The sequence below is a fragment of the Corvus moneduloides genome, chromosome 29, assembly GCF_009650955.1.
Source record: "Corvus moneduloides isolate bCorMon1 chromosome 29, bCorMon1.pri, whole genome shotgun sequence".
Classification (NCBI taxonomy): domain Eukaryota; kingdom Metazoa; phylum Chordata; class Aves; order Passeriformes; family Corvidae; genus Corvus; species Corvus moneduloides.
In genome coordinates, this window is record NC_045504.1 from 949,766 (window position 1) to 1,222,651 (window position 272,886).

At 54.2% G+C, this 272,886-nt stretch overlaps 15 protein-coding genes, 4 long non-coding RNA genes and 2 other non-coding genes across 33 annotated transcripts; 11 read left to right on the forward strand and 10 right to left on the reverse strand.

The window, feature by feature from the left end:
• The first annotated feature begins 1,934 nt into the window (after positions 1–1,934).
• FDPS (farnesyl diphosphate synthase) lies at positions 1,935–4,596 on the forward strand. The gene is made up of 9 exons (XM_032093793.1): positions 1,935–2,117; positions 2,196–2,336; positions 2,404–2,484; positions 2,573–2,695; positions 3,277–3,365; positions 3,531–3,603; positions 3,711–3,788; positions 3,865–3,999; positions 4,212–4,596. Exons 1-9 carry the CDS (start codon positions 1,980–1,982, stop codon positions 4,410–4,412), a joined length of 1,059 nt encoding a protein of 352 aa, XP_031949684.1. The 5' UTR covers positions 1,935–1,979; the 3' UTR covers positions 4,413–4,596.
• Positions 4,597–5,337: 741 nt separating this feature from the next.
• RUSC1 (RUN and SH3 domain containing 1) lies at positions 5,338–11,996 on the forward strand. The gene is given in 10 exon segments (XM_032093770.1): positions 5,338–6,913; positions 6,915–7,188; positions 7,603–7,731; positions 8,192–8,268; positions 8,420–8,594; positions 8,701–8,806; positions 8,894–8,940; positions 9,192–10,218; positions 10,532–10,660; positions 11,320–11,996. Coding segments are annotated over 10 exon segments (3,420 nt in total). The 5' UTR covers positions 5,338–5,626; the 3' UTR covers positions 11,489–11,996.
• Positions 11,997–14,216: 2,220 nt separating this feature from the next.
• Positions 14,217–78,072, reverse strand: ASH1L (ASH1 like histone lysine methyltransferase). Of its 2 annotated transcripts, none has more exons than XM_032093769.1 (28): positions 77,989–78,072; positions 70,776–71,298; positions 56,705–61,460; positions 50,078–50,179; positions 45,803–46,544; positions 44,639–44,818; positions 39,816–39,910; positions 37,020–37,093; positions 35,412–35,457; positions 35,077–35,185; positions 33,836–34,042; positions 32,738–32,884; positions 31,175–31,283; positions 30,839–31,000; positions 30,515–30,609; positions 30,101–30,258; positions 28,826–28,978; positions 28,342–28,396; positions 28,115–28,247; positions 26,746–26,994; positions 26,233–26,319; positions 25,914–26,004; positions 21,176–21,314; positions 20,522–20,694; positions 19,104–19,270; positions 18,162–18,202; positions 17,218–17,519; positions 14,217–16,393 (listed from the first exon to the last, which is right to left on the reverse strand). In XM_032093769.1, the coding sequence occupies exons 2-28, from the start codon at positions 71,196–71,198 to the stop codon at positions 16,302–16,304; spliced, it is 9,087 nt and encodes a 3,028-aa protein (XP_031949660.1). In that variant the 5' UTR covers positions 71,199–71,298; positions 77,989–78,072; the 3' UTR covers positions 14,217–16,301. The 2 variants fall into 2 exon arrangements, with proteins under 2 accessions (XP_031949660.1, XP_031949659.1); XM_032093768.1 differs by having other exon boundaries at positions 28,820–28,978.
• A 2,025-nt stretch (positions 78,073–80,097) lies between these two features.
• Positions 80,098–94,364, forward strand: DAP3 (death associated protein 3). 3 transcript variants are annotated; one of them, XM_032093809.1, is made up of 14 exons: positions 80,098–80,180; positions 81,076–81,152; positions 81,952–81,997; positions 85,509–85,625; positions 88,178–88,279; positions 89,148–89,256; positions 89,665–89,757; positions 90,631–90,761; positions 90,941–91,021; positions 91,395–91,553; positions 91,957–92,016; positions 93,108–93,197; positions 93,998–94,115; positions 94,247–94,364. In XM_032093809.1, exons 3-14 carry the CDS (start codon positions 81,956–81,958, stop codon positions 94,330–94,332), a joined length of 1,188 nt encoding a protein of 395 aa, XP_031949700.1. In that variant the 5' UTR covers positions 80,098–80,180; positions 81,076–81,152; positions 81,952–81,955; the 3' UTR covers positions 94,333–94,364. The 3 variants fall into 3 exon arrangements, with proteins under 3 accessions (XP_031949700.1, XP_031949701.1, XP_031949699.1); XM_032093808.1 differs by lacking the exon at positions 80,098–80,180 and adding an exon at positions 80,784–80,945; XM_032093810.1 differs by lacking the exon at positions 81,076–81,152 and having other exon boundaries at positions 80,125–80,180.
• Positions 93,067–93,762, reverse strand: LOC116436584. Its single transcript, XR_004237038.1, has 2 exons — positions 93,432–93,762; positions 93,067–93,303 (listed from the first exon to the last, which is right to left on the reverse strand). It is a non-coding gene; the product is annotated as an uncharacterized LOC116436584 (long non-coding RNA).
• Positions 94,365–94,513: 149 nt separating the features above from the next.
• Positions 94,514–98,293, forward strand: MSTO1 (misato mitochondrial distribution and morphology regulator 1). Of its 2 annotated transcripts, none has more exons than XM_032093806.1 (14): positions 94,514–94,603; positions 94,711–94,834; positions 94,910–94,964; positions 95,038–95,113; positions 95,213–95,261; positions 95,508–95,622; positions 95,725–95,842; positions 95,933–96,067; positions 96,171–96,323; positions 96,858–96,989; positions 97,081–97,265; positions 97,472–97,570; positions 97,654–97,772; positions 97,978–98,293. In XM_032093806.1, the coding sequence occupies exons 1-14, from the start codon at positions 94,529–94,531 to the stop codon at positions 98,214–98,216; spliced, it is 1,674 nt and encodes a 557-aa protein (XP_031949697.1). In that variant the 5' UTR covers positions 94,514–94,528; the 3' UTR covers positions 98,217–98,293. The 2 variants fall into 2 exon arrangements, with proteins under 2 accessions (XP_031949697.1, XP_031949698.1); XM_032093807.1 differs by having other exon boundaries at positions 97,475–97,570.
• Positions 98,208–126,125, reverse strand: LOC116436579 (GON-4-like protein). The gene is given in 32 exon segments (XM_032093805.1): positions 98,208–99,048; positions 99,599–99,701; positions 100,102–100,870; positions 101,718–101,925; positions 102,416–102,529; positions 102,777–102,896; positions 103,128–103,271; positions 103,835–103,978; positions 104,523–104,720; positions 105,417–105,598; positions 106,527–106,773; positions 107,362–109,065; positions 109,560–109,676; positions 110,228–110,378; positions 110,528–110,672; positions 111,275–111,446; positions 111,918–112,004; positions 112,722–112,920; positions 115,322–115,425; positions 115,716–115,756; positions 116,409–116,510; positions 117,975–118,167; positions 119,059–119,229; positions 119,940–120,044; positions 120,283–120,378; positions 120,729–120,779; positions 121,468–121,518; positions 121,906–121,980; positions 123,366–123,562; positions 124,212–124,373; positions 125,733–126,054; positions 126,057–126,125. Coding segments are annotated over 32 exon segments (6,678 nt in total). The 5' UTR covers positions 126,111–126,125; the 3' UTR covers positions 98,208–98,898.
• Positions 126,126–126,491: 366 nt separating this feature from the next.
• SYT11 (synaptotagmin 11) lies at positions 126,492–138,702 on the forward strand. The gene is made up of 4 exons (XM_032093811.1): positions 126,492–126,645; positions 129,963–130,786; positions 133,394–133,517; positions 135,740–138,702. The coding sequence occupies exons 1-4, from the start codon at positions 126,612–126,614 to the stop codon at positions 136,048–136,050; spliced, it is 1,293 nt and encodes a 430-aa protein (XP_031949702.1). The 5' UTR covers positions 126,492–126,611; the 3' UTR covers positions 136,051–138,702.
• An 806-nt stretch (positions 138,703–139,508) lies between these two features.
• LOC116436480 lies at positions 139,509–144,611 on the forward strand. Its single transcript, XR_004237023.1, has 2 exons — positions 139,509–140,512; positions 143,462–144,611. It is a non-coding gene; the product is annotated as an uncharacterized LOC116436480 (long non-coding RNA).
• Positions 144,521–151,285, reverse strand: RIT1 (Ras like without CAAX 1). The gene is made up of 5 exons (XM_032093620.1): positions 151,103–151,285; positions 150,545–150,601; positions 148,873–148,946; positions 148,271–148,462; positions 144,521–147,121 (listed from the first exon to the last, which is right to left on the reverse strand). The coding sequence occupies exons 1-5, from the start codon at positions 151,200–151,202 to the stop codon at positions 146,891–146,893; spliced, it is 654 nt and encodes a 217-aa protein (XP_031949511.1). The 5' UTR covers positions 151,203–151,285; the 3' UTR covers positions 144,521–146,890.
• Positions 151,286–151,749: 464 nt separating this feature from the next.
• On the reverse strand, positions 151,750–164,881 carry KHDC4 (KH domain containing 4, pre-mRNA splicing factor). Of its 3 annotated transcripts, none has more exons than XM_032093548.1 (14): positions 164,790–164,881; positions 164,471–164,711; positions 161,667–161,789; positions 161,213–161,292; positions 160,610–160,662; positions 159,020–159,183; positions 158,411–158,622; positions 157,846–157,906; positions 156,971–157,028; positions 156,601–156,854; positions 155,798–155,953; positions 154,716–154,828; positions 154,009–154,100; positions 151,750–153,021 (listed from the first exon to the last, which is right to left on the reverse strand). In XM_032093548.1, exons 1-14 carry the CDS (start codon positions 164,843–164,845, stop codon positions 152,822–152,824), a joined length of 1,863 nt encoding a protein of 620 aa, XP_031949439.1. In that variant the 5' UTR covers positions 164,846–164,881; the 3' UTR covers positions 151,750–152,821. The 3 variants fall into 3 exon arrangements, with proteins under 3 accessions (XP_031949439.1, XP_031949438.1, XP_031949440.1); XM_032093547.1 differs by having other exon boundaries at positions 161,667–161,795; positions 164,790–164,880; XM_032093549.1 differs by lacking the exon at positions 151,750–153,021 and having other exon boundaries at positions 154,042–154,100; positions 154,716–154,800; positions 161,667–161,795.
• LOC116436586 lies at positions 158,722–158,850 on the reverse strand. The gene has a single exon (XR_004237040.1).
• Positions 164,882–168,261: 3,380 nt separating the features above from the next.
• HORMAD1 (HORMA domain containing 1) lies at positions 168,262–183,216 on the forward strand. Of its 5 annotated transcripts, XR_004237011.1 has the most exons (16): positions 168,262–168,516; positions 168,943–169,035; positions 169,168–169,219; positions 169,659–169,803; positions 170,095–170,158; positions 171,747–171,783; positions 172,157–172,177; positions 172,276–172,302; positions 172,929–172,996; positions 175,043–175,194; positions 175,765–176,021; positions 177,016–177,079; positions 179,705–179,769; positions 180,461–180,544; positions 182,008–182,191; positions 182,297–182,388. XR_004237011.1 is itself a non-coding variant. In XM_032093553.1 (15 exons), the coding sequence occupies exons 3-14, from the start codon at positions 169,187–169,189 to the stop codon at positions 180,190–180,192; spliced, it is 981 nt and encodes a 326-aa protein (XP_031949444.1). In that variant the 5' UTR covers positions 168,262–168,516; positions 168,943–169,035; positions 169,168–169,186; the 3' UTR covers positions 180,193–180,218; positions 180,461–180,549. The 5 variants fall into 5 exon arrangements, 4 of the variants coding, with proteins under 4 accessions (XP_031949444.1, XP_031949443.1, XP_031949441.1 ...); XM_032093553.1 differs by lacking the exons at positions 182,008–182,191; positions 182,297–182,388 and adding an exon at positions 180,145–180,218 and having other exon boundaries at positions 180,461–180,549; XM_032093550.1 differs by lacking the exon at positions 182,008–182,191 and having other exon boundaries at positions 168,263–168,516; positions 182,297–183,216.
• LOC116436430 lies at positions 171,220–174,490 on the reverse strand. The gene is made up of 3 exons (XR_004237013.1): positions 174,471–174,490; positions 174,096–174,097; positions 171,220–171,304 (listed from the first exon to the last, which is right to left on the reverse strand). It is a non-coding gene; the product is annotated as an uncharacterized LOC116436430 (long non-coding RNA).
• Positions 183,217–183,691: 475 nt separating the features above from the next.
• GOLPH3L (golgi phosphoprotein 3 like) lies at positions 183,692–190,820 on the forward strand. 2 transcript variants are annotated; one of them, XM_032093595.1, is made up of 5 exons: positions 183,692–183,783; positions 184,376–184,567; positions 188,713–188,844; positions 188,955–189,069; positions 189,740–190,820. In XM_032093595.1, the coding sequence occupies exons 2-5, from the start codon at positions 184,388–184,390 to the stop codon at positions 190,165–190,167; spliced, it is 855 nt and encodes a 284-aa protein (XP_031949486.1). In that variant the 5' UTR covers positions 183,692–183,783; positions 184,376–184,387; the 3' UTR covers positions 190,168–190,820. The 2 variants fall into 2 exon arrangements, with proteins under 2 accessions (XP_031949486.1, XP_031949487.1); XM_032093596.1 differs by lacking the exon at positions 183,692–183,783 and adding an exon at positions 183,997–184,001.
• A 536-nt stretch (positions 190,821–191,356) lies between these two features.
• Positions 191,357–196,666, forward strand: ENSA (endosulfine alpha). 2 transcript variants are annotated; one of them, XM_032093597.1, is made up of 3 exons: positions 191,357–191,505; positions 193,022–193,150; positions 195,590–196,666. In XM_032093597.1, exons 1-3 carry the CDS (start codon positions 191,449–191,451, stop codon positions 195,758–195,760), a joined length of 357 nt encoding a protein of 118 aa, XP_031949488.1. In that variant the 5' UTR covers positions 191,357–191,448; the 3' UTR covers positions 195,761–196,666. The 2 variants fall into 2 exon arrangements, with proteins under 2 accessions (XP_031949488.1, XP_031949490.1); XM_032093599.1 differs by lacking the exon at positions 191,357–191,505 and adding an exon at positions 191,655–191,694.
• A 4,360-nt stretch (positions 196,667–201,026) lies between these two features.
• MCL1 (MCL1 apoptosis regulator, BCL2 family member) lies at positions 201,027–205,559 on the forward strand. Its single transcript, XM_032093668.1, has 3 exons — positions 201,027–201,589; positions 203,269–203,516; positions 204,077–205,559. The coding sequence occupies exons 1-3, from the start codon at positions 201,049–201,051 to the stop codon at positions 204,191–204,193; spliced, it is 906 nt and encodes a 301-aa protein (XP_031949559.1). The 5' UTR covers positions 201,027–201,048; the 3' UTR covers positions 204,194–205,559.
• A 9,611-nt stretch (positions 205,560–215,170) lies between these two features.
• GLMP (glycosylated lysosomal membrane protein) lies at positions 215,171–219,012 on the reverse strand. Its single transcript, XM_032093601.1, has 6 exons — positions 218,899–219,012; positions 217,764–218,021; positions 217,362–217,544; positions 217,028–217,246; positions 216,682–216,959; positions 215,171–216,056 (listed from the first exon to the last, which is right to left on the reverse strand). The coding sequence occupies exons 1-6, from the start codon at positions 218,968–218,970 to the stop codon at positions 215,888–215,890; spliced, it is 1,179 nt and encodes a 392-aa protein (XP_031949492.1). The 5' UTR covers positions 218,971–219,012; the 3' UTR covers positions 215,171–215,887.
• Positions 219,013–223,073: 4,061 nt separating this feature from the next.
• LOC116436477 (translation initiation factor IF-2-like) lies at positions 223,074–227,892 on the reverse strand. The gene is made up of 2 exons (XM_032093619.1): positions 227,401–227,892; positions 223,074–224,001 (listed from the first exon to the last, which is right to left on the reverse strand). The coding sequence occupies exons 1-2, from the start codon at positions 227,871–227,873 to the stop codon at positions 223,956–223,958; spliced, it is 519 nt and encodes a 172-aa protein (XP_031949510.1). The 5' UTR covers positions 227,874–227,892; the 3' UTR covers positions 223,074–223,955.
• TRNAR-UCU lies at positions 223,609–223,682 on the reverse strand. Its single transcript has one exon. It is a non-coding gene; the product is annotated as a tRNA-Arg (tRNA).
• On the forward strand, positions 227,892–231,161 carry LOC116436478. The gene is made up of 3 exons (XR_004237021.1): positions 227,892–229,131; positions 229,493–229,602; positions 230,268–231,161. It is a non-coding gene; the product is annotated as an uncharacterized LOC116436478 (long non-coding RNA).
• Positions 231,162–272,886: the final 41,725 nt, after the last annotated feature.

Sequence of the window (272,886 nt, forward strand, 5' to 3'; positions counted from 1 at the left end):
GAGCAGACTCGAGGCATTAACGCGATTAAATGAAGGTCACACAGCGCAAGGTGGGCTGGGGCACCCGAGCCACGGCACTGCGGCGTTCGCCGCACCTGGCGCAGGTCTCGGGGCACGGCTGTGCTCTGGCTGCACCCTCTTCACCCTCAGCACCTGCCACGGCACCCTCAGCACCGCGCAGGCAGGGCACAAGCAGGATACGGGCACGGGCAGGGCACAGGCAGCAGGACGAGGGTGAAGGCAGGATGCAGATGCAGGCAGAACCCAGGTGCAGGCCAGACACGGCCACAGGCTGGACACTGGACACGCTGGAAGTGGGCACAGGCAGGATGAAGGCAGGACACGGTCGCAGGAAGGGCGCAGGTGCCGGCAGCCACCCCGCTGTACCCCGCCGACTCTCCCCACAGCAGCCCCGCGTTACCGGGGCAGCCCCTGCCCGCAGGACGCTGCTACCGGCCCCCCAACCCCCCCGCTCCCCGCAGGAATTAGGCTCCGTGACACACGAAGAGCTCAATGCTGATTAGCGGTTTCTCTCTAATTTGATTATTTCAGATTACACTGCAGCCAGCCTGATTAAGGGGGCGCGGGGCTGCTCTGCAGGGCGCAAAAAGAGCGTATTTTGGGAATGAATTCCGGCATGTGTCCCATTCCAACACTATTCCATCTGGTCTGTGTCCATCGGCAGGGCTGGCGGCTCGGGCGGCCGAGGCAGCGGGACAGGGACGGGCTGGCGCGTCCCGGGACACGGCAGAGCCCCGCTGCCCGCCCGGGGCTGAGGGCGAAGCCCCGGGATACGAGGGCCCCGCAGAGCCCCGGAGGTGCCCGTCCCCGGCTCCCGCTCCCCAAAGACACCCATCCTGGAGCCGGAGGCTCTGCCCCGAGCCCCCGCGTCCCCGGCGGCGGCGAGAGGGGGATTAGAGGGCATCACAGAGAGATTAATTAACGGGGGTGAGCCGGGATTAGCGGATTCGGGGCGGGCGCCAATCTGCGGGGGGGTGGGGGCCGAGCAGGAGCTGAGGGCAACAGCGGGAAGGTGTCACCGCGTGTGCCCACCCAGCGGGTCCTCGGCCCAGGTCACCCCGGCGGCGTCCCCTCGGGGGTCGGTGGGCAGCCTGACCCCCGGCAGCCGGGGCGTCTCGCCCGCGCACACAGGTGTGTGGTGCACGCCACCCTCACGGCACCCCTCACCTGCACAGGGTCCCACACCTGTACTGCACCCTATACCTGTGCAGCACCACACCTGCACAGCACCCACACAGTGACCCACACCTGCGCCACACCCCACACCCGCTCTGTACCCCGTAACCGCTCTGCACCCACACCTGCGCTGCACCCCACACCTGCGCAGCGTGTCAACTGCATGGCGCTCCACACCTACACTGCACCCCCAGCCGCACGGCACCCCACACCTGTGCTGCCCCCCACACCTGCGCTGCATCCACAACCGCACGGCACCCCACGGCCGCATGGTATTCCACACTTGCATGGACACCCACATCCGCACAGCGCCACAAACCTGCCCTACAACCCCACAGACCACAGGAAACCCCACACCGACACCCCACGCCCCCATTTTTCCCCCAATTCCAGCGCACCCCATCCACTGCCCGGTTGCCGGCCGGACACGCCCCCGGACACGCCCCGCCCCCAAGCCCCGCCCCGTCCCCGCGCGCCGTTACGGCGCTCGCTCCATTCTCTCTCTCCACCAATCACCCGCCTGGCTCCCGCCCCCGCTGCGCTTCGATTGGCTGAGCCGCCTTGGGCTCATCCTCGCGCCATGAAACGGGCCAATGGGCGCTGCTCCAGCCGCGTCCCCCCTCGGGCGCGGGGCACGCTGGGAGTTGTAGTCCAGCAGCGGAGCAGGCAGCGGCAGCGGCCGCGTCTCACGACTGCGCGTCCCGGCGTGCCCCGCGCGGGGGGCGGGGCTGGCGGGGCAGTGGCGGCCGCGGGCGGCGGCGGCGGGATCGGGGATCGGCACCATGAGCGGCGGCCCCGCGGCCTGGACAGCGGCCGAGCGCCAAGAGTTCGCCGCCTTCTTCCCGCAGATCGTCCGCGACCTGACGGAGGACAGGCTGGGGCACCCGGAGGTGGGAGACGCCGTGGCGCGGCTGAAGCAGGTGAGTACGGGAAGGGAGCGGCGGGCAAGGGGCGGGGGGCTGCGGGCCAGGGCTGCCCGCCTCGCTCCGCTCCCGCAGGTGCTGGAGTACAACGTGCCGGGCGGGAAGGGCAACCGGGGCCTGACGGTGGTGGCCGCGTTCCGGAAGCTGGCGGGCCCCGCGCAGCAGGACCCGGAGAGCCTCCGCTGCGCCCTGGCCGTGGGCTGGTGCATCGAGCTGGTGAGAAACGGGACCCCGGGGATGGGACCCCCTGGGCGCCCCCCGTTCCTAATCCAGCCTCTCGCAGTTCCAAGCCTTTTTCCTGGTGGCTGACGACATCATGGACGCGTCCCTGACTCGCCGGGGACAGCTCTGCTGGTACAAGAAGGTGAGAGCGTTCAGGAGGCCCCTGATCATGGGCAGGGTCCCCTGGGAGTCAGGAGGCTCTGTGACACCTCCCTGCCTTCCTGGTGCAGGAGGGGATCGGGCTGGATGCCATCAATGATGCTTTTCTCCTGGAGTCGTCGGTGTACCGGCTGCTCAAGCAGTACTGTGGGAAGCAGCCCTACTACCTGCACCTGGTGGAGCTCTTCCTGCAGGTGAGCCCGGCTCCCCAACCCCTTCCCGATTTCCTGGGGTCTGGGCCCTTTCTGATATTCGACAGCATGTGGATCTTGGAGTGTTCCTTAAATTCCTGGATATCCCGCTGGACACACCCTTCCTTCGGACTCAAAGAGGAACGGAAACAGGGCTTGGCACAGGGCTTGGTGTCTGCACTGTGATGTTGGGACTTTCCTGGAGGACTGTGTGAATAAATCACGGAATCACAGACTGGTTTGGGTTGGAAGGGGCATTAAAGATCATCTTGTTCCACCCCCCTGCCATGGGCAGGGACACCTTCCACTGTCCCAGCTTGCTCCAAGCCCCGTCCAACCTGGCCTTGGACACTTCCAGGGGCAGCCACAGCTTCTCTGGGCACCCTGTGCCAGGGCCTCCCCACCCTCCCAGGGAGGAATTTCCTTCTCATATCTCATCTAAATCTCTCCTCTTTCAGTGTAAAACCATCACCCTTTGTCTTGTTCCTTCTGCCCATGCAAAAGATCCTCCTCCTCCTTTTTTATAAGCCCCTTAAGTTCTGGAAGGCTGCAATGAGGCCTCAAATCCTTTCTTTCCTCTCCAGACAGGCTACCAGACCGAGCTGGGGCAGGCACTAGACCTTATGACTGCTCCCGTTTCCCAGGTGGATCTGAGTCGGTTCAGCGAGCAGCGGTACGGAGGCCAAGGGGCAGAGCTCAGTCCCTTCCCGGCCGTGCCGGACACAGCTGTGCCCTAAAACTGAGCCTGGGGCTGGTTTGGGGGGAGCTGCTGCTGGTCCCCTCTGTTCCTGATGCGCAGGGGGTGGGAGAGGGGCTGAGCCTTGTTCCTCTGCCACAGGTACAAGGCGATTGTGAAGTACAAGACAGCGTTTTACTCCTTCTACTTGCCTGTGGCCGCGGCCATGTACATGGTGAGTTTGGTGGGAGCAGCTCAGGAGGGGCCTCACCCTCGTGTGAGGCTGTCCAGGAGGGCAGGTGCTGGGAGCCTTTATCCCTGTTCTTCCTTCCCTCCCCGCAGACGGGTATTAACGGGAAAGAGGAGCACGAGAATGCCAAAGCCATCCTGCTGGAGATGGGAGAGTTCTTTCAGATCCAGGTAGGAGGCGGCTCCGTGCCCCTCGGTGCGTGCCAGGTGCTGCGTGTGGCACTCAGGTGTTTCTGTTGTCACACAGGACGATTACCTGGACTGCTACGGGGACCCAGCAGTGACAGGGAAGGTTGGCACTGACATCCAGGACAACAAGTGCAGCTGGCTGGTGGTGGAGTGTCTGCGCCGGGTCACGCCAGAGCAGAGGCAGATCCTGGAGGTAAAGGCCGGGATGACACGCCTGGGAGAGGGGATGTAGTGCTGGAATGTACACCTGGAGTGCAGGTGCTGGGCTGTTACCTGGCTGGCAGGAGGGGGCTGAGCACTACGGGAGGACAAACAGAGAACAAAGCTCCCGCCCCATCCTGACGGAGCAGCTGCAGCAGCACCATGGGCTGCGATGGGACCTGACTCACTCCAGGGTTTTCTCAGGAGAACTACGGCTCTAAGGAGCCCGAGAAGGTGGCAAAGGTGAAGGAGCTCTACAATGCCCTGGGCATGGAGGCGGCTTTCCGGGAGTACGAGGAGAGCAGCTACCTGCGGCTGCAGGAGCTGATTGGGAAGCACGCCCAGCAACTGCCCCAGGACATCTTCCTGGACCTCGCACGGAAGATCTACAAGCGCCAGAAGTGATGGAGGGGCCTGGCAGGGGGCTGCGTGCCCTTGGCTAAGAGGACTGGGCTTAGTCACCCACTGGCTGGAGCTGCTCCCTGCTCTGGGAGGGGCCGGGGCCGGGTTGTAGAGGGTGCGATGGGATGGCCTGGGGGTGTTCAGCGCTCTCCCCGCGGCCGTGTGTCAATAAATGTAAGTTCTTGTAGGTGCGTCACTGCCTGGTGTTGGCTGGGGACAGGGCTGGACGGCGGGGAGGGGGATGCCGGCACCGCCCGTGCTTTCCAGGGTGGGGGGGATGCCCGGAGCACCGCCCCCGCCGGCGGGGCGGGACCGGGCGGCTCCCGGCGGGCGGTGGCGGGGCCGCGGCTCCTCCCTCCCTCCCGCAGCCGCATTCGCCGCCGCAGCGCCGAGGTGAGCGGGGACGGGGACGGGGATGGAGCCGGGCGGGGGCTGGAGGGGGATGGGTAGGGCCGCGCCCAGGAGGATCGCTTCTGCTGCCTGGCCGCCGGTCCTCGCCCTGGGGCCGGGGATGCTCGGGGCCGGGGGAGGCTCGGAGCTTGCGGATGCTCGGGGCTGGCGGATGCTCGGAGCCTCCCTCCCGCGGTCTCCGCTGCCCGTTCTCTGCCCGGGGCCTCTTAGCAGGTGCCTGTGGCCGGGGTTCCCCCCCCGGTAAGGCCGGGTCCGGTGGTGCGGCAGCGGTTCTGCAGCGGTTCCCATGGCCGGGGGCTTCCGGCCAAGCCCCGGTCCCTGAGCGCCCGCCGTGCCACCGCCCCCGGCCAGGACAGCCCCCCGCCTCCTCGACGAGGCTCCAAGGGCGTTTTCTCCTTGACGGCATCCCCGAGATGCTCCCGACCCTCCGGAGGGAATCCAGCCCCGGAGCACCCGAGCTTCCTGGGATCATTCCCAGGCCATGCTCCAGGGACCAGCGGCTGGCTGCAGTCCCTGCCCGGCCGCAGAGCCCCAAGTCTGGCAGGACGCTGTGAAGCAGCCCCTGTCTCAGGCAGCCCCTCTCTCAGGGCACATCCCCATCTCTGATCCCCAGACCCCCGTGCCAGGCCCTGCCGCAAGGTCACTGCCATCTCTCTTCCCCCAGCTGTGCCTCTCTCTCCGGGTTTGTGCCGCCGTGTTCTCCCCTGACCAGGAGGGCGTTTGGTGCTTGCAGGGAGCTGGATGGTCTGAAGAGAGGAGCTGCTGGGCTTTCCCGGGTGCCCCGGCACTCCCAGTGAGGCAGCGCCATGCTGGCTCCAAAGAAAGGCCTCCTGTGCAACCTCAACCACATCCACCTGCAGCACATCTCCCTGGGGCTGCACCTCTCCCGGCACCCCGAGCTCCAGGACACGGACGGTTCCACCGGTGGGGGAGACCAGACCGGCTGCACCCAATGCCCGGAGAACCGTGAGCCAGTGGATGCCAATTCCAACAGTCCCTCCGTGAAGTGTCGGTGTTGCGAGTCCCACGCTCCAGAGCCGGAGACGCTTGGGCTCCAGAACCAGGCAGTGCAAGAGGATTTCCCCTGCCTGCACAGCGGAGACGAGGAGGAGGCGGCTTCCCCTTGTGATCCCCCTTGTGATCTGGCTTCTTCTTCCTCCTCCTCCTCCTCCTCCTCCTCTGTCAGTAGCTGCTCGGATTTCAGCTTGGATGACTCCCCGGTCTCGGTGTACTGCAAGGGGTTTGCCAGAGAAGAGTCCCAATCCCCTGACGGGCAGCTGGACGTCATTCCCATAGAAAACGCCTGGGATGGCGAGGCTCTGGCTGACCAGGACAGGACGTGTGATGGGAGAGATGCCAACCACAACTCCCCGGTGCTCCGGAGAGCCACTGCCGTGGCCAGCAAGAGCCCAGACAGCCTCTGCAGCAATAACTCTCTCGACTCCCACTGCGATGAGCTCTCTCCCAGCACAGCAGCACAGGAGACCACCAGCATCTGCACTGACCTAGACCCTAACTGCAACCCGCTCCCCGAGCCCGATGCTGCTCCTCCAGCACCGCCTGTGCCGGAACGGCGGGACCCCGGGATCCCGAGCAGCGCTCCAGAGCCGCGGCCCCGGCCCGGCAGCCTCCCCCCGCCTGTGCCCCCTCGTCCCCGGCGCCGGCTGCAGGTCCTCAACGCGCACAGAGTGGAGCAGCCGCTCGGGCCAGTGCGGCCCGCAGAGCCCAAGGCCGGCCCAGGTGAGCTCTGCAGAGACACGGGCACGAAAACCATCACCTCCTTCCACGAGCTGGCCCAGAGGAGGAAGAGGAACGTGGCTGGGCCCACACTTGCCCAGGCCAGGGCTGACCGCAGTGACTGGCTGATCGTGTTCTCGCCTGACACGGAGCTGCCCCCCACCAGCGAGCTGCTCTCCGGCACCGCGGGCCAGGAACCAGCCCAACCCCAGCCTCAGCCTCAGCCCCAGCCCCAGCAGGACGGGCCAGCCAGGCCTCCCGGCTCCAGACAGAGAGAGGTGACGACGTTCAAGGAGCTGCGGTCCCGCAGTGCCGCCAGGCAGCCCAAGGGCCAGCGGGCAGAGCCGGCCCAGCACCCCCCCCGTGCCCCCGGGGACGGGCGTGGGCTGGGGGCCCCCCGCGCCCCTGGGGGGACAGGTGCTGGCACCCAGTGACGGCCACCAGCTGAGAAGGAGACCCCGGCCGAGCCTGCAGCCCATCGCGGAGGGGCAGCCGAGGGATGTGGAGAAGGGGGGGCTGCCCCCAGGGGAAAAGGGGCTGGGCACTGCCCTGGTCCGGAGGCTCGGGGGTCCCGGCGGGAACCCCGTGGTGCCACGGGCGGCCCAGAGAGGAGACGAGACCTGCACGGGGGGTGAGTCTGGGTCCCTCCGGGGGGGGCCGGGTGGAGTCTGCCGGGGGGGCTGCGGGGCCGGGTGCGCGTCTCCGGGCGGTGGGAGCGATCCCGGGGCGCTCCGGGCCGGGCACGGTCAGAGCCGCCGCTCCCTCCGCGCGGGGGTTCCCCCGCATCGCCGCCGCGCCCGGAGGGACGCGCGGCCCGGGAGCTGCCGGGGCTGTCCCCGCTCCGCCCCGCGGCTCCCAGCGCGCGTCCTCCGCCGCGGGCCCGGCCCCGCCGCCCGGCCCGGCCCCGCCGCCCTTCGCCCCGCCGCCGCCCCCGGCTCCATGAGCCGGCGCGACCCGGGCCCCGCCGCCGGCCCCGCTCCTCCGCCGGCCCCGGGCAGCGCTCCCGCCGCCGCCCCGCCTGACCCCGCTGCCCCGCTCTCTCCAGCCAGGCCCGAGCCGCTCGCCCCTGGAGCCGCCGCTGGAGCCGCCGCTGGAGCCGCCGCTGGAGCCGCCGCTGGAGCCGCCCGGCCCGGCGGGGGGAGAGCGGAGGGGGCCCATGGGGAGCAAACGAAAGGTTGGGGCAGGTCCTCCCCGGAGCCCCCGCGGGGCGGGGGGCGAGGGAGTGAGACAGAATGGGGCGGGAGGGGAGGGGGGGGGAACGGGACCCCCAGGGTCGAGAGGGTGCGAGGGGCTCGTCCTGGGGCGGGTCGGTGTCCTGGGCACCCGCAGCGCTGGGCTGGGGCAGGGCAGGAAGGGACGGGCAGGGGAAGGGGAAGTAGGGACAGTGCAGGCAGGGACAGGCAGCGCTGCCTGCACCGGGCCCGGCCCTGCCCAGCCCCGGCAGGTGGTCCGGTCGAGCCGGAGAACGCGGGTGCGGCCGCCCCCGCAGCTCCCCCGAGGGTCCCCCGCCTGCGGCTCCGGCCCGGCTTGGTCACCGTGGGCGCTGCAGGGTCCGGTGGCGGTGTCCGGGGCTGCTCGGTGCCCGTGGGTCCCTCTGTGCTGACCCTTCTCTCGTTCTCTCCCTCCGTCCCCAGCGCTGCTGGTCGCCGTCAGCTCCGCCGTGGACAAGGTGATCGCCCACTTCAGCACCGCACGGAACCTGGTGCAGAAGGTGAGGGCTGGGCTGGGCTGGGCTGGGCTGGGCTGGGCTGCGCAGGAGAGGGTTTGGGAGTCCCAGGGGTGGGATTCTCCCATTCCTCCCAGCGGGATCAGGGTCAGGTGCTGCTCTTCCCCTCCTTCCCCTCTCCTTGTGCCTCTCCCAGGCCCAGCTGGGGGACAGCCGGCTCAACCCCGACGTGGGGTACCTGCTGCTGCACACCCTCTGCCCTGCGCTCTACGCCTTGGTGGAGGATGGGCTGAAGCCGTTCCAGAAGGATGTTATCACAGGCCAGAGGAAAAATTCCCCCTGGAGCGTGGTGGAAGCCTCCGTGAAGACAGGTGAGGGTGAGGTTGGGGGCATCTGGAGGTGCCTGGAGTCCCGTTGCAGCCCGGGCTGGGCAGTGTGTGCCCTGGGCAGTGACTGTCTGTACTCTGTACCCCACAGGCCCCAACACCCGCTCCCTGCACTCCCTGTGCTGGCACGTGGCCGGGCTGGCCCCCCTCAGCAGCACCAGGCAGAAGTTCCACGCCTTCATCCTCGGCCTTTTGAAGTGAGTGTTGATCCCGCCGGCCCCGCTGCCATGGCAGGCTGGAACTGTCCCAAGGGCTCTAATTTGGGCTCCCTTTGTCTTGTTTAGTATTAAACAGCTGGAGTTGTGGATATCTCACCTGCAGAAGAGCCCAGGTAAGGACACAGTGCCCAGGAGCTCCCTGCCCAAGCCCTCTCACATCTGCCAGGCTCATAATCCCACACTGGGGTTGGGGCACATCCATGCTTGGCTGGAGTTTCCGTAGTGGATCAGGGCATCATTTTCCATGGTGCATCTTCAGCACAGAGGGTGGTCTGACTGACTTAGACAGCCTGGCTGGCTCTTGGCGGGGATGTGGCAAGGACAGGGTATTTTGCACCTGCCTCACCTGTCCCTGTCCCCTCAGGTGTGATCTCCGTGCTTTACTCACCCACGGCCTTCTTTGCCCTGAGCCAAGGCCCTCTTCCCCACCTTGCTGACGAACTGCTGCTGCTCATCCAACCTCTCTCGGTGCTGACTTTCCACCTGGACTTGCTCTTTGAACACCACCACCTCTCTGTGGATGTCCGGCCCTTGTCCCGCCGGTTGCAGTCACCGCTGTCTCCCGGCCGTCCCCCCGTTCCGGTGCGGGGGGCTGTGTCTCTGGAGGGCCGGAGCGGCACTGCCAGGGACAGCCCGGAGGATGAGAACCCCCCCGATGCTCTGGGCAGGGTGGGGGGCACAGGGGGCAGCACAAGGGCCCGGTCCCAAATGACCATGGGTGGGCTGGTCCCTACCCCCCCAGTGGGTGCTGCCCTGCACCAAACCTTCCAGCACGTGCTGCGCTGGGGCGACCAGCTCAGCCGCACCTTGCTGGGATCTGGCACCCCCCCAGAGAGTCACAGGCCTGAGGAGGGCACTGGGGGCACTGGGGACACTGGGGCTGGCCTCAGTGGCTGGTGGGGCCAGCTGAGCCAGAGCTCCAGGATTTACACTGCTCCTAGCAAGGAGAAGTTCCCCTTGGTCTGGTGGACGAAGCTGCGGGCGGCTGCAGGGGATCCCAGCCCGGGCCAGGCTGTGCAATCCCAAACTTCCACAAGTGAGCCGAGAGGCACGGAGCTGCAGCTCCTTCAGACCAAAGCTGTCCCTGAACCCTCCGGCCCAAAGCCCAGAAGCAGCACTGACACCTCAGGGACCTCTTCCCCTGAAGACCTCTTCTTGCCCACTGGAACTGGAGCACTCACCAAGCTGGATGATCCCACTGCTGGAAAGAATCTCCTGGCTGCTTCCCCGGAGCCTCCTGCCAACAGGAACCAGGCAGCACCTTCTGGCCCGGAGAGGGGTGATCCTCCCAGTCCTGACAGGGGCAGCTGGCTGGGCCGGCTCTTTGGAGCCACCAACCCCTCATCCAGGAGCTTCTCCCCCAGTCCTGACACCGTCTTGGCCAGGTCCAGGTAAGACCCAGCTTGGGCAGGCAGAGGGGGGAATTGGCGTGTGCTGAGGAAGGGTTTCTGTGCCAGCCTCACCACGGTGGCCTCACGGGGGTCTTGTACTGCCCCTGGCCCAGGATCTGTGCTCCTGGGATCAGTGCATGTCCCAAGTTCTGCTGCTATCGTGTTGTTCAGTCCTGTGGAGCAGCAGGAGCTCGTGGGGAGGCTCAGTGGTGCTCGATGGCTCCCTGTCTGCTCCCAGATCACCAGAACAGTCTGAGATAAACAGAGGGAAAAGCTCCCAGGCAAGCTTGTGGCTCCCTTTGCTTTGTGGCAGGAGACCGTCCCGCTGGCTGTCCCCCAGTCCACGTGTCCTGGCCGGGGTGGTGAAGGGCCTGGCGGCCGACAGGACCCGCGCTCCGGAGCAGCCGGACAGGAGCACGCCCGCCCTGCCCCAGGCCCACAGGTGAGGCAGGGCACGGGAGTGGTCAGGGTGGGAGCTGGTGCGGAAAGCCGGGGCTGCTCTCACACACGGCCTGGAGGTGCCACACGTCTCCCTAGGGAAAGGCACCGCTGCCCACTTGTGCCATGACTGCACCCCCGAGGATCCCCTCCTTCTGCCTGGCTTTGGGGGAACCTGAGCCTCTGCCCACCTGCAATCAATTGTTTTTCCCAGATGCTTTGGGGACAATTTTTAGCATTTTCTCGTGTGCTTTCCAGATTCATGGCAGCTCGTTTGGGGCAAGCATGTGGCAGCTCTGACCTGGCTGTGGCAGGTCAGAACAGCTCTGCCCAAGTGAGCTGGGTGGGCATGTGGCCACCCCCAAATGGTGTTTGGCTGCTTCCCTCTTCCCCATCCTTGCTGGCCCTGACCCCGATATCCCCACACCCTCTGTGCCATCTCTGATGTCCCCACACCTCCTGCCCTGCTCCCCCTCCCAGGGCCTGCTGGGCAGGACAGCTCTGTCAGGTGGCTCCTTGCACAGACCCCTCCTCAGGTGCCACCTCTGCCTGAGAAGGAGGTCCCTGGTTCCACCCAATTCCCTCCCCCCAAGTGCTGTGGGAGCCTCTGGGGGTCCTCGGGGTCCCCGGGGAGGCGAGTCCCCGATAACATTTGTGGTGCAGGGCAGTTCGGGCGCTGTGCGACCACACGGGCACCACTGACGGGCACCTGAGCTTCCAAAAAGGGGACATCCTGGAGCTTCTCTCCACTGTGGATGAAGACTGGATCCGCTGCTGCCATGGAAACAGCACCGGCCTTGTTCCTGTTGGTTACACGTCCCTGATTTTGTGAGGAGGCGGAAGGGACCTGAGGAAGCAGCTGCGCTCGCCCGCCGGAGCGGGTGCCAGCTCCGGGAGGGGACGTCTCCTGCCACGGCTTTGCCACCTCCAGAGCTTCACCACCTCCGGGGCTGGCAGCTGCCGGGGGACCGTGCCCTGTGCCTGTCACTGCTGCTCCTTCGCATGACGTCCCCGTCTGCCACCGCGTCCCCCGGCCCCGCTGCCGCGGAGCCGCGGCTCCTCTTCGGGACCTGCTCTGGCTCTCGGTTCCTCAGCTGCTGCCCGCACCTGTGCCAGGGCAGGGACGGCTCCTTTCTCTGCCTGGCCCTCACAGTCCCCTGTGTCGTCTCCGTGCCGTCGTGTCCCGCCACCTCCACGTGCCCTGCTCTGCCCTGGGGCCGGTGGCCCAGGCCGGCCCCCGCCACCGATGCGCAGTCCCAGCACTCTGTAAATAGTTGTAGCCACAGGAATGAGCTTGTTCCACGGGGAAAAGGCTGGAAATAAAGGTTGTGACTCATGTGTCCGCGTGTGTGAATGGAGCAGCGGGGTTGGGAGGGCTGGGAGTGGCCACTGGCCCGGCCCGACGCGGGTGGCCCGGGCTGGGGCTGGGGTGAGGAAACGCTCCGATGGGAGCAGCCGGCGCGGGCTGGGGCTGTGCTGGTTCTCGGCATCCAGGCTGCCGGCCAGGGAGAGCAGGGAGGCCTCACGCCCCAGCAGAAGGTGCCCAGGCTCCTCCACAGCATGGGAGAGGCGGCTGCAGCCTCCCAGAGCCAGGAATATCCCTGGAGGAGCTGCCGGGGACCGGCCCCACTGCGCTGGGAACGCCCCAGGTCACCGGTTTAGTTATTTATATCACTTCAACTAAACTTTTCATGGCGCGGAGGATGGCAGGAGGGGCTAAATGCCTCCAAGTTTTTCCAGGTTTTTGTCATTGCTTGTGATTTCATCCCAGAGTTTACAATTCATGCTGGGCCCCCCAGTAAAAGACAGATGTGGCCGTACTGGGGAGCGGCCACACGGCAGCAGCAGCCTGTCCCCAGAGGTGGTTCTGCTGCCTCCCATGGCCAAGGGACACGTTTCACCCGGCTGACTTCCCGTTTCGGTGGCAAAAAGCCGCTGTGTCAGCCCCCGGGCCGGGCTCTGCTGCCCGGGTAAAGCTGCTCTCCTTTCACTCTGTTCTCATTTTCACTTCTCTCTCTGGAATTTGTATTCCCAGACGAGTGACGTTATATCCTAATTGGAATGTCACTTGGCTCGCCTTAAGGAGGTTTGATTGAATTCCGCAGCTGCTTCTGGACTTTGAAATGGGGTCACGCCAGGAGGGGACAAAGCCGGGTGGCTCTTCCATTTTTTTTTTTTTTTTTTTTTAAATAAACAGCCCTCCAAGCCTTGGCCTGGGGCCTTGGGTTTAAAAGGAGTGTAGGGGTCAAGCCTGGCATTTTCATGATCGGAGGGAGTCAGACTGGGAAAGGGAAACAGAAAAATCAGGGTCCACAGAAGGGCTGCCGTGGAGAAGCTGTTTCGTTCCTGAGGGACCCTGGTCTCGCTGTGCCCTGTCCTGGGGGGACACTCCCGGGGGTGACAGTCCCCAGCCTGCCACCTGTGCAGGACAGGAGGGCTCCAGGCACTCCAGGGGTTTATATCCCTGGGGTTTATAGCCTGGAACAGGCACCCAATCGGTGCATTTAATGGTTGCTGTCCCACTTTGTCTCCCACACAACCGTGGCCACAGCCCCTCGGACACCACGCGGTGACTGAGCCGGCCCCGGCCCTCCTGTCACATCTGCCACAGCAGAGCCACTGCAGTCACACTGGATCCTCTGAAACACCGCTGATGGTGTGGCTGCTGGGTGTTCCCATCCCAGCTGGGTGTTCCCGTGTTCCCAGCCCAGCTGGGTGTGCTTGGCAGCCGGGACAGCCCCTCAGGAGCGCAGCAGCCGCAGCCTGTGCCCGATGCCCACCCTGTGCCCAGCCCAGAGCTCTGAGTGCCACCTCCAGCCCTTCCTTGGACACCTCCAGGGATGGGCACTCCAAACCTCCCTGGGCAGCTCCTGCCAAGGCCTGAGCACCCTTTCCATGGGGAAATTCCTGCTGCTGCCCACCCTGAGCCTCCCCTGGCCCAGCCTGAGGCTGTTCCCTCTCCTCCTGTCCCTGTTCCCTGCCAGCAGAGCCCGACCCCCCCGGCTGCCCCCTCCTGTCAGGGACTTGTGCAGAGCCACAAGGTCCCCCCTGAGCCTCCTTTGCTCCAGCCTGAGCCCCTTTCCCAGCTCCCTCAGGAATTCTCCAGCCCCTTCCCAGCTCCATTCCCTTCCCTGGACACGCTCCAGCCCCTCCAGGTCTTTCTTGTCATAAAGGGCCCAAAACTGACCCCCGAATTTGAGGTCCCTCAGCAGAGCCAGCAAAGGGGACGGTCACTGCCCTGGTCCAGTGGCCACACTGGGACTGGTCCAGGCCAGGTGCCATTGGCCTCTTGCCCACCTGGGCTCACCTGGGCTCATGTCCAGCTGCTGTCACCAGCACCCCCACGGCCTTTCCCAGCTTTTCAGCCACTTTTCCCCAAGCCTGGAGAGTTCCATGGGGCTGCTGTGACCCAAGGGCAGCACCCAGCACTTGTTGGCCCTCACCCTGCTGGCTTTGGCCCACCAATCCCATGGATCCAGCTTGCCCAGATCCCTCTTCCTGCCCCCTGGCAGATCCACACTCCCACCCAGCTCAGCAAAGAAAACCCCCCGAGCCAGCCGTAGGAAAAGATTTTCCATTTAATACTAGACTCTCAGGATTGAGATGCAGGCTTTTTATGCAATTACATCCAATGTTAAAATTGGTAATACATAATTTACAAAGATTAACATCAAAACAATGATCTATTTAGATATGCTTTGTAAAAAGGAAATATATTAGCAGCATTTATTTTCAGCAATCACACAGCCTACACCCATGCAGACTAAGGTTCAGCTCTATTTGCAGTAACGTAGTGCTTCCTGGCTCCGGCGGCGATCCTGGGGACACACGGGTCTGCTCAGTATTATAAAATAACCAAAAAATAAAAAAAGTCATTAATTTCTACACCAGTAAGAAAAAACAATTCTTTGCACTTACCTAACATTTGATTGTCTAAAAAACATTTTGTTTAGTCTTTCAACAAAAGAAAGATAAAATGACAGAGCTAGTGTCTCGCTTCTGTACGCACTTTATTTTTTTTTTTTTTAAAAACTTTTTAGTGTTTAACACCATTTGAGACAATGATTTCTGTTTGAAACTAAATGAGACAACTCGAGGGTTTGGACATGCGATATTCCTACTACACGCACGAGTATTTTATACTCAGGGTTCCTGGTACTGTACAGTGCTTCTCTACAGTAAGAAAATATTCCAAACTATTTTCTTATTTCTTTTTTTTTTAATAAAATATTTTTTTTTCTCAAAGGGTTTTTTTCCTTTCTTTTTTTTTTTTTGTTTTTTTTTTTTCTTGTTTTGTTTTCTCTTTTTAAATCAACACAGAAAAAGTTAATGGAATGAGTCATGTTCCACTAAGAGTAAAATAATTATAATAATAACAAGAATGTACATTAGGACGAGCTTGGTCCATAAAAAGGAACATGTAACTACGGTATTGCTTTACATCCACGCAGCAGATATATACAACTTGGCACATTAAAAACTGGATTTCTTATAAGAACACCTAAAACAGGACTGGATATGCATGTGTACGTCTGAGACAGGAAAGCAAAGCCACCGTCCAGGGGCAGTGGGGGCCGCCCGGCCCCAGCCCCGGCCCCGTCCCGGGGGCTCCGGGCTGTCGGGACAATCGCGATGTGGGAGGGGCCAGCGGGACCCGCTGCCCGGACGTTCAGCTGTCCACCAGCACACGAGGGTAGTGTTAGCAGTTGATAAATTCTACAGCTCACGACAAACACTCGCTCGGATACTGCCTGACGGGCACGGAGTGAAAGGGTCCTTGGGGTTTTTGTTGTTTTTTTTTTTTTTTTTTTGGGTGGTTTTTCTTTTGTTGTTGTTTTTTTTTCTTTTTTCTTTTAACAGATTTTTATTTGCACAACACACGAGACACACGAGAACCACAGCTTATCAAAAAAACCAACAGCAATGGTGGCGTCAGGAGCTGACTTTGCTTTTATAAAATTTCTCTGCAGAAAAAAAGTGAAAAAACTCACACCCCACCCCCTCCCCCCGCACAGCAAGTGCCTCATCCCAGCGCTCCTGCCCCGCTCCAAGGGCCTCTGGAAGCTTCTCCTTGGCACAGACCACAGGGACACGTGCACGGGCCGTCCCACGGCGAACCTGGCGCTCGTCCGGGGACGTTTCTCTCTTCTTGGAACTTGTGCAAATCAGAGGCCACAGCTTTAGGGCAGCCTTTCCTTTTAAGCCACTGGGCCTTTCCTCTCCCCTCTGGATTCCCTTCCCTGGCGTGGGCCACGGCGGTGCCGACAGCAGCTGGTACAATCCCAGGTTATCACAGGGAACATCCTCCTCAGAGTAACTCAGTCCTTTTCCTCTGCCCTCCCCCCCTTTTTTTTTTTTTTTTTTTTTTCCTCTGAGTGGGAATATCAAGCAAAAATAAATTAAATTTGACCATCCTGGACAATAACCACGAGGTTTCCTCAGTACCTAACATCAATACAAGGCACGCCCACCAACACACACACCAAGAGCACTGCAGAGCAGGGTGGGCGCCGCGCCGGCCCGGCCCCCCAGGTGCTACTGTTTTGTAGTTTTGTTGTCAGTTTGCTGCTGCCCCTCCTTCCCTGGGCTGGGCTCTGGCCCCCAGCCCCAGTGACAGACCCCAGAGCTCGGCTGCCCCTCCCGTGTCACTTCCTGAAGCTGCTCTCGGGGATGGTCAGAGTGCGGCGCCGCAGCTTCCGTCCCGACCCCTCCTCCAGCAGGTAGGTGACATCGATGGCTGCAACAGAGCACAGGTGCAAAAGGGGATTTCAGTCATTACAGAATCACTGGGGCTGGAAAAGACCTCCAGGATCATCGAGTCCAACCCGTGATCGATCCCCACCTGGGCACCCAGAGCAGAGCACTGAGTGCCACGGCCCGTCGTTCCTTGAACACAAAGTTCCTATTTCCTTATTCCTGGTTCTTTCAAGGATGTTTCCCTCCACTGTGATATCCAAAACATCCCTGGACAAGGTGCTGAGTGACCCAAGCTCTGAGCCATGGCTGGAGCAGACAACCTCCAAAGATCCTCCCAACCCAAATTTTGCATCAGTCCGTGACTGTCTGGCATTGCCAGAATTTGGAAGAGATGGGACAGGGCTCATCCTGGGCTTTAAATTAAAAGCAGGGACACACTTCACCAGTGGAGCCCCTGCCCCCTTATCCCACAGCTCAGACAACACCTACAGCAGGTACTCAGAACCCAAGGAAAGCTCATGAAAGGTCAAAAGAGACTTTCCAAATTTTCTTCAGTCTTTCCTGGCCTGTCTGTTCAGTTTCTCAGTTGCAGACAGGGAATGATTGGGGGGAATTCATCCACAGAAAGTTTCTGTGGTTATTAAAAATACTATACAAAACACGGTGTCAAAGTTGTAAGAAATTTCACTTGGATTTAATGGATTTCTGTTGCAAAGGAAAACATGGCTCCAAGGAAAACTGACTTTCCTAATGCTTCTAGCAGCAATTTCAGACAAAAACATTCATTTTATCAACACAGCTCAGCAAAGTGACCCCAGACCTGCAGGAGACCTGGGGCTGTGTAACCAGAGCCTGAAATCTCACCGTTTTTCCCTGGGATTTTCTCGAGGAGGTTGAGCAGGATCTGGTTCAGCCTCTCCCTCTGGAGGTGCCGCCGCTCCTCGGGGCTGCAGAGCGGCCTCGTGTCCGAGGGGTTCTCGTCCCCCTTTTTCTCGCTCTCGCAGCTCTCGCTGGCCACGGGCTCCTTGTCGGGCTCCTCGGGGCTGGGCAGCTCCCCCGGAGCCTGCTCTGGGGCCCCCAGCACCTCCTCCATGAGGGGCAGGGAATCTTCCTCTTGGTTTAAGTCTTTGATCTGTGGTTTTGAGCGATCGGATTTCCAGGATGACCTGCCAGGAGAAGAGGGGTTTAAGCAGCAGTTTGTCAGCCACTCACCTGAAAGGACAATTCCCAGTGAGTCCAGGACTCATCCATGCGCAGGGCCCCTCTGGAGCTCAGTTTCCTCCCTCAATCCCTGCACTCACACCCTCCAAGTGCTGTAACTTCATCTGCACCGCAACAAACGCAGCTTTGAAAACCAAACGGCTTTTTATTTTCAGTTGCAAACGATTTTATCTCCAAAAGCAGTTTGGCCCAGCCCTCAGTGGGGCTTTTCTGCAATAGTCACAGCCCGTGATGGATGTTCTTCTACCAGACCTGGGCTCTGACTGCCCCACAGACACAGGCAGTGGGTCCAGGACCTGGGTTCCTCCATCTGACAAGGTTGGAGGCTCCTGTTTTGGGCATCTCCTCACTCAGCTGCTTTTTCCTGACTTTCAAATGGCTCCTTTCTTTTCCTGATGTGCATTATTAAGGCTGCCTATCCCTTCTCGCTTGTTCCCTTTTATCTCTCTGAAAGTTTAGAGAGCTTTAAATAATTTAAACTTCTTATTCCCATGGCACCCAAGGGAAAGGGGCAGGAGGAGAGTGGGCACAACAAACAAACAGAATTATTTCATCTCCTCTCAACAATCTGGGGGGGGGAGACTCACCTGCCTCCGTTTCTTTTGTAGTTGTCTGGCACATAATGAGGCTGCAATAACAATGAAGATTATGGTTAATACCAAATCAAATTCACAGTGGAAGGAAGTGCTGGTCAGTCAAATACCCTGGAAGTACCAATGCAGGACACTCTGGAAATGCTGGTGTACCTCACCCATCAGACCTCACAGGAGGAGGCACAACCAAGTAATAAGGTAAATTAGAGCCAGACTTGTCTGATTCTTCACATCTTCTAAATAAATTTTAAGCCACAGACCACCATGATAAAAATCATCTTTGCTCTCTGCACAGCACGAGTCTGGAACCTTCTTCAAAGCCACTACAAAAACCTCTGTTCCAGGAAGAACAGAGCTTGCTGCTTGCAGAAGGTTTGCACATCTGCCACCTCTGTGCTGCTCTGCGACCTGCTCTGAGCTCACCACCACCATCCCTTCAGCACCTCCTTGCCTCTGAACTGCAGCTTCTCTTACACCCATTTTTACTTTCCAAGCTTGCTTTCAAGCCAGCTTTCCCCCCAGCTGTGCATACTCACAGAATCATGGAATGATTGAGGTTGGAAAAGTCCTCCCAGACCATCGAGTCCCAGCTGTGCCCAATGCCCACCCTGTGCCCAGCCCAGAGCTCTGAGTGCCACCTCCAGCCCTTCCTTGGACACCTCCAGGCATGGGCACTCCAAACCTGCTCCTGCCAAGGCCTGAGCACCCTTTCCATGGGGAAATTCCTGCTGCTGTCCACCCTGAGCCTCCCCTGGCCCAGCCTGAGGCCGTTCCCTCTCCTCCTGTCCCTGTTCCCTGCGAGCAGAGCCCAACCCCCACCTAAAGGATCAGCTCCCTCTGGCTGACCAAGCTTCATCCATCAACAGTCAGGGGCTTTCCAAAACTCCACCCAGTCTCCTAAAAACAGGGAAGGAAGGTGAGAACAATCCCACTTACTGAGAAATCCCTCTTGGGCGTGAGTTTCTTGGGGAAGTGGTCGAAGGCGTAGGGCTTGGTGCACACGGGGTAGCGGTTCCGGTGGATCTTGTAGAAGAGGTGAGCTGATTTATCCAGGCGGTAATCACAGATGTAAACATCCTGCTCCTTCACACCCTTCGGCCTCCCTGAGATCAAAACAAGGCACACAGGAAAAAACAGTCATGGACTGAGGGGGAAACACGTGGTTTATCACAGTGTGAGCGAGGCAGGGGCTGTCACGGTGTCCCTGTTCGCTCCCTCGTTCAGAACCCCAGCAGTGACACTGCTGGGTCACTCTGAGGGGAGAACCTGCACACTCTGATCAAACAGTTCCCAAACTTTCACAGAAACAATTATCAACTGACATAACTTTCTCTTCCCTGCCCCGTGCTGTCCCTCTTCAAACAGGAATCCCTGTCCCAGGGCAGAGCCATGGCGTGTCCTCAGCTCTGAAACATGCAAACATCCCCCACGGCCTTTGGACAGCAGGAACTGCTTCAGGGCATGTCCTTGGTTCCAGAACAGAGGGAATTTGTCCCAGTACTTGGCTCAGCTGTGCCTGGGTTCAGGGTGAGGATGATGTTGGTCACACCCCAATGGTTGGTTGGTGTCCAGCAGTGCTCACCCTCAGCCCAGGACTCCTCAGTGTCCCCAGCTCTGCCAGCAGGGCCAGGACAGCTGACCCCAGCTGGCCACAGGATATTCCACACCATGGAGTGTCCGGCCCAGGGCGGGGTGGCCGGGTTCCCCCGATTGGGTACAGGCTGGGCATGGGGTGGGCAGTGACTGCACTGGGCATCACTGGTGCTTCCTGGGGTTTATTCACAGGATCATGGAGTGGTTTGGGCTGGAAGGGACCCTAAAGCTCATCTCATTTCATGCCACCCCCTGCCATGGGCAGGGACACCTTCCATGATCCCAGGCTGCTCCAAGCCCTGTCCAGCCTGGCCTTGGGCACTTCCAGGAATCCAGGGGCAGCCACAGCTTCTCCGGGCACCCTGTGCCAGGGCCTCCCCACCCCCACAGGGAACAATTTCCTCTGTGTATCCAACCTATATTTCCTCTTTTTCAGGTTAAAGCCATCTTGTCCTGTCACTTCAGTTCATGATTAAGAGCCCCTCTCCACCTTCCTTGTAGCCCCTTCAGATACCGGACACCTTTGTCTCTTTCTGTAACCTCCCTTTCCATTACTACTACTGCTATCATTATTATTACAATTCTAATATTTTAATTTATTTCAAGCATGAAACTGTTTTAATCCCAACCCCTGGGTTTTACCTTGTTCCAGTTCCCTCCCTGTCCCATGGGGAGTGAGTGGCTCGGTGGTGCTGAGCTTTCAGCAGGGGTTAAACCCGCAGCCCACTGCCCACGTGCTCAGGAATGTGTTCAATTCTCACCTTTGCAGTAGGTGTACAGGTCAAGCACACAGCACGTCCCCACCACGGCCTCCAAGGGGATGATTTCGTACAGGGGCACCCGGAACAGCTCGTTGTGGTAGAACTTCCGAGACGGGGAATGATGCGTTTCGTGCGGACGGAAATAGTGGTGGCCAAAGGCGAAGCGCTCCTCTCTGAGGGTGCAAAGGGGACAGAAACACAAATCAGATCCTGACACAACTCACTTCATGCCCCCTGCTTCGTTTTGAGTTCCCTCTCTTGCACTTGGCTGTGATGAACAGCAGAGTCACACAAGTGTTCCATATTCCACTGCCCGCCTGCAGTGAGGGCAAACACTCCCAGCGTGGTTTCCATGGGCACAGCAGACTGTGACCGGCCAGGGCACAGCACTGACCCCCTCACAGCTGTCACTGTGTACCCATGGTCTGTTCCAACACTGGGGAAATCTCATCAGTTTCTATCTCTGATTCTTTGCTTAAACCTCCAACCTCACGTGTTTCCACTGTGCAGTTGTGGAGCACAGCTCCAGTTGGGAATTCCCCAGCCTCTGCACCTGGACCGTGCTCATTCCTGCCTTCTTAAGATGAGACTTCCATGAAATCCCTGTGGTAGGCCCATGGGATGTCTCAAACCCCAAGGATGTCCTGCACATACTTCTCGTTTTTCCAGAGTTTCTCGATGCGGAAGATGTCGAGCTTGTCCCTGTTGATGTGGGACAGCAGCCGGTACGACTGCCGCACCGGGTGCCCGTCGGGGGTCCTGCGGCTGTCTCTCATCAGGTAGACACAGTCACCTGGCCAGGGGCACAAAAGACACACCTGTGAAGAGCCTGGCCTGAGCCCAGCACACAGAACCAGGGTAAATAATCATTAGAACAAACACAACAGAGGCACCTAATGCTGGAGTGTAAGGAACGACACAAACCCACTGCAGAACCTGCCAAGGGAACAAAGGACACTCAGATGTTTTTCACAGCAGCTTGACAGAAAAACAATTCATAACTTTCCATGCCCAGCCTGAAAACACCAACCTGTAAGGAACCATAATCATGACAGACCACAGGATATGTAACGAAGTCAGTCGTGATTAAGAAAAGGTGTAGGAGTTAGTGATGGCTGCAATGTGTAAAGAAGAAATCTTTCAGAGAGAAGATACTTAGAGAGAAGATTACTATTATGAAAATAAATCCTGGCCTGAGAAGCCCCAATCCTTTGGTTATTCCAGCAGAATTCCAATGAGATACAGAGCTCAGGAAAGGTAAAGAGAATGCAGAAAGGGCTGAACAAACTGGCACTGCTGGCAATCAAATAGTATTTCCCAAGGGCAACCCCTAAACTTAAATGCATTAATTTTGTCCCATGAGTGAATTTACTCCTTAATTTCTCTGCTCTGACCTGTGAAATCACAGAATCCCAGAATGACCTGGGTTGGAAAGGATCTTAAAGACCATCCAGACCCAACCCCTGCCATGGGCAGAGATATCTTCCACTAGACCAAGTTGCTCAGAGCTCCATCCCACCTGGCCTTAAGCACTTCCAGGGCTGGGAAGAGATTCCACCTCTTCTGTTATTTACCTAAAAATGACCAAAACCTGGGAGGTCCCAAGCCATAAAACCTCCCCTGGGTAGGACCAGAGGTCACACAGCAGAATGTTCTGGCTGGAGAAACGGGCAGCAGCAGCTGCTCAGGAGGAGAAAGCACAGGAGCAGGCGAGCCAAGGAAAAGCCTCCCTGTGCTGTCCCTGCCCAGCTGCCTTTCTGTTGTTTATGGGCTTTCAGAGCCAAAGGCTACAGCTGGACCTTTGGGGATTAATCCTTCCTCCAAGAATTTGTCTAATCTTTTCTGGAACCATTCATACTCTGACCTCTCCACCCTCCTGTGGCAATGCTTGTTGCAAGCCACAGTCTGGTTATGCTTTCGTAAAAAAATCTTCCCAGAGCTGAACTGTTGCCAGCTCATTTCTGTTTGTTCCCCAACTTCTGCACTGTTGTGCCTTCCCGTGCTGCATTTCACAGACCTTCATCAATCACCCTCCAAATCACCTGGGCAGACTCTGGCCACAGAAAAGATGATCCAGATCGGATTATCCTTGTTAGCCTTGTTTTTATGGGTAGTGAGATCCTCTGGGCAATGGGATGTCAGAGCAGCACAGGGCAGGCAGGGGACAGACACCCCAGGAGGTTACAGGGAGGCACAATCACTCTGCTATTTTGTGCATAACCATCTCTGATACTCCCTTTGCCTTTTTGACTCATGTAAAACATTTTTTCTCATGTTCCCATTAAATTGCAATGACTCCTGGGGTTTTTTCCCATATTTTTTCCCCCTGTTTTTCCATATGTGTAGTTAAGGCTGTTTGCCCTCCATGGATACTGCTGTTATTAATTACAAAAACTGTGAAACTTCACAGCTTGGGAAAGAAATGCCAGGGAAACACTGAGGACAACATGGCCCCAGGGTCACCAACACCCCAGCTTCACTATAACCAGATTCAGGATTAAAGTGAAGCACAAGTAATTCAATTTTCATTAGTATAATCTCATTTATCCATCTTGTCTAAGTTTAAAAAATGCTCCTAAGGACTCCTCATACGCAGAAATTTCTCCCATACATCCAACTTAAATTTCCCCTCTGTCAGTGTGAAGCCACTCCCCCTTGTCCTGTCTCTCCAGTTCCTGATGAACAGTCCCTCTCCAGCTTCCCTGGAGCCCCTTCAGATCCTGCAAGGGGCTCTGAGGTCTCCACACAACCTTCTCTTCTCCAGGCTGAACATTCCCAGCCTTTCTCCACAGGGAAGGTGCTCCAGTCCCCTGAGCAACCTCGTGGCTTCCTCTGGACTTGCTCCAACAGTTCCATGTCCATCTCCCACTGGGGCCCTGGAACTGGACACAGCACTCCAGCTGGAGTCTCAGGAGAGCAGAGCAGAGAGGGAGAATCCCTTTCCTTGACCTGCTGCCCACATTCCTTTGGATGCAGCCCAGGACACAGGTGGTTTCTGGGCTGTGAACACGTTGGGAGTTTTTGGTCACCCATCACCCCAAGCCCTTCTCCCAGGGTTGCTCTCAGCCATTTCCCCACCCAACATGCAGCTGAGCCTGGGATTGCCCTGACCCAGGTGCAGGACCTTGCACTTGGCTTTGCTGACATCCATGAGGTTCACATGGTCCCACCTGTCCAGGTCCCTCTGGATCCATCCCTTCCCTCCAGCATTCTGACCACACCACACAGCTTGGGGTCTTCTTCCCACCTGAACAAAAGCTGGGATAACAACAGCTTCCCTTTGCAACTTTAAGGGTAACTTTTAAAGAAATTGGGGAGGTGCGTTCTTTAAAAGACTCTTAGAAAACAAGGAATGTGCTGAGAGGAGCTGCTGGCCCCAAGCAAAATGAAAATAAAACCATTCAATTTTAAACCACCTCATTTTAAATGAGCTTTTTTCAACTCTTCTTCCCCATCTCTCCCATGAGAAGAAAGCAACCCCAGCATTATTGTGCCTGACCGCAAGAGGAGCATTCAGAAAGAGATGTAGACAGATGCTCCCTTGCTCTAAAGATCAGGAAACTTGATTTCAGTTCCAGTTTCTGCAGATGTTCCAGATGCCCCTCTGCCCCAAAAAGGAAGTTTCCAAGGAAAAACCACAGCAGCTGTTGCTGGTGCACCAGAGATGATGATGTGTTACAATTTCTGGCTATGTGGGTTTTCCAGGATCCATTCTGACTCCTGTTTATGGATTCCTATCCAAGGTAGAACTCCATGTCCACTCCAAGGGATGTGATGGATCAGATCTGTTTTATTTGCATCATCTCCTGGGTTTAGGCATCAGGCAATTTTTGCAGAGGAAACTTGTCTGAGATGTAACACTCAACAACTTCCAGCAGAATTGCCAAGAAATTAAGAAACAAGTTCTCCAGGCACCGACTGAAGGACCTTCCCTGAGATCCTTCTGAATGAGAGGGATTTGATCACAGCAGAGTGTGACCACTCACACAGCTGATTTTCAGTCTTGTTCCTCCAAAACATCAGCTCTCAAGCTAGGAACTGGTGTTCAGGGTGCAGCTTCCCCTGGGCAGACACTTTGTGGCAACATCAGCCTCTTTCCAAAACACAACTCCCAGGAAAATGTAAATCCACACCCAGGCTGAAAGCCATGCTTTTGCCTCAGCATGTGGAATTACAAGTCCTTTCAGACACCAGAGGGAGTAAAAAGCTGCTTCTCCCACTGTCCAAGCTGCCTGATACACCCACAGCACAGTAAAGGTTGTGCCTGAGGAGTTTGGATGGAGAACTCAAGACCAGCAAGAAGCCCATGGATTTCCCCTTTCCCTGCTGGAGCTGCGTGTTCTGTTCCAGCACCTTCTGGTGGTACTTCCTTCATCTGCTCCCTGTGCCTGCAGAGCCATGTGGTGCCCAACTGCGGCAGTTTGGTCTCCTCTGTCCCCTGCTGGTGGCACACGGAGCTCAGCCACAGAGGGACATTTCTCTCTTTAAAGGGCATTTCTCTAATTCAGGTCACCAAGATCAGATCAGAGGCACACAAGTAAAATCTAACACACTGTGACAAAAATGATCTTAATGCTCTGAATACCTGGAAGATGCCACAAGCCCCAGATAAAACTTCATCCATTTCAACAGAGAATGTAAAAGCAAGGTCTGGTACAGCCCTTGAAGTGAGTTTCTCTCACAAAAAGCAAAAAAAGACATGAGAACCCCAAAGGCTGAACTCTGGACAGGACAGACAACGCAGAGCAACAACCAACAAGGAGAACTGAATGCCAATTCCAGAATCTTGCAGATGGGATAAAAAATATGCTGTTCTTTGACCTTTTTTTAATTCCCCACTTTCCTGAAGGCCGTCCTCTACCCATCCAGCAAACTTATCAACTGTTTTCACTCATTAAAGAGCAGTTTCCTAATAATGATAAAGGGTTCTTTCTAACCTTGTGTGTATCTGTAGGATGAAATAAGAAAACCAGTATTTTTTATCAGTGAGCTGAATTGTGTGGCTGTGGCAGCTGCCTTGGACAGATTCAGGAATTCAGAGCACAGTCCGGAGAGATAAGCTTCGGGGAACACATAAGCAATGAGCTGGATGTTTTAATGACCATTCTGCACTAAAATACTGGAGGTCTAACAGCCTTCTTGGCCTTCACTTCTAAATGCTAACTACCAGTAGCTGCCTCAGCATCATCCTCCCCTGGCCACGACAGCCCTGGCTGTGCTAATTAACATTTCTTCATCAAGAGCCTGTGAGAACTCCTACTGTCTATCACTCCCAGCATCACGGAGAGAGCAGCTTCCACTTGTGAAAAATGAGAGTATTTTTGACAGGGTAATACCAGAGATCCCTGCACATCTGATGGAAACCCCAGCAGGCCCCAGAGCCAGCACATACCTTGGCGGAGCAGCAGGTCGTCCCTCAGCAGGCAGATGTAATAAACACAGCCAGGCTGGGCATAGTGGGGGCGAGGGATCATGGGAACCTCCTGCAGGGAAAAAAGAAAGGGAATCCTGAGCTGCCCACCATAATCAGTCCAAAATTGGGCTGACACCTTTTTGGAAATATGCAGAGAAAAAGTGACCCCTCACGGAACTGAACCTAAGTCAAGGAAGCTTCATCAACCCCAAAAGATATAAATTCTAAATGAAAATACAAAAAAAAAACCCCTAAAGAGCTGCTTTAGTTTAAATAAGGAAGGAGAGTCTTGTTTTACCCTGTTCACAGCTCGAGGTTCACACTGCTCACACAGGTAGTGCTCAACATCCGAATTCACACCCATGCAGTCACAGTGCTGCCAGACCTGGAAAAACAGGTACAGCCCAGTCAGAAAGTCCTGGGACAGATTACAGCTGCAATCTGCATTTTCTCAAAAAGTATTAAGGAAAGCAAGAAAATAAACTTCACATAGGAAATTCAAGATTTTCTATGAACTATTTCACACCACGGCAGCAGACAGACAAAATCTCCATGTAGCAATAAATTTAAAAGCCCAAAATTTTAAAATTAATTTCCCTCTCCCAAGGGCAGGAGCTGGGGCAGTTTCAGCTCCTCTGCTCAATGGAAGTTGCACTTGCTCTGTGAAAACAGAAATCTCTCCTCTTGTGGAGAGGAAACGAAGGGCTGGAGAGTTAATTAATGCTCCCAAGCACATGGAAACTGCTGGTGAAGAGCCCCGCTTGCTGTGGAGGAGAAGAGAGCAGGCTCCCTTTGGGCTCCCCACGCTCACCATGCACTTTTCACACTGGATCATGAGCCCCTCGTCCTTGTAGAGGCCGCAGATGCAGCGGATGACGTCCTCGTCCTTCTCGTGCCCGTTGTCCTTGTCGCACACCGAGGTCTCGCTGCTGTCGGCCTCGCTCGCCGTCTCCCCCACGATCTCGTCGATCTGGGCCGAGGCCTCGTGCCGGGCGTTGTAGTAGGCCTTGCGCAGCCGGCACACGTCCCGCCCCGTCGGGGACTTCCTGCCGTAGTATTTCTGGAGAAATCAAAAAAAACCCCACCCCAAAGTGCTTTATTTCCAAGTCCTGTCCTGTTTAGCTCCTGCCCATGCACGCCTGGGAGGGGTTTTCCCTGCAGCTGCAGCCCCAAAGCTGGGTGCACCTCTTCATGTCCCTCCTGACTCTGACCAGCAGGTCCATGGATGTGATGTGGGCAGGGAAGGAACTGAGAGCAGCCCTGGGAGAAGGGCTTGGGGTGATGGGTGACCAAAAACTCCCAACGTGTTCACAGCCCAGAAACCACCTGTGTCCTGGGCTGCATCCAAAGGAATGTGGGCAGCAGGTCAAGGAAAGGGATTCTCCCTCTCTGCTCTGCTCTCCTGAGACTCCAGCTGGAGTGCTGTGTCCAGTTCCAGGGCCCCAGTGGGAGATGGACATGGAACTGTTGGAGCAAGTCCAGAGGAAGCCACGAGGTTGCTCAGGGGACTGGAGCACCTTCCCTGTGGAGAAAGGCTGGGAATGTTCAGCCTGGAGAAGAGAAGGTTGTGTGGAGACCTCAGAGCCCCTTGCAGGATCTGAAGGGGCTCCAGGGAAGCTGGAGAGGGACTGCTCATCAGGAACTGGAGAGACAGGACAAGGGGGAGTGGCTTCACACTGACAGAGGGCAAGTTTAGGATGGATACATGGGAGAAATTCTTCCCTGTGAGGATGGGCAGGCCCTGGCACAGGGTGCCCAGAGAAGCTGTGGCTGCCCCTGGATTTCTGGCAGTGCCCAAGGCCAGGCTGGACATTGGTGCTTGGAGCAACCTGGGACAGTGGGAGGTGTCCCTGCCTATGGCAGGGGGTGGAATGGGATGAACTTTTAGGTCCCTCCCAGCCCAAACCATCCCATGATTCTGTGATTCCATGACATCTGATACAGAAAAACAGGGTACCCCTTCCAAAAGGAACAGGAGTTTCTTTAGGTCAGCTATCCATGCGTGTCCTTGACCTCCTCTCTGACCTGAGGCACCCAAAGTGCTCACGATTTGCTATCGAGGCCTCATGAGGAACTGATCAGCACAAGTTCTCTTCCTCCAGAGTAAATGTCTTCTTTTATTACTGTAAGAGCATTAAAGGAGGGCACATCCCTGCTGCCAGTGCCAGACAGAGCCTCACCTCTGCGTTCCTGAAGACCTTCAGCATGTCCCCATCAAAAGCTTCCACAGTTTTGTAATAGCCAGTCAGGATTTGCTTCTCAATCGTGGCAAGGTCCAAGGGGTCAGAGATCTTTTCGTAATAGTCTGCATTTCTACAACAGGAATGTTGGCACAATGTCAGCTTCACCAGCAATTCCCACTGTGCAAATCCATCAGAGAAAGCAGCTCTAGGAAGGCAGCACTTACTTTTTCTTTGGGGGCAGGTTCAGGAGAGGAGCGGCGAGCGCCTGCCTGGAGGAGTCTGCAACAGGAACAGAGCTTAGTGCCGCCACTGGAGTAAAACTTCCAAAGAAAAGCAACTAACAACATTCAATCCAGGTTAAAAAAAGGCTTTTCTGTTATCTAAGTCACAGGGAATTGAAATGCTTCTGCATTTCTAGATGTTGGTGGCCGCAATTGGAGCACAGGCAGCACAAGGAAGCACAGTTTTTCTGATTTTTTCTGGAATTTTGAAATGTCAATTTCAAAGGACAGCAACATCTGCAAATTCTGGTGACAAAGCAGGGGCTTGAGGCTAAAGCAAAGTGATTATTGGTAAGGGGAGAAATTTTAAAAAATAGGAGTTATTTAACATCCCATCTTTTTCTAGCATTTCCTATCCAGAGAGTCCATTTCCAGAGGTTGAAAACGTGCCCATGGAGATTTTTTTTTTAAAGACAATCACCTTCACCTTTGTAGGATATGATGCTGTCACATATCTCCTTGAAGATCTGAGCCAGGCGGGCAGCACGAGCCACCTCGAGGTTCTCCTCAGCCGCGGCCAAGCGCCGCGTCCGCACCGAGCGCGACGTCTGCAGGGCTGAGAACTGGGTCATGAACACATCTGGGAAAGGGCAAGAGAGAATTACCTCCAGACAAGAAATTCCTTTCTAAACAAGAAATTTGTTAAGAGATCAAATTACAGCATCTTCTCTGGTGTAGCAACTCTACCACCAATTATTAAACGGAGATGTTTTCTAATTTTCTAAGCTACTGCAACATCCACGGCTTCAGTTCCCTACTCCCACATCAGTTCTCACCTAAATGGATCCGTTGGTTGTTGGAATATTTTATCTTGCTGGAGCAAATAAAACATGTCATTGAACTCACCCCAAATACTCAGCTTCTCCTGTACCTGACACTGGGGGCCAAATCCTGCCAGGCTCTGAGGATGATGCTCCCACCAGCAGGGTTATTTTTGGAATAGGAGCAATAATTTTTCCCTCATAGTCATATTTTGCCCCATTCCCACAAGTGACTGCACGCCAAAAATCTTTGTTCTCTAAAGGCCTGAAAGCTGTGAAACTATTGAGGATAAATGACAATTTTCACAGTCTACACAACTGTTTCTGGTTTAGGGATACAGACAGCAGGAAAGAGCTCTTCTCCATCAGGGTTCAACCATGGAAAATCATGGAATCCCAGACTGGTTTTGGTTGGAAGAGACCTTAAAGCTCATCCAGACCCATCCCCTGCCACAGGCAGGGACACCTTCCACTATCCCAGGTTGCTCCAAGCCCCATCCAACTCGGCCCTGGGCACTGCCAGGGATCCAGGGGCAGCCACAGCTTCTCTGGGCACCCTGTGCCAGGGTGTCCCCACTCTCACAGGGAGGAATTCTCCCTAATATCACAGAATAATATCCTAGAACCACTGAGGTTGGAAAAGACCTCCAGGATCACAGAGTCCAACCTGTGACTGATCACCACCTTGCAAACCAGAGCACGGCACTGAGTGCCACGATGTCAAATGCCATCCTCCTCCTCCCACAAACCACTCTCAATGAACACCACAAGTGACAACTTCTCCAGGGACTCGAGTGACTCCTGGGAGCTTTCACCTGTGCAGCAGCCCTTGCACATCTTACAGAAGGTGTATGGATCTGGTAGGAGCTCTACACTGGATTTACACAGAGTTTAACTCTCCATGTCACAAAGCAGCAGCCGAGGAGGCTGAGGGGCCTCACCTGATTTGATGTTGCCGTCGTCCCGGCAGATCCCGTTCCAGCGGGTGTACAGCGACGAGCTGTGCATGGTGTCACTGACGTGCTTCACTTCCTCTTGTTTCTGTCGGATCTTTTCCCAGTTCCGTACCAAAAACACGTGGTGTTTTAGCACAAAGTTCCTGCAGGAATTAGGAAGGTATCCAAGAATCGCTTTTTACTGGAAAATTAGTTCTTTAACGTGGAGAAAAAGCTGGATATTCCGAGTTTACCCTGGGCCTTCTCTCCTCAGTGGAGAGGAATTCCAGCCTGGCTGGTAAAGGAGAACTAAAAGCTGCATCCTCAGAAATTTCAGGATGGCCCATCTTACAGAAGAACATGTCAATATTTGCACAGCACTCCATTCCTGAGGCAAATCCCCCTGAAATCACCCCTCACCTTTCCCTGTTAGACATGGGCTTCATCTGCAGCTGAGGCGTCAGCCTGGTCGGGGCGTTCACACTTTCACTGGGCTCCTCAGGGATGTGGCCCCTCTGGAAAACAGATTGTTCTGATAGACAGGAAAAACTGTGCCAAGAACTCAGCAAAGCAGCCAAAGCAGTCCCTGAGACAGAACCTGCAGCATTACTCTACTGCATTTCTGTTCAAAGTTTGGGTTTCTGTTTCAAGTTTAAAATGTACAGAAACACCAGGTTTTGGTCTGATGGCACAGACTGATTTCCCATTAACCTCACCCCACCAAACTCTGCCCTTCCTACTTACTCTCTTCTTTAGTTTGTGCTTTGACTTCCTCTTCTCTTTCGACCGCCCAGGTCTTCTGTGGGTGCTCACAGGCTGGTTGCTTTTGCTTGAGAGTCCATTCATGCGTTGACTTTTACCCCCAATTATTCCTCTGCATTTGTCAAAGCCACATTTGCAGAGTTGCTTTGAGGGAAAAAAAAATAAATCCAATAAACCCCGAACATTTAGATTCTCTCTCAATATTAAAAAGAACATTTTCTGTCTAATACAACACGACAGGTTTTGTGTAATTTTTACACTTTACAGAACTGTTAGTCCTTGGTGAGATTTTTCAAGGTCTCAGGGTGGGGTTTTTACCTGTTTTTCAACATTAAATGAGTGGAAGTTGTAGTCATAGGTGAGCTCAGTCCCAGCAGGCATGTCCTTGAGTGCATACAGCCCTATCCGATACACACCATTCACAGACCTGCGGGGGAAATACAATCAAATACCCCCAAAATTAAACATAAAATCATCTTTGTGCACAGAGTGGAAGTGTTAGAGACACGCAGCAACACCTCTGCTGTGCCCTGGGTTATGCTTGCCCTCCACTTGTGCAGTTCTTTTATTTCTCTCTTACAATAAACCTTGAGGGCTAAAAAGTGAACACCACATCTACAAAGAGTAGGAAGTTGTGCTTCAGACAGAGAAGCTACAAACTGGCTGTTGTGACAGTCACCTTATCCCCTGCAACACTCGGGTCCTCCATACACTGAGCATCACACCTCATCTCAAAATCAGACTGGTTGGGGTTGGGAGGGACCTTAAAGCTCATCTCATGCCACCCCTGCCATGGGCAGGGACACCTTCTGCTATCCTGGTTGCTCCAAGTGCTGTCCAACCTGGCCTGGAACACTTTCAGGGATGGGGCAGCAGCCACAGCTTCTCTGGGCAACCTGTGCCAGGGCCTGCCCACCCTCACAGGGAGGAATTTCTCCCCAACATCCCATCTAACCCTGCCCTCTGGCAGTGGGAAGCCATTCCCCCTTCTGCTGTCACCCCTTGTAAATAGTTTTCATCTTTCCTGCAGCTCCTTCAGGTACTGGAAGGACACAATTAGGTCCCCTGGAGCTCTTCTTCTCCAGGCTGAACAATCCCAGCTCTTCCAGCCTTTCATCACAGCAGAGCTGCTCCAGCCCTGTAATTAATCTGGCGCCCTTCCTGTGCTGGGACCCCAGACTGGAGGCAGCTCTGCAGGTGAGGTCTCACCTGAGCAGGGCAGAGAGGGGCAGAATCCTCTCCCTCTGTCTCTTCAACTATTTTATTTTGTGTTGGATTTTCACATTTAAAACTTTACTATTGCTTAAATCTAGAATTATCTGAGAACCACGAGCTACTCTGCTGTACTGTCCCCACAGTGACTCCTGTTGCACCATCTGCTGTTCCCCTGCAAATCACTCACTACAAATCCCTCAGCAGTACTTCCTCCTAGCCTGGGTCCCACAGAGTGCTGGTATGACAAGGGTGTGCTGGAACCCGACTATTTCCCTCTTTCCCTGCTTTTAAAAAAATACTGGAATTGTCAGAAAGAAAGGGTATATACACACACAGATGATTTTAGAGCATTACCTTTGCAGCAGGTTAGGAGTGTGAAAACCAGCAGTGCTGGGAGGGAAACAGCCCAGTGTAACCAGTAATGCTGGGAGGAAAATGTCCCAGTGTGACAACCAGCAGTGCTGGATCTGCCAGCAAACTTGGATCCTGTCTCCAAAGCATCCAACACTACACAACTCCTCTTGAGCAGCGTGAGCACCGTGTAAGGATTATTTACAGCTTGAGACCCCTCCCTATTTTTACATCTGACTCCCTCAGATGAACTGGCTCTCTCTCTCTCTCTCTGGGGGCACCAGCCTTCCGGGGAGCAGAATCCCTTTTCCTCACCATTTCTGCATCTCACAGTTGGGGTTGCAGCTGTGGTTGATGAAGCGAGCCTCGTTGCCCATGCGGTAGCTGTCGATGACCATGCCACTGTCCAGGTTCAGGCAGTAATGGTCACTGTGGTTGTGGTACTGCTCAATCATCCGGTTCCTGTGGAGCAACACAGCGAGTGTCCTGTGATTCTGCTTGTCCCCACACAGCACACGGGGAGTGACACAGCGAGAGCACATCTCAGACAGGGGTTTGAAGAAAAAGCAATGATAGTATTTTATATTTTATAGAACTGTACACCTAGAGATGGAGGAAAGCCATTATTGTACCTATTTTTATAAGTCAAGGCCACTGACAGAGCTTGGGTTAGAATTTAGAAATTTGCTCTTCTGGAATGCTCCCTTTTGGGTTCTGCAGATTATTTGTACACATTTCATGTTGGTAACCTGTGTATGGAAGAGAAAATGCAAGTACACATTCCTTGGGGTGTCTGTGTATGCACGTGTACAACAACCAGCTTCCTCCTGGGGACTGGGCAGTTCTGGAATCACATCCACGGATCACAAGAGCACAGGGACAGGAGTCAGTGTTAGTGGTTATCTCTGTATGAGGAGAATGCAGCTGCCTTCTGGTGGAGCTCTGAGAGCAGCAAGTCCCTCCAACCTCACATATCCCACAATGCCACGGAGTTAATAAGACAATTCCTTTTTTCCAATGGTTATCAATGCTTGCACTTGTTCTTTTTCCTTCACATCTCTCTGCAGAAGCCCCTTTCAGCCCCACTCTGCCCCTCAGTTCTACCTTGTGCAGTCCAAATCCTGCAGAGTGCTAATTTCAGATTCAGTCCCTCGTGGCATTTGGCATTTACAGGGCAGATGAGGCAGATGATACATTTCAAACATTAATCACCCCTCTCTACTGGACTGAGAAAATCTTGGTTAATCAAAAAAACCAGAATTCTAAGCCTTCCTGCTGGCTGGGACCAGAACAACATTCCTTTTCCCCCTCATCCTCCCCTTTGCTCCTGCCTGAGGATATCCCAACCACGACCACAGATGTTAAAGTAATTTATGAGCCTTCCATGCTAAGGCAGCAAATAAATATTTCTACCTGAATTCTTGCTCACTAACAACTTCTCCCAGATATTCAATGATAAACTGTCCTGCTTTCAGGGGTTCTTTGGTACGGATACCCCATCCTTTCTCCTCGGCCCGGAACCTCTCCAGGCACTGCACCCACTCGTGCCTCTGGATCCGCTGGTTGCAGCACTGCTCCCCACAGGGGCAGGTGTTGGGGGAACACTCTGCAAAGATCATCCTGAAAGAGACAACACAGAAGGTAAAGGGAGGGGAAGAGCATACTTCAGGATCTGTCATACAAGGAAAATCAATCATAAACCAATACATGAAATCAATATAGAAATCAACACGTATATAAAATATATAATATAAAAATCATTCATGAATCAATATATGAAATCAATATATAAATCAACACATATAAAATATATAACCATATAAAAACCAATCATAAATATATAGAATCAAAATATAATAAATAAATATGCAAATCATGACATAAATAATATATAGAAATCAATAATAAATCAATATATAAAATCAATGTATAAAATCAATATATAAATCTACATTATACGTATTACATATAAAAGTTAATAATAAATTAAACAAAACAGAAGCTATTCAACAACTAAAGGGCTTTTTGTTTTCAAGGTGTAATTCCCACAGCGATTCCCTGCCTGGCTCTCACTGCTATTCAAAGGGCAAAATGGAGATTTTAATGGGATCTTCCCCTGGAGAAAGGGGTAGGGCAGTGCTGAGGAATCACCTGGTGCAGGGAGCTCGGGGGGAGCTGCAGGTTGTGCCCATGGAGGGGGAATGGCCGGAGCCCCCGGCAAGGGGCCGGACCTGGCACTGACCCTTTGCCTGACCAAGGCCAAGTGGCCACTCTGAGCCCCCCCAGGAGCATCGGGCACAGCCTGGGAGGGGACACCAGCCCAGGAGGGGCCTTTGCTCGGGGTCCCTCCCCGGGGGCAGCAGCTGGAGCTGTTCTGTGTGGCTCCTCCACCATCCAAGGGCTGGAAGGACCCAGAGCCTGGGGCTGGGCTGGGAGGGAACTGGTCTGACTGGGACCAGCTGGGAGTGTGGGAGGGTCCAGCAGGGCCCTGTTGGGTCACTGGAGCCGCCACTGCAAAGGGGCCTCGGTGCCAGTAGTGACAGTCTGGGGGTGACACTGGGACCCCAGAGCATCTCCAGAAGGTCACACTCTTTTCTCTGCACAACTCTTTTCCTAGGAGGTGATGAGCTGATGTGAAATAATCCATTGCTAACCTGTTCAGACAATCCTCCACACAGCCCTTCCCACTGTCATCCTCTGGTTTCTTACAATTGCAGGTGGTGGCCTCGTAGCCAGAGAGAGGTTTGACATCCACATAGACATCTGGAGAAGGAAAAAAAAAAAAAAGAAGAAAAACAAACCCAAACAGGGAAAAAAATTCTTTTCAGTTGAAAAAGAACTGCTTATCTACAGTATTTTCATTCCAATTAGATAAAGGGGAAAAAAAGCAGGTGGAAGTGTCTTTGGTAGGACAAAGAGCAGGACAGAAAGGAAGGTGTCACATGAAAATTCCACAGTTATCACATTTTAGTAATAAGGTTTTACTTACTGGAACGGATTTTTTTATAAAGTGGGACATCTGGCTTTTTATACAACTAAAAGGAAAAGAAAGAAAATTTTAATACATTGCATAAGTGCATCTGTTATTCAAAAGGATCAGGGAAATTATGTTCTGTACATAGGGAATTGTTCTGTAATCATTACTAGAAATCTGTGTTCTCTTCTCTAGGCTCAGACTGCATTAACAACTAGGTCACAAGAAGGACCTGAATAAGTGGAATTTGGGCTTAGTGAGACAGTGGAGCAGTTTGTTCACCACATTATTTATTCTGTCTGCCCAGAGCAATGTGGGAAACAGCTGTCCTGAGGACAGGCTCCTCTGAACAGGGCTTAGAAGAAGAGGAATTACTTATACCTACTTTGGAGAAACCATCTTTGGTGGAATCACCATGTGCCAATGCTTAAAAGAGTGAAAACAAAAAATCAAGGTGCTGATTTATCAAAGTGACTCAATGATCTGAAGGGTTTTTTCCAATCTAAAGGATTGTGGGGGTCTATGAGAACTGTGAGGACAGGTGGGAGCCAGGAGAAATGCAGATTCATCTTCTCTGCAGAGGAGCTTCCTCTCCCAGATGGGAGAGGATGGGAGAGGAAAGGGGAGCTTACATCACAATTCATAATTTCATATACATGCCAGCCTTTCAAACAAGCTTTAAGGAATAATTTCCAATTATTCACTATTTCTCACACATTTCCTGCACTAAGAGCCTTCCCTCAGTGACCTTAGTGGCCCACAGGAACAACCCAGACATCTTCACACCCCTGTACAGAGAAAACTCCTCTGCAAGGGCCTCCAATAGTCCAGGATGAGCTGGAAAATGTCAGGGAAACAGATTCCATGTATTTATTACTTATAAAATACTGAATAGATGAGTCAGGCCACCGTCAATACATGGCAAGAAAGTGTCCTCGGCTGAAATGCCCCCAATGCTCCTGACTTGAGGATCAGATTCCAGGGGTGTTGGAGTGCAGCTGCAGCCACAGCACCTGGGAATGTGTCCTGCTCATTTACATGCTCAAGTTACACTTTCTCACCACAGAGCTGAGGACAGATTCTCCCACCAGCCTTAAATCCTGTGGTAAATCACTTGGTGGAAACATCTCAGGGAAAAAAAAAAAAAATCCTATTTTTAAGCTTGCACATATTTAAAGCTCTTTAAAAACAACGAGACTGTTAAACAGTTTCTCTTCTTTCCTCAGTACGAAAATTTCAGCTTGCAAGTGAAAAATAAATTCCACTCTGCTGGGATTGATCCAAGAAAAATAAGGCCTGAAATTTCTCAGTGCTGCTGGCAGTACATCCGAATTCTCCCGAGGCGTCTGAAAGCAGCTCCCTGCACAGAGCAGCACCGCCAAAATAAAAGTCTGCAGCCAAATTCATGACTTTTGTCGGAGCAGAAACTCACAGGGTTGCTATTTTGCAGGAGGTGGAATAATGGGAATTTTCAGCATTAAATACATATGCAAATCCCTTCTCCCCTCACGACAAGAAATCCCCTCCCCGGCCGGGATGTGTAAACACAGCTCTCCGAGGGCTGCTCTTTCCTTCTGATCCCAATCTCAGCAGCCCCGTGACTTCTTATCTCTTATCTCGTACCTGGTTGTGTTTCCACTGCCAGAGGATGTCGTAAGGCAGCTGGAAGTCGATTCTCTTTTGTCTGAGGTACTTCCCTGAAACAAAAACGTTTGTAAGTGGCACACACTCACAGCCACGAGTCCGCAGAGAGTGGGAGCTGCTCCGGGCACCTGGGCAGGCTCTGACAGGGCCTCTCACGGCCGGAGGGCAGAAAGGAGAGGGGCAGAACCCTCCAGAGCCTTCTGGATGCCAGGGCAGGCCCAGGGAAGAGCCCCCAGGACACTGAGGCCGGGTCCTGCTCCCCTGTCCAGCGCAGGAGCAGCATCCAGGGACAGCGAGGGGTGGAAGGAGCTGGGTCAGACCCCACCACAGCCAACCCCTGGCAGGACTGACCACAACCCCCGACAGGACTGACCACAACCCTGTGAGGGCACCACAGCCAAGCCCTGACAGGACTGACCACAACCCCCGACAGGACTGACCACAGCATCTGAAACAAGTGACCACAACCCTGTGAAAGGACAACAGCCAACACCTGGAACAACTGACCACAGCATCTGACAGCACTGACCACAACCCTGTGAGGGCACCACGGCCAACCCCTGGCAGGACTGACCACACCTGAAAGGACTGACCATAACGCCTGACAGCACTGACCACAGCATCTGAAACAACTGACCACAGCACCTGGCAGGACTGACCATGACCCCTGACAGAACTGACCACAGCCCTGTGTGTTCTCTGTGAGAAACCTCGAAGCTGACACGCTCTCCTAAGTTTTCCTGTGCACAATCCAACACTTCAACACCCAGGACAAGACCTGCACTGCCTGTGCAGGCCCTAAATCACAACATTGTACTCAAAGAAATCAAATCAGTTTTGAAAATAGTCTCCCAGCCCGTTGCCGTGACCTTTACCAGAAGACATTTAAGAATGAATTCAGACTTGGCAAACACATTCCTAGATTTTTTGGAAAGGCTTCAAGGGGATCTGTATTTTCAGCAATAACTGGAACTCGTTTTAGACAGGAGTTCCTGCCTTCACTGGAGATTTTGGCTCTATTCTAACATTCACTGTCACCCCTAAAGGACACAGACCCATTACATCATTCACACCAGACCCGAGGGCTGACACTGGTTAGCTCCAGCCAAGATTCAACATTGTCTGATCATTTTGCTGGAATCCTGTGTCACAAAACTGCAGGGAGCAGAGTGCCTAGGATGAGGTGTCAGGCCCAGGACTGATTTTTTTTCCCCCAGCTTTTCTAACTGTTAACAAGTGCCTTTATATTCCTCCAGTAATGCTCTGTGGCTTCATATAAATTCACATGCATACCCTCGCCACTGGAAAATAAAAATGGTAATGTTTTCCTTACAATTTACCCCTAAATTACTTTCCATTTTTAATGCCTTATTCATCTCTAGCAGGTTCCAGGAAAGAGCTAAATCTGCCAGGAATTTGCTTTCACTTCTATGACCTCAGCAGGCCAAACAAAAGGCTCTTTCAGGTGCCCTGGCACCGAGCCTGGAGCACAGGGAAGGTCCCCTCAGCCCTCCTCAAGTGGGCATCAGTGCAGTCCCCCAGCAGAATCCCAGTCCTGGTCACTGCTCTGGGGTTAAACCATCCCCAGGCACCCCTGGAGCAACGGGAGCAGCTGCAGGGCAGGACCAGCAGTGTGGGTGGGGAACCCGGTGAACCTGATTTTATGACCCCATTCAAAAAGGAGCTGAGCAAGGGCACTTTTGGGAGAATTTAAATTGTCACCTTGAGTTCTGAAACCTGTTTTGTGGCTCCTGATCCACACACATCTGTCCTGCTGTCCTGCCCTTGCTGTGCAGTTGTGTAGGCAGCCAAACAGCTCAGCTACAAGAAGACAAGCCAATGACAGCTGTGTTTGATGGGACAAAGATTCCTGCTGAACAACGCAGAATTCCCCAAACTCGCTGGGCGTGACGGGACTTGCAGCCAGAAATCACAGCACTTCAAAAGCTGAAACAATCACCTGAGAATCAGGGAATTACTCAGTGCTTTATCCTGGGAAATGATGTGAGCTGTGAACAGTGGGAGCTCTGGAGCATCCCCCCAGCCCAGTCCCTGAGCATCCTGTGCTCCATCACCTCTGAGGGCCTGGGACAGACTCAGGTTATGGCTTCTTCCCACAGGCACTTCCCTGGGAGTGTTCAAGGCCAGGGACAGCGTTTGGAGCAACCTGGGCTATGGAAGGCAGCCCTGCCCATGGAACAGGGTGGAACAAGATGACCTGTAAGGTCCCTTCCCACCCAAACCATTCCATGATTCTGTGATTTTATGAAATCCTAAATCCCCTTTTTTTTCCTACCTGAGACCTAAAAATGGGGATAAAGTAAAAACAAAGATAACACCAAAGCTTTTAATTCTCCCACCCTTGTATCCCTGTTTAGAGACAGACAACACTGAGTGCATGGGGACTTGGGGGAATTTATCATTCCATGCTCAGCTTTTGGGATTTAACAAATGGTCATAATTGTCTGTGGGTATTCTGCTGTAATTTTCCTTGGAGGTGGAATTTCATCCAAGGATTATCACAGTTAAAGCAGGTTTTCAACCAGAATGGCATCTTCCGACACACAAAAAATCAAGAACAAAGTTCGTGTTTTAAGCTAAAAAAAGCCTCTCAAGTGAAACTGGGGAACACAGAGGGATGAGTTGGCAAAGCTCATGTGCCAAAATCCACAGGTGACATGGCAAGGGATAAAAACCAGAGAGAGGCAGAAGCTGTGCAGGCCCCCCAGTGCCACATTTGTTTCCCAACAATTAAAACACAGGTGAGGTACCCACCAACGTGGATAGGGGCTGGGAACAGCCCGTGCTCGTGCTCCCCTGGGGTGTATTCCAGCTTCTCCTTCTTCAGCTGGATCAGGCGGCTCTTGGGGCTGTGGAGGACAGGGACAGAACCAAAACATCACAATGGGGAACGCCTGTCACTTGCACAAAACACATTTTCTGTTTTAGTTAAGGTGTGAATGTCTGGAGCATCAGGCCAGAGAATAATAACAGAAATGGCCAAAGAACTGCTTTCCGGGTTTCTTAACAAACACACTGATCCCAGCCCTTCCACAATGGAACTTGTCTCCATAAATGCTGTTAAGGCAACACCCAGTGCAACACCATCGACTTTAAATGCCCAGCACGTGATATAAAAGTAGTAACTAAAACTACACAAATAAAAGACGGCTGACAGATTGTATCTGGTGGTTTTTGCTGAGGAACTGGACACGTGACACATGTACAGCCCTGCTCTCCCACTTCCCTAAGAGCAAACACTGATGTGCTGCCCTTTAGAAGGTTGTTCACCAGGAAAGGCAGAAAAAGAATAGAAATCAGAGTTTAAAAAGCTATGAGATGCCCCTTCACAGAAGGAAAAATAGGAGTATGAAATTAGAATGGTCCTATGGGTCAGGCAGGTGACAGCTCTGTAATCTGGTGTTTATAAACATCTCCTCCTGGCCAACAACAAACCTTGGAAAACAGAATCTGATGTGGTTATATTTAGAACTGCAGTCCTGCAACATTCAAAGGAGACTTCTAAATGTTAACTATACCAAAGATTAAGTGATACTGAAGCCTACTAAAGTGTACTGGAGTTTTTTAAGGGATCTATTTTAATAACTGGACAAATAACAGAAACATGAGTCAATAAAAATGTGATATTATTGTTTAACCAGTGAAGGGAAAATGCAAGTTAAAAACAAATTTTGAGATACAGATATCAACAACTGAAAATAATTAGGAAGAAATTCTTCCCTGTGAGGGTGGGGAGACCCTGGCACAGGGTGCCCAGAGAAGCTGTGGCTGCCCCTGGATCCCTGGCAGTGCCCAAGGCCAAGCTGGAGAGGGTTTGCAGCAACCCGGGATAGTGGGAGGTGTCCCTGCCCATGGCAGGGGTGGCACTGGATGAGCTTTAAGGTCCCTTCCAACCCAAACCAGTCCATGGTTCTGTGATTCCACGCAAGCCAGTCAGACCCGGGTGAGACCTCACCAATAATCAGGGAAATGACAACTTCCAACAGCCCAGGTGGGCACCTACAACAGGACACCAGGGGAGGACATTCCTGAGCACCTGACAGACTGAAACATAAGCCTGGCTTCACAAAAGGTTGGACTTGATGATCTTGGAGATTTCTTCCAACCTGAAAGGCTCTCTGATTCTGTAAGAAACGCTTCCCGCTCTATAATCCACTGCCTACAGCTGTTTGGTTCAGTTTCTGTAGGGGCAAATTTAAAACACCCATTTTTGGTGCACTCCCCACCAACAGAACCAATCTGGCCTCTCTGTGCAGGCTCCCAGTAACAGGGCAATGGCCAAATAACAGTTTTGTAGAAGATGAGAATATTTTGTACCCCTCTGCAGGGGCTGAGGACCAGGTTTAGTCTCCAAATGTCAGTCTGAAGTCTCAGGCAAACTAAGGGAACAAAGACCAGAACCACAGCTCTCTTCCCTGTACCTTCCTTCCACTCCATCCCTCTCCTTCCTTTTTTGCTGTTTCATTTCTGTTCCCCCTCTCCAGCTTCCAGTGTCTCCACACTCTTATCATGTTGGCTGGAATTACTTCTCTGTGGAATTCCATTTTTGAAGTGTGGAGCCCCTTTTTGCCTCAGACCATAGTCTGATGAACATTTAAAGCAGGGATAAGCCAGCTTTGATGCTGGTCTGATCACTGGTCTGAGTGCAGGGTTAACTGCTCCAGGAACCGTCCAGTGGAAGGCTGGATTCCATCCAACCATTATCCCACCTGGACATCAGGATGGGACACAGGAAGGGACAGCACAGGAACAGGAATATGCCACAGAGGTGAGGAGAAAGCACAGCTGATTCTTTTGGTGCAACATCAACCTGTGCCAACAGCAGGCACCTCCTGAACTGCAATTCGTGTCCTGCTCAAATATCAAAATTATGTATTTCTCTAAACACTCTACAACATTTTAATTAACTGCTAATTTACTAATTACTAAATTTTTTTTTGGTGAACTGGACTTTGCAGTTCACTCCTCTAGGAAAACCACTGCTGGATACAGAGAACAACTCCTGCACAAGATCTTCCCTTGTTTTCAAAGCTGCAACCTTGTGCAACCACACACTGAACCTCTCTCCAGGTCCATGTAACTCCCAGTGGCAGCCCAGGATTGGGAACACCCCTGTGGAGGTTACAGCCATGCTGCTTACAGAGTTACAGTTGGAAATGAGGTAGAACTGAGACTCACTCAGGAACCATTCCTTTTATTCATTTGCAAAGTATCAAAATCTGAGCTTTCTTCACTGTATTTAACAAGGTCTCCAGCCTGAGGGGAGCTGGAGTGAACTCCTCCTGAGGCGAATTGTACCTGGCTGCAGAGAAATGAGGCAGTTTTAGATTTGTTAGAATCAACTCCTGAAATCTCTTTTAACAGCCTACCAACACTGACCAGGCCAGGCCAGACCTTTCCTGTGCTGCTGTTGAGCAGCTGGATGTGAGCGATGCAGAGAGAGGCCGTGACTTGTACAAACCTCAGCACAACCTTCACTGCTTCACACGGCCTCGTGACACTTGGGAATTATTTAGGAAGGATGAAAGAGAGTAGGAAAATGGTTTTTAAAGCAAAGTGTCTGCAGTGAACACTGCAAACAACTACAGAAAACCAGCGAGTACAACCCACTAATGGGACACAGGGACTGTGGGAATGGGGACAGGGACCAACACTCACTGTGACAGCACTTAGAGGGTGCCCCATGATCACAGAGCTGCCTTTTCCTTCTCCCCTCAGATCAGGTTTTCAAACTCCTACAGCAGGAAGTTGGGTAAGTAATGGGATAACAACATGAACTTCTGCTCTCCTCTTACTCTGTTCTCAAATATCCAACCATGTGTCTGACCGTGGAGGAGAATGGGAGCAGCACACCAAACCAGAAAAATAATCTAATTACCAAAAAGTGACTCTTGTTCTGTGGATTTAGTATGCTGAACCAACTTGGTAAAGAAGTGACCCAGTGCCAGCAGGATGGAATGGTGGGATCAGCCCTTCAGGCTGCAAGAGAGTCCTAAATGGAGATGGCCACAGCAGTGTCCTTGCCCAGCTACGCAGGTCCATGCCCTGCTTCAGTATCAGTGCAAACAGTGCAGAGGCAGCTCACATGGTGCAGGCACAGCAACTGCTTCCCTGGAAGTGGGAAGTTCCTCAGTGTCCTTAAGCAGCTCATCTCAAACCCCAGGATCAGAGCAGGGAAGAGCTCAGTATGTGGAGCAACAGGCAAAGGGAAGACAAACCAGCCCTCTTCAAGTGGTTTGCAACTTCCTCCTGAGGAGCAGTGGAGGGGCAGCTCCGATCTCTGCTCTGTGAGAGCAGGGACAGCACCCGAGGGAACGGCTGGAGCTGGGCCAGGGGAGGTTTAGGTTGGATAATGGGAAAGGTTCTTCCCCCAGAGGGTGCTGGGCACTGCCCAGGCTCCCCAGGGAATGGGCACGGCCCGAGGCTGCCAGAGCTCCAGGAGCGTTTGGACAGCGCTCTCAGGCACAAGGTGGGATTGCTGGGGCTGTGCAGGGCCAGGGGTTGGACTCCATGATCCTTGTGGGTCCCTTCCAACTTAGGAACACTCAAAGTTCTAAATATTTTACATTAAAGAAAAGGGGAAGACTCTCTGAGCTCCTCTCCTAAGGCAACAGACGAAATTGTGAGATTTGAAGGCTGCATGCTGTGTACAGCAGTGACAGAACACCCAGAGGGTAAAGTTTTAGCACACCTCTTTAAAACAGATAAAACTCAAGTGGCCTCACTTTGGTCAGACCAAAATCTTGGTTTCTTCCTTAGAGGCTTGACCTTTTCACTGATTCCTCCACTCTAACATGGAAAGAGACCACAGCAGGAGCAGCTGATAAACTGTACTGGCAGTTTCCCAGTGGTCTCCGTAACACTTTAACGTGGTCTATGACATAGTGAGAAGGTGCCAAATTTTCTCTCTTTTCAATCTGTCAGATCATACTGGAACAGAAGCACAAATTCCTGACTTCAACTCATTTGTTCAGATGGCATTAGAAAACATGTGTGACTACAAAGGGAAGAGGGAGGTGTCCACATTCTAGTGGAACGCCAGGCTGCAAACCAACCAGTGGGAAAAATAAAGAAACGCTGGATTGTTTTACCCTAAACATCTCAGAGAAAATAGAGATGAACTTCACTGAACTGTGAAATGAACTGGGTGCATATCTGAAATTCTTTCACACAGAAGATGACCAGTTGTCACCATTGAGCCAATGAAAACAGCAACCCAGTGACCCCTTCTCTGCAGCCCCTGTGCTCAGCTCCTGCTCAGAACCTGCACACATCCAGCTCTCCCAGCACCTGCATTGCCAGCACCATTAAGACTCTTGAATAAATCTCTTGCCTTCCTCAAAGCTGATAATCAGAAACCCTTTCAGGCTGCTCGAGGCTGCTTTCTGACTGGGGTTACATTTTACATCCTCACTGGGTCAGATTCTGACAGTTATCATGCACATAATTTTCCACAGGCTTCAATTAAGTCGATGGTTTTATTTCAGCTACTCATGAGTGGCAGCTCTTTATGGTTCTAGGTGAAAGGAGAGTTTCCACTGGCCTATCAGAGAGCAGTTTTGCTCTGTTTTACTTACTCTGTTGTTTTGTACACATCAGAGTAGAGCCCAGCCTTCTGGTACTTCTTCTTTGGGGGTCGAGGGGCTTTCTTCTCACGCTGGGTTAGAGGAGGCAAAGGCTGCTCAGGGGTTTCAGATTCAGGTGGTTTCCCAAGAGCTTCATGTGGACTGGGAGGTCCAGCTACTGTCTCAGAGAAACTGGAAGAAAAAGTAGAGATAAAAAAAATCATCTTCCCATTAAGATCATCTCACAGTATTTCATTATTCCTCTCTCTAATCTGGTCAGCAGAAAAACTTCATATTTCTGAATTTCTGGGTGTCTCAACTACTTAAAAAAATGCAGCTCAACAATCATGATCAAGTGAGGGTTAAGCATAATCCTAAGAAAAGTATGGTATTTTTTTAGTGATATTATTATTACAAAAAGAATGTTGTTTGTACTGCTGCTGTTTATCCCTTGGAGCCTCAGCTGAGTAATTCAGAAGGCAGCTCTTGCTCTCTGCTTTTGCACTCTAAATCCAGCACGTGGCAACCCTTTCCTCAGCCTTCAGGACAGTCACAGAGCAGCCCCTGAACACGTGGTGCCAGCAGCACCCTCACAGCACCCATTTCTGGGAAGGAGAACTCCTGACAGAGTTTGATCTGTTTATTGATGGCTTTGGGGACAAGCATGAGAAGATGAGATCAGAGAGAGATTTTTGGTGTGGTCCTTTACCAGTGACTGCACAGGTGCACCCCTTAACTCCTCCCTGCTGCTTTAGCTTTTACTCTTCATCTGCTGTACATCAGTTGATCTCCCTTTACATCCTGTGTTGCCTGTAAGTATTTGTTTGGGATCTACATGAGCAGATCCCACGGCACACGCAACTCTTCAGGGTTCCTTGTTCCACACAGGAGGAAGGAACAATCTGGGGCACCTCATCAGTGACCCTGTTACAACTCATTAAAATGTATCCTTCACCAACACAACAAGCACAGAACTGACAGTTTTAGATCACTTGAGATCCCACCCCATTTCTGGGGTGTGTTCAGTACCTGAGGAAGACCCTGAACACACTTAACGTTGACATGTTCATGTTGGTGCCCTCTACACTGAACTCCTTAATAAAATCAAGCAGACGATTTCCTCAATGACTGAACCGTTCTAAAACCAACTGAGGTACAAAACTGTAAGGGAATCACCTCTTATTGCTCTCCTGCTCATCTTCAGGCAAAGACTTGTGTCTCTTCCTGGCCTGTTCCTCCGGCAGCCACCTCTTCCTCTTCCAGCCTTTGCGGTGCTCAGGGTCCAGGTTCACGCTCTGCACCACGGCTTCGATGACGTCCGTGATGGTGTCTGGCCCCAGGTGCAGGGGGCTGCTGCTCTGCTCCCTGTTCTCCAGCTCCTGGCTGACCAGCCTGGCTGCCTGGAAGGCCTGCATGGACACCACGGCCTGCAGCGGGTACTTGCGCGGCCGCCCCGGCCGGCGCTTCACGAAGTTGTTCCCTGTCCGCGACTGCCTCTGCAGCTTTTTGGCTTTCAGGATTTTGTTGACGTGGTCCAGATTTTTTTTTGTCGCCAGGATCTTGTTGTAATTGCACATTTTCCTCGCTTGCCGCTGCATGGCCTCCACCACGCTCCTCTTGAGGTGCCGCGGGGAGTAGCTGCCGGGCAGCCGCTCCTGCAGCAGGGAGATGCTGTCGCTGCAGGAGCTGCCGGGGATGGCCGGAGCCCCCAGGCCGTCCTGCTTGCCCAGGGCTCTCTCCCGGGAGTGGTTCCGGGCAGGACTGGCTGATGGAGGGGCGGACACGTTGGCCATGACGGCTTCCAGGGTCTTGTCCAGCGTGGGCGGCCCGTCCTGCTGGGCCATGCGCTGCAGCAGGGTGTCCACCGAGTCCTCGGCGGCCGGGGCCAGGCGCGCGCTCCGGGCCGGCCCCGCCACCCCTGGAACACACAGAGACAGGGCTGGAGAGGGGCTGGGAGCAGAAACATGGAGCTGAAACACAGCAGCTGCATCAACTGACAGCGTTTGTGCCCTGGGGCTGCCCAGAACATTCGTTGACAAGGTTCTGTAACGTGGAGAGGGACCCAGTGATACAAGTCAGTCAAACTTTGTATCATCACTTTTAATGTACAATTATTTTCTCTTTATTCCCACATAATCCCCCTTTTCTAACAGCAAAGAGCAACGAGGGTTCACATGATCCTCAAGTTTCTTTCTATTCAACACTAAAAATACAAAACCCTCTGTGTGCACATAAAAGTTGAATCCTGATAAAAAATGGAGCAACATTTGAAATGTTTTTAAAGTAATTTTTCTTTTTTTTTTAAAGTTTGGAAGTACTGAAACAACTATTTTCATTGCTCTTCCAGTTTTTTTATCAAATAGACAAGGCTGATGATGACAGAACTGATTGGATAAAGGTAAATCAAAGCAGCTGGACAAAAGAGAAAGGCTAATTTACAGAGGAAGTAGATTTAGATCTGGCTTTTAAAACTGTTATATGCTTTAGGGCTGAAGACTGGTGCTTGAAAAAGAGAGTTTCCAGGTCAACCATGTAGATTATGCTGCATTAAAAAGGGATTTGTTCTAAACTAAGAGCTTCCCAAAGCTGCCCTGCTGCTCCTTAGTGATAACATTCCATCAGAAGAAATCCTGTTCTTTCTGGAATGAAATGGATGCGGCCTTCTCACAAATACATCACAACTGCACATTAGCATTGACAAAATGTTACTGTAATTGTGGCCAATTATTTAGATCAGATCTGCTTAACCCAGCGGGGCCCAGGCTGGAGCCTGAGCAGCACATCCTGGTGTCAAGGGAACTGTTAAAGGAAGACAACAAAATGTGTTTATAAAGGGCTCTGGCACTTGACAGGAGGGAGAGTATTTGTTAGATGACAGAGATAGAGCACAACCAGTTTAAATATTTTCTACCCTTCTAGCTGTTCTTGAAGTCTTTTCTACTTGAAGTATTTTCTAATATTTTCAGTAGTCCAATTGTGTTACACTGGAGAACTCGTTTCTCACTAAGATTCCAAAGTCAGGAATTTGTAAGTGCAAATGAAAAGGTGCTTCAGAGAGTGCACAGTTTGGAGGAGGAAGAGTCAGCAAAACGTGTTCTAAAAATCCTCCTCTGGACAATGCTCTTCCTGGTGACAAAGGACAAGAGGAGCCTCCTGCTGTGAGCTGACCTGGACACCCCAACAACTCCGAGACAACTGGAAGGATTTATGCTTTCAGCTCTGCATTTCAGATGAAATAATAAAAATAAATTACCCTTTGTTTTCTTCTGGCCTTTAGAGGCACATGGGGATGGAGCTAGGGCTCCTCACAGAACCCACCTGCTCAGTGAACCTCAACCAGCACCACATCCCCTGGATGCCCTGGAACTGGTGCTGCTGCTTGGAAACTGATCCAAAGGGCTGGGACACTGCAGGCTCTGACCCCAGGACAGCTGCAGCTCCTCTCTGACAAACACACTGAAACCCACATGCATTCCAGATCCACGGAAAATACAACAATGACTGATCTCAGCTGCATTGTCACTTCGGTGACTTTGAAGTTGATAAACTCGTGATTCATGTCATTCCAATGCTCCTGCACAAAACACTCCTCAACTTTAACACTTCCTATTCCCAGCTACAACGACTGCAGCTGCCCCTTTCAAGTGAGCAAGGGCAAGAAAGTGAATGAGACAGAGGAAAAAGGAAGATCCCTTTCCCACTGCAAAGGACTTTGTGCAGCACAGGCTGAATGGAGCATCTGTTGCAAACATCTGTTTAAAGCGGGGAGGAAATGGCACTTTTGGCATATCCTTCCTAGATGGAAATCATAACTAGTTCTAAGTACCAATCCTAGGGATTTACTACATATTTGCAGTCAATTTGGATGTCTAAGAATGTCTGAATTCTGGTAATGGGAGTGTTTCTGCAACTGAGCTTCTTAAAAAATGGGTCAACCTGCTGGATTTTCTTCTGTCCAATCCTAGGGGAGCTCACATTCCATTTTTACAGAATCATAGAATGGTTTGGGTTGGAAGGGACCTTAATGAGCATCTTGCTCCACTCCCCTGCCTTGGGCAGGGACACCTTCCACTGGGGCAGGTTGTTCACAGCCCACTCCAGCCTCTCCTGCTATCTGGGATAACCACTGGGTGACAACACCCAGGAGATGAACATCTTCAGCTCCTCCCTGTGACAATTTGGTCAATAGGTTTGACATTGTCACAGGGGTAAAATGTGGCTGACAGCAACACACACACAGTCACACACACACTGTGACCTCCTGACAAAACAGAGCTCAAACACAGAGTCAGAGAATCATGGAATCACTAATGCTGGAAAAGCCCTCCCAGCCCATCGAGTCCACCCTGTGCCCGATGCCCACCCTGTGCCCAGCCCAGAGCTCTGAGTGCCACCTCCAGCCCTTCCTTGGACACCTCCAGGCATGGGCACTCCAAACCTCCCTGGGCAGCTCCTGCCAAGGCCTGAGCACCCTTTCCATGGGGAAATTCCTGCTGCTGTCCACCCTGAGCCTCCCCTGGCCCAGCCTGAGGCCGTTCCCTCTCCTCCTGTCCCTGTTCCCTGCCAGCAGAGCCCGACCCCCCCGGCTGCCCCCTCCTGTCAGGGACTTGTGCAGAGCCACAAGGTCCCCCCTGAGCCTCCTTTGCTCCAGCCTGAGCCCCTTTGCAGCTCCCTCATCCCTCAGATGACTGTCTAGAGCTTTGTTGCCCTGTCAGGAGGGAGAATCTTTCCCTTCCTCATGAGCCTCAAGCAGCGACCTGCAGGGACTGCCAGCCCTTGGCTCCCTCGCTCTCCTGCTGCAACATCCACTCCACCTCACCAGGATCCTGCACCCAAGATTTGTTCTTGTACCACAGACTTGATGAGATGCTAGCAGAGCTCCCAGGCCTTCCAGTACTTCCATTATCTCTCTCCCATGAGTATTCCTGACCTGGCTGGGGCATTCACAGCTGGACCATTACTGATGAGTGGGATGAGCCACATGCCATCCTCCATCACCTTGGCAGGATTTTCACATGTGAGGAAGAAAACCCAACAGCAAAGTCCAGCCTGATCCTCCCCTGACCTACCCAGGGGCAAGAACCCTCTGCCTCCAGAGCAGTGCCAGAGTCAGGCTCTTCCCCAGGGAGGAATTAATTTATTCCTCTAGTTAACTGATTAGCTGTAATGTCACAGGTCTGGATTAAAGCACTGAGCTCCACAAGGCCTAACTTAACCTGGTGGGGAACCAAACCCTGCCCTGCCACAGCTGTGCTGCTGTTTCTCTAAGCACCAGCTCAAGTCTCCCTGTTCTACAACCCAACCTACAGCACTTGTATCCCAAAATGCCAGTGGAAAAACTCAGTATCTCCACGAGCTGAAGTCCTCACAGCCATGCTGTCCCAGCTGTGTCTCAGCACAGGTCTGAGCAAAGCAGCGATCCCAAAACCAAGGCCCCCGAGCAGGACTTGCCTGGAGAAGAAGTGCTCTCCGACGTGGATCTCTTCCGGGAAGGGCTGCAGTTTGTGCTCTCCGACTGCCTCTGTGAGGGTTTGTCCTGGCTTGGCAAAGTGCCTGCAAAGCACATCAGGGAAAGGCACAAAAAACATCATTTCGGTCTGGCTGTGCCAATACAACACCAAAGGCTCAAACTGAGGTTACTCTGGTGTGGCTTCAGGAACACCTGTGTGCTCCCATGAACACAGGGAAGGATGGAAAGGAAACACCAAGCAGGGATTTGGCACAGGCCAACAGCATAGGTAAACAAGCCGTGACTAAAGCCATGCAATACTAACCACCCAAATTAGCTTGTAGGTGAGAAAAGAAAACCCCCCCATATTCCTGCTCTCAACTGAACTCCCCTGCTTCACTCAAACTCCTTGATTTCAGGGTTTGGGAAAGACCTCTGCAGACTACCAAGACCAACCACCCTGCTCAAAACAGAGTCAGGTTGCTCAGGGCCACCACATTCCGCTGGGTTTTCCACATCTCCAGTGACACAGACTCCGTGATCCACCGTTCCCTCACCTGTGTCTGTCTCAGCACCTGTGTCTAACATTCCTATTATACTGATTTTATGTGATTTGTAACGGAGCTTACATTCTATTACAGGTTTGTTGTTTCCCAAAACCTCAGTCCAACAGATGGCTGGGATATGACCATCTGTGGGCAGGTATTTGGGCTCTCACTCTCACTGGGAACGTCTTTTCTTCTGCACAAACACAACTCCCTGAACTCCAGCAGGTGCCCTTTGTCTCTCCTGCCACTGGGCACCACCAGGACCAGTTTGGCTCCTTTTTCTTCATTCCCTCCCATCTGGAACATGGGCACACTGGGAAGAGCTCCCTTTGTGCATCCTCTGTTCCAGGCTGGGCAATCCCAACTCTCCTGACCTCTCTGGATGACCGATCCCAGCTCTCCCAGGCCCTCTGGATGACAGAGGCTCCAACCCTCCCTGGTCATTCCTTGGCTCTCCACTGCACTCACTGCAGCATGTCCGTGTCTCTCTCGGACTGGGCAGCCCAGAGCCGGACACAGCACTCCAGATGTGGCCTCTCCAGAGTGGAGGAGAAGGGAATAACAATCCCCTTCATCCTCCTGGAGATGATCCCCATAACCCAGCCCCTGGTGCTGTTCCTCAGAGAGCCTCTCCAGCCCATCCTGCCAGCGCTGGTCCCCATGTGTGCTGGCACTGTCCCCTGCCGTGGCCACTGTCCCTCTCAGCCCTGTCCCACCATTCAGGGCATTGGGAGGGAGGTGAAACAGCGCTGGAACCCGGATTGATCCCTGGGTAACACTGAGTAGCTTTGTGCTGCTGATCCCATCCCTCTGTGCTGGAAGGTCACCTCATTCTGGAAAAGCACTGCCTTCCCCTCCTTGGGCAGAACTGCTCATCAGGAATTGCAGAAAGGTGAAAAGCTTAAAAAAAAAAAACAACTTAAGATTTTTAAATCCCTTAGATTTGTTGTGCTGTGCTGCTTTTCCTTTTCAAGATCCTGGCACAATAAAAAACACAAGTATTTCTGCTCCAGTCCATCACGGCAAATCTGTTAAAGCCCTGGGGCCTAAACAAGTGAGGATGATGATTATCTACACACAGAGCAGCGCTGGATTTTAGGCACCTGCAAAACACGTTTCACTCTGTGTTCTGAGCACACAGGGCTTGCTGTTACTTGCTAAATCCTTGGATGATGTCACCAGGCAGCAGGAAGCACAATTACCATTCCTTGAGTTAAAACCAATTTTAGAAAGACACAGGAATCCCACGACTGCTGCAGGGTGAAGGGACGGGGCTGGGAATGGCAGCTCTGCTGAGAACACAAGCAAAGACCTATTTCTGTTTCCCTTTTAATACATAAATATTTTCTTACAGTAAACTGCTTTATTTTCCTAAAATTTGAACTTTTAGAGAATCCCAATTACTCTTGAAAGCAAAGGCTGTGGGAGTCATGAAAATGTCATAGAAAAACCTGGTATTGCAGTTATGAAAATGCTGAGATATTAAAAACTCAGATCAGTATAAAAACCCAGATAAGCAAAAATGCACATGGCAGCGTGAGAGGAGAATGAGCATATCCTGTAAATATCTAGAAGACAAAATCCAGGATGCAAAACCCCAGATTTTTGCTGTTTCCCTTCAAAATATGGTTCATAATGAATGAGCTCTTTGGTTCTGAGCTCTTTCCTCCCTTCCTCAAAGAATCCTCCAAAAGGTAACAGCAGGACACTGAAGTTCTGCCCAAAATTCCTCCTCTGCCCATGGCCTGGGGCTTCAGTGCCTCAAGGGAAACCCCACGGAGTGCAATGATGGGAGAATCCTTGAAAGCATCAAACTGACTCACCAGAGTCTCTGGAAAAATCTCCTTTGAGATCCTCTCTTGCCCCAAAGTTTGGAAATTTTTAATCATGGGCACTCTTAGCTCCTGATGTACCAGCTGTGACTGCTGGAGGGAATGAGCAGCACTTTTCCAAGGATTCCAACCTCTCGAGAGGGCAGAGGGATAGCTCTCTTTGTCATGAACTCTCCTCAACAAGGGCACCATCACAAGGCTCCTGGACACTGTCCCAGGCTGCAACCCATGCTCCTGCTGAATTTCCTCGTGGCATCCTGCTGTAGGATGGTGCTGGTGGGCTCTTCCAGCAGCTCTGGCTCCTGCTGTTCCCACCACACACAGGGAAGGCACCTGCAGCAGAGCTCAGCTGGGACACTGCACAGGTGCTCAGCACTGGGAAGAGCTGTCCTGCTTCCAGCTGGGACTGAGGGAATTTGTCCCAGTACCTGGCTCAGCTGTGCCTGGGTTCAGGGTGAGGATGATGTTGGTCACACCCCAATGGTTGGTTGGTGTCCAGCAGTGCTCACCCTCAGCCCAGGACTCCTCAGTGTCCCCAGCTCTGCCAGCAGGGCCAGGACAGCTGACCCCAGCTGGCCACAGGATATTCCACACCATGGAGTGTCCGGCCCAGTGGGGGGGTGGCCGGGTTCCCCCGATTGGGTACAGGCTGGGCATGGGGTGGGCAGTGACTGCACTGGGCATCACTGGTGCTTCCTGGGGTTTATTCACAGGATCATGGAGTGGTTTGGGCTGGAAGGGACCCTAAAGCTCATCTCATTTCATGCCACCCCCTGCCATGGGCAGGGACACCTTCCATGATCCCAGGCTGCTCCAAGCCCCGATCGGTGCTGGGGACTGGCAGCAGGTACTGAGCAACTGTACCAGGCACCACTTGTGCTTCCTGGGGTTTATTTCCCTCTCTCCTTTTCATAACAATTATTACTACTGTTATTATTACATATAATTTTATTTCAATTATTAAAGAGTTGTTATCTCTACCCACAAGTTTCACTTTATTCCGACCCTCTGCCCACCCACCCTTCTGGGCTCAGGGGGGTGCTGAGCTGCCCAGGGGTTACACCCGCAGCAGGTCTGTCATTCCAGGGTGAGTTTTCCTCCTAAGGAACTCCAAGATGCATTGATTTCATAAAGTCTACACTAAATAAGTGAAATTAAGCAGCGGGAGAAAGTGTTCTAAGCAGGAATGGGCTGTAATTCATAATAGGGGAAAAAAGAGGGAGAAGGTTTTGGAGGCTGCGGGGATGGCCCAGCGGTGCCCTGCGCTGCTGGCAGGGGGTGGCACGTCGCGGGGGCTGTCACCGCCGGTGCTCCGGGGGCTGTCACCGCCGGTGTCCCGGGGGCTGTCACCGCCGGTGCTCCGGCCTCCGGGACCCCAGACCCCGCGAGGGGCCCCTGTGTGACACCCGCCACCGCTCAGCATCCCGGGACACGCTCCGCCCCCCTGCCCCGCTCAGGTCCCCCCGCTCAGCCCCCTCCGCCCCACCGGGCTCGGCGGGACGCGGCACAGGAGCGGCGGGGCCGCCAGGGGGCGCTGCTGCCCGCCGGTCCCGGTGCTCCGGGGCGGGAACGGGAACGGCCGGGAATCCTCGGGACAGGGACCGGCACAGGGACCGGGAATCCTCGGGATAGGGATCGGCACAGGGACCGGGAATCCTGGGGATAGGGACCGGCACAGGGACCGGGAACCCTCGGGATAGGGACCGGCACAGGGACTGGGACGCCTCGGGGCACACATGGTCTAGGACTGCCCGGTTCACCCCAGGAGCCCACACGGTCGTGCCCGGTAACACCGGTTATCCCAGGTGTTATCCCACGGGAACGGACAGACTGGGACACCCAGACCGGGACGTGGACACCTGGCCTGGTGTTTGCACAGGGAACGACAGCGGGACAGACGGTCCAGCTGCACCAGTCCCCACCACACGGCTGATCCTGCCAGGACTGGGAGCGGAACACAGCGAGGCCACGGGAACTGTAAGCAGCACAGCAAGGCTGGGCTATGATACAGGATCAGCTGTCCAAAATAACTCCTGAGGTGAAGCTGTGGAAGTTCAGGAGCAGCGCCTGGGAACTTGGGATGAACAGGCAGCAGTGCCCTACAAAACTCCCCCGGACAAACCATCAGCGCCTCGTGACCTGCATCGCTGCGGCCGTGCCAGCGTCACACAACAGCCCCAGCGTGGGACCTTCCACCTGTGCTTCACCTCCCGGGAAACTCCCACCTCCACGGGAGTCCTGCTTGCACAAACAACCACCACAACTCTTCCCTAACGCAACTCAGCCATGGGTAAACCTCTGAAAATATCTGGCATCGGCCAATATCGTAAAAAGAATTTGTTCATCCCGTTAGGCCAGGCTGTGGAGGTGAGGTGGATTTTCCACGTGGAATACTCTGAAATAAAGCACCATAAACGTTCCCTATGGATCCCAAAGACTCATTCTGGATGGGTTCCCTGATGCTGATCCCTGACTGCTTATTCCAAGGCTCTGGTCCAGCACCTCTCCACCATGCACCTAAACTGTATCTGGTTTTATAAATAAACAATCTTTCATGCACCAAAGGTTTTCCCTCTATCTGTGCCTTTGCTTTAATCTTCCATGGTCATGGATTCAGGCACCACAGCTAAAACCAAAACACCCCAAACACAATATGCAAACTGACACAGGTCTAAACCCCCCCAAATCTGGCATTTCCCTTTCCTGGGACTTTTTACCAGCTGTGGTTTAAGTTTTCCAACTGGCGTGGGGCACTGGGAACTCCTTGGGAATGAGCTGGACACCGAGCCAAACACCAGCCTCACCACACAGCAAGGATCCAGGTGGGAATGCAGTGCCTGGAAGTGATACCCCACATCTGAGGAATCACTCAAACTTCCTGGGGCAGGGAGTGAGCAGAGCTTTCACCAAAAAGCATCTCTGCTCTCCCCCTCCCTTGGGTTACTCCTACACAAGCCCAGGTCAGATCATTCACTGCAATGGAAAACATCTCAAAATTCCCAGAGCTGCACAGGTTCCCACAACCAATTCACTCCTCAGAGTCAAATTTAACCATCTGAGTGACCCAGCAGTTGGAATTTCTCTTTCCATCGCTGCAGGAGAAGCAATCTCATGGCTCTATTGCCTTCTCCACACTCCCCTCACCACCTCAAGTAATTTCAGTACCAGCACAAAGAAATATGAACTTGTCAAAGATGCAGCTGCTTCCAACTGCCCTTAAAATAAAGAAGGAAAACATAAACCCCCCCAAACCAAGAGAAGAACCCTGTCCATAGACAGGTGTGCAGAGCAGGAGGTGGCAGGAGGCAGCAGAGCAGCAGTACCACATGGGAAGGAGCAAGATGAGAGCCGGGAATGTGAGGAGGGATTATTCAGTCCTGGCAGCTGGTTCTTGCTCTGTGAAATATTACTCACAAGTGGCTTTGGACAATGATTTAAATTTCCAGGGAGAATGTAGGCAAGAAGGGGAGGGAGAAGCAGCTCAGGCTTCCTTCCCACAGTGGAAGCAGGCCAGAGCACAAGCCACACTTGCCCTTTGCAGGTTATCTTTTCTTTTCCATAATATTATGCAAATGACAAGCTCCTGTTCCTGCTCCTCCTGTTCCAGTTTTGCTCGAAGCTGTCAGATGCATTTCCCAGCTATGAATAAATCCAAAATTTCTAGGTTTGGTCTCAGGGATCCCCAGCATTGCCCCCAGCTGTTCTGAGGCGTTGCAAGAGGCCTCAAGGCAGGGATTGAAAGCTCTGTTGTAGCAGATTGTCAAAATAACTGAAATGGAGTTACAAAAGGAATAAGAAACATTTTCTTAAATGGAAACATTACTCACAACAGTAGCAGCAACAGCTGGTCTAAACCAAACCAACCAAACTTCAAACCAAACAGAAACATGGCTTTGGAAATACCAAAAATGGTGAGAAACTTTCCCTCATTTCTCTGGAAAGTTAAAATTGTGTGGAAAAAGCAATGATCTTTGCACAAGAAAGCATCCTTAGCCTGACTGTAAGGAAGCAAGAGGAGTCTGTTGGGAAGAGGGACACCCAGAGTGCCGTGGGTGTCCCTGGGGGAGATCCCACATCAGTCTGTGCTGGCACTGCAGGAACAGAGCCCTCGGTGAGGGCGGGAGCAGGGCTGCACCCCGCACCGATCCCTGCAGAGCCAGCGCCTCACCCGCCCCCTGCTCCCGCCGCGTTTGGTACAACAGAACCCAGCGAGACTCGTGGCAAGCGGGCCCAGCCCGAGCTCCCTTACCTGACAGTGGCTGCAGGGCCTTCTCCAGGGAAGGCACGGGCTCCTTCCGGAGGGGCCGGCTGAGCGACGCGTCCTGGCCACTGAACAGTCCGGGGCTCTCGGGTAACTTTTTACGTCCGTTGGTGCTGGCAGAGTTGGTGACTCTGCAGCTGCCTATTGCACTTGTGAAAAGGTTTGTGTGTTCATCGCTGCTGGCCGGCTCCGAGCTGGGAGTGAATCCCCCCAGGGACAGAGCTGGGGAATTTTCGGAGCAGTCTATCTGTAGAGGTGTCTGCAACCCCAGCGCCAAGGAATTAGACTCCGAAGGCTCTCTCCTGACCCACTGCTCGTCTCTGCTTAGCAAACCCTTGGAAGGTGACAGGTGAGGACAAGACATGTGGCATCTGTGTTTCTCTTTATGTTTGTACCTCTCGCCAACAGCCTCCTTCCCAAACCTGTAGCGCTTCAAGGACTCCAGAACCGTTCTGGAGGAGCTGTTGGCCGTGATGGTGTCCATGGAAACCTGCGGCTGCTCGGAGGAGCGGTGCTCCCGGTGCTTGTGGCGGTGCCTGTGCTTGTGTTCCAGCATCCAGCCGTAGGCCATCTCGGGGGGGACGCTGGGATACGTGCTCATGGACAGCAGCGGAGTCCTGCTCGTGGTGAGGAAAGCTTCCTGGCGCAGGAGTTTATGCTTCTTCTTGTGGTATTTGGTGGGGTTGAGAAGCAGGTGGCCTGTATGCATGTAGGAAGGTGGGGGCAGGGGAGTAGTGAAAGAAGGAGAGGGTGGAGGAGGGTAAAGAGTTGGAGGGTACCTTCCGTAATAACCTAATCCTATGGGAGCAGCTGCCAGGGGAGAAGGGGAGTAAGGCATGCCATAGGAGGGGTAGAACCCGGTGCTGGACAGGGGGAAGCTGAGGCTATGCATGAAAGGCATTTCTGCCATAGCTTCCCGCATTTTTGGAGGCCTGCCTCTCTTTTTCTTTAAATCAGGTTTTCTAATGTAGTGCAAAGGATCTAAAGGAAAAGTAGGGTGGGTGTAGAAACTATTGAAATTTATCCTAAAAATGGTAGGCAGCAAATCTCGGGGTATAAAATGGTGACTTCTGTGGGTTATTCTAATTTCGCTTAATCGACTTATTAACTCCTCCAGCTCAGCGAGGAAGTCGGGGTCCTGCCTCCCTCGGAGCTGAGGGTACTTCTTTTTCCTTTTTCGCTTCTGCCTCTTCATCTTGTCATAGCTGAGGTAATCGTGGCTGCGGCGCTTGCACTTGTGCTTGTGCTTTTCCTTCAGGTTACTCAGCACGGTGGAAGTTTCGGGTGGGATAAGGGACACGTGGTCAAACGAGTGCCTTTTCTTCTTCTGCCCGCAGAACTTCTCCGCTCGGTCCGAAGTGCTGTTGTTGTCCGTGCCTATCCCGCTGTCGCTGGGGATGGTCTCGTCGCTGTGGGACTCGCTCACGGGGGAAGGGGTGGCCTCTTTGAGCGACGTCAGCTCGCTCAGGTGCGAGGGGGAGTTGGGCAGCAGCGTCGGTGGGGACAATCTCCTCCTCCCCTTGGCTGCTTTCTTCATGGCGAGCGTCTGCACGACGCTGCCCTGCCTGGAGTGGAGGTGCAGGTAGGGCACCGAGCTGGGCTCGATGAACCCCGCGTCGCTGCTCACGGGGCTCTGCCCCCCGCTCACGGCCGAGGACTGGGAGCAAACCGGGGACGGGAGGATCTCCGAGGGATTCGCTGCCGAGGGCAGCAAGTGGGGAAGGACCTGTCCTAGGGACGTACCAGGAGCTTGCTGGGCAGACTTCTCCAGAACTGTCAGACTGGCGGCACTGCTGGCTAAAATGCCGTTCAGGACAGCTTTCGGTTTCCTCCCTCTCCTTTTTCCTATGTAAATCGTTCCTTTCTTGCTGACATTGATTTGCTGGCCTAGTTTTGAACCAAATGTGGCAGCAAGAGTTGACACGGTGTTGTGGAGCTTGGATTGCATCTTCCCTTTGGTATTTGGTTCCACTGTACTGGACAGAATCTGATTCAGAAGTTTCTTTCGCTTCAGAGTTTTCATTTTATTTATTTTTCGAATAATTGTTTTCATTAACTGTCCGTTATTTCTCTTGGCAACTTTTCTGTCTGAGTCTACTTCCAAATCACTCATGCTACAAATACTGGGGCTTTGGACTTCTTCTGGCCCTCGGAGCTGGTCCGTCCTCTCAAAGAACTCCCCAGGTCGATGCTGTTCACTTTCAGGTCCCATCTTGCTCGAGTTCTCTGTTCCAACAAAAGGTGCCACAGACAGAATAGGTGGTTTCATTTTAATCGATGACCGGATCTGCCTTTTAGGTCTCCCTCTCTTTTTAGGAAAAGCTTGTCCTGATAAGCTTTGTTTTAGGGAGGGAATTTCGACTTCAGGCTGCAAAATTGGAGGTTCTTGCTCTTCTTTTGACTGCACTGAAAAGACTTTTGACGCTGGGATCTTAAGAGTTCTTTTGGGGGGACCTTCGAGTTCCGGCATTTCCTTGGATTTAGGTCTTCCTCTCTTGGGTTTGTACATGTCAGGTAAGAAATCATCCGACATACACAAGCTAGAGGGTTGTTTGTGAGCACTGTAGAACTTCTGAGTTTGTTTGTCAGTCTCAGCCAGCAGTGCCAGAGACTGTCCATTAGCTTCATTCAGCTTTGGCAACTGATGTTTGACAAATTCGTGCTCCACAAATGAGGACGATCCGATGTTTTTCAGGAATTTGGCCTGCTCCAAATTACTGCTCGATAGTGCACTGTATGAAATGTTTTTAAAAAGTTCTGACCTTTCTAGTTCCAGACCCTTTGGAGGTCGGCACGCGCTTCTTGACACCACTTTAGTCCATCGTGGCTTCCTTCCTTTTCTTTTCTTTAAAGGTTTTGATTGCTGAGTGCTGCTCAGGTTTTTTGCTCCTTGGCAGGATTTCTCAGATGCAGCTATTGCACCGATCTTGAGGAACTGCTTGCTCCCAAACAAGCTGGTAAAACTAACTACTGAAGGGGTGACAGTAGCGTGGATGCTTGTCTCAGCTGCCAAAATGGGCTTTTTCCCTGTGGGAGGACTTGTTCTTGAAGTTTCCACGTAAGATGCTTTTGAATCACTTAAGTCTTTCTCAGCACCTTTAAAATCGGTGCCGAGGGTGTGGTTCAATGTCCTGTTCAGACTCAGGAGGGTGCTGTCCGAGGAGAACGGCGTTTTGCCCATCGGATCGGAAATGCCTTCCAAGAGCTCTGCCGTGGAACTTAAGTGCAATGAGTTGGATGCCAGCTGGGAGGAGGCTGTGGAGAGGCTCCTGTTCAGGGTGGGGACAGACACCGTGGGGGAAGGAGACGGGAGATTCCCCTCTCCCACTGCACTGAACGGGGACTTGGCTGTCGACACCTCCGAGGCACCTCCTGTCCTGAAGTCTGGTGAAGTGCAATAAACGGGAGGCTGCTTTTCGTGCTTAGACGTTTCATAAATCCCTTTCTCACTGGATGAGTAGGCATCCTGTGGAACACACATTCCTTCATTAAACACCTCCTTGCCTACATCAGCAATTTCTTTCCGAATTGAAAACTTGTCCAAGATGCTTTCTTTGCTCTGTCTCATAACGTGCTTCTCAAAGGTTTTGCTGGTAGTATTTTCCTTCAGTAAATCCGCAGGCTCATGGCTTTCAAGGCTACTGAGGTTTGAATTGCAAGGAAGCCTAAAGGGCTCTGAGGAGGGCACGAGGGAGTCTGCTTTCAGACTTCCAGAGTCCTTGTTAGCCAAACCAGCCGGACTGCCAAGCCCTGCTGGCTTCTTCCCACAGTCCTTGCTAACCAACCCCACGGGACTGCTGATTCCTGGCATCTTCCTCCCAGAGTCCTTGCTGACCGGTCCCATCGGGCTGCCAATCCCTGGTGTCTTCCTTCCAGAGTCTTTGTTAACCAGAACTGTGGTGTTCCCAGTCCCTGGCATCTTCCTCCCAGAATCCTTGTTAAGCAGACCTGTAGGACTATTTATTCCCAACAACTTCTTCCCAGCGTCCTTGTTAACCAATCCTGCTGGAGTGCTGATCCCTACTGGCTTCTTGAGAGGCTCCTTACTGGTCAGTGAAGTTGGAGGGCTGATCCCCGGAAGTTTCCTCCCCACATCTTTGCTGATCAGTCCAACTGCAGAGCTGGTCACTGGCTGCTTCTTTCCCGAGTCCTTGTGAACTAACCCTGTTGGAGTGCTGATGGCTGGAGGCCTCTTCCCAGAGTCCTTGCTAACCAATCCAATCAAGGGGCTGATCCCCTGGGGCTTCTTCCCAGAGTCTTTGTTAACCAATATGGCTGCACTGCCAATCCCTAATGGCTTCTTCCCTGAGTCCTTGTTCACCAATCCAACAGCAATCCCAGAGCCTGGCAGTTTCTTTACCAAATCTTTGTTAACCAACCCACTCGCAGTTACGGTCCCTGGCAGCTTCTTCCCGGAGTCTTTAACCAAACCAGATGGAGTTCCATTTCCACTTCCGGGCTTCTTCTGCTTTGTTTTGGAAGACTTGGAAGGAGGACAAGTTGCAATAAGTTGCACCAATTTTTCTGTGACAGTTGTTGCTCCATTAATTTCTGTTCTATCCTTTAAGTCAGAATTATGGCTACTGATAAGAGTCGGAGGAGATGACTTTATATAATCTGTCATTTCAGAGTGCAATGGGGAAACTTTCTTAGATAAAGGGGTTGTTTCTACTTGGATACCTTCATCCACGTGTAACTCAACCGATGCAACTTCTCCAGCTTTCTTGTAAGACTTTGAAGGGTCCTAAGAGTCAATAAACAAAAAAAGTCTTTAGGAACAGAGTACAAAGTATCACTTTGAGTAACACAGTATCTCCTTATGTTTGGGTGATTAACACTTGCTCTGGTAACATGGTTACTCTATAAATAGAGGCTTCATGATCCTATTAATTTTAAAGCAAACAACAGTAATATCAATAATTTGAATAATAAAATATCATCATAAAATAAAGACATTAAGCAAATAATAGTGATAGTCATATTTAAAGCAAAATTTTATAACAGTGGACACGTTGAGGTTTTCCTGATGTTAATGAAACCCAAACTCCCTCCTACTCCGGAAATATAAACCATTTAATCTGTCCCCCAATTATTATAAATATTCTTCAAAAATACTGTTGATGTTTATTAATAAAAACCCACTAACAAAAATGTGCTGGGCTATTTATAACGTGAGAGCACTTGAAGAGCTCACATGGTGCTGAGCAGCAGCTGAGCAGTGCCCTGCAAGGGCTGGCACTGTCACCCTGTCCCTGCACAGCCCTGCTGGCAGCTCAGTCACGTCCCCCCGGCCCCTTGCACCAACAGCTTCTCCTCCCAGCACACCACTGACAGTCAGAAAAATAAGTAAAATAAAATAAGTCAAATGATTCTGTTTGCATGGGGGGGGTGGTAACACACACACATGGAATAACTGAGACTCACACTTATTTCCAGTTAGGACCCAACCAAACTTGAAATTTATTCTGTAAAGGTTAAAATCAAAATTGCAATACCCATTACCTTCATAAATCCTACTGAGAGCATCTCAATAAGTTCATCTTTTAGTTTGGAAGGACACTCTTTACACAGAGTGCCCAACACATCTCTGCAGTGCAGGGGATACGTTCACTCCAAGCAGGGGCTGGACATGGAAGGCTCTGAGCCCTGATGAGATAATTCTGCCCATGGTTCTGATGTCCCCCAACATAAGAAGGACATGGAACTGTTGGAGCAAGTCCAGAAGAGGCCACGAGGTTGCTCAGGGGATTGGAGCCCCTTCCCTATAGAGAAAGGCTGGGAATGTTCAGCCTGGAGAAGAGAAGGTTGTGTGGAGACCTCAGAGCCCCTTACAGGATCTGAAGGGGCTCCAGGGAAGCTGGAGAGGGACTGTTCATCAGGAACTGGAGAGACAGGACAAGGGGGAGCGGCTTCAAATGGACAGAGAGGAAATTTAGGTTGGATATATGGAAGGAATTCTTCCCTGTGAGGGTGGGCAGGCCCTGGCACAGGGTGCCCAGAGAAGCTGTGGCTGCCCCTGGATCCCTGGAAGTGTCCAAGGCCAGGCTGGACAGAGCTTGGAGCACCCTGGGCTAGTGGAAGGTGTCCCTGCCCATGGCAGGGGGGCATGGAATGAGCTGGGCTTTGAGGTCCCTCCCATCTTAAAGTCACTGTGATTCTGTGATTCCACTCCATGATCCTAATTACAAATACAACCAGAAAACCTTCTGGGACCTACCAGAACAAACACTAAATACGGAGTGAAAGCCATCAACGCCGCAGCTGTTCATCCCTCTGCAATAAAAACTGATATGGCAGCAGCCTGGCACCTCCTGCCCTTGATTACAGCCAGCATCACCCTGACCCCAGAGCTGTACCCACAGCAAATACCCACAGATGCTGAAGGAAGGGACAGCCTGGGTTCCTCTGAAACAGCCAACTTTGGTGCTGATCATGCAGGAAGTATTTGTTCAGTCAGCTGCACCAGCAGGACTTAACCAGGAGGTTGCAGCCTGGATCAAGCTGGACACTGGTGAGATGGGAAGCAGTGGTGTGGGTAATGTGGGAGCCTCTGCAGTGACCCCCAGGCACCCCAAAATCCAGGGCTGCTCCCTCCTGCAGGGATGAAGCAGCAGGGGGGCTTCTTTCTGCCCACCTCCAGGCCTGGCACCCACATGGAAACTCCTGAGTCAGCATGACACCGCTCTGAGCCAACGCTCCTGGAATTCCCTGGGGCAGCCTCTGAGTGCCAGAGAGTCCCTAACGAGGATTTAAGTGAGCAACCTTCAGAGAGCTGCATCCTCCTTTCTATGGCCTGAAATTCTGACAAGAACTTCGGAAGGAAAATCTCCTTTGTTCGGTGGACTTCAAAAATCCACCTAAATACTGACTTGGGAATTCAGATCCTCATCCCTGTATTTGCTCAGCCATCAGTGTATCCACACTCTTCCTTCTTTCTTCCGTTCCTCCTGGGTGCTCTGCCAGCCCCGGGTCAGGCTCTGTGGTGCTCTCACACTGCCACTGCTGGGAATCCAACACCTCTTGGCAGGCTCTGCTTTTCCCTGCTCACCTCCATTTCCAAGCAAAGAGCTTGGAAGTTTGAGCAGATACTTAAACAATAAATACATAACTAACGAAACCCTTCCAAACACCAGCTTTGATCTAAGCAAGATGCCAGGATTCTGAAAACAAGACTTTAGCATCAAACACGGATCCTTTGAAAGCTGAAGGCGTGTGCCCTGGAAAGCTTCTTTCTCATCTAAGGGTGAGTGAGTTTTCCAAGCACACTGAAAATTATTTCAAAGAACATGAAAAGCAAAACAGGAAACATCTAGTGAGAAGTCAGTCAAGATGTCAAAAAAGTCTGTAATTTTTTTCAGCATTTTTACAGCCAAAATTCTTACATGGGAAATTATTTTCTTTTCTTTTTTTTTTTTTTTGCCATAAATCTACTTAATAATTAACATGATTAACAAAAACATTTTGGAGGAACATTTTTAAGGACAAAATTTCATCTGGTAACTTCTAACAGAAACATCTTGAACAAAATATGTAACCTTTGGAGAAGGTTGCAGTGGCTGCAAAAACATTAAAAAACCTCCCAACATCAGCCACAGAGTCAAAGCTGCTTCTTGCAATTCTGTATTATTAAAAATTTCAGATTTTTGGTCGAAGCGAATAGCAGATATTGCTGCCACTAAGGAGGATCCCACTGGAAGAATAACAGTATTGCAGACAGATACCAAAATCAAACTGCAATCATGCACAGCCCTGAACTTCAGGAACAAAAAGGATATTTTCCGTGAGGGGGCAGCAGTAAAAGAAAAGAACTGGACTCTGCTGCTCATTTACTGAGGGAATCAGGTAAATCAGCTTCAGCCACATCAGTCCAACTGTGGCAGCACACACAGCCTGCCCTGGACACCCCTGGGAAACCCCCCCAGGACACTCCCTGGAACAAACCCCAGAACAAACCCCAGGAGACGCCCCAGGGCACCCCCCTGGACACATCCTACAGGAGACACCCCCCAGGACCAATCCCCCAGGATACACATCCCAGACACATTCTCAGGACACACCTATCAGGAGACATCCCCCAGGACACACTCCCCAGGACACCCCTCCTTCCCCTTGGACGTGCCTCCCTGATCCCAGGACACACTCCCACACCCTGGACACACCCCGCAGAGTACCCCTGGACACGCCCCAGGCGCGTCCACATCCTGGACACATTCCCAGGACACTCCCTAAGACCCAACCCCCCCAGACACCCAGCCCAGGACACACTTGGGGATCCACCCCCAGGACACACCCCCCCAGTGTTCCAGCCTGTGGCCAAGTGGTCAGGCTGACCCTCAGCTGCAATCTTATGGACACACTCGGGAACTTCCCCCTGGAACACTCCCAATGCACAGCTGGGAAGTGGGGAGCAGCCAGGACTGGCACCCGCAGAGGGGACAGGAAAGGTGTCCTGCTTCCCTGGAATAACTCCCCGTGCCCACACAAGCGTTCTGTGGGATGGGAAGCAGAGACCTGAAGTCCAGTCCAAGTGACAGAGTGTCCTCAGGGCTTCGGTGGCTGCTCCCGTGGACCTCTAAGTGTGTCCCTGTCTCCTGCTCCCGCCAGCTCCGGGTGCTGGCAGCGGGGCTCACAGGGCAGCATTCAGCACTTCAACTCCCTCCTGAGCCCTACTTCCCTGTCTGACTCGGGCAAATGCACAGTTTTGTATCAGGGGAAGCACAAAGTCAGCTTTTAATCAGATGGATTTGTGAGGACTGTGGAAAAAAGAAAAGACCCCTCAGCATCTCCTGAGTGTTTCACCCAGTCTCGGCTCCTGTCTCTACCTGCCTCAAGCTTCCTCACTGCTGCCTCAGTGTTGCAATCAAATGGACAATGCCATAAACAGTTTTCCTGGAATTCTGTGCCTTTTCAGCCCAAATTTCAAGCCCTGCTCTACGTTCCTGTGGTGTCAGATGGAATGAAATGGCCCATCTGGGCACAAAGCTGTTCAAAAGGGCGAGATTACGTTGCAACAAAAAGCATGTTGTGGTTTAAAAACTGAAACATTTGCTCCTGTGCAATCTTTAGTTCAACTGTCTGGTGTAAGAATCCATCCAATAAAAGTATCACCCAAAGCAATTGCATAAAACATGTTACGTTTCCATAAAATTGGTATTATTCTTAGTTTGCACTGAGCTAAACTGAAATTCCGTATCTCCTATGTGAACATACGGTTTCTTGACCTGCACCATTCATTTGGGGAATAATTCCAGGTTATTTTTATATAAACTAATAACAGGTTATAATCCATCACTGGGGCCATGGGTTAGCAGTGGCCTTGGCAGTGCTGGGCGAACAGCTGAACTCGGTGATCTCAAAGGTTCTTTTCAACCCGAACAGTTTTGTGATTCCAGAATCATCACAGGCAGCAACAGCAAAAAAATTTTATTCTAAAAAGGGAATCTGTTGTTACCCTACAGCACAGTCTCAGGGTTTATTACTACTAGACCATTATTTACTGTGATTATCGTTGCTATTTATTTACAAAAAGCTCAAGGGTAGCTGATCTCTCCTGAGAACAAGGACATCTATCGAGTCTGGTGTCACACTTCTCAACTAAAACCAAGTTACAAAACACAAGATTGTCTCAGCTTCCCACACCTGAAGTAGTAAGAAGGAACCAGCCTGTGAATGAAAATGTTGGTTGTTATTTCTCTTGAGAACCACCAGCAAGCACTAAGGGGTTTTTATGCACATACACAGACTTACCCATTACTGCTCTGGCTGTTGTACTTCAGGCCAATGCTCAGGCTACAATTCAAACGAGCATTCTGAGGAATCACAGGAGTTGTTTTGTAGTTATGGCATCAACATATTCCATGCAGTTCCCCAAATAAAAATGTCGTCTACTTTTCACCTCCAAGACTTTTTAGTCTTTTCTAAAAGCAAGTTTGAACTACCAGGAATACAATGATTCTGTGGAATTAGTCTAAGACAAAAACTTATGTCTCAGATCCTGCAGGAAATATTCTTGAGCTATCCAAAAAGGAAAGAAATCAATTCTTCAGCTTCTTTACTTTTTTGCTTGAAACTTTTTCAGTTGGTGGCTGCGATTTCATCAGCAAACTTCCCTGTAGAGCTTCCCTGCATGACCAAAGGCAAGAGGAAGAGCTCCAGAATCCTGCACTCAGCAGTTTTACACAGGAATAAGGAGATGGAGCAGGAGGGCAAGTCCCAACCTGCTGCACTGTGTAACCACCGAGTCAGAGTTACACAGGCTGCTACTGTCACTTCTTGCCTTTTATTTGCTAAATCTTTACTACTGCACCTTTACCAGCACAGCTGAACCATTCCTACACATCATCCTACAAACTAACAGGGGCAAAATGTGTATTTTTGTTCAAGGCTCAGGTTCTTGGGCTTGGCACAGCAATGTCTGCCTGCCCCAGGACACTTTCTGAAAGAACGAAATCCAAGTTCCACACTCTGTCAAAAAGCAAACTGAGCACTGCCTGGCTATTGCAGCACCTGGTAATTTTGTTTCTTGTAACACCTGGAAATCTCAGTCATTTCTGAGTTTCCTTTTTCTGCTCTATGATTTTCTCCTCAGAAAAAATATCTATTAACTTTTCTGTCTACACATTTCTGGAGGACAAATTGTAAATATACAAGGAAAGGTTTCTCCACTGAAAGGGTGCTCAGGCATTAGAACAGGTTGCCCAGGGCAGTGGTGGAATTGCCATCCCTGGAAGCGTTCAGAAACGTGTGGATGTGGCACCTGGGGACAGGGTTCAGTGGTGAACACGGCAGTGCTGGGAACAGCTGCATTCCATGAGCTGGGAAGGCTTTTCCAACATGAACGATTCTGTGACTCCAACTCACCTCACCCACCCACTCCCCTTTCAGACTGGGGATAAACCCTCCGTTCGTATACCTGAAGACACTCCCCAAGTTCTACAAGTCCTGTCAGCACTAAACTTGAAGAAAAAAACCTGTCAGAGATGGGAGTGCAAAGGATTTTCCTACTATTTTCATTTTCACACTGGTATTCCCAGGAGAAGAATTCCACTACTTCTCTTTGTCTTTCAGTGGTTAACTGTGCATACTGCAAGAGCTACATTTTCATTCTAATTCTTTATTGCTCCTTTAAAAGAACAGAAAGTTCCGTTTCAGAGCTCCAAGTAAAGCCACACCTGGCTCTGAATGGGTCACATGTTTGCTTTCCCCTCCTCTGCATCCACAGCAAAAATTTAGGGATAAATTTTCCTTTGCTGAAGTGTAATCTGCAGTGCTAAAACTTGCTTTATTTCATGGCAGTAAGACAAAAAAAACAACCTCTGGGTATTATATTCAAAACATGTGATGGTTTTAAACCATCATTCCCACTTATTTCCACACAGACACTTCTAATCCCACTTCAGGAATCAGCAGGATGTTGTTTAATGTCATTTCTAACAATCCAAAGTGCAAAATGGCAGCAGGGAACAGACAGACTTAAACACCATCTCAGAACGATTCAGGAGAGAGCAGAGGATCTAAAGTGAGTTATCATGAGTCAGGGATTTGGAACTCTTGTAAATAATGCAAATTTAATGCAACAGATCTGCATCCTCTGCATCACACACCGGGGCTGCTCGCCAGGCAGGAGAGCAGTGACTGCAATTTAAAACTGACGTGGTACCAACGGTGCCATGCACCACATCAGTAATATTCTACAACATCACTAATATTTGCCTCCCTTTCTACTTTCCACGTGAAATGGGATGGATCTCTGGAAAAAAAATCCTGGTGTATAAACAAAGATGTCAAGGATGAAGAATCCCTGCTGTCATCATGCGAATTCAAATATTGATTATTTTCTCTGGTAAAAACTCCCAGGGCACGATCTCTTGATGCAAAGGGAAAGCCTCCAGATGCAATGGTGCCTTTTGCGTGTAGAAGCAGGGAATTATGGAATGTCCTGAGCTAGAAGGGACCCACAGGGATCACCCAGTCCAACCCCAGGCCCTGCACAGACACCCCAAAAACCCCACCCTGGGCATCCCTGGCAGCGCTGTCCAAACGCTCCTGGAGCTCTGGCAGTCCCGGGGCCGGGCCCATTCCCTGGGGAGCCTGGGCAGTGCCCAGCACCCTCTGGGGAAGAACCTTTCCCTGATACCCAACCTAAACCTCCCTTGATTAACTTAACATTAAACCTCCCCTGAATAAGAGATTTTCAGCTGCAGGGACCACCTCAATTCAGACATCAAGAGAAATCACTGGTTGGATATTCCAGACTGGCCCAATATTCAACTCATTGCAACAGTCTTGTCAAAAAAAAAAGAAAAATGAAAAAAAAAAAAAAGAAAACCATCAGTGTAGTAACAAACTGTGATCGACTCTTCCGATGTTTTTCAAGCCAAAGTTAGAAACATCATTAGGAATAATCAGCTTGTTCTGAAATGGAAGAATGTAAAATAAAGGCCGTTGCCAAAATTTTAAGTTACGCAACGTACACTTGAGAATTTCTTGTTCAATAGGCTGACTAAAATCACCTCTGCTTCCAGCGGAGGAAAACCCCAATGTGAGTGCATTGTAGAGCCTGGAAAAAGCAATTTTACTCCTTACACGTAACATCCAGCACACTTGTTTTGTCAGGACATAATTTATTACTCAGAATCACAGAATCCCAGGCTGGTTTGGGCTAAAAGGGATTTTAAAGATTTCATTCCATCCTCTGCCATGGACAGGGACACCTCCCACTGTCCCAGGCTGCTCCAAGCCCCAATGTCCAGCCTGGCCTGGGACACTGCCAGGGATCCAGGGGCAGCCCCAGCTGCTCTGGGCACCCTGTGCCAGGGCCTGCCCACCCTCACAGCCAAGAATTCCTTCCCAATATCCCATCTAAGCCCGCCCTGTGGCAGTGGGAAGCCATTCCCCCTGTCCTGTCACTTGTAAATAGTCTCTCTCTCGTAGGCTCCCTTCAGGCATCAGAAGGCCACAATGAGGTCATCCCAAAATTTCACTTCTCTTTAAGGTGACTCTTCCTCAAGGCCAATTCCAGTCAGGGTGTGCCAGGGGAAAGGAAAAGGTCTGGGTATGTCAGACAGACATCACCTCAGCACAAGGTGAGGAATTTTCCTTCCTCTTGGGCAGGCTCTGCCTTAGGAGACCTGCCAGCACAGATTTATGCAGGGAGCCTTGAGAACAGGACACAGGCTGGAGAAAGGGAAATGCTTCAGCCTTGGGAACCTCTGGAGCAGGAGCCCCCTGAACAGACAACCCCTGTAAAGGAAGGACTCCAGCTTCCAGGGATTCCCTGGACTCCCTGCTGAATCACCTGGCAGTGCTACATAAGGGTATATTCTAACATCTGATTAACAAAACTTTTATGTTTTTTGGAAAAAAGAGCAGGCTGTAACCAAACCCTTCAAAAATTTGCCATCTATGCAACTATATTTGTAATCCTTGCCATTTATCCTATTTCCCCTATCTGCTACTGCTGCTCTTACTGATTACATCATGGAGATCATAAAAACAAATCCTCGAGGCAGGGCTACTTCCTTGTGTTTGGAAAAGCCCTGGCACATCTCTCCAGCCACTGCATTTACATGCAGGTTATCACCAGGCTGGTTTCTCGCTCATTTGGAAAAGTCTCTTTTACTTTTCAGACCCTGCCTGAGCTGTCCATGGACACAGCAAAACAACTGGTTCTAACAGGTAGGAAAAACATAAATCCAACCACCAGAGACAAGCACAGCACATCCAGAGCCCCATCTCAAGAGAGACAAGACCAAATCCCTCCACTTTGTTACAGAAAAGAGACTAAAAATCTCACCATTACTTTTCAGAAATGAACCCACTCCAGGTGAATATGGGAATTATCTTCCACTGCTGTTGAGACAACAAATTGGCAAACTGAGAAAGAGCCTTTTTTTCCTGCTAATGGCCACAAAATCAAACCATTTCTAACTCCAGACACTTCAGTATCAGAGGTTACATGGAAAAACAGCAGAACACGGTGGTGCAGAGATGACGAAGCTTTTAAACGCAGCTTAAATGTACCGTGACTTGCAAATCACCCCACTACCACATCACTCACTTGCTTCGAAGGACAGTGCTCGCTCTTCTCCTCTGTCATCTTCCCACTCTTGGGAGCCCTTCTTGGCTGCTTGATGCTGGTTTTTATGGCAGGCCGGCAGACATAATTCTCCAGGTTCTTGGGAGGCTTTTTCGTCCGCTTTGCTTGAAGGCCAATCTTCAATTTCAGGTTTCCCTCGGAAAAGTTTGTTTCCTTCACCGAGAACTGCTGCTGTGCATCGCTCAGAGCCTCGCCCTTGCCGCTCTCCGCGCTGTTCCCCTCCCGGCTCTTCTTCTTCCCGTCCTCTTCGTCCTTGGTGCAACCTTCGAGCTCCGCTTCCCCTTTGCCCACCAACGTGCCAATGTTTACCACAGAGGGGCTTTTCCCAGAAAACCCTTCAGAATCAGAACCCAAGCCTAACATAGCAGTATTCCGAGGGTCCATCACAGGCGGAATATTTGCCTTCGGGTGATTTTAGGGAAGATTTACAGAGATATGTTCCTCAGAAGAGCTGTTCCACTATGGGCAGTCAACATCTTTCACTCTGTGGGAGGAAAAGACAGACAGAATAAATTTGGATTTTCTAGCAGAAATTAAATTAATATTAAAACCAATTAGAAAGCAAACAATTGTATTTCAGACAAGCACAGCAGCTGATGTTCTGAGACACCAACCATTCCAGCCACCTCCTTCAAATCCACGATTTATCTCTGAAACACTTTTAAATGATAAGTGAAAAATCAAAAGTATGTGAATATTCTAATTTCCAATTCATCCACAGGACATTTCAGATGATGGCTATAGATTTTAATATTGATCATCAAAGTAATTTTTTTATTTATAACCAGAGCCCACTTAGTCCCAGTCTTGCTGCTTTTACTCTGAATACACTGGAAGAGACGCATCTAAGGAAGGACGGGGCAAATGAAACCCAAGAGAAAGCATCCAAACCCCAGAAATATTCTGGCTTTAACTGTCTGAGCCACCAGGAAAGCTGAGCCTAACCCACGTGAGCATCAGTTTACAAACATGCCACAAAATCCGCTTGTCAGTTAAGGACTTTCCACAATTCAGGAGGAAGGATGGGAGAACAGAAGCCAACCCCACCAAACACATTCACACACTGGTTCGTGCTTCCTGAAGCACAGGAAGAGGGAAGTCCACACTTCCATCAGCACAGACACTGTTACGAACATAGAATTGACCTATTTAGCACAAAATAATAGAGGGAACCTTTTCATCTTAACTACAGCAAAAGTAAATTAGAGTCAAGTTGTTTGTGAGGGTCCCCAGACCCTCGTAAAGCACTGACCCCCTGCTCACACACAGACCCCGAGCCCTGAGCTTCCCTCCCTGCCAGAGAACAAATCCAACCTGTGCCCCTTGTAGTTTTATCACGCAGACAAAAATCCCAAAATCTCAGAACAGTTTGGGCTGGGAGGGACTTTAAAGCTCATCTCATCCCACCTGCCATGGGCAGGGACACCTTCCACTGTCCCAGGTTGCTCCAAGCCCCAATGTCCAGCCTGGCCTTGGGCACTGCCAGGGATCCAGGGGCAGCCACAGCCTCTCTGGGCACCCTGTGCCAGGGCTTCACCATGAAGCCATTCCCCCTTGTCCTGTCTCCAAGCTCTTGTAAAATTCTCTCTCCATCTTTCTTGCAGGCTCCCTTGAGGTACTGAAAAGATATTTGCTTTAGGGGCATTCTAAGCAGAAAATGTTTAAATATCTTCAGCACTTAAATACCTTCATCATTTTTGAAATGAAATGGATCAGAAACAGGTCTGAAAAAACACTGATTTGCTGAAAGGTGCATCACAGGCACTAAACCAGCCTGAATCTTCTGTCCTTATCTTCTCTACAGTCCTTAAGGCTGAATTGTGAGGAATGGCATGGAAAGATACCATGAACTTCAAAAAGAGTTTCAAATAAAGGTTTCAAGGAGCCTGGCACTTTTCTGTGATGTTTGGCATCCTGGCAGGTCAGCAGGAGCCCACTGGAGCACAGAGCACGTGGCAGGTCCCACAGCCCCCCTGGGCAGACAAGAATTGGGAAAGCAGCGGCAAGGAGCTGGTTTTGGGGTGGCCCCGGAGCACAGGCACTGCACGGAAAGGGGAAAGGATCAGGAATGTGAAAGGCGACACCGAAGAGCACCAAGGCAACTGCAGTGGACACAGGTTGGAGGACAGATGCCAGGATTAGTGGGGGCAGAAGAAATGCTGCTGGCAACACCACATGCAGCCCGTCACAAAGACAGGCCTCCCTGGCTATGTCCTCAGAGAAAACAAACTTATTTCCATGCGTTCTGGGCACATTATTCACGGGGTTTCTATCTGCAGCTCTGGCTTTCCAGCTACGCACATCCTCAGAAATCAAACCCGCTATTATTACTCATAAGACCAGAGGTAATCAGATAAAATCTCCATTTTACATGGAGAAAAAAAGGGTAGAGCAGTGTGACATGGACACAGAAAGTGAGTCAGTGGCACTGCCCAGTTCAAGGCCCAGTGTTAGTTCAATAGGCTTCACCATGTCACCAAAAATGGGCTTTTTCATATATGTCAATGTGCAAGGAAAAGGCATTATTTTCCTGGTCAGCACGTAAATAATTCTGAGCTCATGCCTGAATTTGTATTACTCAAGTTCAAGAAAAGGGGCAATCCCACAGGCCATCATGCAACTCTCAAATCTGCTTTCACACAACTATTTCCTTCTCCAGTGACTGGGGTGCAGAGCAGTGACAATACTTTTGACATTTTCTTACCAATAAAATTAATTAATCGGCTTCAAATACAAAACCAACAGCAAGACTCACACACTGACCTTAGAAACTGCAAGGCCCAAAGTGCACAGTGGGAATCAGAGCAGAGGAATGGTGTTCACATCTTACTCTGTGCTAAGAGGATGGAGAACTATCCCGGAAACAAAGTCACTAAATTGATGGCTCCCACAAACGCAGAGCAGGTCATTTATTTATCCATTAATTGCTCTCAACACAGACAACAAAAATGCTAATCCTGGCCCTAATCACCACTGTGCCTTGATCAGCGTAATCTTCTCCCAGCTCCCCAGTTACCCCACTAATTCACAGGATATGTGTCTGTCACTCGGATCTCATCTCCCTGAATCCCCATGTGCTGCTTCCTCCCTGCCTTATCAAGTTCAAGCTTCCTGTCACTGTCTCCAAGGTGTTCTCAAGTGTACCTTGGCTCTTCCCTTGGTCCTCTTCCTCGGAGCTGTTTCCTCAGTGATGCCACTATTTGTTTTCTCACTTTACTTTCTCTGTGCTACTCCTCGCACTCCGTGTGCCTCACTCGCTGCAGAATCTATTCCATTCCTCGTGCAGGTTGTGCCTTCAAACCTTGTGGATGTCAAAGCAAATGAGCAGCCAACTGGTGACAGCCACAGTTCAGAGGCAGCTAAAAAAACCTGCACGAATTTGCCCTGAAAACTCTGATGCTTTGGGGCTTTAAAGACCTAAAATGATCATCTTTAACCATGTGATATAAGGTACTTATCCATGCCTCTGTTTCCATGTTTGTTGCACGAAGTTCCAAGTTTTGTTCTGAATTATCCTACATCCATGGGATTTTAGGCTAACAAAACTTTTGCTGGATTGAAAACCATCCAGTACCAAATGCCTGCATGGCCTCTCAAGTAATGAGCAAGACATGTTCTCACCATCTCCCTACGAAGCAAATCACATCAAACTCCCAGTCCCTCAGCCGGCGGGTTCCATAGATCTCAAATCCCTCCTGAAATTGTTCCTCCCCAAAAAATTAACTATGAAGCATTTTAACATCCATTTTGACACGTGCCACCTGGAACTAAGTGGTGTTCATGAATGGTTTCTCTAATGCCATACACAGTTTTAATACCTGGCATTCATCCTTATTCCCCTGGTGTCCCATCCCAAGCCCTTTCTGCCCATCAGCTGCTAAGATTTCTGTTCTTCTGATCCTCTGCTTTCCCAGAAAGAAAATGCCAAGGGTTGATTCTGCTGCCAAATCCTAGATATGATTCCCCACATCCCCTCAGCAATATTAACTGAGATTTTTCCCCCCATTCAATTCAGGATGTTGAGTACATTCTTGCTGCTGCTTTTGTCGATGAAAACACGCTGTCATGTCATATTTGGAAGGTGAATATTTTTTCTTTTGGTTCTTTTCGTTGCTTCATCTCCAAGGGACATTAAAACCAATTCAGCTGAGTGTTAGAAATTCCAGAATATTACTACTAACTCTGTGGCCTCCCTTGTCTCCTTGTCTTCTTTCCTTTGCTAAGGAAGACAGCTACCACACTCCGAAAAGAGAAATAAAAAGTGGGGTAAAGCCTTACAATATTTCACCACATCACAATCCCTGAACAGGGGAAACAGGAGCTCAGGCCCCTGGATCACCTGCACGAGCATCCTTAAAACGTTTAGAGAAGGAGACATTTATCAGGAATAAAGTTCCTGTTTGCATTACAGGAGGTAACAAATAAAACACTTTCCAAACGGAATCTGCTGGATGTGCTTCTGTCAGACAGAAATCCCAGGGGACCTGTCTTGTCAGGAAGAATATTCCACAGAAGTGCTGGGAGCAGAGGCACCCGGAGCAGGACACAGGTTTTGTGGGAAGAAAGGCAGAGGACAGACATGATGACACCCTGCAAGTATGCTCCAGTGAGAGGAAAACTTGGGAAGCAGAGATAGAGTTTCTCCTGGTATCTTAACCTGGCCCCAGCTGACACCCTACCTGACTGAAGGTCTGGAATCACAGGGCTGAGTTTGGAGGTGCAGGGTAATTCTGTCGGTTCCCTATTCATATGCAAATAAACACCAAATTGCTAAAATCTGCATAACCAACCCGTGTTTGATGGGAGCAAAGGTTCCTCCACCCTTAGGCTTCGAGTCCCAACATCAGCCAACACTGACTGCCGAGGGGAAAGCAGTTTGGGAACTCTCCTAAAATATTATCCCATCTGTTACAGTGTGAGTCAGGAGCTCCCTGAGAGGTCCAGTGCCTTCCAGGGGATTTTTCTGGACAAAACCCATTTATTTATATCATCTAGTAAAAGATAAGGGTCACAGCAATCCAGCACATCCCCATGAACTCCAGACAGATGCCTCTGGTTATTCCCAACCCATCCCAGTACCAGGATGGCCACACCTGTGCCACAGGTAGCGGACAGAAAACCAGGCACAAACACAGATTTTGCCTTCACAGAATAATCACAATAGGTCTCATGACAGATTTTTTTCCCCTTTGCAAGCTGGAGATGGGACTCATGACCTCATGGAGTGGAAGAATGTGTCCACAACAGCACCAGCCCTTCCAAAAGCAGCAGAAATTAATTTAATTTTTAAAAAAAGCCAGCAATCCCACAGACAACAATATCTATTTAAAAATACCTTTAATTCAGTAACTACATGTGCTATTGCCACTTTTCTCTTGTGACAACAGCACTGCCATTTATACCAATATGTCTGTCTCTTCCACCAAGGAAAAAAAATGCTTTTTATATCCTCCAGAACAGTTTAAACTTTTGAAAACAACTGGGAAAAAAAGCTTCTCCCGGAAATTGTAACTCAAATTTTGTCACTGGTTATTATCACTCAAACCTTTTTAGGCGACTGCCGACTGCCTGTAGCAATGATTTCAAGTCCAGAAAGAAGTTGTGGTAATTTTGTCTTTTAAACCAAGATGTTTCAGACTTAGAACTCTTCAAAAAAAAAAAAAAAAAGTCTCTCTTTTATACTCTCAGACAGTTGAGAAAAGCTTTGAGTAAGAACACTTCTTAAGAACTCAAGCAGGCAGACAGATGATGATTTTAGAGCCCGTCTCTCCCCATATGTTCAAGCAGCTGCCAGAACTTCCCTGTTTCCCACAGAGGCACCAGGGATGATCCCAAGGTCCTCAAGGATGACCATGAGAAACACGACTCTTACAGGATTCACCCCAAAACCCCATATCCCTGGAAAACAAGTGCAGGTGCAATCTAAATTACTGCAAGGAGGACAGCCAAAATAAACCAGGAAAGAAGGTGCACTGCTCCTGAAAACGAAAACTGAGGATATTTCAATGGATGAGGGTAAAGCCACAGGTTCTGTCCCTGCTCCCAGAGCTCCCACCACTTCCAGTTTCCCTGACTGGCTCCTGACAACACACAACTACCAGAAGGGTGAATGCGTGTCCTGAGGCCATCGGATGGAAACCCACATTCCAAGTAGCTTCCAGTTCTCTGCTACATAATTAACAGGGTGAAGAACCACAAACCAAGGGCCAAAACCAAGAGTTAGAAAGTCAGGAGACTATGGAAGAGAGAGACAAGGATGGGAACACATTTTGGCTTTTGATGTGAGAGATCGGTAAGGCCATGATAAGGCTCAACCACCTAAACCCAAATTCACGGTCAATAAAGCTAAAATAGAATTAAAAACGCAATGAAAGTAAAATTTCAGAAGTATGATTTTGGAGAAAGGGGAGGACGAAGTCCACAAGACACTGACCCAGTAAACCAGTGAGTATCGCAAACCCCAAAGGAAATACATAAATATTTGGCAGCGAGACCCCCGGCTCTGTCCCCCGCATCCCCCGCCTGTCACACGGGGCAGGACCGCGCCGAGCCCGGGGAAACACCGAACTTCGGGGATGCGGAGCCTCGGGCACAGCCCCGCTCCGCAGGGAAGCGGCGGCCAGGAGGGGCTCCCGGGGCCGCTGTCAGGTGACATCGCGGCCCCCGACACCCGTCCGAGCGCGGCTGTCAAGCTCCCGCACCCCCGGGGGCTGCCCCGGCCCCGGGCCCCGCCGCCGCCGCCGCTCCTGTCACCGGGCCCCGCTGCCAGCGGGGATCCCCCGCCCCTCGCCGCGGTCCCTGTCAGGGATCCCCCGGTGCCTCCCGGTGCGGGCCTGGCTGTCAGGGACTCCCCGGCCCATCCCCGGCTGTCAGGGACACCTCGCCCCGCTCCCCGTCCGGCTCCACGCTGCGCTCCGGGCCCTGCCGGGGATCCCCCCCCGCCGCCCCCGGGGATCCCCCGCCGTCGCCGGGGATGCCCAGCGCCCGCCGCCGGGGCCCGGTGCGGGGATGCGGTGTGGGGGTGCGGGGGAGGTGCGGGGGGGATACGGGGGAGATGCGGGGGGGGGGTGCGGGGCGGCCCCGCGGCGGATCCCGGCGCGCCTCCCCTCCCCCCGGGCCGCGGGCCTGAGGCGGTCCCAGTCCCCGCCCGCCCGCCCGCCCGCCCGCTCCTCACCGTGTCAGCGGCAGCGCGGCCGGGGCCGAGCACGGGCTGCTCCGCGCCGCATCCCCGCGGCCGCCCGGGCGCGGACGGGGCCGGGGCGGGACCGGGACCGAGCGGCCGCCGCGGCGGGGCCTGAGCCGAGCGAGGCGGCGGAACCAAAATGGCGGCGGCTCCTGCTCCGCCGCGAGCGAGCGCACGGCCACGCCCCCTCCGCCGGCCACGCCCCCTCCGCGCCCGGCCACGCCCCCAGCGCGGCCACGCCCCCAGCGCGGCCACGCCCCCAGCGCGGCCACGCCCCCGTGGGCAGAGGGCGCGGCGGTCATGCTTGGCCACGCCCCCTTCTGGCCACGCCCCCTCCTGGTCCCGCCCATTGAGCCCCGCCCCCTCGAGCCCGGCCACGCCCACCGGGAAAATTGCTCGGGAAAGCGAAAAGACGGGAAAGGAAAAGGCGCTTTTCACCTCAGAGTGGGGCAGGTGGAGTTTTCATCCACAGAGCCATCTGTCCTGGAACGCCACACCCACGCACTTGTCAGCTTAGGGTCATTAAAGTCTTTTCGTGGACCTGGAATCATGGGATGTTAAAAGGGGTTGGAATGGAACCTAAAGGTCGTTTAGTCTCAACCCTCCTGCCACGGGCTGAGACATCTTCCACTAGACCACATCATGCAAGGCCTTGTCCAACTCGGCCTTGGACACTCCAGGGATGGAGCAGCCACAGCTTCTCGGGGCACCCTGTGCCAGGGGCTCCCCACCCTCACAGGGAGGAATTTCTTCCTCATGGGTGACCTAACTTTTTCCTCTTTCAATTGGTACCCATTACTCCTTGTGCTATCACTACAGTTCCTGATGAAGAGTCCCTCTCCATCGCTCTGTAGTCCCTTTAGATCCTGGAAGGTGCTCTGAGGTCTCCCCAGATCCTTCTCCAGGCTGAACATTCCCAACTCTCCCAACCCTTTTATCTCCTTTGTTGTCCCCACTAGACTTGCTCCAACAATTCAATGTCTTTCTTACTTTGGGAATGATGGAATGATGTTCACAATGTCTGATGGGAATTACTACAGCCATTTGTAATTGCTGTTAAATAGTTTTTTAAAACATTTTCTGTGAGAAACAGGAGAAATTGATTTAAAAATTGTATTACAGAAATCTGTATATATAAAATCCAAATGAACAAAAATCCCTGGGACTGAGATACCCATAGCAAAAAGAGATGTGAAGTATTTGCAGAAGCAGAGATTTAAGTTGCCAATACCTGAAAACCTGGCAATGAAACCATGAACAGCAAATTTCTTTTGCACTACACATGCAAAATTCAATACTGAGGATCCAGATGACTGCTCAGAAATTAATAAAAGCCTGTCCCTGAGCCAGCACTGTGACCCAGAGGCCAAGAAGGCCAACAACATACTGGAGGCATCAGGAAGAGCCTTCCCAGCAGGTCAGGCAGTGATTCTGCCCCTCTGCCCAGCCCTGGGAGGCACCTCTGGAGTGCTGTGTCCAGCTCTGGATCCTCAGCACAGCAGGGACACGGAGCTCCCGGAGGGTGACAAAGATGCTGAAGGGCCTGGAGAGATCCGTGCCCAGCACAGGCTGAGGGAGCCGGGGCTGCTCAGCCTCGAGAGGAGCCCCAGCTGAGAGGGGCCCTCAGCCCTGGCTGTCCCTGGCTGCAGGGAGGGCTCAGGGCAGGGCCCGGGCTCTGCTCCGGGGCCCGGCAGCGGCCCCAGAGCACCGGGCAGGGCCTGAGCCCGGCAATTGCCCTGCACAGGAGGCAGAACTGCTGCCCTGGGCAGGGCCCAGCCCTGAGCAGAGCCCAGAGCGGCTGTGGAGTCTCCTCCCTGGGGACATCCCAGCCCCATCTGGCCACAATCCCGCGCCCTGTGCTGCCGGAGCAGGGAGGCGGGAGCAGACGTGACCCCTCCCAACCTGACCCATCCTGGCACTGTGATTTAATTTGTCCGTTTCCAAAAACCCGGCGACAAATCGCGAGCAGCTTTTGGGCCGCCCACGCCAAGCGCGGCGCGGAGGAGCCGGACGGGGCGATCGAACACCCAACGCCGCGGGCCACGCCCCCTCCGGCCACGCCCACGCGACCGCGCCCTCCCTGGCCACGCCTCCCGTGTCCCTCCGCGCCTCCCGTAGCGGCCGCGTCATCGCGGGGCTGCGGCGGCGCCGGCGGCGGGGAGGGACCGGCCCCGGTGGGCCCGGTGAGTGCGGGGGCGCCGCGGCCCCCTCGGCGACCGCGCGATGCCCTCAGGGGCACGGCCGCGCCCTCCCGCTTCCCCCTGGGGTCGCGCCCAAGCGGCCGCGCTGCTCCGGCCCCGAGTGTAGCCAGGAATGGGGAACGGAGCCCGCGGGCAGCACGTGGGAGGCACCGGGGGGGCCGGGCCGCGCTCGGCCCGCAGCAGCCGGGGGGTTGTTTTTATTTAGTCTGGAGAGCCGAGGTGTTCTGGTCGTTGATGGATGGCTGCAAATGCGGCTTTGGGGTTGTCTGCGGAGTTTTTGGTGGTAAACTACAGAAATCCAGGCTTGTTCTTCCCGCAGCGCCCCGGGAGCTCCGTGGTTGTGCTGAACCTGCCCCACGGGAGCGGCCGCGGTTTGCAGCTCCTCTCCCGGGGACAGAGCCCCGGAGCTGCGCTGGTCATTCGGGGGTGCCCAAAATTAACGGCAGGTTTTGAAAGAAATCGGCAGCAAGTTTAAAAAAAAAAAAGTCAACGGGAAGTTTTTAAAAAATGAGGAGAAAGTTTAAAAATGTTAACAGAATTCCGCCTTTATGATTCCTTGATTTTCCTAGTTGTGTCTGGGAAAGCGGCGTTCCCGTCCCTGCTCTCTTCACAGCTACAGCTGATGGGAAGCCGATGGGATCCATTCCCACGTGGAGCAGGATTCCTCCTCGCTGTGCTGCACGCGTGTAAAATGAGCAGAAATTCCTCTGCAGGATGAGATCTTCACTCATTCCTGAAATAGCCAAAGTGGGGGTTGTTTTTCCCGTATTTATTTTAGCTGAACGAATGAAAAGCGTCTTCACGGCGTTCACATCCTCCCCTGCGGGGTTGTTTTCCCCCTCCCTGCAGTAACAGGTGGAAATGCTGTTCTGTGCAGGTGAACCAGCTTTGTTTTGCTCAGCTGCAGGGAACCACCAATCCCGCTGAGGCAGCAGTTCCTCCTGAGGAGTTAAGGTAATTAATGCTCCCTTCGAATGCAACTTATTGCACCCAAGAATTCTCAGAGCGTCTTTGTTAGGCACTGCCAGTGTTTTCTCCTCGGGAAATTCTGTGAAAAAGGCTTTGAAGGCCGGCAGAGCTGGCAGATTTAATCTCTTTACTTCACTCTTTGCCCTTATTTGTGCATCACAGCTGCTCAAGTGTTTTGTTTTGGGTTTTTTCTCCTGCTGTAATCAAGGATGGCCGGGCAGCAGATACTGGTAAATGATTAGGATGAAGCTGGAAACACCTTCAGTCTCTGCAGGATTCCATTTCCTTCCCGACAGTCACTGCTGCAGCTCTTATATCTCTTTGCATCTACAGTCAAAATTCCTTGCCCTGTCAAACCCAGCAAAAGACTGTTCTCCTCACTAGGAGAATGAAATAGCTTGATTTACAAAGTAAGGGGTTTGGTTTTTTTTCTGTAAATGTCTCTCTGAGAAAAGGCCACGTAATTAAAGGAATGGTTTTTATTTTATTTTTTATTAGTTTTATTAATATTTTATTAGTCTTGGGGCTTTTAAAAAATTTTAATGGAATGGTTTTTATTTTAAACTCTTCGTTGTTTTTTAATGGCATGGTTCTTGTTTTATTATTTTATTAATAGTTTTTCTTAGGCAAGTGATGGTGATCACCAGTTTGTGTTGCTGCAGAGCGTCTGACACTTGGTCTGAGTTATTTGTCAGGAAGCTCTTTCAACACAAACAGTTCTCTCCCAGCACAAGGTAATTAGGCATAACAAAACCAACTAAAATATCCACTTCTGTCCCTGCAGGAAAATGCTGAGAAGTCTGAGAGGACTCGTCTGCCGTTCTCTGAAGGTGAGTCCTGTGAGAGCCTGATGCTGTTTCCAATATTTCAGCTTTCCCGTGGCCTGGAATGACAATTAACTGCTGTAAAATGTGACATTCTTCTAACGTTTGTCAGCTAAAACCTTGGTGGCTCCTCGAAGCTGGGGGTGTAAACTCCCACTGTGGGCTAAGGAAAGAGCTGGTCCAGCATTTCCACGTTTCCCTGAGGAGTCTGGGGAGAGGGAGCCTGGCTTAAACCAGGATGCTGGGGTCCTGCATCTTCCCTGCACGTGTTTCTCAGGAAACAGGCATTATTCCACTTGCTCTGCCTGGCTGGAATGTGCAGAGGAAGAACCCACCAGCCCTGCACAAAGCCTGTGCTGCTGGTGGGGAGAGTTTTGCCAAAAATCATAGAATCATGGAATATCCCGAGCTGGAAGGGACCCACAAGGATCATGGATGGAGTCCAACCCCTGGCCCTGCCCAGACACCCCAACAACCCCACCCTGTGCTGGGAGCTCCTGGAGCTCTGGGGAACCTGCTCAGTGCCTGAGCCCCCTCTGGGGGAAGAACCTTTTCTTTTTTTCATTTTCTGAGCCAAGAAGCGGCTCAGTGCTTCGGGTGGGCGTAGTGACACCAGCTCTGCCGCTACTCACATCAGCCCTGCGTTATCAGCAGAGCCTCCTGAAACCCTCAACAGCAGCAGGAGCTCATGGTGCAGGTCTGGAACGGCTTCCTGCTGGAAAAGAGTTCCAGCGGTGACGTTTGCTGCTGCCTTTTCGAGGCTTACCCCCTCCCCCTCCCCCCGAGCACGGCGATGTGGCTCGGGGTGACGGTGCAGCCTCCCTCCCCCGCAGCCTGCGGGAGCAGCCCGGCCTCTCCCGAGCGCGGAACACGCGGGAACAGCTCCACCTCATGGCCCGGGACTCCCGAGCCATCCCCGAGCCATCCCCGGCCACCACGTGATGATTCGCTGCCATTTCAGGGATCCCAGACTCCTGTCCTTTGGCAGATGGAAACTTGCCCCGAAATCCGCTCGCTGCTCCCGGGAGAGGCTGAGAGGGGAGAGGCTGCTGGATGTGCTGGGAGCTGCACGGGGAGGGATGTGGATGTTTCTGGCATTCCTGAGCCCAGGGATCAGTGCTGAGCTTTTGTTCAGGGTAGGAGGGACCAAGGGGCACCTTGCTGCTCTAAACCCGGGAGGTGAAATGCTTTAGCAGGGCTGTCCTGAGCCATCTGTGGACAGTTTGAAATGTGGATTCTGTCCCCAGTGGGTTTTGTAAATGGAGACGCAGCAGCTGGTGAAATGCAAGTCTGTATCTCTGGAGCTCAGGAGAGCTGGGTGCAAGCAACTCACTGCTTGCATTGCCTTTGTAGCGCCTCAGAGAGCAGCGATTCCCTGTCTCCAGGTGCTTGGGAGCTGCTCCCACACCCACAGCCCACAGAGGGAAAGTTCCAAAGCACCAGGAGGCTGCACGGGGGTTTGGGGAAAGAGCTGTCACTGTGCTAAGGCTGCAAGTGACAGTGCAAAACAGTGTCACACCAGGGGGAGGCACTTACAGATGGGATGTGCTGTGTTGGTGGAAAAAACAGAAATTTAATGTATTTGGCTGCAAGAACAGAGGACTGGACTTCAAGACAAAGTCTCCTCACACTTGCATTCTGACTTCCACTCCCTTCAGAGAACTCAGGAGGAGCTGGCTTGTGTCCCATAGAGATTCCAGGTCCTGCTGAGCTGAGTTTGGGCTTTTTAAAACATGAGATTGGTAATATTGGTGTGATGAAGCATCATTCACCTCAAGGCAGTTATCTGGACACCCCTAAAGTCTGAACACAGAGCAAGAGGTTCATCCTTGCTTCATTTTCCTTCACCACTGCACTGGTCAGGGACAAGGATTTGTGTGGTACCCCTGGGAAAGGATGTCCAGGGAGCTTCCCTGCCAGCTGAGCAAAGCTCACAGCCCTCACACATTCACCTGGGACTTGGGGAGGAGGAAATGTGGCATCATGGAATCCTGGAATGGGCTGGGTTGGGAGGGACCTCACACAACATCCAGTCTCACCCCCTGCCATCAACGGCGACACCTTCCCTAGACCAGGTTGCTCCAAACCCTATCCAACCTGGCCTTGGACACTTCCAGGGATGGGGCAGCCACAGCTGCTCTGGGCAGGATGTTCAAGGGAAATGAGAGGGCCTCTGATTCCGTACTGGCAGTGACTTAGGGCTGACATTTTCTAGGGGATCAGGTGACAAGAGTTGCCTTCTGTAGCTATTCATGTATTAAATTGCCATCTCTGTGCCTTGCTCAAGGCTGTAAATTGTCACTTCCATGGATTTTAAACCAAACAGAGCCAAATAAGCCATCCTGAAGGATCATTTGGGTTTGAGGAGGAAAAGGGCAATGTGAGAACAAGATGTGTTTGGTGATCTCCCTGCTTACACTGCAGCAGTTTGTTCCAGAGGGTCCAGACTGGTTTAATTCCTTCCCTAACAGGGGGGTAAGTGCTGAAATGCTGATTCAGGCATCTGGTGCGTGTTGAGCATGGGATGTGGGTAATCCCACTTTCTCCCGAGCCCTTGTGGCTTTGCAGTGGCCCCCTGAGAGGCGCTGGGGTGGCAGCAGAGCTGTGTCATGCCCTGGAGAGCTGAGACAGCTGTCCCTGGCTCTGAGCTTTGCGTTCTGCTGCTCTCACCCAGACAGACAAAATAGGAAACTGCTGGCTCTGTTCAGCTGCAACTGGCCCTGTCAGTGCTGTGAGGGGCTCTCAGCCTCTCCCGGAGCCTATCTGGAGGATGCACTTTTTAAATCGTTGACAAATGTTTGTGTTTTCTTTCACCACAACATAATAAAATGCTTGTCCTGCCACTGCTCACTTTCTTGCCTGTTTTGGCTGGGCTTTGCAGGCAGGCTTCAGCAGTCTGTCTGGGGAAAAATGAATTAATCAGCTTAGCTGGCTGTTTTGGTTTCTCAGCCACGTCTGTATCCTAATGCCAGAGTCTGGATGCGGGGACACAGTCAGGGAGATCAGTGCAAGGAGTGTAATTATAAATATCAAATAGTGGGCAGAGCTGCACTAATCCCTTGGTAATTGAGGTGATTATGGATTGCTAGACAGCCGGAGTTTTCAGGGTGCTGCCACTCCTCAGTGGAGGCAGGAACGTGGCGGGCTCTTCCCAGCAGTGAGGCTTTCATGGCTGGATGTGGCATCTCGAGGAATTTTGTGGGGTAAAACTCAGGTGCAGGGCCTGGCTCACTGAGGTGGCTTCAGGTGGAACTGGCTCAGGTGGGAATGGTTTCAGTGCAGGTATCTAAGTGTGAAATCTGCTTCTACAGCGTGTGGGTTTCCGTGGTGAATTTCTATGCTAATGACGAATTTTCATTCTAATTGCAATCAGGGTTCAGCTCTGGGCTGCACATGCCTCGGCAGGATCGCAGGGTGTGAGCCACGAGCGCACAGCACAGACTCCCTGCGTTGTTTTTCACCAGCAATCCTTGGCTGCTGAGAGCTTTGTTGTCTCTTTGCCTTGTTCTCCCCTCAGCTGGACCACGGCTGTGCCCTCCACACGGCAGCCAGGGATGGCCTGAGCTCTGTGCCCACCCAGGATGTCCCGGCAGTGAGGCCCCGAGCAATTTTCCACACCAGCGAGAGCGACCCGGTGAGTGACTGCCACCCCTGTCCTTGCCACATGGCCAGTCCTGGATGCCACCAGGGGCCATGCTGGAGCCAGGAGCGCTGCCTGGGTCTGTGTTGTTCCAGGGAAGGGGGCACATAGACCTAAACCAGGGATCCAGCCCCGAGGGAATGGGCCATGGCTGTACAGGGCACCTGCTCAGGATGGGGCTGCTGTGCCTGAGAGCCCCTGGGAACAGGTATTGATTCCTTCTCTAGAGCTGCAGGGATGAGAGTGTGTGTTGCAGAACTGGGCTGTGGCTTCTCCTGTCATCAGACGCCATTAATGTCAACTCCAGGGTTAATTCTTCCCTGGAAAAGCCTCCCTGAGTTGGCTGTGAAGGGGGTAAAAACCACACCCCAGATGACCTCAGCACAGCACAGCTCTGCAGCATCGCAATCCCGCCTCCTGCTCCCCGTCTCAAGCACAAAATGAAGGGGAATAAATGAATGGGGTAAGCCTTTGAGGTGCTTTTCTGCTGCCTGTGTAATTGGAGTCTCTCTGTGCCGATTCCTCCGGGGTCTCTATGGAAACGGCAGCGGGGAGATGATCTGCTGCACGTGACCCGGTGTCTCCATGGATTGCACAGCACAGGCCAGATGGCCAGGATTGTCCCCACTGTCCTGTGCCTGCCTTTTCGTTGCCAGGCAACTGGCTCTGGCATTCTGACTTGTGCCTGAGCTTTGGCACAGCTTTGGCCAGCTCAGCCCTCCCTGGGCTCGCTGGGTCGCTCCAGCAGCAAACCCCGGTGCCCCTCAGCTCCTGCAATCCCCTTAAAACGGGACTAAGAAAGCCACTAAACATGAAATTTTTCATCAGACTTCGTGTATGTTCCCATCAGCAAAGCTCCAAGTGGCTGAATGTGAGGATAAAGACACTGAGCCACTTTGCAGATGTGGCAGAGTGAAGGAATTTGCCCAAAGTTATGCAGCAGGTCAGGGATGAAGCTGAGAATGAAAATGGGCTCTGGAGTCCTGCTCTTCTGTTTGAGCCATGGAAACCAGAGGTGCTGTTGGCCCAAGTCCAGCAGGTGCAGGAGAACTCCAAGAAATCCACAGTTTGAAATTTGGTTGGGAAAAGCCTGAAGCCTCACTTCACAGGTCCCCTCAGGTGACGCCTCCTTACAGCAGGGCACCTCTTGAACAGCCAGGATTTAACATTTTCCCCCCTGTTGCAAAGGTTCCCTGACCAGTGAAACCCCAGTTTGGCAGCTCCAGCAGCCCAGTCCTTGGCTGAAGTTACCAATTGGTTTTTTCCTAGAAATTGTTCCTTGAATCAGGAGTTCCTCAAATCCTGCAGCTGTGCCAAGGCAAACCACAGAGTCCAGGGCACACTGGCCTGTCCTGGGAGAACCTTTCCTAGGGAGGTGTGGAATAGGTGGTAGTGCTGAGTGGAAGGGGCAGAAGGTGAGAGCAGAGGTGTGTTTTGGGCTGAAAGGCTGGAAATTGGGTGTGAAGAAGGGAAGGGAGACTTAACAAGGGCCAGAAAATTCGTGGGTGTGCAGCAGTGGTCCATGAAGAGTGCACCAAGAACTGGGAAAAGCCAAATATTCCTGGCCAAACAGGCAGAAGTCACACCGGGAGGCCCAGCTGCTCGCACACAAAATAAAGAAAACAAGGAAATTGTTATGTTTGTTGTTATATATAAAAGCTGCCATGCACAAGAATAAAGAGGAGGGTATTTTATTTTAAATCCATGGAAAAATGCAGAAAGCTGAGCAGGACATGAGCTAAGCTTCAAATATTAACACAAAACTGCTAAAAGTCACACAGGAAGGGCTGCAGGGTAGTCTCTATTTACTGTCCTAATTGGACAAGACACAAAACCCGATGACTCGAGCAAAAGGAAACAAGTAAGTGCTTTGCAGGTGTTGCATGGCAGGAAAAGAGAATAATGAAGGGAAAAATGAGGCATTCAATTCTCAGATCCCAGTGACAACAGCTTCTTGCAGTGTGTGGTGAGACCTGCAGGTAAACACTGGAAATAAATGCAGCAGGATTCAAGTCCAGGGGAGGAATAACCCTGAGCACTGAGGTCACCACAAGGGACTGGAAATTACTGCCCCAGAAAAGAGATTGTGAGTTTTTCAGCCTCCAGCCCCAGTAACCAAATGACACTGTGGGAATTACTCCTGGGAATTACTCCCAAGGCAGAAACCAACATTTTGTCATAAAAGAAAAGCGGGTGTGACACCAGCAGGTAACTCAAAAGGGCATCATGCTGCTGTTTAAGGTTTGGGGGGCTGGTGAAAGGTGAGGTAAATTCACAGAGCACGAGGCCACTGGTGCCCCCCAAAACACCACGGGTCGTACACAAGCTCAGGGAGTCCCTTCATTGTTTAGTGCCAGGTGGGATCTCCTTTCTTTAGCCTCTGCACAGCAGTGTCCTGACCCCGCAATTCCTGCTTTATCTTGTTCTGCCTCCCAGTGAGAGGGCAGCGCCTGTGATGGAGCATTCCCTCCCTGTCCCACCCTCCCAGGCCACCTGTGTCCAGGAAGAGGCATCCCCAGTGTGACAGTTCCTGCTTTCCCTTCCAGGCCAAGCACACGGAGCAGCACGAGGGCTGTCTGTACAACATCCCCCTGGAGGAGGTGAAGGCTGTGTTCCCCCATGGGCTGCCCTATCGCTTCCAGCAGCAGGTATTCCAGCTTGGAGCTTGGAGGGAATGCACTCAGCTTTTCCAGAGCAGCTGTGGCTGCCCCTGGATCCCTGGAAGTGTCCAAGGCCAGGCTGGACAGGGCTTGGAGCAGCCTGGGATAGTGGGAGATGTCCCTGCCCATGGCAGGGGGTGGAATCAGATGAGCTTTAAAGTCCCATCCAACCCAAACCATTCCATGATTCTGTGTGGGAAGAACCAGGTCCGTTGGTGACTGTGATGCTTCCCTGTTGGAATAAGAGAGGGCAAGAGTGCAGTTACTGCTGGTCATTACTGTTGTTTTCAACCTCTAGAAGAGATGAGGGGACCACCCAGAGCAGCAGCAGAAGAGTTTGAGGGTTCCACCTCAAGCAACCTTCATTCCATTACTTGTCATCTCTAACATCCGAGCACACAGTGAATTACAGAAATATTTTCCATGGCTGTATTTCTGTGGAACAGGCTGTCTCATGAAATAACAAAAAAATCTTGTCTCCTGATTTGTGTGGTGAGGCAGATGGAGCTGTGCCTGCTCCCTGAGCAGCTGCCTGAGTGAGGAACAGATTCCTTACCTTTGCATATCCAGGTCACTGACTTGGGATTCATGGACAGGCCAGTCACCCACCCCCAGTCTGTGGGAACAGCATGGAACAGCTGATCCAGAAAACCCTGTCCAGGCACAGGCAGGACAAGGAGGTCCTTTCACCAAGGAGGAGCGGTGCTTGACCAACCCCGTCGGTGCTGCTGGGCAGAGAGGGCAGAGAGGGCAGAGCTGGGGGTGTTGGGAGCCTCCAGGCAGGGATGGAGCTGGGCTGGGAGCAGCTGTGCTCGGCCAGCTCGTGGCAGCTTGGGCACATCTGCTCCTTTCTCAGATCCAGACCTTCAACGAGGCCCGGGTGATGGTGCGGAGGCCGGCGCTCGAGATCCTCGCTTACCTGAAAGGCTCCAACTTCGCCCACCCTGCAGTCAGATATGTGATCTGTATCCTTTAGCACTTACCTGAGGGTGGAATGAAGAGAAACACAACCAGCTTGTGCAGGTCAGAGGGTTGTTCTGAGCCTGAGCTGGTTCGTTCTGCAGGAGGTGGTTGTGCCGTGTGGTCTGTGGTCAGTGCAGGGACTCGGAGCACTTCAGGAGACCTTCAGGAGCTTGGATACCTTTGTTCTGACTCTGTTTGGCCCTCCACACCTACAAACAGGGTCAGCACACAGGGCAGGGGCTCCTCAGCTCTGCTCAGTGGGGTGGGGAGTGGGAGAAGGAGCTCTGTTGAGAATGAAATCCTTGCTTTGGTGACCTCTGAACTCCCCTTATGCCCTTTCTGAAGGAATCACAGTCAAGTGCAAACTGAAGTGGTTTTCCAGAGACTTTCCTTGACAGTCCTTGCTGGAGATGGTGAGAGGGGAACAGGGAAGACCATGACCCTGTGCCACGTGGTTCACTACTGCTCGAGGCAGGGCTGGCTGGTGCTGCACATCCCAGATGGTGAGAAAACCAGGGCTCTGTTACCACACCAAACACCAAAAGATGCCGCTTCAGGAGCTGTAGGATAGCCCACCTCAATCTATCCTTGCTTTTTTGTAGTGGAGAAAGCTCATAAAACACAAAGCCCCCAAATAAAGTAGAGCATAATGGTTATTTTCACCTGCTCAAGTGTACCTTGGGTCAGTCTGGTTTTCCCCTTTGTTAACGAGCACAGGGGGAGATTGTTTGGGGTCTGTGTGCCCTCCTCCGATCCCAGGGGAGTTCTCCAGTAAGGATGGAGCTGCTTCCAGCCCTGGGGCCCAGCACAGGAAGGACATGGACCTGAGGAGGCACCAAGATGATCAGAGGGATCAAGGGAGCAGCTCTGCTGTGAGGAGAGGCTGGGAGAATTGGGATTGTTCAGCCTGGAGAAGAAAAGGCTCTGGGTTAACCTAACTGTGGCCTTCCAGGAGCTAATGGGGCTACAGGAAAAATGGAGAGAGACTCTTTACGAGGGATGGAGTGACAGGATGAGGGGGAATGGCCTCCCACTGCCAGAGGGCAGGGTTAGATGGGATACTGGGAAGGAATTCCTCCCTATGAGGGTGGGAGGCCCTGGCACAGGGTGCCCAGAGAAGCTGTGGCTGCCCCTGGAAGTGTCCAAGGCCAGGCTGGACGGGGCTGGGAGCAACCTGGGATAGTGGGAGGTGTCCCTGTCCATGGCAGGGGTGGAACTGGTTGATCTTTAAGGTCCCTCCCAACCCAAACCATCCCATGATTCTGTGGCTTTCCTTACCAGAGGAAACACGAACACCCCCACCACCCCCACCTCATACCATTATTTTGACTAAAAAAAAATTTAAAAAATAAATAAATGTTTTATTTTGCTCACAGCTCATCTCTGGGTGAAGAACTGCAAGGAGCTTTTGCAGTCTTCCTACAACAAAGACCGGCTGGATCAGCCTCTGCAGGCCTCTGTGTGGCTCAGGAACTTCAAAACCTCCAATGAACGATTCCTGCAAGAGGTTTGTGGATGCAAACCCCACCCACTGCCCTGTGCTGGACTTCAGGTGCTGTAGGAAAAGCACTTCAGATCCCCTCTGTGGGGATGGCTGTTGGTGGTGGATACTTCTCCCAAATTCTGCAATCCAGCCTTGGTTTGCCCCCTTCCATCCCCAATCTAATCATAGTTCTCTTCCCACAGATAAAAACACAAAAAAAATACATGTGGGGCAAACGAGAAAGCACAGAGGAGGGCAGACCTTTGGGAGAAGTGGTGGAGCAGGTAAGGAATGACCACTGCTGCTGGAGTGGTCTCACCTTGTCCCAGAGGATCCCATCCTTGTGTTTGGGGAACAGATTGCTCCTAAAGATCTTACGGGGGTGAGTCCTGGGAAATGGGAGGTGTCTCCCTATCAACAGAAGATGTTGTGGAGGATGTGGTGGCTCTGTAAAGAGTTCTACTGAGAATTGGGATAGAAGACAAAGTTAGAATTTGAAATTGCCACGTTTTGGTGCTTAAACTCCTCCTTGGAAAGGAACAAAGAGCTCGTTGACTGTCAGTTTGTCGTCCCCCGAGGAAGGGCAGCCCAAGAGTCACCAGCATCACGCACCAGCAGGAAATCCAGGCTGAGTGCTGTGCCTTGTGCTCCCTGCAGGGTCTGGCTCGTGTCAGGAGTGCCAGTGACGCTGTGGGGGTGGTGCTGAGGGAGATCAAGCAGCAGAGTCACCGCGGCTCCTTCCGGCTCCTCGTGGCCGTGGACGGCGTCAACGCGCTCTGGGGACGGACGACGCTGAGGAAGGAGGACAAGAGCCCTGTGAGGAGAGCTCTGCCCTGGGGACAGCCCTGGTTCCTGCTGCAGGGGGAGCAGGGAGGGCGTTTTGTTCAGTTGTAGTTCTGTGGCAATCCCTGAAAATGTTCAGTTTGGCTTTGGAGGGGCCTGAAAGGTTCACATGGTGCTTTAGACGATTTTTACTGAATTTTTACTGTCTCACTGGGACACAAGCGCAGGTGGGTGGTGGTGGAGAGGCAGGGCCTGGGTGTTGCTCAGTGCAGCATGACTCAGGCTCGATGCTGCAGGGCTGAGGGAAAGCAAAGAAAAAACCATGCCTGAAGGATACAAATGATGCTGCCAGCCTGATTGGAAGGAGGGGAGGGGAATTAGTGTCTCAGATAGAAGCTGCTGGCAATAAAAGAGTGATGCAGACAATCTCCACCAGGTTTCTCCAGAGGAGCTGACGCTCGTGCACAACCTGCGGAAGATGGTGAGGAACGATTGGGTGAGTTCCAGGCTCTGCCTTTGGCTGTGTCACTCCCAGCAATTAAAGCTGCCACAAGCCTGAAGCTGTGAGTCCAACACCTCTGAAGGAGAGCACAGGCACAGCAGCAGTGTCTCACCAGTGCTTGTGTCACCACCCGAAGAGAATGAGAGCAGGTCAAATCTGTAACAGCATTTCCTGATTCCCCTGCCAGGCTCTGGTGTAGGACCCTGAGCTGGAGGTGTCTGATAGCCCTTGGGGCAGTTTGGGTTCTGATTTCTTGGAACTAATGAGAACTTTTCGTTTCTGAGCATTTTGCTGTAGGAGGTCAGCTCCTCCTGCTGCTTTTTCAATCCCCTGGATGCTCAGAGCTAGAACGAGTAGGCTTCAGATTTAAAGGTACATAGAAAAGTCCTTTTTAAACTATTTCACTTGTTTGCTTAGAAAACCCATTATAGGTAGGAAAAGTTTTAATACCAGCACTGGGAACATGAGCTTTGTATTCCCTGTGCTCACATGGGCTTGGAGCAGCCAGGATTGGTGCGGTCAGGAGTGTTACAGACAGTCCATCCTGTAGAATTTTTGAAGAACCCAGAATCCCAGAATGGGACCTTAAACCTCATTCAGTCCCACCCCCTGTCATGGCAGGGACCCCTTCCACTGTCCCAGGCTGCTCCAAGCCCCGATGTCCAACCTGGCCTTAGGCACTGCCAGGGATCCAGGGGCAGCCACAGCTGCTCTGGGCACCCTGTGCCAGGGTCTGCCCACCCTCCCAGGGAACAATTCCTTCCTAATATCCCATCTGACCCTGTCACTGTGAAGCCATTCCCTGTGTCCTGTCCCTCCATCCCTTGTCCCCAGTCCCTCTGCAGCTCTCCTGGAGCCCCTTTAGGCCCTGCAAGGGGCTCTGAGCTCTCCCTGGAGCCTTCCCTTCTCCAGGTGAGCACCCGCAGCTCTCCCAGCCCAGCTCCAGAGCAGAGGGGCTCCATCATGGAACCTTCATGGCCTCCTCTGGACTTGCTCCAGCAGCTCCATCCTCCAAGAAGAAGATGCCTCAGGGGTTGATCCTAAACCAGCATGAACAAGATTTTTATTTCTGATCTGCCTTCCAGAGTGGAGGTGCCGTTGTGACCAGCCTCAGCCAGACTGGCTCGCTCTTCAAACACAGCTCAGCCTATACTCCCCACGAGTTGCTGGGAAAGGTGAGTCACGGCCTCTCTTGGGGTTTTTTTCCTCTTCACATTGGGAAACGAACAAAAATCCTGGCTGGTGACCTGGTTCTGTTCCAGGGGACACTGTTCAGGGTCTCTGTGGATCACACACACCTTTGGGTCAGCAGTGCCCGGACAGCCAGGGGAGCCAGCAGTGTCCTGGGGTGTGCCAGGCACATGGGCAGGGCAGGGGATTGTCCCTGCTCTGGGCTGGGGCAGCCTCACCTCAAGTCTTGGGGGCAGTTTGGGCACCACAATCTTTGAAAGGTCTGAAGCTGCTGGAGAGTGTCCAAAGGGTGGACATGAGGATGGTGAAGGGGCTGGAGGAGCAGCTGAGGGCATTTGGTCTGTCCAGCTGGAAAAGAGGAGTCTCGGGAGACCTCAGGGATCTGCAGTTCCTCACAAGGGGCAGCTCCGATCTCTGCTCCTGTGACCAAGACAGGACCCAAGGGAATGCCTGGAACGGTGTCAGGAGAGGGTTAGGCTGGAGATCAGGAAAAGGTTCTTCCCCCAGAGGGTGCTGGGCACTGCCCAGGCTCCCCAGGGAATGGGCACGGCCCCGAGGCTGCCAGAGCTCCAGGAGTGTTTGGACAGCGCTGCCAGGGATGCCCAGGGTGGGGTTGTTGGGGCGTCTGTGCAGGGCCTGGAGTTGGACTGGGTGATCCTTGTGGGTCCCTTCCAACTCTGGATATTCCATGACTCCATGGCTGAGCTCTGCTTGAGCTCCCAGGCAGCCGGGCCGTGTCCCCACCCAGCCCCTGCCACTGACCCCGACTGACCTCCCTTCCCAGGAGGGGTTCGACGCTTTGGACCCCTTTGTGCCCATCCCGGTTGCCAACTACAGCCCGAGGGAGTTCGAGAGCTGCTACGGGTACTACCTGGAGCGCAAGTGGCTGCAGCACGAGAAAGGTCGGTGCCCGGGGAGGGGAGAAAACCGGGGCTGTGCCCGCCCTGCGGTGTCAGAGCCCGCGCCTCCGCTCCCGTTCCCTCCCTCCATCCCTCCCTCAGCCCCTCAGTGTCTCTCTCTCTCCCCCTCGCAGCGCACACGGAGGACGGGAAGGCGGAGCTGCAGTTCCTGAGCGGCTCCAACCCGCGGCAGCTGGACCGGCTGGCGGGGCCCCTATAGCGCAATAAAGGCTCCACAGCCCCGCTCTGCGAGTCCGAGTCTGCGTCCGAGTCCGCGTCCCGTGCGCGTGCCCGCGATCGTGTTCGAGCCCGTGGCCGTGCCTGGCGCGCGCGCCCGGCCCCGCTCGCGTCCCCGCCCGTCCGGGGCGGGCCCGGCCGTGACGCGCTCCCGGTTCCTGCGGCGGGGCCGCGCGGCGATGCCGGGGGAGGCGGTCACGCTGCAGCTCGGGCACTACTCGGGCTGCGTGGGCGCGCACTGGTGGGGGCTGCAGGTGCGGGGGGGCTGCGGGACGGGCCGGGGGTGGTGTCGGGCCGGGGCCGGGGCTCGCTCTGATCTCTTCTTCCCCCCGGTTCCTCCGTTCCGCCCCGTTCTCCGCAGGCCACCGCGCTGCGCAGCCCCGCCGAGCCCGCCGAGCTCCGCGCGGCCGCGCTGCTCCGGTTCGGGCGGGGCCCGGGCGGCCCCGAGACCCCCACGCCGCGTCTGGTGGCGCTGGAGCTGAAAGGTACCGCGGGATGGGGCGGCTCGGGCGGCCCCGCCGCCACCGGGCGGCCCCGCCGTGACCGGGCTCTCTTTGCAGGCGGCGTGGGCTCGCTCAGAGCCGACGGGGCGGGCACGGAGCCGCCGGTGTCCTGGTGAGTGCGGGGCCGGACGGGACGGGACGGGAGGGGACGGGGCCGCCGCAGCTGCCGCCGCTTTGTGTCGCAGGGACGGGGCCGTGGCCGATTGCCGGGACCGCGCCCCGGCCGGGGGCTGCGCTCCGCGGGACACCGGGAGCCGCAGGGTGAGCGCGGCCGCGGGGCCCGCAGCGCTCCCTGCCCGGGACACGAGCAGGGGCGAGGCGAAGCGCCCCGTAACCACCGCGCCGGGATTGTTCCCGTAGGGAGACGCTGCCGGGGACGGGAAGGGGAATAGCGGTGCTGCGGGGCCAGGTTTGTGCGCGGGGACGGTGCGGGATCGGTGTTCCAGAAGGGCAGAATTCCCTGGCCCCTGCTGTGGGAGAACGTGGTAGTGGACAAGGAGAAGGAAAACTATGGGAGAAGGCTGCTTGGCTTACAGAGAGCTGGGTCAGGGCAGCAAATGGGCTAAAACACGGGACAAGTTAAAAACTGATTTCTGTATTCTCGGGGATGCTCAGAGCTGAAAGGACCTTTGCTCTCCCCTCTCTCTCCCTGCAGGTGCAGCTCCTGCGGGGTCCCAGGACACGCCCTCTGTGCGGCTCTGGTCCGATTACCTCAACGTGCACCTGCACCCCAAGAGTGTCTACGTGATCCGCCAGTACCTGCACGATGGGTATGGCCAGGGGTTAGACCAGAATCCAGAACAGGAGCTGAGTTTTGCCTTCAAGGACTAATAAAAGGGATAAAATAAACTCTTTCCCCCTTTTTCCCTTAGGGATTGTGGTTGTCTCGAAGCCTTTGGGCAAGGTGAAAGTCTCCTGCAGGACCCTGCCTGCGTCGAGGAGCTGGAAGATCGGCTGCACTTCTATGTTGAGGAGTGTGACTACCTGCAGGTTCACACCTTGTCCAGGCTCTTTTGGCTTTCAGGAAACTTTGGGCTCGAGATGAAGCAGAACCTGAGATGCTGCTGTTTTTTCCCACAGGGGTTTCAAGTCCTCTGTGACCTTCACAACGGATTCTCTGGAGTCGGTGCCAAGGTGACAGAGCTGCTCCACGATGAGTATTCACGGAAAGGGATCCTGACCTGGGGCCTGACTCCGGTCCTGAGTACCATGGGAGTGAGTAAACCATGAGGGGAACCAAGAACAGGTGCCCAGCCTGGCTTTGACAGGTTCCTGCCTGCTCTTTTAAGATTCCAATGGTTGGATTTTTTTCCCCCAGGACCCTCAGAACAGTTTTTACAGACTGATGAACACGGCCCTGGGCATTGCCCACCTCTCTCGTCACAGCTCTCTCTTCTGCCCCCTGTCACTCAGTGGGAGTTTGGGAATCAAGCCACAACCTCCCGTGACTTTTCCATACATAAAATACGACGTAAGTCCTGGATTGGGATCACCCACCGTGCTTGGCTTTGAGCTCTTGCAGCTTTACCCCCTCAAAGTGCTTTCTGGGTGGTTTTTCCTGGTGCTGTTCTGCTCAGCAGAGACCTTTTCCTGCTTTTTCACTGGGACTTAGCTGACAACTTTTAATTTCCTTAGTTTTCTTCCTACTTTTGAAAATATTAACACATTTCCTTGGCTGCTGTGCTTTCTGGTGGGGTGCTGCCTGCAGTGTTGGCACTGAAGAAAAGGCTTTACTACCTTATTCTCCACACTCAGAGTAACTCCAGCCCTGCTGGAGCCCTAGGGAGGCCAAGGAAGATAAGGAAACTGGCACCAGAGCATTTGTTAGCAAACAGCTGGGCTGGAGCTGCTGTTACACACTGGCTGCTTATCCCAACCCCGAAATAACTGTTAAACTCTTTTAAAGGCACAATTTACAATCTGGCTAAGTTAAATACACAAAACTGGGTTAAGGAAGGGGTGACTGTGACCTGTCCTGCAATTCCTGCATTTGCCTCCTCCCCAGGCATCCCTGAACTACCACAGCAGCGCGATTTTGGCAGCAGCACTCGACACCCTCACGGCTCCCTACCGGCTCTGGTCCTTCCAGGGCTCCATGATGCACTTTGCTGACTCCCTGACTTTCTCTGGGAGGAAGGTGAGGGCCCCTTCCAGCTGTGCCACAGCTGTTCTGCACACCCCCAGTGCCAGGAGCGTGTTCCAGACTCTGCTGTGTCACCCAACTCCAGGCTGTGGCTGCGTGGGCAGCTCTTCCCCTCCCTGCCTTATCTGGCTCCTCGCTCCCCGATACTTTAAGTGCCCACCAGCAGGACGTGCCCTGGAAGCTTCTGTCCTCGTGGAGGGAGCAAAAGGTCAGCTGCTGTTTTGCTCAGTCTGTTGTGCTACGAGGAATTTGCAAAGAGAAAGCCACCAGGTAAATCAGCATTTGAACTGCACCTCCTGGAACTCTCCCCAGCAGGGATTCCTCACTGCAGGCATCCACAATCCCTCCAGTCGGAGAGGCAGCTGAGGGGAGGAGCAGTCTAGTGACTGAGTGCTGCTGATGTTAGAGCAAAACAGCTAAAAAGCAGCTGAGGCAGTGACGGTTTCAGGCTGGAAAACCCTGAATTTCCTTTGCAGCAGCTGCCTGGGCCAGCCCCGGTCGCCCCTGCACAGCTGTGAGAGCCCCGCGCAGGTGCTCCAGCAGTACCTCCACACCCAGTTCCCAGGAGCCTTCAGGTGGGCACGGGCAGGGGGTGCTGGTTTGGAACAGGGAGCAGTTGAGGGAGCTCTGGGTAACTTCGTTCACCTCCTCCTCACAGCACATCCCACGTGCTCCAGCAGCCCTGTGACACCCGGCCTCCCTTCCCCCAGTTCTTCTCTCCTCTCCTGACCAGCCGAGGCTTCCTCCTGGACAAAGCTCAGGGCTCTTCCTCAGCAGGTAACAAATGCCCCTTAAACTCTGCAACAGAGAGATCAGGGCCTAAAAATTAGCACATAAATAACAAACCAATGCCGTGAGGAGCGTTTGAGTTGTGAGTGTGGAGCAGCCCAGTTCAAGTAAGGGAACAGCTTGTGAAGTGGAACAGGGCAGGGAATGAGGTTCTGGTGGATCTTTAACCCCTGATGTGCCTCTAACCCTGCAGGTGTTGAGAGCATCCCGGTGCTGGCAGCCCTGCAGAGCTCCCCTGTCCTGCACTCACTGCTCTCGGGGCTGTGCCGGGACCTGCGGGCGCGGAATGCGCGGCGCTGCAGCAGCTTCTTCACGGCTGGAGTGGAGCAGGACGACTTCCAGGAGGCCTTGGAGGAGCTAAAGACTCTGTCCCAGTGCTATGAGACAGGGTTTGGAGCAGATAGATCTGAGGATGAAGCAGACTCAGACTAACCCACCTTTATTTCTGGGGGTAGGGGGAGTGAGAGTGGCTTTGAGCTCACTCCCAGAATAAAGGGAATGGTTTTGGAGATGGCCCAGCTGCTGCTTTCTTCTCACTTCACCAAAAATCTTCTTACTTCTGGCCTGAGTTCTCCAGCTGCCCACAGCTGTGTTGTAAAGGAGGAAAGCTGCTTTTTGGGGGGGCTGATTTTTTGTATTTTGGTTGGGTTTTTTTCAACTGTGCAAAGTGGATTTGCTCTGCCCGTTCAAATAAACCCACACAATAAATACAGAGTTCAGATTGTAACTATCTCACATACAATCAGCACAAGGGGAGAACTTAAAAAAAGTCTTGTGATTGTTCCACATGAGAACTGACATCTTAGGGTACAATATTTACAGGTCCTGGTCAGAGGCTGCTGGGCTCAACCTTCACCCTGAGGCCAGGTCAGTGTCCACAAGCCTCAGCTCTGTCATTTCACTGCTGAAGCTCCCCAGGGAGGTTGTGGAGAATGTTCTCATCTTAACTTCCTGCCTTTGGCTTGGTACAGGCTGGAAGTGCAACAGGAAATTGAACAAAACAAAAAAGGAAGGTGCTGTCTCAAGTACCTGTGCAAACATTTTTCCACAGCACCTGTCTAGCAGCAAACTGGCAAAAAAAGCCTCTTCTGGTGCAGTCAGTAGTTTTATCACCTCAGTCATCAGGTTCTTCCTCAGAAAGCAGAAGATCTTTATCTGACAGCTGGTCTGTGTTACTGGTACTGGTGGCATCCTCCTCATCCTCAGAGCTCCCATCGCAGGACGTGTGGAACAGCCTCATCAGTTCCCTGAACCTGTGGGATACCTGGAGAACAGGGGAAATCCAGGATGATGAGTGACCTAGGAGGTGTCACAGAACTGCAGTTTCATACTACAAAGTTCAGGGTGGTTTGTAACAATAAAATAATAAACACCTGAATGGCATTTCATACAAGATTCAGTAATAAAGGAAGAGAAATGGAAGAGCACTGGGTTGTTGTTTTCTCTGGAAGAAGAGTTACATCCTCCAGGTAAAATGTGGCAGTTTGGGAAGATTCAGAGATAAAAGCAGATCCTTAGTATAGAAGCAGGAGGCTGAAGACCTGAGCAGCAGCCACTGAAACAACTCCAGTACCAAATGTGCAGCTCAAATATCAAGGCTAACCCTGGCAGAAGGACCAGGGCACTCGGGATTTTTGGCACCACTAAAACAGAGCAGAGTTTGGTTTGGTTTTGATTTTTTTATTTCTAACTAAGATGATTTTTCATCAAATTGAAGTTTGGGAGGCTGGTATGACAGCACCCCCCACCTTCCCTTCCTTTCCAGCCCCTCTCCCACTCCCTGGAGCAGGAGCTCTCCCACACCAAGCCCTCACCTCGCTCGCTGTCTTGTTGCCCAGTTTCTGAGAGATGGCGTGGAAGGTGTCCAGGTGGGCTCCCTTCTCCTGGCAGGTGGTGAGGATGACTCTGTCAGCCTCCCTGCAAAACCAACCACTGTGAAAGCAGCTCAAAACCAGTGACAGACTTCAAGCCCCCCCAGCCCTGTTCCCAGTTCAGAACAATCTGTGAGCAAGGCTCCTTCCTTTGCTCCTCCTGCCACCCCCAATTCCAGGACCCATCTCTAAGCAGAGCACCTTTAGCCTGGTTTTAAGTTTTTTGAAGGAGAAAAAAAGATTCTTTGCCAGCCTGAAGTTCTCCAATAAGAGCCCTGCCAGGAGCAGCCAGTGCTGCTCACGGGGCCAAACTGCTGGACTGTGATCAGAGGAATGTTCAAAAGGAGGGGGCAGAAAAGGGGAATACAAAATGGAAAGAATGGATCCAGTGAGAGCTGGAGCCAAACAGTGAAGGCAGACAGATGCAGGAAGTCAGGCAGAAGTACCTGGTCCAGAGCACAACCTTCTCCCCAGTGGAGCTGACTTTGCTGTTCTTGGCACACACGGTGGCCTCTGTCACTCGCTGCTGCTGCTGCTCCTCCTCCCTCTGCCCCGGGGAGGCTGTGCCCGCTCTGGGCTCCAGCTGCTCAGGATGCTGATGCACCTGGAAGCAGTTGGTTGCATTTGACTTTGACCTGCCCTTGGGAGCATCTCCAGTGCAGCCTCTGTCCTCTGTGTCCAAACTGCAGCGACCGGGGGACCCTGAGCTGCAGCTCTTACCCGGGGTTGCTTTGCTGCTCGTTGTGATCCAGCCCTGCTTTGCTTCAGCTTTTCCTCCCAGGGGCAAAGGTCCCTCAAGTTCTTTGCCACCACCTCCTTCTGAAGCAAGAGCAGAGCCCCTGAGCTGCTCTGCTGGAGCAGAATGAAGCCCCTCAGTCTGACACGGGCTCTGTCCACAGGAGGGTCGAGGTCTCGGGGACCCTTTTGCTGCAGCAGAGAGCAGCAGGTCCCTGCTCAGCCCCAGGGAAGCCTCTGCATCCCCTCCAGGCTGCTGGTTCAGTCCCTTGGTGCAAGGGCAGTCTTTGGTTTCCTGAGGTAGTTTTAGAGCAGCTTTTTGTAGCTGTGTCCATCTGGGGCCAGTGGCAGCAGAGCTCCTGTCCTGGGCAGCATCCACACCTGCACTGGCAGCTGCTTCTGGAACCTGGGCATCAGCAGGGGCAGGTTTTTCACAAGATCCAGGTCTGCTGGAGGCCGCCCTTCCTTCCAGGTGAGATCCTGACAAGAAACCCAAACAAGGTCAGGGAGGCTGTGAGGAAGAACTCCTGGAGGCTTCGTTTTACTTATTTTTATTTTTAGAGCCTAATGCTGCGCATGAGAACAGTTTGGGAGCAGCTCTGTGACTCTACCTGCACTTTACCCACCCTGGACTTCAGGGAAGACAATCTACAGCCAATCTACAGCCAATTTTCTTCGCCCCTCTGGGTTGCTGCAGCCAGCTGCTGTGTGAAGTGATGAAGATTTAAAAAGTGCATTGCCCAGAGCAAAACTCTCCAGTGAACTCTCCCTGCTGCTCTTGGCACCCTGGCTACAAACCCAGACATGAGAGCACGTTTGAACTCCTGTCTTTAACTGGGTGTTGTCCCCAACAGCAGCACGAGCTGAGCCCTGGCTCCAGGGGGGAGGAAGAGATCTCCCTCGGGTTGTTTATCCTGCCATAATTGTGTTTCTCCTTGTCTGTAGCAGACTGGAGGAAAAACAAGCACCACAGAGATTGTTTAAAGGCAGACTGGGGATGCTGGTTCTGAACTGCTGTGCTAAAATGGAAACTGGGAAAGAACCAGTACCATGGACTGGGCCAGTATCCTGGCAGGAGAAGCTTCAATGGAGCAATCATTGTGAAAAGGGCAGAATATTCTCTAGGCAGGAAAGGTTTTGTTGAAGGGAATGCTCGACAAGTTTGGAGCATCCAGAGTGGAGGAAGAGAAAAAAAAAGCCAAAGAAGATGATTAGAAGTTCTCATTATACGCAATAAATGTGCATGAGAAAGTCCTGAACCTCTGCTCATTTGTGAGCCAGCCTGGAGAGGATTTTACTCTCTGCTGTGCACAAAACCTTCACTCACCTGAAGACACAGAGTCCACTTTCCTAGAGACAGGTTTTGTTCTGCTCTGGGCGTCCTCTCCCTCGTCTCTGCTCTCCAGGATTTCTTCTGCAGGTTCCTTAGGCATTCCAGGATCCTTCCCTTCTGGCTGGGGACTTGACTCTCGCTGAGCAAGGCTCACAGGCAGCTCTTGAGAATCTTTACTTTTATAAAACTTGCTTTCACACACCTGCAAACCAACCCACAGGCACAATCACACACACGTGGCCTGTCCATCCCAACCACACCTCAGCCTTTGCTTCCCAGGTATTCCTGGCCTTGCCAAAGGCTTCACTTTGGCATTCCATTTGCTTTAGAAAGCTTATTATTATTAATAATAATAATAATATTAGTAATAATAATAACAGACACATGTCTTTTCACACAGTGGCCACGCCAGCATCTTCCACTCAAAAAACTTATTCTTAACCGAAAAGAACATCAAAAATGACATTATTTAGCAGAGCAAGGAGGGGCAGTAGAAAGTGAGGAGGAGAGAGATGGGAGAAGGCCAGGCAGGTGCGGTCAGAGCTCCAGACAGGGAGGCACCACTGGGCACCTCTGGGTCCATTTCCTTCCTCACCCCATGATTTGGGAGACACGAGGCCCGAGGATCATCACAGCAGGGAGACTTGGCAGGACTCCACTTCCCCCTGAGCACTCCAGGCCTCTCCACTAACCTTACTACTACAATGGCTGCAGCTCCTCCTTTTGCTTTTCTTTAGCTTGAGATCGCTACTCCCTTCATGGCAGGAACATGAACATTCCTTCATCCCATCTACCCACTCGACCTCCTGGAAACAGACATACTCAGCTGACAGACATCCTCCAGCTGACAGACACACAGGGCACAGGGGGGACATGGGGGGCTGCAACACCCGCAGAGAACTGAAGTGATGATGGCAAGCAAAGCACAACAGAAACGCCCCAATCCCATTCCTTCCACCTTTGTGAGGTTGTTGCCACGTCTCTCAGACAGACAATTTATCCCCATGCATCTGCTCAGAGGTCAGAAATTGCAGGGAGATGCCCCAAGCCCACCTTGTCGTGGGGTTGGCCTCCCATCTCTTTCCGCTTCTTGTTTCTGGCGGCTCCGTGAATCTTGGGTGGCTCATCCTCCTCCTCTACATCTGGCAGAGACACCTCTTCAAACCCATCAAACTGCAGCAAAACAAACAAACAACAGCTGCTCTCAGGTGACCAAATTTTGTTTTCCCCAGACACACAAATCCTGCTCAAAAATCTGAAGAGTTCACTTCAGTCCACCAGCAGCTCTCCCAGCCTGCTGCTTCCCTCTCCCTGGAACGGCACCCTCTATGACTTAGTCCAGTTCCAACACATTTTTTGTCTCTGCTTTCATCATTTCTGGTTTTAGGGAAAAGATTGCTCCACCTCATATTCCTTCTCTTCTGTCCAGTTGATCTCCTCAAAGTCTCCCATGCGGCTGGCTGAGGGCCGTAGGTGATCGAAGAAAACAGAGAACTCATCCTGCAAGTGGTCGTGTCCCTTCAACAGCTGCCACATTTGGGTCTTCAGCTGGAAGAGAAAATCCAGAGCAAACGAGTCTCATTCCATGTAACCTCACTGTGCTCTGAAGGATTCTCAGAGCAAGTGAAGCACCACGGCTCGTTACAGCTCGGATATGGGAGTTGGTGCTTGGGTGGGTACAACCTCCTGGATATTCTGAGATCATTCCACAGCCAGCTATCAAATTAGCCTGGAAATATTCCTCCAGAATTCCAGGCAGACTCGGTAGATGGCACTAAGCTAAAATCTCAGCTGCAAGGGGATCAAGGCAAGGTGGAGGTGGGAGAGAGGAAACACGCAGGGCTTGGAGAGGCAGCTCCAATTCCCCTTGAATCCAAGGCCAGGTTGGATGGGGCTTGGAGAAACCTGGGCTAGTGCAAGGTGTCCCTGCCCATGACAGGGGTGGAATGAGAGGGACTTTCCCAACCCAAATCATTCTGTGATTCCATGACTTTGAGCTGTCCCCTCAAAAGGGAGAACGAGCTCAGCAAATCCCGTGGTGTCCAGGAGCAGGACAGGGAATCAGGGTGGCTGAGTGCACTCAGACTGGGAGGAAAGGGGTCCCTGGTTACCTCTGCAATCTCCTGGGGCAGACAGTCTGCACAGCTCTGCAGGACTTTGATGATCTTTTGGTGGTGGGCAGGATTTTCAGCAAAGCAGATCTCCAGCTGTCTGAGGAACTTCCGGCTCTTTTCAAAAGCTTGCTGCTCCTCAAACTGGCCAAAAGAAAAACATTCCCCCTCATGTTCAAGCACATATTCCCAAGCATCTCGAATTGACTTAAAGAAGCTATAAAATTCCTGTCTTGGTCTTTGTTTTCCACTGACGCCCTTTGCAAAACCGGGAAGAGGCAGAGCAAGAGAAACAACACTTTGTACAGTCAATACTTACATGAGCCATAAAGTTTGGCTTTGCACGTAAGATAGGGAAATCCAGAAAGAAGGGAACAGGTGAAACCCTCTATCCTACAAAGTGGAAGGCAGATTTGGAGACAGGGGAACCACTGTTTGCTGTATCTGCACGTTGTCTCTGCAGTCAGACGGGATGCAAGTGGGAAAAGGCCGATCCTCCACAGTCACACTGAGCAGAAGATTTACAAAGAACACCAAACTTTCCAATTCTGATTAATAAAAGCAGCAAGGTAAGCAAGAGATTTACCAGCTGTTTGCCTTTCTGGCCCTAGGAAGAACTCTTTATCCTTTCACTCCCACCAGCATACATGGTGCTTAAAATCTGGCCTCCTCCTTTCACTCTACCTACCAGTCCACACTCCAAAGCTTGCTCTGGTAAAAGAAAGGCAGCAAAATCTGTCAGCAGCTGTGGCCAGTCGTGCAAGAGTTTCTGCAGAGTGGAGTAGAGATCCACAGCTGTCCGTTTGTCTGTGCTGATCTCGAACTCGTAGATAACGCGCAGGAAATCTTCGTACTTCCCCGGGATGTGCTGCAGCGTCTCACGGACCTGGGGGCAGCAACAGGGCTTGGTAACATCCAGAGAGAAAACAAGTTAACCACAGAACGTCTTGTGTTGGAAGGGACCTTAAAGATCAGCTCATCCCAGCCCCTGCCATGGCAGGGACACCTTTCACTGTCCCAGGCTGCTCCAAGCCCTGTCCAGCCTGGCCTGGAACACTGCAGGGATGGGGCAGCCACAGCTGCTCTGGGCACCCTGTGCCAGGGCCTGCCCACCCTCACAGGGAGGAATTTCTCCCTAAATTCTTTTAATCTGGTAATCTTTGATCTCCTCTACTCAGAATTTGCACAGTGCTTGCAATTTCGGTGAAGCAACCAAGTCTTTTCCTTAAGGATAAACCTAAGCTGCTCATGAGGGAAGGGATCCCAGACCAGACTGTTAAATTCAGGAATTCAGAAGGCTCTGGTGCTGTGGACTGAGAGCAGCAGCTGAGCACCCCCAGCCCCTGGCTCCTTCACTTCCAGCTCCCCCACTCAGGACAGGAGGAGGAACAGCAAAACCAGGAAAACTCACGGCTCAAGACAGGGACAGTTTGGGAAGTGAAGCACCACACATCGGGTGTAGGAAGAAATAACTCCACCCCAGCCAGACCAGTACTCCCAGTCAGAACTGGCAGTTCTGTGGCTGAGTTCTGTGTCAGAGGACCCCAAAATCCCTGCCGTTCCTGTTCCTGGGCTGCCTCACCCTGGTCAGGTAGGCCTGGGCAAAGGCCAGGTCCTTCTGCTCCCGCAGGGGATCCCTCTCCAGGATGTCCTCGTCGTACAACAGCAGCAGCTTGGAGGTGTCCTTGCTGGCACGAGCCCGGCCCCGCTTGTTCCTGGTTCTGTGGGAGCTCCTGCTCTTCCCAGGGGCTTTCAGGCTCTCCCCTGTGGAGGAGCACAAGGTCAGCTGGTGGCAGAGGTGCCCCACGGCTCTGCCAGGGCAAGATTCCAACAGAAAAGCAGCCCTCAGAGGCAGTGATGAGTTCCTGTCTGTGCTCCCCTGGAAATGCAGGAGAAATACACTTCCCACGAGTCAGGCTGGCCAACATCTCAAACTGGCTGCTTGTTTCCACAGCACCTGCCAGGAACAATCCCTGCATACAGCCACAGGGCCATCCCAGCTTGTCTTGGGACCAACAGAATCCTGCACACCAGGGCAGAACAGCCGTGAGGGGAACAGACACAACCTGAGCACCAGAGCTGGCTGCTCACTCTGCAAATCATCCCTTTAGCTTATGATTTACACAAGAGTTAAAATCACACAGCAGGGAATGAAACCGGGAACTAAGAGGGGCTACATGCAGATTTTTGTGGCTTCAGGATTAGGAATCTGTTGATTTAATGGGCTGAGGTCCCCTCCTCAAAGTTCCCTGCAAAGTTCATTTACCACTTGCCGGACTTTGTTTCCTTTCCTTTTCTCCAACACGATCTCGTCAGACAAAATTCAACTTAGCAAAGATTTGACTGCCTAACATTGTTCTTCTACAGGTATTGGGTATTAGCTGACACAAACCATAAATCTGTCTGCAGGTTTCTGAGGCACTGAAGACCCTTGGCTCATATGCAAGAGACTGTTTTTACAGAGCTGTGACTGGGTCCTAAAGTTGTATTTCCAGCTGGAAAGCACCACTTGGCTGAGACACATCTGTGAAATTAAACCCAGACATGATTCCCCACTGGTTTGTTTTCCCTGCAGAGAGCAGCTCTACTTCCCCACTCCCTGTGTCAAAAAAAACCCAAAGAATTCACCTGCTGGCACCCAAACACCCCACAGCTCTCACCTGCTGGCACCCAAACACCCCACAGCTCTCACCTGCTGGCATCCTGTGGGCTTCCACCTGTGGGGAAGCTGCCTTGGCCATCGTGAAGGCAGATTTAGGCTCCTCTGATGTATCTCCACAGATTTCATCATCTTTCTGTAAACTCTCTATTCCTTCCCCTTCCTCCTCCTCCTCTTCCTCAGGCTCAGAGTTCTCTTCCTGGGAATTCTCTTCTTCAGAATCTCCTTCTTGACTTAAACGTCTCTCTGTTGCAAGCCAAGTAAGTTTTTCCATTGTCTCCTTAGAAAGCAATTAATAACAAGAAATCACATTTATTTTATTGCTTGGTTTAGTATCATTGAGCAACTTCCTCACTGCACCATGACTCCAACAGCCAATTTCACAGATCAGCACCTGCCCAACGAAAGGATTCTGTTAAGGAACAGAATTCAAACCCCTCCAGAGCTGCCTAAAATTGTACCGTGCAAAATTAAATTTCAGCATCTGCCATTCAGCAGATTAAGCCTTGAGTTAGAAGGGATTCCTTAATGATTCCTTAATGATCATCTTAGCTCTTAAGGGCTTGCTGGAATTGTGGCCTGGAAAGTAATCTCTAAAGTCCTTCTTCGAGAGCAGCCTCATTGAGGAGTCCTTGCAGCTCAGCAGAGTTTAAATCTGCGTATTTGCAATATATTCCCTCAGCCTGGGCTTAAAATCTGCTCAGCAAAACATGGGGTTCAATTTCTCTGTGACCAGCACGATGCCAGGCTTTCACAGAGTTACCAGCCCATCTCCCCAGTGAGATTCCCAGTGGGATGGGCCCTGACTCCACAGGGTGTTCCAGGACACCCACGGCTGCCTTGAAGTGTTTTAAAGTTTTGTCTTTACCTGCAGTTCTGGCACTGACAGAATCGACTCTTCTGAGGCTGATGACATTTCCTCGTCCTCATCTTGTGTAAAATCATCAAAGTCATCTTCTTCCTCTTCTTCTTGCCCTTCCCTCTCTCCTCCGGCCTCAGGGCCGGCCGGTGTCCCCACGGACTGACCATCGATGCTGGACGAGTCCTCTGGTCTTCCTGGGGGGCTGCTGAACTCTGCCTCCCCCTCTGCTGGGTAAGGGAGGTTCTTTGGGGAGTCACTGCTCGCTGCTGGCCCAGCAGCCCCCCCTGCATCCCCCTGCTGCTCCCCCCGGGGTGGGGACGGCAGAGCCCGGCGCTCCTCCTCTCCCTTGTCCTCGCAGGGAACGTGCTCCTTCTTGGGCTCATCCCCACAGGGACACGCAGCCTCCATGTTCAGCTCCTGGCCAAGGCCCAGCATGAACTCCTCCTTCACTTCAGCACACGAAAGATCCCTCTTCTCTGCCGGGTTGGCTTCTTTGGGAGCATCACTTGACTCTTCGGACTTGATTTTCACCGTCTCATCGGGATCTTCCAAGCGAGGCAAGAGGCCCACAGGCAACGACTCTGAGGTGTTTCCATCTCCCTCTCCCGCTGCCCAGCTGCAGCAGTCACTCTTGCTCCCCTTGTCCTGAGTGCCCTCGTGGGAAGGGGCAGGGTTTGTGCCCCGCTCCTCCTTGGGGGAGACGGCGGAGCAGGGAACGAAGAGCTCGGGGGGCTCCGCCTTGGGCTCCACTGCGGGAAAGGCACCGGGAGCAGGGACCAGGGTCAGCTGCTCCTCACCTTCGCCCACAGAAGGTGCAGACAGACCAACAGGGTTGGGAGAGACAATCAGTGACGGGATGGAAGAGGTCACCAAAGGCTGGTTTAACGGGCATGGGAACGTGGATGGATTCACCAGCAAGGTCGTGACCGGAATGGCCTGAGTGCCTCGGCCCACTGCCGTGTTGAGGGGCTGGATCATGTTGCAGCCATTGCCTATGTTAACCACCTTCACTGTGGTGGCAGGGACAGTCAGGATGACAGGGGAGGGCTGGATCAGAGGGGAAGGTTTTATCAGCGGGGCAGATTTTGTCCCTTTTTTCCTCTGGTAGCCCTTACGCACGCAAGGTTTGCGCATTTTCGTCCCGCCCAAAGCCGGCAGCATCAGCTTGGGCTGGAAAGTCACCGGCTCTGAGGACACCAGAGATGGTGGTCCAGCGGCTGGGAAAGCTTGTCTGGAGTCTGGATGGGCAGTGGGAAGCACGTTCTGGAATTCCAAGCCATCCCCACCTCCCACCACTGCTGGAACGCTCAGGGGCTGCACCCCCGGCACGGCCGGCGCCGGCTGAATGGGCCGAGGGACGTGGACCAGGACTTTGCTGGGAGGAGCCTCTGACTGGGACAACTTCACAGTTTTCTGGATGTTCACAGGGTTGGAGCTGGGCTGCAGACAGGGGCTGGGCCGGATCAGGACAGGCTTCAGAGCCGACGACCTCTGGCTCCTCCAGGCCCTCCTGGAGAACCGGTTGGCCAAAGGCTTCAGGGTCAGCGCGAGCCCCTTGGGCATCAGCAGAGGGTATTTGTCATCACATTCCGTGTCTGAAGTTTCCTTTTCTGTCCCCAAAAGGACAGGTTCTGCAGCAGGTGATGCCGGTGCCTCCTTGGCATCTTCTGCCAGCTGCTTCAGTTCCCTCTGGATGGAGGGCAAGATTGCCTGAAGGGAGCAAGAATTGACTGGAATTTATTATTTATAGGCTATTCCTGTATTCCCACCTTCACACAGCACCACAGAAGGCAAGAGACAGCAACCTGCTTCTACAAGTGGGTTTTATTTACTTCATCCTATTGCATATTACTTAGTAGTACTTTAAATTCATGAGTTGCACTGCAAAGCCTTTAGGACACTCTGAGATTTTGAGAAAAACAAGACTGAGCTGCTTTATAAAGGTTGCTTTAGTAAACACAAGATTTTGTGGGAAGGGAACTTCCCTGTGTAACAGTGGGTGATCAACAGAACTGGATTTTATGGCCTCTGAGCCCAGTTGTTCCCTTGGGCACAGTCCTCCCTGACTGACTCACAGGCATGGTCTCTGTGCCTCCAAGGAAAAGCCCACAAGGGAAACCCACACGAAACCCAAGTAAAACCCACAAGAAATGAACCAAACAACAACTCCCCCCGAGCCCTGGCTGCAGAGCAGCAGGAAATACCTTTAACCAGAACGGCAGGCGATGCTCCTCCCTCTCCACGGGCGGCTTCCACTCGTGGGGCTGGATTTCCTCACAGCACTTCACCAGCACAGGCAGCTGCTTGGTCTTTTTGTAGTACTGTGGGGACAGGAGAGAAGGCCAGACAGGGTGACTGTGGTCAGGTCACGGCTGGGATGGAGCAGGACTGTGCTCTGACAAAGTGTTTGTGTGAAAAAAGCAATTCTTTAATAACGTTCTACCCACAGAAACGTTAAAAACCAAGAACCCAGGCTGAACAGGAGCTCCCTGCCATGCTGGCTGCTCTCACGGAGGGTCAGGCACGTGTGCAGGTGTTGTTTTACGTGGTTTTGGTTCTTACTCTCTCTTCAGCAGTTCCCAGTAGCTCACGGGACAGGATTATTACTGCAAACAGCACTTTTCTTTAAGTTTTGCTACTCAAAAGTTATTTGTATGAATTTCTGTCGGGATTACTGAGCTGTACCACGCCTATCTGAGCTCTGAAGAGTCAAACCAGTAATCTAAGTACTTGCCAAGTCCAGGGGCTAAGGTACAATAAAAGGATAAATCCCCACTGCTAACAAAAGGATGGCATTTTATTTTAGGGAAGTGCCAGCACCAAGAGGCCCTTGGAAGACAGAGCAGCTCAAACCCCAGCACGTGCCCCTTACCCTGATGATGTTGTCGGGGGCTCGGTTCATGTTGAGGTTCTTGATCCTCACTGTCAGCTGATGGGCAGTTTTGGTGGGCAGGAGGTATTTGCTGATCAAAGGCTTTGGAAACTCCGTCCCTTCGAAATGTTTCAGCCCTAAAGCCAACAAGCTGAGCAGGGAAAGAGGGAGATGAGGAGATAAGAAACCTCTCAGGGAGCTGCTGGGATGTGGCACAGCTCTCCCCAAGGACTGCACCCCAGAAATTCTCCTCAACAAAGGCCATTTCCGCACATTTTGCACAATAATTGAAGCACCTACTTGTCCTCTGCCTTGGTGAAGATGATCTTGTCCCGGGGAGGGTTTGCTCTCAAGGAACAAACTGGCAGCAGCTCTGGGTACATAAAGACTTTCCTCGTTGCCAAAATCCAGGCCGCTTGCTTTGGCAAACATGAGAATTCACCTGCTGTGAAAAGAATGAACAGGTAAGGGCAGCTGTGTAAGTGGATGAATGCTTTTCACAACTCCCCTCTTGAAAAGGCTGTTCCTTTTACTCCTCTCACTGCAAAAAGACTTTCTTCCTGTTTCTGGAATTTGCAGATTTCCTGGTTTTTTCCCCTAAATTTACATCGGCAAAAGGCAAAATTCTTTTCCCCTCCCATCTTTTCTTTTATTCTGTAGCAAGAAAAAGACCAAGGCCAAGTGACCCCTCTGAGCCCCCCCAGGAGCATCGGGCACAGCCTGGGAGGGGACACCAGCCCAGGAGGGGCCTTTGCTCGGGGTCCCTCCCCGGGGGCAGCAGCTGGAGCTGTTCTGTGTGGCTGCTCCACCATCCAAGGGCTGGAAGGACCCAGAGCCTGGGGCTGGGCTGGGAGGGAACTGGTCTGACTGGGACCAGCTGGGAGTGTGGGAGGGTCCAGCAGGGCCCTGTTGGGTCACTGTGAAGGGGCACTGTGACAGTCTGGGGGGACCCCAGAGCTGCTCCAGGAGGGTCAAACTGGGAATTTCCCATAACACGTGGAATAACTCTCCCTGCCAGTGCTTTCCCCACCCTGTCCCCTCACTTACCATTCTTCTTCACAGCTTTCCGAGGGCTCCAGTCCACCGGGACCTGGGCATGGAAGTCCTCGATGAGCCTCAGGGCCCCCTGCAAGTTACAGGGCTGGAACATGGTCTGGAACTTGGGGTTGAGGGGCACCCGGAGCAGGGTGGAGCTGCGGGCAAAGCTCCCGAGCTCGCTCTGCAAAGCCAGGCACAGAAACACGTCAGGGAGAGGCCTTCAAGTGCAAGGTGGAGAACAAACACGTGTAATGCAAGAAACAGCCTGGAATTCTTAACTTTGAGCATCGTAAATCCAGGGATAGAGGATTTACTGTGAGGGTGGGGAGGCCCTGGCACAGGGTGCCCAGAGAATTGTGGATTCCCCATCCCTGGAAGTGTCCAAGGCCAAGTTGGAGGGGCTTGGAGGGACCTGGGACAGGGGAAGGTGTCCCTGCCATGGCAGGGGGTGGTGCTGAGTGATTTTTAAGGTCCCTGCCCACCCAAACCATTCTGGGATTCCACAATTTTTATTTTGTTTTTAATTCCCGCCTTTTCCAGAACCTTAGTTCTCAGTTTAATGGGATCGATGAAATAATTTAATCTCTTTAATTATGCCCAGGGACCAGCAATCACTTGAATTCATGGAGCTCTGATTCCAGGCATTCCTTACCAAAAACATCCGGGTGGTGCTGGCCTCTGAACTTAGAGCAGGGTTGAAACTTGCCAGGAGATGGATTTGAGTCAGGAGCTGAACATGCTTGAGGAATAAAATCAGATAAATTGGTTTTTTTCAGTTGATCAGAAATCCAAGAAACTGGAAAGCACAAGTCTAAAGGCACAAGAAATATCTCCTGAGCACCCCAAAAAAATCTCTGACTGCAAAAAATCTTGTGAGCAATAGAAAACTGAGGGGCAGCTTTAATATCCACTGGCAGGAAGTTTATTACACAGATTTTTAACACATCATCTGTTGAAGTCCTCGGGCAGTTTCCCAGCTTTTGTGCCAAAGTCTCATAATGACCAACACAGAAAGGGTTTCTTCCTGAATAAATACATAACAATTTCTTTAGCAACAGTGACTTCAGCTCGCAGAACTGCCCATTTCTGAATCTCTACACAGTTTTGTGTGGTGGCAGGAGGAAAAAAAAAAGAATCCAAACTATACCAAGAATAATATTCTTAGACAGTAATAAAGAAGTTGGTGAAAACAGGATTTTGACAGAACACAGCCAGCCAAGGCAACATCTCACAGGAGAAGAGATGCCAAGAAATGAGCTCTACTTCACTCAACTCCAATTCCCCTTCCATGTGAAACCAGGCATGTGAATATCACCTAATAAAGCTCCAATTCACATGGAGCTTTTCCAATTAATTCCTTTCAGGAAGCAAAGCCCTGCTGTGCCCTTGGCTCCCCCTGCTCCTCACTGTGCACAGAGAATACTCCTTAGATCCCACCACGGATAACATTGCTTACCTGCTGCATCTGCTGCTGGAGCCTCTTCCTCTGTGCACTGTCCAGAACAAGGCTCTGGAGGGGCTTCTCATTTGGGGGTTTTGATTTTTCAGTCTCTTGGGGTGCTTTGATGGAGGACCTTTTCATTCTCAGCTGCTCCAGCTGCTCCTTCACCGTCCGGTGCTGCTCGTTCAGCAAATTGGCCAGAGGCTCCTCAAATCTGTTTGAACCCAGGCAGAGCCAAATGGAATAAGTGTGTGATTTAACAATGGTTCATGTTCATTTAGAACACTTTACTCTGTACCTGGTTTGCACAGTGCAGGGATGGCCATCCCTGTACTACTCAGCAGTAACTCCAGCTTGGAAACCCTGAGTTATTTCCACATGAAAGTCTCTCAGTGCAGCCCAGCACTGCTGCAGCTTTGGGATACAAAGCTTCAGCTGCTCATTCCAGAGACAGTTAAAAGCCTTTTCCACCATTCCCAACCATCTGTGCCCCACTCACGTGCTTGGATCCTCTCCCCAGCACTCAGGATCCAAACCACTCCAGAATGCATCATCCAATCCTATTTAATTTCTGCCATCAGCAAGGGCTGAACCCAAGGTATTATCAGCGGTATTTGATCACCTGGAAGGTCTCCAGAAAGACCCCACACTGCCTCAAATCCTGTTACTTTATTTAAAAAATTAATTAATTAATTATTACCCAGCCTCATGCTGAGAACTCCACCAGAGATCCTACAGGAGGAGCTGCTGCTGTAGCAGGAAGGAGGATGCACCTCTCACCATCCTTTCAAAAACAGTTCCTACTTCATTCATTATTTCATTTATTTTAGCTACACCAGTTAATATCCTGATTTCTGCTGGCTATCAGCTTCCCTTCTGCAACAGGCCTGGGGTCAGCTACAGAGCTGTTCCATGATGCTCCTGATGCAAGGTATCATAAAAACCACAATAAATCCAGCAAATAGATATTTCTGCCTTTAATAATCCTGTACACAGATAAAACCAGGGAAGAAACAACTGGGAGAAGTGCCCACCAAAGAAAAATTAATAAAACCACCCATTATCAAAGCCAAATGCATACAAATAAGGGAGAGCATAAAGCTGCCTGGCTTTTAGCTTGTAGCTGGTTTTAGAGCTGCTGCACTCCCCTCTGGCACTGCTCAGCCCAGAGAGAGCATCCAGAAACTCCAGCCTTCATTTTAGCTCCTTTCCCAAACAGACACAGCTTGATCTTGAGCTGCTCTGCCCCACAAATAAGGAGACCCCACTCATTCTGCAGCTCCTCTTCAGCCAGAGCCTGCAGCTGGTTAAGTACAGTGGAATGACTACCTAGAGAGAAATCACAGAATCATGGAGTGGTTTGGGTTGGAGGGACCTTAAAGATCATCTCATTCCATCATTCCACCCCCTGCCATGGGCGTGGACACCTCCCACTGTCCCAGGCTGCTCCAAGCCCTGTCCAGCCTGGCCTTGGGCACTCCCAGGGATGGAGCTGCTTTAGTCCCTTTCCTCTTCAAGGTGCTGTTATGTATAAACCAAAAACCATCCCAAGCCAGTGCCCCAACTTCACAGACATCTCATTCCTAGGCCTCAGCTATCCCAGGCACTCTTTTTCCTTGGAAATGGCCAACACACATCCAAGATATTTAATTAAAAGTGAAGGTGACACTCTTGGACAAAACAGCTCCTCAAGCTCCACCACAACAATGTCAGGGCAGCGAGGGAACTTTGCCCTTCCCCCAGCAACAAAAAGGGAAAGAAAATTATTATTTTTCTGCAATGATGTTGGATCACTGCAGGCACCAGCACAGTGCAGAGCACAGGCACGAAGAGTGGCTGGCACTGAGGCTGGGACAGTCTTTGCACAGGTCCTGCAGAGCTTTGGTCCCACACACAGCAGATCCAGGGTCTCTGCCCACTGCTTGGAACAACCACCCCATCTGTGCCACCTCCTGCTCCACTGAGCAGTGCCAGTGACAACTCTACAAGGATAGATCATGAGAGGCCATGGGAATGATTTTGAATTAGAAGAGATTTAGATTAAATTTTGGGAAGGAATTGTTCCCTGGGAGGGTGGGCAGGCCCTGGCACAGGGTGCCCAGAGAAGCTGTGGCTGCCCCTGGATCCCTGGCAGTGCCCAAGGCCAGGCTGGACACTGGGGCTTGGAGCAGCCTGGGACAGGGGAAGGTGTCCCTGCCCATGGCAGGGGATGTGGAATGAGATGAGCTCTAAGTTCCCTTCCAACCCAAGCCATTCCATGATTCTCTACACAGCACGAAGGCTGAAGAAGCAGGAACAGAATTCCCCACAGCAGATCCTGCCTTGTTGGGGCACATTCTGAAAAGCCTTGGCTGTTTTCAGCTGAGATAAGCACCAGCCTTAGTGCAGGCACTCTGTTTTTAATTTTCAGGTGCATCACAATCAGTAAAATCAGTGGTGGCAAACAGAAGAAGACAAAGGCTCAATTTAATTGTCCAACCCCACAAATAAAAATAACTCAGGGCTTTCAGAACAGTGGTCTGAGCTGCTGAGACAATCTCTCTCTTTGGTGGCTGCCACAGGTAACCAGAGGCTTTTTCTCAGACAAGATCAGGACCATAAACAAATTCTCCCACCTGAGGGCCTGTGGGGTGTTAAAATTTGGCCGAGACTCTGTAACAACATCTTCATCTTCCAGCCCTTCATCTTCCATGTTGGAGAAGCCCATCTCGTCCTGGAACTGGCAGCAAACACGGAGCAAGTCAGGAGGAGAAAGCTCAAGGAGTACATTTACCTTTGGCTAATTAAGTTCATTATGATCCTCTCAGCACACACATTCACTTCAGGAAAATCCTGCAGACCTTCACTTGAGGAAACCCCTACAGACATTCCTTCCTAAGGCTATAAACGACCCAGCTATGGCAGAGCCCTTGGCACACCCCCAGCCCTGAGCATTTCCAGAGCCGCCCCTCCAGATTCCACATCACATCTGACAGCTCTGTTCAGTGCCACACTCAGTTCATCACTTACTGTCTCAAACAGCTCCTCCATCAGCTCATTCACTTCCTTTTCTGCAAGTAAAATGAAAAAGAATTATGAAGATGCCTTTTCCAAGAAACATTCAGCAATGCTGTCATAATATCAGCTCACTTCAGGAATTCCTCTCACAAAGGGAAACCCTCCTCCTGCAAAGAGAGGACCAAAAAGAAAAGGCCCCTGATAATTCCCTTTCTAATGCTGGGCCCAAACAAACTTGAGCTGAGATTGTCTAGATTCAAAAATATCATCTAAAAACTCACTTTCATGATTAGAGTTATGTTAATCTGTAGTAAGACCTGAAGCAAGTGTGCCTTGTTGCAAAGATGGAAAGTGATATGTTTATAAAACTAAGTTGAAGACTGTAAGGACTTAGAGAAAATTTGATTACATTGAGTCACAAGGCAAGCATTCAAATCTGAACTGCCTGAAGCTTTCAGGATGTATCATCACTTAATTTCAGGTTGTTTTATCACCTAAATATTGTTCTTCAGGCTGTGCTGCACTTGAGCACAGCAGCTCTGCCCAGATCCTTCCACGTACTCCCAGAGAGCCAAAAGCTGCTCAAGCCAGCATGCAGCTCTTGATTTAATTAACCCACACTGCAAAAAACCTTGCAACAAAACACTTTTCCCAATGAATTACTACTCCCAACAAGGAAGGAGGGGGAATTCCTGGGGAACTTACTTGTGATTCTCACAGCACGGTCATTCCTGAAGTCTTCTGTGTCTGGTTCATCCAGATCTTCCAGGAAGTTGTACTCAGGGTCATCATCATCATCTGCTTCATCTAAGAAGAAGCAGGTTTTGAACTGTTATTACCCTGCCCCAGGACCAAGCAGCTGCCAGGAGCAGAAGCTCTTTGTTCACTGCCTGACCTGGCACGAAGAGGGCTTGGAATTACTGCTAGAAATCAACTGTATTTCTTTAATGGAAGCAACATCAAACCCACCCTTCCTTTCAAACTGAGCTGTTAGGACCCTGACCTACAGCCATTCCCATTTTAAAAAGCTGGCTTGATTCTCTGGGATCTGAGTTTCAGCTAAATTTAGAAAGAGTGAAGTAGTTTAATTTCAGTTTCTGGTTTATATTCAATTTGCACAACTGCAAGCAACCACTACATACAGGAAAAAAGGAAGCCGGGCCCCAGAGCTTGTTCCTGTTTCTTCTCAAAGAGAAAAGAGCTGTTTCTACCCAAAAGAGTGCCCCAAACAAGGAGCACAACATGCTGGGATTCAGGTGGATCAATGGTGAGCACCAGGATCCAACACCAGGGGTTAAATCCACCACATCCCTTTGTGGTTGCCAGTTCCTGTGTGTTGGTGAGTAAATATTTACAAGTGAGACACCTGAAGTTTAAAACCTCTCACAAAGGTCCACGGGGAAGATGAGGAAAGCTGACTGCAAGACTCATGCACAGGATTAAACAAATTCATGGCTGCAGACCAAGAATATCATGTGTAAATAAAAAACAAAGCCTCAGGCTTTCAACATAGAATCATGGCTTGGTTTGGGTGGGAAGGAACCGCCATCATCACCTAGTTACACCCCCCTGCCATGGGCAGGGACCCTTCCACTAGCCCAGGTGGCTCCAAGCCCCATCCAACCTGGCCTTGGACACTCCAGGGATCCAGGGGCAGCCACAGCTTCTCTGGGCACCCTGTGCCAGGGCCTCCCCACCCTCACAGGGAACAATTTCTTCCAAATACCTCATCTAAACCTCTTCTCTATCAGTGTGAAGCCATTTTCCCCTCATCATGTCACTCCAGGCCCTTGGAAATTGTCTCTCCCCATGTTCCTTGCAGCTCCTTCAGATCCTGGAAGGCCACAATGAGGTCAGCCCAAAGCCTTCTCTTCTCCAGACTCAACACTCCCAGTTCCTTCAGCCTTTCCTCCCAGCAGAGCTGCTCCACCCCTCTGCTCATCCTGGAGCCTCCTCTGGGCTGACTCCAGCAGCTCCAGGTCCTTCCTGTGCCGGGCCCCAGGGCTGGGGCAGCTCTGCAGGTGGGGGCTCACCTGAGCGGGGCACAGGGGCAGAATCCCCCCGTTCCTGCTGCCCACGCTGGGGGCTCAGCCCAGGGCTCAGGGGGGCTCTGAGCTCGTGCCCAGCGTGCCAGGTCCTTCTCCCAGGGCTGCTCCATCCGCTCATCTCCAGCCTGGATCGACCTCCCAGATGCAGCAGCAGCACCTGGCCTGCTTAAACCCCAGAACCCCCAATCCCAGTGACCCCCCCACCTCCCCATTTGCCAGGTACCTTCGTTCTCCACGTCGTCGTTCATGAGCCCCCCGAGCCACCTCTTCCACTCCTCGTCGTCGGCGGTGTTGGGGTCGTACATGTCCGGGGTGATGTCCGGCGCGCGCAGCTCGGCCTCCAGCTGCCCCAGGGGAACGTCCTTCAGAGGCCTCTTGGAGCGTGTCCTGAAGGCAATCAGGCTGTCCTCCAGGGGCTGCAGGGACAGACAAGGCCTTCCTGGGATTTTTAGCCCAGCCAAGCAAGTCCAACCCCAAAAATATTCGATTTCTGCCGCAGAGAAACGTTCGCTTTCGTAGGCTGAGCAAGCTGAGCTCTCACTACCCTCCCTGTTAAGCTGCTCTTCTTTGTAACTACACATATAAATATATCCTTGCTCATTTATCAGCTCTTATCTGCCACCAAGGAAGCAGTTTCCACTTGCAATATTTAATTCTTTCACTTATGGTTCACTCTTCACTCTCTGACATTCATCTGGAGCAGCAGCCCAGCACTGTCTCTTCACTTCAGCCTTGCTCAGGAACACAGAGCTTTTCCCCTTATTAAAATGGGACACTGGGTCTCTGGAGAACCAAATTCCTCAGCTGTTAACAGTAAAAAGTGTGCCTGCAAAACATAACTAAGCCAACAGGGTAATTTTCAAAAGGAAAACTATTTTCATTAGTTATGTAACTGTTACAGAGTTACATTTAACAGCTGAAACAACAGCGGTAAGAGACTTATGGGCACAAATAGTGTCATTACAAGAAACTAAAAATCTATGTCACTAACAACCTTTTTAACAGCTGCCTCTGAATGTCCTGCACACTACAGAGATTCAATTTCACAGAATCTAAGACCCATGGAATGGTTTGGATGGGAAGGGACCTTAAAGATCATGTGGTTACAACCCCCAGCCAGGGGCAGGGACACCTTCCACCAGCCCAGGCTGCTCAGAGCTCCACTCATTATTTGAAGTTACAGGGGGAGAGCAGAATGCAGTAAAAGGAGGAGCAGAGAGTCCCAGAAAGTCCTGAAAAAACCCAGAAAGTCCCCTCCTCTCTAACAAATTTTAACCACCCGTCTACCACAGCCCCCAGCCCAGTACCTGGTAGGAGTCCATGCAGACAGGGCTCGAGGCCAGCTCTTCATCCACTGCATGCAGCTTCTCCATGAAGGTGCTGTCTTTGGTTTGCTTGGGTTTGGGAGGTGGTGGGGGTCCCATGGGAACCACTTCAGCACTAATGTGTCGAACAACAGGTGTAGTGACCTTCTCCATCTAATTAAAAAGGCCTTTGTGTTAAAAGGTTTTATTTAGAACAGAAATTTCCAAGGACAGAGTAAATCTCTTTTTCTGCTCGACTGGAAATGGGAGAAATGCTTCACAGAAGGATGTGGATTTTTTCCTACTACACTGACTTTGGTTTCCAGAAAGTGCAAAGAAATATGAAGATTTGCTGGAAAGGAGACATTTGGAAGATTTGAGTATCAGTCTCAACATTACCAGAGCTGATAAACCTGAACACCAATTATTGTGGCAGAATCCTCCCAGAAACCAACTCATGGTGAGTAGAATGTGGAAATATCAATATAATATTGCTCTTTTTGATCCCAGTGTCAGGTCCCAGGGGCTTCCTCGTTCTTTGCTGATCCTTGGCCCACACTGCACCTACTACTCCCTCTGACTGCACAGTCACACAAACACCTTTCTCCTTTTATCAAACTCACTTTCTGCTCCTAAGCCAAGCACAGGAAACCATTCTCCTGCACTCCTCAGAAATGATGAGAAAGATAATCACTATCTGAGGACCTGACAACTGTTTCCATTCCCAGAGCTTTATTTTAGACTCAGCCCCTCCTGCAAGGAACGTGGCAGTGGGACCCTAAAGCCACCCGGCACCTGGAATGTCCCACAGCTTTAGGAATTGATCTGGTTTTTTGGGTTTGGATTAATAAATTAGGAACAGTGACTGTGTCCTCCAGCTTTACCTCACAGAGTGTCCCTCCCTCCTCATCAGAGGAGCGCCTTGTCCTGGACCTCTTGGCTCCACGAGGAGAAGAAGCCGTGCTCTCCACGTCGCTCTCCAGCAAGCTCTGCAGGGCAAGAGATGCACAACGCCCTCAAACCATCGTGCCACAATCAATAACTGCTCCAAATAATATTTCAAAGCCTCTCTTTTAGCCAAATGAATAGTAGAGCATTGAAGAATGATTACTGGAAGGTCCAGGATGACTTACAAGTGTCCATGTGTTAAAGGAGAGAGCGTTCTCCTGCCTCAGACACAGAGAGTTCTGTGCTGAGCACACAGACCTTTGCACAAGCTGCATTTACCTCTTCTGCAGTCTCATCCTCATCTTCATCATCAGGCTGGTATTCTTCATCAGAGGAATCATCTTCCTCCAGGGGAATGTCCACAAACTGAGGTGGCTGCACACAAGAGAAAGAGGGTGACCACAGTTAACAGGAGGAGGAAGAGCTGCACTCCAAGGGTGCACAGCCAGAGGAAACATTTCTAACTGAGGAAACACCCTGAAGCTCAGAAAGGAAATCCTGAAGGAACCAAAGAAATAAATTACTGAAAGATTGGCAAAGGTGGTTTGAAAAGGTGCAAGAACAGGCACAAATGATTTAGTATGATATGATGGAAACACTGCACGAGCAGACACCAGCTCAGAGATGGTTTTAGTACACGAGTCTGCTTCAGCCCTCCAAAAGATCTCTGCCTCAGCAGGAAGCCTCCAGTATGGTCTCTCCTTTCCCAGCAGCAGTTCACTTACCTTCATCTCGTGTGCCTTCTTAATTGGGGAAATATTCCATGTTGGAATCACCTAGGGACAGCAAAAACACTTGGGCTGTGTCACGCAGGCGGGGTGAATCCCATCAACCTAAGGAGCACCTGAGCTTGTGACCCTGATCTCCACAGTGGCCAAGCAACAACAGAGCTCAAACAAAGCTTTCAAACCTCCCATGGGATCTCCAGGAAGCAACTTCAGGACAATGGACACTGGGAGTTCACTGCCCTTCTGCCCTTCCCAGCCCTGACCTGGCCCTGTGCTGCTCAGCTCAAATGGATCCTTTTTTTTTTAACACTGTCTTAACAGATTTCTTTCATTTCAAGACTCAACCACACAAAAGCTTTACATTTCTCTTTGGGTCACACAACCAAAACCACTCAGAATAACAGGATAGGCTGAGCTGGAAGGGACCCACAGGGATCAGAGTCCAACCCCAGGCCCTGCACAGACACCCCAACAACCCCACCCTGGGCATCCCTGAGAGCATTGTTCAAACGCTCCTGGAGCTCTGGCAGCCTCGGGGCCGTGCCCATTCCCTGGGGAGCCTGGGCAGTGCCCAGCACCCTCTGGGGGAAGAACCTTTCCCTGATCTCCAACCTAAACCTCCCCTGGCCCAGCTCCAGCCGTTCCCTGGCTCCTGTCACTGTCACAATGAGCGGAAGTTGGAGCTGCCCCTTGGGCAGGGGAAGGTGCAACAGGGAAGAGCAGATGGTTTACTTACCCCTCCTTTCTCCACAACTTCCTTCAGTTTGGAACGAGTCATTTTGGGCTCCTGAGAGTTTAAAACAAGACAACAGCAATGAATTCAGTAATTTCCTTACCTACAGACTTTTCCCCAGCAACTCTTTACTATGAAACTTTTCTCTTTTTTTTTTTAATTCATTGCCTTTAAATTCACTACCTTTAAATTCATTCCCTTTCACCATAGTGACCTCCAAAATAACTCCTCATACTTCTGTTTCATCGTTTACACTGAGACACTACTCACTTCATCCAGGTGGCAAATCTGATAATGAAACCTAATTATTCCAATAGGTAAATTACCTATTTATTCTACCTCTTCTCCCCACATCCCATGATGGCCCAGGCAGGCAGAGTGGGGAAGGCCTTGAGCATTCAGAACAACTGATAAAACCAACTGAGCAAGCTTTTTACTCACAAACAAAGGAATATCTTCTGTCTCACTGATGGCTGCTTTCATCATGGCTACCACGTGTTCATTTGTGATCACTTCCTAAAGGAACACACAAACCCAGGATGTTTATTAAAGAGAAACAGACAAGGTAACAAGTGTTAGAATAAACGACCTGGAAACAGGATGGAGGAATACTCAGTGTACAAGATGCTTTGTAATGACACTGCAGTAAAAATGATTGCTCAGAGATCAGACAGTAACATTTAAAGTAGCACAGCAGTGAATAAAACGTTTGCACTACGTTCTCTGTGAACGCTCCCCAGAATAAATTCCCAGCAGAGAGAAAAGAAAACAGTCAAAACAAAAGCCCACAGCAGTTTCCCTGATATCAGTAATCAGTCATGTCACGTAATCAGTAAAATGTGCTGATCCCAGTCACAGGAGAAATGCTGCTGGGAAGCTGCAACAGAAAACCTCAATCTTGATTAAACTTCAATCTTTAAGCACTCACAGGCTCCCAAAACAAGGGTGTAAATCCCTGGAGAAAGTGTGGAATAATACACAGTCTTCAAAACACTGTGCTACATCATTCCAGCAAACGCTGCACATATTTAGGAGAAATAGGGGAAGGCAGGAGAGACACAATATCCCAGCCTGCATTTTCTGAAGGCCTCCATAAGGCTCCCGGGAAGGCAGGTGACTGTGAGGAACCTCCAGCCCTCCCACAGCTGCACATGACAGAGAAAGGCATTAATTCAGGGCACTTGCACAGAATCCACGGGTGAATCTGCCTGGAAGAAGCGTGGCAGCCCCCACGTTGTTTGCCACAGGGATGGCAAGAAGGGAAAATATATGAGATCACCTGGATTTGGACAACTCTGGCTGCAGGGAAAACAAAATGTATGATTTTTGACTCTGTGGGAAAATAAATACTATTGCTCTCCAGATCATGCTTTGGGATGAACTGAAATCCAGACCCAAAAGAGGTGCAGAGTTAAGAGATTGACTCCAAAGCTGTGACAGCACAAATATTCTTCTGGCAGCTCCTTTCTAACTGAGAGCTGTGTGATGGACAGTAACTAAAAGTGATGCATTTCTGTCAGCACCACTAGAATTCCAGCAGAATTTTATGATGAAACAGCTCATTCAAAACAAGAAACAGAGTTCACAGCCTACGCCTGCTCATGTGGGCCCAGAAGGATGATTTCAGTTCAGTTATTCCTGCTGCTGCTTCAGAAAAGCAAAACAGGCCCAGGTGCCACTGTAAACACAGGGAACTTGGGATCAACACCTACTGGCAAAGCAGGGCCCAGGTGAGTGGCACAGACACCACGGATCCCATCTCTACAGATTTATTCACGTGATTCCCTCTTTATAGATTTATTAGAAGAGATCAGGATGTGGGTGCTGAGCAAGAATCAGGAATCCCAGAGCCACCATCGTTCCCCAGGAGCCAGGCCTGGAGCCCAGCCCCCCCCACTCACGTGCAGGATGTTTCTCACGTTGACCACGGTCAGGTTGTGCTGTTTGGCTCCATCTTCCAGGGTGCGATCCAGGGACTCGTCCAGTTTGATATCACAGGACAAAGAGCCCTCTTCTTCCTGGCTTTTCCCTTCTCTCTTCCGTTTGGTTGCCTTCCTCCTCCTCTTCCTCCTCTCGACATCCTCCCCGTCCTGCTCCTCTGAAAATCAGCAGAAATGGAATCCAAAACTTCGGCTCTGTCACATCCAGCGCATTGTGAGAGGATGAGTTTAAAAACAAACACAAGCTAGAGCTCTGCAGCTACTGACACAGCAAAACCTCCATCAGCTGATGGGAGACCACCCAAACAGAAACAGCCACGAGAACTAGAAAGTCTTTTGAATGATGGATTCAGTTCTGCAGGACCTGACTGAGTCACTCGAGCAGGTGAAGGTCCTGCAGCTGCCACCTCCTCCTGATTTATGGAATGGCCTCAGCTGCCTTTTTACACCTTCAACAACATTGCAAAAATCCAGGTACCACACAGCAAGAACAGGACTTAAAAAGTGTTCTCCTGCTTTGCTGACTCAGAGAAAGAAAAGAATCATCTTTTTTATTTGAAGCAAAGCAGTGACTTTTAGCAGCCAAAAATTGCAGAGATCAACTCCAGCAAGTCCCACTGGGACACCTGTACTTTGCTGAGACACTGAACTACAGAGCATAAGATTGAAACCTAAAAATACATTGCACTTACACTGCCCCCACCGTGTTCACAATCCAGAGTTTGCTGTATCAGTCACACCATTTATCCAACGGAATAAACGGCCCCAAATCCAAATATTCCTCATCACTCTGCTGGGACCACTCACCAGCTCTGGCGTTCTTCGGTGGCTTCATCGTGGTGGGATTTCTGGCAGCCACCTGCAGAGAGCTTCTCCCTGGAGCCTCTGGCACTGCACCAGGGTTTTCACTTGGATGTGGATCCCGCTGAGAACTCACTTCCACCTCTGTGTACAGCTTAGGGATTTTCCCTGCAAACAGAACACCCAGCTGCAGTCAGATGCACCACAGCGATACCCAGAACAAAGCCAAGACACAAAAGTGTGTCATGACCCATTCCTGCACAACTGCACAAGTCTAACTCAGCCACGGATGTGATGCAGCTGCACGGAGTAGCAGCAGCTCCATCCTGCTGGACACAGACCCAGGCAGAGAGATCCCATTCCAGCCATGTCAGCCTCACTCCCTCACTATCAGCTGTGCACAGCCACGCTCAAACCCTCCCCTGCCACATGAGCCAACTGCCAGAACTTGGTGATTTGTTCAGAACATGGTTCTAGTCCCTGTTGTACAAATGCAACTGCCACAGGAGGGGCAGGCACAGCCAGGGGGTTATTCCCAGCTGGAACAGCACAGTTGGCTGCACCCTCGGGATGCATTTCCACAGCCACCACGGGCCTGTGAACCCACCTGGCTGCAGGGGTGGCTGCAAACCCTTCAAACCCTTCCCCTCCTGTTCTGTGCAGGCCCACACGTTCCACAGCCCAGAAAACAACTGGGAACTGTCCCGTTCCACCTCCTTCCTTGACACAAACTCAGCTTGCAGTCAAATCAGGGAGCTCATCACGGCAACATGAGAACCAGAGACAACAATTCTCACTGAGAAGCACAGAATCCATCAAGTCTGAAGGGCCGCAGAGGGTCACATCTGGTGCCACCTCCCTGCGCAGGCAGGGCCATCCCAGAGCACAGGGCACAGGTTTGTGGCCAGATGGGGCTGGGATGTCCCCAGGGAGACTCCACAGCCGCTCTGGGCTCTGCTCAGGGCTGGGCCCTGCCCAGGGCAGCACTTCTGCCTCCTGTGCAGGGCAATTGCCGGGCTCAGGCCCTGCCCGGTGCTCTGGGGCCGCTGCCGGGCCCCGGAGCAGAGCCCGGGCCCTGCCCTGAGCCCTCCCTGCAGCCAGGGACAGCCAGGGCTGAGGGCCCCTCTCAGCTGGGGCTCCTCTCGAGGCTGAGCAGCCCCGGCTCCCTCAGCCTTTACTTGTGAGAGAGAAGCTCCAACCCCCTCATCTCTGGCCTCACGGGGACTAAGAAACAAGGACGGACTGTCCCTTTCCCGTACAACCATAGAATGGTTTGGGTGGGGAGAGACCTTAAAGCCCATCCAGTGCCACCCCTGCCACGGGCAGGGACACCTCCAACCATCCCAGGATGCTCCAAACCCCGTCCGACCTGGCCTTGGGCACTTTCAGGGATGGGAAAACATCGTGAAAGACCTCGTTTTCATTCTAATCTATAACACTTCCTAGGGGGGGGAAAAAAAAAAAATCTCCAAAACAAAATAAACACCACCAAATCCCAAGGCCCAAAGCCGCCGCCCCTCCCGGTACCTTCCGCCGCCGCCGCCGGGCTGCCGGGGCCCGCGGGGAGCTCCTGCCCGGAGCTCGGGGCCGGTCTCGCAGGGGGTTTCCTCCCGCCCTTCGGCGAGGCCTCCCCGGCCCCCCTCCCCGCGGGCCTGGCGCAGCCGCCGCCATCGGCAGCTCCCGTCGCGGCAGAGCCTCCGGGCAGCTCCGCGTCCTCCCCGCGCTCCCTCGGGCTCGACGGCCCCGCCGCCGCCGCCGCTCTGCGCTTCTTGCAGGGCAGCATCTTCAGCGCCAGCGCCATCACGGCTGCGGGGCCGCTCCGGGGCTGCTGCCGGGCCCCGCTCGGGCCGCCCGGTCCCGCTCGCCGCGCAGGAAGCGGAAGCAGCCGGGGCTCGCCCCGCGCATGCGCGGCCGGGGCCAGTCCCCGACGGGGCTCCGGTGACGCGGGGCCGGGGGGGGGCACCGAGCGCGGGTACCGCCATCTTCGCTGGGCGACGCCGCCGGTGCCCGGTCCAACCCCTCACACACACGCAGACACGCACACATACCCCGGCGGCGCCGCGCCCGGTGCCCGGTGCAAGCCCCCCGCCCGCCTCTGCCGTCGGGGGTCTCCCCGTGGGGCAGGGCGGGTCCGCCCGGTGCTGCCGCCCGCGGTGCCGGTGCCGTCGCTTCCCTGTGGAAAGGGGGGGCGGGGGGGGTTCAGGCACAGCGGGCACACGCCCCGCGGCTCCGTGCCCAGAGCCCCGACAGTTGCCGAGTCACCGCCGGGCGGGGCCGCCGCGGGCGGGGCGGGGCCGGGCGGGGCGAGCGCCGCAGCGGGACCAGTCGGCAGCTCCTGCATCCCGGCCGCGAGAGCATCCTCCGCACCGGGCCCCGCACCCCCGCGGCCCCGGCCTCGGCGGGGCCATGGCCGAGATCACCAGTGTCCACCCCGGCTTCGGTGAGTGGGGCCGGGCCGCGGCGGCCCCGGCTGCGGCCCCTCCGCCCCGGCGGGGCCCCGAGAGGCGCCTCCGGGGCCGGGCCGTGCCCTGCGCCTTCGGCCCCCCTCTCACCGCGCGGGGACGGGCAGCGCCGGTCCCGGGCTCCCCGCACCCGACGGCCGCGGCCCCGGCCCCTCAGCATCCCCCGGTACCGGCCCCTCAGCATGCCCCGCTCCCTCAGCATCCCGCGGCCCCTCCGCCCCCGCCGGCGGGCGAAGCTGCTCCCCCCGCGGCCGCCGCTCGCCGCCCGCTGCTGGGGCGGTGCCAGCGCTCGGCCCCGGGAGCGGGGCCGCTGCCGGCGGTCGCTGGCGGAGCGGGGGCCGGTGGCAGGTGCAGCCCGGGCCGATGACGTGATGTCTGTGCCGGGCCGCGCCGCGCCCCGGCCTTTGTTCGCGCTCCCCGGGGCGGCTGCGGCACCGGCACCGGCGGCACAAGGCGGGGCCTGCCCGGGGCACCGGGGGATGCTGCGGGCGGCGGCGGCGGGGCCGGGGCGGGGCGGGGCGGGCGGGGAACCGGCCCGGCCGAGCGCTGGCGGGGCCCGGGCGGAGTCGGGAGCCGGTGCCGGGAGCGCCGCGGGGGCGATGGAGAAGCTCCAAGCCCCGCTCAGCCCCCGGGGGGAGCGAAGGGCCCGGCCCGTGCGGGGCCCGGCCCGGGGGTGTTGGGTCGAGAATCGCTCGGGTTTGGGATGTTTTTTCGTGCAGCCTCGGCGTGAGGAGGGCGGGGGCCGCAGCGCCGGGGCTTCCTCCAGCGCTGAGCATCCAAAGCGCTGCCTCCGCCTGTCCTGCAGCAGCCGCTGACCTTCCCCTCCCACCCTCCGGCCCCGTGGGCACTGCACGGGCGCTGCGTTTGCTCTGAATCCCGAAGTACTCAGGGATATTCCTCCATCCGACAGCATTTATCTCATGGAGAACGGCCCCACTCCCCTGTTACCTTGTGTTTCCTGGGATCCGAGAGCCATGTGCTGTCACCATTTAACCATTGGCCACCATTGGGGTATCCTTAGCAAACATCGGGTTTCAAAGGAGGCTTTTGGTGATTTTTGATTTTGTTGCGGTCAAATCGTAGCGTCACGTCGGAACAAAGGCGTCTTCCACAAAGTTTGGATAAAAAAGCAAAGTTCTGCTCTGTTGGAGGGAGGTGTCAGGCTGTGCTGCCATTTCAGATGGACCCTGGGTGTGGGGAGTGCTCTGAAAGCTGCAAAAGCTTCACTGGAATTGGGTTTAGGCAGCTTTAGGTCAGCGTAGTTTTCAAGTGCAGGGAATTATGGAGACAGGACTAAAGGATGTATGGAATGATTACATAAACGGGAGCCTTCAGCCAGGACAAGGGGGGTTGTGAGCAAGATCCTGAGGCACGAACAGGCACTGGGTGAGATGAGGTGGGACACAGCAAACCTCAAGCCACGTCATGAGGCTGAGGAGCTCTTTGCCACAGAATGTCACAGGAGCCAAATGTAAGACTTGAAATAATATTTAGAGCTGAAATAATATTTAGAGTTGCGACAATTCAGTGGGAGAAAATATTTATTTGGTGCTTTCTGGTGTGACTGTCGGGTGCTGCTGCTGGAATTGTCCCATCAGAGGTGCAGGAAATGAAGGTACAAGAGCTGATTCTGTGAGGACACAACAGAATCAAAAAACCACACACTGAGAAGCAAGAATAAGAATAAGGAAATAAGAATAAGAATAAGAATAAGAATAAGAATAAGAATGGAGTTTCAGCATTTTTCTTACGTATCCACCAAAGCTTTTTAAGCTGTCTCCAAATGAGTTGTTAAAGACCATTTGCCTTATATCAAAGAGGGAACATTAAATAACAAACTGAAGTTGGGGTTTTGGGGCAGTGTTTCGTCAACATTATGAACTCTTCTTGCTTTAGTTAATTCAATCCCAGGCTCTGCAGCGAAACCTGGGACAGGTTTCTTTGTGGAATCAATCACCACTGACAAAGATTCCAGCTGCAGGTCAGAAAGGCTTCTATCTAACCAAAAGTGGTTTTTCCAGTTTTGGGAGAAGGCAGAATAATTTTCCCTGAGTCTGTCAGGTGCTCAGTTTACAGCCTGTTAACCTCAGGAAACAGTGATGTGGGAAGAACAGAGAAAATCCAAACTCATGGTGCTCTCTATAGCTTCAAGGATGAGGTTAGAAGATTGTTTCCTCCTGTTTGTGGTACAGAATGAAGAGGAAAATGAGACAGGTTTGCCTTTTTTTAAGCAGCTGTCTCACTTGGGTACTGCCACGATTGCCATGATAATGGTTTTTGGTAAAGGAGTGGTTTGTACAATTTGTAAAAGAAAGAGATATGGGGTTAGAGGACCTTTTCTTTTGTTTGCTGGCTTCCCAAAGATAAAAGAAAATGACTCTAAAATCAGGAATACAAAAATAAGTTACATGGAGAGCCTGACTCCACCTTTCCTAAAACCCCCCACCAAGAAACTGAAGACAGCAAAAAATCCCCTCCTTTTCCTCCCCTTTTAACATTCAACAACCCCGGCTCTTTTCACATCTCCTTCTCTTCCATCTGCTCTCCATCCTCCACCCACCCCAGCCTTTCAGTCCTCTTGGAATTGCTGGAGGATGTCAGTGCAGAGTCCTGGGGAGCTCAGCACCACTGGCTTCATTCTGTGCCTTGGCAAAACTTCTCCAAAGTCATCCATTAGCAAATAACCAGATCAAAATGAACGTGGTATTTATTTTTTTTATTCTGCCTTGCCATTACTGATTAACACAGTTGGCATAAAATCTAGAAAATATCAGATAATCCCTAAATCCAAGCCCAGGATTTTCTGTCTGGCGGTTTGGGCACTGGATTTCCGTGGGAGATTTCACGTTTGCCCTTGGCCTCGGCCACAAGGGCCAGGGCAAAACAACCATTTCAGGGCAAAGTGGTGTTTTAAAAATTGTTAATAAAGGATCTCTCAGATCCAGCATTGTGGCCGTATTTATTGCCCCCTCCCCGTTGTGGAAATAGAATTGTGTAACATTTCTGAAAGGGGCATTAAAAAAATAAAAGAAAATGCTTCCTGCACATCAAGAGCCCGCGTTCCTATGGAGATGCTGGTGATGCAGGAGCTGGCTTTGGCAAGATAAGGTAATCAACAGTTTGAGATCCTTAGCACATGGAACACAGGTCAGGCACGCCTTAGGAGTGTGAGAAATAAATTTAGAAACAGAAGTGGTGTCTGGGGAAGCTTTGATAGGCAGATCCCAGGATTAAGAGCGCGACAGGACTGTGTAGATCTGCACACCTGGGGCCTCACTGCCTTGTCTCCCCACAGATGTGTCTCCCGTGGTGGCAGGACTCATTGGAGCCACCGTCCTGGTGGTTTCTGTCTCAGTCACAGTCTTTGTGTGGACATGCTGTCACCAGCAAGCAGAAAAGAAGCACAAAACCCCCCCGTACAAATTCATTCACATGCTGAAAGGCATCAGCATCTACCCGGAGACCTTGAGCAACAGGAAGAAAATCAACCGGATCCGGAGAGACAAGAACGGCACGGCCAAGGAGGCGGGCAGGGGGAACCTCCTGGTGGATGCTGCTGAGTCTGGGCTGATGGGCTCCGACAAGGCTCCGGACGCGCCCGGCGCAGCTCCCCGCGTCGACCAGCTCCCCATCAAAGTAGATTATGGAGACGAACTCAGCCCAGATCAAAGCCTCACCCCGGGAGGGAGCAAAACCTCCTCCCCCTCTTCCCCGGGCGACGACGTCATGCTGGGAGACCTGACTTTCTCAGTGGACTACAACTTCCCCAAAAAGGCGCTGGTGGTCACCATCCAGGAGGCGCACGGGCTGCCCGTGATGGACGAGCACACCCAGAGCTCCGACCCCTACATCAAGATGACCATTCTGCCCGACAAGAGGCACCGTGTCAAGACTCGCGTGCTCCGCAAGACCCTGGAGCCGGTCTTCGACGAGACCTTCACCTTCTACGGGATCCCCTACAGCCAGCTCCAGGACCTGGTGCTGCACTTCCTCGTGCTGAGCTTTGACCGCTTCTCCCGGGATGATGTGATTGGGGAGGTGATGGTGCCCCTTGCAGGGGTGGATCCGAGCACCGGGAAGGTCCAGCTGACCAGGGAGATCCTCAAAAGGAACATACAAGTAAGTTATGAGGCTCTTTGCCCTGTGTTTGATCCCAGGTCTTTGGATCTGTGGTTTAACCACCAGGAATAATGCAATTCCTCAGCCACGAGGCCTGGCTCTCCCCAGGTGCATGGTTTTGGTATGATGTGGCTGTGGTTTTAGCTGGGCACTTCTCTGCTGTGTGGTGATGGCAGGTGGGTAAGGTTTTGTCACCCCTGAGGCACAGGAATGAGGAATGTTATGATGGATGGTGTCAAGAAAAAAGGCAAATTCCCATCTCCAAATAAAAGCTGATGTGGTAACATCACTTAGATGTGCAAACCTCACTTAGAGAGGGAGATTTGTCTGATCTGACCAGTTTAGACCCCTCTGCTTGGAATTATTTACATCTGAATTGTTGCTGTAAAATTGTGCCAGTGCAGCCTGATGGGATTCCCCTTGTCCTGGAGCAGAAATCAGCGCCCAGGAACCCACCTGAGATGGGCTGGATTGGGAACAAAAGGCAGACATCTGAAATTTGGGTGACATGAATCCCAGCGAAATGAATCCCACTCTCGGTGCCTGGTGCGGTAGACAGAAGGATGAGCACTCTGGAGCAGATGTTTGTGTGCTCAGGGAGGAGGAGGAGGGAGAGGAGGAGGTACTTAAGATTTTAATCCTCTTGCTCAGTTGATTTCTGCTGCCCATCTCCCAGGTTCAATAGCAAAAGGCATTTGGGCTCACTTATTGATGTAACATCTGGGAAATCATTGCTGGGCTCTATAAAATCCTTCCTTGTGTCCTAGAGTGGCACAGTTTAACTTGAAATGTTTCTACTTTATGGGGTGTTCAGCTTGATTATTATTATTATTGTTGTTGTTATTATTGTTATTATTATTATTTAAAGGAGATTCTGTGTCAATGACCCCAACAAACCAAGAGTTCTGGTAATTACTTGGCTGCTCTTCAGTTCTTGGGATGCTTTTTAGGATAAAACAAGTGGCTGGTTCAGGGTCTTTAATATTTTTTTTTCAGTGCATTGACTGGATCTCTTAGAAGAAATAGATTAAAAATAGAGGGGAAAATAGATTTGAATATAAATAATTTTAATCAAGGATGCCAATTATTTGCCATTTATTAGTAATCAAAAATTGATTTACCTTGAAAATCTGCATCGTTCCACAGCATCACAACCAAACAAAGTTTGTCTGGAGGCTTCAAAATCTGGGATGCAGAATTGCATTTAACACCCAGTAATGACCCAGTGACCCAGGCCAGGCCTGCATCCCACATCCCATCCTAGTGAACATTCCCAAAAGTTTCTAACTGACAATCACAGACTGCAAATTACTTTGAAGCAGAATCCCAGAATCCCAGAAGGACTTGGGTTGGAAGGGACCTTAAATATCATCTCATTCCAACCCCATGCCATGGGGAGGGACACCTTAAGACCAGAAGAACCCCAAAACTCTTAATAACGTCCTCACTCCATAAAAAATCTCTCTCTGGCTGTTGCATTCTTGTGTATCCAAGGAGCCAAAGTTCCAAACATTTCCCTTCCAGGGCCAGGAACTTGCTCAAATATTTATTCTCCTCCCAGAATTTTGCAGGAGCAGTAAGTTCCCAGCAGCTGGACTTCCATGGTCCTCGTGAGTCCCAAATCAGGATAGTTATCATCCTGTGATTCCAGGCATTTGAAAAACTTGTGGTAAACACACAGAAACCACTCAAATCAAAAGAATGACATTAAAATGAACATTTTCCATGTTTAAGTTCCCACTCTGCACTTTCCCCGCTCAGCTGAGCAGGAGGACTGACAGAACTTCACCTCAGAGCACGGAATGGGGCATTTGCTGTTGTGCCTCAGTGTTCTGAAAGGAGAAAAATCCCTTCCTTGGGGCCTCGCTGACCCTTTGCTCTGCCAGGTCCCAGCTCCTGACGGGGCAGGAGGAGGTCTGGAATTCTGGGAGAGAGCCCAAAGTTTCAGCAGCTCTGTGACTGACACCCCACGAGTTCCCACCCCTGGCTGGTGCTGTTCACCTTGACAGCAAATCAACTCCATCTCAGTCAGTGCCAGCTCAGTGGAAGTGAGCACACACCATCTGGAAACCAAAACTAATTATCTTAATGTTATGCTAACGTAATGTTACTCTTTGGAAGGATGCACAGCAGGTTTAACTGAGACCTGAGATAAAACCAGCTCTGGTTTTATCTTCTTTTCATCTTCATCCTGTAGCTTTACAGGCTGAACTGATGGTGAGACTGCCAGGACACTCCTGAAGAGCCTGAGGAGCTCAGCTACTGAGGCTCCACCAAAAATCAGTGGCATTTGAGCTCCCAAACCCCTCAGAGCCCTTTAGTCACAGATGCCCAAAGCCAGCCGTGGCCACTCCTCCCTCAGAAGGTCCCACCAGGTTTGCCCTGCTGGAAATGCAGAATTCCAGGCTGTGGGGGCACTCACAGCTCTGGGGGGAGCACGGGGTGGTTTCCCTTCTGCACCTGAGGCACCAAGAGTGGTCTGTGGCTCATTTTCCCACTCTTTAAGGCATTTAGCACAAGGAAAGGGAATTCTGGCGAACTCCAGAAATCATCCCTGGCTCTGAGACCACCTTGTCCTGACGAGCTCTCTGCGTTTCACCCTGACAGAAGTGCATCAGCAGAGGGGAGCTGCAGGTGTCCCTGTCCTACCAGCCCGTGGCACAGAGAATGACCGTGGTGGTGCTGAAAGCCAGGCATTTGCCAAAGATGGACATCACCGGCCTCTCAGGTAGAAGCTATTTTCTCCAGCTCTGCACATGTGGGGAAAAAATAAATCCCCAAGTCCACTTGCAGGGCTTTTCCCTTGTTTCAGCTGAAGGTTTTGGCTGTTTGCACATTTTTCCTCAGACTCTTCCTGAGGGTGATGGATCGCTCCGAGTGCTCCGTCACTCACCTGCAGGTGGTTGTGCAAAGCAGCCCAAATCCTTCCTGCTGGGAGCCCCGGTTGGTTTGTTCAGGCAGGGGTTGGTGGAGGCAGCAGCTTTCCGTGCTGGATCCAGAACAGCCTGGATCCATGGGATCCATGGGATCCACAGGCCGAGGCCAAAGGTGTGAGGAAAACTGGGAATGGCCCTGGGTGGCTGGGGCTGGACATGAGCCCAGGTGTGCCCAGGTGTGCCCAGGTGTGCCCAGGTGGGCGAGAAGCCGATGGCACCTGGGCTGGACCAGCCCCAGGGTGGGCACAGGAGCAGGGCAGTGACCGTTCCCTTTGCTGGGCACCGATGAGAGACCTCAAATCTGGGGTCAGAGCGTGTCCAGAGATGGGAGTGGAGCTGGGAAGGGGCTGGAGAATTCCTGAGGGAGCTGGAAAGGGGCTCAGCCTGGAGCAAAGGAGGCTCAGGGGGGACCCTGTGGCTCTGCACAAGTCCCTGACAGGAGGGGGCAGCCGGGGGGGTCGGGCTCTGCTCCCAGGGAAAAACAGGACAAGAGGAAATGGCGTTAAGTGGTGCCAGGGGAGGCTCAGGGTGGACAGCAGCAGGAATTTCCCCATGGAAAGGGTGCTCAGGCCTTGGCAGGAGCTGCCCAGGGAGGTTTGGAGTGCCCATGCCTGGAGGTGTCCAAGGAAGGGCTGGAGGTGGCACTCAGAGCTCTGGGCTGGGCACAGGGTGGGCATCGGGCACAGGGTGGACTCGATGATCCTGGAGGGCTTTTCCAACCTCAATCATTCCATGATTTTGTGATTTGAGGTCCTGAGCAGCTGTTCCATGGCTTTGTCAGGCCCTGCCCCTGGGAGAGGAGGGGGACAAGCGTGATGAGGAGCAGTGGCAGGCTCAGAATGGAGAGGAGGAATTCGAGACAATTCTGGCTCGGTGTTTTGGTTTTTCCATTTCTGTTGTTTTTGCTGGGTTTGTTCTTGTGCTGTTTGAAGAGAGGAGAAGAGCAGCTGTTCTGGCTTCCCTGTTTCACAGATTCTCAGACTCCTGAATCCCCTTTGCAAAGTTTCCTTCGGGATTATGGGGAAATGGTTGGAGTCAACCTGAGATTCAGTAACTGACTGAGAGCAAACGTAGCCTTGGTTTTGCAGCTTTCTCCTGGCCACCTCAGAGGGAATGCAGACAAATGAAGACCAGGATTAATTATTGTAGGCCCTACGTTTTACTCTTTTGTTAAAAAAAAAAAAGAAAAAGAAAAGCCCCAGGATAAATTTTTCAGTGATGTTCTACCTGCAGAATCTTGTGACTAACACTGTTTATTTTTATATGATCTTTGTATTATGCATAAGCCCAGTGCAGCCGGGTAAAAAAAAAGGTGAAAAAGAGGCAGTGCCAGCTGGGCAAGGGCCTTCCAGCTTCAAAACTTGTGTGGCACGAGAAAAAAAAAAAAGCTCTCAGTGCCTGGTATCTCGATTGTAATCCTGCACCAGTGTCTGCATAAAGAGCAGCTGCCCGAGGGCCGGGGGAGGCTGGGGGGAAAAGGGAGGCTTTGTTTTAAACTTTCTTCTTTCCCAGCACCTTCCACTGGCAGCGTTTCCCATCTGCAAATTATCAAAACTGCCTGGGCCCTTTGCTGGGCTGTGTCCTGAACAAGGGTGGGGTGGTCAGTCTGGCGAAGAGAGGGATTTGGGGTGACCTTCCTGTGGCCTCCCAGTGCTGGAAGGAGCCAGCAGGGAGAGGGATTGTTTATGAGGGCCTGGAGTGGCAGGGCAAGGGAAAACGGCTTCAAACTGCCAGAGGGCAGGGCCAGATGGGATATTGGGAAGGAATTGTTCCCTGTGAGGGTGGGGAGACCCTGGCACAGGGTGCCCAGAGCAGCTGGGGCTGCCCCTGGATCCCTGGCAGTGCCCAGGGCCGAGTTGGAGCCACCTGGGACAGTGGGAGCTGTCCCTGCCCACGGCAGGGGGTGGGATGGGATTTTTAAGTCCCTCCCAGCCCAACCCACTCCGTGCCCGTGTCTCACACCCTGTGCTGGAGCTGTCCTGGGCTGTGTTATTGGTTCCTCCCTCTCCCCCAGCAGACCCCTACGTCAAGGTGAACGTTTACTACGGGCGCAAGCGCATCGCCAAGAAGAAGACCCACGTCAAGAAGTGCACTTTGAACCCCGTCTTCAACGAGTCCTTCATCTACGACATCCCCGTGGATCTCCTGCCCGACATCAGCATCGAGTTCCTGGTGATCGACTTCGACCGCACCACCAAGAACGAGGTGGTGGGGAGGCTGATCCTGGGCGCCCACAGCGGCAGCGCGGCGGGCGCCGAGCACTGGCGCGAGGTGTGTGACAGCCCCAGGAAAGCCGTGGCCAAGTGGCACAGCCTGAGCGAGTACTGAGCACAGGCCGACCCCTAGGACAGACTTAAACCTTGTTTTAGCTGTAGGACTAAACTTTCGTTGAGAAGCAGCAGCTGATTGGTTCTCTTAGTGATGTGATTTTTTTTTGCAGGGCACTAAAATTCTAAGGAGCATTAAAAAATTGATGGGGAATAAAGAAATAAATGGAAAAAAAAAAAAAGGTACCACGAATATATATAACAGTGTAATCACGCTATTGCATGCCTACTACAAACTGAAATTAGTATAACTGCCAATATCAAGTTGCAGGTTTTAATACAATTATCTGTCACTATGGAAGTTGTGTTTGTGCCGAGCTGTCTTTGCTGGTATTCACCAAGATTGGCCTGTCTTTATTAGGCTTCTCCCAAAGTTTCTGAATTCTGCTGTTTAACCTCTAGTTTCTTGTTAGTTTTGCCTGCCCATTGGTTCTTGCAGTTCTGTTCTGTGCTGGTTTGGGAGTCCCAACCGCGTTTCCATGTAGAGCTGGGTTAGAATTCTGCACTGGCACAAAAGGAAAATACAGGGAAAATGGCACTGGCCTCCAGAGAAGAAACAATTCTGTGTCAGGCACCGAAATCCTTGTTGCTGGGATGGACTTGGGGAGCTGTGAGGTCACAGCCTCCAAGGCTTGACTCTAAAATCCAAACCCCAACGAACTGATCCCGTTGCTTTTGCCACGTGGGAGTCACGCAGGCAGGATCTCACAGTCTGTAGGAATTGGGGAAATCCTGCTCGGTTTCATTGTATTTAATCCTGTCTGTGCATGAAAGAAACCCAAACATTGATTGGTGAGGAAACCCTTAAACATGAAATGCCAAATTCTACCTGGCTGATGAGTTCTGTCCAATGGCAAAGCAGAGCTGAGCTAGGGAAAGGCCTTGGAGGCAGAGCTTGTGCATGAAAAGATCACAAAGCTTCCCTTCATCCATGCTGGAGTCAATTTGCATCAGACGTGGTCCTGCAGTCACCCAAGAGCTCCCAAAAGAGGAGCAAACCCAGGGCAAAGCCTGGCACTAAAAAATGGGCCAGACCTGGAGTTTCAAGGCAGCTTGGGGGAATCCTGAAATCCTGACTGACTCCTGAGTCTGGGAACCACCTGCAAGGGGACAGATGGCCCTGACCAGAGGGACCTTGAGCACCTCAGGCTGTTTTAACCCTGCAGAGTAAGGAATTTGGAACAGAAGTTCATAAAGTTTGGCAGCAGCTGCCTGACGTGGTGGTGCTCACACGGCCCTGGAGCTGCCTTTGGACGCAACCAGAGCATCCTGGCACAGAACTGGATTTGGGTATTCTGGCTACAGCCCAGCCAGGGCACAGATAAGGATGATAACTGGCAGCAAATAATTCATGGTAACCAGTGTTGGTGAATTGAGCAGAAATAATTTTAACTAAAATTGTTCCTGGGCTCTCCAGTGGAAAAACAGAAGCAGAACTGGGTTTGCAGAGAGGCTCTTGGACAGCCCCAGGTTTTCAGGAAACCTTTCGCTGCTCCCAGGCAGCCACTCTGCTCTGAGCCCTGTGGGATGCAAATAGGAATGCAAATAACAGATTATCATTTTTAAAAAATTAAGATCATTTACCTACTTACAGGATTTGACTGCTGAATTTTAGATCCCTGTTGGAAAAATGATCCTTTTCACCTTCTCTCTCCTGAAATGGGAATAACTGAGCGAGGCTCCCCCGGCTCCCCACGAGGCGCCAGGGAAGCAGCAGCTCCGTGTGAACAGGCAGCACTTTGTGAGCTGCCACCACTTTGGCATCTCTTCCTAAGGCATTATTTTTGGAAAGCTGATTTTTCTCACTCACAGCCACTCACTCACTGGCCCTCCCTCCCAGGCAGTGGCTCCTTGAGGCTGCAGCTCCATTTCTCAGCAGACACAAGTGTGGATTTTGCTCCCCCTGTTACCCATCCCCATGGCCAGGATTTCTGCCTGAGGTTGTAGTAGATTTTATCAGTGTCTTAAATGCTTTCCAGCTCGAGCTCTTGGTGGCTCAGAGCCACAGCCCAGAGAACGAGTTCCCCCTTGGAAATTGCTGTAGATCTCTTTCAATCCTAGTTTTTGCACTAAGCAATTGCGTTGCTGCAGTTTAAGCAACTGTCACGACTTCTCCTCGGAACATGCTTTGAACACCGCTCCAAAGATCCGACCAGGACTAACAGCAACAACAAAATGCCCTTCTCCCTTCGGTGTGAAAAGCATGACTAAGCCTAGATGATCTTAGGATTCCTTTAGTTGCAAAGGAAAGATGAATTTCTTGTCAAGGAAACATGCTCAGGGTAAATAGACTTAGGCTATCGGGCAGGTAGGAGTAGCTCCAACACTCTTCTGGAATAATAGGAAACTGAAGATGTGCAGATATATATTTTTTAAAACATAAAATAGACAGTAAGTGACAGCGGACTCACTGTAAAATCTCCCAGGTGTGGTTATTCTTTACCTTGTGTCTTCTATTGTAAAATGAACTTGGACAGTTACAACTTTGTGTGGAAAAAAAAAAAAGAAAAAAAAAGAAAAAAGGCAAAAAATCTAACTCAACCTGTGTGAAACTGCATAATGCTATAAGCTAACCTACATTCTGTAATGCTACCTTGTATGTTGAATTTGTTAACGCACATTGAGCGTGCAAATAAAAATTAAATCACTTTAATTGTGCTGCCTGTGCCGTGTGTGACCGTGGGCAACACGAAGGCGACTGAGCGCTCCGAGGATTTGTTTCTATAAATATGCATTTCTGCTGAAAATGTGCATTTAATTCACGGGAGAAGCACACACAGAATAAATCTCAGTGGAATAAAGAAACGCAGCAGAATCCTGGCAAATGAAATATTAAATTAAAGCGAGTCTGGAAAAGAGAAGGATTCAGGGTGACCCAGTTGTGGCCATCCAGCACCTAAAGGAGCCATCAAGGAAGATGGAGAAAGACTATTTATAAAGGCCTGGAGTGCCAGGACAAGGGGAATGGCTTCACACGGACAGAGAGGGGATTTAGTTTGGATTTTGGGAAGGAATTCTTCCCTGTGAGGGTGGGCAGGCCCTGGCACAGGGTGCCCAGAGCAGCTGTGGCTGCCCCTGGATCCCTGGCAGTGCCCAAGGCCAGGCTGGATGGGGCTTGGAGCAGCCTGGGACAGTGGGAGGTGTCCCTGCCATGGCAGGGGTGGGATGGGATGAGTTTTAAGGTCCCTCCCAACCCAAACCATTCCCTGATTCCGTGATAACCCTTTTACTTAAGCCTTAGCCCATCCCAAACCCTCACTGCATTGTAATTTGGTGTAATTTGGTACAATCTGGCATGAACAGATATTCATTAAGTTGAATCTAAGTGGGGAAAAAGGACATTACACGGGCAGAAAAAGAAGCAATCTGACTGCAGGGCTTGTAACCAGGCTTTTCCTCAGAACGTGCTTCCCAACACCACTCCAAAGATCTGACCAGGATTAACAGCAACAGCAAAATTCCCTTCTCCCTTGGTGTGAAAAGCGTGACTAAGCCCAGATGACCCTAAGATTCCTTTAGTTGCAAAGGAAGGATGAATGGACGGAAGCGTTCGTGGACCCCTGGTCGAAACTGAATTCTCCAGGAAGGTTTCTGTCCATCCCGCCCTGGGCAGGACACAGCGCTCCCTCCTCAAGCGCAGGGATTTGGCTTCTGGGGTTGTTTTTCTGCAGCTGCCCATCGACAGTAGCCAGAACAACATCGCTCGGCACAAAGCCACGGCTTTAGAAAAGGCCAAATAGCCCCGGGCTGTGTTTCCCCAGCAACAGATTCCAGCCTTAACGCCGCTCTCTGCTCTCCTTGAGAGCTCCCCGTGCGGCAGAGAACAACTTCCAGAGGTGCTTCAGGTGTCTCAAAACGAGCTTCGGGTCTCGTCCGCGAGGAACCAGGAGGTTTCAGCCCAGGCTTTACGAAGAGGTGGGCGATGATCCTGGAACAGGGATGTGGCGTTCCTCGGCAGAGGGAGGCGAGGATCACAGACCCGTGATTAGGGTTGGAAGGGACCTTAAAAATCATCCAGTTCCACCCCTTGCCCTGGGCTGGGACACCTCCCACTGTCCCAGGTTGCTCCAAAGCCCATCCAACCTGGCCTTGGGCACTCCCAGGGGTTGGAGCAGCACCAGCTGCTCTGGGATGTCACAACTTTTGTGCTTTCCACACCTTGGAGCACCTCGTGTGCCTCCTCCAACACAACCAGAGTTAACACTAAAATCTGACTTCAGCTCTGCTCTGGGACAAAGACAAAACCAATCCAAGTGCAACAGGGACTGTCCCATCCCCAGGCTGGCCAGGGACAGGCTCGGCTGTCCCAGTCACACTGGGGAGGGAGGGACTGGAACACACAAGTTCATTAAGCTCGGCCAGAGTTCTGCTCCGGAGATTTAATTCCAACGTTTCGCTCCCCAGAGGCAGCCAGAGAAGGTGCTGAAGACACAAAATTACCCAAACCCACCAGGATTCTGCAGGTAATGAATGACCCACGGCACTCAGAGTTGAGCTAATCAGGGTGACCTAAATGCAGCCTTCCAGGACCTGAAGGAGCCCACGAAAAACATGGAGAGACACTCTTTGCAAGGGCCTGGAGTGACAGGGCAAGGGGGAGTGGATTCAAACTGCCAGAGGGGAGGGTTAGATGGGATATTGGGAAGGAATTCCTCCCTGGGAGGGTGGGCAGGCCCTGGCACAGGGTGCCCAGAGCAGCTGTGGCTGCCCCTGGATCCCTGGCAGTGCCCAAGGTCAGGTTGGATGAGGCTTGGAGCAGCCTGGGACAGTGGGAGGTGTCCCTGCCCGTGGCAGGGGGTGGGATGGGATGAGCTTTAGGCTCCCTTCCCACCCAAACCGTGCTGGGATTCTGTGACTCTTGCGGGCATTCAAATTCGATGCCCAGCGAGTCAGGACACAGAGGTTTATTTAACACTGATACTTCCCCTTCATTTCCACGTTCTCTGCAGCGTCACTGATCAGGGTGTTCCAAACCTCTCAGTGATCTATCAGGGCAATAATCAGAGTTATTGAGCAGTTGGCTAAAACTATTCAGCCCAAGTGCACAGTCACTGATTATCTTCTACTTATTGTGCAAAATGTGAAAGGGAATCTCTCTTCATCCTTCTCTGCTTGACTCCTGCATCCAGCACCACACGCCTTTAGAAACCGACGGGTTTCAGGTTCTTACCCCATTCAGACGAACGGAAACAAAAGGATTTGCATCATAAAAAGGGGGGAAAAAAGGCGAACAGAATGGGTTCGACAAACCATGAACAGAGAAAAGGTTTTGTGGAGAGCATGGAAGCTCAGCCCCGACTCTCTTCCCACCTTCCCCGGCTCTGCCACTGCCACCGGCGGGATTTTGCTCGGCGCTTGGCACAATTGGGTCTCTCCTCCTCCAGCTCCGCTCCTGCCTTATCTCATTCCCCGCAGGAGCGGATGGCGTTGCCAGGGCGATGTGAGTCACTGCCGATGGCAGCGCTGGCTGGGGCCCTGCCGGCATCTCCTGCGAGCGGGAGGCACCGGAGGCTCCGTGTCCTTTCGGAGCCCCAAAGGCGCGGGGCTGGGGCTGCCCCGGGGGTCCCTCTCTCCCTTATTCCACCCTCATTGAGATGCAACAGCTGGATCCGAGTTCTGAACGAGCCTTTCCAGAGCGGCGGGAGGATCGCGGGGCCCCTGCGGAGGCTCCGTTGTTGTCGGGAATTGGAAAGGATCCAAAAAGTAAAGCCAAGAAAGACCCTCCAGAGCCTGCAGGGGCTGGGGAGGGATTCCTGTGAGGAGCAGCTCAGGGAGCCTGGGGAAAAGGAGGCTCAGGGGGGACCCTGTGGCTCTGCACAAGTCCCTGACAGGAGGGGGCAGCCGGGGGGGTCGGGCTCTGCTCCCAGGGAAAAACAGGACAAGAGGAAATGGCGTTAAGTGGTGCCAGGGCAGGCTCAGGGTGGGCATCAGCAGGAATTTCCCCATGGAAAGGGTGCTCAGGCCTTGGCAGGAGCTGCCCAGGGAGGTTTGGAGTGCCCATCCCTGGAGGTGTCCAAGGAAGGGCTGGAGGTGGCACTCAGAGCTCTGGGCTGGGCACAGGGTGGGCATCGGGCACAGGGTGGACTCGATGGGCTGGGAGGGCTTTTCCAACCTCGGTGATTCCATGATTCTACAGCCCCAGAGAGCCACCACCACCTGAAGCTGCTGGGCTGGAACAGAGCCTGGGTGTCCGAGCTCCCGGGTCACTGCTCTGCCACAGCCAGTGCCTGACCCTCAGGGAGAGAATTTACTGGGCCAAATGTAACAGGACAGGAAAGGAAAAACAGACCGAGAGATAAGTAAAGCATTAGTGGCAGAAAATGCAAAACAAAACCCCAAACCAACACAATAAATACACACCCACAAAATCCCAAACCCTGAAAAACCCAAAGCAAGCCCTTAGTGCTGCCGTGCTGCTCAACTCCTCCAGCTTCTCCCCAGCACCAACACAAACCCTGTGGTGCCACTTAGAGCAGAACATGAATTCATCTGCTCCTGGGATGACTCATCCCAAAAGGACTCAGCAGCCACGTGGGGACATCCCGTTATCACCGCAGCCAGCTCTTGGAAAACCAATTAGCAGCGTTCCCAAATTAACCCGGAGCACGAGGAGCCTGAGAGTCCTTGGGCGGCTCGGGGACACCGACCACGTGTGGGCTGGGAAGGGGAAGGTGTGGCCCAAGTCTCCACATTCTCAGGACACGCTGATTTCAGCTGGGACAGGACAAGAGCTGGACCCATCTGAGCCCTGAAAACAAAAAAAAACAAACAGGCAAAACTATTTGGGGAATATCCAGTTTACGTAACCTCGATTTTTACAAACATTTAAGCAATGCAACTTTCCACGGGCAGCTCCTCATCTCGGTGTTTGGGCCTGAAGAGAATGTTAATACAGAGACACAAAAATCCAGAGTTCAGGTCAAAGGTTGCCCAAGTCCTTCCTGGTAAGGAAGGGAACAAACAGCAGCTCAGAAAGGCAAAATGCACCGAGTGCCTCCCAGAACGATGCTGTTCCAAGGAGGAATTACAAAGCTGAGATCCATGCACTCACATCTCCCCACAGTGCCAAGGGATGTGTCAGTCCCACCTGGGTCTCTGCAAGGAACCCCAGACAGGCAGGAAGATGAAGGTGCTGCCTCCTGTCACAGCTCAAGGCCTGAGCTGATGCTTTCAAGTCACTTTTTTTCTTATGTAACAGAGGAATAGCAGAGCTGGTGGGGAAAAGAAGTTTGGGAATGGTGGGGGGAAAAGGACTGAACGGGAAAGAGCCCTTACACAGAAGATGCACAGCCCAGGGGGAAAAGTCCAGCAGGGCCTGTAGAGGATCATCCAATCCCACCGGAATCAGTGTCTTGGCCACAACCCATCTGCAGATACGGCTTTTTTAAAATGACTTCTGGTATTTTTTGCAGAGAACATCTGTATTTCCAAATAACTCGAACACTGTACCCACGTGAGGACTCCAGAGGAGAATTATTTCACTTTTTCTAACCCAGTCTGCACTTGAACAGTTGCAGTACAGGAGAGGAAAGAAAGGAAAACGACCCACACCAAAACCTGAAGGCAAAGAAGGTAGAAAGATCAACTTTGAGATGGTTGGGATTGGCTTTTCTGGTTCATGCACATCAGGGACACCCCGCTTGTGCACACGCTGAGGTTCAGGCCACGTCATTCTTCCCTTTTTATCCCTTCTCAGTTATCCCAAGGTGGTGTTTCCCCATCCTGAGCTTTGGGAATGCTTCAGAGTTGTTTCTGTATTTCTGGGGTTTATTCTATACAATCATAAGACACTGGAAAAGGCCCCTAAGATCACTGGAGAAGGCTCAGGAGTGATGTAATTGTGGCCTTCCAGGACCTGAAGGAGCTGACAAAAAACATGGAGATGGAATATTTAAAATGGTCTGGAGGCACAGGACAAGGGGAATGGATTCACACTGCCAGAGGATACTGGGAAGGAATTCCTCCCTGTGAGGGTGGGCAGGCCCTGGCACAGGGTGCCCAGAGCAGCTGGGGCTGCCCCTGGATCCCTGGCAGTGCCCAAGGCCAGGTTGGACACTGGGGCTTGGAGCAGCCTGGGACAGTGGGAGGTGTCCCTGCCCATGGAACTGGATGGGATTTTTAAGTCCCTTCCCACCCAAACCACTTTGGGATTCTGTGACCCTCCCAAACCCAACAGGAGAGGCCACAGCAAAAGCCTTGGACAGTGACCTCAGGCAGCTCCTCCTGCCCTTGGAAATTCACCACGCAGAGAAAAGCAACACAACTGGATGGAAAATGTTCATATTTCAACAATTTAGCACCAGACTCACAGAATTTTTAGCCTTTGCACCACTCAAATGCAATGAACCAACTCTTTTTTTTTCAAGCACGGGAAGCACATCCCAAATTTACAAGCACACAATGAACTGTCCTCCTTCAGCACTCTCAGGCTGAACAACCCCACCACAGACGGACACATCCAAAGCAGAGAGTTTGTATTAAAAATTATATATATTGTGTCAAATAAAACAATCAGTCTGTGTACAAATTTATACACGACAAAAAATAAAACTCTTTGAATAACACTGTGTACAAAAGAAAAAGTGCTGGCTGCTGTTCTGCTCTACGAGTTCTAGAAGCAACAGGCTCACCAAAGGCATTAGTAAACACCTAAACTGCATTGCAGGACTCAGGTAAGGCACAGAATTCAGTTATTTAGGGGTGAAAACAGTCCTGTACAGCGTTCAGCACCTCTGCCAGGCTCCTTCAGCTGTACTCCGAGAGCTGATGGAGAAGCACTGGAAAATACATCATCACCGTCAGGCCCCGGCTCTGAAACACCTGACAGAGCCCAAAAATGCTTTAGAGCCACTTCTGAGCTCATTCCTCCTCCTCTTCCTGCAGTTTTTGGCCAGGTGGTGTTTTTATCTGAGTTTCAGGCAGTTTTTAATCCAACAATGAGAACGCTGAAGAGATGCCCGCGGCCGCTCACACGGGAACAGGAAAGAATCTGAAATTCTGAACAATCTCAAGTGTCCTCAGCCTTTTCCAAGCAATTTTTCGATTCTCTGATTGCTGCCAGAGCAGCGTAGCACTGGGAGGAGACGAGAAATGGAAACCAATTTAAATGTCCAGCTCATCACAGAGCAAATGTAAAATGTAGCCCCTGCCACAATTCTCATTTGTTTAAATCTTCCACAAAGAAAATATTCTTAAAACAAACAGGCACAGGACTTCCAGTCCTATCTTAGGTAATAAGGAGTTTTTTTACATATATATATATATTTTTTTTTTATCCTCACTTCCTTTACTAATCCTTTTACACCTGGGTTCTCAGTTTGGACGCCCCTGTCCCGCGCAGCACAGACTGACAGCACAGATCTGAGTGGAGATCAGGAAGATCACTTCAGTCCAATCAACTCTTTCACTCTCCCACTGAAGGATTCCAGGCACTTGGTTCAGAGAAAACTGCTTTTAACCACATCTGAGTTACCCAGCTGTGATTTGTCCTATGGTTAAACAGCAAAATCCACAGGAGCACCAGGCACCTGATCCCAAAACTGCTGTAAAACCAATCAGCTCGAGGGCACAGAGTCCCTCCAGGTGTGGAGGATCTGCCTCACAAGCAAATCGCTCTTTGTGAGCATCAGAAACTGCCCCAGTTACCTGCACAGGTGAGATCAGGGAGGGGAGGAGCTGCTGGGCCTGTGCTTCCCTCCCCTGCTCCAGCAATGCTCAGACTGCACTGGGAGAACCCCACCAGGATGAGGGAATGTCAGTTCTGGGCCCAGACCCTCAGGATCAGCCACTTTCTCTGCAACAGTTCCCACAGAACAGCTGGGAATGACTATCAGAGACTCCCACTTCCCAAAGTCGCTGGCTCCTTTAGGGTGACACAAAGCTGACCAACTCAGCCAGTGCCCCGTTCCCACCAGGATTTTTAACGAGCCAGGGAGCTCCAAGCTGTGGCTCCTCCAGCACATCACACTCCAGGGGCTGTGGCAGCACCTTCAGTGCTGTCTGCAGCAGGAACAGCCCACATGTCCATGCACTGCTGCCAAGCCACAGCTGCCACAGGAACCACAGTTTGCCTTCACGACAAAGGGTGACGGGAATTTGGAAGGGGCTGCTCAGGAGGCAGTGGAGTCACGGTCCCTGGAGGTGTTCAAAGGACTAGAGGTGGCACTGAATGCTCTGGTCTGGGTGACAGGATGGTGCTGGGTCACAGGCTGGACTCGATGATCTCCATTTAAATGATTCTGTGATTCTGGCTTGTTTACATCCCACCTGCAGCACTGCTGACAAACTGATCACTTGGATGAACTTGCACACCAGTATTCCACGTCAATTTTCCTGGAAAGAAATCTATTCCATGAGGGCACAAGAAGTCCAGCCCAGCTCTGCTCAGTGACCTCCAAGGCCATGACGCTTTGTGAACGCCTGTTCAGCCTCTCACTCTGTGGGTTGTTGATCTGGAGAGCAGCAAAATCCTCTTGTGCAAACAACATGGGTTCAGCGAGGCTGGGTGCAACTCCAGCAATGGTTGGCACAGTTCAGCTGCCAGGGCACTGTGACCAAGAACAAACACTCCGAAGTGCAGGGCCACGAACCCATCGGCCTCTGTGGCCAACACGTGCTGGGTCCAGTAAAAAATGACAACAAACAAAGTACAACTGTCACTGGGTCTGAAGGTCAATATCCAGGATCAAGGGAACATGGTTCTAAACAAAAACAACTGGCAGAGTTACGCATTCCCTCCCAAAGTCCCCTCAGGTGTCACACATCCTGTCAGTGTTGTCACCGAGCTGCTTTGGTCACAAAAGGTCACAGCTTTTGTCCTGTTTTGCAGAGGAATTTTCTGTTCAAGTGACCGAATCCTTCTTCCTCCGAAAGGGAGACTTGAGTCTTTTCCAGACACTGCTTTTGGGCTTGGATTTCTTCTCCATGGCCATCACGGCCTCCTTCTCCTTCCTGCGGATCTCGCGCACCAGCGCGTGGAACACGTCGTCGATGTAGTAGCGGAACGCGGCCGACGTCTCAAAGAAGGGGCAGTTGAATTCCCGTGCCAAAGCAGAGCCTTCCTCTTTGGACACCTGGGAAACAAGTGCACACCCTGGTCAGGGAAGCCAAACCCCGTGAGTTTACTCTTTTGCCATCCCCTGTTGTGCTCAATGTTCCTCTGCAGGGACACTCCAAGTCCCAGGGCAGGTCGTTTCCACCCATCTCCAAAGGCTTCTCTGCAAACCTGTTCTGCTTTCACTCATCACTTCTCTGGCAATGCCAGAGACTCTCTGGACATTCACAAAAAACAAACTTCAAAGAATATTCCTTTTTTTGACCTAAACCTACAAGCTGTCTGACACGAGCAGCCTCAGTCCTGGTAGTTTGTTGAGTTAAGGAAGTTTCCTTCTCCCTGCCAGAAGCTGTTGTGTTTGTCACACTACTTCCCAGATCCAGGAAAACCCTTTCTAAAAGCTTTCTTGCTCCAAACCCCATCCACCCTGGCTTTGAACACTCCAGGGATGGGGCAGACAGAGATTCTCTGGGCACCCTGTGCCAGGGCCTCCCCACCCTCATAGGGAGGAATTTGTTCCCAATATCCCATCTATTCCTGCCCTCTGGCAGTGGGAAACCATTCCCCCTTGTCCTGGCACTCCAGGCCCTTGGAAATTGTCTCTCCCCATGTTCCTTGCAGCTCCTTCAGATCCTGGAAGGCCACAATGAGGTCAGCCCAAAGCCTTCTCTTCTCCAGGCTCAACACTCCCAGTTCCTTCAGCCTTTCCTCCCAGCAGAGCTGCTCCACCCCTCTGCTCATCCTGGAGCCTCCTCTGGGCTGACTCCAGCAGCTCCAGGTCCTTCCTGTGCCGGGCCCCAGGGCTGGGGCAGCTCTGCAGGTGGGGGCTCACCTGAGCGGGGCACAGGGGCAGAATCCCCCCATTCCTGCTGCCCACACTGGGGGCTCAGCCCAGGGCTCAGAGGGGCTCTGAGCTCGTGCCCAGCCTCACACCTACCAGCAAATCAGGAATTACAAACAAAGCAAAGCCCAGGATCAGCTGAACTTAAACACTTCATTTCTGTGCTTGCTACAGGCAGCCGGTTTTCACCACATTCCGTGTGAAACCAGCACTGCTCTCGTCAGAGAGACAACATGACAAGAAACAAAGAAAGGGACAAAACCCTCCTGTTTCACCACATTTTCCAACAGGAACAGCTCCTGAGGGAGGGCTCCCCGTGGCCTTTACCTGGCGCAGCTGGGTGAGGTCGGACTTGTTGCCCACCAGCACCACGGGGGTGTCGTCGGTGCGGCGCACGCGGTAAATGAGCTGCTTGAACTCGCGCACCTCGTGGAAGCTGCGCCGGTCCGTGATGGAGTAGCAGATGATGAAGCCCTCGCCAGCCCTCATGTACTGGTCCCTCATGGCTGTGAACTCTGCCTAGAAGCAGACAATGGCGTTTTAGTTCCACCAGTGTAAAGAATTCCTGGTTTTCTCAGGATGGGAGACACAACCTGAGATCCAAACCCGGCTGTGCAAACACCTGGGCATCGACCTCGCCGCCCCACAGGCCATGAGTGTGTTTGGGATGGCCCCCGAGGCTGCCTTGGCACAGAAACCCCACTGACACGTGATTTACCAGCTCACAGATGCTGCTGCTTCACCAGTGGGGAAAGCAGTGCCACAGTTCGAGTCAGGCACCATCAGCATGGTGCTCATGAGAAGTGAGAGAGCTCAAACCCCCCAGTTTGGAATAAGAGAGGCATCTCTGAGGCAGGATTTCTGTCTCTACACCTGATCATTACAGGCTGCTTCACGTGCTCTCCATTCACTTGTAATTACTCACACACCTGTCCTGCTGTGTCCAAAATATCCAGGTTGGCAGGTTCGTCATCGATGCGAATCCGGATTTTATAGGCATCCTCTGTGGATTCCCAGGACATCAGAAAGATTGGGATACAAGCACAACACTCATCAGCCACCAGCTCACCAAGACAGTGCTGCACTAGAACCACCCACCCCAGCAGGAGCACTGGACTACCTCAGTCTGAGCGTTGTTTAAATTAAGTTAAATTTCTAATTGTTCTGGTGCGATTCAACATTTCACGTGCAAAAATCGTGTTTTCCACCAAGGTGACCAAAATGAATTTCTGGTGACCAAAATGAATTTCAGCCCAGAAATTCATTTTGGTCACCCTGGTGGGAAACACAGAGGAATATCATCTGGTTTTTCTCAAAGCCAGAAAAGATCTGTAGTTCAAGGGAAGAACTGGTCGCCAACAACTGCTGACTTCTTAGAAGACATTATAATATATATCTCAATAAAATATATGAAACATTATATATGTAAATGTTAAATATTATATATGTAGATATAAATATTACATATGTAAATATTTATAATAAAGACCATATAAAACCAATCTGCTTATGAATATATAAATACACAAATATTTTGTGCCTCTCAGTCAGCACTCCCACACTTTAAGAACCCACTCTCAGCAAGAATTTGGCTTTTTTCCCCCCACTTTTCCTTCCACTGGGTAAATGTTGGTTCAGGTTTCTCCTAGAGATGCTGCCGAAGTTCTACAGCACCAGAGTGAGTTGTTGAGCACTTTCATCCCTCCCAGTTTCTCAAACACAGAAAACAATTTGGGCCTGACAAGTGAACAGCAAAGAGCTGAGCACAGCACAGAGCCTGGATTTTGTGAACAGACAACTAAAAATGGCTTAGCAGCAGTTTCAGTCCCTGTCTGCCAACACACAAACAGAGACAGGGCATGCCCTGAACGCATGGATTGGAAAACGATTGAAGAGCTGAAACTCAGGATTCACATCCCACTCTTAGGAATCTTCAAATCACAGAAACACGGAGAGGTTCAGGTTGGAAGGGACCGCAGCAGATCAGCTGCAGGGCCATCCCAGAGCACAGGGCACAGGATTGTGGCCAGATGGGGCTGGGATGTTCCCAGGGAGGAGACTCCACAGCCGCTCTGGGCTCTGCTCAGGGCTGGGCACTGCCCAGGGCAGCACTTCTGCCTCCTGTGCAGGGCAATTGCCGGGCTCAGGCCCTGCCCGGTGCTCTGGGGCCGCTGCCGGGCCCCGGAGCAGAGCCTGGGCCCTGCCCTGAGCCCTCCCTGCAGCCAGGGACAGCCAGGGCTGAGGGCCCCTCTCAGCTGGGGCTCCTCTCGAGGCTGAGCAGCCCCGGCTCCCTCAGCCTGTGCTGGGCACGGATCTCTCCAGGCCCTTCAGCATCTTTGTCACCCTCCGGGAGCTCCGTGTCCCTGCTGTGCTGAGGATCCAGAGCTGGACACAGCACTCCAGAGGTGCCTCCCAGGGCTGGGCAGAGGGGCAGGATCCCTCCCTGACCTGCTGGGAAGGCTCTTCCTGATGAGTGATCAAAGATCAATCTACAGCCAGATTTACAGGTATCTTTGAATTGAATACCTTAAAGCAACGGGCTGTAACAGCTCGACCTACCAAGGGAATGAACGAACAGAAAAGAGAAGAGATTTTCCTCACCAATGGTGGGATCATGATCCTCTGGGAACCGGTGACTGATGAACTGCATGGTCATGGCTGAAAGCAGAAATCAGGGAACAAGTGAGCAGCTCAGCTCACAGCTCCCCTGATCCCACCGTTACCCCACAGCCACGGCACAAAACCAAACCCGGGCACGGCCCGGGCCGAGCGCGGGAGCTGCAGTCGGCCCAGGGATGCTCCGCCCGTGTCCTCCGCTGGGACGAGCCCCAGGGACCCGGCCGGAGGCGGAAAGCGATGACCGGGACATCCCGGGAGGGGTCCGGACACCGCGGCGGGGACACCCCGGGATGGGCCGGGCCACCTCGGGAGGAGCCGTGATATCCTGAGAGGGGCCGGGACATCCCAGCGAGGGCACCCCGGGAGGGTCGGGATACCTCGGGAGGGGCGGTACCAGGCCCAAAACGGGGGTTTACTCAGGGAACGCGGCTCCCCCCCCAGCCGCTGCCCAGCCGAGCTCCTCGGGCCGAGTCCCCCGGCCCTGCCCCCGCGGCGCACGGAGGGTCCCGGGGCGGGTGGCGGCCGCAGCCCCGCACTCACCGCTCTTGCCGACGCCGCCCGCGCCCAGCATCACCAGTTTGTACTCTCGGGACTGCCCCGGGGCGCCGCCGCCGCCGCCCGGGCGGGCTCCGGGATCCATCGCCGCTCCCTCGCCGCTTCCCCGGCCCCGCTCCCAGCGACACCGAAATGGCGGCGGCTCCTCCGCCACAGCGCCCGCCCGGGCCCGCCCCGGCCTGGGCGCGCAGCGGGCGGGGCCCGACGGCGGCTCGGCGGGGACACGGCCCTGCCCGCGCCCGCCCGGGCACCCCAGGGCCCGCGTCCCCTCAGCCCCGCGACTCCCGGATCTCGGGGCTGCTGTCGGCTCTCGGACCCCCCCTCAGCCTGCGACTGCCTCCTCCATCCCCCCATCCCCAACACCCAGGGTTTCCCCACAAGCCCAGACCCCCTTCTCCATCTCAGGGCTCCCTCCAGCCCCGGGTCCCCCTCCCCGCCCGGCGGCTCCCGCAGCTCCGGGACTTCCCCGAGGGGCTTCTCCAGCCCGAACCCCCCTCCGGATCCCCAGACCCCCTCCCATCCCCGAGGGCTCCACCAGCCCCGGGACTTCCCCTCAGCTCCCTGGCCCCGGGGCTCCCCCGGCCCCTCCTATCAGGGGCTCTGTCTCCAAACCTCACCCACAGCAGCAGCAGGAAGCAGAATATTTATACATTTATTTAGAATGAAAGTATGGTTCTAATTATTTACAACACATCGGAAAGCCGAGGTTTGTATAGATGAGCCATCCCGGCTGTCTGGGCTGCAGCAGCGACACAGCCCCTTCTTAAACCCACAGCTCCTGTCCCAAAAGCTGCCCCGTGCCTGGGAGCAGTTCCTGTGCCACTGCTCCATGCCACAGTTCTGTCTGCACTCAGCCCCCGGTGCAGTTCATGGCCAAAACAGTCCAAAAACAACAGTCCAAAAACTCATTCCCAGGTTCTGCGCAGGAAGCAGGAGCTGCTGGACCCAACTGCTGCCCTTTGGGAAACCACCGTGGAACGTGCTGGCTCTGGTGGAACCCAGAGAATGAGGGAAAAGGAATTCCTCCTGGGTGGGAGCGCATTCCGGGGTGACTGGAAACGGTTCAGTACCAAGGCTACAAGTGCCAAGGCCACCTGGGGCAAGGTGGACCTATCCAAAAACCTGAGCATCCCCCTACCCCAACATGTGGCTAGATTGAGAACTTGTGGGATTGGTAAAACCACATTTCAAAATAAAACCAAGCCGAGTTACAAGAGATGTTTGAAATAAAAACAAAGAGTTTTCAAAATGCGATGCTCAAGTTTTTCACGACTCCTGGATGTTCCTTCCCTCCGGTCAAAGTCCAAAACTGAGGCTGAGTCACCAGCAGCTCACTGGGGCTGACAGCAGGAGCACTCCATAAAATGCAAACGCAGAGTGGAGTCAGTGGCACTGACTCTTCCCTTTAAATTATCTCAGAAAAACAGAAAGCGTGGCCCAAGAGGCTTCCCTGGTTCCTCTTTACAGCACTTCTCCCTTGCACAAGGGACTAGCCCTGTCAGGATGCTATTCCAAATACTCCTTTTTAAAACTGACAAATACACTGACGAAATAAGGATTTTAAAAACAATGGAGCCCTTCCAAGGGTTCCAATTGGCTTCTGCAAATGTAAAAACAACACGTCTGTGCCAAGTTCGTTCTGGAATATACATGCATTATTGCTAGAGGGGAAAAACCAGATGAATGAAAACTCTTCTGCAGTTTTTATGGTGCCATCCAGAATGGCATTTGTTGTTTTGCTCGCTGTTGTGAGGACGGGTACTGGTACCCCAAACTCCAGCCCTGTGAAAAAGTACTTGCGTTTTTATGGCCACCATGTTCCTCCTCTTCATCTGATGAATCTCCAGCATAGGCCACTAATCCAAAGCCCTTCTCTGCAGTTTTCATCTTCTTGGTTTGATGATCTAGGAGGGGAGAACAAAACAAGCCCCCCCAGCCCCCAAGAAGGAAAAATAAAAACAAAACAAACAAAAAAGAGATAAAGTGCCCCAAAATGAGTTAATAATAATAAAAAAAAAGATGTTAATTGTAAATTGTTAGTTGGACACCATTTTGAGGTCACAAGGCCAATGGTCATCCAAGGTCGAAGGCCACACGAAACAGCACCAGCAACAGCCATGTGATCCATCAGAACCATGTAAGAGAACAGAGAAACAAGAAAGAAACACACAGAAAAGGTAAAGTTAGCAAATGGCTCTCAGCGAGGGCAATTTCACCGTTAAAGAGATCAACACGTAAAGAAAAGCAGAAATTTTGTTCAAAAGGAAGCTAACAGGAGAGCAATGTCTGGGAGCAAGACTGCAGAAGAACTAAGGTTAAACAGGCTGGGTGATGTCCCTGCAGAGCTGAAAGCACTGAACTGCCTGCAGACTTAAACAACTGCACGTCTGACCAAGTTCAAACCCTTGCTGAGTGACAGCCCTAGGAAAGATGAAATCCTGACAGCGTTTGTGTTGTCTGCAGCCAGAAATGTGTGTAAATCCCCACGTGAGCACAACTCCCCCAATGCTCCTCAGCGCCTCTGAGGCAGCTGCTCACAATGCAAAGCCTCACCTGTGCCACAGAACAACCCCACCACATTCTGTGCTGCCTGATGGGTCAAAAACTCCCTGTCTTTAGTCCCTCACTTAATTAAACTCCCCTCATTTCATAGAGATATTTATTAAAGCTTTGAGAAGCAACCTGTGTGTATAACCACAGCAAGCATCAGTGCTTTTAGAGCAGTGCAATGTCACCTGCTTTGCACTTCAACGAAGAACAGCCAAAAAAAATCACCAGTTTAGACATGTGTTAAAACCAGCACCAGCTCATTTGGGAAAGGAAACTGGACTTACAAGGGTGTTTGGGAAAGGAAACTGGACTTGCAAGGGCATTTGACCCATTGCACTCACCATGGCTGCCTGGTAAAGACCCCGCACCTTTTCTTTCTTCCGATTCTGCTTTCATTCCAGTGACAGGAAAAGCTGGCGGAGGCATCAACTGCCTGTTCAAAGCAATATTTTTTTCTTTTTTAAACCAAGCTGAGAGTCAAAGGTAATAAAAACCAAATTCCTAACTCAGCCCTTGGCCTGAGGAGTTCAACTTTAAATTCCCTGACTCATCCAGCGACTGTACTGGTGGACTGCAGTGAATGATGGCCCCCACCCAGAGCTCTACAAGGCCTGTCCCCTCCCAACATTCTTACTTCCAAATGGGACAGGAAGGGATTGGATGGATGGGCTATTAGAGGGGTAAGAAACTGGCTGGATGGCAGTGTCCATGGATGTCCAGTCAACGGCTCAATGTCCAAGATGAAACCAGTAACAAGTGGTGGCTCTCCAGGCTCTGTGCTGGGGCCAGTACAGTGGAACGTGTGACAGTGGCAGAATACCAGACCCAGACAAAGTAAGACTTGAGGAGTGGAAATGAAGCTATTTTCGTTCTGTAGCATGAAAAGGTAACCCTTGCATCCCTTCTCCTTAAAAAACCCAACCCAAAATATAAAATAGCCCACGACAACCAAACAATCCCCAAGTCACAGACGAGAACATGAAACCCATCTCTGAAATAAGCTTTGCATGAGAACCAGGAGAGCCCTGGCCATGATTTCCTCACTCACCTGTCCCTCTCTCTCTCCTTTCCTGAGGAACTTGCTGGCTTCGCCGCGGCTCCCTCGATTTCACTCTGACTGGAGAAGCCTGTACCTAAATTAGTCATATGAATGGGTCCATGCTATGAGCAGAAAAACACACGGCATTAGCAAATCTACAACTACAACAAAAGCTACAGCTCCTTAATGATACTGTTAGGAAACCCAACCTTTCAGAGCATATGGCCAACTAGCAGGAGGAACCTCTAATCACCACTGTTACACAAAATGCTTTCTCCTAAAAATACTGAGGGCAGCGTGGTAAGAAACATGCCTGAGCACCACTCTGGAAGACTCCTCACTTACTCCACCTTGACAGTAGTTCAGGACACTAAAGAGAGCTGGTCCCTTCATGGATCACCTATTACCTCCTCAGTCATCTAATTCTGAACACTGAGCAGACCTCATGCCACAGGAATCTGCTCGAGATTCTAATATTAGCTCTAACACATGGCAGCTCCTTATTGCCTCGAGGCAAAGCTTTTATTAAGGGTTCTGCCTGTGGCAGTGGTGTAGCATCACAGAAGCATTTACAGACACTCCCTCTGCTCACATGCAAATCTGAAGAACTCAAAATTATTTTTCTTAAAAATCATCTGACTATCTAAAAAACAAATAAATTAAAACTTTTAAACTAGGCTTCTTGAAATCCTCTCAAGTGCAACCTGCAAGGTAAATGGGAAAATCTGGAAGTTATTACATTTCCGTCCCTCAAAAAGCCTACCTAAAACCCCCAAAAATTCCAATAAATCCCCAAATAATCTCCCCTTAAGTCAAGCAGTCCCACGCTCTTGTCGTGTCTGTGACCTGGATGCACCACCTGTCTTTGGGAAGGACTGGGGGTGTGGAAAGCAGCTGGAATGAGTTCAGCCACAGCTTTAGAGCAGTGCATCCACTCAGAGACACCAAAGCGTGGGCCCTGTGCTTTGGAACAAGCACTGCCCTCTGCCCAAGGCCCTGCACAACTGCTCCAACAACCTGGGCTAACAACAACCTCTCGCCAACCCCGCTCTGCCTCGGTGAGGGAAGTAAAATTGCTGATTTTATTCCACCTGGTATCCCAGCAGTCCTGACTCTCTCTCATCAGGCAGTTCCTCGGTGAAGCGTCTCTTTTGGCCCTGGGGATGCTGTTGGACTTGTGGCTGTGTACCAGCTGGCATGGTGGTTTTTACTGGGGCAGCAGGAAGGAAAGGAGCGCTCAGTGGACTCTGCCATGCACAAGTCAGAGAGAAAACACAAGAGAATTGGATAATGTGCTTGTAAAGTATTCATTTCATGCTGTTTCATACAAAGGAGCAGAACACACAACTGGTTTCTCTAGATTATAAGAGAACTTAAGAGGAAAATTCACAACTGAAGAGGTAAAACAAGTATTTCATTTAGAGAATGCTCCCACCTCAACCTAATCCCCATCTGTAACTCAAACTCATGCACCTACATAGGGGCACCACAGCCTGTGATGATGCTCCCCAGAAATGAGCCCCCACCCCCTGAAAATGTCCTTGCTGTTAACAGGGAGTATGGAAAGTGCAGTAGGAAGCAGCCACATGACAATTTAGTTGCTCAGAAGGAAGGAGCAGCTAAACAATAACAAAAAAACCAAACAAAAAAAAAACCCCAACAAACACACCCAACCCCCCCCCCAAAAAAACCCCAAACCAAAAATAATATACACAAAACACAAAAACAAAACCACACCAAGCAAACCAACAAAAAACTCCAAACAAACACACAAACACGGCAAAAAAAAAAAAAAAAAAGCCCTAAAGAAGAATTCACCATCTGGAACTATAAAAGTCTTTTCTTGCTGGTTAATTTGCCAACTACATAGCAAGGAGTGACCCCGGGGCAGTACCTGGCCAGTGCTGGCTGGAGGCTGGACTTGAGGTATCGGGTACTGCGTGGGCACGGGTGGCACTGCCGTGGGCAGCGTGGGGAGGACTCCGGGAGCCAAGGGCACTGCAGGGGGGACTATCCCTGGTACCCCATAGGGAGGCTGGACAGGCTGCTGAGGAGGGGGAACCACAGGATAACCAGACTGGTACCCGTTGGAAGGGTAATAGGAGGGCTGGGAAGGGACGCTGTTGATTGTGGCCGGCTGTGTGAAGCCTGGGGAGAGACGGGGAAAAATCATCTTAGTTCTGCCACAGTCACCAAAAGATCCAGTTTAATTCCAAATGTAAAAGAAGCTGGACTCTCGAGGCCGAGTTATTGGTGATATTTACCTGCCAAGGGAACTGCAGTGGTTATCTGATTCACAAATCGGGAGTACTCGGCATGAACCTACGAAGAATTTCAAAGATTAGACAATAAAAATGTATTTACAAAATCAACCTTGATGTAATTCCCCATAACCACGTGAGGGAATGCTGATTACAGAACACACAGTGCACAAGGACAGCAATAACCCAAACAATCCACCCACCAAAACCCCAATAAACATCCCCCTCATCCTACTGGCCTCTGGGGCAGATTTGTGTAAATCATGGGATAATCTTTCACAGGAGAAGATTTATTACCACAAATTTATTACCACTACAGAGATTCAGAGAATAAAAAAGCTTCCAAATATTTTTCAAAAGAGACTTTGTAGCCCATACTCCATTATCTTATTATTGTATTAACGGAAAGACTCCAGGACATTATTGTCATTCATGTAAGAGAAGCTGAGAAATTGAAGTTTCTCTGTGTACATGTGAGAGATTTTCTAGAACTTTTTGGTACACCAGTCACTTTATCTTTCCTAAAGCCAACAGTGCAGCTTTGGACATCATGTAAAGCTAAAGCAAGGGAAGCTGGAGCAATAAGCAAAAAAGCAGGATTCTTTAATGTCTGCAGTCAGACATTCCCTTGTCCTCACCCCCAGTGCTGCTCAGGAAGCATTTGCATTTTTCCCCCAGAAAAATTCCTGTAGTCTCAGCTCCTTCCTGAGAAAAGTTTATTCCCTGTACAAGAATTAGACAGGAACCCTTGAAAGAAAAAACCTGTGTGCAAGTCAGACACATGGATAGCTTTGCTGAAAGCATTAAAAATTCTTCAGCCAAGCACACCCCAAAGCTACAAGAGGCTCTGAAATCTCATATTTGTAAGAGCTACTCACGGTTTGCAATAGGTTCTCACACAGCTTTTTAGCAGCTGCCAAACCTTCTGGCTTTGGGTGACTGAAAACATACACAAAAAAACCTCGTAAGAACAAACTTTTCTGTCCAATTTGGGAGTTCCTTCAGCGATCCTGCTGTCAGAATTATCCTTTAAGGAAGAAATTCCTCCCTGTAAGGGTGGGGAGGCCCTGGCACAGGGTGCCCAGAGCAGCTGTGGCTGCCCCTGGATCCCTGGCAGTGCCCAAGGCCAGGCTGGACACTGGGGCTGGGAGCAGCCTGGGACAGTGGGAGGTGTCCCTGCCCATGGCAGAGGGTGGGATGAGATGGGCTTTAAGGTGCCTTTCAACCCAAATCCTTCTGGGATTCTGTGACTCCACCCTATCACCATATGGTTACATCCTTATCACTTCAGAGACACCTCTGTTTAAGTCCAACCAGGTTCAACACCTATTTCATTTACATTAAGTCAGTCAGAATTAAGAACTCCCCACAGTGATCAAACATTAAACAACACTCCTGACTGGCCACTGGGATTTTTTATGGTTTTTAGGAACTCCCCCATACCTGATGTAGATGTACATGGGTTCAAAGGCTTCTCTGCCTGATGCTGGTTCTATGCAACCTGAGCCTTTCCCTCGAAGAAAGACTTTGGCACCAGTTTCAATCTGAATGTGCTGCAAGTAGGAGCAGCCAGGCCCTTCCACCTTCTCCTTGACGTTAAATGTGGGAACAGCATGTTCCAGCCCAACAAATAACTTGTCCTGGACATAATGCATCTGCAAATGAACAGCAAAAGCTCAATATTTCACTCTAAGAAATAGGATGTTCGTTTCACTGAGGGCACAAATCCCATTGCTGTGACAGACAGAAGGGTTCAGTGTCAGATGGCACAGTGAGTCCTGTGCTCTTCTGGAAGTAGGACTGCTCTCTCCATCCCTTTTCTTTTAGGAGGCCACTGTCACCAGAGTCTCACTCTCCAGACTCAGTCTTGTTAGTCCTCCAGTTTTCACAACGCAAGGTCGGGGGGGATTTTTTTGGGGTGTTTTTTCATTTTTTGTGTTGTGGGTTTGTTATTTTTTTTTAAATAAACAGCATGTGACATGTCTGCTGTGTAAAAGGTAAATCTTGTAAGCAGTGATACTCAGTGAAATCCACATCGATGGATGCACTTACCCCTGACTGGAACGGAGGTTTTTGGCCAACAGCTGGAGTTATCTGAGTGATAGGGGCTGGCTGGTGATAGACAGTGACTGTGGCTCCGTTGAACGTCGGGCTGGAGCCCGTGGCTGCTTTCACCACTCCGTTGGTAATTATCTCTTTGATTCTGTTAACAGCTCCTGGTTGAGAGAATATGAAATTCATCCTTATTCAGCTGCCCACAGTAACCAAATTCTGACATGACACGGTTACTTTCCATATTCTGTGACAGAAGGCCCAGGATTAGCACCCTGGTATGGGATCACAAAGGATGGCAACAAGCCACCCCCAGGGAGCAGCTGGAGCTGGGCCAGGGGAGGTTTAGGTTGGAGATCAGGGAAAGGTTCTTCCCCCAGAGGGTGCTGGGCACTGCCCAGGCTCCCCAAGAACGGGCACGAGGCTGCCAGAGCTCCAGGAGCATTTGGATAATGCTCTCAGGGATGCACAGGGTGGGATTCATGGGGTGTCTGTGCAGGATCGGGAGTTGGACTGGATGATCCTGTGGGTGCCTTCCAGCTCAGGTATTCTGTGAAGTATCAGAATTCCTTCTCCATTTCCCCCTGGTAAAGTTTGGGTCAATGTTTTAAGGCAAGGGCAGGGTCCTGAACCAGGAAGGAACAACCCCAGGCACCAGCAGAGGCTGGGAGTGACCTGCTGGGGAGGATCTGGGGTGCCACCAAGCTGTCCCTGAGCCAGCCCTGGGGACCAGGGGCCAGTGGGGTCCTGGGATGGATGAGGAAGAGCCTTCCCAGCAGGTCAGGGAGGGATCCTGCCCCTCTGCCCAGCCCTGGGAGGCACCTCTGGAGTGCTGTGTCCAGCTCTGGATCCTCAGCACAGCAGGGACACGGAGCTCCCGGAGGGTGACAAAGATGCTGAAGGGCCTGGAGAGATCCGTGCCCAGCACAGGCTGAGGGAGCCGGGGCTGCTCAGCCTCGAGAGGAGCCCCAGCTGAGAGGGGCCCTCAGCCCTGGCTGTCCCTGGCTGCAGGGAGGGCTCAGGGCAGGGCCCGGGCTCTGCTCCGGGGCCCGGCAGCGGCACCAGAGCACCGGGCAGGGCCTGAGCCCGGCAATTGCCCTGCACAGGAGGCAGAAGTGCTGCCCTGGGCAGTGCCCAGCCCTGAGCAGAGCCCAGAGCGGCTGTGGAGTCTCCTCCCTGGGGACATCCCAGCCCCATCTGGCCACAAACCTGTGCCCTGTGCTCTGGGATGGCCCTGCCTGCGCAGGGAGGTGGCACCAGATGTGACCCTCTGTGGTCCCTTCTCTTAGGTCTCCCTGTCACACACCTATTCCCGTGGGATCTCGGTGTGTTATCAGTGAGATAAGAGCTGTACCTGCCCAGGAACCCTGCCCACTCCCCCCACCTTCCATGCAGTCTATCCAAAGTTTTGGTTTCCTGATGAATGCAGTACATGGCCCCTTAGGGATGTCTGAGCAGAGATCTTGGTATCAATGTTTGAATGGAGCCTGTTTTCACCACCAAGATGTTTATAACACAAATCCAACAAAGCCACTCAGACAAACCCTTATCACAAACTCAGAGAGGAAAAGCAGAATGTTTTGTACTCACTGTCAACCAGCTCCCGTGTCTGACCCTGAACATGAAGATACAAAGGACGATCTCTGGAAAGAAAAAGTCAAATATTCAATTAAACCCACAGACAACACAATAATAATGAATCCATATTACAGTCATATTATTAGTATTATTAGTATATTGTATTACAGTCATTACACACAGAAAGTCTTCCATAAAAATCTGAAATGCCCTCCAGATAACAGAATACAAATTCCTCAAGTACCACAGTGCTCAGGCAGAAAAGCTCTGCACTGAAAATATGATTCAGGAGTTGATGATGACGACTCATAAAAGTTACACCCCTGAAAACTTTAATTAGCTTGTCCACATAAATGGTTCACTAACTAAAAGCAGCAATAAATTTGTATTTGGGAAGTTGCAGTGTTCTGTGGGGAGGAGTTCAGCACAGTGTGATCTGTCAGGGTGACGGCTGGTGTGGTTGTTATTTCACCCCACCAGTATTAGGCAGTCAGCACCATCAGAATGGCAAATTTATTGGTGACACTGCTCATAGAGAACCAACCAAACAGGAACCCCAGCACTTTGTCACTTGAGGAGAAAAGAAGGAGAACCTCCAAAAAAAGAAATACAAACCCAGGTCCCACTTTGGCTTTCTCTTCTGCAGTCATGAACCTCCCTCGAGTCGAGACAGCTGCTCCACTCAGGCGACTGATCTGCAAAAAATGTACAAAGCCCAGTGACACACCTGACAATAACAACCAGGGCACACACAGAATACCAAAGGCTAAACAATGCTGTTGTGTAAAATACCCAGAAATTGTTAATAAAGTGCTAAGAGACGGATGCTGGCTCTGAACTCATCATACAACAATTTACTGAAAAAACCAATGAACTACTAAACAACCACTTTTAGAAAACACAACGAGTTTTCTAGAAGGAAACAGCCACTGAGTAGGTTCACTGCAAGTTCTTTTAACCTTACAAGTTAACTTTATCTCCTCAGTTAACCCGGCAGATACAGAGGTAAGGTGTTATGTAACCTCAGAGCTCCCAAGGCCAACAAAGCTGCTGTGGGTGTGGGATGTACCTCGTCCTGGGTCTGGCCCCTGGTCAGCAGGTTCCTGCACGTGAGGGGGACGTCGTTGATCTCCACCTCTGCCACCACAAGGTCATCTTTGCTTTTACTCGTAGCTGGACCTTTTCCCAGAGCCTGCAGCTTCAACGAGAACCGTTGCAAAAGACCAGTGGGTGGAAAGCAGTGATGCAAGGAAAACAAACTGAGCCCAGAGCTCGAGGGGTGAACGTGCTTCTCGTTCACTCCTTTCAGTTGTTGAAGGCAAAATCTTTACAGAGATTAGTGGAAAGCTCATTGTACTCATTGTACGTACTACTTAATCTGCCTCCTCACAACCCCGAGCCTAGATAAATACACCAGCTTCCTCTTCAGCACATGTTAATAGAATAATTCATGTTTCTGTTCTGGAAATTACGTAGAACTGAGCTGACCAGAAACCAAAGCATTTTACACTTGAATTGGCAGCTCTGAAAGAAATCTGAGAGACCAGTGAAACATGTTTGTAGCTTCTGCTTCTCTCAACAGGCTTTACAGAGACAGAATTGAGAATTTCTGTTCAGGATCTGAACTCATCCACACTACACTTCCCCCAACCTCTTTTTTAAGACAGGGGTGTAATAGTTTGTGTCAGGCTAAGAAATAAAAATCCACAGTCACAGATTCAGAAGCTACAGTGGTTACCACATAGACCTTTTCAATGTACAGAGTTGGTACAGCCTTCTAAAAATTGCAAAATTAATTTTGGGGACATAAAGGTAAACCAAGACTCTATAAAAAAAGATAACCTGCCAGTACCACCCATCCACTCTCACAAATAGCACTTGAAGCACTTGCAGGAGAGCCACAAGGCAGCTACAGAGGGACTCCAGCACAGGGCCCTGTTCTGACATTAAACTGCTCCACTCTTTCCACACTTAAAAAAAAAAAAGTACATTCATCAACCTGCAGCTCCTTAATTTCCATTCCCTCACAACCTGAAAGGTCATCAGCGTTAATCACTCCAGAAATGCAATCACTGAGCATGTTCTACCAAAAGCAACATATGCAATGGAAGAACTATATGCATGTTATATACACTTGTTACTATATTAAAAAATAAAAAAACCTGTGCAATAAAAATTGGCACCCCAAATGCACATTAATTACTTGGTTAATGGTTCCCAGAGCAAAACAATTTGTCACAGGATGCCAGAGTGCCACCGGAGCTTGTGACAAAAACAGAGCTGGGAGAATGAGACAGCACCAGCATCTGCCAATTTTTGGATGTCTCAAAGTGCCAGTCAGCAAATGGATTTTACTTCCATGGGCTACGACTATGGAGGCTCCCTGAAACCAGTCCATGTGTCCTTAACGCTGGGAATTCCACCCATTCCGGGTGGATTGTTAAGCACTGAGAGGCAAATCCCATCGTTTCCATGTGGGATTCCTGACAGCAACACTCCAAGAACCACCTGCTGCTAAACCTCACACAGGGAAAAGGCTGCAGTGGTGGTTTCAGCCCCAGAAGTGACAGGGAAGCAATTAAGGAGAATTCGTGACAATTTCCCACTCTGTTTTATCTGTAAGTAAATACAGTGGCAAAATGAGCACTCCTTTGGATGCAGCCTCACAAGGCAAAGCCCCGGACTGGCACGGTGTGAAAAAGGAGATACAACACCATAAAAGCCACTCTCCTCGCTAATTTTCTGTTTCAACAAGTTTGGATGGAAACTGGGGTCCTCAAAAATGGAAGGGAGGGAGTCCAGAGGAGGCCACGGAGATGCTCTGAGGGCTGGAGCTGCTCTGGAGCCAGGCTGGGAAAGCTGGGGGAGTTCACCTGGAGAAGAGAAGGCTCCAGGGAGAGCTCAGAGCCCCTTCCAGCGCCTGAAGGGGGTTTATAAAAAGGAGAGAGAGGGATTTTTTTACACGGGCAGGTTGTGACAGGACAAAGGGCAACGATTTTAAAATGCCAGAGGGCAGAGTTAGATTGGATATTGGGAAGGAATTCCTCCCTGTGAGGGTGGGGGGGCCCTGGCACAGGGTGCCCAGAGCAGCTGTGCTGCCCCTGGATCCCTGGAAGTGTCCAAGGCCAGGATGGACACTGGGGCTTGGAGCAGCCTGGGACAGTGGGAGGTGTCCCAGGCAGGGGGTGGGATGAGATGTGCTCTAAAGTCCCTTCCAACCCAAACCACCCTGTGATTCCATGAAACTTGAAACAGCTTCTAAACTTGGCTCTAGCACAGGCTAAGGAGTAAGACAAGCCTGGGACTGGAACTGGAAAAGTGGCTTTAAGTTACACTTGCTTTAGAATAGAAAACTCAGAGACTATTTAAGAGGAACACACAAGGGACCATCCAGTCCAATTGCCTGAGCTAATCAGGGTCAACCAGGCACAGGGCAGGGTTCAGCAAAGGCCGAACAAGCTGTTTAGACTTGGACATAAAGCTCCTATTGGTAACTTCTTCAGGCATGAAAATAATTTGGTCTCATATTTTAAAGGGGCTGTTTCACACAGCAGTTTTTCCATCAGCTCTGCTATCTGGAAAACACTTCAGGAAAAACACTTTAAGAGTTAGACTCGATGATCCTCGTGGGTCCCTTACAACTCAGAATATTCTGTGGCTCTGAGAAAAAAGTTTTTCACCTCCCTACAGGTGGCTTTGCTAAAGACTTATAGCGGACTGACCTCACAGCCATCCATTACTTTCTATTATGCTGAAAAAGATTTTAAAAATGATTTCTATCTGCTTTTATCGCACCCAATTTCATCGCTTCCCGGCCCGGTGACAAATCAAGGTCCCCGGAACCCAGCCGTGACACCCCCCGCGCCCACCCACCTTGTCCGCCGTGCTGGGCGCCGGCTTCAGCTTCCCTTTGGCCATCAGCATCGCGTTGATCTTCGCCGCCACGGCCGCAGCCGCATCCAGCGCTCCCGAGGGCGCCGCGGAGCTCTCGGACCCGGCCACGGCGGCGCCGCCATCGCCGCCCCCGCCGGGAAACGGGCGCCCGGGCAGCGGCGCCGTGCCGGGGAGGAGGAAATTGGGTGCCGGGCCGGGCTGATCCCACTTGCTGCGGCGCCTGGAAAAGACAGAGGGAACGTGAGGCGCTGTCCCGCGGGGCGCCGAGGCCGCCCGAGCCGCCGCGGCCGCGCCTCACCCGCCCGCGGCCCCCGCGTCCCGCTGCGCTCCGCCGCCCGCCGACATGGCCGACATGGCCCACACGGCTCCCGGCCGTCACTTCCGGCCCCGCGCCCGCCGCGCGACGCCGCTTCCGCCCGTTGCCATGGGGACGGCGCGGCCCCTTCCGGCCGCTGCCATGGAGACGGAGCGGGCCCCGCGGGGGCGGGGGGTGATAAGGGGTCGGAAAGGACCCTAAAGGTCATCGAGTCCAATCCCCCTCTGTTCTTTCCACGTGTATTATCCCAAGTATTATGCCGTTTTCCCAAAATGAAGCCTAAATATGTAACTTTCTTTTGGCCCAACTGAAGTTTGGATGCCCCGTGTCCCATTTTATCCCAGGGCAATGCAGAAATTAGTGTCTGATGTAAAGGCATTCTTATCACTGCTTGTTAACAACAAACCATCCACACACTGCACAAAACCCGACTCAAATGGTAATTTCATACCTTTTAAATCAACCCCAAATATCTGTGAAAGAATCGTGGAATCAAAGAATGCTTTGGGTTGGAAGGGATCCTAAGGGAACCTAATGGTTGGGGGGTTCACCCGACCATGGGCAGGGACACCTCCCACTGTCCCAGGCTGCTCCAAGCCCCAATGTCCATCCTGGCCTTGGCCTTCCAGGGATCCAGGGGCAGCCACAGCTTCTCTGGGCACCCTGTGCCAGGGTCTGCCCACCCTCACAGGAAACAATTCCTTCCCAATATCCAACCTCAATTTCCCCTCTTTCAATCTGAAGCCATTCCCCCTTGTCCTGTCACTCCAGTTCCTGATGAGAAGCCCCTCTGCATCTTCCCTGTAGCCACTTCAGGTCCTGGAAGGTGCTCTGTCTGAGATCTCCATAGAATCTTGTCCAGTCTGAACATTCCCAGCTCTACCAGCCTGTCTCCATACGGGAAGGGGCTCCAATCCTCTTACCAACTTCGTGGCCTCCTCTGGACTTGCTCCTGATGCCTTTTCCTGGTCTTAAAATCAAGAGTCATACACGGTTAGAAGGGGAGAAGGGATTTTACCTTGGTATTTATTTTAAGGATCCTTAGGTGCACACGTCCAGGTCATGTGCATCGAGATGCACCCTGCCGAGAGGGCCCCCAAAGATCAGGTATAACACTATAGGTGTTACTAATTAGCAGATCTATCAAAGATTCCCCAATGAGAGGCTCGAGTGAGCCCCCCTCCCCAAGGAACTTTCCCCTGGATGGTTCTTCTTGGTTTGCAGAATGTGTTCTGGAGGGGACCTTGGGGTCTGGGGCACACTGATCCCTGGCTACGAAGTTTCTAGAATGTTTCGTCTCTTAGCTTGACAAACAGGTCCAAGAATGTAGGGAAAAAGCACGAGGAATACAGAAGTTGCAAAAAAGGTATAACAGGGGTATAAAAGAAAAGGCAAAAAATCTTCATGGCATCACTCCAATAGGAGCAATATCTGGAGATACTCTAAGAAGCACAGGGCAGGGTGGCAAGGACCAGGACAGATGAGGGGCTGTTGGCCCCAGCACAGCCCATGTGCATTAAAACAAAGGGAGGAGTGTGACCCTCTGGGATACAGGATCCTATTCCAGGAATCCAGGAAGAGTATCCAGAAGCAGACAGACCAATGCTTAGCCCAAGGGACTCTGAAGCATTTCATTGGATGAAGAAAGTTAACCTTTGTTTGCCTTCACCTGGAAAACACAGTGACTGCCTCAGACACGTTTTCCCCAAAGTTTTGCTGGATCCCTTCCAAAGGCTCCAAGAATTGGAATTGTTCAGCCTGGAGAAGAGAAGGGTTTGGGGTGACCTAATTGTGACCTTCCAGTACCTGAAGGGAACTTAGACAAAAGATGGGGAAGGCTATTTGCAAGAGCCCGGAGTGGCAGGATGAGGGGGAATGGGTTGAAACCGAAAGAGAGTAGGTTTAGATGGGATATTGGGAAGAAATTCCTCCCTGGGAGGGTGGGGAGGCCCTGGCACAGGGTGCCCAGAGCAGCTGTGGCTGCCCCTGGATCCCTGGAAGTGTCCAAGACCAGGCTGGATGGGGCTTGGAGCAGCCTGAGACAGTGGGAGGTGTCCCTGCCTATAGCAGGGGGTGGCACTGGATGAGCTTCAAGGTCAATTCCAACCCAAATCATTCCAAGATTCTATGAGTATTTGGGGTTTAAAGAGTATTTTTGGGATTTCAAGGGTATGAAATTACCGTGTGTATAGGGTTTTGTACAGTGTGTAGATGACTTGCTATTAACATATATATTATAGGATATATATATATGTATATAAAATTGCTACATTATATATATGACATATATCTATCCCTATTTGTTATATATATTTATATATATATAAAGGTATGAGTATGCCTTTATATGAGGCACTATTTCTAGTGTATTGTCCTAGTCCATCTCCATCCAAAATTCATTCGGATCAAAAGCAAGTTACATATTTAGGCTTTATTTTAGGCAAATGGCAATGGATAATAGATCTGGAAAGAACAGAGCCCCTAATTTTGTCCAGACACTAGAAAAGAAGTTATGACGTTCTCTCGGGTGTCATGGGATTTTGTTGGCCACGGATTCCTTAAGGCAACTACGTCTCTGACTGAGGCAACCAAGAACAAAGAGACAGAACCCATTGTCCACGCAGTGGGTTGTTTGTGGTGCCTTTGTGCTGTCCCCGTGGCAGTGAGGGCTGGAACTGACACCAGGCACTGGGACTGTATGATGTTTATCAAGGGCAAGTGCTGGATTCTGCACCTGGGATGGGGCAACCCGGGGTGTACGGACAGACTGGGGAAGCAGAGGCTGGGGAAGGATCTGGGGGTCCTGGTCAGTGGCTGGCTGGACCTGGGTCACACTGTGTCCTGGCAGCCCAAAGGGTCACCGTGCCCTGAGGGGCATCGGGCCCGGCATCACTGGCTGGGCAAAGGAGGGGATTGTCCTGCTCTGCTCTGGGCTGGGGCAGGCTCACCTTGAATCCTAGGTGCAGTTTTGGTAATGCGAGAAAGACATGAAGCCATTAGAGAGTGTCCCAAGGAGGCCACGAGGATGGTGAAGGGTCTGGAGAGGCCGTATGAGGAGCGGCTGAGGGCACTTGGTCTGTCCAGCTGGAGGAGACTGAGAGGAGACCTCAGGGATCTGCACCTTCATCACAGCACTCCAACACGGCTGGAGCTGCGTCAGGGGAGGTTTAGGTTCGGTATGAGGGAAAGGTTCTTCCCCCAAAGGGTGGTGGGGCACTGCCCAGGCTTCCCAGGGAACGGTCCCGGCCCCAAGGCTGCCAGAGCTCCAGGAACGTTTGGACAACGCTCTCAGGGCTGCACAGGGCGAAGAGTTGGAATCGATGATCCCTGTGAGTCCCTCACAGCTCAGAATATTCCACGTCTCCCTGGCCCCTCACCGGCGGGGCAGACGCTGCGCGTGCGCGGACTGCGCGCGGCGCCGGCTGAGGGCGAGCCCGCCGCGCTGTGTTTGCGCACGGCCCCTCGGCAGCGCCGGCTGAGGGCGAGCGCGGGAAACCGCGCCCCGAGGGTGAGGGCGGGCGGCTCCTTCAGCTCCCTTCCTCTCACCTCACATTCTCCTTCAGTTTTTCCTCGGTTATCTCTCGACCCACCCACACCCCGCCTCGCCCTCACCGCCGAGGTTTTGCTGCCCTCCGCCCCGCGCTACTCTGCAGTATTCTGTCTTCGCGCTTTCATCCTCCGCTTGCCTCAGTTTCCCTGGAGGGGGCAGGTGCTGTGTTCTGGGCTGACACTGCTGGGAAGCGGCTCCTTTGTGACAGTGGGGCTGAACTCGGCCGCATGCTGTGATCGGGGGGGTTTATGAGGATTTGCTGAGGGGGAGCTCGGTGCCCTGCGTGATGCAGAGCCCACTTCTAGCTTGGGAAAGGTGTTTTCCATGGCCTCAGGCGTGGGTGCGTTTGATATTTCCGAACTGGGGGGAAGGCTTGTGTGGCGTCAGACTCAGGGTGATGAGGGTTCTGTTTCTCCCGTACTCATTTGAATTACAGATGAAAACAACCCAAGCCTGGGGGTGTTTGAAATGTGGGGAGGGCCTTTGAAAATGTCGTAGGTTTGGTGCTAGTTAGCACTGAGGAGAATTGCCTTTGGAGGTTCATATAAATACAGATATAAATATTCTAATTATTGCATCCTGTAGCCTCAGGGGAGGCCTGTGCTGCTGTGAATATCAAGAATCTGATACTGGGGATGATTAGAAGAACTGTCCTGCTCTGTTTCCTGAACATTACAGGTTGGTTTGAGCTGGCGAATTGTGCGGGAGGTGTTTGTAAATCCAGGGAATGCCCTGGAGAAGCTGGAGAGCTGCAGGCTGGGCTTTGCTGCCCTTCTTAGCCAGGTGCTAATGCAGGTGTTCCATTAACAGGCACAGGAGTCTCTGCGGCATGGCAACTGCTCAGAAGCAAAGGAATTCTGTGGTACGGTTTTGTGGTTTATTTCAGCACAGTAATGGGAAAAATGGGGGAGTTTTGGCTGAAGTAGTGTACTCAGGTGCTCTGTGGTATTTCTTCACGTGAAAATTGCAGGCTAATTCAGTCTTTTAATTATGAATAAAGAATGTATAGAAAAAAATACAGAAAAGTAGCCTGAACTTTGTTGTCATGCGCTTGGTAGAAACTGGTTACAACGTGTCCTAGAAATACATTATATTTATTTATATATTTTTTATATATACGTGTCCTTTAGCTGCGTCCTATAAATACTGTAACACCAAGTGTAAGGAATGTGCTTAACTTTATAACTCACAGAAGTCATACTTTTCAATTAAATTAAAATGAAGGCGTTGGACAGGATTGAAGCCTGTACAGGTCTGTTGATGTAGGTAGAGTTTAATTGGTTTCTTTCTGTGATTTTCAGAGTGCAGTTGTATTTCCCAAGAAAATATCCACGGAGCAGCAATCCCTGATGCTGGTGAAGAGGCTCCTGGCAGTGGCAGTGTCCTGCATCACGTACCTGAGGGGAATCTTTCCTGAAAGTGCCTATGGAACAAGATACATGGATGGTAACGGGCTTTTTTCCATGATAATTTGCAAAACCTGTTGTCATCAAGTTGTTTTTAAAGCCACTTGGTCTTTTTAATGAATGGACGCCATTTCAGTGCGTGTAATGGAAATTTCACTAATGCATTAATTAAATTTTGTTATTGGTTTTGTTATTACTCAGCATTAAAACTATGCTCATGCGTAGTAATGTTAGTTTTAGCCTCTTCTTGATGTGTACTTTTAGGGAATGAACTTTTCGTTGCACTTTGTCCTAAGTAAATGTGTGTGTGTGTTTTTTTGGTTTTTTTGAGATGTCTGTGTCAAAATTCTGCGGGAAGACAAAAACTGTCCTGGCTCTACTCAGCTGGTGAAATGGTAGGTTGATTCCAGCACACAGGTAACACTTCCTTGGCGTGTAAGTGCCCAAAGAGTCCTTCCTGGTTGTTTGCAGATACAAGGGAAAAACTCTCTTGCTGTGAGTGAGCAGCCCACATTGGTGTTGTAGATGTAACAGTTGTGTCTCCAGAAAGGTTTTCAGCTCAGGCCTTAGGAGAGCACAGATCTCTGTTTGCAGAGTGACTATGCTTTATATTTACTGTATAAATACTAAATATCTAATACTAGATATTTATATGCTTCATTCCTCTAGGTGCTCATGAGTACTCAAGGGTGCACAGAAATGCAAAAGTCTAACCAGTAGTTCCTCTCTAGTTGATCAGGAGACTCAATGCCACCCTTTTGCATCTTAAAGGTCTTGCTCACAGATTTTGTAAGAGAGTGGGAGACTCGGGCTTCTTGTTCAAAGGCAGAGCTGTGCCTGCCAGTGACAGTCTGTGTGCTTGAGCACTGCCACAGCTGAGTGTGGCTGTGTCACCTGTGACTGCAGCTGCTTATTCTGGTTTTCTTTCTGCTCACAGTAACTGTGAGGTCTGTTCCTAGTGCTCTCCTTGCTTTTTAGAAAACTCTGTAAGGCCTTTGCCTTAGTTACATATTTCTGTATTTCCTTACCTCCATAAAGGTTCTTTCCCTCCTCTTCCCCACTGTGTACAAGGCGTGGGGATGATGCTGCATTCATCCCCTGGCAGCGCTGAGGGGTTCAGATGTGAGGGCTGACAGCTGATGTTAGAGGTGAAATCAGCCGTGTGCTGTCACAGAGTGGGGGGGAAAAGCTTCCTTTGCTGTAACCTGGAATTTCCTAATGGATCTTCTGTGGCTGAGGAAACAGAAGGGTCAGTGCAGTTCACCTTCCCCTCACACACAGTGAGGGCAGTTCACTGCAGCCTGTGGAGGCTGACCAGGACAGGCTCCCTGGTTTTGTGGGAAAAGGATGTGGTACCTGTTGGGAGTTCACAGGTGAGTGGCCTTTCTTGCCCCAGCATCATGTACACACCAAACCCAATTTTTGTTTGTTGACTGTATTTGAAAGGAATGTCAGGAAAAAAAAACCAACAGGGTTCAGTTTCGATTCCCTATTTGACTGCTGTTTGGGTGTTACGTAAAAAGGAAATGACAACATCTAAACTCCTGTGTGCTTCAGCTGTGTTGCTGTTCAGCTGAATTACTGATCTGTGATGAAATCATGGAGTGCTTTGGGTTGGAAGGGTCCTTAAAGCTCACCTTCTTCCAAGCCCCTGCTGTGGACAGGGACAGCTGCAACTAGACCAGGTTGCTCCCCTGATTAATAAATGCATGTGTTGGAAGTATTGCAATATGTTTTTACTGATAAATTAGTTACCTAGAGGTTATATTTTTAATTACGCTTCCAGGAGGTTGGGATGATTTGGTGTCACAAAGAGACTCGTTGCTTGTATCAGTGCTAATAAGATAGAATGATGGAATAAGTGTTATTTAATGCTCTAATACTAAGAATAAAAACAAGAGGTTCATTTTTTGGTGCTATTTGATTTAGTGAGAAACAAGTGAAAATTAGTAGTAGATGGCCAATATTATTTGGTTTTTGCAGGATGTTAGGATGCTATGATGCCTTGCAGAAGAAATACGTAAGTCCTCCAGTCTCATTTCAGTTGTATTGAAATGTTTATTTAAGTCCATTATGTGCCAGTGTAGTTGTAGGACTGCTCAGGGAGTAGCTGAGCTAACTCAGTCAGCTGCAGTGTGGGATGCACAGGCATTTCTGCATAAAATTCTTGTAAACAGCAGCACTGAAAGCCAGGGATCTGTAGGTGTTTTCTTCTGCAGCTGAGTCCTCTCCTCCGCAGAAGAGGAGTGAAGAGGAAGAGGCTTTTCTTCCAACAGGCCTTAGTTGCCTGTGTTGGATTCCAGAGCTAGAGAGACAAAGCAGCTTGGGCAGCAGAAATGGGCTATGAAATATATTTAATGTTCTTTTTCTTTCTCTGTTTATGTTCCTGACAGCTGAGACAGATTGTCCTAGCAGTGAGTATCTCTGAAAAGCAGGGATGCGTTTTTAAGGGACGCTCTTTGAGGGACGTGCAGGTCTCATTCTGATTCCTTTCTTTACTTTAAAAATACAGGTCTACACTCAGCAAGAAGATCCTCAGGTAAATCTGCTGGAATATCTCACGGGATGACTGCTGATAATGTGGATGTAGTGAAATGCATGTACAAGCAGGAATATTTAACGTGCACATTTTTCAAAAGGGGACATATTGAAATGCCAAATGTAAAAATCACTGGAGTCAGTGGGAATTGCCATGTGTGGAATTGCATTTAAGTATCCAGTGTCAGGTTATTCTCAGGCTGGTGCAAGCAACCAGAATGTCATTGCAGAGGGAGATGTCCATAAAGATGCCTCATCCTAACTCTGCCTAACAAATCTATGGGACTTTTGTGGAAAACACAAAACCCACTGGGTGTCACCACATCTGTTCTGTGTGTGAAACGTTTTCACAGCGATTAAAACTGGAATATTTTGTGCTAAAAACTTCAGCTGGTATTTCAAAATATTTTATCATGGTGATTCCCAGAAAAGAATCATCATTTTTATTAGCTGACACTTATGCATTATTACTGTTAATTGTTAGGGGATTAGGAACCTGTATTCAGTAAGTGGATGGGAGTTGGGCTGTCGTTATTTTCTTTAAAGGTTAATAGATTACTAACCAGAGCTGCAGCAGGAGGGTGCTTGGCAGCTGATTAGTGTAATAATCACTGGCTTTGTTTGCAGACAGTTACAGAGTGTTACCACTTCAAGTTCAAGTACACCCACAAAGGGCCGCTCCTGGATTTTGGCAGGTACAACCCCTGTGACTGCCCCATGGCCTTACAGTCCCTGTGGACACACCTGAATGTCAGAACTTTGGATTTGATCTGTTTGGTGTTTGCTCTTTAAATTCGGGATCTTGAGACTAATTTTATCAACATACACTGCTAGCTTAGACTTACTAAAATACAATTAATCATTTTGTCTGATTATGCTCGTAATTTTAATATCCACTCAGAAGATGATGCTCAATGTGAGAGTTTGATACTCTGTGACCAGGATATTTGAGATATTCTGGGAGGGGGGGTGAAGCTTAACACCAGATTCAATTATCTGAAGATACTGAATGTTACATGGAATTCCTCATTTAGCAGAAATGGTAGAAATACACAAAAACCACAATAGAAATGTAAGCTGCACTTAGCAAAGCAGAGCTGTTGTGCTACATGGCTCGGTCATGGTGGAATTCCCATTGCTGAGATAAGCTCACTGTGAGGACACTGGGCATCCCCAGCCGTGGGGAAGGAATCCCTGGGTTGAAACTGGCAGGGGACAGGTTTGGATCAAATGTACAGAGGAAATTCCTCCCTGTGAGGGTGGGGAGACCCTGGCACAGGGTGCCCAGAGCAGCTGTGGCTGCCCCTGGATGCCTGGCAGTGTCCAAGGCCAGGTTGGACGGGGCTTGGAGCAGCCTGGGACAGTGGAAGGTGTCCCTGCCCATGGCAGGGGGTGGGATGGGATTTTTATGTTCCCTTCCCACCCTAAAGATTGGTGATTCTATGAAGCTGCTCCAGCCAATTCCTCTCTTCAGAATTCTTTTGTTTGTTGTTCAGTTTTTACACTTTTTGGGCCAAACCACAGCTTCACTGCCCCTGTATCCATCTGGCAAACTCAAGGAGACATTCAGGGGCTTTTAATGAACTTGGGGAGAAGCACTGAGCCCACCAGTTCACCCACTCAACCCCCATAACTTTGTCTAAAATGGAGGCCCTGCTCAGCTCTCCATGTGCTGAGATCAGGTCACTCCTGGCAGCAGCTGTGGGCAGTGACACCCTGTGCTTGTGCTGGAGCTCTGGGGACACAGCCCTGCTCCCCATCTCCTCCAGACCCTCTTCCACCATAGGGACTCACTGCTCAGTCACAGCTACAGGGAAATGGCTTATTTTAAGACAAGTAATTGAAATACAGTTAATTCATACCTGACAAACTCCTCCCAGCTTCCCTCCTACATAAAATGCTCCTTAAATTAAAAAAGAAAAGGCTGCAGTGCTGCAGATGCTTGGGCTGGGTTTAGCTCCTTATCTGTGAAAGGGGAGAAGGGGATGTGACTCCTGGCCACACCAGGTTGCCTTAGTGGAACAGCATAAATTCATGTCAGATCAATTTGAAAATAGGTGTGAGGCTACTTCTCTGGTCCCAGCATGGCAGGAATTAACCAGCTGGAGAGGGGTGAGAGGTCTGAATCCATCACAGTTCAGGGAATGCTTCCAGAAGACAGGGACCCACAAGGAAATAACTCCTGGTGCCTGCCCTGCTGTGCAAGTCCTCAGGTGCCTCAGCTGGGGGCTATGAGGAGCAGGAGAACAGAGGGAGGGGTGTTGGCATTGAGGTGGGATTTGGGTCAGCTTCTGGTGGAATGGGAGCATGGAAATGTTGGAGCTGGATGCCAAGAGTCTGTTGGGTACCAAGTTTATTATCATTAGCCATTTGTGTCCAAGTAAATAGTGGGACTTCAAGGGAAATGAAGTAGTTAAGACTTCAAAGAATTGGGGCTTTCACACGTCCCTCCTTTTCTCTTTCTTTCAGAGTGGGCCTTTAAGCACTAGGTGTGATGTAGGATAGAGCAGTTGGTACCAGGTGCTGATCCCTAAGCTCTCCTGCTGTCCCTGGCTCAGGGTTTGATCTCCCGAGGGGCAGAGAACATGCAGCACTTAGGCAGGGTTAGGAATTGCTTCTGATCTCAGACCTCAGGCAAGAAATGGGGTGCTTCTCATGTTCATAGTCTGTTAAACAGTTGTCTCTTAATACTAGAAACATCTTACTCTGTATCAGAAATAACCTGGCTACTCTGATTTTAGCAAGGATAAGAAGTCAGACTCCACCATCACCTGCGCAGACACCAAGAAGGCCAGCATCCTCCTCATCCGCAAGATCTATGTCCTGATGCAGAACCTGAGCCCGCTGCCCAGCGATGTCTGCCTCACCATGAAACTCCTGTATTATGATGAGGGTACATTGCCATGCCACCCTGATTTATCAGCTGTGTTCAGCCACTGGAAAGCAATCCAAAGGAATTTTCAGTGGATAATCTTCGTGGTTGCTGGGACTTGTTAAATGAGGTTATTTCACGTGTGGCTGTTTCTCACGACAGCTTTGAACCTCCAGGGGGAAGGGATGTGATCTCACTGCAGGAACACAATCCTGGCACTGCCTTCATTGGATTCGGGTGTGTTTTAAAACACTTGGAGTTTCCCAGAGTATGTTAGGCTATAGCATAATTTGCCAGCCTGGTTCTAGTTTGATGACTGTCCAAATGTCTGGCTCTGCTTTCGGAGTGTGTTACTGCCTTAAAATGACAAATCAGAGCTTCTATTTTCCCTCTATCTACAGCCTCTTCCAAGGACCTTTAACTAGCCTTTGCCTATTGTGCAAAGAGAAAAGAACTTAATTTACTCCAAATTGAATATTGATTACTCCCTTCCTCACGCAGTTTTTTGCAGTAACTCTCTGTATTTAAAGGGGAAAAGAGTTTGACAAGAACATGTTTCATTCTAACACATCTGATGAATTTTCTCTGCAGTTACACCCCCTGATTACCAACCTCCAGGGTTCAGGGAGGCCAAGTACGGGGGGATGATGTTTAATGAGGAGCCCATGTACCTGAATGTGGGGGAAGTGCCAACGCCTTTTCATATGCTGAAACTGAGAATTACAACTGAGAAACAGCGCATGGAGAACGTTGATAAGAACATCCTAAAGCAGGGAGAGACTGCTGAGCCTCTCCAGGTGTGTGGAGCGAGCGGAGATGATCCAGAAGAGGAGAGCCAGGACATGGATGTAAGAGCACAGACTTTATTTTGTTGTACTAGTTTGAAAACAAACCAGTGGGAGGCACCAAGTCAGAATAACAATTTAATGGGGAAATTAAAGAAAAGGAAGAAAAAAAAAAAAAGAGCACTGGTTCAAATTGACAGAGTCAAGATACAACCTGAGTCCCTGTTGTAGCAGTCTGGTAGAATGGTGGCTGCAGTCCTCTGAAGCGGTGATCCTGTAGAAAAAAAAGGGTCTGCTCTTCCTCAGAAGGTCCAGTGGTGGCTGTGTAGCTCCTGTCCTCTGGAAATCCAGTGGGAAGGGTTCTCTCTGGTGTTCAGAGTCCCAGATTATATCCACGATGGGATGCTTGGTTCCTCCCTCTGGGTGGAGCATCTCACAATGGGGTAATGAGTCATGAGGCCAAATGTTGATTAGGCTCATTAACAGAAGATGGTCCGGAGGGAGTTATCTCTGAGTCAGGCGGCAGGACAATGATGGGCCATTAACAGCAAGATAGTCTGGGGGGAGGAGGCAAGGAAACACTGCCCCACCTGGTTCCAACAGCTCCTGAGGATGGAATAGAATACACTGCAACCCAGGACATTTGTGTAGCTTTTTGAAATTTTTTTGTGGTCTATCATCTAGAAAAAGGCCATTATTGTTTCACTGCATGTCAGCCATAACATTAATAAACCCCCTTTGTTTCCAGGTATCTTTAAGCAGGGCAGTATCTTCAATCCATGTTTGCCTTAATTTTACTGCTCCAGTTTGCAGTAAAGCAAACTGTTCAAGCAGTGCCTGTGCCTGAGGAGCAGCAGAGGGACAGCTCGTGCCATGGGGACAGTGCCATGTGTCCCAGCACAGGGCACAGATGAAACCTCTCTTCATCCCATGTCACAATCACTTATTTCAGTTTATTCCACCAAAAATCCATCTAATAAGTCTGGCCTTAATCATCTGAATAGGACCTTCTTCCTTGTGTATCTGCAGTAGGTGACAGACCTGTTTCTTAATCTAGGAAGATCCTGTCTTGGATAATGAAGTGGAAGATAAGAATCATGTGAATATTTCAGAAGCTCAAGGTAACATTTGTGTATATTTTTCAAGTCTCTGAGTTGTGCCTCTTGCCTGATGTTACTAAAACAAAACCTTCGATTTTCTATATTCAAATTTTCATTATTTTCTTCACATACGTGACTCTGCCTTTATTTTCTATCAGGGCTTCATTCTGTGAAGCACTTGGTTAACAAATGTTAACATGTTAAAACATGATTAACACGTCTTCATGTTACTGTTCAAAAATTCTGATCTTCTGTTCCATTTTATCAGCTAACCTAAATTGAATGGGGTTTATGTTTAGGAAAAAAAATTGTTTGCTTTTTCTACTATTGTTGTTACTAATAATTACTGATTTATTTAGTTTTTGATAATACTTAATTTGCACATTAAACTTGCAGAGATCTTGTACTGTTGAGTTCATTATTGCAGAGCTGGGAAGCAGAATTCTCTCTGCAAAAACCAATGGTCTAGGTCTGGGTTTGTTTTTTTTAAATTTCAGCTTTTTGGGCTTCAGTTCAGCAGAAATGCCACTTTAAGCCACCTTTTCCCATGCAGTAGCCCAGAATCCCACTGTGCACCCACACCTCCAGCCCCGGGGCGTGGAGGAGTCGGGGCTCTTGTGGGTAGAGGAGCTTTTGTGTTATGGTAGCCCCTGTGAAACACCTCCAAAGGGAGCTGCTCATGGCTGTGGTTTGCTGCTCCTGCTGCAGTAACTTCACCAGAATGTGTTTGGTTTTATGAATGATTCTGCTTCCTGCTTTAGTGCCTTTTCCAGCTGATTGTGCTCTGGGAACCTGCTGCCCTTTTCCTGTGTACTGGAGCATTTTGATAATTGCAAGTGAACTTTTTTTGCCATCACACCATAGAATCCCAGAAGGGTTTGGGTTGGGAGGCACCTTAAAGCTCATCTTGTTCCACCCCTGCCTGCCATGGGCAGCAACACCTCCCACTATCCCCGGTGGCTCCAGCCTGGCCTTGGACATTCCCAGAGATCCAGGGGCAGCCACAGCTTCTCTGGGCACCCTGTGCCAGGGCCTTCCCACCCTCACAGGGAGGAATTTCTTTCTAACATCAAATCTATCCCTGCTCTCTGTCAGGGTAAAGCCATTCCCCCTTGTCCTGTCTCTCCAGGCCCTTGTTCAAACTCCTTCTCCAGCTCTCCTGGAGCCCCTTTAGGTACTGGGAGAGGCTCTAAGGTCTCCTTGGAGCCTTCTCTTCTCCAGGCTGAACAATCCCAACTCTCTCAGCCTTTCCTTGTAGGAGAACTTTAATAGGAACAAAGTTCTAGCAAAGTATTTTTGTTAGTATGAATCACACCAAAATGAGTTTCTTCAAGTGTTTTTCCTAACACTGTAAATAAAATCTGTCAATAAATAACTGTCCTGGCTCCCCAGCCTGGCCACAGCTGCCACCAGGAACGTGCCCTGGAAGCTCCCCACTGCTGGTTTCTAATCAGAGCATCAAGATGTGGACCCAGACTGTCTCCAACTCAAAACATGAGACACCAAATTGTCCTCAGGGATCTCAGGAGCTTCCTTTTCAGATTTTAGATAAACCAGGAGGAAAAGCAGAGGATGGTTTGTGTTCACATTTCCCAGTTTAGCCCAGGGGCCTGAAGACTGAACTTTGCTGCCAAACAAACTGAAGAAGGAATTGCTGCTTGTTGATCTGCTCCTCTTGGAGGGGCTGCATAGAAGCAACCAGACAATCTGGAACCCATTTGCTGTACAGAAAACATTTCAAATGTTGGGTTTGGGATTTTTTGAGAAGTAACATGTGCAGCTTTGCCAAACCAGCTGCCATTTCCATGCTGCTCAAAAACGATAATGGAAATGTGTAGGAAACAGCACATTTAGATCAGTATTTTTATCTTGACAATGCTAGTAGGCTGCAGAACTGGAATAACCACTTGAAGGTCTGTCTGATTCTTTTAAAAAGTCATAAAAATTCCAAAACCATGCAAAAATCCAGCAAATTTCTTGTCCTAGGGAGTTGGCAAATGTTTTATTTACAGGAACTACGAGACACAGGGAAACACATTTGTCACCCTGAAATTCTTCTGTTGTTTCCACAGCTGATGCACAGTCACCCTCCACCATTCCCTGCTTCTCTCTGTATCCTAGAAAAACAGCATGAATTAGAAACAGCAACCAAACTGTCTGGAACTGCCTGTTCCCCCTTGGGAGCCTGTTCCTGCAGCTGCAGGCAGTGACAGGGGCTCTGCAGCTGGAGCTGCTGCTTGGGTGTGGCTGGGTGGGTTCAGGAGGGGCAGGAGCTGGGCCAGAGTGGCCTTTTCCCTGTCCTGCAGCACAAAACGGGCTCCTGAGGCTTCAGGCTTGAATCAAATCCCACTGCAGGCAAGCCTTCAGCAGGGCAGTGTGTGAGGGAGCTGGGGCCCAAACCCATCCTTCAGAGATCCTGTGTGTACCAGGGCTGCTGAAGTGAGCTGGAGGCTGGGGTGGGAAATGGCTGAGTTGAAAAGAGGAAGTTTAAATCTTGGTGGAGTTGAGAACTGGAGCCCTCTGGAAGCACTTGTTCCCAGCAGTTTGGAGTGTTCCCTGAAGCAGAGCTGCTGTTGTTTGCTGTGGGTTGTGGGTGTGCTGTTGTGAACCGCTTTGTTTAACTCTTCAACTCTTTCCATCTTTCAGAAAAAATTTCAGCTCATGAAGAGGAAGCTGGAGGGATCCAGACTCCCCGTGTTTCTAATCCTCAGGTATGAAAATTCTGTCATCTTCAGCTTCTACTGGAGCTTCTGTGAAGCTTCTTCCCTCCTTTGAGTGATCCATGGGTAATCTGCTAAAGCCTTATTTCCCACAGTCACTATTTCCAGCAACAAAATCCCTTTACATTTCATTTCCTGGAGTTTTCCAAAACTATTCTAAAGCTCTGACAAAAGGCTGTTCCTCTGTGATACAGCTCCCAAACCAAACAGATGCTGGGACTGTTACTAAGTGGAGTGTAATTTCCATGTTAATAAACTGCTTAATAGGAATTCCACTGCTAATTCTGACAGACCAAAGCTTGTTTAGAAGTTGATTAAAACTTAAAAATTCAAGTTTATAACTCAGGTTATATTCCCTGCATGTAGAAATTGGTGGCATTTATACGTGGAGGACTGCTTCACACAGGTCCTTAAGATTTCTTAAAACAGGATAGCTGTAGGTAAGTGTGAGTGATTTACTGTATAAAACCAGCACATGCTTCTCTCTGCCAGGGCCCTGCAGCACACCCAGCTGTAAATGCTGAGACTTCCACGGGTTATCACCATTTAAATACTCCCATATCTCAATTTTGGCTCAGGCACAGCAGAGAACAGTGAATGCCCCAGCACTGAGCCCTGCTGTGGTCTCCAGTGTGTGTTTTTTGCTGCTTTCACAAGGAAAAAATCTATTTTCTGATTTCAGGTTGATCATTTGACTCGTAAAACATCTGAGCTGATTGTGTCAGAGAGCAGGACAAGAAGTGGAAAGATATTCCAAAGCTGCATTGTTAGTATCAGTTTTTCTTTAGTTCTCATTATTTCTGGTCCAAGCAGTGAATAAAACTCGGAGCTTGAATGCATTTGCTACTGACAGAATGAAATTCTCATCACTTCCTAAATTCCCATTAGATTCAACAGGGTCAAAAAGAGTTCTGTCCCAAAGAGTTAGAAGCTGGTTCGATGTAGGTAACATAGGTTGAGAGAGATTCCTTAGTTTTAGTTGCTATCCTGTTGGGAATGCATTTAGCCAGATTTCCTGCTGGTTTGATCCATCAGCCATGGGGGTTTGTGCCAGCAGAGATCCCCAGCACAGTTCACCGAGAGATCCTTGTGCTTCTGCTTGGGAAACACTGGGCCAAAATTATAACCTCACCTCTGTGACTCCTTCATTCCAAGAAAAATCCCTTTTATTTGCTTCATCAGGTCAGTCTGGCAGGCAGTGCTGCTTGTGGGGAGCCAAATCCTTCCCACCTGGCACAGCTGGAGCAGAGGTTGTGTCCAGGGTGGAATTGGACTTTTGGGGGTGGGTTTGGGGCCCCCATGTCTGTGCTGCTCCCTCACTGACTGAGCTTGGCAGCTCTGTGAGGCTGTGGGGGCCTTCACCAGGTATTGGGAATATTGGGAATGCTGAGTTAGGAGTAGGTCCTTCTCCAAAACCTGTGGGGGGAATTCTTCTCTCTTTTACAGCAAGAAATTTTTCCCTGTGAGGGTGGTGAGGGGCTGGGATGGAATTCCCAGAGAAGCTGTGGCTGCCCCTGGATCCCTGGAAGTGTCCCAGGCCAGGCTGGACGGGGCTTGGAGCAGCCTGGGATAGTGGAAGGTGTCCCTGCCATGGCAGGGAGTGGCACTGGATGAGCTCTAAGGTCCCTTCCTGCTTCCAACCAGTCACGTTCAGGGGTTCTTACTCAGTGATGTGACAGAAAAAAGAGAACATTGTTCTGTTTGCTCACTGTCCCTTGCTCACTATCCCTGTGTCTTTTTCAAAGAGGTTTTACTGAACTTAATAATAAATTTATTAGATGTAAACAAAACACGAGTGCTTTCGATAACCAAAAGCACAGTGGAGCTAAAGGTTCATTGTCATCTTTTCATGGCAGAGTCAGACCTACCAGGACTGAGCTCCCAGGAGGTTGTTGGCTGCTGAGCAGCCTCTCCAGGGTGCAGAACCCTCCTGGTGCTGCTCCCTCTCCCCAGGGCTGCTCTTGGAATGGGCAGGGGAACAGCCGGCATTGCCTTGGAATCACGGAATGGTTTGGATAAAGGGACATTAAAGCTCACCCAGTGCCACCCCCATGGGCAGGGACACCTCCCGCTGTCCCAGGCTGCTCCAAGCCCTGTCCAGCCTGGCCTGGGACACTTCCAGGGATCCAGGGGCAGCCACAGCTTCTCTGGGCACCCTGTGCCAGGGCCTGCCCACCCTCACTGGGGGGAATTTCTCCATATATCCAACCTCAATTTCCCCTCTTTCAGTTTGAACCCACGACTCCTTGTCCTGTGCTGCAGTTCCTGATGGACACAGCTCCTTGATGCAGCTGTGACAGCAGGAATACATCCCAGCAGGAATACATCCCAGCCTTCCTTCAGTTGGTCAGTTCTGCCAGGAAGTGGTATCCAGATGTTCCTGCAGGCCCAGCACATCTGGGTGGGGACTGGGGTGAGGCTCTGGATGTGTTACACCTCTGTCCTGCTCGGGGTGGGCTGTGCCCTGTTCTGACACCACGGAGCTCCTGTAATCCCATGAGTTGGTTTTCCTTGGCAGGTTCAGCAGGCTGAGCTCTCCTCCAGCCAGGACGTGCTGCCCAAAAGGAGGAAGCTCAGCGAGCCCAAGGAGCCGTTTTAGCCGCCCATCTCTCGTCTGCCCGGAGTGCTCTGCTTCCGTTCGGTTGTTCTGTGTCACTGTTGGGTTTTAAGGATCAGTTCTGCTCCATTAGCAGTCCCACGGGAGTGTGTTTTAAGGAAAGAAAATGCCAGGAAGTCCAGCTGAGGAATTCTGAACTCATTTTGTACAGGACCAGCAGGCAGGACCAGAAATCCTTGGATCTGGGGATTGACTCTGGTTCTGGGTACGTCCGGGTCCTGCTGGTGATGGAGGAAATTCATTCCCCCTGCACAAGGTTTCACCAGTGCCTTTGCGCTGTGGTTCTGAGCTGAGGAACTCGCCCAGAACCTGCCTGCCCCAAAACCTCTCCAGTTTTGGGGTGATTTCCAGAGCTTTCCAGAGGGCTGGGCTGTCAGTTACAGGGTGTTACAGTTTTGGGGTTACAGTTTTCGCTTTTCAGTTGGAGGAGTTGGATGCTTTGCATTTCTTCCACACCAAAAGCACCATACTCAGGTGAAAAACAAGCCCTCTTCGTGCCTTAAATTCCAGATTCCCTGCCAGAATGCAGGAATTTCTGATGCCGCCTACCCATGCCACAAAGAGCCGTGGCAGCGTCTGTTCCAAGGTGTGGGGGTATTGGGAGAACCTGGATGTCCCTAAAACGGTTTATGGCAGAGGCTGGACACGGTGCCAAGTCCTTCAACAGCAAACCGTTAGTTTTCGGGTGCCGTGAGGGAATGGGAGTGAAGCCGTTCCCGCCGGCGCGGGCGGGGACAGCTGAACATTTCTTGACAGTTTTGACTTTTAAATTACGAATGTCTGTTCATCATCAGTCCTCTATTAAACGGCGCTCACCCGTGGCTGCGTGTTCCTTTACCGGCGAGATGGGGCCAGAGCGGGGAGAGGACGGGAACCGGATGGGATAGGGGGACGGGACAGGAGCGGGAAGGGGATGGGACGAGCGGGGACGGGACCGGAGCGGGAAAGGGATGGGACACGGGATGGGACAGGACTGGAACGGGACATGGGACAGGCCGGGACGAGCGGGGACGGGACTGGAGGAGGAACGGGACGGGAACGGGATTGGACACGGAATAGGACACGGGACGGGACTGGAGCGGGAACAGGATGGGACTGGAACGGGACACGGGACAGGACTGGAACGGGACAGGAACGGGGCCGGGCCATGGAACGGGACAGGACACGCGGGCGGGGGCGGAGCCGCCTGCTGACAGACAGGAGAAAGTCCCGCCCCTCAGCCCAGCCTGGCCGCGCTCATTGGCTGCTCCGGCTCGCGCGGGCTCCCATTGGCGGAGCCGCGGCCTGGGCGGGGCCAGCGGAGCCCAGGAAGCGGCGGCGGCCCCGCGGAGGCTTTTCCTGCCCGCGGCCCCGGAGCGGAGCGGGGCGGGCGGACCCGCCGGGCCGCGGTGAGGCCGGGCAGCGGGCGGGGGGCGTTGGCAGCCCCCGAACCCCCTGGAGGGGGTGAATCTTCACCCGCGGGGCGCTGCGGCGGCGGGCGGGATGGAGCGGGGCTGGTCCGGCGGGGCGAGACGGAGCGGGCCGGGGGGGTGGGATGGAGCCGGGCCGGGGCCGGGAGGGGTGGGACAGAGTCGGGGGGAGGGGGGTGGGGCAGAGCCGGGCCGGGGTTGGGAGGTGAGTGGGACAGAGCGGGGGTCGCGGGCGGTGGGATGGGGCCGTCCCGCATCGGCCCGGGACGCTGCCGGAGCCCCGCGTCCCCTCCGGGTGCGGGGCCCGGCCATGCGGCCCCCGGGACTCGGGGCCGCGGCTGCGCCTCGGGGCTCCCTCCGGAACCTGCGGGTGCCACCGTCCCCTCCAGCACGTCGAGGGGTGACGGCCGCTCCCTGTCACCGCCTGCGACACCGCCCTGGGAAGGGGGAGCTGGAGATCCTGGGGTAGAAGGGGCGAGCGTCCCTCGGTCTTAGGGTCTGGGTTGGGTCTGCGGGCTCAGCACCGTCGCTGTCCATCGTGGTTAGCAAACCTGTGCCCTCCTGTGCCCAGCTGCAGCGGGAGATGACGACGCTCACGCACCGGGGCCGGCGGGTGGAGGGCAGAAACTCGGACAAGAAGCCGGACGGTGAGGAGGATGCGGCTGCAGACAGAGACCTGAACGAGGACGATCCTGATGACTCCAAAGACATCCGCCTCACGCTCATGGAGGAGGTGCTGCTCCTGGGGCTGAAGGACAAGGAGGTGAGGCAGGTGTCCAGTGGCACGTGGGCAGTGGTGTGGCAGTGCCGTGGTCAGCCTGGACTTGAGGCTCTCAGGGAGCAGCAGAAGGGATTGGATGGATTCCTCTCGATGCTCTCCAGCAAAGCTCTCTTAGACTCTTAGAACCTGCTTAGAACCACAGAATCATGGAATGGTTTGGGTTGGAAGGGACCTTAAAGCTCATCCAGTTCCAAACCCTTGCCATGGGCAGGGACACCTCCCACTGTCCCAGGCTGCTCCAAGCCCCAATGTCCAGCCTGGCCTTGGACACTTCCAGGGATCCAGGGGCAGCCACAGCTTCTCTGTGCCAGGAGATGGCAACCTGAGCTGTGGGCATGGCTGGTAACTGCTGTCCCACCAGCTCTGCCCTGGGGACAGTGGCAGGAGGTGAGAGGTGCCCTGGGGGTGTCGTGTCACTGCCTTGTGCAGAGCAAAGGGGAGGTTGCTCTTTGCCAAAGCCATGGGGTAAAAGTAGCCTCAGCTGGTCCATCCAAGGGTGAACATCCTCCTCTGCAGCCCAGGGCAGCCTCCTGTCCCAAAGCAGCAGCTGACAGACACACAGGGACACCCTGAGCCCTGCTCTGCTCTTTAAAAATCAATGTGGAGAAGAGCAGAGGTGGCTTTTGAGGGAAGAGGCAGCAGAGGGAGCTGGAAGCAGGCACGGGCTGAGTCTGGACCCACGATGGAGAGGGAACAGAAGCTGCATCTCTGGTGGCTTCCTGGGCCAGGCAGGAGTGGGGATGTGCAGCTCCAGGGGAGTGGGGCTGGGTGGGAATGTCAGTGCTGGGAGCTCCTCTTGTGTGCCTGTCGCTGGCTTTGCTTGGCAGCAGTGGGGGGATGCAGAGCTGGTTATTCCCAGAGGGCTCTTCCCTGTGGGAAAGGGATCCTGGTCTAACAGAATTGATTTGTGCTTATCAGCTGGTAGGAACTCGTTTATCAGCTCTGCCTGGAAGGAGCCCTGGGGAAGGGGGAGGTGCCTTGTGTTGAGCTCTCTGAGCTGCCTGGCCCTGCCTGTGCTGTCACTGTCACTGTGCCTTGTCTTCATCCCTGCATCCATCCTCTGGATCAGTGTGGGGAAAGCTTTGCCTGTGAGGGTGGGGAGGCCCTGGCAGGGGCTATTCCATGGCTGCCCCATCCCTGGAAGTGTCCAAGGCCAGGCTGGACAGGGCTTGGAGCAGCCTGGCTTATGGGAGGGAATGGGATTGGTTGATCTTTAAGGTCCCTTCCAACCCAAACCATTCCATGATTCTAAAACCTGCTATTCCTGACGAGTAGCTGGGGAACTGTAGACCTGGGGAAGCCAACCCAAGGTGCCTGAGGTGCTTCTTGGGGTGACAGTGGCAGAGCAGAGCCTCCTACAGAGGCTTCCCAGCTCCAGAAACCACTTTGGTCAAGATTGGACTCAACGATCCTGGAGATCTTTTCCAGCCTTAACGATTCCATGATTCCTGTGTGAGCCTGTCTCCCGCCCTGAGGAGCTGTGGTGGATGGGCCTCCTTCTCTTCATTCCTCTGGGGTGGAATTAAACCCCTGTGAGGTGCCTGGATTTTCTTTTCCATAGGGTTTGGCTGTTCCTGGGTTGGTCCCAGCTGGTGCTGAGCTGTCACACGGATCCTGCCTGGGGGTGATGACAGTGACAGGGGCTGGGGCTGTCCTGTTTGAGGATCCCAGATAAGATCTGGGAGCCATCTAGGAAGTGGCAGGAGCTCAGGGCTATGAAGGGAACATGATGCAAATAATCCTGGAGCAAATATTTGAGAGCAGCCTGGGAGTGGGGTGCCGTGGGCTGCTGTTTTCCTGGGCTGTGTTTGGTGTTCTTGGCTTGGTTAATGTATCCTGGGAACGGCCCTTCAGCCACCAGGAAGTTGGGACAGCACAACAAATACAGGAAAAAACCTTGTCACGCTTTTCTTTTTTTTTTTTGCCTTCCATCCTGTCCTTCCACATTCCTGTACCTCTGACCAGAGGCAGCAGCAGCAGCCTGGCCCTGAGCTGGGCTCACAGCTCGGGTGTTCACTCATGGTTCGATGACTGAGGAAAAACAAGACAATTTTTGCCAAATTCAGTGAGCTCACAGTGTAATTTCATTATTTAAAGCACCGGCCTGTCCATGTAGGAGGACCTGGCTGCAAACCAGCCTGGCTTTTGTAACCAGACTGATTCCAGAAGCTGGAAGTAACCCAGGAGCTTTCCACTGTTTTGGTTTAGAATTTAAAATTTCCTAGGGGTGTTGTGCCCTCCAGACCAGGAAATTGAAACTTTTGCTCATCTTCACACCCTTTCCTGGAGAACTTGTTTGGAAAGCCAGGAGCAAAACCCAGGAGCAGAAATCGGGAGGGCAGGGATGAAAGGTTGCTTTGTCCTCCCTCACAAGGAAATGAAGAAAGCAAATAAAGGTTTTAATGTCTTTTATGGTTCTCAGTGCTGGGCCAGCCCAGTGTCCTCATGCCCTGCTCAAACAGAGCCTCTGGGCACGGGAATTCACCCATGGGGCTGGAAAACCTTCCCTGGGAGAGGGCTGAGGGTTCCCAGCCTGTTTTCCTTGGGGAGGGGCTCATTGGGTCCCCTTGTCTCCAGTCTCCTGGTAGCTTTCAGACCTGTCCTTTCCTCCCTGTTTTCCACCCAGAGAAAGAGCAGCAAAAGGGGAGTTTCCCCCCAGGAACCCATTCCAGGTGTGTTGGGGCGTCCCTGCAAACGAGCAGCTCGTGACTCTGATCCCCCTGGGCTCCCCCTTCCCTTGGGCACGCCTCAGATGCCAGTCCAGCCCCCCAAGCCTCTCCCTGAGCCCTGGCTGCTCCTGGCTCTCTCTGAAATCCAAGGAATGCCTCCCCGTGTTGGCCCTCACCGAACAGAAGGGAACAATCGGGCTTTGTTCTCATCAGGGAGTGAAAGAGGAGTGGAAGGAGGGAAGGGAAAGGTCACCTGGGCTGTCCCAGTGCTCCAAACCGGGGCCAGCTCTCTTGGAAAGCATCAGCTGGGTGTTGTTAAACCTCAGGGAGCAGCGAATTCCCTCCCTGCCTTTCCCTGGGCTTTCTTGTCCAGGTGTTTATTTCTTCCCAGCTCCATCTCCCTGGCTGCAATTGCAGCCCAGGACTATCCTGGAAGTGGGAACTGGCCATTCCCTTCTTTTTTGCTGCTGCCTTTTATGTGTCTGATCTCCCTTCTCCTCCTCTCCCTCTGCCCTCTCTTTCCTGCACCAAATTCCTGTTTCAATTCCTGGTTCTTTGTGGGTCTTATTTCCCAAACTTTGCACCTTCTTCTTTCCCAAATTCTTTGTCTTTGGAGCTTGCACCTCTGAGGATGAGGCCCCATCAACAGCCTGGAGTGCCAGGAGAGGGGGGGATGGCTTCAAATTGACAGAGAGGAGCTTTAGGTGGGATTTTGGGAAGAAATTCCTCCCTGTGAGGGTGGGCAGGCCCTGGCACAGGGTGCCCAGAGCAGCTGTGGCTGCCCCTGGATCCCTGGCACTGCCCAAGGCCAGGCTGGACATTGGGGCTTGGAGCAGCCTGGGAGAGTGGGAGGTGTCCCTGTCCATGGCAGGGCTGGCACTGGGTGATTTTTAAGGTCCCTTCCAACCCAAACCATCCCATGGCTCTGTGAAGCTCCTGTGGGAACTGGGTCTTGCTGGAGCCCCACGGGCTGTGGGGAAGCTCCTCCCAGGCCTGACGTTGATTTCTTGGCATATCCAGGGACTCTCAGTGGGGTCCTGGAGCCAGGGAGGGAATTCCTGCAAGGAGAAGAGCAGATTGCAGCTCCCCTGTCCCCGGGCACATCCACAGCCAGCGCTGGGACAGAGCCTGGCAGAGCTCCTGGGGGGTGCAGCCCCTCAGCAGCAGCAGCGTCCTCCTGTGCCCATGGAAATGATCCCACCTTTCTCACTTTTCCTTGGATTTTTTCCACGCTGGGGCTGGGCAGAGCCGGGTGTGCCCCGTGGCTGTGGGTGCAGGAGGAAGGGCACAGCCTGGACTTCTCAATGTTTGCAGGAGCTTTTGGGCAGGAAGGGGGAAAATTGGAGCTTCTCACCTGGTGGGGAAAATCCCTCCCTTTGGAAGGCTGGGAGGATTCAGAGAGACAGGAGCAGGGAGAGGCTGAAAGGAGGAAGAATTCCTTCCCATCCTCTCCCCCAGGGCTACACCTCCTTCTGGAACGACTGCATCTCCTCGGGGCTGCGGGGCGGGATCCTCATCGAGCTGGCTCTGCGCGGCCGCATCCGCCTGGAGCCGCTGTCCCTGCGCAAGAAGAGGCTGCTGGAGAGGAAGGTCAGGGTCCTGCCGGAGCCCCGGCAGGGTTTGGGGCTCTGCTGGAGCGGGATCTGCTCCGGGAGGGGACTGGCAGAGCTCTGACCCCGCGTTCCCACTGCTCCCTCCAGGTGCTGTTGAAGTCGGATGCTCCGACCGGGGATGTGCTGCTGGATGAGACCCTGCGGCACATCAAGGCCACGGAGTCGGCGGAGACGGTTCAGACCTGGATAGAGCTGCTCACTGGTAGGGCCAGCTGGAAATTCCATTGTCCCAGCTCCCTCTGGGCCTGTCCGAACATCCCCCAGAGCCCACCAAAACCCATCCAGAATCCCACGTCCAGCATCACCCTCTGCACCCAGAGCGCCAGGATCCAGTGGGGAGGGAACCCCAAAAACAGGGGGGAACCCCAAAATCACCCTGGACCCTCAGATCCCTCCAAAACCCCTCTCCCTGGGCTGGCCCTGGATCGCTGGGTCATTCCCTGGAGATGGGCAGAGCAGGGGAAGGCTGAATGTGGGGGCAGAGAAGGATTTTTTGGGTCGTTTTTTGGGCTGAATATGGGGGCAGAGAAGGATTTTTTGGGTCTTTTATGGGCTGAATGTGGGGGCAGAGAAGGATTTTCTGGGTGGTTTTTTATTGGGATCTCGATGGAAATCTTGGACCTTGCTCTCCTTTAGTTCCTGCTGAGGCCTCACCCAGCCTGGGCTGAGCCAGGGGTGGAAGAGGCTTTGCAAAGGGATTTGCCCTGGGATCTGCTGCCTGGGAGCTTTGCCAGGTGGGACAGGAGGGTCCGAGTCAGGCCAGGGGATCAGGGCAGAGCCCGGTGCCCGTGCAGGACAGACAGACGGCACGGGAGGGTGGAAGGATGCTGGGACTGGGAAGCAGAGCCCGAGCAGAGTCTCCCACCCCTCAGGAGAGACCTGGAACCCCTTCAAGCTGCAGTACCAGCTGCGCAACGTGCGGGAGCGCCTGGCCAAGGCGCTGGTTGAGAAGGGCATCCTGACCACGGAGAAGCAGAACTTCCTGCTCTTCGACATGACCACGCACCCTGTCAGCAACGCCTCCGAGAAGCAGCGCCTGGTGAAGAAGCTCCAGGAGAGCGTCCTGGAGCGCTGGGTCAACGACCCCCAGCGCATGGAGCGCAGGACTCTGGCCCTGCTGGTGCTGGCCCACGCCTCGGACGTGCTGGAGAACGTTTTCGCCAGCCTGGCCGATGACAAGTACGACGTGGCCATGAACAGGACCAAGGACCTGCTGGATATGGACCCTGAGGTGGAAGCTGCCAAAGCCAGGGGCACGGAGATGATCTGGGCTGTCCTGGCAGCCTTCAATAAGTCCTAAAACCTCCCTTTGCTCTGGGTGGGGGAGACCCTTGATGTGACCCAGGGGTTTCCCCAGAGGATGGGCAGTTGCTGGGCTGGTGGGTGGGCTCAGCCTGGGGAGGGATCAGGGGATTTTGCTTTCCCCTCCCCAGGCAGAGGTGGGAGGTGAGAGCCCGGCACTCCCACTGCCCCGTGCTCTCCAGGGAGAGGTGGCAGTAGCTCTTCACTCCTTGCCCTCGGGGATTTCCTTCTGAGGCCAGTGCAGAGCTGGGGGTGGCAGAGCCCCGGCCCCGGAGCTGCTCTGAGAGGCCAAACCCCGGCACAGACAGGGCAGGGACACACTCCTGACTGCCTCTCCCACAGCCGGGTCCTGCCTTGGAGCTGTGTGGGCAGTGCGGGTTCCCCTGAGGGACTCACACCCTCCTGGGGTGGGGTTTGGGGGTGTTGGGCAGCCGGGACCACCCCCCTCCCTGGCTGGCACGGGGCACCCAGACCTCTCCCACGTGTCTCCATGGAGGAGCAGCTCTGCAAAGACCCCCATGTGTGCCCCCATGGCCCAGCTGCTCTTTCTAGTAAGAAGAAAAGTTAAACTGTGATTATTTTTGTTCACGACCCCCTTCCTTCCTCCTCCACTTTATTCTCCTGTAGTTCACTTAAACGTATTTCTCTGCAGCCCCAGGGTCTGTCCGTGTTTCAGTGGGTGCAGCTGCCAGGGCTGGCATCTCAAGGGGCACTGGCAGTGCTCGGGATGGCCGGGGCGTCCCCAGGGTGCTGGTGACACTGGTGTTGTGAGCTGCGGGTGGTCTCAGCTGATGCTCCCTGCTGGGTGGGGTGGGGCCCTTCCTCCTCCAGGCGCCTTTGCACGGCAGGGACAAGGCCGGGAGCGGTTCCGGGGCCTTGAGCCGTCGCTGCCACATCCCCGCATCCCCTGGTCCTGCGCGGTGTCTCCGCATCCTCCCGGCCCCGGTCTCGAACCGGCGGCGTCGCGGCACTGCGGGTCCGGGGCACCTGAAGCTCCGCCTCTTTCCCCGCCCACACGATGTTTCTCCTTCCCATTGGCCACTGTTCGTGCCAGTCATGGCTGCCCCGCTCTGTTACTTGCCCCGCCTCATCCCTATGCCCCGCCTCCCGCGCGCACTGATTGGTTGGGTGTGACGTCACTGCTGGCTCTTCTCTGCGCTCATTGGGCAGAGCTGCTGTCCGTCACACAGCTGAGGCGTTGGAGGCGGTGGCAGCCATTTTGGAGCAGGGCGCGGGGCCGGACGCAGCGGAGGGAGAGCGGAGCTCCCCCCTCGCCGCCATGGCAGCCCCGCTCAGTACCGGCGCCTTCACGGAGGAGACCGGGCAGGAGAAACAGGTGGGGAACCCCCCGGGGGTGGGAGGGGGGTCCGGCCGGCTCCCACTGGCTCGGCCGCACGTCGCTCTTTCCAGTTCTGTGCGGGGATTGGTTGTTTCCGTTGTCCGTCTGGCGAATGTCGGGCTCTCATTGGCTGTAGGGCTGGGGGTGGGCAGGACTTCCGGCTTGGGCTCGATGGCGGCGTGGGGGGTGCGTGGGGGTGCGTGGGGTTGATGGGGTGGGAGGGGGGGGGCTGGGATGGGGGTGACTGGGGTGGGAAGGGCTTGGGATGGGGATAACTGGGATGGGAGGGGGCTGCGATGGGGATAACTGGGATGGGAGAGGGCTGGGATGGGGATAATTGAGATGGGAGGGGGCTGGGATGGGGGTGACTGGGATGGGAGGGGGCTGGGATGGGGGTGACTGGGATAGGAGGGGGCTGGGATGGGGATAACTGGGATGGGAGGGGGCTGGCAGAGGGGTAACTGGGGATGTGGGGATGGGGTAAGTGGGATGGGGGTGCTGGGATGGGAGTGGGAAGGGGCTGAGGCGGTTGTGGGTGCTGGGGGGTTTGGGGTGGGGGTTTCTGGGGTGCAGCGGTGCCCCCCCAGCCCGCACAGGGCACACGGGGGGATGGGCACCAGTGATGGGTGTGGAGGAAGGCGACTGGGAGATGTGGAGCTGTGGGGAGCAGCCAGGGATCATGGAATGGCTTCAGGGGACGAAGCTTTGGGTGCTGCTGTCAGACCCCCTGAGCCCTAAAATCCTACCTAGGAACCCCCAAAGCTCCCCAGGATACCCAAAACCCTGCTTGAAGTTCCTGATATCCTCCCCAGGACCCCCAAATCCTACCTGGGATCCTCCAAAATGCTTTCCAGGAGCCCAAAATCCTATCGAGGATCTGGAAATCTTCCCCATGTCCCCCAAATCTTAACTGGGATCCGCAAAATCCTTCCCAGGAGACCCGAATCCTATCTGAGATCCCCTAGAATCCTCCAGTAGAACCTTCCAATTCTACCTGGACCCCTAAAGTTGCCTCCAGGGTGATCTGGGAAGGGAAATCATGGACTGGTTTGGGTTGGAAGGAATCTTGGAATTCACCCAGTGCCACCCCCTGCCATGGGCAGGGACACCTCCCACTATCCCAGGCTGCTCCAAGCCCCATCCAGCCTGGCCTTGGACACTTCCAGGGATGAAGCAGCCACAGCTCCTCTGGGAATTCCATTCCAGGGTCTCCCCACCCTCCCAGGGAGGAATTCCTTCCCAATATCCCAACTAAAAGCCCGGTTTACCAAGCCAGATGTCATTGTGGGTGCTTGGAGGGGCTCCCAGGTGGGAAGGAGGCAGGGAAAGGAGCTCTCCCTGTCCCACAGCTCCTGCAGGGAGAAGCTGTTTGTGCCTGGGAAGGTGTTGCAAGTATTGTCCTGGTGCTTTTCCAGGGCAGGGCTGGAATGTGCTGCTGGAGGTTGTGTAACAGCAGCACAGGTGGGTGTTGGGCTGTGGGGCTCCGGGGATTCACACTCCTTTTGTGTTCCAGGACACTCAGGAGAAGGACAGAGCCGTCCCCCCCGAGAGGGCAGAGGAGGCAAAGCTCAAGGCCAAATATCCCAACCTGGGCCAGAAGCCCGGGGGCTCCGATTTCCTCATGAAGAGGCTGCAGAAAGGGGTATGTGAGTGTCCCTCGTGGGACAGCCCGCGGGATCAGCCACGGGATCAGCCCACAATTCCCCCTCCTTCCAGGGCCTGCCTTGGCTCTGGATCCCCCCAGCAGATCCCACTGTGTCGCCACACCCTGGCCTGAAACCTGGGAAAAATCCCTGAACTGCAGAGGTGGAACGAGTGCTGGATCCCTCCCTGGGGTGCTCCAGGGTTGAGGTTTTAGCCCTGGTTTCACTTTGCTGGCCCAGGGGCTCGGCTGCACCTGCACTGCAAAGCCAGCCCTCTCCATGTGCTCCCTGGGAGTGCAATTAAATCCCTCAGGAATGGGATGAAATCCCTCTCCAGGAGCCCTCTGTGCCCTGCTCGCTTTGGCCCTGCTGGCTCCAGAGACAGAGAGCACAAACCCCTCCCAGGCTGATGGCAGCCACTGCCTGTGTCCCCTCCCAGGGCCATTCCCAGTGCTGCCATTCCCAGTGCTGCCATTCCCAGTGCTGCCATTCCCAGTGCCTGTCACAGTGCTGCCATTGCCAGGGCCATTCCCAGTGCTGCCATTCCCAGTGCTGCCATTCCCAGTGCTGCCATTCCCAGTGCCCGTCACAGTGCTGCCATTCCCAGTGCTGCCATTCCCAGGGCCATTCTCAGGGCCATTCCCAGTGCTGCCATTCCCAGTGCTGCCATTCCCAGTTCCATTCCCAGTGCCATTCCCAGTGCCCGTCACAGTGCTGCCATTCCCAGTGCTGCCATTCCAGTGCCACCATTCTCAGTGCTGCCTTTCCCAGTGCCCTCCAGGTGCCACTCCCAGTGCTGCCGTTCCCAGTACTGCCATTCCCAGTGCCCTCCAGGTGCCATTCCCAGTGCCATTCCCAGTGCTGCCTTTCCCAGTGTCCTGGTGCCATTCCCAGTGCTACTGTTCCCAGTACTGCCATTCCCAGTGTCCTCCTGGTGCCATTCCCAGTGCCATTCCCAGTGCCGCCTTTCCCAGTGTCCTGGTGCCATTCCCAGTGCCACCATTCCCAGTGCTGCCACTCCCAGTGCCCTCCAGGTGCCACTCCCAGTGCTCTCCTGGTGCCACTCCCAGTGCCATTCCCAGCTCAGCACAGCATCCCTCTCACCCCCTGTGCAGGGTTTGGTCTGTCCTGGCCCTTCCCTGTCCTGGCTGTTCCCAGCTGTCCCCGTGCCGTGATCCCAGGACTGCTGTGGGAAGGAGGGGTGTGGTGGCCGTGGGGAGTGGCCCTGGCTGGATTCCAGGTGTCCCCAAAGCTGCTCCATCCCTGCCCTCCTCAGGGCACAGGGAGGAGAACCAAAGGCTCCAGGGTTGGGAGAAGGGCAGGGAGGGCTCAGTCCCTGAGCACCAGCACGGGCAAAAGGGGCTCAACTTGCGGAAATGACTGAATTTATTATCCATCCAAGCAGAGCTGAAAATGAAGTAAAAGAAATCCTAACAAAGCACCTAGAAGGTGGGGGGTTCTCTGCTCCCCATGGGCTGGCAGGGAATTCCAGCTCGAGCACTTGGAGCTTCTCCAGCCCCTCCTTCCTCCCTGAGCTTGGTGCCCACAGGGTCTCTCACACATTCTCGCTCCTCTGGCCACAATTCCATCTGCACAATCCTCTTTTCCCCTCCTGGTTCTGGTATTCCCAAGGCTCAGCCCTGGCCAGCAGCAGGTCCATCCCAAACCTGGCTGTGCACACCCAGTACAGGTTTTTTATCAGGACTGGGCTCCCTGAGGATACCTCGGGACAGAACCAGGCTCTGCAGCCCTCCCTGTGCCCGGCAAAGCCCTGTCCAGCTCTGGCCCAGGCACTGCCCTGGCTCCAGCCTCTGCAGGGCAGAGGGATGAGGCTGTGCTGGGAAGGAGCAGAGTGCTGGGGTGATGTGATGTGATGATGTGATGTGATATGTGTGTGATAAGGCACTGAAACGCCCTTTGAGCTGGGAGGAGCCCCCAGGCTGTCCTTGCAGGCAGTGTCCTGCAGCTGTTGGGAGCTGGATGGTCCTGGCAGCAGCCAGGATGTGTTCCCTGGGGCAAAGTCCTCCTCTGTCACCCTGGCTCATCATCCCAACCCAGAGGATCCTCTCGGGCACTGGCACCTGGCTCTGCTGTGCCTGCCCTCAGCATTCCAGAGGCTCTGGACTGGGACCAAATCCCTGTTGAGCAAAGGCAGAGTAGGTCAAGGCTGGTCCCAGACAGCCAAAGGTCCCAGAACCTGTCAGTGTGTGAAAGGGATGCCTTGAGTCAGGAGCTGCCACCCAGGGCTGGGCTGAGTCACTGGCCCTTGGCCAAAGGCCTTTTAAACCAGGCCAGACTCACTGCTTGGATTTCCCCCTTGTGTGGCGTTGCCATGGCCTGGTTCAGAGCAATCCCAACACGCCCTAAAGGATCCTCATGGCTCTGCTGTCCCCATGCTCCTGCACACCCAGTAACCCAAACACCTCCCCCTCTCGCAGCAAAAATACTTCGACTCTGGTGACTACAACATGGCCAAGGCAAAGATGAAGAACAAGCAGCTGCCAAGTGCAGGGCCTGACAAGAACCTGGTGACAGGAGACCACATCCCCACGCCCCAGGACCTGCCTCAGAGAAAGTCCTCGCTCGTCACCAGCAAGCTGGCGGGGTAGCCTGCGCTCCCAGCTGGGGGCTTCCCTCTTTTTGTTTCTTTTCTTTTGGCTAAATGGATTGAACTTCACTGTACCATAGGGACGGGAGCACCAGAACCCACGTAGTTGTTTGAGTCTTTCCAGCGAACACACCCCAAACCCGAGCGGGGAGGGCAGGGTTGGGTTGGCCCTTCCCCTCAGCGAGGCTTTGCCTTAATTTTCCTGCTGTTTGAAACCATCCCAGAGCCACTGGAATGCTGCCTCCTCGCTGGGAGAGCCCCGGGAGGAGCAGGAGAGGGCTCGGGGGAGACGCCTGGAGGAGGGGAGAGCGCAGGGCTAAGGCGTGGGAAGGGATTTCAGGTGTTGGGGGTCTGCAGAGACCGACCCAGCTGGGCAGGAGATGTGATCCCACGTCTGGCAGGTGTGATCCCACGTCTGGCAGGTGTGATCCCAGGTCTGGAAAGTGCGATCCCAGATCTGGGAGGTGTGATCCCTGATCTTGAAAATGTGATTCTAGATCGGGCAGGTGTGATCCCAGTCTGGAAGCATAGTCAGGTGTGTGCATTAGAGCTTCAAAGTGAAGAAACTGGCTGAGATGAAAATCCCGGGGGTTGTTGTTGGGCTGAGCTGCCTGGGGTTTGTCCCTGGCTCAGCTCACAGGGACAACATGTCCAAGGGGTGTGAGAGGGGGGTTGGGCAGTGTTTGAAACATCTTGTGGCTGGTTAGGGGGTAGAGCCCCAGCACAGCTGCCCCTGAGCGTGGTGTGGCTGGCAGGGCCTGACTGAATTTGGCCAGAGGGGCTCGGCCAGAGGCTCAGCTGCCCCGAGGCCGTGGGGGCAGTTTCTCTGTCCCTGGGCAGTTCTGCTCAGTGAGGCTGTGCCTGGCCAAGGGGGAGATGAGAACTGAGCTTTTCTCCTCCTGGGAGGTGGGAGAGGTGGGAGCTGAATCCATCAGGGAGCTGGATGCAGCAGGAGCTCAGGACACAGCAGAGCCCTGCCTGGGCACCTGCAGCCCCTGCCTGGTGCCAGACCTTGGTGCTGGCAGAGCAGGAGCAGCAGCAGCCAGGGAGAGGGATCTGTGCTGCTGGAGCTGACAGTGGAGGGAGAGAGGCAGGACTGGGGGTAACCACCCAGAAGGGGGAAAAAAGCACGAGAGACAGGAATTTGAAGGGCGTTGAGGCAAACCTGTGTTTTGAAAGTGTTGGGCATCCCAAGCTTGGATTTGTGGTTTTTTCTCCCATTTTTTCCCTTTTTGTGTTTTCTTTGTTTCAAGCCTGGGAAAAAAAAATAACAAAACCCCCAAACTAACACCAACATCACAACAAAAAAGCCCCGAACCCAACGACCTGTTGCTGCAGCCCTGCAGAACCACGCATGCTGGGGGTGGCACTGTCCCCACCTCGTGCCCTGGATCCCAGTGGCCTTTTCCAAGCAGTGGGAAATGCGGGCACGCCTGTGCCAGGGCATCACGAAACTTGCCCCAGTTTCAGCCCCGTCCTGGAAGCACAAGGGCCAAAGGAAGGGAGGCAGCAGGTGAAGGATGCCCAGGCGTTCCCGGGAAGCTGTGTCACCCTCGGGAAGCTGTGTCACCCTCGGGAAGCTGTGTCACCCTCGGCACTTTCGTGTCACTGGCCGAGGTGTCGCTTCCCCAGGAGAGTGTTTGCCGAGGGTGTGCTGGAATGTGTGTCCTGGATCCTGCCGACAGAAACAGGCTCTGGTGGCCCTGGGGCTGCTCCTGGCCGCTCTCTGGGGAGGGGACGAGGAGTGTGGTGGGATTGGGACCTGCCCCTTGCACCCACAGGTTCCTGCTCTGGCTTCCAGCACTTTCCCAGCCCCTGTGTGACTTGGCCGGGGCGGTGGCTGCACACCCTCCGTGGATGTCCTGCTGTCTGTCCTAGCCACGTTGTAAATAGATACAAATATATAAAAATATATATAATTTTTTACATGTTCACCTCTTCTGGAGTGCTGTGCTTGCTTTTTATTAAAACAACCCCCAAAAGGGGAAATAAAACCCGAAAGAGGAAATAAAGTGAAGGATGCAAAGGGGTGTCGCTGCTCCGGGGCTGTCCCTGTGCTGGGGGGGGGACAGAGGGAGGGGACAGCCCCCCAGCCGTGTCCTTCCCTGGTTTTCCAGGTGTGCTTGTGCAGGAGGGAGAGGGGATTGGACACCACAGGATGAGAACCAGCAGGAGCAGCTCTGACCAGGGGTGGTAGCCATGGAAGGGGGTCATTCCCATTCTCATTCCACCCCAGAGCTGGATGGGCAGTGAAGGGGAGGGGGATGATGCTGGCAGCCCCCTCCCCCCCTCTCGCGGTGCTCGATGGGAGAGGGGAGTTTGGGGTCTCCCACCTTTGGGGCCAAGCCCCACCTTGGCTCACAGCGGAGACTGGGGACACAGGGGAGGGGTTTTATCCTCTTGTCCTCAGCACGAATCTCTGCCCAGATTTGGGAGCTCCAGCTGCCCTCCCCCACAGGGACATCCTTCCACACTGTCCCAGCGTGGCCACCTTTGTCCCCACTGTCACCCATCAGGGTCTCTCCAGGTGCCTTCTGAGGTGCCAGAGCATCCCTGGGGTGCTGGAGCACGGCCACTCCTGCCTTTCCCACCTCCAGGAAGCCCCATGTGGCCTCAGCATGGCCACCCCCCCTTCTCTCCCCACTGTCGGCCACCCTGGAGGCTTCACCTCTGGGATTTTCAGCCCTGCCCGTTCCTCAGTCCCACCTTTCCTCTGGAGCTCACCAGCCCAGCCGGGGGTGTCACTGGGCTGGGCCGTGCTCCCCGGAATCCTCCGATCCTCCCGAAGCCTCTGTGTCCCAGATTCCCCAGGAGTGGCCATTCCAGAGCCCCTGGAGCCCACCCCGGTCCCCAGGGACCCGCAGGGACCCACAGGGAACAAGCAGGGACGCGCTGTTCCAGCCCGGGCCGTGTTTGTGCTAAAGATTGGCACTGCCTCACAAAAATGTGCTGGGCGCTGCCAGAGCTCCCTGTTATTGCTCCTGGTGCCAAGAATTTGCTTCCCGACAAGGACACATTCCTTGGGGCCACGAGAAGGATTTTGAGAGGGACGAGTTTCGTCTTGCTGGACCCCCCAGCCACGCTCGTGCCCTGGTTTGGGGGGGTGGCAGCAGGGACAGGAGCTGGGGGGGTGAAGGGACACCCGGGGGGGATGCACATCCCTGGTTTTTGCAAGATCTGGGACATGAGAGCTCCGGGCCATTGGGATGGGGCTGTGCCCTGTGCTCACCACAGCCTCCCCCGCTGCTCCAAACAGAGCTCAGTGATGCTCAGGATGGGGACAGAGGCTTGGGTTTGCCGCAGTTTGTCCCCAGAAATGCTGACCAGAGAGGGGCTTCTTCCTGGTGGCAGCTCTCAGTGCCTCCCTGCAGCGCAAAGACCCCACGGGAGGAGCTGTGCTCTCCCAGCCTCTGGCATTTCATCCCCACCTCTGGGGCTCCCCCCACTGCCTGAACCCCGAGGCACTGGGATCTCCTGCCTGCAAGACGCCTGCTGGGACGGAAAGGACTTTCCTGGGTCCCTTTTGGTGCTGGCGGTTCAGCACAGAGCCCACCCTGTGCTGCGAGGGGAAACCAGACCCCCATCCTGTGGCCCCTGTGTCTCACCCTCATCACATCCCAGTTTGGTGATGCCACTGGGCAATGGGGGCTGGAGGCTGGTGTCACTTCCCAGGTGGGAGCCTGGGCTCCAGTGAGTACTTTGGTGGCCTTTGGTGGCACAGAGAGGCCCCAGCACATGTCCCTGGGCACCTGAGTGCCATCAGGGCCTGCAGGGAAACCCATTTGGGGGGTAACTGTGATTTCAGGGGGTACCAGACCCCAATTTCCGGTGTTTTGGGAGGCATCAAAGAACTCCAAGGCTGTTGAGCTGCAGCGGTCACTGGCTCTCAGGTGGGAACGGCCCCAGGCCAGCCCTGCAGGACAGCAGAGCCTTTGCCCCCATGCCCACCTCTCCATCCGGACTTTCTGGGAGGTGGGAATGGAGCAGAGCCCTGGAAAGGGGTCCAGCAAAGGGGTGTCGGAGATCTCCCGTCCTTCCTCACTACCCCAGGGCAAACCCATGGCATTCCCTGTTCCTTGAGGGTCTGATCCACCTGCACTGGCACAAACCCCTGAGGCTTCTTCCCCGGCCAAGCTTTGCCCAAAACAGGGCAGATTTTGAGGGCATCAGGCTCAGTCCCAGAGGTGCAGGAGGGGCCTGGGGCCAGGGGAGACCAAAATTGACACCCAGAGCCCCAAGGATGCCGAGACTGACCCAGGTGACCCCGGGGTGACCCACGCAGGCAGTGGGTCCTACCAGAGCCCCGAGGACACGGGGAATGCTCTGATCTGAGACCCCTCAGAGCCGATGGGCACAGGGGGGTTTCAGTCCTGGGAGAGATGTGGGACAACCCACCAAGGGCTGGAAGCAACGGGGCAGTTCCCCATGAACATCCAGATAAGCGAGCCAAGGTTGGAATGGGCTGGAACCAGACAGATCCAGGTGGGATTCCTGAGAAGCACGGAATGGTTTGGGTTGGAAGCATCCTTTAAAGGCCATCTACTGCAACACCTTCACCAGAGCAGGCTGCTCAAGAGCTCTGTCCTTCCCGACTTGGAATGTTTTAAGGGATGGGGCATCAACCACCTCTGGGCAACCTGTTCCAATGTCTTATTACCCTCAGAATAAAACACTTGTCCCTATACCTACCCACTTTTACAGTCTAAATCTACCCGCTTTTTACTTTAAAACCATCACCCCTCTTGCTGGTGCAGTCTCACGGATGGCACTCCGTAGTCTCAAAACCTTTTTAGTCCACACCAGCGAGGCTGTGCTGGCTCTCTGCACCCTCAGCCCCGCGCCCGGGGATGCTTTGTGCTGCAAACCCATGAACGAAGCCGCGGCTGAGCCGGGGAGGGGCACACGTGGCCCGGGGGATGAGGATGGTCCCTGGTGCTGGGGGGGCTTTGCCTTGGGGGATTCCAGCCCCCGCTGTGCTGGGAGGGCTGAGGGAGGGGGTACCAGCACGGCACTGCCGAGGAGCTGCTGCCCGGCACCGGGAAGAGCCGGGGACACCGGGAGGGGGGTACCGGGCTCGGGGAGCGGAGGGGGTGGTCCCTCTTTTGACTCTTTCTCAGCCCAAAGAGCCACGCCGGCACCTCGCCAACTCCAAGACAAACGGAAGCGGATGTAGAAAGAGGCCGGTCCCGTTCCCGCCCTCGCCCCGCCTCTGCGGCGTCACCGCCGCCGGTATATAAACTGGCCGCGCCGGTCCCGCCCGCACGCCGCCGGCCGCTTACACCGGGCGCCATGTTCGCCGTGAAGCCGAAAGCCGTCATCGGCTTCAACCTCTACTGCGGCGGCTCCCCGGCGCTGAGCCCCGCCGAGCCGGGGGAGCGCCCGGGCCCCGCGCCCGCCGCCGCCGCCGCTGCGGAGCCGCCCCGCGACCGCTCCGGGGCCGCCGGCGGCCGCGCCGACCCCCCCCGCGCGCTGATTGGCCGGGGCGCGGCGCCCCGCGCGCTGATTGGCTGCGGCGCGACTCTCTGGCGCCCCGAGGAGGAGCTGGACGGCTGCGAGCCCGAGCCCGAGCGCGGCCCCGCCGCCGACTCCCTGCCCGGGACCCCCCCGGGGCCCCCCGACGGGCTCCGGCAGGACTCGCTGGAGCTCATCAGCCGCTACCTGCGGGAGGTGGCGGGCGAGGCGCAGCCCAGCGCCAAGAAGCTTTTCCCGGGGCTCCTGGGTGGTCCCGGCCGGCCCGGCGCGGCGGGGGATGCGGTGATGGAGAAGGCGCTGGAGACGCTGCGGAGGATCGGCGACGGCGTCATGCGGAAACATGAGCTCGCCTTTCAAGGTGGGTGTCAGCCGGACCTGCCGGGGAGGAGGCCGCGACCCCCGTCCTCTCCTTTGGGGAGATCTCCAGAGCTCGGTGCCGCCCGGCCCCGTTGCCGGAGGGGCTTTGAGGAGGGCGCTCAGGGCGGGGGGTGATGCCCTCGTGGCCGCGCTCTCGGCCGGGTCATTCATGGGATGTGGCCTTGGTTCGGAGAGGGTTAAATAAAGCATCTGGGAAGTGATCAAAAACGAAACTGGACTTTGTTCCATTGGGACGAGGAAAAGCCGCTGTTGGTGTGTGCAGAGGAGATAATCTGGTTACAGATTAGCCCTGGTTCCTCCTCGTGTCCCCCTTGGCTCGGAGTGACTGTGCAAATAATCCCAAGCGTCCAAAGATTAGTTAGCTCAGGAGTTTCGAATCCTCACCCCCGCAGTTTAGGTGCAAGGGGATTTTTGGTGGGGGGAAGTCTCCTGGGCAATGTGCTCATAGAACCATGGCATGGTTTGTGTTGAAAGGGACCTTAAAACTCAGCCAGTCCCATCCCTTGCCATGGGTAGGGACACCTTTTGCTGTCCCAGGCTGCTCCAAGCCCCGTCCAGCCTGGCCTTGGGAACTTGCAGGGATGGGGCAGCCACAGCTCCCCTGAGAAATCTGTTTTAATGCATTTCACCCACTTGTGCAGAGTCCCGAGGCAGCCATAGGAAGTTGACCCCCAGTGCCTGGCCTGGTGTCCTGGGGATGAACTGGAAGTGAGAAGTGACCGGTTTGACCTGGTTTGTGAAACTCAGGCTGGTCTGGGGCTGAGCTCCCAGCTTGGGGCTGGTGTTGGAGCTGCTTTGGGCAGTCGGATCCCAGGTCAGGATGGAGCCCAGCACAGCAGGGCAGTGTCTGCATTTCCTCCTGAGGTGCCGTGTGGTGAAACACCTTCCTCCTTGCAGGAGGATGTGCCAGTTTCTCAGCTTGCCGGGTTTTTGGCGCTTTTTTTTTTTGTTGATTTTTGAACACAAAGAGCTTCAGTTTCATCCTTAGCTGTGCCGGTGGGAAAGGCAGTGGGATCAGTTCCTCTGTCCCAATTCCCGGACGTGCTTGTTGAATGACTCTGGGGAGGAATGTCTAGGCTGACGTGAGCTGGCCGAGGCTCCTGTAAAGGACGGTGATTTCCTGAGTGCTGAGGAGGAACTGCCTCGGGAAGGCTTCCTGCAAGTTTGAGCAACAACAAGCAACGCCTTTCGGTTTCGTAAAGGCTTGGCTTGTTTGCTTATTCACAGCAGGGCACTGGAGGTCGAGCTGGGGAATTCTGCTCTCCCAGGCTCTAGTCCCATGTTAATGAACCGGGGACACGCCTGGCTGGCCCTGCGTGGCTGTCCTTGCTCTCAGCTCACCCCAGGCTCTGGTTCTGCTGTGCTGGGGCTTGGAAGCCTTGAGACAGCGGCATGTGACGTGCTCAGACACCACAGCTGTGCTCGAGACGGGGGGAGGAAGGAACTAAAAGTGTGTCAGGGGCTGGCTTCTGTCTGGCCCAGGTGAGGAAGGGCAGCAGAGCCCTCTGAGGAAGCAGGACTCGCTCTCCATCCCTGACACTGGGCTCCTGCAGCTGTAGAGACTCCAACTGGGGATGGGGGGGGGGATCACACCCTGTCCCTGCCCCTCCTGGGGGGTGTTCGGTACCACGTCCCTGTCCTTAAACCAGAGTCTTCCAGGAATGCTGCGGAAGCTGGAGATCCAGCAAGAGGAGGACCTGCAGTCGGTGGTGGAGGTGACTGCCCACTTGTTCAGCGACGGGGTGACCAACTGGGGCCGTGTGGTGACCCTCATCTCCTTCGGGGCCTTCGTGGCCAAGCACCTGAAGAGCATCAAGCAGGAGCAGAGCATCAGCTCCCTGGCCGGGATCATCACGGACGCCCTGGTCTCGTCCAAGCGCGAGTGGCTCGAGAGCCAGGGGGGCTGGGTGAGTCACTGCCTGCCCCGAATTCCTGGGCTTTTCCCAACATTCCAGCGTTTTCCTGTTTCTGTGTGTGTCAGTGCTGACTCACAGCTTCCAGGGAAAACCACGGGGCTGGAGCCAGAGGGGTTGTGGGGGTTCAGGAGGGACTCACCATGAGCTGCCTGAAGTGGTTTGAACTGAAAACGTGTCCCTGCCCAGCCTGGGGGCAGCATTCCCAAAGCCAGGGCAATCCTGGGAGGGCTGAGCTCACTTGGAGCTGGCCCACGGCTGCTGTGGTGGCTGAAATGGGGCTGGGGGAGCACGGGGGGGGGAATGTGCTGGGCAGAAATGGGGCTGGGGGAATGCACAGCGGGGTGTTCTGGGCAGAAATGGGGCTGGGGGAATGCACAGCGGGGTGTTCTGGGCAGAAATGGGGCTGGGGGATGCACAGGGGCTGTTTTAGGCTGGAATGGGGCTGGGGGATGCACAGTGGGGTGTGCCAGGCAGGCTGTTCCCCCCCTGCCATGCCCTCCTGCCCACGAGGGGTGCCCAGCAGGGCAATGACCATCCCTTCTCTCTCCCAGGAGGGCTTTGTGGACTTCTTCCGAGTGGAGGACCTGGAGGGCAGCATCCGGAATGTGCTGATGGCGTTTGCAGGAGTGGCCAGCCTGGGGGCTGGCTTGGCCTACATGATCCGGTGAGGCCGGAGCTGCCCAGGACCAGGACTTTGGGAGGACTGGCTCGCTGGGGCTGCAGAGCTGCCTGCTCCCCCGAGGACTGCTGCTGAAGCTGGACTTGAGTGACCTGAGGAGGATATCGAGGTATCCCCGGAGCAGCTCTTTCCTGAGGAAGAGGAAGGTGTGATCCGAGGCTGTGGGTGCTGATGGAGGATTTATTGCTTTGGGAACAGAGTGTGGAAGAGTTGTTAACTCTGCTTCCTGCGAGAGGATGGTGCTGGGCAGCTCAAGTGGACTTTGCTTCACTTCGATCCCAGAAGGAACCATCTGGGAGCTCCAGCAGCTCCTGCCTGGACTGAGGCCTCCTGGGCTGGGCGAGGCAGCTGAGCCTGGAGCAGATGTTTGAGGGTTGTGGTTGTGGGGTTTTTTCTGGAAATAGCACCTTCTGCTGCCACTGCCCTGCCTAAACTCGCAGCTCTGCTGCTGGAGCAGAAGCACTGGATGCTGGAAATGTGCCAGCCTGCACCTTCCCCCAGGTGCTGCCAGTGGGCCCTGGCAGTGGCAGAGCTGTGCCAGCAGACAGGACCTGGAGCCCTGCCCAGCCCCTTCCCTCCCCGTGGGGCAGGGGCTTGGAGGGGCTGGGGTCACACCCAGCTGTGTCCTGGCCCCGTCCAGCCTCTCCTGGCTGCACAAAGACAGCTGAGAAATGGGGAGTGCGTTTTGTAAGTACGTAAAAAAACCCCCCATGGGCTGGGGAGGATGTAGAGAACCTGTAAATATCTATAAATCTGTAGAATATATACATTTTTACAGAGCTGGCGATACAAAAAGGAGGAATTTGTTCTGAATGTGGGTGCACTGTGCTTCATTCCTCACGGGAAGTGGCATTTTTGTGGCAAAGCCTCTCCTCCTGCCTTGACTCCACTCGAGCCTTTCCCTCAAGTACTTGAGCAGCACAGCCAGGGAGGGTGACGAGCAGCAGCGGCCTCGTGGGCTCGGTGTGACCACGGCTGGCTGGCAACAGCTGATGTTTCTGTTTGTTTTAATCCTTTTTTTGGTCGCTCTTGCCCTCCTGGCGGGGGCGGGGAGCTGTGGAAGTCGCTCTGGCCACTTCCTCGTCTTCCCTTCCTCTTGCTCCTCCAAGCCATGAGCTGGACAAAGCTGATGTTTGAATGTAAAACGTCCTGGGGCCGCCTCTGGCTTGTGTGGGTCCCTCGGGGGTGGCCCTGGGCTCCCAGGGGGCTCACAGGGCTCATGGGGACCGTCCTTGTCCCCAGGACATGAGCCACAGCCTGAGCCATGCCCAGCTCAGTGATGGTGCTACAGCCAGGCCCTGCTTGTGTGCAAAACAAGCTGCAGTTTGGTCAATAAATGTCTTTTGTTCTCGTTCCTCTGGTACCAAAGTGTCCCCCAAGGAGGGGCTGAGCTCCTGTGCTGCCCCTGGGGCTCCAGCAGCGCCTGGATTGCTGGAAAAGCCTCCGTGGGCTGTGGAAAAGGGCTCGGGGCGTGTGGTGTCACCTCTGGGGTTCCCCTGGGTGTGGGTGGGGAGAGCCCCTGAGGTGTCTCGTGCTCGGTGCCTGCACAGCCTGGGCTGTGCCACCCCCGGGGGCACCTGCAGCCCTGGGGACAGGGACATTCCTGTCCTCGGGATGTGCTCCTTGCCCGCTCCAGGGATGGGGATGTGCTCTCTGTGGGGCTTTGGTCACAGAATGCCAGACTGGTTTGGGTTGGGAGGGACACTAAAGCTCATCTTGTTCTACCCCATCCATACCATGGACACCTTCCAGGTTGCTCCAAGCGCTGTCCAACCTGCCTGGAAACACTTCCAGGGGTGGGGAATCCACGATTCTCTGGGAAACCTGTGCCAGGGCCTCATCCAGCCCTGCTGTGTGCCTCCTGCCTGGGCACAGCGAGCTGCTGCTGCAGTTTCCCCCCCTTTTTAGGGGCCATGGGGACCTCTTTTCCTCCCTCTTTAAGAGGACCCTGCACCCCCAGACCTCCCCTGTGGCCCCCAAATTCCCATCCCCGCAGGTTTGGGATGTGGATGTGTCCCTCTCCCAGCTCCATGAACAGCTCCCCTCCTGCCTGGAGCAGCTCTGCTGGGGGAGCTTCAGCTGGAAAATCCCCTCTGGAGAGGCAAAGGATTTCCCTGCCCCTAAATCCGTGCCAGGGCTGCTGTCCCTGGGCCACCGAGCCCCCGCTCTGGGGGACGAGGCCGTGGCTTGCCAAGGTGCCGGCCAGGCCCTGGCTCCCGAAAACAACCCGGAGTGACTCAGCCCTGCTGTGCCGAGACTGCAAAACTGCTGCTGGCTGTGGGTTTTCTGCTTTTTTGGGGTGGTTTTTGTTTTAGCTTGGGTTTGGTTTTTTTTTTTTTTTTTTTATTGGGTGGTTTTCTTTTTTTTTTTTTTTTTTTTTTTTTTTTAATGCTGTGTCTGTGGGGACTATTTTGGGCCTGTTCGGTTCCCTGGGGTGTTAATGCAAAACTGGGCCTCTGCCATGGAAATATGCAAAGGGATGGGGGTGTGGGGCATCTCAGGGGGTTGAGGACTCCAAGGGGGTTGGGATGTTGGTAGCTGGGAGGAGTTGGGGTGTTGGTGGCTCCCAGGGGTTGGGTGTGGGTGGCTGGGAGGGGTTGGGGTGTTGGTGGCTCTCAAATTCGGGTGTGGGTGGCTGGGAGGTGTTGGGGTTCAGGGGGAGGGTGGGGTGTGTGTGACTCCAGGGGTTTGGGGTGTTGGTGGCTCCCAAATTTGGGTGTGGGTGGTTGCGGGTTATTGGGGCGTTGTAGGTGGCTCCCAGGGGTTTGGGGTGTGGGTGCCTGGGGAGGATTTGGGGTACAGGCTGGAGCTCGGGGTGTTTCTGGCTCCTGGGGTTTGGGGTGCTGATGGCTCCCACAGTTTGGGTGTGGGTGCCTGGGGGGGGTTTGGAGTGCTGTGCATGGGGGAATTTGGGGTGCTGATGGCTCAGAGAGGTTGGCGTGCAGGTGGCAGTGTGGGTGCTGGGGGGCAGGAATTGAGGTGCAGGGGCCTGGAGCACTTTTGGGGTGCAAGGGCTGGGGGGGGGGGGGGAGGGAATTAGGGTGCCAGTGTCTGGAGCAGTTTTGGGGTGCCTGGGGCAATTTGGTGGTGCCTGTGGGGGATGGGTGCCTGGACCAGTTTTGGGGTGCAGATGCTGGGGGGGGTGTTGGGGTGCGGGTTCCTGTATCAGTTTTGGAGTGCTTGTATCAGTTTTGGGGTGTGAGTTTCTGTAGCAGTTTTGGGATTCCTGTGGCAGTTTTGGGGTGCGAGTTCTTGTATCAGTTTTGGGGTGCGGGTTTCTGTAGCAGTTTTGGGGTTCCTGTAGCAGTTTTGGGGTGTGGGTGCTGGGGGGTGTTGGGGTGCAGGTTCCTGTATCAGTTTTGGGATGGGGGTTCTTGTATCAGTTTTGGGGTTCCTGTATCAGTTTTGGGGTGCGAGTTTCTGTAGCAGTTTTGGGGTTCCTGTATCAGTTTTGGGGTGCAGGTTTCTGTAGCAGTTTTGGGATTCCTGTAGCAGTTTTGGGGTGCGGGTTCCTGTAGAAGTTTTGGAGTGCAGGTCCTGGGGGGGGTGTTGGTTCCTGTATCAGTTTTGGGGTGCGTGTATCAGTTTTGGGGTGTGGGTTCCTGGAAGCAGTTTTGGGGTGGGTGTATCAGTTTTGGGGTGCAGGTTTCTGTAGCAGTTTTGGTGTTCCTGTATCAGTTTTGGGGTTCCTGTAGCAGTTTTGGAGTGTCTGTAGCAGTTCTGGGGTTCCTGTATCAGTTTTGGGGTGCAGGTGTCTGTAGCAGTTTTGGGGTGCAGGTTTCTGTATCAGTTTTGGGGTGCCTGTAGCAGTTTTGGGGTTCTTTTATCAGTTTTGGGGTGCGTGTATCAGTTTTGGGGTGCGGGTTCCTGTATCAGTTTTGGGGTTCCTGCAGCAGTTTTGGGTTGCAGGTTTCTGTATCAGTTCTGGGGTGTCTGTAGCAGTTTTGGGGGGGGGGTCCCGGCGGTGTTTCGGGGTCGGTGTTTCCTGGAAGCCGCCCAGCCCTGCCGATAACCCCGAGGTTTCCGCTTCCGTCCCCGCCAGGGCTTTTCGCAGAAGCCGCCGCGACTTCCCCGAAGCGGGCTGTAAATAAGAGCGGGGGGGAAGGGGGGGAACTAAAGATTGAAGATTAAAACGCAGCTGTGGGGCTGCTGTGGACGGGGGTGCTGCAGGCTGGGACATCTCAGCGCCTGCTTTGGGGTCTCCCCTTGCTCTGGGACCCCCGGCGAGGAGGGGGTCGGGGGGTTCGGTGGGTTTTGGGGCGGGGGAAATGTTGAGGAAGCAGCTGGGGCTGAGCCCGGCCCCGAAAGCTCCCGAGCAGGGGCTCATGCAAATGCACAAAATCCCCCAGCTGGCCAAAATACCCAAATCGGTGCCCGTTTGGGGCTCGGTCACGCCCCGGGGGCTGTCACGGTGCGGGAGCTGCTCTGGCTCCAGGTGTGGCCCTTTCCCCCTGGGGGCTCCGGGAGCTTGGGGGGCTGCTCTGTGCTCCCCTCGGTCTTGTGGGGCAGAGATTTTCACTGCCTTCCCCCTCCAGCTGTGGGGCAGGGGGGGGGGGGTTTGGGGCCGGGGGGTCTGTGGGGAGCTCCTGGGAGCTGGGGCAGGGGGCTGGGCAGGACGGGGCCCCCAGCCCAGGTCGGAGATGCTCTGGGGGCAGAGGGGCTGCCTGCTTTGGGGTTTGCCTGGTTTCCTTCCCTGCGGGGGAAGGAGCCGGGGCGGGGGCGGGTGACTCATTTGGGCCGAGATGACGAAGATTTGGGGCATTGGGCTCTGGGTTTCGGGAGTGGGCGGGTGTCACTGCACTCCTGTCATGAGCTCGTCAGGCCTCAGCCCCCCCCCTCCAGAGCGGGGGTGGGGTCCCATCCTGCCCCCCCTCACGGCTCCTGTCCCCTCCCGGGGCTCAGGTCCCGCTGTCCCCCGGCTCTGCCCGGGGTTGGGGGTTCTGAGCCCACCCTGGGGTTCTGTCCCTACAGCACAGCCCTGCCAGGACCCTTTTCCAGGAACTCGGGTGCCCGTGACACCCCAAACCCCCCTTCCCTGGCTCCCCAGCCTGGCCGTGGTCCCTGGGCTGCTCCCTCCTCTTCCTCGCCCTCCTTTTCTCCTTCTCTTCCTCCTCCTCCTCCTCTTCCGGACCCCCAGCCCTCCCCGGCATGAGGGTGTTGGGGGACACAGGGGGTGTTGAGTGGCTGTGGTTTGGGGGATTTGGGGGGATTTGGGGGTTATGGGGGCACAGGGAGTGTCCAGGCTGTGGGGGCAGGGGTCACTGGGTGCGGGGCCGGACCTGCCCGGGCAGGAGGCAGCGGTGACTCAGGCAGGAATGTGCTGGCAGGACACGATGTCCCTGTCCCTGTTCCTGCCCCGAGCACGGGCACGGCACGGCCCTGGCACCGCCCCGGGCACGGCTCCACACCCGCTGGGGCCGTGGTGCCCAGCGTGCTCCCAGTGAGCTCCCAGTGAGCTCCCAGTGCACCCCCAGTGCTCCCCAGTGAGTCCCCAGTGTTCCCTAGAGCACCCTCAGTGTTCCCCAGTGCGCCCCAGTTCTGACATCTGGAGCAATGTCCAGTGTGTCCCAGTTTCCCCCAGTGCGCCCCAGTGCTGATTTGGGGCACCCCAGTGTATCCCAGTTTCCCCCAGTGCACCCCAGTGCTGATTTGGGGCACCCCAGTGCTGATTTGGGGCACCCCAGTGTATCCCAGTTTCCCCCAGTGCACCCCAGTGCTGATTTGGGGCACCCCAGTGCTGATTTGGGGCACCCCAGTGTATCCCAGTTTCCCCCAGTGCGCCCCAGTGCTGATTTGGGGCACCCCAGTGTGTCCCAGTTTCCCCCAGTGCGCCCCAGTGCTGATTTGGGGCACCCCAGTGCTGATTTGGGGCATCCCAGTGTATCCCAGTTTCCCCCAGTGTGCCCCAGCACCGTCATGGGGGTGCAGTGCAGGGAACAGGGAGGGCACCGGGGTGTCCCAGAGAGGGACAGGGGGGACAGGCCATGCCGCAGCACAGCCCAGCTCTGGGTCATCGTGCCCCGTCCCTCTGGACACCGAATTCATTTGTCCCGTGTGGCCGCTGTCCCCCCCGCCCCTCGGGGGTCCTGCAGGGTGGGAACAAAGCCCAGACCTCCACGGGGCTGGGGATGCGTCACTGTCACTGTCACTGTCCAGGGAAACGGAGGCCCCCAGCCCCTCCCAGCCTCTCCCAGCCCCTTTCCCAGCTCCAAGGTGAGGGGTGGGGACAGTACAGGGGGTCCTGAGGGTCTCTTTGGAGCTTTGTCCCCTGCCTGGGTGCCTTTGGCACCTTTGGGAGCACCCTGGGACGTGGGGTGGGGGATCTGGATATTTGGGATGCGTGGGGCTGGGGGCCACAGGGGTGACCCCGTGGCCAGGGATCCACGGGCGGGGGTGACAGGGGCACCCCACAGCCAGGCTGCTGTGGGATGGGGGCACGGGACACGCCACGGCCGGGTGTGGGCACTCGGGGGTGGGGTTGGCACGGGGCTGGGGTCCTGCTCTGCTGTCCCCAGCAGTGTCCCCCTGGCCGGGCACTGCAGGGCATCACCTCACCCAACGCCAGCTCAAATCCAGCCCCAAACCTTCATCTTCCCCACCCCACCCTGACCCCCCCAGCCCAGGGATTGGCAAATCCCGGTTCTGGGGGGCCCAGAAGGCCCCGCTCACCCATCACGGGGACGTCTCCAAGTGTGGCAGCCCCGGGCTGGGCTGGCAGGGACAGAGCCCCAGGGGTGCCCCAAGGGGATCGGGAGCCCCGAGAACCCCGGGGGCAGAGCAGAGGCTCCATCTCCAGCACGAGCCTTGCTTTGGGCCTCTTTTTGGGGAAAATCTGGGGTTTTGCTCTGCCCAGGGAAGGGGAGATTTTTGTTTCCCCGGCCAGGCTGAGGAGCTGGGATACAGCAGGAGGATGGAGCAGGAGCTGTCCCTGTGCCGGGGGGGGGTCAGAGCTCCCTCCTTGGGGTGCTCTCTGGGGAGGAGGAGGAAGGGAACTGCCCCAGTGAGGGTGGGGATGCCGTGCCCGGGGGTGGGGAGTTGCTGGGGGTCTCTCCAAGGCCAGGATCGCTGCTCCCTGTGCCAGGGCACCTGTCCTGCCAGTGCCACCAGTCCCGGGGGCACTTCTGGGCCCCTCACCCCAAGAAAAAAGTGGAGGGGAAGGGAACGGAGCTGGGAAGGGGCTGGAGAATTCCTGAGGGAGCTGGGAAAGGGGCTCAGGCTGGAGCAAAGGAGGCTCAGGGGGGACCTTGTGGCTCTGCACAAGTCCCTGACAGGAGGGGGCAGCCGGGGGGGTCGGGCTCTGCTCGCAGGGAACAGGGACAGGAGGAGAGGGAACGGCCTCAGGCTGGGCCAGGGGAGGTTTAAATGAGGTATCAGGAAAAATTTCTTCATGGAAAGAGTTGTCGGGCACTGGAACAGGCTGCTCAGGGCAGTGGTGGAGTCACCATCCCCGGAGTATTAAAAACTGTGTGGATGTGGCACTTGGGGACAGGGATTAGTGGGGGCACAGGGTGCCCAGAGCAGCTGTGGCTGCCCCTGGATCCCTGGCACTGCCCAAGGCCAGGCTGGACATTGGGGCTTGGAGCAGCGTGGGACAGTGGGAGGTGTCCCTGCCATGGCAGGATGGGATGGGATGAACCTCAAGGTCCTTTCCCACCCGGAGCATTCCGTGACTCTGTGATTCCATGATTCCAGGGCTGTTACAGAGCTGGGGCAGGATCTCCCTGGCAGAGCAGATTTCACCTCCCACCACAGACCCTCCCCAGGGATCCTCTGCAGGTCTGGGTTTCCCACCGAAGGTAAGAAATTCCTGGCCCGGAGTTTGCCCGGGGCCTCATCCCGCGGGAGCTGCCGGACAGAGCGGGATGGGCCGGGGGCGGTGTCCGAGCGGGGTCTGTCCGGGGGTACGGACCGGGGGGTCCCGAACCGGGGGCGGTACCAGAGGCGGTACCGGGGGTGTCACCGACCGGGGCCGGAGGGGGGTCCCGGGCCGGGGGCGGTACCAGAGGCGGTACCGGGGGCGTCACCGACCGGGGCCGGAGGGGGGTCCCGGGCCGGGGGCGGTACCAGAGGCGGTACCGGGGGCGTCACCGACCGGGGCCGGAGGGGTGTCCCGGGCCGGGGGCGGTACCAGAGGCGGTACCGGGGGCGTCACCGACCGGGGCCGTAGGGGGGTCCCGGGCCGGGGGCGGTACCAGAGGCGGTACCGGGGGCGTCACCGACCGGGGCCGGAGGGGGGTCCCGGGCCGGGGGCGGTACCAGAGGCGGTACCGGGGGCGTCACCGACCGGGGCCGGAGGGGGGTCCCGGGCCGGGGGCGGTACCAGAGGCGGTACCGGGGGTGTCACCGACCGGGGCCGGAGGGGGGTCCCGGGCCGGGGGCGGTACCAGAGGCGGTACCGAGCACGGACCGCCCGCAGGGCGCTGTCGCCGCCCGGTGGCCAAAGGTCGGTACTGCACCCAGGGCTCCGCACATGCGCAGTGGCGCCGCCGCCGCCGCCGCCCGCCGGTACCGGCACCGCGGGGCTGAGGGGCCCCGGGCGCTGCCGCCGCTGCCTCCCGGTTCGGAAAGGAAAGGCCGCCGGTTCTGCCCCGCCCGGGCCGGGTCGGAGCCCAACGCGCGGAGCGGCAGCGCCGGTGCCGCCCCGGGTCAGCTCCTCCCGCCCGCCCGCGCTGCTGCTGCTGCCACCGCGTGGTGGGAGCGCGGTACTGCAGGGGCCGCGCGGGTGTGCGGGAACGGGGCAGGGACCCCCGAGGTCGGGACAGCACCGCCCCCAGACCCCTCCATCCTGCCCCGCCAGGCACAGCACCGCCCCCAGACCCCTCCATCCTGCCCCCCCCCCAGGGACAGCACCGCCCCCAGACCCCTCCATCCTGCCCCCCCCCCAGGGACAGCACCGCCCCCAGACCCCTCCATCCTGCCCCGCCAGGCACAGCACCGCCCCCAGACCCCTCCATCCTGCCCCCCCCCCAGGCACAGCACCGCCCCCAGATCAGCTCCACTTGGCCAGAATCACAGAATATCCTGAGCTGGAAGGGACCCACAGGATCACCCAGTCCAACCCCTGGCCCTGCACAGACGCCCCAACAACCCCACCCTGGGCATCCCTGGCAGCGCTGTCCAAACGCTCCTGGAGCTCTGGCAGCCTCGGGAATGTGACAATTCCCTGGGGAGCCTGGGCAGTGCCCAGCAGCCTCTGGGGGAAGAACCTTTCCCTGATCTCCAACCCAAACCTCCCCTGGCCCAGCTCCAGCCGTTCCCTGGCTCCCGTCGCTGTCAGCACAGAGCAGAGATCCGTGTCTGCTGCTCCTCTTCCCCTCACAAGGAAGTTGTAGACTGCAGTGAACCTCCCCTCTCTCCTCTCCTCCTCCAGAACAGACCAAGTACCCTCAGCCACTCCTCGAGGCTTCCCCTCGACCATCTCCCCCCACCATCTCCCCCAGTGTCCCGCTCCCAGGAGGCTGCTGCTTCTCCTTGCTCGGATTCGTTCCCAGCTGTTGAAGACTCAGTTTTTAACCCCCTTTCCTCTCGGATCAGGGCTCAGCAAGCAAAGCCCCAGTGAGGGGACAATCCGTGAGAAACGCGTGGTGGCAAAGGTGACTGCTCTGCAGCGTGTGCGGGACCCGCTGCGGGCTCCGGACAGCGATGGCAGGAGGTGCTGGGGGAAGGAGAGCGCCCGCCCCGTGGGGGTGGTGCGGGTGGCTGCTCCTGAAGGTGGCTGATGGAAGCTTGGCGAGGAGAGAGCAGTTTGTCATCGTCCCCACCCACGCTGGCACCGGGCGCTTGCTGTGCCCAGGAAGGTTCTGTCACCTCCTCTCACGAGCCCTCCTCCAAAACTGGGACACCACCCCCAGAGCTGGGATACATCCCAGGATTGTTCCCACACAAAAGGTGCCACGATTGAAAGCTGTTGCTCATCTTCACCTGCCCCGGGCTTTCCTTCCCAGAGAAGCTGTGGCTGCTCCTGGATTCCTGGAAGTGTTCCAGGCCAGGCTGGACGGGGCTTGGAGCACCCTGGGATAGTGGGAGGTGTCCCTGCCGTGGCAGGGGGTGGGACTGGATGACCCCAAACCAGTCTGGGATTCCTGTGGTCACTTCATGCCAATTGTATGACAACAGCCCAAGAGAGCAGGAAATCTGCCATGAGGGATTCACAGCTCCCTGACACCACAGCTTTGGGAGTGAAAGCCAGGCAGCTTCTGTCGTGGTTTTCCTTTTATTTTATTACAAAATCCTCAACACAGCTCAGCCCTGCACAGAACCAGAAAGGACAGCAACACCACAGTTCTCCGCTCAAAAAGCACAGCAAGGCTTCCCATGGAACAGCTTCCCGTGGAACCACCCTTCTGTGGCTGTGGCTGCAGCTGAGCTGGGGGTTCCTGCTCTGAAGGGGTTGACAAGGAAGTTTGGGACTTTCAGTTGGGTTTTTTGGCTTGTTCCTCTTTCAGAACACAGCCCTCACACTGTCTGCAGCTTCCTCAGGAGGGGCAGCTCTGATCTCTGTTCTGTGTGACCAGGACAGGGCTCGGAACGGCTGGAGCTGGGCCAGGGGAGGTTTGGGTTGGAGATCAGGGAAAGGTTCTTCCCCCAGAGGGTGCTGGGCACTGCCCAGGCTCCCCAGGGAATGGGCACGGCCCCGAGGCTGCCAGAGCTCCAGGAGCGTTTGGACAGCGCTGCCAGGGATGCCCAGAGTGGGGTTGTTGGGGCGTCTGTGCAGGGCCTGGGGTTGGACTGGGTGATCCCTGTGGGTCCCTTCCAGCTCAGGAGATTCCATCATTCTGTGACTCTTCCAAGTGACCTCTCAGTGGGGTCACAGCCCCCAGCCCTGGACACTCTGTGACACCACAGCTCAAGGGAAACCCCCCCTGACCCGAGCACCACACCTCAGTCCAGGGCCAGGGAATCCCTTGGCTCCTGCTGACCCTCCCATTCCTGCCAGGAGCCGCAGTACAGCATTCCCACAGGAAACTGTGTTTAGAAATCCACTTTATTTGGTTCAAGACAAGTTGGTGATGGAGAACTCAGAACCCAGCACAGCCCCAGGTACCTCTGAGAACCCCGAGCAGCCACAGGCCACACTCGTCCCAGGGCTCCTGACACCTGGGCAGCACCTGGGATCCAGCCCCATGGGGTATCCAGGAGCAGCATCTTGGCTGGACCAGCCCCCCATGGCCCGACTGGACACACCTGAGCTTGAGCAGCTGCTGTGACGTGGCACTGGGTGTCCCTCACGTCCCAGGCCAGCGCAGCAGGAACGTGGGAGCAGGGAGGAGTCCGTGAGCCCTGGATGGAGGAGCTGGGATGTGCTGGGAAGCTGGAGTGGTGCTGCTCCCCAGCCCAAGCATCCCTGGAAGTGGCACTGGAGCCAGTCCCTGGCCTGCAGCTGGGACAACAGTGGTTGTATCCCTTGGGAGGAGTGGGATTTCCCTGACCAAACCCCCCCCATCGCTTCCCTTGGCTGCATGGATCAGGAAAAACTGGGGAAGACGTGCAATCCAGCGCAGGACCTGGCAGTGGGAAGGAGCAGGACACAGGAGACGTGGCGTGGGCAGCTGCAAGTGTCACCCTGGTCCCCTTGGGGCTCAGAGGGGAGGCGGAGAAGGCGGCAGCGCCGGAGGCCCGGAACAGCCACGGCCATTCCCGGGAATGGGGAGGGTCCCAGGGGTCTCCGTGGGACTCGGCCCCCTCAGTTGATGGGCTCGTACTCCGAGTAGCGTCTCCTCCGCACCAGCAGCACCAGGCAGCTGCCCAGCAGCAGCATGGCCAGGGGCGTGCCCAGCGCCACGGCCGTGATGGAGATGACCAGGGCCGAGAAGGTGTCCCTGGGGGGCTGCCCGAAGCCCAGCAGCACCGACCTGCGGGAGGGCACGGGGCACGTCAGGGCAGGGACGGGGATGGGCTCTGACCCACGGCTGGGAGCCCTGGGGCTCTGCAGCCTCACAGGGTCAGGCCAGGATCACACATATCCCTGGGGCTTTTAGGGCTTTCCCACCTCAGAGATTCAGCCCAAGATCCCACATATCCCTGGGGCTTTTGGGACTTTCCCACCTCAGAGATTCAGCCCAAGATCCCACATATCCCTGGGGCTTTTGGGACTTTCCCACCTCAGAGATTCAGCCCAAGATCCCACATATCCCTGGGGCTTTCCCACCCCAGAGGGTCAGCTCAAGATCCCACACGGGGCAGGATCAGGCTCCTCAAGAAACTCTGCTACAGGATTATGGGGAAACTCGAGACTTTGACAGGGAGACTGTTACTAAACAGAGAAACCCTACAACCTACCAGTCCCCCAAACTGCACATTATTAATGACCAGGAGCATCCCCACAGACCTCTCTCCACATCATTAGTGCCCAGGAGCATCCTTTCAGACCCTTCACACCCCACTGCATGTTGTTAATGACCAGGAGCATCCCCTCAGACCCCTCTGCACATCGTTAGTGCCCAGGAGCATCCCTCGCACCCCTGGGACCCCTCTCACCAGCTGAGGTATCGCTTCTCCTGGTACACCCGTCCCTCCTCTCCCCCAAAGGACACATTGAGGGCGCTGATGGTGCAGGTGCTGCCCAGACTCTCCCCAAAGTAGGCCTGGACAATGCTGGACACGGGCAGGGTCCAGTTGGCCGCCTGCAGCCCCTGAGCCCGGCAGCGGATGCCGTCCTCGCGCCGGGGGCTCCGTGAGCCGTAGGCCGTCGCCTTCCACTGCAGGAACCCGAGCGTGGAGCTGCCGTTCTGGGACTCGGCTACCAGGGACAGCACCTGGGGAGGGACAGGGTGAGGTGAGGGACAGCAGGGTCACCCCCAGCCCGGGGTCACCCCTCGCTCACCTCAAAGATGGTGGGGGTGTACTCATCGTCGATGGAGCGCTCCGAGCGCAGCCTCCGCACCGCCCCCGCCTCCTCCACCGTGGCCACCTCCAGCACAAAGCGGGAGCCGTTTCCCCGCGGGGCCACCCCGGCCAGGATGAATTCCAGCTGGGAGCTGTCTGCCGTGTGCAGGAGGCTGGGCAGGCGCCCGGCGCGGCCACTGGCCTCGTAGGCTGTCACCTGCGGGGCACACGGGTCAGGGGGACAGCACAGGCAGAGCTGAGGAGCAGCATTCCCGCTCCAGAAGGGGCTTTGGACAGGATATTCCCCACATTCTCTGCGCCCCCGGACGTACCCGGAATGCCAGGCTGCCGTTGGCGAAGCCGCCGCCGGGGTCGGTGGCTGGGACCCCGCTGAGCTCGGCCGTCAGCGCCGTGTGGTTCAGGGTGTGGTTGAGGCTGTCCCAGGAGAACTCGGACAGGTCATAGGTGGGGTAGAAGAGCTCTCCCAAAGGCTTGGCCTCGCTGAACTCGAACAGCTGCAGGGAGGGAAGGGGAGAGGGGCTGGGAGCACCAGCAGGACGGGAGCTTTGCAATCCAGGGAACAACCCTGCCTCAGCCAAGCAGCTCAGGCTGGAGACAGACACCTCCTTGGATGGGAACGGATGGGAATGGTGGGGATTTCCCCGGAGCTGGGAAGCTGCCCAGGGACCCTGTGCAGCCCCAGCTGCCCCGGAGCAGCCCTTTCCCCACAGTACCTTGGTGAAGACCACGGCCGTGGAATAGACCACGCTGTCGGGAGGGTCGATCCAGATGGCTCCGGCAGGACTGGGCGAGAGCAGCTGGGTCCAGTTGACCCTCAGGGCGCTGCTGGGGCTCCGGGTGGCCACCAGCAGCACGGCGGGGGCCCCGATGCTGCTCCACACGTAGTGCAGGCTGTCCCCGGGCCCCGCTGCCCGCACGTGCAGCAGGTTCACGGAGGAGCCGTTCCAGCCGGGGTTGTACTGCATGGACACCTGCAGGCAGGCACAGGGACAGGGCTGGGGAGCGCTCTGAGCCCGGCACGACAATCCCGGCGTCCTGGGAGGATGGGACATCGGAGCTGCCTCGGCTCCCGTGACTCTGCAGCGCTGGTGTTGCTCAACGCGCTTGGTCAGCATTTCACAGCCGGACGTTTGGGAGCAGCTTGGAGCTGCTTCCCTTCCTATCCCACAGCCCTTTCCCTGCCCACGGCCATGCTGTTCTCACTGGATTAGGACAAAGGGGACACGAGGGACAGAGGTGGGTGGCCCTGGGCCATGTCACCGCATGGTTGGCAGGGCAGGGGTCAGCCCGGTCCCTGTCAGGACGTAGGGAGGGGCGGGCTCAGCTCCAGCCGCACGTGGGATGTGCCCGGTGTGAGGCTGCGGCCCCGGGGAGCCCCCTCCCCTCCCCAAACCACCCAAGGATGGGCCCCAGCGCGACCGGGCGGATCTCGGGGGGTCCAGCCCAGCCTCTGCTCCAGACAGGATCCTCCGAGGCCAAAAACTGAACCAAAAGTTTCCCCTCAACACGAGCAAGAACTTCTTTACGCTGAGGGTGGCAGAGCCCTGGAACAGCTGCCCCGGGCGAGCACGGAGTGTCCCGCTCTGGGGACATCCCAAACCCACCCGGATGTCCCTGTGTCACCCGCTCTGGGTGACTCTGCCTGGGCAGGGGCTTGGATTGGGTGACCCCAGGTCCAACCCGGCTCTCCCGGGATTCTCAGATTCCCAGGGGGAGCGGGAGGGGACGGGGGGGTCTCAGGCACCATCGCAGCGCGGAGGGAGCGCAGAGAGAGCCCGGGGAGCGCGGCGGGGGCTCCGCACCCCGGCCCCGGTCCCCCGGCCCCGGTACCCCCCGACTCCCGCTCACCTTCCGGCCCCGCTCGGCCCCGGCCGCCGCCAGCAGCGCCGCCAGCAGCGCCAGCCCCGCACCGGCGGCCATGGCGCGACCGGCCCCGACCACGGCCCCGGGACCGCCCCGGAACCGCCCGGGGACCGCCCCGGAACCGCCCGAGAACCGCCCCGGAACCGCCCGAGAACCGCCCCGGAACCGCCCCGGAACCGCCCGAGACCCGCCCCGGAACCGCCCGAGAACCGCCCCGGAACCGCCCGAGAACCGCCCCGGAACCGCCCGAGAACCGCCCCGGAACCGCCCTGGAACCGCCCCGGAACCGCCCGAGACCCGCCCCGGAACCGCCCGAGAACCGCCCGGGGACCGCCCCGGGACCGCCCCGGGACCGCCTCGGAACCGCCCGGGGACCGCCCGAGAACCGCCCCGGGACCGCCCCGGGACCGCCCCGGGACCGCCCTGGAACAGCCCCGGGACCGCCTCGGAACCGCCCCGGGACTGCCTCGGAACCTCCTCGGAACCGCTCGAGAACCGCCCGGGGACCGCCCCGGGACCGCCCCGGGACCGCCTCGGGACCGCCCGAGAACCGCCCGAGAACCGCCCGAGAACCACCCGAGGACCGCCTCGGAACCGCCCGAGAACCGCCCCGGGACCGCCCTGGGACTGCCCGGGGACCGCCCCGGAACCGCCCCGCGCGTTAAAGGAGCCCTTGGGAGCGATCGCGGGTTTGGAGGGAGACAGGAGCTGCTCGGAGTTTGCAGTTTTGCTTCCTGCTCGCCGTGTGCGCCGAGCCCCGTCCGTCCCCCAGGGCAGCAGAGACCCCCTGTCCATCACCCCACAGAGCGGAGACCCCCTGTCCATCACCCCTCAGAGCAGAGACCCCTGTGTCCATCACCCCTCAGAGCAGAGACCCCCTGTCCATCACCCCTCAGAGCGGAGACCCCTGTGTCCATCACCCCTCAGAGCAGAGACCCCCTGTCCATCACCCCTCAGAGCAGAGACCCCCACTCCGCTGCCAGCGCGGCTGAGACCCACCAGACTCCGCCTGGCATTCTGTGCAGATTCCTGCCTCCGCTCCTCAGGACACTGCAGACCCCCCTCCTTCATCGTCCCATCAAGCAGAGACCCCCACCTCAATCCAGCAGGACAAGGGAGACCCCTGTTCTGCTCTGGGGAGCAGAGACCCCCCCACCTCCATCCCCAGGGCAGCAGAGACCCCCTGCCACTTCACCTCGTGGAGTTTCTGAGCCTTTGGGGTCTCTGAAGCTTCACCCTGGGGCCTCTGGAGCATCCCGCACTCCAGAGACCCCTCAGCGTCACCACCCCGTGCTCTGGAGACCCCCAAGTCCAGCAGAGACCTCCACGACAACAGAGACCCCCATGTCCATCCCCCAGGGAGGGCAGCGGAGACCCCCCTCCTTCATCATCCCATACAGGGGAAACTCCCTCCTCCATTCCTCCAGAGACGCCGCCCCATGACCACTCCGAGCTCCCCAGACCTCCTCACCTTCACTGCCCCATACTTTGGAGACCCCCAAATCCAAGAGAGACCCCACCTCCACCCCCCAGGACACCAAAGACCCCCACCCTACCCATGTTTTTGCTGCCCAGGGTGGGTGCAGCACCTGTCTCTGGCCTTCCTGAAGCTCCTGGGGTTGGCACAGACCCCGCAGAGCCCCCTGGCAGTGCCCAGCCTGGGGGGTTTTCCACCCCCCACCCCCGGCACAGGCATTAAATGACCAAACAGCCAGAAATGATGAATTTATTTAGAGATAAACCTGACCCCCAAACCCTGGGAGCTCCTGGGGAAGCCCAACCCCTCCTGCAGGCACCGCATCCGTGCTGGATCTGGAGTGGCTCTGGGAAGCCATGAGGGGGGAGAGCAGGGAGGAGGAGCAGGGTTAAAAATTCCTCAAGGATCAGGGGCACAGAGCCCCAAACTGTCCCCTCATGTCACAGCCCTGTCACTGCCCTGGCCCCGTTTGGGGTGGGTGCTGAACCAGGGGGAAGCAGAGGTGTCCAACCTGCTGGGCAGGAGGAACACTCCAGAGCCCACGGGAAAGGAGATTCCAGAGGAGCATTCCACAATTTTTGTTGGTTTTGGGGGTGGCAGGGGAACATTCCACAGTTTTTGTTGGTTCTAGGGTGGTCAAACAAGCATTCTGTTGTTTTTGTTGGACTTGGGGTTGCCAGGGGAACATTCCATTGTCTTTGGCAGTTCTGGGGTTGCCAGGGGAATGTTCCACCCTTTTTGTCAGTTTTAGGATTTCCAGAGGAGCATTCCACTGGTTTTGTCGGTTCTGGAGATACCAGAGGAGAATTCCACCACTTTTTCAGTTCTAGGGTCATCATGGGATCATTCCATTTTATTTGGTTCTAGGATTTCCAGGGGAACATTCCACTGGTTTTGTTGGTTCTAGGGTTACCAGGGGAGAATTCCATTGTTTTTGTTGGTTCTAGGGTTGCTATGGGATCATCCCACTGGTTTTATTAGGTTCTAGGGTTGCCATGGGAGAAATTCCACCCTTTTTGCCAGTTGTAGGATTTCCAGGGGAGAATTCCCTTGTATTTGTTGGTTCTAGGGTTCCCAGGGGAGAATTCCCTCATTTCTCTCAGTTCTAGGGTTGCCATGGGATTGTTCCACCACTTGTGTTGGCCCCACAGGGAAGGGTTTGGGGATCTCATAGACAAATTCCCTGTCCCTCCAGGTGGGGATTCATTCCTGGGAGCCTGATGCTGCCCGAGGTCTGGAGGGATAAACACAAGATTCTGTGCAAGCCCCCTCTTCAGCATAGGGCATCCCAAACATCCTTTTTGTAGGGAATTTGGAATGTTCCAGGGACAGAAAGCAAAGTCTTCCTGATTCTGATGGGGAATGGGGGATAATTAGCAGGGAACTGCTTCTGAACTGTGTTTGCACACGTGGTCATTGCCAAAATCCCAGAAAGAGTTCCCTCACTGGGAACAACACCCTGCAGCAGTGACAGGCCAGGTGCACCTTGAGTGAGTGCCAGGGCTTGTGTCCTGCAGGGAATGGCACTAATTCCTCATTTTCCTCACCTTCCCGAGCACATTTGGCTGATTTTTTTCCTTTCTAAATGAGAATTTCTCTTTTTGCAGGGGAACAGGAATCCTCACACTCCTCACCTCACGGGCAGTGCACCTGAGGGCGACCTGGTGAGATAAGAGGGGAGCTGAAGGTTTGGGAAGATTATGGAAGCGATGGAAATTCTGGAAAAGCTGAAAGGAGCTGCAGGACCTTCTGAAAAAGAAACCGAGGGAGACCAAAAATGCAGCTGAGAGACACAAGGAGCTCTGTGTCCTCCTCACACAGGTGAGGTGATGAACAGAGCTCGTCCCACACAGGTGGGGACAACTCTGGTGCCTGAATTCAGGGGGTCCCAGGAGTCACCTGCCCTGGCCTGGGGGGTACCTGAACCCCAGGGGTACCTGAACCTGAGGGTTGTGGCACTCTGGGGTTCCCAGACACAGCAGCAGCAGGAGAACACACCTGGTAACACCAAGGATCTACTCCTGAGCTCTTCCACACTCCTGTCTAGGGAAGAGGAGCTCCAGCCCTTCCCAGTGGAACCACAGCTAAACTGGAATCTCAGTTTTCTCGCTGCCTCTGTCCCAAAATGCAAATGAAGATATTTCATTCCCCATCTGCTGAAGGCACAAGTGATCTCTGCAGAATCTGCCCTTTCTCCCCTCATTCCTACCCAATTTTCCTTTGGGTGTGTCCCATGCTCACTGCCCATGTATTTTCTCTTTTTCTGAATAATTTTCTGGCCTTTCCCCCCTGGATGTGATGGACATGACACCTCTGCCATGATGAACATGCAGGCAGAACTTCCAGCACCACCAGGGCCTGGCTCTCCACACAGGCTGAGCATTTCCAGCATTTGCATGGACACCACAAGGAGAACAAGAAACAAGCCAAGCCCAGTGATGGACTGGTTTTCCACTGGAGACCAGAAATCCAGTCAATGGGAGGGTATCCTGGGGCTGGCAACTGTGCAGAGAGCATGGAGTCATGGAATGGTTTGGGTTGGGAGGGGTCTTAAAGTTTGTTCTGTCCCACCCCTGCCATGGCAGGGACACCTTCCACTATCCCAGGGTGCTCCAAGCCCCGTCCAACCCGGCCTTGGTCACTTCCAGGGATGGGACATCCATGGAATAATCTGTGCCAGGGCCTCCCCACCCTCACAAGGAACAATTTCTTCCCAATATCCCATCTAACCCTGCCCTCTGGCAGTTTAAAACCATTTCAGAGTACAGAGGTCTGGGTGGGGAGCATTGGGTTACCCAAATTTACCAAGGTGGACATTCAGGTCAGAGACCTACACTTCTTTGGCCCCACCTGTGAAAAAAATGACCCCATTTATCCCAGGAAACGCCACCAGAAGCTTCTGACCCACTGCCCTCCAGCCGGGCCCTACTGGAGAGACCAGAACTCCCATTAAGAAGAAGGTATCAAATCTGGGAGAGCACTGGGGGGACACGTGGGGTTAAAACACCTGCTTGGAGGAGATACCAAAGGGAACGAGGGAAGGGGGAGATGACGGAGGAGAAATGATGGAGAAGGGAGCACAGGGATGTTGCATCCATCAGCCGTGCCGGGAAAAGTCGTTCCCTCCCCATGCAAACCCTCGGGGGCGTTATAAATGTAACGGATCAGGACCTGGGAGGGAAATGGCACTAAAATAAAACAGACACCTGCCTGGAGATCATCTCTGCCGGGACTCGAACCCGGAACCTCTGGATTAGAAGTCCAGCGCGCTCGTCCATTGCGCCACAGAGACCTCACCGTGAGGGGAGCGTCGGCTCCAGAACTGAAAAATCCACAGCGCCGCAGGGTCCGGCACCCACCGGCACCTCCCCGGCACGGCAGCACCTCCAGCGTCCCCTCCTTCCGCAGGGACACGGCAGGAATAATCCTGGGGATGATCCATATCTCGCTCGGCAGCAGGGACGCAGCAAAAACCTGGATGCAGGCTGGTATCCGCCTCTCTGGCAACCTTTCCGCAGCATCCCCGGCACTCGGCTGAGGGCAGAGCTAAATCCTGGAGCAGAGTTCATTGCTGCATCTCCCTCAGCATCATCAGCACAGCATCCTCCTCGCTGCAGAAGCCAAGGGATAAAGATGAAAGAGGATTTAGCTCAGAGCACTGACAATGGTGAGGGGAGCTCTGCTTGTCGGGGTGAAAAAACGCCAAAAACCTGAGGTTTGAGCAGAGAAATGAAAGGAAAAGCAGCTACCATGGGTTCCCTTTCAGCAAGCTGTCAATCAAGGCTTTAATGAAGAAACACTGTGCCTCTTCTGTTGGGGAAAAAAATGAAGACAATGTCAAAACAACAGGAAAGGTCCATTTACAGCCACTGACCTATTAACAATTGATCAAACTCTGTCACAGAGCCCTGGCCGGGAACGAGCGCATTTGGAATCCCTGAACGGCACAAATTTCAGGCTGCTGTTTGCTCCCAAGCACGCCCTCGATTCCCGTGAAAGGGGAGATGTTAAGTGCAATCCAAGACAAGGAATTCCCTGACACGAGGAGCTTTTGCCTCGGGGTCAATGCGACCTGAAGATCCAACCTCAGGCAGCTCTTGCTGGCGGAGAAGAGCCCAGAGCAGGAATAAAACAAGAGGAGATTCACCCCGCAGTGGAACCACGGTCAGAAGCTCAGAACTGAGGAGAAACCCCCCCAAAACACCCATGTTTAGAGGGTGAAGATCACACCACGTGGGTTCCACCTGCACAGGACAAGCTCCTGCTGCATCCCTGCTTTCCTCAGTGCCTGTCCTTCCTGCCTCAGGCTGGGGCACCTCTGTGCTCAAGGCTAAAATCCCAGAGAATCAATCCTGAGGCAAATCCCTGCCTCCCTCCTGGGCTGGCAAGGACCTGACTTTTGCCCAGACTGGGCTGTGAAGTTGTGTGGTGCTGAAGAGAAGAGGCACAGCACTGACAACCTCAGCACACCTAATGCAAACCCAAAGGATTTGGTTTTCCTTGTACTCATGGAAAGCTTCACGGTTGTCTTGACAAGTAAAATCCACCTTGGAATGGTGAAAGAAGGCAGGGGTTGAAATTCTATCAGAAAAACCCTTCCTGCTGCGAACGATAACCCACTAAATTGATAATCCTTGAAAGAAATCCCTCTGTGAACCAGCTGTGATCACACTGGAGAAAACTGGGACCTGGAGAAAACTCAAAGTCCAGAAAACACCCATCTGCAGGGTGAGCAAAGGCTGTGCCTAAAAATGTCATAGAAAAAAATCTTAGACAAAGGAATAAAGCACTAAAGGAAGAAGAAAAATCTCCCACAGCCTGTGACTGTGTGTTCCTTCACTCTGGGGGATGAAGACACCAGCTTTCAACATGATTTTGGGAGGCTGCACCTCAAAAGTGCCTGCTTTGAAGTCACCAGCAAGCAGAAAATCTGGAGATGATTAATTAAATAGCACAAAACTCTCAGAAGAATGGCTGTGGCTTTATGGGCAGCCACATCCCCGGAATCAGAGGTTTGAAGGAACCCTCATTCCTCCTGCCTGGAGCTCCCCTCAGCCCTAATTGCACCAAACCTGGGAAAGGACCGGGAGTCTGAGCATGGCCTGATGAAAGTGGGGAGAGAACCAGGGGCTGCAGGGATGTGCCAGAGGAGCAGCAGCACTGCCAGGAGAGCACCAGAGCCTCATCCTCATCCCAACACGCAGCTCTGGAGGCCTGGGGGCACCTGCCAGGTGTTTCTGTACCTTCAATAACCCAGTCAGTCTTCCCTGAGGTCCCAACTGTCCCTCTGCTCCTTCCAGGTGTGACAAATTTGGGAAGCAGAGACTGAAGGGAGCAGCACAAGGCTGGTTTTGGTGCTGGGGGAGGCCAGTGCGTCCCATTCTGTGGGAGGAGCATGTCCTGAGCCAGAACATCCCTGTTTGGACACAGAGAGGGAAGGGACGTGTCCCCAGCACACAGAAACGTGTCAGGAGTGAAAAAGCTGCTGATTGTCCCCCTGCTCATCCCTGGTCACTTCCCAGCCTCAAATCATTTGTTGCAGACAGGAAGAACAGGAGCCACGAGCAAGGATGCAGTGGCCCAGAGTGAACCCAGAGAATTTACCACCTAATAAACAGCTGGGAAAGGCCTTTGGGAAGACAAAACTCTGAGCAATTTTATGACTGATGGAGCTTTAAGACCCACTTCACCTGAAGCTGCTTCAGGGCAGCATCAGCAGTGCCAGGAGATCCAGAAATCCTCTGCACACCCAAAGAAACAGCAACAGGAAATCCCAATCACAGCTTGGACTGCTTTGTGGTATCCTCAGAGAAAGGTTTTATAAATAAATATAAATACAACCACAAGGCTTTATTGGTACAAGCACCCAGTTCCCCAATAAAAATTCTCTAAGAGCCACCAAAGAGCCAGAGACAGCAAGCAGAGGGTAAAGCTGTGTGATTCAGGCCAAAAATCTACTAATAAATGTGTGATGGTGAAGGTTCTTCCCCAATTCCTTGCAATAGGTATATTCTTATTTTTTCCCTAAATTTGTAACGCCTTTTTCTTCCTTTGCAAGCCATTTCAGAAGCACCCAAAAGGCAGCCAGGTGTCTTGTTCTGGGTTTGACCATCATATCATACGTATTTTCAAACTCTCCAGTGCCTGAGCCTTGCTTAGTCTTTGGGACTGGGCTCATCTAAAAAACATTTATCAGTAACTCCTGCATTTTGCTCCCTTGATAACGATCACGTGAGATACAGACACAATTTTGGGAGCTTTTGCCATCAGTGTCATGAGCTGGTGTCGGTGGCTGTGCCAAAACTTGCTGGGCAAGTGGTTGATTTTCTACCTTTTGACTACTTTTCTGAGCATGTGGTCTTTTGAAAAGCACCTCGAGTGCCCCACACAAATGATTTGTGTGTGTTTTGCTGGACATTAATCCCCAGAGGGGATATTTTTGCATCGCGAGTTGAAGCAAAAACCATCAGGGATAAAAGCAGTGGAGAGAGGCTGATGTTTTCTGATGTTTTGGGGGAGTTGGTTGGATCCCAGCCACAAACCGGAAAATTATAAACGGGCACTGGCCCTGCTCAAGGAATCGAGGGATGGTTTGGGTGGGAAGGGAGCCAGGATCACCATGGGAAGGGACACTTTCCATTGTCCCTGGCTGCTCCAAGCCCCATCCAACCCGGCCTTGGACACTTCCAGGGATGGGGCAGCCATGGAATAACCTGTGCCAGGCCTTCCCCGCCCTCACAGGGAGGAATTTCTTCCCAAAATCCCACCTAAACCTCCCCTCCCTCAGCTTAAAGCCTTCCCCCTTTGTCCCACACTCCATGCCCTTTCTCAAAGTCTCTCTCCAGCGCTCTTGGAGCCCCTTTAAGCGCTGGAAAAAAAGTCCCTTCCAACCCCTGCCACCTTCTAATCTCAATATTTCAGCTCTCGCCTGTTTCCCTTAAAAAAATCCCCTCACTCGGGGTGGTTTTTTGCTCCCCCGCACCCCCTGTCCCGCGCAGGCCGCGCCTCACCCCGAGGGCTCGCTGCTCTCCGGCGCCTTTCCGTCCGTCCCCTCGCTGCTTCCCGGCGTTTCTTCCCCGGCGTTTCTTTCCCGGCGTTTCTTCCCCGGTGTTCCCCGGAGCAGGACGGGGGTTCTGGAGCTCGGAGGGGCTCCAGGCCCAGCCGGGCCCGGCGGTGCCCCCGTCCCGCCCCCGCTCCTTTGTCGCCGCCGTCCGCCCTTTCCGCCGGGCCGGGTTTCCATGGGGATGGGGCCGGGCCGGGCACGGACAAAGGCCCGGGGGGGAGCGGGGCCGGGCCCGGGCGGGGTGCGCGGCCCTTCCCCGCCTGAGGAGCGCCCGGAGCCGCGGGGAGCCGCTGGGACCTGCTGGGACCTACTGGGACCTACTGGGATCCGCTGGGAGCCGCTGGGAGCCGGTGGGACACGCTGGGATCTAGTGGGATCTACTGGGATCCCCTGGGGCCCGCCTGGGATCCGCACGGACATACTGGGATCCTCCGGGATCCACTGGAACCTACTGGGATCCTCTGGGATGCGGTGGGAGCTGCTGGGATCAGCTGGGACCTCCTGGGATCCTCTGGGATCCGGTGGGACCTGATGGGATCCAGTGGGAGCTGCTGGGATCGCCCGGGGCCTGCGGGGATCCGTTGGGACCTGCTGGGATCCACCAGGAGATACTGGGATCCACTGGGATCCGCTGAGATCTGCTAGGAGCTGTTGGGATCTGCCGGGATCCTCTGGGATCTGCTGAGACACGCTGAGATCATCTGGGGCACACTGGGATCTGCTGGGATCCCTTGGGAGATGCTGGGATCTTCTGGAACTCACTGGGATCTACCAGGATCTGCTGGGATCCATTGGGAGATGCTGGGATCTTCTGGAGCTGACTGGGACCTACCAGGATCTGGTGGGATCCATTGGGAGATGCTGGGATCTTCTGGAACTGACTGGGACCTACCAGGATCTGGTGGGATCCATTGGGAGAGACTGGGATCCTCTGGGACACACTGAGATCCTCTGGGACCCATGGGGACCCGCTGGGGTCCACTGGAGCACACTGGGATCTGCTGGAACCCACTAGAATCTGGTGGGATCCATTGGGAGATGCTGGGATTTGCTGGGCCTCACTGGGATCTGCTGAAACTCACTGGGACCCTCTGGGATCCTCTAGGGATCTGTTGGCATCCCTTGGAACACACTGGGATCCCCTGGAATCTGCTCGGATCTTCTAGGACTCACTGGGATCCATTGGGACGGGCTCGGAATCCATCCAGGCTGCTCCAAGCCCCATCCAGCCTGGCCTTGGACACTTCCAGGGATGGGGCATCCACGGAATAACCTGTGCCAGGGCCTCCCCACCCTCCCAGGGCGGAATTCCTTCCCCATATCCCATAAATTCCTGAGGAAGGTGCGGCAGTTTCTGCTCTGCTTACACCGGACCGTGGGGAAGAAGATGAAGAATTGTGATTTTTTTTTTCTTTCCCCCCCCGAAAAGACATTGCCAAGGATGCCCCTGAGGCCAAACTGCTTTTTGGCAGCACCCCCAGCCCAGTGACATCCAGGACACCACAAATACGGGTCCAAAAGGATGTCAGAAGCATGGAAGTTTCACTAATTCCTGGGAGATTGGAAAGCAAAGCTCACACGACAGCGCTGTTTCAGTCACAGCCCTGCCCATACCACACCTCTCCCGTGCAAATTGACTTTTAAATTTCTAACTCCAGGCTCGGGGTTGGTAATGAAGGTGATTAACTCCGCGCTTCCCTCTCCCTCGGCAGCCACGGCCCTGCTGGTGCTGAGCAGGAGCGGCAGAACCGCTTCCTCCTCTCCTCCAGGGAAGGTGGGAGCCCAGGGATGGGAATGGGGTGACTTCGGAGGGCGCCGACAAGAAGGGGCTGCTCACAGGTGTCCAAAACCTCTCGTGGATGGTTTGTAGGACCAGAGCCTGGTGGCACTCGTGGGTGGACAAATGACCACAAGAGCCTAGGTGGGTGCTGGGTGTCCCCTCTGCCCTGGGGTTCTGCCGAGGGCAGGAGAGGTCCCTGCAGGTGACACTGTGCCAGAAGAGGCTGAACTGCTCTTTCACATCCCCTTTCCCTTTCCAGCTCCACCTGAGCCGTGCTGGAAGAGTCTTTGAAGATCCACAACCCAAATTCCTGTTCAGGGCTGGATTTCCACCCGTGCCAGGGACGCCCTGACTGTAGAGAGCTTTATGGTGAGTCTGTAATGAATTTCCTCATTAATTTCCTCCTCTCGTGCTGTGGCTGTTCTGTCCCCCATGCCCACTCGGGGCCACTGTTGCTCTGTGGTTCTCATCCCAAACAAAGCTCCAGGCAGAGCTGGAATGAGAGGTCCAGGGCCAGCCAAACGGGGAGGTTTGGGAAAATAAAACAGGGTTATCGCAAGGCCCGTGGGGCCAGTTTACCCAGGGCCTCGCTGGGCTGTTCCTGCAGCCAAAACGAAGGGATTGGTCCAAAGTTGTTGCAGAGTCCCCTCTGACCTGCCCGAAGTGAAGCGTGTTAAAGGCAGGAACTGAGCGGGATTTGGGCTCTGGAGCTTTGCGGGGAATGGCCCAGGAGGTTCAGGAGCCAGAGGAGGAGGCTCTTCTCCTCAGCCAGGGACCGGGACCAGGCAGCTGAAGGAGCCCAGGAATGGCTCAGCACAGGGAAAGGCGCTCCCTGCCCGCAGAGCTCAGCCCTGCGGTGAGGGGGGTCACAGAAAGCATTTCTGAACCCCTTTTTGGGGCAGTTTATGGAAGATTTCCAAGTACAGACTGGCCCAGGGAGTGATCTGCCGGGGCAAGCAAAGCTCATCCACAACAAACACGAATTTCATGAGGACATGCAGCCACCTGATCCTTTGCTCCTCGCTGTCCCTTAGGTTCCCCAAGTCCAGCACGAGCATCCAGGGGGAACGGGAGTGGGGGTTTGGATTTGCTGCATCCTGCAGAGCCCAGGCTCCACGTCCCTGTGCTGGGGACAGGCTGAGCCCATGCTGCCAACACACACAAACTCACACGGAGCCACAATAATCAACACAGGCAGAAAGGCCACCAGCACAGCCAGGCCCGCCAGGCTCCCGCTGTTCCTCCCTCCAGCTGAGCAGGATAAAAACCCCCGTTAGTGGAAAATACAAATAAACACACAGATCCCTCCAGTAACTTCAAACGAGGCCTAAAAGCAGCTTAAGGTCCAACCCAGTTCCCTTTCTCAGACTCACCAGCACCTCCTCACTCCAATCATATCCTTGTCATAATTATATGCTTAATATTAGCAGGTGCTTTTTGTCATCTTGCCTGGATAATTCTCGGATTGGAGGAATAGAAACACCTTAATGGGATGAATAAACATGAGCCAGGGCTGCAGCAGCGGGAGGAGCAGGGATGGGGCTCTTTGCTGACGGGGCCTCAGCAGCACATCCAGACCCAGGCTGGACTCCACAGCTGGGACTGGCACGGGCCAGTGCAGCCAGACACTGGCAAGGAGCCCAGATCCTCTGGAGGGTTGTCCTGATCAGCAGCTCTGGACAGGCTTTGGCAGCCCCATGGGAAGGGGCAGGATCTCTCCACAGCCCCCCATGCCCCAGCCTAGGGCTCACATCGTTCCTGTTCTGCTGGGAATGTTGGGTGATGTTACCCTGCCTCTCCTAAATTCACTGACAGGACAAGGGGGAACGGATTCAAACTGACAAAGAGGAGGCTTAGATTGGATATTGGGCAGAAATTCTTTACTCAGAAGGTGGCGGGAGCCTGGCACAGGGTGCCCAGAGCAGCTGTGGCTGCCCCTGGATCCCTGGCAGTGCCCAAGGCCAGGATGGACAGGGCTTGGAGCAGCCTGGGGTGGGGGAAGGTGTGCCTGCCCATGGCAGGGATGGGATGGGATGACCTTTAAGGTTCCTTTCAACCCAAACAAGTCTGGGATTCTAAGCTTTCCCAGATGTTTAATGACCCTTTTAGCATCTGCAGCCAGTGAGATTTGCAATGCCACTGCAAGGATTCCTTTCCCTTTTAATAAATATCTATCTGTATGTGTATATACATGTTTGTGTGTGTGTGTGTGTATGAAACTCTCAGCCCTGCCAGTTCTCCCTGGCTGCACAGCTTCTCACTGATATTTCAGCTTCCTAAACAGCAACCCATATTTCAGAGCCTATTAATATCCACTGCTGCCAAATCCCCCTTCTCCTGCTTTGAAGAATCCACGGATTTTGCTTCCCTTGCAAACCTGTTGTGCCTCCGTTTCCCCCGGACCGCGCTCCTGAAGTGGGGGTGAGGATTTGCACCGCTGATAAATCTGGTTTTGGTGGCGCTGAGCTGGCTCTGAGTTACGGAGATCCGCGGAGGATCAGGACAAGGTGTGACAGCTCCCACCTGCTGAGCGTGGGGGACGTCCAGCCCCACGCAGGGATGAGCCAATCGAGGGAGCACGAGCCAGGCTGGGACAAAGTTGCTGCATTTAGTGACGAGATTTCTAAAGGCACTGCAGGCGCTCTCACCTGCTGACCCCCGAGCTCTGCGCCGAGCCAATATTTGCTCCTGGTCCACAAACTCCAGGAGTTTGAGGAAAGGCTGGGGTGCTCTGGATGTGATCATCAAGCCTTGCTGACAGCTCAATTTGTCACCGGGCAGCTTTCAGCGTTTTGACTCGGCAGAATGTTCCCCCTCGTCGTTGCCTGCGTTTTACTCCCGGTGAAAAATCTCCGGCGAGATTCCCGGCGACAGCTCCCTTTGCATTCCTGGCGCACACTCAGCCAGCCAAGCAAGGCTGTAAATAATTGAGCACCCATCATTCCCTTTGCAGTCCCCACCAGCACCAGCCTGGTTTGCTCTCAACAGCAAATATTTAGTGAGGTAATCAATCCAAGAAAAAAATCTTAATTTGGATAAGAAAATTAAATGTTTTTCCCAGATCTTCTATCTGATTATCTCTGGCATCCATCCTGCTGTTCTCGGGGTAGGTGCTGTACCAGGAGATAATTATGAGGATCACAGAAGCAGTTCAATTAACTGCAGCTAATGCTTCTTATTAGCATTTTGCTGGGGCTTGTGGAGTTTTTCAGCTGAAACAGATAAACAAGCTCAAACATTCGCATAGGAAAGCTCCGACGAAAACAGAAACAAAGGGCCGGGGAGGCTGTCACGGAAAGCCCAGAGGAGCTCAGGAGAGCAAGGGCTGGCTGCAAACACGGCGATCTCACAGCTCTCGGGACGTGGATGCAGTGCCTGGATTTTGGGAGCTTCAGCATCTGGCCAGAAGCGCACGTGGGGCACAGCTCAGAATTCCAACAGGATGGAGCATCCTCAGGGATCCCCTCATTCCCTGCCCCAGCTCTGCTGCCCAGCTCAGGAGCTGCTGAATGTGCAGCAGCACGTTCCCTGTGGAGCTGTGTCCCCAGAGTGTCCTCCCGGATGGGGCAGAGGCATCGCCCCCGATCGTGTGGCACCGCCTCGGTGCCCGGTGGCACCTGGAAGTGCTGTCACCCTCCGAGGGAGATGCCGGCCGTCCTGGTGACTCCCTCGGGGCAGGATGGCAGGAGGACACGCAATTTCACCTCTCCTGTGCCTGGGGACAGCCGGGCTCTGACATCTCCGTTTGCAGGCGGAGCTGCAGCCCGCAGGACACGCCGGGAGTGTCCCCAGGGCCAAGACGGTGCCTCAGGGACAGACGAGTCCCAGCCCTGCTCCCAGCGGGGCTGTTCTGTGCTCAGCAGCCTCTGGTGGGAGCATCAGCCCAAGGCAAAGGTGCAGCTCTCTGCCAGCATCCAAATCCATGTCCTCAGCTTCCACATCGGCTCTCCAGGCTGCCCTGGCTGCCTTCCCTTCCCTGTCACCTCCTGACAGGCTGCTCTCTGTGCTTCCAGTCGCCCGGGGCCAGCAGCCAGCGAGGTTTCCCCAAGTTCAGGGCTTTATTCTGGTGGAGTTCTGCCCCTCAGGGCTGCCACCCTTCAGTGCTGAGAGCCCACCCTGATGAGGGCAGGTGGGACTGCAGGTGAGGTGTTGGTGTTTAACCTGCAGTGCCCCACTCCTGAGGCTGGGCTGATCCTGCAGACCAAAACTCTCCAGCTTTGTCCCCGAGACTCCGTGAATTATCCAGGCTTTGAAATGAGGTGACTTCGTAGCTTTTTACGTCCAGTTCCCCTCCAAGTCCTCTCCAATTATTTTTTCCTGGTTTCCTTGACCTGATTCTCTCCGTGCCTCATTTCTCATCCTTCCTGGTGCCTGCACAGCTGGGGTTTGTTGTCTTGGAGCTCCAGGGCTTGGCTGTTTCCACGCTCCGCTTTGGTGGTGTGGGAAACCCTCTCGGTCCTGTCAGTACCAATACCTGGAATCTTCCTGGCAGCAGTTCCCAGGCTGCTCCATCCTCAGGGATGCCCCAGCCTCGCGTCTGTCCCCGGCAGTGCACGACTGAGCGCCTTTGCCAAGCCTCGGTGACGGCACCGAGGCAGAGCCGTGTCCTTCTGCCGCTTCCAAAGGCTCGGGAATGGAGGGAGCAGCTGCGGGGGAGAGCACAAAGCACAGTGAGACACCGAGTCCCATCTGTGCCCTGCCTGTGACAGCCTGAGCTGCCCTGGGAGAGGCACCCAGGGCACGGGGAACACCCCAGTCCCTCCCAGGGCTGTGACTGGTGCTGTGCTGGTGCTGCTGGGGCGCTGCATCTCCGGGACAGGCACCTCCCCAGCCTCAGGCCCACGGAACATTCCCAGTTTTTCCTGCTGTGGCAGAGGCTGAAGAGGCTTTTTTGGCCTGGGTGTGGTGTCCTGGGAGCTTGGATGTGCCCAGGGGTTGGTGGGAGGATGTTGCAGGGATGGGATGTGCTTGGGAGCCCCGTGAATTCAGGATTCCTGAGTTCCCCTCTGTGCAAATCCCACACCAGTGGAGCTTCACGGGACACGAGGGGAGCAGATGAGGAAGAAGGGCAAGGGCTCCACGAGTCCATCCCCAGCCCTGGGAATGGGCTCTTGCCGTGCACAGTCCCTGCCTGGAGCACACAGCACAGGCTCTGCTCTTATTACAGATAATAACCCACCCCAATTAACACTTGTGGGGCCTGTTCCCTGCACACCCACGGGCAGCAGCACAGCACAGCTGAGATCAGGCACTCAGCAGAGCGCAGAGCTGAGCCAAGACAGAAATAGCCTCCTCTGCCACATCCCTTCCACTCTAATCCCCCTGTGCTTAATCCACCCTGGAACCACAGAAGGTCTGAGGGAGCTGGGAGGGTGGGAGAGATCCCAAATCAGTGAACTCCTGCAAAACCACCAAAGGACTCGGCCAAAGCTGGCCCAGAGCTCCAGGCTTGAGGGGGTTGATTGCAGCTCCATCTCCGAGGGAATGAATTCCTCACCAGGTGAAGAGCTGTCAGTGGATGATGCAGAACCAGGCTGCCAGGCAGGGACTGCAGAGCTTTATCAGAAATGATGGGCATGGGTTTTCCTGGTGGGAATTCTCTCTCACAAACACGAATAAAAATTCCAAACAAACCCGTGTGGCCCCAGAGAGCGCCGGGAATCCGTTTAAAGGAGGAATTCTGCAGGTGTGAAGGTCCACGGGTGGCAGTGGTCAGGTGGGGAGCAGAGCAGAGGGGGTCTCAGGGAGAGCCCAGCCTAAAATCCTCACACAGATCCCATCAGCTCTGGCTGAATGCCAGGGAGCCAGGAGTGGGAACAGCTGGAGTGAAACCAGCCACCAGGGAGTGGATAAACCTCATAATAATGGACAAATTAGCCAGGGTTTGGAGCAAATAGGACACAAGTGGCTTCAGAGGACGTTGTGACAGCCTGTGGCAGTGCAGGGAGTGGCTCTTAGGGGCAGAAGGGATCGGTTTGGAGACTGGGAAGATGTGGAGGTCAGACATACCTGGGTCTGGAAGGATCTTCCACCGGAGCAAGGACCATTTCCCGGGAGGACATTCCTGCCTGAGTCAGACTTGAGGGGTCCCAAAGGCACAAGCACAACCCCTGGCAACTCCTTTAACCCCTGGGGCTGCTGCCAGCAATTCCTCCTTCACCTCGGTGGGTGGCAACCCCAAATCTCAGATGAATTTGGGGCTGCCACCTGCAGAGTTGTTCCTGTGTCTTTTCCCCACTCCTCTCTTCCGGAGCTGTTTTTTTCCCCTTCCTTAAAGATATCACCGAGGTGCTGCCGCCACGGGCTCAGCTCTGGCACCAGCTGGAATTTGCCCACGATGGGAGTGACTTCTGCAGCTCCCCCAGCACCCAAACCTGCCCACAGCAAACCAAGCCTGCGTTTGTGAATAACTCCGTGCAACTCCCCAGCTTGTTCCGCACCTGTGACCAGGCCCCACCATCCTGTGCTGGATCCCTGGTGGCTCTGCAGGCCCCCAGCTCCCCGCCCAGTGCCCGAGGGCAGCGATTTGGGTGGTTTTCCTGCATTTGTCCACCTTTCCCAGGAGTTTCTCCGAGCCCAGCTGATGGCCCAGGTGCAGCAGCATCTGTCAAAGCCTTGGAAAATGCAGCTGATTTTTCCTAAATACATTCTGGAGAGCGTCTCTCTCCCAGCCCAGCACTCCACACACTCAAATATCCTTGGGATGCATGAGAGCAGCGTCCCTTACCCCTGGAACTGCCAGAGCAACGGGAAGCCCCTTGAAGAGAGGTTTGATGTGGCAGCTTGGAGCTGATAAGCCATTGATTTCTTCTCCTTTTTGGGCTGGAGGAGATTGTCAGCCCAGGGACACGATAGCACGGCAGGGATGATAACGGCACAGGATCCTGGCAGGCAGCCCCTGCAGCCTGGGGTGGGGTGTCCAGACAAAAACGCGCTTCAATTCCTCTTCCCAGACGGAGACATCCCAGATAAAGCCCTTATCTGGCCTTCTCTCCCATCAGTGAGACGCTCCAGCCTCACTCGGCGCGCGGCAGGGCAGCAACGGCTTCATCACAGCAGCCAAGGATGGTGGGTTTGGCCACCCAGAGGTGCCTTGGGGTGTCCCTGGCACGGTGGCAGTGCCAGGCTGTAGCTCCAGGGAGGCTGAGGGTGCCAGCCCAGCCCAGTCCAGAGATGCCTCCAAGGGGAATTCATCGAGGCAAAGGTAAAAACGCCCTGGGCTCACCTGGGCTGCCCCCAAACATTTCCCTGCCGGGTTTCCACCTCGTCCAGACACCCAAAACCCCATTTCCAGCCCTTTCCCGGCTGCCTTCGAGCAGGAGAGGGCAGCAAATCGCTCCTCTGGAAGGGAGGGAAAGCAGGTCGGGAGAGCACGAGGTCTCCATTCGGGGATGTTTTGCTGTTTGCTGTGGAAATCTTCAGTCAGAATCGTTTTCTGTTGCTCTCGAGGGCTGGCTGCAACCAAAATGTTTGGATCTGCTCCCACCGGATCCTCCCAAAATTGGGCCTTTTGAAGGATGTGACGCAGATGACGCCCAAGGTTTGGGTCCCAGACACCAGTCCCTGGCCTGAACTGGTTTTTGCAGCCTCGTGCTTCCATCTCCACCAGAAAATTCGGGAGTGTCAGATATTCCTCGGCACAGGGGCTGCATCATCCTCGGTGCTGTGTCCTTTGAACAGCTTTCAGCCCGTTTTTGGCCGTGCCATGCCGGCATTTCCACCTCTCAGATGATTTCCAGGCACAGAGAAGGGACCATTCCGGAGGCTGGGGACATCGTGCTCTGCAGAGGGTTTGATGATCCGAGCCACCACAGGCTCAGCCTGCGCTCCTGAGCGGGCCCAGGGATATTTAATTGTCAGATGTGGAGATCCTGTTGATTCCCAGTCAGTGCAGAGCCAATTCCAGAGCCTTGGTGCCTCCTGCAGGGGTTCAGGAGCTCGGCTGAACCCTCATCACCGGAGCTGTCAGGGAGAGCCACCCACCCAAATTCAGACAACTGCGAAGTCAATGTCATCAGGTTTGGGGCTCTGCTCCCTTGAGAGCTGGTGGTGAGGAATGGGAATGGATCCCACAGGGAGGTGCCCCCTTGCTCTCCACCACACCCTGATCCCCAAGTTTGGGTGCTGAAATTCGTGGAATCATGGAATCCCAGACTGGTTTGGGCTGGAGGGGGCCTTAAAGCCCATCCCATCCCACCCCTGCCATGGCAGGGACACCTCCCACTCTCCCAGGTTGCTCCAAGCCCTGTCCAGCCTGGCCTTGGGCACTGCCAGGGATCCAGGGGCAGCCACAGCTGCTCTGGGCACCCTGTGCCAGGGCCTGCCCACCCTCACAGGGAGGAATTCCTTCCCAATATCCAACCTAAATTTCCTCTCTTTCAGCTTAAAGCCATTCCCTGTGTCCTGTCCCCCCATCCCTTGTCCCCAGTCCCTCTCCAGCTCTCATGGAGCCCCTTTAGGCCCTGGAAGGGGCTCTGAGGTTTCCCTGGAGCCTTCCCTTCTCCAGAGGAACACCCCCAGCTCTCCCAGAGCAGAGTGGCTCCAGCCCTGGGATCCACTCCGTGGCCTCCTCCTCTCACTGCAACAGGTCCAGCTCCTTCTGGAGCAGCACATCCCGGGATTGCTGACTGCCCCCATCCTCTCTGTGGAGTCTCGGCCCTACAGACACCCCACTGACCCCACCACCAGGGAGTCACTTACCCTCCACGTCTTTCCCAAATCCCACCCCTCTTAACTTGCACGTTCCCCTCGAGACAGCCTGGAAAGCTCAAGGAGAAAATAGAAAACCCCGAAAGTTCAACTGAAAGCACTACAGAGCCTTCCTGGGTGGGAGCAGCTGAAAATAGAGCTGCCTGCACACGCACACCCCCCCCGGCTCGTGCCTCCAGAGCCATCTCCAGCGCCTGTGTTTGTATTTATAGCCCAGCAAACCCCGCTCCCCTCGCTTCCAGCTGGGGGATTGTGCCCGTCTGCTCAGCACGGGGAGGCACGAACCCACCAGGCAGCACCTGAGAGCTCATTCCCCCCTGGAATTCCTCTCGGGATCTCTGCCCTGAGCAGCTCCCAGCAGGGTCACAGCCAGCCCTGAGTGCAGCTCCCAGCAGGGAAATGCCCTGCAAATCCAGGGAAAAGCACACAGGAAGCTCATTCCCGAGGCCAGGGCTCCTCTGGTTTAGGCTGGAGCCAAGCTGAGGAGCGCAGCTGATCCCTGGATGCGGATCTGGGCCGCCCTGCCAGCTCCGAGAGGGCAGATTTGCAGAGCAAAGCGGGGTCTAGAGCTGAGCCCAGGCTCAGCAGCGCCCGGGGGTTCGTAGGTGAGCGCCAGCCCTGGCAGTGTCGCTGCTGTTGTCACTTTATCAGCCCGCTGCAATCTGCTTTTCTGCTATATTTGCCTGTTTATAATTAGCCCGCTGGGTTTGCTGTTCTCCCGCGTTTCTTATCTGGTTCCTGACAGTTTTCGAGATGGCTCCATCTTCAATCTACCCTGTGCTTTGAGAAAAGAAACTCCTCTGCAGCTCCCTTTGAAGCTCAGCGCTCCGGGGAGAGTGCCAGGAGACAGGCTTTGGGCTCCGGGAGAAAGGGACAATTAGGTGGCAGCAAACATTTAATTATCAAATGGATTGGTGCTTCTTACACTGCCTGGAGTTGAGCAGGTGCCTCACACGAAGGATCCTTCAAATATCAGATGTGAGGAGCCTTTGAGAGCTCACCCAGACGAGCTGATGAGCACATTGAGGCTGTAAATGAGGCAGGAGTTTTCAGCACAGGGCTGGGGGAGGCTCCACACGGTGTTAACACCTGCGGGGAGTCAATCCCCAGGTCCCTGCACACCTGGCCCGGGGCAGAGGGGACCTGCTCCCGCCTGGAACAGCCTCCACCGACACCACTGACCCGGATCCTGCTCCTTTTGGGGCTGCCCAAACCCATTTCCCTTCACTGGAGGGGACTGAAGCCACCAGAGGTGACTTGTCCTGGTCACTGAGAAGTGGAAAAGACACTTGGGACCCCTCAGCCTGCGGTGTGGAGGGTGGATCAGAGCGGGGGGAGAAGGTTTGAGCAATTCCCTGCCATCCTCACGCAGCCAGTGGGGAGTCAGGCTCACCTGGGAGATGCTGAGGGGAGAAATCCCAGCCCCAGGACGGAGAGGAGGAAGCCCTCACGTGCCACAGATCCCCCCCGTGAGGTTTAGGGACAAGGCTGACAGAGCTCCCGGGAAAGCTGTGAACGAAACCTGAGGAATTCCAGGAAAACCACGGCATGATCCAGATATAAAGCAGGAATCAGAGTCGCAGAGCTCCCTGCAGCCCCATTTCATGCCAGGGTGATCTCAGAGGTCTTTTCCCACCTAAACAATTCCATGATTCTATCTCAGACATCTCAGCACCAGGAAGAGGGGCCACAGCACCACCTTGTCCCTGTCCAGCCTGCCCAGGGAACAGCCCCTGAGCCCGCAATTGCAGCAGAAATCTTCCTGGGAGCTTCACCCAGCACCAGGCAGGAATCTTTGCCAGCAAAAAAGAGCTTCTCCCACTCACTCTCCACCCTCAGTTCCCCCCTCAGCTCTGGCACTCTGGACTCCTCCTCAGCACTGGCCATCTGCACCGGGGCCAGGCCAGCTCTGGGAAATGAGAAAGAAAAAAAAAGGATTGATTAAAGCAGACCAGGAGCTGCTGGAGCCGCTTCCTAACGCAATTTCCCAAACATTCCGTGGTTCATCTGGGAGTTTCTGCTCTCGCATCTTGCAGGGAACAGCACATCCCCGAGACAGAGGGACAGGCCTCACACTCAGCCTCATAAATCCACGCTGGCTTCCCAAGTCTCATCCTTCAGGAACGCCCTGTCCCTTCTGGCATTTCCTTTTTCCCACTCGCAGGATGGATTTCTGGTGCTCCAGCCCAAGCCAGTGGTCTCCTTGCCCCTACCAAAACCATCCCCGTGCCTGGAACCCCAGCTCTGCTGAGCTGCCCTCCTCCACTTCTGCCTCCTCCATCGTTCCAGGCACAAATCCCGTCCTGAGCCTGGCAAGTGCCACCTCCCTGGAGCTGTCTTGCTGCTCTGCTCCGAGGATGCCAAAGCTGAGGCCTCCTGCCAGCCCCAGGTCTCTGGTGCATTGTGAGGCAGCAGCTTGAACCACGTCCAGATCTGGTGTCTGGAGGCACAGAGAGGGTTTGGGGTGGTTTTTTTCCATTAAGTGTCAACTTGAGCTTTAAAAACCCCACCAAGCACTCACCTCCCTCCCGATGGAGCAGCAGGGAAGGGCCTGGAGTGGCTGAGGGCTCTTGGTTTGTTCAGCTGGAGAAGACTGAGGGGGCTGCAGCTCCTCCTGAGGGTCAGCTCTGCTCTCTGTGACCAGTGACAGGACCCCAGGGAACGGCTGGAGCTGGGCCAGGGGAGGTTTAGGTTGGATAATGGGAAAAGGTTCTTCCCCCAGAGGGTGCTGGGCACTGCCCAGGCTCCCCAGGGAACGGGCACGGCCCCGAGGCTGCCAGAGCTCCAGGAGCGTTTGGACAGCACTGCCAGGGATGCCCAGGGTGGGGTTGTTGGGGTGTCTGGGCAGGCCCAGGAGTTGGACTCTGATCCCTGTGGATCCCTCCAGCTCAGAATGTTCTGTGATTTCTCTGCTCGGTCTCCCCTTCAACTTTCCAAACCTTCCCAGACAGTTCCTCTTCGCCACCTCCAAGGAAAGAACCCAAGCACGGGCCCTGCCTCCCAGGTGCTCTCAAACCTGGTTTTTCAGCCCAAATCCAACTTGTCTGAGGCTTGAAGGCCAAAATGGGCTCCTGCAGCTTCTCCCCCATTTGCTTTCTGCTGGTTCAGGCACACAGCTCCCAGAGAGCCAAACCCCTTGGAGACGGAGCTGGGGAGCCTTGCTCATGGCTGGAGAGTGCAGCTGAAGCGAGGCATTAATTCCACTTACAGGATGAAATTGGCAGCAGAGCAACTGAATTTTCCGTCCAGCTCTAAAGTGCTCTCAAAGTGATCTAATTTATCACTGCGGCAGCAGCAGCAGCCATTCAAAGGCTCTCCCAGCTCCCTGCCTCGGCCATGGCGTGAGGAGATGACTTCAGCAGCAGATGGATCCAAGTTCTTTGTCTGGCTCCAGCTCCTGGGTCCTCACCAGACCTCGGCCCTTCCCAGGGGCAGCTCTGGCAGAGCTGAGCCTGGGCTTTGTGCTTCAAACCTCCACAGGATGAGGGGAAACGGCCTCAGGCTGTGCCAGGCTGGGCACCAGCAGGAATTTCCTCATGGAAAGGGTGGTCAGGCCTTGGCAGGAGCTGCCCAGGGGGGTTTGGAGTGCCCATCCCTGGAGGTGTCCGAGGAAGGGCTGGAGGTGGCACTCAGAGCTCTGGGCTGGGCACAAGGTGGGTATCGGGCACAGCTGGGACTCAATGGTCATGGAGGGCTTTTCCAACCTCAATGATTCCATGATTTTGTGATTCTTGGAGACCATGATCTGCTCAGAGGGGATTTTACGTGACCAGCGTGGCTCTGGGTTCGGGCACCATCAGCCCTGGGGGTTGTGAGGGGTGAAATCTCTTTCCTGCCTCTTTCCTCAAAGCAATGAGGATCCACGTGGAGAGTCCGGCTGTCGGAGCAGACAGAATTCCTCCCAGGAGAGATGGGAGTGCCCAGGAGGTGCCACCTGGGCCTTGAGGGCACCTGTGGGGACAAGCAGCCACGGAGGGGGACGTGACACTGGAAGAGGGGAGGTGGCCCCAGCACTGGGGTCCCTTTGTGGCTTCACCTGGGGCTGGCAGGACTCAGCCTCCCCCTTCACATCCCTGCTGGCTGTCACAGGTGCTCCGGGCAGGGACGGAGGTGCCTCTTCAGGGGACAATGTCGAGTGGGCACAGAAACCCATCTAAACCCATGAAAACCCCCACAAACCCACGTAAGTCCACATAAACCCACATAAATCCCTACAACTCCCCCCAGACCCCCACAGACCCACATAAATCCCCACAAACCCCACACAGACCCCCACAAACCCCCACAAACCCCACACAAATGCACAAAAAACCCCACAAAACCCCACAAACCCCACATAAACCCCACACAAATGCACCAAAAACCCCACAAAACCCCACAAACCCCACATAAACCCCACACAAACACACAAAAACCCCCACAAACTCCACATAAACCCCCTGTCTCTGCAGGTTCCATCACCTTGAGGAGCCCCACAACAGCTGCAAGTCATCTATGCTGAGATAAGCCAGACTCATCAGCCTCAGCCTTGCTGTAATTAGGAGCTGTTTAAGCCTCGGGTTGAGGCTTCAGCGATGGCTTTGAGGGATCCAACTCCACCAGACAGCACTAATGACACTCTGTAATTAGCAGATATGCCAAGGATCTTGTTTTGGGGAGCTGCCTGCAGCTCTTTTGGCCAAGGAGAACCTGTGGGGTGGTGCAGGTGATGCCTGGAATGAAGAGCCTGGAGGGACAGGACACGGGGATGGCCAGAGGGCAGGGTTAGGTGGGATGTTGGGAAGGAATTCCTGGCTGTGAGGGTGGGGAGGACCTGGAATGGGTTATTCCATGGCTGCCCCAAGCCTGGAAGAGGCCAAGGCCTGGTTGGAGCAAGCTGGGATAGTGGAAAGTATCCTTGCCATGAACTCCACGATCTTTATGTTCCTTCCAACCCAGCTCATTCCGTGATTCCCTGACTTTAACAGGACTTTTCCCCACTCCTCTCTTCCAGAGCTGGTTTTTTTCCCTTTCTTAAAGATGTTGTCACCGAGGTGCTGCCGCCACGGGCTCAGCTCTGGCACCAGCTGGAATTTGCCCACGATGGGAGTGACTTCTGCAGCTCCCCCAGCACCCAAACCTGCCCACAGCAAACCAAGCCTGCGTTTGTGAATAACTCCGTGCAACTCCCCAGCTTGTTCCGCACCTGTGACCAGGCCCCACCATCCTGTGCTGGATCCCTGGTGGCTCTGCAGGCCCCCAGCTCCCCGCTCAGTGCCCGAGGGCAGCGATTTGGGTGGTTTTCCTGCATTTGTCCACCTTTCCCAGGAGTTTCTCCGAGCCCAGCTGATGGCCCAGGTGCAGCCGATGATTTGCATGTTCAAGCTTTCATTTCACCTCCCTCAGCAGAGGCCCGAGGGGAGCAGAACCTTTTGCTGCCCTCAGGGAGCCGCATGTGTGGGCGGCTGTGCCACCAGCAAGGCCAGGCAGGGCGACAGAACACCCGAGAGCCGCTGAGAAACGGCTTTGAGAGCAGCTCCTGACGCCTCCATGGCTCCTGCTGATTTACCAAAAATATGAATATCAATTTAATATCGATATCCAACTGAGGCGGACAAAAACTCTCTAACAGTTTAGAGTTAGAAAGTGCGTGTTTTATTTGGCGCCAGGCACTGCGTGGGATAGCTCCCTAAGACGCAGGGCCCGATACGAGCAAACACGATACCTTTTATTCCCAAATATTATGAATATCCAAAATACAAATGCATATTCATAACATTAACACCTCCCATTCTCTGCTTCGTATGGAAATGAGCTTACATGTCATTAAGCATGTGTAGTGTGTGATCTGAATTGAGTCAGTGGTCTTGAATTGGGTCAGTGGTCCTAAGGAAGATGAAGTGACTCATCTTCCTCATTTTGACCTTTTTGCCTTTCGGAGTTTTGACAATCCTAATTACTTTAGTGGCCTCTAAGTTTCCTCTTGCATGACTTTTGGACAGGTTCTCACAAAGGGAGGAAATTGGTAATTGTCTTTATTCTATACACCAACTTATCAATGTTTCTACTCCTTATTCTAAGCACAGCTAAGCAAACATACAAATAACAGATCATCAGTTATTTGGTAATCAGTTACTAACATCTAAAACCCTATTTCAGGTCCAGCTCTCCTAACTACTTTAATTAACTCTCACTGGGCCCAAATTCTTTCCTATTCCACCCATTCCAACACAGCTAGCCTATAACTAAAATCTTTATGTTTTTTTGTTCAAATCTGTTTCATCACAACCTCAGCTCATGTCCCCGGCCACGCGGGCCTAAACTCATCCATCACCTGCCAGGACACCGGGTGGCACCACTGTGACAAATCCCCTCCCCGGCCAGGCCTCTGGCACCGTGTCCTGGGTTGCAGTGTATTCTATTCCCATCCTCATGAGCTGTTGGAACCAGGTGGGGCAGTGTTTCCTTGCCTCCTCCCCCCAGACTATCTTGCTGTTAATGGCCCATCATTGTCCTGCCGCCTGACTCAGAGATAACTCCCTCCGGACTATCTTCTGTTAATGAGCCTAATCAACACTTGGCCTCATGACTCATTACCCCATTGTGAGATGCTCCACCCAGAGGGAGGAACCAAGCATCCCAGCGTGGATATAAGCTGAGACTGAACACCAGAGAGAACCCTTCCCACTGGATTTCCAGAGGACAGGAGCTACACAGCCACCACTGGACCTTCTGAGGAAGAGCAGACCCATTTTCTACAGGATCACCGCTTCAGAGGACTGCAGCCACCATTCTACCAGACTGCTACCACCACCCTGCCTAACAGGGACTCAGGTTGTATCTTGACTCTGTCAGTTTGAACCAGTGTTTTCTTTTAGTTTTTTTTCCTTTTCTTTAATTTCCCCATTAAATTGTTATTCTGACTTGGTGCCTCCCACTGGTTTGTTTTCAAACTAGTACCCACCGCCACATGCGCTGGCCTCGGGAGCCACGCGGAGGAACAAGATCCAGCCAAAGGCAACGGCGTCCGATGAGCTCTCCTGGATGTTGTAGTGAGGTGAAGCTGTCACAGTGAGTTCGGGGCCAGCGGCTCTTCCCTTCGGTGCCGTGACACGAGGAGGAGCAGGAATAGCAGGAATCCAGAGCCTCCCTCAGGAATGCTTGGAACAGCTCTGCTGCAGGAGGCCGTGGCCAGAGGCTTCTAATTAGCCCGGTCTGCAATAATTAATTGAAATGAGGATGTACACACGCTATATGAAAATGAAGGGATGTCAGGGCGTCTTCCCCTGAGGTAGCAGGGAGAGGTTTCTCCTGCCTGAGCCAAGCTGGAAAGGAGCAGGGATGGAGTTCAGCCTCTGGTGGGAAGAGTCCCACAAAAACCCCACATAAACCTCCACAAACCCAAATAAAGCCCCACAACTCCACGTAAACTCACACAAACCCAAATAAACCCACACAAACCCACATAAACCCCCACAACCCCACAGAGACCCACACAAACCCCCACAAATCCTGCAAAACCCCATAAACCCGCACAAACCCCCAAAATCCCCACAAACACACGTAAACCCACACAAACCCTACATAAAATCATACAAACCCCATATAAAATCATACAAACTCCACATGAACCCCCCTAAACCCCCAAAGCACACATAAAGCTGGGCTGGACAGGCTAGTTTTACTCACCCCTGACTCAGCCACACTGTGAAAATACCACAAAAAAAGCCCCCAAACTCCCCATGGCAAAACTGTGAGCCAAAGGAAGAGGGGCTTTTTTTTGGGTTTTGTCCAGAGACTTAAAGGGTTGGTCCCCAGGGGATCAAAACCTACAGCAGAAAAGGTGAGAAGCTTGAATTAGCTCAGGTGTCAGCCCCAAAGCAGGGCTGGGGAACGGCCACGGAGCTGTTTTTCCGTGGTGTGACCAATTAAAACCCCACACCGGGGGCTCTCCCGGCTCAGGGCTGTGCACCCAGACCTCACAGGTGCCTCTGAAGCTGCAGAATCATGGAATAGTTAAGGCTGGAAAAATCTTTAAGATCATCAAGTCCAAGCCCTCAGCCAGCTCCCTGTTGTGTTCATGGAACCACATCCTCAGGGTTCTTGGACACCTCCAGGGATGAGGACTCCAAACCTCCCTGGGCAGCTCCTGCCAAGGCCTGGGCACCCTTTCCATGAAGAAATTTTCCCTGATATCCGATCTAAACCTCCCCTGGCCCAGCCTGAGGCCGTTCCCTCTCCTCCTGTCCCTGTTCCCTGCCAGCAGAGCCCGACCCCCCTGGCTGCCCCCTCCTGTCAGGGACTTGTGCAGAGCCACAAGGTCCCCCCTGAGCCTCCTTTGCTCCAGCCTGAGCCCCTTTCCCAGCTCCCTCAGGAATTCTCCAGCCCCTTCCCAGCTCCGTTCCCTTCCCTGGGCACACTCCAGCCCCTCCAGGTCTTTTGTGTCATGGGAGCGCCAGAACTGACCCCCGAATTTGAGGTCCCTCAGCAGAGGCAGCTCAGGGAACAATCCCTGCCCTGGTCCTGTGGCCACACCAGGGCTGGCACCAGCCAGGTGCCATCGGCCTCCTGCCCACCTGGGCACACCTGGGCTCAGCTGGGCTCACAGGTCACAATGACAGAAGGAACATGATGCCACCACCGTCACCATGTGAGGCCACCCCACAGTGACAACGTGGGAGTGGCTGTGACAGCTCAGCGGAGCTCGGGGAGGCTGAAGAACAGACTGGACGTGGCACTCAGAGGCAGGGTCGGGTCACAGGCTGGACTCGATGATCTCAAAGGTCTTTCCCAAGCTGATTTTGGGATTCTGGGATTCTGTGAGGTGGGAGAGAACAGCCAGGCAGGAGCACCGTGTGTGTGCTGTGCTCTGCTGAGGCATGAGGAAGATGAAAGCTCTGTCCCACCGCCCTTGGAAGTTTGAACAGAGGGAATTCTGTGTTTGAAGTGCTGTGGTCAGTCAAAGGCCGGGCTGGGATCAAAGGTGGGAGGTGGAAACCCAGAACTGAGCCGAGCTTTGCTGGGCCCAGGCCTCGCCTACTCCTGCCTCCTCGAGCTCCCTCCTGTGAGGAATTGCTGCGTGGACGAGATCTCCCCACACTGGCCATTCCCAAATCTCCACTCCAGCTGCATCACACCATCGCTGCTTCCTTCTCCTCACATTTCTTCCTTTTTTCCCCCTCTCCTTTTTGCCTCTTGCCGCTCTCAGCGCTGCTTTTACTCGTCCCCTTCGAAGGCCCATCTGGTTTGGGAGCAGAGGCAGGGATGTCCTGCCAGCATCCCAAGGGCCCAGGCCTGGCCCCGGGAGCAGGGAGAGGGTGACAGTTCCTGTGCCCAGCAGGTGAAGGTGGCCTGGGATGGCACCTGAGGTGATCCCTCCCCTCTCCTCCGCTCCTGTGAGATCCCACCTGGAATTCTGTGTCCGGCTCTGGGGCCCTCAGCACTGACCTAGAGTTGTTGGAATGAGCCCAGAGGAGGCCACGGAGATGCTCTGGGGGCTGGAGCTGCTCTGGAGCCAGGCTGGGAGAGCTGGGGTTGTTCCCCTGGAGAAGGGAAGGCTCCAGGGAGAGCCCAGAGCCCCTTCCAGGGCCTAAAGGGGCTCCAGGAGAGCTGGAGAGGGACTGGGGACAAGGGATGGGGGACAGGACACGGGGAATGGCTTTAAGCTGAAGGAGGGCAGGGTTAGATGGAATTTGGGGGAAAAATTCCTCCCTGTGAGAGTGGGGAGGCCCTGGCACAGGGTGTCCAGAGAAGCTGTGGCTGCCCCTGGATCCCTGGAAGTGCCCCAGGCCAGGCTGGATGGGGCTGGGAGCAGCCTGGGACAGTGGGAGGTGTCCCTCACAGGGGACAGGAGTGACCCATCCCCACCCCACCATCCCCACGCTCTCTGGGATTTTCCTCCTCTCCCTTTTCCACTTCTCAGACCCCGTGTCCGCCCTCCATCCCCTTCTCCTGCAGGCAGGGAGAACTGTGGAATCATGGAATGGTTTGAGTTGGACGGGACCTTAGAGGTGACCCAGCCCCAGCCCTCCCACCATGAGCTTCCCACAAGGGAGCTGCTGCTCCAGTTCCTTCCCGGGATTTCTGCCGCCAGCCTCTCTCAGGAGCAGGGAACAGCTGAGGGAAGGGGGTCCCTCACCCCTGCCCAGCCCTGGGTGGTCACTCCCAGACCCCCTGACCACAGGAGCACCCGAGCAGAAGCCACTCCGTGCTTTTCCCGAGGCACAAAAATGGCACGAGGGGGGATTTGCAGCATCCATGGAGACGTGGAGAGGGGGCTGGAGCATGAGGGTCAGAGCTGGAGGTGTCACCAAGGTCCCCCAGCAGAAATGAGTTCATCTCCTGGCGGTTCCTCTGGTTGCCCTGAGACCCGGCGGGGGCTCAGCCAGGAGAGCTCAGGCCTTAGGGGGAATTCATCAAATCCCACTAAAGCTTTTGTCATTCCAGGCTGCAATTCCAGCCGGAGAAGGGGCTGTTGGAGGACAGTGGCTCCATCACCGCCGATGAGCCGTGCAGCGCTCGGCCTTTGCGGGGCTTTCCCACGTGCTGCAGATGAGGCTGGATTTATCAGGGACCTTTGCAGCCCTGAACCTTCTCCTATGGCTCCATCCATCCAGGAGAAACGAGGCAGCTGCAGCCTGGCCGGGCTCCGAGGGGAGAACAGGGAGGGGCCTGGCTTTTCTTCTGGAAAAATAACGGTGTAAAACTGCCAAAGTCCTGGCACGGGGACTGTGCCTCAGTTTCCTCACTGAATAGCCCAGGGCTGGTGCAGGAGGCCTTGCTGAGCCTGCCGACCACTCCAGCAGCACCTCAGGTGTCCTCACCTGGGTAGGAGGTGCAATCACAGAGCTGTTGGGTGGGAAGGGACCTTAAAACCCATCCCATCCCATCCCATCCCACCCCACCTCCCACCATCCCACGCTGCTCCAGCCTGGCCTTGGGCACTGCCAGGGATCCAGGGGCAGCCACAGCTTCCCTGGGCACCCTGTGCCAGGGCCTCCCCCCCCTCACAGGGAAGAATTTTTCCCCAAAATCCCATCTAACCCTGCCCTCCTTCAGTTTAAAGCCATTCCCCTTTGTCCCATCACTCCAGATCCTTGTCCAAAGTCCTTCTCCAGCTCTCCTGGAGCCCCTTTTGGTGTTGGAAAAAAGTCCCTTCCAACCTGTGCCACCTTCTAATCTCAGTATTTCAGGTTTTGCTTTTTTTCCCCTAAAAAAAAATCCCCTCTCAGGATTTTCTGCTCACCCAGCCTGGCCTTGGACACTTCCAGAGGCAAAACTGAGTCCCTGCTCAGTCTGGTTCCCATTTCAGGGCTGCTCAGAGATTTCTTCTTGGAGTTTCTTGTGAGCAGCTCCTCAAACCTTTTCCATGTTCCGAAGCCTGTGAGGGAGGGCAGGATGGACCTGCTGAAGCCTAATGAACACTTAATTACAAATTGGCTCTTCTGAGAGCCAGGATGAGACTGGGAGAGATGTTCTGGTATCACCCGTGTGACGCCAGGACGGAGCATTCACACTTCATTTTGCCCCTAAATTCCTCATTTTAAACCTGAGCAGTTTTCATCCCCATCCTGGGACTGGCTCCACGATCCAGGCCTAGAGAAGCTTCCCAAGCCCCTCTTAAATCAGAGATTTCTCATGCTTCACCTGCAGCAGTTATTTTAGAGAGGCACCCCTGGGAGGGATTCAATGGAGTGTTTAGAGATGCTTCAAATGCAGCCACCAGGCACCCAGAGCTCCCTGTGCTGTCAGGGGAGGGAATGGGTGCAGGTCATGTCATCCTAAAGTGGGCTTTGAAAGAGCTGGAATGAATCTTGAATGAACTCCATTCCCAAATGTAATTTAAAGATGCACAAAAGATAGCACAGGCATCGCTTCCTCCGGGATAAGTTGGCCTGATAGGTTCCCCTCCTCGTTAAATGTTTGAATCAGAGTTTCAGCTGGAAATTGCTCAAAAATCTTTCATCGCCGAGCCTTAGGAAGTCTCTGTTATATTAAATATTCCCTCACTCACATTCATTGCTTGGTCCGGGGAGCCAAGGATCTCCCCAACCTTTCCCTTGCTTTGCCTCCTTTCATTTTCCATCCAAATCCCGTTTTTGGCTGCTCTAATATGAGAGGTTTTTGCCTTTTAATTTGTTTTCACTGGAGAGGTTTGAAGGGACCACAGAGGGTCACATCTGGTGCCACCTCCCTGCGCAGGCAGGGCCATCCCAGAGCACAGGGCACAGGATTGTGGCCAGATGGGGCTGGGATGTCCCCAGGGAGGAGACTCCACAGCCGCTCTGGGCTCTGCTCAGGGCTGGGCACTGCCCAGGGCAGCACTTCTGCCTCCTGTGCAGGGCAATTGCCGGGCTCAGGCCCTGCCCGGTGCTCTGGGGCCGCTGCCGGGCCCCGGAGCAGAGCCCGGGCCCTGCCCTGAGCCCTCCCTGCAGCCAGGGACAGCCAGGGCTGAGGGCCCCTCTCAGCTGGGGCTCCTCTCGAGGCTGAGCAGCCCCGGCTCCCTCAGCCTGTGCTGGGCACGGATCTCTCCAGGCCCTTCAGCATCTTTGTCACCCTCCGGGAGCTCCGTGTCCCTGCTGTGCTGAGGATCCAGAGCTGGACACAGCACTCCAGAGGTGCCTCCCAGGGCTGGGCAGAGGCGCAGGATCCCTCCCTGACCTGCTGGGAAGGCTCTTCCTCATCCATCCCAGGACCCCACTGGCCCCTGGTCCCCAGGGCTGGCTCAGGGACAGCTTGGTGACACCCCAGATCCTCCCCAGCAGGTCACCCCCAGCCTCTGCTGGTGCCTGGGGTTGTTCCTCCCCTCTCCAGTCCCATCTCCAGGGATTTTTTCTGGTGGCACTTCCACATTTGGTGCATCTGGGTCAGAGTTTTACATTCCCACCTCACAGCCTGAGCTCCCGGAGGCAACTCCTGCTGTTTATTTACTTTATTTATGACACCTGGGAGCAGCTGGGCCACTCCTGCTCAAACTCCTAAATGGCTTTTTGGTTTTTCTTCCCCTCCCGGAGGAATCCCACAGAGCAACGCCCCGTAAGCGTTGATCCACACTGAAAAATGATGGGAACGGCAACCACAGGAGGAATCAGACCCTGATATTTCCGCAGGACTGAGCATCTCCAGTGGTCCCAGCAGCTGTCAGCCCCCAAACCCAGGCACAGCTCCTCCCAAACCCAACTTGGTGCCTTTAAAGCAACGAGGGATGGGAGCTGAGGAATGTGGAAGGGTTTGGAGGAGACACAGGAGCTATCAGCCCTTCGGAGGAGCCGGTTGCCATGGAGACGGGCTCGTTTAACCCAGTCGGGTCAGGCAACCCTTTGTGTTGGAGCTAATTTAATTAAAGACGTGGAGGATGAGCGAAATAAATTGGCCGGGAGCTCACCCCGGTCCCCGGGCCGGGTGGGATTCCTGGTGCCGGGGTTTGGGGGGAATCTCGGCATGGGACCATCCCAAACCCAGCCTGGAGAGGAAGGAATCGGTGAGGAAGGCCCAGAAGAAACGGAGACCCGGGGTGGAGGAGGAGATGCCCCGGTGCCTCCCATCCCTCAGCCTCTCCTGGGGTGTGGGAGCTTCCAGCCTGGATGGGTTCCTCGGCTGAGCCACTGGGAGCGGGGCTTTATCTCCCCCCTGAATGTGAAATGTGGATAAAGCAAAGCTGGCAAGGTAATTATTCCTCGCTGTCAAACATCGCTCTGGGTTTGCTGGCTGCAGACAGCCCGAGAGTGATGAATCCCTTTGTGTTCGCAGCAGCCTTGGAGTGGCTCCAGGAAAAGGTGCAAACAGGCAGGGAAGTTCTGCATTAACCTGCCCCGCTCCAGGATTTCACTCTCCAGCACCTGAGGCCGAGGGAGCGGCTCAGCTGGGGCCAGGGGACAGTGAGGGCCGAGTGTGGCACCAGCCCAGTGCCAGAAACCAGAGAAAAATGCAAATCCCTGGCTCAGAGAGCTGCTGGCACCTCTCAGCACCCAAAAACTGCTGTGCCCTCCTGAGAGCCTGGTCCTGCGCAGCAGCCCTGGGACAGCTTTCCCTGTTTCTCTGTGGGGTCACTGGGAGCCTGTCCCGATGGATCAGCTCTGCCCGGCACAGTCTGCAGGTGTGGAACCCTCAGCCCGGGCTCAGCGCTGCCATCCCCTCCCCTGGATCATCCTCTCCCAAATCCAGGTGTGGAACCCCCATCCCAGGGATTATTTCTGCCATCCCCTCCCCTGGATCAACCTCTCCCAAATCCAGGTGTGGAACCCCCATCCCAGGGATTATTTCTGCCATCCCCTCCCCTGGATCAACCTCTCCCAAATCCAGGTGTGGAACCCCCATCCCAGGGATTATTTCTGCCATCCCCTCCCCTGGATCAACCTCTCCCAAATCCAGGTGTGGAACCCCCATCCCAGGGATTATTTCTGCCATCCCCTCCCCTGGATCAACCTCTCCCTTTTCCAGGTAAGCTCCCCAAACCATGGTGGGTCCTTCCAGTCCCTCCCAGCTCAGCCTCACCCTTTTCCAGGTGTAATCCCCATCCTGGGGTTAGTGCTGCCATCCCTTCCCCTGCATCATCCTCTCCTGTTTCCAGGTGAGTTCCCCAAACCAGCGTTATTCCTGTCCCCCCCTCCCCACCTCATCCTCTCCCATTTCCAGGTGTGGAACCCCCATCCCAGGGATTATTTCTGCCATTCCCTCCCCTGGATCATCCTCTCCCAAATCCAGGTGAGCTCCCCAATCCAGGTTTATTCCTGTGCCCCCCTCCCCTCCTCTCACACCTCTGACCCCCAGATCTGTCCCTGCCCTGGTCCCTCCAGTCCCACCCAAGCCTGGGGAGCTGAGCTTGGCAGGGCAGGGCTGGAGCCCCCCTGACCAAGCCCCTGCCCACAGCTGGAGCTGTCCCTGGCACAAACTGTCCCCAGTGCCACCGCGGGAGTGTCACTGGAGCCTCCCCTGGGTGTTTGTGGTCCCCATCCCTCTGCTGACGGCCAAACCTGGCCTTAGATCAGAATGAGAGAAATAAACAGCAGGATTTGCCTCTGGGTGCACATGAGGACAGGACGAGGTGGCAGCACCCCCAGGCAGCCGAGCTCTGGGTGCCTTTGGACCATCTCTGACTGGGAACAACTCCCCGAGGCCAGTGTGGGCCCCCGGTGCACCCTGAACCCAGCCCTGGCCATCCACAGGGGTTTAGGCAGGAAAATCCCATCTTCATCCCATTCCTCAAATCCCCTTTTCATCCCATTCCTCAAGCACAGGATCTGTTCCGTTGCTCCAGGCTCAGGACCCCTTTCTGTGCCAGGAAAGGCTCTTTTGGGCCTTTTTTCCCCCTGTTTAAACAATAAATAAATCTCTTTTCCTTTTCTGAGCCTTGTCCAAATTCATTCACTGGCCCTCTGCCTCTCTCCTGAATGACTCCATGGGAGTCCTTGAGTCTCAGCATTATTATATTTTATTTATACAGCACAATAAACGTGCGTGGCACTTCCCAACATACATCAAGCAGCAAGGTCCATTTTCTGATGAGTGCACAGTTTGATTCAGAAAAACACTGCTTATAAAATGCAACAGCCCCCTGGCTCAGGGAGGCTGAGCTGTGCTGCTCTGAGGAGGCTGAAGGCTCTTCCTCAGCCCCTGAAATTGAACCAGGCAGAAGAAATCCCCACCTGGAGAGGAGAATTTCGTTTGGAGCAGCCCCTGGGGCTGGTCAGGTGCATGTGCTGCCTGTTCCAGGTTTGGGGGGGCTGCAGGGGGTGGGGTGAATCTTTATCCTCTGAGAAGGGGAAGAAGGGATGGGGCAGAATCAGCTGTGGCCAGAGGAGAGAGAGAGAAGAGAAATGTGGGCACCGAGGGCAGGGAGGAAGGAGGGGCAGGAGGGGCTCCGGAGAGCAGGGGGAGAGTGTGAGGAAAGGAATCAGGAATAAAGTGAAGCTGGGAAGGAGGGAGGGCTGAGGGGGAAGGCGTTTTTAAGACTTGGGTTTACTTCTCATCACCTGCCTCCTCTCTCACAGGTAATAAATTCAATTAACTCAATTAATTTCCCAACTCGAGCCAGTTTTTGCCCATGCTGGGAGTTGCTGAGTGAGCCTTCCCTGCCTCAGTCTCAGCTCAGGAGGGTTTTGTTGCGTTTCAGGTGAGGATGGAGCAGCTTTGGGGGGCAGCTAGCACCCTCAGGCTGATGATCCTCACTGTGGAATTGGCCCCTTTTGGACACACTCCAAGAAGGTCTCCTGATAAAGGATAATAGAAATAAATACCCAGCATCTCCCAGGTTTTCCCTGGGCACAGCCAGACTGATCCAGGCAAATAACGCCAGGCTCAGATAAACAAACAGAGATTCAGTGCTGGAGGTGTTGGTGCTCCCCGCGGGGCACGGGATGAGCTCCATCTGAAGCCTTTTCCTCCCTCGGCTGGGAAATCTCCCCCCAGGGCTCCGGAGGAGTTAACGCCGAGCTGACATCGCGGGGCTCCAGCAGCTCCAGGTCGGCAGTGGCACTCCCGAGGTTGTGCCCCCTGGCTGTCCCCAGGGCTGTGGTGGCAGCAGCCTGTGAGATGTCACCGCCGAGGTGACACCATCGCCCCAGCCCCAGTTGGAATCTCAGCCATTCGTTTCTGTGCTCAGCCAAAGGAACCCTCCGGGGCTGAGGCCAGAAACCCAAATCCGTCGGAATTTTCGGAAATGCTCCCGGGCTGGGCAATTCTGTGATTCTCCAATCTCAAAGGGCCTCGAGCAGCTCTCCCAGGGGCACATCCCAAAGCCTCACCCCACCCCACAGCTACGGGGCCACCAGTGACTACTGGCCGCACTCCCAGCTGGTCCCAGTCAGACCAGTTCCCTCCCAGCTCAGCCCCAGGCTCTGGGTCCTTCCAGCCCTTGGATGGTGGAGGAGCCACACAGAACAGCTCCAGCTGCTGCCCCCGGGGAGGGACCCCGAGCAAAGGCCCCTCCTGGGCTGGTGTCCCCTCCCAGGCTGTGCCCGATGCTCCTGGGGGGGCTCAGAGTGGCTACTTGGCCTTGGTCAGGCAAAGGGTCAGTGCCAGGTCCGACCCCTCACCGGGGGCTCCGGCCATTCCCCCTCCATGGGCACAACCTGCAGGAGCAGCACCTGCACCAGGTGAGTCCCCAGTTCCTGATTTCCCATCCAGGTCCCACAGCCGTGTCCTGTCAGAGCTCACCTGAACCTGGGACTGGGCTGAGGCTGAGGGGCTGCCCGGGATTTTGGCTGCTCAGGGCTCTGGAGCCGCGAGTGAAAATAAAGCCAGAGCATCACGACCCCAGCCCCATCCCAGTGAGATCCTGGGGAGCAGCAAGAACTCTGGTGTGGATCCCTCAGGAAGAGAATGGTGACTCCAAAGGGGCTGCAGGGCTCTTTCCCAGCTCCCTGGAATTGCTGGGATGGCTCCAGAGGTGCCCAGGGTCACCCAGGACCAAATCCAGCCAAAAGAGCCCAGATGGGCTCCCAGGGATCCCTCCCCAGTCTTCCCACAGGGGCTCCCAGTGCTCCCATTTTGTGCCACATCCAGGCAGGAATCAGCAGCTGTCCCTGGCAGTTGGTGCCACAGGGTGACAGCTGATGGCAGTGACCACCCCATCCTTCATCTGGACGCCTGGCCCGGTGCCACCGTGCAGAGGGAGAAGCGCTGGGCGCCGAGGGCAGGGCGAGGTCGCGGTGTCACCGCGGTGGCCGTGGCTCGGTGCCATCTGCGGTGCCGTGACCTCGCCGTGAGGATTTGAGCACACGCTGCCAAATTAGTGACAGGAAGGCGATCCCAGGCGGGTCCTGGGGGCTGCTCCGCTAACGAGGGCCAGGGAGGCAGGGCTGGAGCTGTGCAGGGATCCAGATGGATGGGGAGGGATCTTAGGAGAGGCTCAGCGTCAGGGCATGGGAGAATTCCCTGGATGAGCCTCTCCCGGTGCTGGGTTTGAGCTGAGGGAGGGCGGCAGCTCCAGAAATTCACCTCCAGTAATCCCTGGGTTGGTTTTTGTGCTGGTGAGGGGCCTGTCGAGGGCTTTGTCCAGCTCTGGGACACTCACAGCAAGACCTGGAGGGGCTGGAGCGTGTCCAGAGAAGGGAATGGAGCTGGGAAGGGGCTGGAGAATTCCTGAGGGAGCTGGGAAAGGGGCTCAGGCTGGAGCAAAGGAGGCTCAGGGGGGACCTTGTGGCTCTGCACAAGTCCCTGACAGGAGGGGGCAGCCGGGGGGGTCGGGCTCTGCTGGCAGGGAACAGGGACAGGAGGAGAGGGAACGGCCTCAGGCTGGGCCAGGGGAGGCTCAGGGTGGACAGCAGCAGGAATTTCCCCATGGAAAGGGTGCTCAGGCCTTGGCAGGAGCTGCCCAGGGAGGTTTGGAGTGCCCATCCCTGGAGGTGTCCAAGGAAGGGCTGGAGGTGGCACTCAGAGCTCTGGGCTGGGGACAAGGTGGGTATCGGGCACAGGGTGGACTCGATGATCCTGGAGGGCTTTTCCAACCTCGGTGATTCCATGATTCTGTTCTCTAATCTCCACTTCCCATCCTGATTCCTCACTGGAGCAGGAGGAAACATTTCATTATCGCTGTTATTGGGAAACATCTTCCTGCTGCTTTTAAAATTCTGAGCAGGAACAGCAGCTCTAAAGCCCGGCTTCCATGTGGGAGTGAGGCCGTGCCAGCGCTGCCACTCCCGCTTTTCCTGGTGGAAACACAGAAATCCATAATCCCCCTTAATTCCTGCAGACAAAGAGCCGCTGGAGCTGTCACTCACCAGGGGCTTCCCAAAAGGACGGCGGCAAGTGGCTGTGGGCACATTTTGGGCTCCTAGGCCAGAAACTGGGAATTCCCCCATGGAATTCCTTCGTACTCTAAGCCTTGGGCTTAAAAGCTATCGGTGACAGGTTGTGCTGGAGGGTTCCCAGTGGGAACTGGGCCCTGCACAGGTCACAGGGATCACCCAGTCCCACTCCTGGCCCAGCAATCCCACCCTGTGATCCTGGAGCTCTGGCAGCCTCGGGGCCGTGCCCATTCCCTGGGGAGCCTGGGCAGTGCCCAGCACCCTCTGGGGGAAGAACCTTTCCCTGATCTCCAACCCAAACCTCCCCTGGCCCAGCTCCAGCCGTTCCCTTGGATCCCAGGGATCGGATCTGCCCCTCAGGAGGGATCAGCTGGGCAGGATCTGCTGGCCCCAGGCTCCAGAATGCAGGAAAGGAGAGGGAGCACCTGGGAAGCCCACGGGAAGAAGGAGCAGGGGGCACTGGAGCAGCCAGGTCATTCCCAGGCACTCCCACCGATGTTTTATGGGGCCGTGGGTTCAGTTTCCGTCCCAGAGATTGGCAGGGCCAGGCTGTGCCAGGCCTGGGGCATTTCCCAGTGGTGGCCGAGTCCTTCAGGAAGCAGGTCCAGGGAAGAAAAAAGAAACAGGAGCCAGGAAACCACTCAGGAAGGGGAACCAGGAACTCCTGAGCTCGTGGGGCCTGCGGGACAGGGCCGCTCGCACCCACCCAGCCTCTGCCGGGGCAGCGATGGGATGGGTTTTATCTGTTTTCCACCAAAAAGAGAGGAAAAAAACCTTCCTGGATGGAGCGATTCTCACCAGGGGTGGGAAGGCCGAGCTGGTTGAGCTCCTCTGCAGAGGTTTGGCGGCACCTGGGACTGACTGAGGTGCTCGGAGCAAGAATTAATCCTCCCCTTTTCCAGGATGATTTTGAAAGAACCCATTTTCCTGAAATTTCGGACACAGGTGGTTTGCGGTGCTGTAGGAACACCCCAAATCCACGTTCTCTGGAATTTCCACAGGGCTGCCAGGATGAGATGGAGTCAGTGGGGCTGGTGGGGTCGCTGCTCTGCTCCCAGGGCTCCTGGGCCAGTGGAGCAGCTGGGCTGGGAGTGCTGGGACACCCCCGGGTGTGCCCTGGGCACCCTCTGGGACCCTCCAGAGCATCCCAGCACCACCAGCCGGAGCAGCTGAGCCCTGGTCATGGGCGGGAGTGAGGACAAACCCTTCCTGGGGGTCATTCCTGGTGCTGACAAGGGCTGGGCACACCAGGGGGTGGCACAGCTGGGGTAGGACACAGATGTCCCCAGGGAGACAGGTCTGGCACTGCCAGGCACTGCCAGCGACGTCCGGAAGGGCTCTGGGATGTCCTGTCCGTAGCAGCCTTGGGAATCACCGAGAGCAGAGCCACTGAGTTCATCCCAGTTAATCCCAAAGCTGGGAGAGCTGCGGGTGTTCCCCTGGAGAAGGGAAAGCTCCAGGGAGAGCTCAGAGCCCCTTGCAGGGCCTAAAGGGGCTCCAGGAGGGCTGGAGAGGGACTGGGGACAAGGGATGGGGGGACAGGACACGGGGAATGGCTTCCCACTGCCAGAGGGCAGGGCTGGATGGGATATTGGGAGGTAACTCCTCCCTGTGAGAGTGGGCAGGCCCTGGCACAGGGTGCCCAGAGCAGCTGTGGCTGCCCCTGGATCCCTGGCAGTGCCCAAGGCCAGGCTGGATGGGGCTTGGAGCAGCCTGGGACAGTGGGAGGTGTCCCTGCCATGGCAGGGGTGGGATGGGATGGGCTTCAGGTCCATTCCAGCCCAACCCATTCTGGGACTGGGGGATTCCAAAGAGCTCCAAATCCCTCAGCAAACGGAGCTCAGGCAGGCCCTGAATCCTCAGCCCCCACCAAAGAATAGAAATCAGCTCAGGCCACACCAGGTGTTGCTCCTGTTTGGTTCAGTCCCATCCCAGCTCCAGCAGCGTCACCCCCGAGTCCCCACGGACACCCAGGGGCACCTCAGGGTGGGGAGGGACCCCAGGATTCACCACCTGCAACCCCCAAATCCCCACAGAGCTCCGGGTTCTGCAGGAGATCCAAGGCTCCACGCTCCTGCTGTAGAATCTCAGCGAGGCAAATCCCTCCTGCAATGCAAAATGCAGGAGCCTTCCCCGCCCTGCTCGGATCCGCGGGGTTTGCACAGAGAGAAAAACCGGGAATGAAACTTCTCCCTGTAGGAGAAACCTGGGAGAGGCAGCTCCTGCAGGTGTGGTGTGGTGTCAGAACAGGAATCCCAACACAAGGCAGGATCCAAACAAAAATCCAGGATCCGAACACAGATCAAGGATCCAACACAGATCAAGGATCCAACACGAATCAAGGATCCAAACACCAGTCAAAGATCCAAAACCAAATCCAGGATCCAAACACAAATCCAGGGAAGGGAAGGGAAGGGAAGGGAAGGGAAGGGAAGGGAAGGGAAGGGAAGGGAAGGGAAGGGAAGGGAAGGGAAGGGAAGGGAAGGGAAGGGAAGGGAAGGGAAGGGAAGGGAAGGGAAGGGAAGGGAAGGGAAGGGAAGGGAAGGGAAGGGAAGGGAAGGGAAGGGAAGGGAAGGGAAGGGAAGGGAAGGGAAGGGAAGGGAAGGGAAGGGAAGGGAAGGGAAGGGAAGGGAAGGGAAGGGAAGGGAAGGGAAGGGAAGGGAAGGGAAGGGAAGGGAAGGGAAGGGAAGGGAAGGGAAGGGAAGGGAAGGGAAGGGAAGGGAAGGGAAGGGAAGGGAAGGGAAGGGAAGGGAAGGGAAGGGAAGGGAAGGGAAGGGAAGGGAAGGGAAGGGAAGGGAAGGGAAGGGAAGGGAAGGGAAGGGAAGGGAAGGGAAGGGAAGGGAAGGGAAGGGAAGGGAAGGGAAGGGAAGGGAAGGGAAGGGAAGGGAAGGGAAGGGAAGGGAAGGGAAGGGAAGGGAAGGGAAGGGAAGGGAAGGGAAGGGAAGAGAAGAGAAGAGAAGAGAAGAGAAGAGAAGAGAAGAGAAGAGAAGAGAAGAGAAGAGAAGAGAAGAGAAGAGAAGAGAAGAGAAGAGAAGAGAAGAGAAGAGAAGAGAAGAGAAGAGAAGAGAAGAGAAGAGAAGAGAAGAGAAGAGAAGCTTTGAGGAAAACTTTACTGCACCTTCCAGTACCTAAAGGGGCTCCAAGGCAGCTGAGAGGGACAGGACGAGGGGGAATGGATTCAAACTGACAAGGAGTAGGTTCAGGTTGGATTCGGGGATGGAATTCCTCCCTGTGAGGGTGGGGAGGCCCTGGCACAGCTGTGGCTGCCCCTGGATCCCTGGCAGTGCCCACCTGGAGCCCCCTGCTCTGTGGAAGGCGTCCCTGCCCGGGGGGTTCTCACTGCTGCATCAGCAAAGTCTCTGGGATTTAAATTCCCTCTGTTTGGCAGCAGCCCTCAGCCCCGGCCAGGAGAAGGAGCAGAGTTCCACCCTGAGGGGGTTTCACATCAGCTTTGCTGGGTTTTTATCCACCCAGCGGTTTTTTGCCTCGCACCAGCTGGAGCAGCTCCCCCTGGAAGGTTTTTCCAGCCAGCCCGCAGCTCCCTGATGTGTCTGTAAGGAGCCCCACGGATGTGTAATTTAGGATGTGTTTAATCTCGCTGCCTCTGGAATAAAAACATTCAAACGTTTCGCTTGGTCTGGGCCTTTTTTTTTTTTTTAAATATCCTCATTTTTGTTGTCTCCTGGGCTGCCCGCGTGGCTGAGCCAGGCTGGGATGAGGATGGGGAAGAACCGATGGGACCTTTGCTGGGCTGAGGCTGCGTCTCCCCGGGAGTCCCTTTTTCCCTGCTCCGAGTCCTTTCTCCACGCCATTTCTTCGCCTCCAGCCCGTGATGGATGGGGCACAGACTTAATGAGGTCGCGTTTTCCCACCGGTTCCATTCGGAGCCGCTCAGCGCTCGGCTCGGAGCGGGAGATTGACTTAAAGGCTCGTTAAGAGTCCGTGATGCAGAGGAGAATTCTGCCCTGTTCTCATCCTTGTCCATGTTTGTTAGCGAGCAGCTCCGGGGGAAGGTGGAGCCCGGAGCTCCTTTCTTGGGGTTGAGGCCGATTTGGTGCCCCTGGACGAGGCTGGGACGCTCTGACATCCACGCAGGGTCCTGCACGAGGGGAAACCCTCACCAGGGAGGGGTCAGCGCTGGGAAATTCCAGCCACTGCTGCTCTGCTGGGGCAGGGATGCTGTGGGGACAGCGAGGATGAGAGGAGGGAGATCCTTCCCCACACGGGAGGAGCTGGGCTCGGGCTCCATCCTGCTGGACCTGAGAGGGAAAACTCTCCTTGGGATGCAATTCCCAAGCTGGATGAGGATGCCAGGAGCCAGAATGGAGCTGAGCTGGCGATGGCACAGAGAGGCCCCCCCAGACCTTCGGGACTGAGCTGGGAGTTCCCTGCTGGAACCCCAAGGGCTTTTCTGTGGCTCCCTGGGAAAGCACTGAGGAAAATCCTCTCCCTGCGGGTGCTGGGGTGCCTGGATCTGTGCTGGGCCACCCCAGGCTCACCTGACGGTCACCTGGAACCCGCGGTGCTGCCCCAGGAGTTTCACCTTTGCTGGTCACCCCACGGCTCCCCCGACTCTGCTGGGCCCAAATCTCTGCTCCTCTGTGGGCACATCCTGGCCTCATCCCTGATTCCACGGCACAAACGCACCGGGATCCAGCAGCTCCTGACCCTCGGAGCTGGCAGCAGCCTCGGGTCCTCCCACTCCAGGCCTCGACATCCAGTGGCACAAATGCTGGCACCACACCCATTCCCGGTGGAAAACCGCAGGATTTTGTGCCTTCGGAGCAGTTTCCCTCCCTGGCTGCTCTGGGGTTGTTCCTTTCCTCCAGCAGAACCCCTCGGATTCGCCGGCAGTCCCAGCAGGGCTCTTCCCTCGTTAATGTTGCCGATTCAGTTCCAGAGAGTCCAACGTAAATAGTCCGGGAGACTTTCCCTCTTCCCACCATTTCCACAGCCCAGACTGGGAATTTCGGGATGTTTGTGCTCGGGGATGGACTGCAGGGACCAAAGCTGGGGACAGATGTGGCACTGACACATCCCCAGGGCCCCCCAGCAGCCCTGCCTGGCCCTGTTGGGGTGTCCTGCCCACTCTGCCACCCCCAGCTGCCACAAAAGGGGCAGGAAAAGCCTCTGGGATGTCCTGGATGAGTCTGATCCTCCAAAGTCTGGGATCTGGGGTCTGGGAGGTGGGATCTGGGGTCTGGGATGTGGGATCTGGGATCTGGGGTCTGAGATCTGAGATGTGGGATGTGGGATCTGGGATTCGGGGCCTGGGGTCTGGAATGTGGGATGTGGGATCTGGATCTGGGATCTGGGATCACAGCCTCTGGCCGGGGGATTTCGGGCTGGGGGCTCCTTCCCTCCCCCCCCCATCTGCTGCTCCCTCTCTGTTCCCATTCCCCCTGTCCCTCCTGGCTCCTCTCCTCTTCCCTCTCCCCCTCATTGCTCCTTCATCCTCCCTCAGCCCCTCCATTTGCCCTCTCCGTGCTCCCCGCCAGGCCTGGCTGTCTCGGGGCAGGAGAGAGGGCACCGCTGCCCCTGGCAGGGGACAACAAAAGACTCTCAATCCATGGGAGCTCTGACAGCAGCAGCCGGACACTGCCAGGAGAGGGGATGGGGATGGGGACAGGGATGGGGACAGGATGGGGACAGGATGGGGACAGGGATGGGGACAGGATGGGGACAGGGATGGGGACAGGGATGGGGATGGGGACAGGGATGGGGACGGGATGGGGACAGGGATGGTGACAGGGATGGGGATGGGGATGGGGACAGGGATGGGGACAGGATGGGGACAGGGATGGGGATGGGGACAGGGATGGGGACAGGATGGGGATGGGGATGGGGACAGGATGGGGATGGGGACAGGCACGGGTTGAGCTCAGCCTGGCAGAGGCCTCCCCTTCCCGCTGCTTTTAGGCTGCAGGATTTGATAATTTGGCAAAACCCCTCATTCCCGACGGGCTGGGGGGGTTCCCAGGGAGCAGAGCGGGGTCAGTGTCCCGGAGCCGCTGCGGCCTCGCCTCGTGTCCTGCTGCTCCTGCTCCTGTCCCTCCCTGTCCCAACCCACCCTGGCTGCCCTCGGGATGGAGCTGGTGGCACCTGCAGCCCCTCACTGGGGCAGGGGAGGCCCTCAGGGCCCCGTGTCCCGGCACAGGTGCCCCGGAGCCCGGGCACAGCCCAGGTGAGATTCCAGCTTGTCCCGAAAGCCGGCTGGGGCTGGAATCCTGGCACGGCAGGGCTGATTCCAGGGAATCTGTGTCCTGCACCGCCTGGAGCCCAGAGCAGGAGTGGGGAGCGGGGCAGCACCTGCTTGAGGAGGGGATGGAGCAGCACGGGAAACTCATCCCAGCATTTCCTGATCCCAGAGGAGATTCCACCGGGAAGAAACACCACTGAAACCCCAGATCCCACATCCCACATCCCAGATGCCAGACCCCAGATCCCCGACCCCAGACCCCAGATCCCAGATCCCAGACCCCAGATCCCAGACCCCTTATCCCAGACCCCTTATCCCAGACCCCAGACCCCAGATCCCCGACCCCAGATCCCACATCCCAGACCCCAGATCCCACCTCCCAGACCCCAGATCCCAGACTTTGGAGGATCAGACTCATCCAGGACATCCCAGAGGCTTTTCCTGCCCCTTTTGTGGCAGCTGGGGGTGGCAGAGTGGGCAGGACACCCCAACAGGGCCAGGCAGGGCTGCTGGGGGGCCCTGGGGATGTGTCAGTGCCACATCTGTCCCCAGCTTTGGTCCCTGCAGTCCATCCCCGAGCACAAACATCCCGAAATTCCCAGTCTGGGCTGTGGAAATGGTGGGAAGAGGGAAAGTCTCCCGGACTATTTACGTTGGACTCTCTGGAATAACGAGGGGGAGCTTTGGGTCCCGGCTCAGCTGCCCCAAGCTTCGGTCCCTCCTTGGGTGCTGCCACCCCACAAAGGGCTGGGGGGTGTCAGGGCTGTCCCAGCCCCGCTTCCACCGGGAATCCCAGAGCCAGGCAGGGAATGGGGAGGCTGGAGGAGCGTGGGGAGCCAGCAGGGATGCGATCCTGGACAGGCTCTGCACCTGCCGGGAGAGCAGCCAGGCCTTTCAGGAGCTCTGCTGTCCTATCCCACCTCTCTCCAGTTTTCCCAAGCATTTCCTCCTCATTCCAAACCCCCGTGCCAGAGTTACAGCCCTGCATGGACCCGTCGTGGTCGGCACTGGGGCAGCTCCGAGGGAAACTCTTCCTCAGCTCCCAGGGGTCCTCCCAGAGCAGGATTCCTGCCCCGGGTCCCTGGGAGCTCCCCACACTCCTCCAGCCTCCCCATTCCCTTCCTGGCTCCCAGATTCCTGCTCTGGGAGGACCCCCGGGAGCTGAGGAAGAGTTTCCCTCGGAGCTGCCCCAGTGCCGACCACGACGGGTCCATGCAGGGCTGTAACTCTGGCATGGGGGTTTGGAATGAGGAGGAAATGCTTGGGAAAACTGGAGAGAGGTGGGATAGGACAGCAGAGCTCCTGAAAGGCCTGGCTGCTCTCCCGGCAGGTGCAGAGCCTGTCCGGCATCCAGAGCAGGGCAGGGAGAAGCTTTTCCCAGCACAGCTCCAGCGGCTCAGCCAGGGGCAGCTGGAACAGCTCCGGGGGTGGAGAGGGATTTGTGTCCAGCCTCACCAGCTGCCCCGTGCCCAGCACCCCCTTCCAGCAGGAATATCCCGGGATCTTGGTGCCTGGAGGCCTTGTTCCCTGCCAGGGAGAGGCAAAAACTCTCTGTGCACTCAGGGAACGGAGCAAACGTGGGGAGGCTGTGGCTGTGGGAGGGACATTCCCGGGATTCTCCCTCCTCTTGGCCTTGGAGCCTGCCCAGGGACCCTCCCTCTCCTGCCTGTGCTTTTCTCCTGTCCCACTACCCCAGGGAACAGCCCCAGGATGGAGCCCCAGACACCCCAAGCTCCTTCACTGTTTCATCTCCCATCACTTCCACCCCGTAATTCCTGCAGGGAGCTCCCCGGAACGGCTCCGTCTGCAATTCCATGTGAATTCCACTTCATTATCGCCACTGATGGAGCATCAGCTGCTCCTCACTTGTGGGAATAACTCCAGAAAGAAGCGTCCTCCTCAGCGAGGAAGCAAATCTGCTGCTCCAGCTCTTTGAGCAGGAGAAACAGGAGCACGCCAGGACATCGGAGAGTGCGAGAATTTCACCCTCCTTCAATCCCTTCCCCGTTTTCCAACGGGCTCGGGAGTTTCGGGGGGTGCCAGGGTGTAACTGAGATCCCTGACCTGCGGCTCGGGGAATTCCCAAGGCCAGGATGGAACCTTGCAGGTTTAATGGCCCTTGCTGCTTTTCTCCTCTGTGAATGTGCCCAGCTGCTTCTGGCCTCCTCTCAGGCTGGCACAGCCTGGCTGTCCTCAGCTGACCCCGCTGCCAAGGCAGCTCTTTCCTCCTGGCTGTTCGCAAAACCAGGAAATCCTGGGAAGCCGAAGCTCTGTCTCTCCTCAGCCAGCCCGGATTGCGGGGCTGGATTGGGCTTTGATGGGAAAAGGGATCCCGAGGGATGGGAGGCAGCCCTGGGTGAGGGAAGGGGAGGAAATGCCGCTGGTTTAACAGTGGGGCGATGCTGGGGGAGCACCCAGCTTGAGTTGGGGGAAAGCTGTAGGTCGAGGGAAGGGACTTCCACGTGTGAGCAGAGAACCAACCCGGGCAGCTGCTCACGGTGACACTGAAGCCACGAGAGAACTGTTCCTTGTGGAGATGTCTCCGTAGCATGAGCAAGAGAGACTCCTCTCCCTAAGTGAACTGGGAAAAAGATTATTACAGAGGTGGTAACCTGACTGAACATCTCAAGGGTTGTCTTTTTACGTTGTCAGTGGGAGAAGGGAGGAAGGTGGGGGGAGGAGAAGTGTTCTGAAGGCTTAGTCTGACTTTTTTCCTTTCTCTTAGGTCTGGTAATAAACTTCTTTATATTCTTTTAAGTTTTGTGCCTGCTTTGCTTTCTCCTAATTCTTATCTCACAGAAGGAAAATAAGTAAGTAATGGATATTTTGAACCAAACCACTACACTCGGTGTTTCTGCCTGGTTTACGAACTGAACTCGCTCCATAATGTGTGTCCTCAGAGGTGCCACTGCCCCGTCCCCATCCTGTGTCCCACGGGGTCATCCAGCCCTGCTCCGGACCCCTCAGGCTTCCCTGCGTCCTGCTCAGGCCTCACATCCCCGGAATGTTGGGCGCTGACTGGGGAACGGGCACGTTCCTGAGGCTGCCGGAGCGCCGGGGTTTGGGCACCGTTCCTGGGGTGGGAATTTTGGGGCTGGGCAGGGCCAGGAGTTGGGCTGGATGACCCAGCTCAGGATATTCTCGAATTCTGAGATGTCTCATCCCAAGCTCTGGCTCGGCTCCAGCCTCACTGCTCCTCCCTGGGAGGCTGGGCTGAGCCTGAGGAGAAAGTGGCACCCAGGCGGGACAATTCCTCCCCTTCCCAGCCCCTGCCCACCGTGTCTCCAGCCCTGCAAGCAGCTGGCACCAGGGGGACAAGCAGGTGGCACCAGAGGGGATGAGGGGGTGGCAGCAGGAGGGACGAGCAGGTGGCACCCAGGGGACGAGCAGGTGGCACCAGGAGGGACGAGCAGGTGGCACCAGGGGGGATGAGGATGTGGCACCCAGGGGACGAGCAGGTGGCACCAGGAGGGACGAGCAGTGGCACCAGGAGGGACGAGCAGTGGCACCCGGGGGACAAGCAGGTGGCACCAGGAGGGATGAGCAGTGGCACCAGGGGGGGATCAGCAGGTGGCACCAGGAGGGACGAGCAGGTGGCTCCAGGGGGGATGAGCAGGTGGCTCCAGGGGGGACCAACCCTTTGCTCCATGCCAGGGGCTGCCACCCCACCATGTCCCCGCTGTCCTTTTGCTCTCACACCAGGAAATCCCACAGAAGGTGGGACTGTCCCCATCCCCTGTGGGATGTCCTTCCAGGGGGACAAGGAGGTGACACCTGGGCAGTGTCTCCAGGGAGGGCGGGGATTCCTCTCAGTCCCAGGGCAGCTCAGGGCTCCAGGGGACACCTTTGTCCCCTGCATTTACGGGCTGGGGACCACACGAAAGGGACGAATCCATCCCACAGCTCCTGATCCCATCCTCGTGTGGTGCCTGGAGGAGGAGGAGGAGGAGGAGGTGTCACACCCAAGCTCAGCACAGGAGCAGCTGGAGGAGGCTCGGGATTGCTCTGAGGGGGTTCAGGATCACTCTGGAGGAACCTCAGGATTGCTCTGGAGAAGGTTCAGGATTGCTCTGAAGCTCAGAAACCCCCTGGGCACACCCGGGGGGGCAGGGGCAGCCCCCCACGTCCACTTAACCTGTGCCACTCGTGGGTGTCCCCCTTTCCAGCTCTTTAATTGGTGCAATTATCCCGGAAAGCCCGGGATCTGTGGGAATTCTGTGAGCATGACATTCCCTGCAGAGGGGTTGGGCAGAGTCCCGAGCCAGGGGCTCACCCTGACCCCCAGCCCTGCCCTGTTCCAGTTCCCTGTTCCAGCCCTTTTTCCTGCTCCCACTCCTGATCCTGGTGCTATCCCCATCCCCGGATCACTCCATTCCCATCCCTGGATCACTCCATTCCCATCCCAGCTGTCCCCAAGCCCTGGCCTGGCCTGGGAGGGGTGGAGGGGACAGTGGCCACGCTGAGGGGGTCAGGGCTCATCAGAGTGGGGTCCCCAGGGGCTCCTCACACTCCCCAGGTCTCCTCCTGTCACCCCTAGGTCAGGGAATCACGGTGGGAATCACAGGATGGAAATTCCTTGGGAATCACAGGATGGAAATTCAGGCTCTCTGGCGCTGCTCCCACGGCTTCCACCGAGGCTGGAATTTCCTGGAGCAGAGCAAGGAGGGAAAATGATCCCAGCTCCGGAGCTCGGGTGGCTCAGGAGGGACAGACCCCGGCCAGGCCATCATTCCATGGCTGGGAAGGAGCTGTGGATGGAGGGGAATTCTCAGGGGTGTGCAGCCAGGCCGGGCTGGGCCCTCCCCGAGATCCTGGGACCAGCCTGGCAGATCCCAACAGGTCACCAGGGGCTCCTGGCTCTGCCGGGAATGGCCAGGAAATGTTTCCAAGGCGTGGGAGCAGCACGAGGCCGGGCACGAGGAGTGATTCCCTGGATTTGGCAATCCTGGCTGCTTTCTGCTCCCCCCGATCTCCAAGGGGAGTCAGCCCCCACAGCCCCTGGGATCTGCTGACTTCCCTGGAATGCCCCGTTCTGCTGCAAGCGCTGATTCCCAAACATTCGCACGGCAGGAAATCTTTAACTCCCAACTCCCCCACTTTCGTGGCACCCCCTGCCCCGGGAATCCTCCATTCCCTTAATTCCTTCCTTCCGTAGGGAAGGAATTCCTCCCTGGGAGGGTGGGCAGGCCCAGGCACAGGGTGCCCAGAGCAGCTGTGGCTGCCCCTGGATCCCTGGCAGTGCCCAAGGCCAGGCTGGACACTGGGGCTGGGAGCAGCCTGGGACAGTGGGAGGTGTCCCTGCCCATGGCAGGGGTGGGAATGGATGATCCTTAAGGTCCTTCCACCCTGAACCATTCCGGGATTCTAAGATTCCATGACTCATTCCCAAATTGCTCAATTTAATGCTTTTAAGGCACTTCACTTCCCCTTGGCTCAGGATCTCCCCTTGGGCCTTAACTCCTTCCACATTCTCCCTGTCTCAGGCCGCCCATTCCCATTCCCTGGACTCCCCCAGATGTGAGGATCCCTTACAATGCTCCCCATTCCCAGTTCTGCCCCTTCCCCGCCATCCCCACACTCAGATTCCACATCCCTGGAATCTTTTCAGGCTCCGAGAGGGGCTCATCCATCAGCTGGAGCCTTGGCAGCATTCCTGGCACTGTCAGTTCCTGGGAACAAACAGCTGCAGAGGCACCGTCCCCTTCCCAGAACTGGGGAGGAGCGCTCGTGGCTCCAGCCCACGGAATGGGGATGGCCGGAGCCGGAACGCTGGGATGTGTCCGGGGTGTGTCCGGGATGTGTCCGGGGTGTGTCCAGGGTGTGTCCAGGGTGTGTCCGGGGTGTGTCCGGGGTGTGTCCGGGATGTGTCCGGGATGTGTCCGGGGTGTGTCCGGGATGTGTCCGGGGTGTGTCCGGGGTGTGTCCGGGATGTGTCCAGGGTGTGTCCGGGGTGTGTCCGGGGTGTGTCCGGGGTGTGTCCGGGGTGTGTCCAGGGTGTGTCTGGGATGTGGCTGGGATGTGTCCGGGGTGTGTCTGGGATGTGTCCGGGATGTGTCTGGGATGTGTCCGGGGTGTGGCTGGGATGTGTCTGGGATGTGTCCGGGGTGTGTCTGGGATGTGTCCGGGATGTGTCCGGGGTGTGTCCGGGGTGTGGCTGGGATGTGTCTGGGATGTGTCCGGGGTGTGTCCGGGATGTGTCTGGGATGTGTCCAGGGTGTGTCCAGGGTGTGTCCGGGGTGTGTCCGGGGTGTGTCCGGGGTGTGTCTGGGATGTGTCCGGGGTGTGGCTGGGATGTGTCCGGGGTGTGTCCAGGATATGTACGGGGTGTGGCTGGGATGTGTTCGGGGTGTGGCTGGGATATGTTCAGGGTGTAGCTGGGATGTGTCCAGGACGTGTCCGGGATGTGTCCAGGACGTGTCCAGGATGTGTCCGGGATGTGTCCGGGATGTGTCCAGGGTGTGTCCGGGGTGTGTCCGGGGTGTGTCCGGGGTGTGTCCGGGATATGGCTGGGATGAGTCTGGGATATGGCTGGGATATGGCCGGGGTGCGGCCAGGATGTGGCCAAGGTGTGTCCGGGGTGTGGCCGGGATGTGTCCGGGGTGTGGCCGGGGTGTGGCCAGGATGTGGCCGGGATGTCCGGGATGAGCCGGACCCTGCTGGCCTCCAGCAGCAGCTCCATGGAATGCCCCCTCCTGGAGCTGGCTGTGGGCTCCCAGCAGGACACCGGACATTGTCCGAGGGACACTCGAGGCCACACACAGGACGTGACCCCTGGTACCTCTCCCGGCTCTCGGCTCCATCCGGGGATCTCACGGAGTCCATGGAGCCACTCCCGTCCCGGGAGCTCACCTTGCTCTGTCCCCGCGCCTGGCACCGAGCCCTCCCTGGCCTGTCCAGCCGGGATGTCCCTGTGCTGGGAATTCAATGCATCCCGGGCTGTTTTCCAGCTGGATTTCAGCTGGAGTCACCCGGCCCCTGTCCAGGGATGTTCTCCTGCTGGATGTCACCCGGTGTCCCCCAGCCCCTGACCAGGGGGGTTCTCCAGTGTCCTGAGCAGGATCCCTGCCCAGCAGCTCCCGCTGCTCCGGCTCTCCCCATTCCCAATGCCCAGTGCAGGACCCAGCTGTGCCCCTTCCCAGCACAATCCCAAATCCTGGAGCTCCTGTTTTCCCCATTCCCAATGCCCAGTGCAGGATCCAGCTCTGCCCCTTCCCAGCACAATCCCAAATCCTGGAGCTCTCGTTTTCCCCACTCCCAACTCCCAGTGCAGGACCCAGCTGTGCCCCTTCCCACCCCAATCCCAGCACGATCCCAGATCCCGCAGCTCCAGCTGACAGCAAACCAAGGACCCCGTGCCTCCAGCATCCCAGACTGGGATTTCTCCCGGCAGGTGCTGGATCAGCCCTGCAGCCATACAGGGGTGAACATCCCATGGAATGATTCCAGCAGGAATTATCCCCACCCAAAGCCAGAGCAGCATCCACAGGAAGGGATCCGGGGGATGGCACATCCTGAGGGCTGCGGCAGCACCGCTCCTGTGGGATTCAGCAGAGGCAAGGAGCTGATCCCGAGGATTTCTGCCCTGGAATGGGAATCTGGGAGGAATGGCAGAGCTCAGGGAAGGCTGAGGAGAGGAGGAACCCTCGCTCCAAACCCGGCAGGGAAGCAAAACCACGGAGGGAGAAGCCCCGATTAATCCAGAGCACAAACTGGCACAGGAATAAATAAATAAATACGAACTGGCCAGGAGCACAGGCTGGAAATTAACAGGATTTTAACCACCAGAGCTCTGAAAACCCCGAGGCAGGCAGGAAACCCTCGCGATTCCAGGATGGATTTGCAGCATTCCTGGTTCACGGGAGGACAAGGACAGGAGTGGACGAGGACACGGCCAGGAATCCGTGAGCACAAACATTAAAAGCGGAGCGAGCAGGAGGAGCTGGAATTCTGATTTAATTGGCAGAACAGGCTCGTTGGGATAACTTCTGTCTGGAATGTTAATATCCAACTGGATTCTGTGTGGGAAGGGCAGGCAAGGAGGAGAAAGGAGCTTCTCAAGGGCAGAGGTGCCCGCTGAGCAGGGGACTGAGGGGGGAGGAGACACAGGGTGAGAATTAAAGAGGGAAAAATGGGTGTTGCTACAGCAGAGGCGCCAGGAGTTGGGCTGGGAAGAGCCGCTTGAACCATTTAATCCCAAAAAAACCCCCAGGATTCGGTGGGTTTTACCCCCTCAGAAGGGTTTTGATGGGGATCCTGGAAACCACTGATGGCTTGGCAGGTGCTGGGGCTGCCTGGGCGGGAAACAAAACCCCCAAAACCCCAAGAGGTAAAACGGACAAAAAACCCCCAAAGCTGAAATTCCCTGGATTTGAGAAGAAAATCAGCTCCGATTCCTTTGGATGGAAGATCACCGGGAGCTGAGGGTGGAATCAGACCCAGCCTGAGGGAACCACAGCTGCTCATTCTTCATCCCTGGCCTCCGTGATTCCCTCATGAGGGAAATTTCTCTTTTTTTGCTGCTCTGAGGATTTTTTTTTGAGCTTTCTCCGTTTTTTGGTCAAGTCTTTGTGTCCCTTCCTCACTTCTCTCATTGAGAATATCCAAGGAATATAGAAATGAACCCTTTTTAAACCTTCAGCCCAGCTCAGAGAATTCCTTGTACCGTCACCGCAAAGAGGAATCCTTCATCTTTAGGATCCTGGGAGCGAATTCCCTAAAAAATCCAGTGCGAAGAGGTGCAGGATGGGGTGATGGGATGCACTCCGAGTTTCATCCCTGGTATCCTTGCCTCAGGTCCGTGGTGGGATTCAGGTGCTGATGCAGCTCTTGGGCTTTCGGGTGTGTTAAATATGGAATGAAACAGGAAAAAAGGGATTTTGTGCCCTGGAGAGAGGAAATTGGGAGATTTGTGGGCATGGCAGAAGGTTTATCCAAGGCTCCAGGGCCAGCTCTTCTCCCAGCCGGCCCCAGGTGCTGAATCCCTCCCTCAGCACAAATTTAAAGACATTTAAGGTGATTTTTTAAAAAAATAATTGATCATCCAGGGCCTATCAGCCAGCCCGAGCCAATCCTGAAGGTTGGTCCCAGCAAGTTCCTCCTCCTGGCAGCTCCCAGAGGGCAGGACTCCGCTTCCTGCAGATCCCTGTCCCCTCCCTCCCATCCTTGCAGTGAGGTTTTGTCCAAAGTGACGAATTCGGGGCAGGGGATGCCGAGAACAGCAAAGAGCAGGAGCTGTTCCCAAGCTCTGGATGCAGCCCCAGGAGCTGGGAGCAGGCACAGGGATGCCTGGATGGCTTTATCTGGGATTATCCCAAAAAAACCTTCTCCAAGGAGGAACCTTGACACTGAATTCTCACTCAGAATCCCAGACTGGTTTGGGTTGGAAGAGACCTTAAAGCTGATCCAGCTCCAGCCCTTTTCCATGGGAAGGTTCCACTATCCCAGGATGCTCCGATCCCCGTCCAGCCTGGCCTGGGACACTCCCAGGGATGGAGAATCCATGGAAAAACCTGTGCCAGGGCCTTCCCACACTCCCAGGGAAGGGTGGGAATGTGCTGAGCCCTCCCAGCTCCAGCCCAGAGCTCCACACCTCCTTCCCTGTGCCCAGGGAAGCCAAATTCCCATTCCAACCCTGGCCCCATCCATCAGGCCTTGCAGGGACCACGGAATTTCCTTCAGAGCTGTCAGGGAAGGGTTTTTTCCCTGTTTTTATGAATCTGAATCTCCACCCTGCCCCAGCCCCTGTCGGGAAGCAGCAGCTGAAGCTCCCAGGGCTCTGCAGGAGCCCCTCAGGTGAATTCTCCCCCCTCCATGGCCTGAGCCTGGGGGGTTCCCGATCCCTCTTTGCCTTTTCCATGAGCTCAGCACAGCTGGAATTTCTCTGCTGGGTCTTTCCTCAAATCCATCTGCTCCAGATCTCCTTCCTGTCCTAGCAGAGCCTCCAGAGCTGGCACTGAACGCTCGTCAGCTTTCCCTGAGTCCACTTCTCCCTGTAAATCCACGTTTATCCCGTTTGTCCGG

Excerpts from the sequence above, each read along its gene's own strand:
- FDPS (XM_032093793.1), top strand. The coding sequence starts at position 1,980 with ATGAGCGGCGGCCCCGCGGCCTGGACAGCGGCCGAGCGCCAAGAGTTC. Across the intron at positions 2,696-3,276 it reads TGGTGGAGCTCTTCCTGCAG|ACAGGCTACCAGACCGAGCT; the intron begins GTGAGCCCGGCT and ends TTTCCTCTCCAG. Across the intron at positions 3,366-3,530 it reads AGTCGGTTCAGCGAGCAGCG|GTACAAGGCGATTGTGAAGT; the intron begins GTACGGAGGCCA and ends CCTCTGCCACAG.
- ASH1L (XM_032093768.1), bottom strand. The coding sequence starts at position 71,198 with ATGGACCCTCGGAATACTGCTATGTTAGGCTTGGGTTCTGATTCTGAA. Across the intron at positions 61,461-70,775 it reads AGCACTGTCCTTCGAAGCAA|GACCCTTCAAAGTCTTACAA; the intron begins GTGAGTGATGTG and ends ATTGACTCTTAG. Across the intron at positions 28,248-28,341 it reads AACCTGCCCCCAAAGAAAAA|AAATGCAGACTATTACGAAA; the intron begins GTAAGTGCTGCC and ends TTCCTGTTGTAG.
- DAP3 (XM_032093808.1), top strand. The coding sequence starts at position 80,913 with ATGAGATCTTCACTCATTCCTGAAATAGCCAAA. Across the intron at positions 81,998-85,508 it reads TCGTCTGCCGTTCTCTGAAG|CTGGACCACGGCTGTGCCCT; the intron begins GTGAGTCCTGTG and ends TTCTCCCCTCAG. Across the intron at positions 85,626-88,177 it reads ACACCAGCGAGAGCGACCCG|GCCAAGCACACGGAGCAGCA; the intron begins GTGAGTGACTGC and ends TTTCCCTTCCAG.
- MSTO1 (XM_032093806.1), top strand. The coding sequence starts at position 94,529 with ATGCCGGGGGAGGCGGTCACGCTGCAGCTCGGGCACTACTCGGGCTGC. Across the intron at positions 94,604-94,710 it reads CGCACTGGTGGGGGCTGCAG|GCCACCGCGCTGCGCAGCCC; the intron begins GTGCGGGGGGGC and ends CGTTCTCCGCAG. Across the intron at positions 97,773-97,977 it reads TCAGGGCTCTTCCTCAGCAG|GTGTTGAGAGCATCCCGGTG; the intron begins GTAACAAATGCC and ends CTAACCCTGCAG.
- SYT11 (XM_032093811.1), top strand. The coding sequence starts at position 126,612 with ATGGCCGAGATCACCAGTGTCCACCCCGGCTTCG. Across the intron at positions 126,646-129,962 it reads CAGTGTCCACCCCGGCTTCG|ATGTGTCTCCCGTGGTGGCA; the intron begins GTGAGTGGGGCC and ends GTCTCCCCACAG. Across the intron at positions 130,787-133,393 it reads TCCTCAAAAGGAACATACAA|AAGTGCATCAGCAGAGGGGA; the intron begins GTAAGTTATGAG and ends TCACCCTGACAG.
- RIT1 (XM_032093620.1), bottom strand. The coding sequence starts at position 151,202 with ATGGATCCCGGAGCCCGCCCGGGCGGCGGCGGCGGCGCCCCGGGGCAG. Across the intron at positions 150,602-151,102 it reads GGGCGGCGTCGGCAAGAGCG|CCATGACCATGCAGTTCATC; the intron begins GTGAGTGCGGGG and ends TTCTGCTTTCAG. Across the intron at positions 148,947-150,544 it reads GGATCATGATCCCACCATTG|AGGATGCCTATAAAATCCGG; the intron begins GTGAGGAAAATC and ends GGGAATCCACAG.
- KHDC4 (XM_032093547.1), bottom strand. The coding sequence starts at position 164,845 with ATGTCGGCCATGTCGGCGGGCGGCGGAGCGCAGCGGGACGCGGGGGCC. Across the intron at positions 160,663-161,212 it reads AAAGCCAAAGTGGGACCTGG|AGATCGTCCTTTGTATCTTC; the intron begins GTTTGTATTTCT and ends TTTTCTTTCCAG. Across the intron at positions 156,855-156,970 it reads CACTGCAGTTCCCTTGGCAG|GCTTCACACAGCCGGCCACA; the intron begins GTAAATATCACC and ends GTCTCTCCCCAG.
- HORMAD1 (XM_032093550.1), top strand. The coding sequence starts at position 169,187 with ATGGCAACTGCTCAGAAGCAAAGGAATTCTGTG. Across the intron at positions 171,784-172,156 it reads ATGCCTTGCAGAAGAAATAC|CTGAGACAGATTGTCCTAGC; the intron begins GTAAGTCCTCCA and ends TGTTCCTGACAG. Across the intron at positions 172,178-172,275 it reads TGAGACAGATTGTCCTAGCA|GTCTACACTCAGCAAGAAGA; the intron begins GTGAGTATCTCT and ends TTAAAAATACAG.
- GOLPH3L (XM_032093595.1), top strand. The coding sequence starts at position 184,388 with ATGACGACGCTCACGCACCGGGGCCGGCGGGTGGAGGGCAGAAACTCG. Across the intron at positions 184,568-188,712 it reads TGGGGCTGAAGGACAAGGAG|GGCTACACCTCCTTCTGGAA; the intron begins GTGAGGCAGGTG and ends CCTCTCCCCCAG. Across the intron at positions 188,845-188,954 it reads AGAGGCTGCTGGAGAGGAAG|GTGCTGTTGAAGTCGGATGC; the intron begins GTCAGGGTCCTG and ends TGCTCCCTCCAG.
- ENSA (XM_032093597.1), top strand. The coding sequence starts at position 191,449 with ATGGCAGCCCCGCTCAGTACCGGCGCCTTCACGGAGGAGACCGGGCAG. Across the intron at positions 191,506-193,021 it reads AGACCGGGCAGGAGAAACAG|GACACTCAGGAGAAGGACAG; the intron begins GTGGGGAACCCC and ends TTTGTGTTCCAG. Across the intron at positions 193,151-195,589 it reads TGAAGAGGCTGCAGAAAGGG|CAAAAATACTTCGACTCTGG; the intron begins GTATGTGAGTGT and ends CCCCTCTCGCAG.
- MCL1 (XM_032093668.1), top strand. The coding sequence starts at position 201,049 with ATGTTCGCCGTGAAGCCGAAAGCCGTCATCGGCTTCAACCTCTACTGC. Across the intron at positions 201,590-203,268 it reads ACATGAGCTCGCCTTTCAAG|GAATGCTGCGGAAGCTGGAG; the intron begins GTGGGTGTCAGC and ends AGAGTCTTCCAG. Across the intron at positions 203,517-204,076 it reads TCGAGAGCCAGGGGGGCTGG|GAGGGCTTTGTGGACTTCTT; the intron begins GTGAGTCACTGC and ends TCTCTCTCCCAG.
- GLMP (XM_032093601.1), bottom strand. The coding sequence starts at position 218,970 with ATGGCCGCCGGTGCGGGGCTGGCGCTGCTGGCGGCGCTGCTGGCGGCG. Across the intron at positions 218,022-218,898 it reads GGGCCGAGCGGGGCCGGAAG|GTGTCCATGCAGTACAACCC; the intron begins GTGAGCGGGAGT and ends GCCTGCCTGCAG. Across the intron at positions 217,247-217,361 it reads ACGGCAGCCTGGCATTCCGG|GTGACAGCCTACGAGGCCAG; the intron begins GTACGTCCGGGG and ends TGTGCCCCGCAG.
- LOC116436477 (XM_032093619.1), bottom strand. The coding sequence starts at position 227,873 with ATGTCCGTGCGGATCCCAGGCGGGCCCCAGGGGATCCCAGTAGATCCC. Across the intron at positions 224,002-227,400 it reads GAGAGCAGCGAGCCCTCGGG|CGAGGAGGATGCTGTGCTGA; the intron begins GTGAGGCGCGGC and ends TGGCTTCTGCAG.